Genomic DNA, 288,358 nt, shown 5'->3' with positions numbered 1-288,358 from the left:
TGCGGCTCTTGTCAACATTTTTTTTTTTTTTTTTTGAGACGGAGTCTCGCTCTGTCACCCAGGCTGGAGTGCAGTGGCGCGATCTTGGCTCACTGCAAGCTCCGCCTCCCGGGTTCACGCCATTCTCCTGCCTCAGTCTCCCGAGTAGCTGGGACTACAGGCGCCCGCCACCACGCCCGGCTAATTTTTTGTATTTTTAGTAGAGACGGGGTTTCACCGTGGTCTCGATCTGCTGACCTTGTGATCCGCCCGCCTCGGCCTCCCAAAGTGCTGGGATTACAGGCATGAGCCACCGCGCCCGGCTCTTGTCAACATTTTAATCAAAGACTTGGATGAGTATAAATAAAGTCTACTTATCAAATTTGTAAATAACATGAAGTTGCAGGGGGCTGTAAATATATGGCATCATAATTCGAAAAGATCAGATCATATTGCCTGGCTAGAATGGCAGGTGAGATCTAAGAAATAGAAATGTAAAGGAAATCGGAAATCAGTATAAGGTTCTATGATGGAATCTGAAGACCCAACTGGACAAATTTGCATGAGAAAGTCTCACAGACTGGCAGCTAATTTGAATAATTTGGAGCAGCACGATCTGATGGAAAAAGAATACAAGCCATGTATAAATTTTGCAATTTCTAGTAGATTCCTCAAAAAAAGAAGAAAAGAAGCAGATGAAATTAATTATAAAAATATATTTTTACTGAACTAAATATATCCAAAATATATTGATTACACGTTCAACATGTAATCAATATAAAATTATTGATATATTTACATTTTTATGTAAGGTCTTTGAAATCCAGTGTATATTTTGTATGTACAACATATCTCCATTCAAAAGCTAAATTTAAGGTTGGGGTCAGTGGCTCATGCCTGTAATCCCAGCACTTTGGGAGACCGAGACAGGTGGATTGCTTGATCCCAGGAGTCCAAGACCAGCCTGGGCAATAGGGTAAGATGGTGTCTCAAAAAAAATTCAACTACACACGCACACACAAAGAGGCACTTTGGTGTCACATGGCTGTTTGGCCTTAGAAAGTGGCCCTTGGAGCAGGGGTGAGGCTTACCAGCTACTTGGGAGGCTAAGGTAGAAGGATTGTTTGATCTCAGTGAGTTGGAGGCTGCTCTGCGCAAGATAGCCAGATTCTATGTCTAAAAAAAATAAAAATAAAAATAAAAGATTTTCAGCTGGATGTGGTGGCTTATGCTAATCCCAGCACTTTTGGAGGCTGAGGCTGGAGGATCACTTGAGGCCAGGAGTTTGAGACTAGCATAGGTGACAGAGTGAGACCCTCTCTCTCTCTCTCTCTCTGTTTTTGTTTTTGAGATAGGTTCTCACTCTGTTGCTGAGGCAGGAGTGCAGTAATTTAGCCTCGGCTCACTATAACCTCTGCCTTCCAGGCACAGGTGATCCTTCCAACTCAGCCTTGCAAGTAGCTGGGACTACAGGTGTCTGCCACCATGCTTGGCTAATCAAAAAAATATTTTTTTTTGTTTTTGTTTTTGTAGAGATGGGGTTTAGCCATGTGTTTAGGTTAGTCTCATGCAATTCATCTACCTTGGCCTCCCACAGTGCTAGGATTACAGGCTTGAGCCACCGTGCCTGGCCTCTTTTTTTTTTTGAAAAATTATTATTATTATTTTTTAATCTTCTCCACAGATAAAGAAGAGACCTTGTCTCTGATATATATATTTAAGAATTGAATTGAGTCTGTTTCTTATATTTGAATGATATAAAACTAAAAATTTGGCTGGGCGTGGTGGCTCACGCCTGTAATCCCAGCACTTTGGAGGCCGAGGTGGGTGGATCACCCAAGGTCAACAGTTCGAGACCAGCTCGGCCAACATGGTGAAACCCCATCTCTACTAAAAATACAAAAAAATTTAGCCGGGTGTAGTGGTGCACTTCTGTAATCCCAGCTACTCGGGAGGCTGAGGCAGGAGAATCCCCTGAACCCGGGAGGCAGAGGTTGCAGTGAGCCGAGATTGCGCTACTGCACTCCAGCCTGGGCAACAAGAGTGAAACTCCATTTCCCTTCGAAAACAAAACAAAACAAAACCCTAAAAATTCAATTTCTCAGTTGCATTGGCCATATTGTCAGTGCCCAATAATCACATGTGATTGGTGACTACCGTATTGGATCATGTAGCTGAAGCGGTTTTAGTTGGTTTGAGTTGTTTAGGAGTTTATTAATAATGTGAAATAAAAGTACAGTATTTTGAACAAGGAAGTTGACGGTTCTGTTCTACTCCACTTTAGTTAAACTTTACCTGAAGCGTTTCACTCACTTCTAGGTAGTAGAGTTTAAAGGGACAAAGACAAACTGGGTGTGTGTGTGCTTAAGTGTGTGAATATAGAAAGTAGCCCTTGGAGCAGGGGTGAGGCTTACCTGAGGGTGTAGGATTAGGGCCAAGGCTTAGAAGCCCACAGAGTATGGGTTGTTGTGTGATGTAATGGACTGATGACTCCCGGAGGACCACGACTTTCTGGGAGAGATATGGCAGAAAATTTCCAAGAGTGGAATGGCTTTTTGAGCTGGATTCTCCTTATAGTCCCTTTCAACTCTGATTTCACAGATTCTTTCCTTTTACTAAGGGACCATTCAGGATTCCTTCTGGGGGAGAACAAAGTAAAATTGATGAGTTAGAAGGGACTTTATTATTATTGTTAGATTCTTGCTCTGTCACCCAGGCTGGAGTGCAGTGGTGCGATCTTGGCTCACTGCAGCCTCCTCAACGCAGGTTCAAGCAATTCTCATGCCTCAGCCTCCTGAGTAGCTGGGATTACAGGCGCACGCCACTATGCCTGGCTAATTTTTTTGCATTTTTACCAGAGATGGGGTTTTTACATTGCCCTGGCCTTGGCCTCCCAAAGTGCTGGGATTACAGGCGTGAGCCATCGTGGCTGGCCTCATCCTTCTTATTTTCTAGATGAGAAAGCAGGGACCCTAAGAGGTGAGAGCCTGCTCAAGGTCACACGGCTGTTTGGCCTTAGAGAGGTGCCTGGGAGCTGGCACTTCTCCTGCGGTGGCATGGGTTAGGTCCGCTCCAGATGGATACAAGCATTGTTAAAGGGAGGATTTTCAGACGAAGGCACAGGGAGTGAGGCTATATTCTTTCTCTCTTACTTAGAATAAAAGGAGTCATTATGTAAGATGCATCTGTGTCTAGTATGATTCCTGAAAGGGCAACGTGTTCTTTCAGTTGAAACCAGTACGTGGGTGCCACCTACAGGATTTGTAGAAAACAGATGCTCAGCATTTTCCTATCATACGCTTGACTTTCAGCACAAAGGTATTAGACATTCATTTAAGGCCATCTGAACTTACTATTATTAATATTCAAAGGGGGCTGATAACTAGTGGTTTTGCTGAGGAAAAATGTGTAGCCTAAGAGACCTAGGAGTGACAGAGAAGGCTGTGTTCCTCTGGGATGTGACATCAGGACCATCTTTTCGTTTTTTTTGAGACGGAGTTTTGCTCTTGTTGTCCAGGTTGGAGTGCAATTGTGTGATCTCCTGCTCACTGAAATCTCTGGCTCACTGCAACCTCCGCCTCCTGCGTTCAAGTGATTCTCCTGCCTCAGCCTCCAGAGCAGCTGGGATTACAGGCCACCACACGCAGCTAATTTTTTTTTTTTTTTTTTTTTTTTTGAGACGGAGTCTCGCTCTGTCACCCAGGCTGGAGTGCAGTGGCCGGATCTCAGCTCACTGCAAGCTCCGCCTCCCGGGTTCACGCCATTCTCCTGCCTCAGCCTCCCGAGTAGCTGGGACTACAGGCGCCTGCCACCTCGCCCGGCTAAGTTTTTTTTTTTTTTTTGTATTTTTAGTAGAGACGGGGTTTCACTGTGTTAGCCAGGATGGTCTCGATCTCCTGACCTCATGATCCGCCCGTCTCGGCCTCCCAAAGTGCGGGGATTACAGGCTTGAGCCACCGCGCCCGGCTAATTTTGTATTTTTAGTAGAGACGGGGTTTTTCCACGTTGGTAAGGGTGGTCTCAAACTCCCAACCTCAGGTGATCCGCCCGCTTTGGCCTCCCAAAGTGCTGGGATTACAGGTGTGAGCCACCACGCCCAGCTGGACCATCTTAACAAAACCTCTTCCCTTCTTCCCTATAACGCCCATCATTTACCAAGGCTTTGCTCCTTTGGCTTTTAATTTCTTCTTTAAAACACTGTCATTTAGTGAAATACAATTACTAGGAAGTATTTCACTTGAGAGAGACAGAATGGGATGGGCACAGTGGCTCACGCCTGTAATCCCAGCTCTTTGGGAGGCTGAGGCAGGTGGATCACTTGAGGTCAGGAGTTTGAGACCAGCATGACTAACATGGTGAAACCCTGTCTTAACTAAAAATACAAAAATTAGCTGGGCGTGGTAATGCATGCTTGTAGTACCCAGCTACTTGGGAGGCTAAGGCAGGAGAATCACTTGAACCCAGGAGTCAGAGGTTGCAGTAAACTGAGATGGTGCCACTATACCCCAGCCTGGACAACACAGCAAGACTATCAAAAAAAAAAAAAAAAAAAAAAAAAAAAAAAGAGAGAGAGAGACAGAATGGAGTTATGAGAACAGTGCAGAGTTTTGACTTCAGTACAGATGTAGGTCCAAATCCTGATGATGATGACATTTAATACATGACCACTGCCCTCAGTGTCTTCATCTGCAATGAGACACTAACACTGTTTACCTTGTAGGGTAGTACTGAGGACTGAAGACACACAAGGTTCTAGTGTCAAGTCTGGAAGTGCTGTAGGGCTAACGGTAATGATTTTTATAGGGTTTCACCTCTGAGGGGAATTGATGCCTCTAATCATGGGGCATCTGTAGGTGCCTGAAACCTCTCCTGGAATACCGACTGGGCTTGGGAGCAGCATGGCAAGCACTGAACCTCAAACGTTTCTTCATTATTCTGTTTCATGTGAGCTTTCCTTGTCTGCTGTAACCTATTTGTGCCTCTCTGATGGTGTTGGCCAGATTCTGGCTTGTAGAATATGATAATTTGTGTATGTCTAATCTCCACTTTTAGATCATAAATTCACGATAGACAGAGACTGGATTCACACCTTTCAAATCTCCCCAGCATCTAGCATCTCCCTTGCCCATAAAAGGCACTTAAAATGAACTTATTTATTTATTTATTTATTTATTTATTTATTTAGAGACAGAGTCTTGATCTGTCGCCCAGGCTGGAGTGCAGTGCCCTGATCTTGCCTCACTGCAAACTTCACCTCCTGGGTTCAAGCGATTCTCCTGTCTCAGCCTCTCGAGTAGCTGGAATTACAGACGCGCACCACACACCCATCTAATTTTTATATTTTTAGTAGAGATGGGGTTTCACCATGTTGGCAGGCTGGTCTTAAACTCCTGACCTCAGGTGATCTGCCCGATTCGGCCACCCAAAGTGTTGGGATTACAGGTGTGAGCCACCATGCCCGGCCTTAAAATGAGCTTATTAAGTGAATGCCTGAAGTCTGGAAAGATGGTATAATGGGACATATTGGGGAAAAAGTATTATTATATTTATTTATTTATTTATTTATTTTTGAGACTGAGCCTCGCTCTGTCGCCCAGGCTGGAATGCAGGGGCTTAATCTCGGCTCACTGCAAGCTCTGCCTCCCAGGTTCACTCCATTCTCCCGCCTCAGCCTCCCGAGTAGCTGGGACTACAGGCACCTGCCACCATGTCTGGCTAATTTTTTGTATTTTTAGTAGAGATGGGGTTTCACCGTGTTAGCCGGGATGGTTTCGATCTCCTGACCTCGTGATCCGCCGGCCTCGGCCTCCCAAAGTGCTGGGATTACAGGCATGAGCCACCGCACCTGGCAAAAATTATTTATAAAATAATTCTTTTCAAAAAATTTTATGTATACATATTTAATTAAAATAGAATAGGCATAAACCAAAAAGAAGAAAAAAATCGGAATAAAGTGTCACTACCATTTTGTTTGCAAAAGGAATCAGGAAATGAAACAAATTACCAAAAAAATATTCTAAGTTCATCCCAAAGTAGCTAGGTTACATAATCTTAAGAGTCAAATGCCAAAATTAAGTATTATACCACTTAATCCACAAATGACCAAAAGGGGAGTCAAAAGTTTATCCTGGTTTAGGGTAATAATTTTTACATTAAATATATAGCGATTCACTTCTCACAAAGTAGTACTGGCAACTTTTTTTTTTTGTTTTTTTGAGACGGAGTCTCACTCTGTTGCCCAGGCTGGAGTTCAGTGATGTGATCTTGGCTCACTGCAACCTCCACATCCTGAGTTCAAGTGATTCTCCTGCCTCAACCTCCCGAGTAGCTGGGATTACAGGCACACAGCACCACGCCTGGCTAATTTTTGTATTTTTAGTACAGATGGTCTCGAACTCCTGACCTCAGGTGATCCCCCTGCTTCGGCCTCCCAAAATGCTGGGATTACAGGCATGAGCCACTGCACCCGGCCTCAAAGGCAATCATTCTAAATGTACTATGGTAGCATGTTAAAAATGGAAATATGTTATAGAACTAAAGTAATATGAACAGCACTACTCATTACCTAGGAGAAAGGTGACTGGTTCTCACGCAAAGCTAAGCCTGTATCAGTCATCCTAATCACAATGATTTATAAAAGCATCAGGTTTCCAGTAGAGAAACTATTTTAGGACTGTCAGTAATCTCTTGAAAATTTCACGTCTATTAAACCAGGATAAGGCTACAACTATTTTGAAATCTGAACAAGGTATCAGATGAAACAGTAAGATTCCCAGCCATAATGTAAGATAGAAAGGTCTTCATGCAGCATATGCTTGCTGGCTCCAGGAAAGCTTCATGTGCATAATACAGAAGTTGCCAAACAAGGAATCTGGAGCTACATTTCCATGGTGCCATGAATTTTAAACCTCAGAAATGGCGTGATCCATTAGGCTTTTCGTAATGCTTGGTGCCATCCGCTTAATAATATGTTCATGGCCCAGTGCGGTGGCTTATGCCTGTAATCACAGCACTTTGAGAGGCTGAGGTGGGCAGATCACGAGGTCAGGAGTTTGAGAGCAGCCTAGGCAATATGGCGAAACCCCGTTTCTACCAAAAATACAAAAATTAGTCGGTTGTGGTGGCAGGTGCCTGTAATCTCAGCTACTTGGTGGGCTGAGGCAGAAGAATCGCTTGAACCTGGGAGATGGAGGTTGCAGTGAGCCAAGATTGCACCATTGTACTCCAGCCTGGGTGACAGAGTGGGGCTCTGCCAATAAATAAATAAATAAATAAATAGTTCAAAGATAAAAGGAGGCATGACTGTAGTAGTAACTACAGTCTCATATGTTGACAGTATGTCTGCAGTTTGAGAATTCTTCAATCCAATGACATTCTGTCCGTTGATTTCACAGATGTTATGTTCTGTGAGAAGACCATTTCTAGCTGCAGAGCTATTTTTCACTGTGGATGTTATTTTTCCTTTTTTTCTTTCTTTTTGAGACGGAGTCTTGCTCTTTTCACCCAGGCAGGAGTGCAATGGTGAGATCTTGGCTCACTGCAACCTCTACCTCTCAGGTTCAAGCGATTCTCCTGCCTCAGCCTCCCAAGTAGCCAGGCGCCCGCCACCATGCTCAGCTAATTTTTTTTTTTTTTTTGAGATGCAGTCTCACTCTGTTGCCCAGGCTGGAGTGCAGTGCAGTGGCCTGATCTCCAGTCACTGCAAACTCCGCCTTCCGGGTTTAAGCGATTCTCCTGCCTCAGCCTCCTGAGTAGCTGAGATTACAGGCTCCCGCCACCATGCCCGGCTAATTTTTGTATTTTTAATAGAGACGGGGGTTTCACCATGTTGGTCAGGCTGGTCTTGAACTCCCGACCTCGTGATCCACCCGCCTTGGCCTCCCAAAGTGCTGGGATTACAGGCGTGAGCAACCACGCCCAGCCTATTTTTCCGTTTTTAAGGTAAAACCAACATGTCCAGTGCTATCCTTATGCATGGTAATCTTCCGTTCAAAGGGCCTGTCACGAATTGTCATGTCGTGGTAATCTTCTCTCCAAAAGCCTGTTTGAGCACCTTGTGCGCTTTATTAGAGCTCCACCCTGCAGTTTTCACCACTGATCTGGAATACTTGGTCCCCAAATCTCAGACCAACCAATGAGGCTGGAGAATTAGCCTGGATTAGCTGAACAAATCTATTGATTTGAGCCGGAGTCCAATTTTTCCATCTTGATCCTTACACAGAATGACTTCGCGAATCCCTTGCTTAATTTCTGCTCTCCGAATTCCAGCATCATTATCAGTTACAGGAACCACCATACACATCATACCGGAAGGTCTTGCTACCAACTGCCTCTGAATTGATGCACCAGAAACCACGGCCACATTTGCACGTATTTCTTCTTCATTTCAAGTCAGACCCATCCATGTATTGAGAGAGCTCCGGATATAGTTTGGGATAGAGATTTCCATCTTGAGAGATAGGAGCAGCAGCTTCTGACAAAATTGCTGGGTTGGCAGGGTTTGCAGAAAAAGCAGTTTGAGCCTGAATTACATTGTCTACCTTCAAGTCTTCAAGAGATGGATAGAGGGACATTTTTGCAGGATTCTTGTAGCCCACAAGGACCCGCTCGCCGCCGCCGCCGCCTCCAGTCACTGGCACCGACTTCTGAGGCCCGAGGGTTAGAGAGCGGCGCGCGCCCGAGGACCGTTCCCGAGGCGCGTCACGGCGCCGCCTAAAAGAATTCTTCATAGCTGGAAATATTTTACGTATTTTTGGTAACTGTTCTAAGGGGTGGCTTCTTGGGAAGGGCTGTTGAAGCTGCAAGGATTTCTCTGGGCAATTGCACGCCATCTCCTCCTATGTAAGCATAACTTTGAATTCCTTCGGGCTTCCATTCAGAATGTTGTCCCAAGTCCCTGTATACCAGTTTTGGAGCTAGCCAGGCAACCAAGCTAAACCTCCGGATTTTCCCCAGGAGTGGCTGACTCTGCTGTTCTTTCTACCTATACCAGAGCGCCCTCTGCTGGACATACCCAGAAGTAATTCTCAACACTCCATGTTTGGAATTGGCCCTCTCTCCCTCACTCGCTAGGAAAGATGACCCCTTTTCCTAGAGTGGGAGAAAGGCGAGTATTTCACTTCCTCTTATTTTCCCTCATCCCTCATCCCTCATCTCTCTCTTCCACCAAGACGGAGCTCTTCCCATGAAGCGAACATTTCTGTTCGTGAGGTGGCTCTGAGCAAGGGTGAGACGCTCAGTTTTGTCCTGTTGCTGAGCCCAGCTCCCAGGTGACCTTGCTCAGGGTGAAGTGACACCGTGCGGACCATTGGGCCCTTGGGAAGGGCACCTAGAAACTCTAACTTATTTGCATTGGGATGGAATCGTTACGAAGAATGAGGTTAGAGCCCAGAATGTACAGAATGTACTGAAACTACCTTTCAGCTTTTTAGCAGCCAGCCCGAGGAGGACGGTGCGGTCAGACAGGACAGTGTGGCAAAGAACAGTGACAGTCCCTCAGCATGTGTTGATGAACCGCAAAGCTGTCCTAATGTGCACTGAGACGTCAGGTTCACTCATTAGCAAGAGTTACATATCACATCCTGGCTTTACAGTGGTTGTGAGTTAAACAACTGACATATCTCTTTTGAACAATTGAACGGGCAAAGATCAAACCTGCAAATGCCAAGACTCTACGGTTCATGGTGTGTAGCTAAAAATAAACTGGTTGCTAAGGGGAAGTACAACTACTCCTGGGTCTGAAACCAAAGATAATTTCTACTGTCTAGTAGAAGACTTTTTTTTGTGCAGTGACCAACATCTTCTACAGCATTCTTATGATAAATATGAATGCCATGTGGTTCTTTTAACATTTCCTTGTTGTAGACTGAAATCTTGCTACCAAAGTGTAATTCACTAGAAAGAATTTGAGGGTGAGGCAGGGCTGTGTTTGGTATAAAAAGAATGGAGTCCAAAACACACATCAGGAGGAGGGCTATTCTGGCAAGGTGGTAAGTCACCGGATGTTTGCCTGGGTACATTTTCTTCCACAGTGAACCTTCCAACCTGATTGAGGACACTATTTTCAGCAATGGATTATCCTCTTTCCTAGTTGCTAAATGATCATTTTTATTTCTTAATACTCAGCAAAGACCCACTCTATCCCAATTCATGAACACAGTATCTTTCTGACCTTGAGTAGAAAATTAGATTATTTAAAACAAAATGTAGAATGCTGAAAAATTTGTGGTCTTGCAGTGAATGCAGAAGACTCATTAGTCAATGGTTTAATAACTCGAAGCTATTATGTAGCATCACTTCTTAATCAGTTTTCATAATCAGATTGATTATATATCATATAATGGTGTATAAAACACATAGAAGGTCATGTTGATTTAACCCAGACAAGATAATTTGTCCAGGCTCATCTTTTCAAAAAGAATCTGTGACAGGACCAGGTATGGTGGCTTATGCCTGTAATCCCAGCGCTTTGGGAGGCTGAGGCGGGTGAATCACGAGGTCAAGAGATCGAGACCACCCTGGCCAGTATGGTGAAATCCTGTCTTTACTAAAAATACAAAATTTATTTGGGTGTGGTAGTGCATGCCATTAGTCACAGATACTTGGGAGGCTGAGGCAGAAGAATCGCTTGAACCCGAGAGGTGGAGGTTGCAGTGAGCTGAGACTGTGCCACTGCACTCCAGCCTGGCAACAGAGCAAGACTGTCTCAAAAAAAAAAAAAAAAAAATTCAGTGATGGAATTTCACTATGTTGCCCAGGCTGGGCTCTAACTCCTGGGCTCAAGCAATACTTCATCTTAGCTTCTGGAGTAGCTGGGACTATAGGCATGAGCCACCTTGCCTGGCAGCAGTAATAATTCTTTTCTCTTTAACAGTGAAGGAAAGGCTGGGTGTGGTGGTTCAAGCCTGTAATCCTAGCGCTTTGGGAGGCTGAAGCGGGAGGATTGCTTGAGCCCCAGAGTTCAACACCAGCCTGGGCAACATGGTGAAACTCCCTCTACAAAATTAGCCAGGCATGGTGGCACGTGCCTATAGCATGGTGGTGCACACCTGTAGGCCCAGCTACTCAGGAGGCTGAGGTGAGAGACTCACTTGAGCCCAAGAGGTCGAGGTTTCAGTGAGCTGAGATCCCACAACTGCACATCAACCTGGGTGACAGGGTGATGCCCTTGTCTCAAAAGAAAAAAAAAAAAAGTGAACAAAAAAAATAGGTGATCAATATGTTTGCCTTAATTTGTGTATTTGTTCTTGTGGAGCTTTTACATGTCTGAATTGAGGCTGGGTTTTAAGTGGACGGTCCTGCATCTGCTTGTGGCTCGCATGGGCAATGTTGCACAGAGGAACCACATTAGGGTGTGGGTCTTGACATGGAAGACAGGCCCACCAGAGGATTTCCAGGTAACATAGACCAAGCCCTCTCAGGAGGGAGGTTTGAGAGGGTAGTGGGGGCAACATCATTACTAAGAGGTGGGAGTTAATTCTGGGGGAGAGAAGGGACAAAAAATCACAGATATTTATTTCAACAGCTATTACAATGGTTTGTGGCTTCCGAAGAGCCACAATACATACAGAGATACATGGTATATCTGTAGTATTAAAATTTCATGGTGAGGCGTGATTAGGAAAAAATGTCCGCTGGTATGGAAAGGGGCATTGATATGCTGGGACAGCTCTTGAGGTGTGTTAGAGGCCACGCGGTGATGATGAAGACGATCAGGGTGATGTCACACCTTTGTTGAGGGTGTATTTATTATATGCTAGGCTTGTGTAAGCACCACATGTACAAGATGTCATTTCATATTCAAAAGACCAAGTACAGAAGGTGAGATTTGCAGAAGTTGGGTAAGTTGTCCAGGGGAGGTGGTAATGTTTAGTGTTTGAGCACTCAGGCTGAGGCATGAGAACAGGCCTCTGACGATAGCATTTACTAGTCATTGGACCTCTGGTAGGCCTCACTTCCTCAATTATAAATTGGAAATATTAATAGTAGCTTCTAAAGTGTTACTGGGGGAATATATACAAAATGCATATAAAGTGCATGTAAAATGCTGAATGTTAGTTATTATAAGAATTATTATATTAAATGTAACAATATATTTAATACATATACTATTTTAAATACAATGACTATCATATCTATAATATAAATATAAATGTTATACATCTTATTTATGACATAAATATAATTATGATATTTTACAATATGTAATATAATAAAAATTGTTATTATTATTATTAAGGTCTGTGCTCTTCACCACTTCCTTTTTTGTTTCAGCTAGAGTGCTACACTTGGTTTCTTTTCTTCTCTTTTTTTTTTTGAGACAGTCTCGCTCTGTCGCCCAGGCTGGAGTGCAATGGCACAATCTCGGCTCACTGCAGCCTTCACCTCCCAGATTCAAGCAATTTTCCTGCCTCAGCCTCCTGTGTAGCTGGGATTACAGGCCTACGCCACCATGCCAGTTAATTTTTGTATTTTTAGTAGAGACGGGGTTATGCCATGTTGGTCAGGCTGGTCTCGAACTCCTGATCTTGTGATCTGCCCGCCTCAGCCACCCAAAGTGCTGGGATTACAGGTGTGAGCCACTGTGCCTGGCCCCTAGAGTTGGTTTCAATGTGTGTACTTTTTTTTTTTTGCTTGTCTCCACTTCTTCTGTGTTTGATTTCTTCTCCTGTATATATTTTTTAAATATAGAGACAGAGTCTCATTATGTTGCTTAGGCTGGTCTTGAGCTCCTAGATTCAAGCAATCCTCCTGTCTCAGCCTCCCAAAGTGCTGGGATTACAGCATGAGCCACCACACCTGGTCTCTTTTCCTATTTTTTTTTTTTTTTGAGACGAGGTCTCGTTCTGTTGACCAGGCTGGAGTGCCGTGGCATGGTCTCAGCTCACTGCAGCCTCTGTCTCTCAGGTTCAAGCGATTCTCCTGCTTCAGTCTCCTGAATATCTGGGATTACAGGTGCCTGCCACCATGCCTGGCTAATTTTTTGTGTTTTTAGTAGAGAGGGGGTTTCACCATGTTGGCCAGGCTGGTCTTGAACTCCTGACCTCAGGTGATCCACCTGCCTCGGCCTCCCAAAGTGCTGGGTTTGCAGGGGTGAGCCATTGTGCCCAGTCAACTTCTATTCTTGATAAACATCAATAAATATGCCTTTAGGGATAATAAGTTGACATTTTAGGGTATAGCCAAGTGCACATAAAATAGTATTCAATTTCACAGATGCTATTTTATCTTTCAAATATATTTGATATTTGAAATGCATCTTCAATAAAAGACAGATGACGAACTCAAACATTTTTTCTACATATATGAAAGGATTGGTATAATTAATAATGAAATTGCTTTTACAAATCACCAGGAGATGATAACTCTTCCAATAGAAAAATGGGCAAAGGACAAGATGAGGCAATTCATGCCAAAAAAGGAACAAAAATGGCTAATAATAAACAGGTAAGCAGTGTTCACCCTGATAACAATGAATTGTCTTTTTTTTTTTTTTTTTTTTTTTCAGAGACTGGGTCTTGCTATCTTTTTTTTTTTTTTTTTTTAGATGGAGTTGGGCTGTCGCCCAGGCTGGAGTGAGGGTCTCACTATCTTGCCCAGGCTGGTTGTGAAATCCTGGGCTCAAGCCATCCTGCTGCCTTGGCCTCTCAAAGTGTTGGGATTACAGGTGTGAGCCACTGTGTCCAGCTGAATTGTAATTTTTGTTCACGAAATTGGTGAAATTTATTTTTTATTTTATATATTTATTTTTTTGAGATGGAGTCTTGATCTGTCGTCCAGGCTGGAGCTATCACAGCTCACTGCAACCTCCACCTCCTGGGTTCAAGCAGTTCTCCTGCCTCAGCCTCCCAAGTAGCTGGGATTATAGGCATGCACCACCATGCCCAGCTAATTGTTTTGTATTTTTAGTACAGACGGGCTTTCACCATGTTGGCCAGGCTGGTTTCAAACTCCTGACCTCAAATGATCTGCCTGCCTATGCCTCTCAAAGTGCTGGGATTATAGGCATGAGCCACCATGCCTGGTCAAAATTTAAAATGATCATTGTATCTCTTGCTAGTGAGAATGTGAAGACATAAGCAATCATACACTATTGTTGGCAGCATAAAATAATTTAACCTGTTAATAAAAAGCAGAGCTGTTTTTGGAGGAAAGTTTATATCTATTAAAAGCCTTAAAAATTATGCAAGACTTTTGACCAGGAATTCCATTTCTTGGAGTTTATCTTAAGGAAAAAATACTATCTTTATATTTTCATCTGAATGCAAAGATGTATGTATAACGATTATTGTTGCAGTTGTTTTTATAATAATAAACAAATAGAAACAAATTAAATACTGGCCGGGTGCTGTGGCTCATGCTTGTAATCCTAGCACTTTGGGAGGCTGAGGCAGGTGGATCACTTGGATGGAGTTCGAGACCAGCCTGGGCAACATGGTAAAATGCCTTCTCTACTAAAAATACAAAAATGAGTTGGGTGTGGTGGTGTGTGTCTGTAATCCCAGCTACTCATGAGGCTGAGGCACGAGGGTTGCTTGAAACTAGGAGGTGGAGGCTGCAGTGAGCTGAGCTCTTGCCACTGCACTCCATCCTGGATGGTAGAGTGAGATCCTGTCTCAAAAAAAAAAAAAAAAAAAAAAAAGAGAGACAAGGTAAATTCTTAGTAATAACTATTTCAGTTATTATTGTCAAAGACACTATTGTTCAATAAAATGGAAAGATTGTTCTTTTCTTTTTTTGAGAAAGGGTCTCACTCTGTCTCCCAGGCTGGAGTGCAGTGGCACAGTCATGGCTCACTGTAGCCTGGGTCTCCCAGGCTCAAGGGATCCTCCTGCCTCCCAAGTAGCTGGAACTACAGGCATGTGCCACTAGCCCACCTAATTTTCTTATTTTTGGTAGAGATGAAGTTTCACCATGTTGCCTAGGTTGGTCTGGAACTCCTGGGCTCAAATGATTCATCTGCCTTGGCCTCTCAAAGTGCTGGGATTACAGACATGAACCACGGCACCTGGCTGATTTTCAACTAATGTTGTCGAGGTAAAAAATCAGAGCATAGAATGGCACCTGTTCCACAATACTGTGCTTGCTTAAGTAGAAAAATGTGTCCATATGGCCATAGAAAAGTATTGGAAGCACATAGCTCAAAATGTTAAAAGCAATTGCCTTTGCATATAGACTTACAGGCGATTATTTTCTTTTTTGAAGTTTCTGCAACAAGCAGGTTTTATGTTCTAGTTATTATTGCTGCATTATAAACCATTGCAAACTTAGTGACATAAAAGAACAATTATTTTATTATGTCAACAAGTTCTGGGATCAAGAATTTGGAAGGTCAGAGTAGGGATGGCTTCTTTCTGCTTCATCCTGTCTCAGACCTTAGCTGGAAAGTGACTGACTAGCTGGAGGCTGGAATCATCAGAAGGCTAATTTGCTCACCTGCCTGACACCTGGGCTAGGAGGACATTAAAGGATGGTCTGATGCCAGGCACAGCAGCTCACGCCTGTAATCCCAGGACTTTAGGAAGCTGAGGCAGGTGGATCACTGGAGGTTGGGAGGTCGAGACCAGCCTGATCAATATGGTGAAACCCCGTCTCTACTAAAAAAACCACAAAATTAGGCTGGGTGTGGTGGCTAACGCCTGTAATCCCAGCACTTTGGGAGGTTGAGGAGGGCAGATCATGAAGTCAGGAGTACGAGACCAGCCTGGCCAACATGGTGAAACCCATTTCTACTAAAAATACAAAAATTAGACGGGCATGGTGGTGGGCGCCTGTAATCCCAACTACTCAGGAGGCTGAGGCAGGAGAATCGCTTGAACCCGGGAAGCAGAGGTTGCAGTGATCTGAGATTGTGCTACTGCAATTCAGCCAGGGTGACAGAGCAAGATTCCATGTCAAAAAAAAAAAATTACAAAATTAGCTAGGTGTGGTGGCACATGCCTGTCATTCTAGCTACTTGGGAGGGTGAGGCAGGAGAATCGCTTGAACCCGGGAGGCGGAAGTTGCAGTGAGCTGAGATCGCGCCATTGTACTCCAGTCAGGAAGGACAACAGGAGTGAAACTCCGTCTCAAAAAAGCAAAACAAAACAAAAAGATATATAGGATCTCTGACATTGCCTGTAATCCCAGTACTTTGGGAGGCCGAGGTGGATGAGTCGCCTGAGCTCAGGAGTTCAAGACCACCCTGGACAACATGGTGAAACCCCATCTCTACTAAAATACAAAAAATTAGCCAGGCGTTGTGGCATATGCCTGTAGTCCCTGCTACTCAGGAGGCTGAGGCATGAGAACTGCGTGAGCCTGGGAGGTGGAGGTTGCAGTGAGTTGAGATTGTGCCATGGCACTCCAGCCTGGGGGACAGAGCGAGACTTCATCTCAATAACAACAACAACAAAAAAGCCTGGTCTGCCTCCTGCAGCCCCTATTTGTAGCTTTTCCATGTAGCCTGGCTTCCTACCAGCATGCTGGCCTTGGTGTAGTTGGACTCTCATGACAGCTCAAGAGAAGTTGAACTTCTGCAAGTCGCAAGCCAGTCCATACTTCAAGTCACAAACCCATCCATATTCAAGCTATCCATATTCAGTTTGAACTTCTACAAGTCTTAAGCCTGTCCATATTTATGAGGAAGGGGACACAGAAACCACCTCTTGGTCACTTTGTAGAAAAGTGGGATGGGAGACATAGTTGCAGCCAACTTTGGAAATACGTATATATTACTTTTGTATTTGGAAACAAATCCATAAATATCATTGCAATTAAAAAAAAAGCCTATAAAATACCTAGGAGCCTAATTCTCTGAGAGATTGATTGCAGAATCATTTTGCATAATTGAGTTGAAAAGAACCTTCCTAGGTTTTGGAAGGAAGGACATCTTTGTGTTGCTCCTTGTGTCCTGGGTGAGGATGTTGCCCTTGAGATACTCCTGTGTGTGGGTGCCAGGGTAGATGTGGGGAAGGATGGGGGCAGCATTGCCAGATACAACACAGGACATCCTGTTAAATTTTTTTTTGAGACGGAGTCTTGCTCTGTCTCCCAGGCTGGAGTGCAGTGGCATGATCTCGGCTCACTGCAACCTCTGTCACCCTGGTTCAAGCGATTCTCCTGCCTCAGCCTCCCCATTAGCTGGGATTACAGGTGTGCACTACCACGCCCAGCTAATTTTTGTATTTTAAGTAGAGATGGGGTTTCACCATGTTGGCCAGGCTGGTCTCGAACTCCTGACCTCAGGTGATCCACCCGCCTTGGCCTCCCAAAGTGCTGGGATTACAGGTGTGAGCCACCGCGCCTGACCCATCATGTTACATTTGAATTTTAGATAAGTTACAAATGTTTTGTGTAAGTGTGTCCCAAATATTGCATGTGCCATACTTATCCTAAACAAATTTTCTTTGCTTATCTGAATTTCAAATTTAACTGAGTATCTCATATTACTGTTTTTGCTAAATCTGGCAGTCATAATTGGGGGCAGTTCATAATTGGGGGCAGTTCTGGAGAGAAGCCCGAATGGGCCATTGCCACCTTCTTATAACTCTCCCACTGCCCGGCAATGACGAGAAGAGCTCTGGCAGTGGTAGGGAGATTCTATTTTCAGCGTGGGCATCAACACAGTCTGAGAATAGAACAGGGCAAGGGATGGGTGAGGGAAAGAATGTTTTCCAGTGTGTGAAGGGGGATCTGCCAGTAGGGCTGGAAACCTGGACTTGATTCCTGGAGTTGTTGAAAACTCCCTTTGACCTTGGACAAGTCACTAAATCCGTCTATGGCCAAGTTTCTTGTATAAATCCTACTAGTCCAATAGATGGCTCTTGGGAAGATGAATATGAGATGAGTAAAGCTGCTTTGAAAGTCTTAAAAAGGAGCCCTAGGAAGGAAAATTTAAAGTATTGGTGCTAGTTCCCTCATTCTGAGCCTGGCCAACACAGGACACCTGAAGGGCTTTCTCTACAAACTTTTTCTGGATGAGCTCACATCACTGTTTTTTTTTTTTTTAATATTTTATTTTATTTTTTTAGAGATGGGTCTGTCTTCGTCACCCAGGCTGCAGTACAGTGGTGAGATCATAGCTCACTGCAGTCTCAAACTCCTGGGCTCAAGCAGTTCTCCCACCTCAGCCTCCCGAGTAGCTGGGACCACAGGAATGAGCCATCACACCCTGCTAACTTTTAAATTAAAAAAAAATTTTTTTGTTTGTTTGTAGAGACAGGGTCTCACTATGTTGCCCAGGCTGGTCTCTAACTCCTGGTCTCAAGTGATCCTCCCACCTCAGCCTCCCAAAGTGCTGTGATTACAGGAGTGAGCTGCCACCACGCTTGGCTAACATTGTTTTTAAACAAAATATCAAGCCAAAGTGTTGTTGCTTTTTAAAGTCTATCCCCTGTCCCACCTTGGGCTACATGAACTAGGACAACACCAGACGTTTCTGCGAATTAAAGAGGTAAATGTGCTGTGTCATTAAGTACTGCTTTTTCTTCGTCTTCACTTATCTTCTGTGACTAGTCTGCTGTGGAGTTCACACTAGTTAGATGCATAATGTGCTCTAAAAAGCTGTGTTCTTTTCCTTCTCTCTCTGCTAAGATGCAATTCCAGTAGCTAAAGTAAGACTAGTGAATTTATGCCTGTTTCCAAATAGAGATCTGGCCAATGACAAAGGTTTGTTTTTTTTTTTTTAATTTTTTATTTATTGGTTGCTAGGTAGAAAAGGCTCCTGCATGGCTACAGTCCAACATAGCTCTGCACAGCAGGAGGGAGGCAGGCAGCCTGCTCCACTAACAAGAGGAAGTCATTTTTACATAATTTTCACAAAGATAGAAGGGTTTTCATTTTCTGGGGGGATTACAGGCACCTGCCACCACGCCTGGCTAATTTTGTATTTTTAGCAGAGACAGGGTTTCACCATGGTGGTCAGGCTGGTTTCAAACTCCTGACCTCAGGTGAACCGCCCGCCTCGGCCTCCCAAAGTGTTGGGATTACAGGCATGAGCCACCGCGCCCAGCTAAAACCTCAATTAACTGGGAACCAGTTGTCTGGAATCTTCAAATTTGCCCTGCTTCCAAGTCGACATTTTAGCATTTATTATATTGTTTATCAAATACTCAAATATTTGCTGAGTATTGACTTAGTAAAGCAAGCCACTCTTAAGAAAGTCACATTATAAGTTTATTAAAAATGAATAAATAAAAACAATCTTAAGTATCTCCTGAGGTGGCTATACATTCAGCTCAGTTCCTTATTTTTGTATTTTTTATTTTGAGTATAGCAACAGCATTGTAAACATAAAATGCATAGTGAGACTTTGTGTCCTGTGCTATACCTAAAGCCTGGCAAAATCCCCAGGATTAAGTACCCATGTATTTTGACTATATGGGTACTTAATCAGTCAAGGGGAAATGCTTTTGTTAAAAACAAGGTTTTTCTCTATAATTAAATAAATAAAAATTAAAAAAATTCGGGATCTGCCGGGCGCAGTGGCTCACACCTGTAATCCCAGCACTTTGGGAGGCTGAGGCAGGTGGATCATGAGGTCAGGAGTTTGAGACCAGCCTGGCCAATATGGTGAAACCCCGTTTCCACCAAAAATACAAAAAAATTAGTCAGGCGTGGTGGTGGGCACCTGTGGTCCCAGCTACTCGGGAGGCTGAGGCAGGAGAATTGCTTGAACCCTGGGGGCGGAGGTTGCAGTGAGCCAAGATTGTGCCACTGTACTCTAGTGAGACTCTGTCTTAAAAAATATATATATATCATATATATATTTTATATAAATATATGTCATATATATTTTATATAAATATATATAAAAATATATATAGGGATCCAGGACATAGGCACATTTCACAGAAATTTAAACAATTACATGAATAACATCTTCTTCATAATTATAGTTTTACCATATGCTAGGTAATATTAATATTAGCTCAATCCTATTTCCATGACAACAATGATCCAGTAAAACACTTGCAAAAGTCATGTCTCATTGGAAATATGTATTGGATATTTGAAGGTTATCTGATGATGAGCTAGACCCCCCTGCTTAGACTGTACCTAGAGTACATACATCCTGTTTGCACATTAGATTTCTATGGAGGTGGGACCTGGTTCACCTTATTCTCCAGGCACTGACCGATAATTGAATCTCACTAAATATTTGATGAACAAAGTAAATAAACTGAAGAGTAGTATTTCTTTCTTTTTTCTTTTTTTTGAGACAGAGTCTCGCTGTGTTTCCCAGGCTGGAGTGCAGTGGTGCAATCTTGGCTCACTGCAAGCTCCGCCTCCTGGGTTCACACCATTCTCCTGCCTTAGCCTCCCAAGTAGCTGGGACTACAGGCACCCGCCACCATGCCTGGCTAATTTTTTTTGTGTGTGTGCTTTTAGTAGAGACAGAGTTTCACTGTGTTAGCCAGGATGGTCTCGATCTCCTGACCTTGTGATCTGCCCACCTTGGCCTCCCAAAGTGCTGGGATTACAGGCGTGAGCCACCGCGCCCAGCCCTAAGAGTAGTATTTCTTAAACATGGGTCTTATAACTAAGGCTTAGAGAGGGTACGTAAATTCCTCAAGGTCACACAGTAAGTGATGGAGTGGGGATTCCAAACCCAGGACCCCAGGTCCCATGGCCTTAACTGTTACTGTCAATTGCCTGTTATGGTTAATTGACTTCTTAAATTATACATTCATACATACATATGTACATATGTGTGTGTGTGTGAGTGTGTGTGCATACAGTCATGTGTTGCTTAATGATGAGGACACGTTCTAAGAAATGAGTTATTAGGTAATTTTGTCATTGTGTGAACATCACAGGGTACGCTTACAAACCTAGATGGTATATAGACTACTACACACCTGGGCTCTGTGATATAGTTACATACCTATATACAGTACAGTATAGCATGTTACTGTACTGAATACTGTAGGCAACTGTGATGCAATGGTATTTGTGTATCCAAACTAGAAAAGGTACAGTAAAAATACAGTGTAAAAGACAAAAAATGGTACACCTGTATAGGGGCACTTACCGTGAATGGAGCTCACAGGACTGGAAGTTGTTCTGGGTGAGTTGAATGACTTTATATATTATAATAAATCATTTAATAATAACAAGTTATTACTATTATTGCCACTAATAAATTATTACTATTATTAATAACAAATAGTGGCCGGGCGCGGTGGCTCAAGCCTGTAATCCCAGCACTTTGGGAGGCCGAGATGGGCGGATCACGAGGTCAGGAGATTGATACCATCCTGGCTAACACGGTGAAACCCCGTCTCTACTACAAAATACAAAAAAAACCTAGCTGGGTGAGGTGGCGGGCGCCTGTAGTCCCAGCTACTCGGGAGGCTGAGGCAGGAGAATGGCGTAAGCCCAGGAGGCGGAGCTTGCAGTGAGCTGAGATCCCGCCACTGCACTCCAGCCTCGGCTACAGGGTGAGACTCTGTCTCAAAACAAACAAACAAACAAACAAACAAAACCAAATAGTTACTATTATTCATAATAAATTGTTATTCTTATTAATGTAAAATTTAATTTACAAAGCACCACTCTTCTTTCTTTTAAAGCCTCTAGCACTCAGTAGTCCTAGGATTCTCCTATCCAAGTACTAATCAGGCTTGACCTGGCTTAGTTTCTGAGATCAGAAGAGATTGGCTACAGTCAAGGTGGTATGGCCATAGATAAATACTCTTCTTTCTTCAATAATAAATTAACCTTAGTTTACTGTAACTTTACTTTTTTTTTTTCTGAGACGGGATCTGGCTCTGTTGCCCAGGCTGGAGTGCAGTGGTTCAATCTTGGCTCACAGCAACCTCGGCCCCCTGGGTTCAGGTGATCCTCCTGCCTCAGTCTCCTGAGTAGCTGGGATTACAGTTGTGCACCATCACACCTGGCTAATTTTTGTATTTTTTGTAGAGTTGGGGTTTCACCATGTTGCCCACGCTGGTCTTGAACTCTTGGGTTCAAGCAATCCACACACCTTGGCCTCCCAAAGTGCTGGGATTACAGGCATGAGCCACCACACCCAGTCTAACATTTTTACTTTATAATAAACTTTCTAGTTTTTAATTTTTTCAACCATTTTGTAATAGCACTTTGCTTAAAACACAAACACATCGTATAGCTGTACAAAAATATTTGCTTTTTATTTTATTAAATAGTGATGACGGGGGCGTCTTAGCTTGCTCCCCAGGCTGGCCTTGAACTCCGGACTTAAGCAATCCTCCTGCCTTGGCCTTTCAAAGTGCTGTGATTACAGGCATGAGCCAGTGTGCCTGGCCAATTTTCTTTCTTTATATCCTTATTCTATAAGCTTTTTTTCTATTTAAAAATTTTTACTTTCTTAACTTTTTTGTTAAAAATTAAGACACAAACACATTAGCCTAGGCCTACAGAGGGTCAAAATCATCAATATCACCATCTTCTACCTCCACACCTTGTCACTAGAAGGTCTTCAGGGTACCGTAGGAGCTGTCATGCATGGAACTGTCATCTCATTATAACAAAGTTATTCTTCCTCTGGATACCTCCTGGAGGACCTACCTGACGCTGTTTTACAGTACATTTTTTTTTTTACAAGTAGGAGTACACTCTAAGATAAAAATAAAATGTATATTATAACCGGGTGCGGTGGCTCACACCTGTAATCCCAGCACTTTGGAAGGCCAAGGTGGGTGGATCATGAGGTCAGAAGTTCGAGACCAGCCTGACCAACATGGTGAAACCCCATCTCTACTAAAAATGCAAAAATTAGCAGGGCGTGGTAGTATGCGCCTGTAATCCCAGCTACTCAGGAGGCTGAGGCAGAAGAATTGCTTGAACCCGGGAGGCGAAGGTTGCAGTGAGCCAAGACAGCGCCACTGCACCAGCCTGGGTGACAGAGCGAGACTCCATCTCAGAAAAAAAAAAAAAAGTATGTTATAGTAAATACATAAACCAGTAACATAGTCATTTATCTTCATTATCAAGTATGATGTCTATACATAATTATATGTGCTATACATTTCTACTGGCAGCACAGTAGGTTTGTTTATACCAATATCACCACAACACACATGAATAATGCATTGTGCTACAACATCGTTGGGCTATAATGGAGTTTTCAGCTCTATTATAATCTTATGGGATCACCACGTCCATGTTATAGGAACATTATGGGAACACGATTTATATGTTTCACCACATTACTGAATATTGTAGGCAGTTGTAACACAATGGTAATCGTGTTTGTGTATCTAAACATGTCTAAGCATAGAAAGGTACAGTATAAAAATACGGTATTATGATCTATGGGACCACTGTCATATATGCGATGATCCCTATTGACCCAAATTCTGTTATGTGGTACATGACTGTTCTTAGTTCTTTGACCAGATATTTTGTTGTTTCTAGTGAAAATACTTGTACAAAGAGCATTAATTAAGAGTATGGACATAGGCCGGGCACGGTGGCTCATGCCTGTAATCCCAGCACTTTGGGAGGCTGAGGCAGGCAGATCACCTGAGGTCAGGAGTTCGAGACCATAGCAGCCAACATGGTGAAACCCTCATCTCTACTAAAGCTACAAAAAATTAGCTGGGCATGGTGGCGGGCACCTATGATCCCAGCTACTCAGGAGGCTGAGGCAGGAGAATTGCTTGAACCCGGGAGGCAGAGGTTGCAGTGAGTCGAGATCGCACAATTGTACTCCAGTCTGGATGACAGAGCAAGACTCCATCTCAAAAAAAAAAAAAAAAAAAGACTGGAATGGAAAGGTAGGCTGGGGAAAAATCTTGTAACCAGTTTGTTGTTTTATCTCCATTTGTATATACTACTATTTCATGTAGGCTAATAAAAAGTAACATAAATACACTTAACAGCAGTGCATTATCAGTAATTATAGCATACTAATCTCTCAAAAGTGTTCTGGGAAATAAAAATTCTTTTCTCAGTTTTTTTTTTTTTTTTTTTAATGACAGAGTTTTGCTCTGTTGCCCAGGCTGGCGTGCAATGGCAAGGTCTCGGCTCACTGCAACCTCCTCCTCCCGGGTTCACGCCATTCTCCTGCCTCAGCCTCCCGAGTAGCTGGGACTACAGGTGCCCGCCACGACGCCCGGCTAATTTTTGTATTTTTAGTAGAGACGGGGTTTCACCGTGTTAGCCAGGCTGGTCTCGATCTCCTGACCTCGTGATCTACCCAAAGTGCTGGGATTACAGGCGTGAGCTGCCGCACCGGCCTCTCAGTTTTCAAATCTTTGGGTCTGAACCATGTCAAGTGTTTTCTGTTACTCTCTGAAGGACAAAACTTCTTCCCCTCTGTCTTATGGTTGTTAAACTGTTCTGCGGCTCACTGAGAGATGGAAGGGACGCACAGTCTGCCCTGGCCGTGTTTGCCTGGCGCGACTGCTTCAGCTTCTTCTCTCGATGGATCAGCCCAGGTCTCCCTTGATTTCCTTGGAAACAACACAGTGATGTGGGCTCCAGCTGTGACAAGAATGAGACTTTGTCTCAAAACAACAACAACAGCAACAACAACAAAAAACAAAAAAAAAAACCACTGCATTTATTTTTATCTCATTTTTAATTTTTGAGACTGAGTCTCGCTCTGTCGGCCAGGCTAGAGTGCAGTGGTACCATCTTCGCTTACTGCAACTTCTGCCTCCCGGGTTCAAGTGATTCTCCTGCCCCAGCCTCCCAAGCAGCTTAGATTACAGGTACATGGCACCACGCCCAGCTAATTTTTGTATATTTAGTAGAGAGGGGCTTTCACCATGTTGGCCAGGCTGGTCTCGAACTCCTGACCTCAAGTGATCCCTGCTCCTCAGCCTCCCAAAGTGCTGGGATAACAGGCATGAGTCACTGCTCCCAGCCATGTTTTCTCTGTATTTTCTTTCTTTTTTAAAAAATTCTTTCCTATAGTGTTTAAACTTAACATGTTTTCTTCTTAATACTTTTATGGTTTCTTCTTTTTTATACTTAAATCTTTGATTCATTTAGAATTTATGTAGGATAAGTTAGGGATCTCTTATTTTTAATTGTTATTTTTCAGATGGCTACTCAATTGTCACAATATCATTTATTGGTTAACCTATCTTTTCTTTGCTTATTTGAAAGTCCACCTTTACCATATACTAAATGTCTATATAAGTCTGGGTTTATTTTTTATTTTTTTCTGTTCTATTGATGATTCCAAACAAATCTGATAACTTTTAAGGGATTTTTAAAAATGATGTGGAATTTAATTGAAGCACAATATTTCCTATTATTTTAGACAATTAAAATAATAAAAAATTTAAGAGACTTGATTTTTTTGATTTATTACTATTCCTCAATTAACCTTTTATTGTATTCAATATTTTGAACCCAACCTTCATTAAAAAACACCTCCATGTTGACTCTCTTAGTGAACGTTGTGGATTCCCATGGGAACATTATGCAAGAAAGCAAACTATTTCAGATTTGTTTTACTCACTGTCTTCCTTGTTTGCTCTTTTGTTATTTAATATTTAAGTATACATATTTATGTAAAATTACTATTGTCAGCATAATGTCTTTGCACTTTATTGTTAAAGCTGAAACTTTCAAATATGTCTCCATCTACTTTTTTTGTCACAAGTAAAACTTTTTAAAATTATGGTAAAATATACATAAGAGAAAATGTACCATTTCTAGCCTTTTTTTTTTTTTTGAGATGGAGTCTCGTTTTGTCGTCCAGGCTGGAGTGCAGTGGGGTGACCTCGGCTCACTGCAACCTCCATCTCCCAGGTTCAAGCAATTCTCCTGCCTCAGTGCCCCAAATAGCTGGGATTACAGGCATGTGCCACCACACCCGGCTAAATTTTTTTTATTTTTAGTAGAGACAGGGTTTCGCCATGTTGGCCAGGCTGGTCTCGAACTCCTGACCTCAGGTGATCTGCCTGCTTTGGCCTCCCAAACTGCTGGGATTACAGGCATGAGTCGCTGCGCCCAGCCCATGTCTAGCCATAGATAGTGTCTATAGTTCAGTGGTGCTAAGTACATTCATACTGTTGTGCAACCATCAGCACTAACCATTTAGTTTTTAAAATAAATTTGAAAATTGTCTTTAAAAAGACAGAGATAAGCTTAAAATGGCATGTTGAATTCTTGGGAAGCAAAAGCCAGTCAGTAATTTGAAGCCGACATGCACGGCGTCTCCCTGGAACACAAATGCGTTCTATAAAAGGAATTTGTTTCTTGGCTCTAAATGGCAATACATTAAATTTGGCCATTTGGAAACTGATCTGAAAGCTGGTTCTTAAACTCTCAGATTCAGCATGAGCTCAGAGGTGAAGCTGTGGCCTCAGCTTCTCCTGTTCTTAGGACAATAGGACACGCCAGCATCCTCCACTCAATCACTGTAGCCTTTGTGAACTTGTCCAAGGCCTGGAACTTCTCATTTTTTTTTTTTTTTTTTGATGAGCGTCTCTCATTGTTAGAGAAATGGAAAAATGCCTCTTTCACACATCCTGAATGCTGATCCCCCGTGCCCTTCTCACCTTGCTGCATGTGTCACTCCTACCTGATGAGCCAGTTAATCTGGGAATATCTTTTTTTTTTTCTTTTTTTCTTTTGCATGCTGCCGTATGCCATGGAGCTCCAGATGAAGAGGTGCTAGCACGCCATATTGCAGTGCACTGCCACATCAAAGGTGTTATCCAGGCCAGACTCTAAGGGCTATCCTTCTGAGTGTAGAGGCACCTTTAAAAATGGAGTGCTTTCCATGTATACATATGTAACAAACCTACACATTGTGCACATGTACCCTAGAACTTAAAGAATAATAATAAAAAAACAAAACAAAACAAAAAGTGGAGTGCTTTCCTTCTCGGTCTTGTAGAGTGACATATGTTAACGAATGGGGCAGAAGAGAGTCAATTAAAGGAAGCCGTGGCCTCACTCAGCAGAGTCAGCTCTCAGGTGGTCCTTGTTTGGAGCCAGATTGGGAGCAGCTGTGTAGTTCTTGCCCAACAAAATCCTGACCCTCTGCACATTGAAGAGGCTGCTTTTCAACAGATTGCTGCAATAATGGAAAACGGAATGGGCATAATTTTCCGGTAGCTATTGCACTTTATTTTGTGCACCCTTTTTGGCTATGCTTATTGCATAACTTGTCTCACAAAAGTTAAAAATTGACATCATTATAAAAAATTATAGGACATAATAGATTATATGTATTACTGGAATTAATCTTTGAATGAGCAAGGAATGAAGATTTCCCTTCTCTCCGCTTTTGCAACCATGCCGAGAGAAACCGGAAAGAAAAAAAATTGAAATAAGCATTGATCCAACTAATGAAAGTCATTAAGTGCAGGAAACAATATCAGCATCTTGGTCATTTTTTTTTCCCTGTAGGTAACTTGAAGCTAAATTGATCAGTTTTTCTTCCCTGTAAAATGAGGATAATAATAGTGTCTTTCTTACAGGGTTGTGGTGAGGATGAAACAAATTAGCAGACAGTGCTTAGGACAGTGTCTAGAATGGAATAATCTAAATGCTAGTTATTGTGATAGGTATTTTAATTCTTACATCATTTCTTAGTCCATCTCTGAGTACATTTGGAGACATCAGCATTCTTGAGAAAATCTCTTATTTTTCTTCTATTTGAGCATTGGTTCCACTTGTTCTTAGAGGAAAAAGGTACCACAACCCCCATCTCACCATAAAACAAAACAGCAACATTACCACAAATTATATTTTGATTTCTATCAGAGCTAGAGATTATATTGCTTTTTTTTCCTTTTTTTCTTTTTCTTTTTTTGAGACGGAGTCTCACTCTGTCGCTTAGTGCAGTGGCGCAATCTCGACTCACTGCAACCTCTGCCTCCCAGGTTCAAGTGATTCTTCTGCCTCAGCCTCCTGAGTAGCTGGGATTACAGGCACGCGCCACCACACCTGGCTAATTTTTGTATTTTTACTAGAGACAGGGTTTCACCATGTTGGTCAGGCTGGTCTCGAACTCCTGACCTCGTGATCTGCCCACCTCGGCCTCCCAAAGTGCTGGGATTACAGGCATGAGAAACCACGTCCAGCCTCTTTTTTTTTTTTTTTAGACAGAGTCTCGCTCTGTCACCCTGGCCGGAGTACAGTGGCATGATCTCGGCTGACTGCAACCTCCGCCTCCTGGGTTCAAGTGATTCTCCTGCCTCAGCCTTCTGAGTAGCTGGGATTACAGGCATGCACCACCATACCCGGCTAATTTTTGTATGTTTAGTAGAGACAGGGTTTCGCCATGTTGGCCAGGCTAGTCTCAAACTCCTGACCTCAAGTGATCCACCCGACTTGGCCTCCCAAAGTGCTGGGATTACAGGTGTGAACCACCATGCCCAGTCTGCTTTCTTTTTCTTTAATAAATACAGTAATGCTTTTTTAAAGCGTATTTGCTCATAGAAAGATATTTTGGAAGAGAAAATGGGTCCTGGAAAGTTGGAGTTGGAGAGTATCTTTTATTCGTTCATTCAACTGCCAGGTACTATTCCCTTAGCTGAGAAGACAGAAATGAGCAAGCAGATGTGGCCCCTGCCGTTAGGGAGCTGTCCTTATTGGGGGAAGATAGGCAAGAAACATGCAAACAAACACACAAGACAATTTTAATTTTATAAATATGTGTCACAAGAAAACAGGAACAAAACTGTATCTCATTGATAAAGAGGGACTTGGGGCAGTGGTGTGCACCTGTGGTCCCAGCTCTGTGGGAGGCTGAGTGGGGAGGACTGTTTGAGCCTAGGAGTTCTGGGCTGTAGTGCGCTATGTCCATTGGATGTCCACACTAAATTCAGCATCAATATGGTGACCTCCTGTGAGCAGAGTCTACCCAGTTGCCTAAGGTGTGCTGAACCAGCCCAAGTTGCAGACAGAGCAGGTTAAAACTCTCGTGCTGATCAGTAGTGGGACTGAATCTGTGACTAGCCACTGCACTCTAGCTGGGCAACATAGTAAAACCCTGTCTCTAAAAAAAAAAAAAAAAAAAAAACAGGGGGAGGGGAAGAGGAGGGGAGGGCTGCTTAAAGTCACATGGTCTTGTAAGACTTCTTTAAGGAGGTGACATTTGAGGTCAGAATTGTCAGGGGGAGGAATCAACCCTGGGAAGACCTGGGGGAAGAGCATTCAAATCAGAAGGAATGACGATTCAAAGTCCTAACAGAGTCCAGGTTGCTGTGTTTGAAGTACTGAAAGGCCAAGGGGGATAAAAGGATAAACTGAGGCTGGAGTGGGAGGCAAGGCCAAGGTCTTGTAGGGCTCCTGTCATAGTAAGGAATTTGGTTTTTTGTGTTTTTCTTTTTTTTTTTTTTTGAGACGGAGTCTCGCTCTGTCACCCAGGCTAGAGTGCAGTGGCGCGATCTTGGCTCACTGCAAGCTCCACCTCCTGGGTTCACGCCATTCTCCTGCCTCAGCCTCCTGAGTAGCTGGGACTACAGGCGCCCACAACCACGCCCGGCTAATTTTTTTGTATTTTTAGTAGAGACAGCATTTCACCATGTTAGCCAGGATGCTCTCGATCTCCTGACCTTGTGATCTGCCCGCCTCGGCCTCCCGAAGTGCTGGGATTACAAGGCGTGAGCCACCGCGCCTGACCTTGTGTTTTTTTGACTGAGTCTTGCTCTGTCACCCAGGCTGGAGTGTAGTGGTGCAATCTCAGCTCACTGCAACCTGTGCCTCCCAGATTCAAGTGATTCTCCTGCCTCAACCTCCCAAGCATGGCGGTGCAAGGCTGTAGCTGGGACTACAGGCATGCATCACCATGCCTGGATACTTTTGTATTTTTAGTGGAGACGGGGTTTCACCATGTTGGCCAGGCTGGTCTCGAACTCCTGACCTCAGGTGATCCGCTTGCCTCAGTCTCCCAAAGTGCTGGGATTACAGGCGTGAGCCACCATGCCCTGCCATAGTAAATAATTTGGATTTTGTTCTAGGTGGAATGTGAAGTTATTTGAAGGCTTCAAGGAGGAGGTCATGACCTAATTTGCATTTTAAATTGGTCTAGTTGCTGAACAGAGAATGAATTACAGTAAGGGGCAAAGAGTGGAACCAGGGAGTGGGGTAAGGAACCTGTTGCAGTAGGCCTGGTGAGAGAGACGATGGGGGCTAGGGTCATGATACAGGAGAGAATGGTCCCTTTGGGGACATGTTGTGGACATGGAATCATTATGACATGCTGATGGCATGTCGGGTGGAGAGAAGGAGAAGACTCAAGGATGACCCTCGCATTTTTGGCTTCAACAACTGGATCAACTCTGAGTTCATCTAGTCTAGTTCCCCAATTTGAATTTGATGAACCACTAACAGGACAAAATTTGTGTAGTCAGCATATTGATGCTATTGTTTCTTTTGCCAAGTCAGTTTATTGCAAAAGTAATAACTATCACCATCTCCTGCCACCATCATTTCCTAGAAGAGAGGATACTCTACTGATGAAAAAGTAGAGAAGGTTAATTTTGAGTAATTTTAGAATTAAGAGCAATCCTTTTAATTCAATCAAGTGAATTCTAGGGAAATTCATGACCTTGTTCTTTGTTCTTTATTTTTTTATTGTTTTGTCATTGATCAGTAGAAATGTTGTCATACCTGGACAGGTACTTGGGAACCATTGGTCTATTTGTCCTTCCAATCCAGGCAGAACAATGATCTTCCAGCTTCTGCATGAACACGTTCCATGAAGGGGTACATCTCACTAGGTAGCCCATTCCATTGGGGAAGAGTCCTAATTAATAAATTAATACATGGTCCCCTGCCACCTCCGTGTCCTTGCCTTGCTCTCTGGATGTACAACGAGTAAAGCTAATCTCCAGCATTACAGTCTTTCTTTTCTTTCTTTTTTCTTTTCTTTTTTTGAGATGGAGTCTCACTCTGTTGCCCAGGCTGGAGTGCAGTGGCACAGTCTCGGCTCACTGCAACCTCCGTCTCTCAGGCTCAAGCGATTCTTCTGCCTAGCCTCTCGAGTAGCTGGGACTACAGGTATGTACCACCACACCCGGCTAATTTTTGTATTTTTAATAGAGACGGGGTTTCACCATATTGGCCAGGCTGGTCTTGAACTCCTGACCTCATAATCTGCCCACCTCGGCCTCCCAGAGTGCGGAGATTACAGGTGTGAGCCACCGTGCCTGGCCCCACAGTCTTTCAAACCTGTGAAGAGGTCAGTCATGTCCACTTTCTGAAAGGGCAAACATCTCTGTCTCTTTTAACTAACAATTCTCCCTTGATACAAATTCAGAGTATATAAATAACATGGTGTATTAGTTCGTTCTTGCATTGCTATAAGAAACGACCTGAGACTGGGTAATTTATTATGAAAAGATGTTTAATTGACTCACAGTTCTGCAGGCTGTACAGGAAGCATGGCTGGGGAGGCCTCAGGAAACTTACAATTATGGTGGAAGGCGAAGGGGAAGTAGACACAGACATATCTTCACATGGCGGAGCAGGAGAGAGAGAGAGAGAAAGGGGAAGTGCTACACACTTTTTTTTTGTTGTTTAGTTTTTGAGACAGAGTCTCACTCTGTCACCCAGGCTGGAGTGCAGTGGCATGATCTTGGCTCACTGCAACCTCCACCTCCTGGTTCAAGTGATTCTCCTGCTCACTGCAACCTCACTGCAAAGGATTTAAAGGCTGGATACCTGGATATTTATTCTGAAATTGAGGCAGGACAAGGAATTTGACTGCACACAGAGATCTTGATGTCATAACCCTCTCGAATATTGACATCGTTTGTTTAAGAGAGACCTGGATTTAGAGGACAAATTAGTTCATGTTCAAAGCTTTAAGGCTTAAAAAAAATCTGGCCCTGCTCGTTGTGATGAATGTCAGAGGGACTATTTCTGACTTAACAGGCATGTAATTTAGAACTCATATTTATGAAAGCACCTCGCATGATGTCTTGCTACTTGGTGATGATTTATTTCTTCTCTTTCCTTTTTCCATTCCTGACTTCTTTTCCTCCTTCCTTTCTGCATTCTTCTGATTTGAATCTGTTAAGAGAATACTGCTAGGGTTCATTCAATATCTCAAGCATGTCAGAGCACAAGCTGAATTTGCAAATATCTGGCTTCAACTTGACAGTCCTTTGACCCTTATATGCCTAACGACAAATGAAAAAACTATGTTCCATTAAGGTAGTTTTCTCTCTCTCTCTCTTTCTCTCTCTCTCCTCTTTTCTTTCTTTTTCTTTTCTTTTCTTTCTTTCTTTTTTGAGACAGAGTCTCACTTTGCTGTCCCATCTGGAGTACAATGGCACGATCTCGGCTCACTGCCACCTCCACCTTGGGGTTCAAGCAATTCTCCCGCCTCAGCCTCCCAAGTAGCTGGGATTATAGGCACCTGACATCATGCCTGGCTAATTTTTTTTTTTTTTTTTTTGAGATGGAATTTCATTCTCGTTGCCCAGGCTGCAGTGCAATGGCATGATCTTGGCTCACTGCAACCTCTACCTCCCGGGTTCAAGTGATTCTCGTGCCTCAGCCTCTCGAGTAGCTGGGATTACAGGTGCATGCCACCACAGCTAATTTTTGTAATTTTAGGAGAGACTGGGTTTCATCATATTAGGCTGGTCTTGAACTCTTGACCTCAGGTGATCCACCTGCCTTGACCTCCCAAAGTGTTGGGATTATAGGCGTGAGCCACCACACCCGGCCAGGTAGTTTTTTTTTCTTTCTTTCTTTTTTTTTGGAGATGAAGTCTCACTTTGTCACCTGGGCTGGAGTGCAGTGGCACGATCTCAGCTCACTGCAACCTTGGCCTCCCAGGTTCAAGCCATTTTCCTGCCTCAGCCTCCTGTGTAGCTGGAGTTACAGGTGCACACCACCACACCCGGCTAAGTTTTGCATTTTTAGTAGAGACAGGATTTCACCAGGTTAGCCAGGATGGTCTTGATCTCTTGACTTCGTGATCTGCCCGCCTCAGCCTCCCAAAGTGCTGGGATTATGGGTGTGAGCCACCGTGCCCGGCCCCAGCTAGGTAGTATTCTAAGAACGCTATTTCCTAGGTTGTATACATGTTGGACCTCAAGACTCCTAAATATGTAGATAGAGTTCTTCTAGTTTAGATATTTGTACTTAATAGTAAACAAACTCATAGGCAGAGGATGAAAAAGAAAAAAATTCCAGCTGGATGTAGTGTCTCATGCCTGTAATCTCAGCACTTTGGGAGGCTAAGGTGGGTGGATCACTGGAGGTCAGGAGTTTGAGACCAGCCTGACCAACATGGTGAAATCTTGTCTCTAGGAAAAATTCAAAAGTTAGCTAGGTATGGTGATGCTCGCCTGTAATCCCAGCTACTTGGGAGGCCGAGGCAGGAGAACCTGGGAGGTGGAGGCAGCAGTGAGCCGAGATCACACCATTGTACTCCAGCCTGGGTGACAGAGCGAGACTGTCTCAAAAACAAACAAACAAGCAAACCTACCACCCCAAACCCCCACAAACACCAAAAAGTTCCATGCAAGGGGCACAGAGAGCTCCCATAAAGTAGTAGTGGGTCTTAATTTTTCCTTGTATTTGTTTGTTTTTTATTTTTGGATGCTGTGTAGTAGTTTTTAAACGCCAGGGATGATTATATCTTCTACATGGATGACACATTTTGCCAATATAAAGTGTCCCTTAAACCTTGTGACTGGAATTCCCCTTTTCCTGATGTTAAACTTGAACTTCTTTTTCCTTTTCCATAATAATGACCTGGCCTGTCTATCTCAGTGTTGGTGGGTGGTTGTTGACATTTCAGAGGGAAGCAGGACTTGGGGAGGGCGCAGTGGCCAGTGCCAAATTAACCTCTTCTAACAAAGCTTTCCTGATTTCACTCACCGTTCACTCTTTACTCTGCTTGTGCTCTGCTGTCTGTGCATGTTTGGTGAATATATTTAACTGTGGACATTCTGTCACCTCACCTGAAGTTGTGAGTTTCTTGATGACAGGGTTTTTTCACACACACACTGCAGAAGACTGCAGTCTACACTCTGATTAACTTTCATGTGTAGGGAACACTTTCTTTGGTGAATGCTTCAAAGTTGAACAAACCACCTCCCCTCTTGAGTAATTTGTTATTATTTTGTGCTTTCTGTCCATGTAAAAATGCTAATTCTACAAATCAAATGCAATATCAAGTGCATGATTGCTGCAAAAAATTCCATCGTAGAGAATTGGGGATCCAGTTAACTACCAATAGAATATTTACCATTATTTATACTCTTAAAATTAAAGTTATTGCTATTATTGCCAGGTGAGTTGGCTCACACCTAAAATCCTAGCACTTTGGAAGGCCGAGGCAGGAGGATCTCTTGAGCCCAGGAGTTCAAGACTAGTCTGGGCAAAATAGTGAGACTCCATCTCTACAAAAAAAAATTTAAAAAGCAGCTGGGCATAGTGACATGTGCCTGTAGTTCCAACTACTCTGGAGGCTGAGGCAGGAGGATCCCTTGAGCCCAGGAAGTCAAGGCTGCAGTGAACCGTGATTGTGCCACTAAACTCCAGCCTGGGCAACAGAGCAAAACCTTGCTTCAAATAAAATAAAATAAAAAAGATATTGACTTGTGAAAAAAATAACGGATTACAGCATGCTATATATAATATTATTAACATTTTATTTAAAAAATTTATATCTCCCTACAGTTATTGAATAGGAATAGTCCAAAAAATTAGCAGTGGTCATCTCTGATTATTTTTCACTTCTTGTCACTTATCCATATTTCCTAGATTTTCTACTACGAGCACACATTTCATTGGTAATAAAAATAAAAATAAGCGTTTCTTTAAAAATATTTTCTAGGTATTTCTGAAGCTCTACCAGAACACAGAAAAAAATTAATTGATTAATTTTTTTTTTTTTTGAGATAGAGTTTCCCTCTGTTGCTCAGGCTAGAATTCAGTGATGTTATTATGGCTCACCTCCGCCTCAACCTCCCAGGCTCAAGTGATCTTCCCACCTCAGCCTGCCAAGTAGCAGCTGGGATTACAGGTGCATGTCACAATGCCCAGTTACTTTATTTTTATTACTTTTATTATTGTTTTTTGAGACAGTTTTGCTCTGTCGCTGAGGTTGGAGTCTAGTGGCATGATCTCGGCTTACTGCAGCCTCCACCTCCCAGTTTCTAGCGATTTTTCTGCCTCAGCCTCCCAAATAGCTGGGACTATATGCCACCATGCTTGGCTAATTTTTGTATTTTTAGTAGAGATGGGATTTCACCATGTTGGCCAGGCTGGTCTCGAACTCCTGACCTCAAGTGATCCACCCACCTTAGCCTCCTAAAGTGTTGGGATTACAGGCCTGAGCCACTGCGCCCAGTCTATTTTTATTTTTGTAGAGATGGGGTTTCCCCATGTTGCCTAGGGCCTCTTGACCTCCCAGGCTGATTCTGATTTGAGAGGCGATGGAGGGGACCAGGAAGCCAAGATGGTTCTGTTGCAGTTTGTCACAGACCACACTGTTAAAACACAGCATTGTGTATTTAATCAACTGTTAAGAGAAATATATACTTCTGAGGGTAAATCACAAAATATATTTCGGCTGGGTGCGGTGGCTCATGCCTGTAATCCCAGCACTTTGGTAGGATGACGCGGGAGGATTGCTTGAGCCCAGCAGTTCGAGACCAGGCTGGGCAACAGAGTGAGACTCTGTGTTTTTTTAAAAAAAGGCAAAATAACTTTCAAAGGATATCTAATAATGGTATATTTTTTCTGTTTAAAATGTATTTCACACAAATATGCTTCTTATACCTTCCTAAGCCTCCCAGCTGGGGTCATTCATTTACACATTCATTTTACTAATATATTTGGGCATGTAGAATGTGTTGGGCACTGTGCTTCATGCCCAACTGAGATACAGTATGCCACTTGGGAAGGTGTAATTCACTCTTGCTTCCTGCACTTTTCCTGTCACTCATGTGACAGCATCTGGCAGGTTCTAGTCAGGTTTGCTTATTACCATCTTATTTTCCCTTCATCTAAGGAAAGGAATGTTAACTCAGTTTGATTAAAGTCCTCCTTTTTATTTGAGTTCAACCTCTACCTCGGAGTGACCCACTCTGTGATTTGCCTCTTCTGTTCCTTCAAAATGTCATTTCTTAGGTCATGCTAAGATGCCACAGACTGGGTAGCTGAGCAATAGACATCTCTTTTCCTCAGAGCTCCAGAACCTGGGGAGTCTAAAATCATGGTCCAGCAGTGTCCAGTTTCTGCTAAGGGCCTGCTTCCTGAATTGCAGAAGGCTAGGGAGAGAGAGGGAGAGGAAGAAGGGGAGAGAGAGAGAGAGAAAGAGAGAGAAAGAAAGAGAAAGAAAGAAGGAAAGAACGAGAAAGAAAGAAAGAGGACTCTCTAGTGTCTCTTCTCATAAGGTCACTAATCCTATTATGAGGACCTCATCCTCATGACCTCATCTAGACCTAATTACTCCCAAAGGCCCCATCTCCAAGTACCATCATGTTGGGGGGGTTAGGGCTTAAACATATGAATATGAAGGGTTGCAAACGTTCATTCCATAATCATCACGTCTGTTTAATCAGGTTGAAGTCAATAAACTTCTTAAACTGCACAAGAAGTCTCATGCTTATTAATGTAGTGCTATGTAGTGTCCCTCAAAAAGCATGTGTTGGAAACTTAATCCCCAATGCAACCGTGTTGGGAGGTGGGACCTAATGTGAAGTGTTTAGATCATGAAGGCCCCATCCTCATGAATGGACTAGTGATGATTTAAAAAGGACTTGAGGCTGTGAGTTTGATCTCTTGCCCTCTTGTCCTCTCTTACTCTCTTGCCTTGTGCCTTGGGATAACATAGCAAGAAGGCCCTCACCAGATGCCAACACCATGCTCTTGGACTTCCCAGCCTCCAGAGCTGTGAGTCAATACATTTCTATTCTTTATAAATTACCCATTCTCAGATATGTTGTTATAGCAGCACAAAGTGTACTTAGACACATAGCATAATTTGCACACAGATTATGATAACTTATTTTTCTTTTACTTTTTTTTTTTTTTGTAATAGGGTCTTGCCCTGTCACCCAGACTGGAGTGCAGTGACATGATTATGACTAACTGCAGCCCTGACCACCCAGGATCTGGTGATCCTCTCACCACAGCCTCCTGAGTAGCTGGGACTAGAGGTGTGTGCCACCATGCCCAGTTAATTTTTTAATTTTTTTTGTAGAGATGGGGTCTTACTATGTTGCCTAGGCTATGAGACCTTAGTAATATTACTAATAGACATTGTAAAATAAAACACATGCCACATAAAATTGACATTTTATTTTAAGACAAAGTGATAGGGCAGAGATTTAAAAAAATTTTCAGTTCATAGTGCCCTGAGTATTCACTTGCTAAGTAGTTAGGTCCAAGTAATAGTATTTGGTAGACATCTGAAAATTATTAAATTGAAATAAAAGATTTATTTTTGTTTTATTCTTAAATAACCATAATTACTAATAATATGCTTGTACTTCTTGGGCTCTACACAACTTCTCAAAGTTTGGAACCAGACAAGACAGCCACCTTCATTTCTTGTTCCACACTCAGTTTTATGTGATTATTATTATTTTTTTGAGATAGGGGCTCATTGTGTTGCCCAGACTGGAGTGCAGTGGTGTGATCTCGGCTCACTGCAACCTCCACCTCTTGGGTTCAAGCAATTCTCATGCCTCAGCCTCCTGAGTAGCTGGGATTACAGGCATGTGCCACCATGCCCAGCTAATTTTTGTATTTTTAGTAGAGACGAGGTTTTGCCATGTTGGCCAGGCTGGTCTCAAACTCCTGACTTTGAGTGATCCACCTGCCTTGGCCTCCCAAAGTGCTGGGATTACTGGGGTGAACCACTGCGCCCGGCCTGATTTTTTTTTTTTTAATTATTTATATCAAAGGAACTGGCAAAAGTCTAGCTTTGCAAAGGCGTGACATCACTGAAATGAATGTAGCTATCTAATGTTGAAGTTGTGAAATGCCTCAAGTTAGCAGCTTGCCTGGTGTCTGACAGATATCAAATGCCTTTAGAAAACTTTAAATATCCCATTCACTGTGGTGCCACAGAATGTCTATGCTGTTGGAGAACAAGATCAATTCTTTAGAGGTCCTTGTTCATGTAAGATTACTAATTCCATAAATGAGCACAAACTGCCATTATCCTTAGACTTGTTCAATTAGGATATTTGAAAGGTAAACCCTTGAACACCAGTGTCTTTTATTTATTTCTTTATTTTTTAAAATTATACTTTAAATTCTAGGGTACATGTGCACAACGTGCAGGTTTGTTACATAGATAATCATGTACCATGTTGGTTTGCTGCACCCATTAACTCATCATTTACATTAGGTGTTTCTCCTAATGCTATCCCTCCCCCCTGCACCCCACCCCCTGGCAGGCCCCAGGTATAATGTTCCCCGCCCTGTGTCCATGTGTTCTCATTGTTCAGTTCCCACCTATGAGTGAGAACATGTGGTGTTTGGTTTTCTGCCCTTGTGATAGTTTGCTCAGAAGGGTGATTTCCAGTTGCATCCACGTCCCTGCAAAGGACATGAGTGCATCCTTTTTTTATGGCTGCAGAATATTCCACGGTGTATATGTGCCATATTTTCTTAATCCAGTCTATTCTTCATGGACATTCGGGTTGGTTCCAAGTCTTTGCTATTGTTAATAGTGCTGCAATAAACATAAGTGTGCATGTATCTTTATAGTAGCATGATTTATAATCCTTTGGGTATATACTCAGTAATGGGATCGCTGGGTCAAATGGTAGTTCTAGTTCTAGATCTTTGAGGAATTGTCACACTGTCTTCCACAATGATTGAACTAATTTACACTCCCATCAACAGTGTAAAAGTGTTCCTATTTCATAGTAGCATGATTTATAATCCTTTGGGTATATACCCAGTAATGAGATCGCTGGGTCAAATGGTAGTTCTAGTGCTAGATCCTTGAGGAATTGCCACACTGTCTTCCACAATGATTGAACTAATTTACACTCCCACCAACAGTGTAAAAGTGTTCCTATTTCTCCACATCCTCTCCAGCATCCGTTGTTTCCTGACTTTTTCATGATTGCCATTCTAACTGGTGTGAGATGGTATCTCATTGTGGTTTTGATTTGCATTTCTCTGATCACCAGTGATGATGAGCATTTTTTCATATGTCTGGTGGCTGCATAAATGTCTTCTTTTGAGAAGTATCTGTTCATATCCTTTGCCCACTTTTTGATGGGGTTGTTTGCTTTTTTCTTGTAAATTTGTTTAAGTTCTTTGTAGATTCTGGATATTAGCCCTTTGTCAGATGGGTAGATTGCAAAAAATTTCTCCCATTCTGTAGGTTGTCTATTCACTGTGATGGTAGTTTCTTTAGCTGTGCAGAAGTTCTTTAGTTTAATTAGATCCCATTTGTCAATTTTGGCTTTTGTTGCCATTGCTTTTGGTGTTTTAGACATGAAGTCTTTGCCCAGGCCTATGTCCTGAATGGTATTGCCCAAGTTTTCTTCTAGGGTTTTTATGGTTTTAGGTCTTACATTTAAGTCTTTAATCCATCTTGAATTAATTTTTGTATAAGGTGTAAGGAAGGCATCCACTTTCAGCTTTCTACATATGAGTAGCCAGTTTTCCCAGCACCGTTTATTAAACAAAGAATCCTTTCCCCATTTCTTGTGTTTGTCAGGTTTGTCAAATATCAGATGGTTGTAGATGTGTGATGTTATTTCTGAGGACTCTGTTCTCTTCCATTGGTCTATATACCTGTTTTGGTACCAGTAACATGCTGTTTTGGTTACTGTAGTCTTGTAGTATAGTCTGAAGTCAGGTAGTGTGATGCCTCCAGCTTTGTTCTTTTTGCTTAGGATGGTCTTGGCAATGCGGGCTCTTTTTTGTTTCCACATGAACTTTAAAGTAGTTTTTTCCAATTCTGTGAAGAAAGTCATTGGTAGCTTGATGGGGATGGCATTGAATCTATAAATTACCTTGGGCAGTATGGCCATTTTCACAATATTGATTCTTCCTATCCATGAGCATGGAATGTTCTTCCATTTGTTTGTGTCCTCTTTTATTTCTTTGATCAGTGGTTTGTAGTTCTCCTTGAAGAGGTCCTTCACATCCCTTGTAACTTGGATTCCTAGGTATTTTATTCTCTTTGAAGCAATTGTGAATGGGAGTTCACTCATGATTTGGCTCTCTGTTTGTCTGTTATTGGTGTATAACAATGCTTGTGATTTTTGCACATTGATTTTGTATCCTGAGACTATGCTGAAGTTGCTTATCAGCCTAAGGAGATTTTGGGCTGAGACGATGGGGTTTTCTCAATATACAATCATGTCATCTGCTAAGAGGGACAATATGACTTCCTCTTTTCCTAATTGAATACCCTTTATTTCTTTCTCTTGCCCGATTGCCCTGGCCAGAACTTCCAACACTATGTTGGATAGGAATGGTGAGAGAGGACGTCCCTGTCTTGTGCCAGTTTTCAAAGGGAATGCTTTCAGTTTTTGCCCATTTAGTATGATACTGGCTGTGGGTTTGTCATAAATAGCTCTTATTATTTTGAGATACGTTCCATTAATACCTAGTTTATTGAGTTTTTAGCATGAAGGGCTGTTGAATTTTGTCAAAGGCCCTTTCTGCATCTATTGAGATAATCATGTGGTTTTTGTCTGTGGTTTTGTTTATGTGATGGATTTTGTTTATTGATTTGTGTATGTTGAACCAGCCTTGCATCCCAGGGATGAAGTCGACTTGATCGTGGTGAATAAGCTTTTTGATGTGCTGCTGGATTCGGTTTGCTAGTATTTTATTGAGGATTTTCGCATCGATGTTCATCAGGGATATTGGTCTAAAAGTCTCTCTTTTTTTTGTGTGTCTCTGCCAGGCTTTGGTATCAGGATGATACTGGCCTCATAAAATGAGTTAGGGAGGATTCCCTCTTTTTCTATTGGTTGGAATAATTTCGGAAGGAATGGTACCAGCTCCTCTTTGTACCTCTGGTAGAATTCGGCTGTGAATCCATCTGGTTCTGAACTTTTTTTGGTTGGTAGGCTATTTATTATTGCCTCAATTTCAGAGCCTGTTATTGGCCTATTCAGAAATTCAATTTCTTCCTGGTTTAGTCTTGGGAGGGTGTATGTGTCAAGGAATTTATCCATTTTTTCTAGATTTTCTAGTTCATTTGCATAGAGGTGTTTATAGTATTTTCTGATGGTAGTTTGTATTTCTGTGGGATTGGTGGTGATATCCCCTTTATCATTTTTTATTGTATCTATTTGATTCTTCTCTCTTTTCTTCTTTATCAGTCTTGCTAGTGTTCTATCAATTTTGTTGACTTTTTCAAAAATCCAGCTCCTGGATTCATTTATTTTTTGAAGGTTTTTTTTTTGTGTTTCTATCTCCTTCAGTTCTGCTCTGATTTTAGTTATTTCTTGCCTTCTGCTAGCTTTTGAATTTGTTTGCTCTTGCTTCTCTAGTTCCTTTAACTGTGATGTTAGGCACTAGATCTTTCCTGCTTTCTCTTGTGGGCATTTAGTGCTATAGATTTCCCTCTACACATTGTTTTAATTGTGTCCCAGAGATTCTGGTACGTTGTGTCTTTGTTCTCACTGGTTTCAAAAGAATATCTTTATTTCTGCCTTCATTTCATTATTTACCCAGTAGTAAGGAGTATTCAGTATTCAGGAGCAGGTTGTTCAGTTTCCATGCATTTGTGTGGTTTTGAGTGAGTTTCTTAATCCTGAGTTCTAATTTGATTGCACTGTGGTCTGAGAGACAGTTTGTTGTGATTTCTGTTCTTTTACATTTGCTGAGGAGTCCTTTACTTCTAACTATGTGGTCAATTTTGGAATAAGTGCGACGTGATGCTCACATGAATGTATATTCTGCTGATTTGGGGTGGAGAGTTCTGTAGATGTCTATTAGGTCTGTTTAGTGGAGAGCTGAGTTCACTTCCTGGATATCCTTGCTAACCTTCTGTCTTGTTGATCTGTCTAATATTGACAGTTGGATGTTAAAGTCTCCCATTATTACCATGTGGGAGTCTTAGTCTCTTTTTAGGTCTCTAAGGACTTACTTTATTAATCTGGGTGCTCCTGTATTGGATGCATATATATTTAGGAAGATTAGCTCTTCTTGTTGAATTGATCCCTTTACCATTATGTAACGGCCTTCTTTGTCTCTTTTGGTCTTTGTTGGTTTAAAGTCTGTTTTATCAGAGACCAGGATTGCAATCCTGCTTTTTTTTTTTGCTTTCCATTTGCTTGGTAGATCTTCCTCCATCCCTTTATTTTGAGCCTATGTGTGTCTCTGCACGTGAGATGGGTCTCTTGAATACAGGACACTGATGGGTCTTGACTCTTTATCCAATTTGCCAGTCTATGTCTTTTAATTGTGGCATTTATCCCATTTACATTTAAGGTTAATATTGTTATGTGTGAATTTGATCCTGTCATTATGATGTTAGCTGGTTATTTTGCCTGGTTAGTTGATGTAGTTTCTTCATAGCATCGATGATCTTTACAATTTGGCATGTTTTTGCAGTGGCTGGTATTGGGTGTTCCTTTCCATGTTTAGTGTTTCCTTCAGGAGCTCTTTCTTTTTCTTTTCCCAGATCTCTTTTACTGGGGGCAATGGGCCTCTTGGGGGTCCTCACTGCATGGCTTGTTCATTGGCACTGCTTCCTGAGTCCTGGGGCTTCATCACATCAGGCAGCTTGGAGGGGTTGGAGAACGGCTCAATGCACAGGGTCTCAAAGGTGTCATCTGCCCGGAAGGCCAGCCCCACTGTGGCTGGGGCCTGTGGCCGTGCTGTTTGACTGGTGAAGCCATACTCACCCAGTGTTTTGCCATCATCCAAGATGGTCATCCTTGTACAGCCGCTGCTCATCAGGAGGCAGGTTGAGGATGCCCTCGACAATGCGCTTCAGCTCTAACACTGTGCTGGACTGCTTGGCATCCATGAAGATGGTGGTCTTGTGGCGCCAGATCATGAGGAACATGTCCTGGGGGTGGCGGACTAGTGTGAGCACTAAGCCTGGCCCCCAGTGTGGCCAAGCCACCCCCTGCCACCCCTGGCCCGGCCTGGCCCGGCCACCAGGAGCTCTTGTAAGGCAGGCCTGGTGGTGACAAAATCTCTTAGCATTTGCTTGTCTGTAAAGGATTTTATTTCTCCTTCACTTACGAAGCTTAGTTTGGCTGGATATGAAATTCTGGGTTGAAAATTCTTTTCTTTAACAGTGTTGAATATTGGCCCCCCACCCTCTTCTGGCTTGCAGAGTTTCTGCTGAGATATCTGCTGTTAGTCTGATAGGCTTCCCTTGTGGGTTACCCGACCTTTCTCTCTGGCTGCCCTTAACAATTTTTCTTTTATTTCAACCTTGGTGTATCTGACAATCATGTGTCTTGGGGTTGCTGTTCTCTAGGAGTATCTTTGTGGTGTTCTCTGTATTTCCAAATTTGAATATTGGCCTGCCTTGCTAGGTTGGAGAAGTTCTCCTGGATAATATCCTGCAGAGTGTTTTCCAACTTGGTTCCATTCTCCTCGTCACTTTCAGCCACACCAAACAGGCGTGGATTTGGTCTTTTCACATAGTCCCATATTTCTTAGAGGATTTGTTCGTTTCTTTTCACTCTTTTTTCTCTAAACTTCTCTTCTCACTTTATTTCATTAATTTGATGTTCGGTCACTGATACCCTTTCTTCCACTTGATCAAATCGGCTATTGAAGCTTGTGCATGCATCACAAGTTCTCGTGCCATGGTTTTCAGCTCCATCAGGTTATTTAAGGTCTTCTCTACACTGTTTATTCTAGTTAGCCATTCATCTATTTTTTTTTCAAGGTTTTTAGCTTCCATGTGATGAGTTTAACATCCTCCTTTAGCTCGAAGAAGTTTGTTATTACCGAGCTTCTGAAGCCTACTTCTGTCAGCTCATCAAAATCATTCTCCATTCAGCTTTGTTCCATTGCTGGCAAGGAGCTGCGATCCTTTGGAGAAGAAGAGGTGCTCTAGTTTTTAGAATTTTCAGCTTTTCTGCTCCGGTTTCTCCCCATCTTTGTGGTTTTATCTACCTTTGGTCTTTGATGTTGATGACCTACATATGGGGTTTTGGTGTGGATGTCCTTTTTGTTGATGTTGATGCTATTCCTTTCTATTTGTTAGTTTTCCTCCTAACAGTCAGGTCCCTCAGTTGCAGGTCTGTTGGAGTTTGCTGGAGGTCCACTCCAGACCCTGTTTGCCTGGGTATCACCAGCGGACGCTGCAGAACAGCAAATATTGCAGAACAACAAATATTGCTGCCTGATCCTTCCTCTAGAAGGTTCATCCCAGAGGGGCACCTGCCTGTATGAGGTGTTAGTCAGCCCCTACTGGGATGTGTCTCCCAGTTAGGCTACATGGGATCAGGGACCCACTTGAGGAGGCAGTCTGTCTGTTCTCCAAGCTCAAACACCATGCTGGGAGAACCACTGCTCTCTTCAGAGCTGTCAGATAGGGACGTTTAAGTCTGCAGAAGTTTCTGCTGCCTTTTGTTCAGCTATGCCCTGCCCCCAGAAGTGGAGACTACAGAGGCAGCTGACCTTGCTGAGCTGCAGTGAGCTCTGCCCAGTTTGAGCTTTGCTGGCTGCTTTGTTTACCTACTCAAGCCTCAGCAATAGTAGACGCCCCTCCCCCTGCCAGACTGCTGCCTTGATCTCAGACTGTTGATCTAACTACCTTGATCAGACTGTTGACTGCTGCTTTGATCTCGGACTGTTGTGCTAGCAGTGAGCAAGGCTCTGCAGGCGTGGGACCCACCAAGCCAGGCACGGGATATAATCCTGGTATGCTGTTTGCTAAGACCATTGGAAAAGTGCAGTATTTGTGTGGGAGTGTCCGATTTTTCTAGGTACCATCTGTCACGGCTTCCTTTGGCTAGGAAAGGGAAATTACCCTACCCCTTGTGCTTCCCAGGTGAGGTGATGCCCTGCCCTGCTTCGGCTCACCCTCCATGGGCTGCATCCACTGTTCAACCAGTCCCAGTGAGATGAACCAGCTACCTCAGTTGGAAATGCAGAAATCACCTGTCTTCTGTGTCGATCATGCTGGAAGCTGCAGATCAGAGATGTTTATATTTGGCCATCTTGGAATGGAATCTATCTTTTTCTTTTGAGACAGGGTTCCACTCTGTCACCCAGGCTGGATTAAAGTGGTGCGATCTTGGTTCACTGCAGCCTCAACCTCCCAGGCTCAAGCAATATTCCTACCTCAGGCTCCTAAGTAGCTGGGACTATAGGAACATGCCATTATGCCAGGCTATTTTTGCATTTTTTTGTAGAGGCAGGGTTTCCCATGTTGCCCAGGATGATCTTGAACCTCTGAGCTCAAACAATCCTCCCGCCTTGGCCTCCCAAATGGACTTCTGAAAACGCTAAATGAGGCCGGGCACGGTGGCTTATGCCTGTAAATCCAGCACTTTGGGAGGCCGAGGTGGGCTGGTCACCTGAGATCAGGAGTTCAAGACCTGCCTAGCCAACATGGCAAAACCCCATCTCTACTGAAAATGCAAAAATTAGCAGGGTGTGGTGGTGCATTTCTGTAATCTCAGCTACTCAGGAGTCTGAGGCAGAAGAATCACTTGAATCCGGGAGGCAGAGGTTGCAGTGAGCCGAGATTGTGCGCTACTGCACTCCAGCCTGGGTGACAGAGCAAGACTCAATCTCAAAAAAAAAAAAAAAAAAAGCTGAATGATTCTTAAACTGCAGGATGTCATTAAGTTTCACAGATAACTTTTTTTTTTTTTTTTTTTTTTTTTGAGACGGAGTCTCGCTTTGTCACCCAGGCTGGAGTGCAGTGGCTGGATCTCAGCTCACTGCAAGCTCCGCCTCCCGGGTTTACACCATTCTCCTGCCTCAGCCTCCCGAGTAGCTGGGACTACAGGCGCCCACCACCTCGCCCGGCTAGTTTTTTGTATTTTTAGTAGAGACGGGGTTTCACCATATTAGCCAGGATGGTCTCGATCTCCTGACCTCGTGATCCGCCCGTCTCGGCCTCCCAAAGTGCTGGGATTACAGGCTTGAGCCACCATGCCCGGCCACAGATAACTTTTTTTTCCCCTTTTCTTCAAGCTCTTAATACATTTGGAGAAATAAAACTCCAAATATTAGAGAAGGCTGTTTTTGAATTTGTCAGTCTGATAGGCATATGATAATAAACTGAAATAATATTGGAAAATTACCATGGGCATCTTTTTTTTAGGGTCTTCACTTTTTACTGCCTCTGTCTCAGAAAAAGAGCCTTAGTCATTGAGAACCACATTACACAGACTAGATAGACAGAATATAAACATGTGCAGCCACTTACTTACCTTATCATACAGCACATACAGCTCGGCACACGCAGAAGCTGCTGTTCCCTGCAGGGAATGGCTTCCCCCAGATCAGGCAAGCCAAGCCCATGCCCCCTAAGTGGGTCTGGAGATGAGTCAGACTTGCAGGTCTTTATGGCCAGGCTCTCTGTGGTGGCTTGGGCTTTGCTGAGTCAGTTCAAGAAGGATTCCCAAGGCTACCCTTGGGAAGGGTAAATTGGGTAAAGTTGGGAGTGGCCTGAAAATCTGGTCCTTCTGGTAGGAGAGGGCTGTACAGAGGCTCTTCCTGAGTCTGGGGGACAGTATAAAGTCAGGCTGTGCAAAATGGGGCAGGTTTGGCTCTGTGGCGAGGACTCCTCCTTGTAGTGTCCTACAAGGGACTCCAGAGGTGATCTGGTGGGCTAGGACCTCCTCACACCGCCAGACTTGCTCTCTGGCCTTTGGGGTGGCCGAGCCTAACTTCACGTTTGCCTGTCTCCCCTTCCTCACTATTCTCTGAGCCCTAGTGGCCTTCTTTCTCCTTCTCCACTAAGCCAATCTTGTTCCCACCTCAGGCTCTTTGCAGTTGTTTTTGCTGTAACTTTCTGCCTTTTAAATTTATTTTTCCATTTTTCTTCACGTTAATTAATTAATTACATTTTATTTTTTTGAGATGGATTTTCACTCTTGTTGCCCAGGCTGGAGTGCAGTGGTGCGATCTCAGCTCACTGCAACTTCTGCCTTCCAGTTTCAAGTGATTCTCTTGCTTTAGCCTCCTGAGTAGCTGGAATTACAGGTGCCTGTCACCATGTCTGCCTAATTTTTTTGTATTTTTAGTAGAGACAGGGTTTCACCATGTTGGCCAGGCTAGTCTCCAACTCTTGACTTCCTGATCTGCCCGCCTTGGCCTCCTAAAGTGTTGGGATTACAGGCGTGAGCCACTGTGCCAGCCTATTTATTTATTTATTTTTTGAGACGGAGTTTCATTCTCGTTGCCCAGGCTAGAGTGCAATGGTGTGGTCGCGGCTCTCTGCCGCTCAGGTTCAAGTGATTCTCCTGCCTCAGCCTCCCAAGTAGCTGGGATTACAGGCACATGCCACCAAGCTTGGCTAATTTTGTATTTTTAGTAGAGGCAGGGTTTCTCCCTGTTGGTCAGGCTGGTCTCGAACTCCCGACCTAAGGTGATCCGCACCCCCCCAGCATCCCAAAGTGCTGGGATTACATGTGTGAGCCTCTGCGCCCACCTATTTATTTATTTTTAGTTGATAATAATTATGTATATGTATGGGGTACAATGTGACATTTTGATCTATGTACACATTGTAGAAAGATTCAATCAAGTTAGTTAATGTATCCATTACCTTACCAACTTATCATCTTTTTTTCTTGTGGTGAGAATGTTAAAAATATATTGTTTTAGCAATCTTTTTTTTTGAGACCAAGTCTTGCTCTGTTGCCTAGGCTGGACAGTGCCGTGGTGCGATCTCAGCTCTCTGCAACCTCCACCTCCCAGATTCAAGTGATTCTTCTACCTCAGCCTCCTGAGTAGCCAGAATTACAGGCACACGCCACCATGCCCAGCTAATTTTTTGTATTTTTAGTACAGATGGGGTTTCACCATGTTGGCCAGGCTGGTCTCTAGCTCCTGACCTCAAGTGATCCATCCACATTGGTCTCCCAAAGTGCTGGGATTACAGGCGTAAGCCACTGCGCTCAGTTCTTTTAGTAGTTTTGAAATACACATTATTAATAATTGTGGACCAGCGTGGTGGCTCACACCTGTAATCCCAGCAGTTTGGGAGACGGAGGGGGGCAGATCACGAGGTCAGGAGATCGAGACCATCCTGGCCAACAAGGTGAAACACCATTTCTATAAAAATACAAAAATTAGCTGGGCGTGGTGGTGAGTGCCTGTAATCCCAGCTACTTGGGAGGCTGAGGCAGGAGAATCCTTTGAACCTGGGAGGCGGAGGTTGCAGTGAGCTGAGATTGCACCACTGAACTCCAGCCTGGAGACAGAGCTAGACTCTGTCTCAAAAAAAAAAAAAAAAAAAAAAAAAAAAAATTGTGGGCCAGTCACAGTGGTTCACGTCTGTAATTTCAGCACTTTGGGAGGCCAAGGCGGGTGGGCCACCTGAGGTCAGGAGTTGGAGACCAGCCTGGCCAACATGGTGAAACCCCATCTGTACTAAAAATACAAAAAATTAGCTGGGTGGTGGCAGGTGCCTGTAGTCCCAGCTAGTCAGGAGGCTGAGGCAGGAGAATTGCTTGAACCTGGGAGGAGGAACCTGGTTGCAGTGAGCTGGGATCGCACCACTGCACTCCAGTCAGGGTGACAGAGTGAGACTTCATCTCAAAAAAAAAAAAAAAAAAAAAAATTGTGGTCAGCCTGGTGCAGTGGCTCATGCTTGTAATCACAGCATTTTGGGAGGCAAGTGGATTGCTTGACCCTGGGAGTTCAAAAGCAGCCTGGGCACATAGCAAAACTCATCTTTATTTAAAAAAAAAAATTAGCTAGGCATGTTGGTGCATGCTGGTAGTCCTAGCTGCTTGGGAGGTTGAAGTGGGAGGATCACTTGTGCCTGGGAGGTTGAGGCTGCAGTGAGCTGTGATCCTGCCACTGCACATCAGCCTGGGTGACAAAGCAAGACTCTATCTCAAAAAAACACAAGAAACAAACAAAAAAAAACCAACTGTGGTCATCATGCGGTACAATAGATTACTAAAACTTATTTCTTCAGTCTGAGACTTAGCACCTTTTGATTAATACCTTCCCTTTGCCCATCCCTCCTCTTCCCCTCCAGCCTCTAGTAACTACCTTTCTAGTCTCTGTTTCTATGCCTTTGATGTTTTTAGATCCCACATAAAGTGAGATGATATAGCATTTGTCTTTTTGTGTTTGGCTTATTTCACTTACCATAATGTCTTCCAGTTCCATTCATGTTGTTGTGACTGACAAAAATTTTCTTCTTCTTAAAGACTATATAGTATTCCATTGTGTGTATACACCACATTTTCTTTCTTTCTTTTTTTTAGAGACAGGATCTTGCTCTGTTGCCCAGGCTGGAGTGCAACTGTGTGATCTCAGCTCACTGCACTCTTGATTCCCCTGGACTCAAGTGATCCTCTCACCTTAGCCCTTAGCCTCCTGAGTAGTTGGGACCACAGGTGTATGCTACCAAGTCGCACTCGTTTTTGTATTATTTTGTAGAGATAGGGTTTCACCCTGTTGCCCAGGCTGATCTTGAACTCCTGGGCTCAAGCAATCCACCTGCCTTGGCTTCCTAAAGTGCTGGGGTTATAGGTGTGAGCCACCATGCCTGGCCTACCACATTTTCTCCATTCTTCTGTTGATAAACACTTAGATTGCTTTCATATCTTGGCTATCAGGAATAATTCTGAAATGAACATAGGAATGCAGATATCTCTTTGACACTGTGATTTCAATTCCTTTGGGTTTATACTCAGAAGAAGGATTACTGATCATATGGTAATTCTAATTTTAGTTTTTTTGAGGAATCTCCATCTATTTTCAAAATGGCTTAAATGTAAGAGCTGAAACCCTAAAACTACTAGAAGAAAAGCTCAACATTAATCTGGGCAGTGATTTCTTAGATAGGACTCCAAAAGAACAGGAAACAAAAACAATAATAGACAAATGCGGGGTGCAGTGGTTTATACCTATAATCCCAGCACTTTAGGAGGCTGAGGTGGGTGGATCACCTGAGGTCAGAATTTCAAGACCAGCCTGGCCAACATGGTGAAACCCCGCTTCTACTGAAAATACAAAAAATTAGGCTCATGCCTTAGTCCCAGCACTTTGGGAGGCTGAGGTGGGCGGATCACAAGGTCAGGAGTTCGAGACCAGCCTGGCCAACATGGTGAAACCCCATTTCTACTAAAAATACAAATATTAGCTGGGTGTGGTGTTGGGTGCTTGTAATCCTAGCTGCTCGGGAGGCTGAGGCAGGAGAATTGCTTGACCCCAGGAGGCAGAGGTTGCAGTGAGCTGAGATGCCGCCATTGCACTTCAGCCCAGGTGACAGCCTGAGACTCTGTGTCAAAAAAAAAAAAAAAAAAAGAAAAAAAGAAAAAAAGAAAAAAAAACCCCAAGACAAATGGGATTTCATCAAACTAAAAATCTTCTGCATAGCAAAGGAAACAATTAACAGAGTGAAGAAACAACCCATGGAATGGAAGAAAATATTTGTAAACCATATATCTAATTGGGGCTAGTATGCAAAATATATTAAAAAACTAAAACAACTCAATAGCAAGAAAACAAATAACCTGATTTAAAACATGCTCAAAAGCTGGGCTTGGTGGCGCACACCTGTAATCCTGGCACTTTGGGAGACTGAGCTGGGTGAATCACTTGAGCCCAGGAGTTTGAGACCAGCCTGGGCAACATGGTAAACTGTATTAAAAAAAAAAAAAAGAAGAAAAGAAAAAAAGAAAAAGGCTCACGCCTGTAATCCCAGCACTTTGGGAGGCCAAGGCAGGCGGGTCACCTGAAGTCACAAGTTTGAGACCAGCCTGGCCAACATGGTGAAAGCCTGCCTCTACTAAAAATACAAAAATTAGCCTGGTGTGGTGTCACGGGCCTATAATCCCAGCTACTCGGGGGGCTGAGGCAGGAGAATTGCTTGAACTCGGGAGGTTGCAGTGAGCTTAGATTGCACTACTGCAGTTCAGCCTGGGTGACAGAGTGAGACTCTGTCTCAAAAAAGAAAAGAATGCTCAAAGGATCTACATAGACATACCAACGGCCAATATATATATGAAAAAAATGCTTAATAGATACATGACAAAAATGCTTAACATCTCTAATCATCAGGGAAATGCAAATTAAAAACCACAATGAGATATCACTCCACACCTGTTAGGATGGCTGCTAACAAAAAGATATATAAGGCTTGTGCGGTGGCTCACACCTGTAATCCCAGAACTTTGTGAGGCTGAGGCGGGTGGATTATCTGAGGTCAGGAGTTTGAGACAAGCCTGCCCAACTTGACGAAACCCTGTCTCTACTGAAAATACAAAAAGTAGCTGGGCTTGGTGGTGGACACCTGTAATCCTAGTTACTGGGGAGGCTGAGACAGGACAATCACCTGAACCCGGGAGGCGGAGGTTGCAGTGAGCCAAGATCACACCATTGCACTCCAGCCTGGGCAACGAGTGAAACTCCAGTATTGGTGAGGATGTAGAGAAAAGGGAACCGTTGTAAACCGTAGGTGGGAATGCAAACTACTTTACCTTTCTGCCATTTTTAGATACTCATATGGTTGGTTCCATTGTTTCACTCAAGTTTTGCCTCAAGTGTCACTTTCTCAGAGAATCTACCTTGATATCTCCCATCATCCCTTTTAGGCACAACGTCCTGTTTTCTTATCTTCAATGCACTTATTTTGCACATTTATATACTTGTCTTTCTTATTCCACTAAAATATAATCACCAGAACAGCAGAGACCACATCTGCCTCATTCAGTGCTGCATCCCTAGTGTTTAGAATATAAAAGATGCTCAATACCTGTTGCATGGAAGGATGAGTAGATGAACCTGCCAGGAGTTGAATTGCCCTAGAAGACTGTCCAGTTCCATTTTTGGAAGAGAGGCACAAGAGGCTCTAGCTTTAGTGACTTCTCAGTGCCTAGGGAACTTCTCCATGACGTGCGGTAAAACAGGCCCTCTTTTCCCCTTAGGGTCTGATATTGTAGGTGGAGAGAACTACTCAGCTGACTTAACTTGTAAGTTCTTATTTGAGAAAATAGTCTAGTGCCCAGTGGGGCATGTGTGTGAGTATGTGTGTGGGTGTCTGGCATCTTAGCTTTATCATGATAAAGTTTCTTTCTTCTTCCTAGTGAAGAAGAAAGAAGGGGAGGGAGTAGGGGTGGAAACTTAATTATAAGAAATAATCTTGGGCACCTGCCAAAGGAGGTGAAACAATATGGAAAGACAAGATAGGCTAGTGTACAAGACCACAGTGTGGGTTCTTGGGGTACAGAGGACAGAAGACCTCTAATCTCCCCTATCTGTACTGTGGGCTTTGTTCAGTGGCAAACTTCTAGTCACATTTCCTGGTAGCCATAAAAAAAACTAATCATAGCTGGGCACGGTGGCTCTCACCTGTAATCCGAGCAATTTGGGAGGCTGAGACAGGTGGGTACTTGAGGTCAGGAGTTCCAGACCAGCCTGGCCAACATGATGAAACCCTGTTTGTATTAAAAATATAAAAATTAGCTGGACGCAGTGGCGGTGCCTGTAATCTCAGTTACTCAGGAGGCTGAGGCAGGAGGATCACTTGAACCTGAGAGACGGAGGTTGCAGTGAGCTGAGATTGCACCACTGCACTCCAACCTATGACGGAGTGAGACTCCATCTCAACAAACAACCAATCAACCCAGAAAAACCAATCACATGTAAGGAAATTATATTGGAAAGAGAAAGGGAATAAAAAAGTAAAATAGAAAGAGGTAAAAAGCTAGAGGAGATAAAATTAAGAATCATCTAAGAAAAAAATTAAAAAAAGAGTACAACTAAGCACTAAGAGTTTAAGACAGGTAAAAGAGTAAGACATTTTGAAAATTAGAGTTGTGTAAAAGAGTTAAAAGACATGGAAAGCTAGAACTACTGAAATGAAAAGGTAAGTATGAAAGTGAGAAGGAAATATGTTAAAAATAAAGCTGGAGAGTTGAGAATCAAAATAGTTTTTTTTGAAACAAGTAACAAAATTTCAAAAAGAAACTTTAAAAAGTCATCAAAATGTGGAAAATAACAATGTAAAGTAAAAGAAAATTAAGACAAGGTAGGCATAAGAAGTCTAAAAGGTGAAGAAACTTAAGAGAGAAACAAATCATTGATAACAACTGAATGTCAGGGAGGCTGAGGTTCTACTTCCAGGGCAAAGGGCATCTGACTTCCAGAAACAGCCACCCCAGGGCTGCCAGCTGCTCTTAGGCAATGCCCAACACTGGCATTTAGTATTGTGTTACATGTGCTGTTCAGTAGGGCATGAGTCTTCCTAGAGTGAAGTTGGGTTAGTTAATCGGGTACTCTAAAGTCTAATGTAAGGCTTTGAATACTAGGTGAAGAATTCAGCCAACATTCATTGTACAAAATTGAGAGCCTTCAAACATCTGCCACAGGAAGTCATTGTGTTTGAGAAATATTAAACCTGAAAATATTTGAGACTAAAGACTAGAGAAGAGCTAAGAAGTTATATTACTGAGTAATCCAGAAATGAAGTGTTACGTAAGAGCTTGGATTGGCAATGGGAAGTTTAGGGAAAGAAACAGCTGGGTGGGAAAATTTAAGAAGACTTGATAATGTGTAGTGAAGGGTTAGAATATAGGACTGACAGGTAACCTGGTTTTGAATTGGGTGTGTGAAGGGGTGGCCTGCTCCTCCACACCTGTGGGTGTTTCTCGTTAGGTGGAACCAGAGACTTGAGAAAAGAAATGAGACACAGAGACAAAGTATAGAGAAACCAGTCTCTGAGTTCCCTTAGTATTTATTGACATTTATCTTTACCATCTTAAAGATAAGGGAGTGGCAGGACAATAGGATCATTGTAGGGAGGAAATCGGCAGTAAGACATATGAACAAAAACCTCTGTGACATGAATAAGTTTAAAGGAAAATGCTGTGGCTTGAGATGCATATGCAAACATCTCCATAAACCTTTTAGCATTATTTCAGCCTATCACATGGGGAGAAACCTTGGACAATACCTAGCTTTCCTAGGCAGAGGTCCCTGCGACCTTTGGCCGTGTAGTGTCCCTGGGTAGTTGAAATTAAGAGAATGGTGATGACTTTTAACCAGCAAGCTGCCTTCAGGCACTTGTTTAACAAAGACACATCCTGCACAGCCCAAAATCCATTAAACCTTGAGTCACCGCAGCACATGTCTCTTGCAAGGACAAGGTTGGGGGTAGGGTCACAGATTAACAGCATCTCAAATACAGAACAAAATGGAGTCTCTTATGTCTACTTCTTTCTATATAGACACAGTAACAGGCTGATCTCTCTTTCTTTTCCCCACAGGTGTGTTTGGTATGTTACTAGGAAATCTTTCTCAAGTGACTTAAACAATAAGAAAAACAGATCCCCTCAAATAAAAATAAGTCTATTCTTATTCTTGGGTTTGTTAATTCAATGACTCAAAGTCAAAGGCAGTATCAAGGACTTTCATACTCAGTGAGTTGGCTCTGCTGAGTATGACTTTGGTTGGTTTTCTTTATGGTGTATATGACTGCTCTAGTTTCATATTCCCATCTTTTTTTTTTTTTGAGATGGAGTTTCACTCTTGTTGCCCAGGCTGGAGTGCAATGGCGCAATCTCAGCTCACCGCAGCCTCTACCTCCTGGGTTCAAGTGATTCTCCTGCCTCAGTCCCCTAAGTAGCTGGGATTACAGGCATGCACCACCACACCCAGCTAATTTTGTATTTTTAGTAGACACAGGGTTTTTCCATGTTGGTCAGGCTCGTTTTGAACTCCCGACCTCAGGTGATCTGCCTGCCTTGGCCTCCCAAAGTGCTGGGATTATAGGCATGAGCCACTGCGCCCGGCCTTATATTCTATCTTTATAAACAGATGATAACTCTTTTTTTTTTTTTTTTTGAGACAGACTTTTGCACCAATGACCAGGCTGGAGTTCTGTGGCACAATCACTACTCACTGCAGTCTGGACCTTCTGGGCTTAAGTGATCCTCCCATCTTAGCCTCCTGAGTAGCTGGGACCACAGGTGTGTGCCACCATGCCCAGTTATTTTTTTATTTTTACTTTTTGTAGATACAAGTCCTCCCTATGTTGCTCAGGCTGGTCTTGAACTTCTGAGCTCAAGAGAGCCTCTTGCCTCGGCTTCAGGAAGTGTTGGAGTTACAGGCATGAGTCACTGTGCTTGGCTCAGAAGGTAACTCTTAAGTGGTTGAAGAGGAGCTGTCTCTTTTTACCAGTGAAAAATCTTTTCCAGAAACCCTCCTTCCTCCCATAGCAGACTTTCCCTCATGTCTCATTGGTCAGAATCATGCCACATGCTCATATCTAAACCAGTCATTGGGCGAACGAAATAAGAGTATGATTAAACCGGTCACGGTTAGGGAAGAGTCTGGACTCACGTGAAATAATGGGTATGGGCTACCCGAATGAAATTGAGATATTATTAGCAAGGCAGAAGGTGGAGGCATGACTGTGAATATAGGCAACCACCAGTGTCTGCTTGGATGTCTGACTATGGAATATTTTCAGATCTGACAAGAAGTCAGACTGTAAACATTTTGCCCAAAAACTTAGTGTTACAAATGTGATCTTTTGAGAGAACAGCTTGTCAGGAACCCAAGGAAAGAACACTCCATACAGTTGGAGATGGCTTTCATCATTTCTGCTTTACTCTGAATAATATTTGTCCTCTTAAATTGCTCTCCAAATCTTTTTTCAACCTTTTAAACCATAATTGTGGCTAAGCTCAGAATTTTTCTAAGTTTCAAATGGCAGGTAAGAACTTAGGAAATAATACATTCTGTGTGTACTGAATTCCAGGAAAAGAATGAAATATGACTTCAAATTGCTGACATTATATGTTGTATCTGTAAACCAGAGAGTGGCAAAAATAATGCGAAGTTAGCCAAACTCTTGGGCTCACATCACAGGCAGCCGAGTGTGTTGTCATCATCCAAGGAGGAAATAGTCTCTTAAAGGAGACTGTGTCTTTATGCATTGCATTAGCCATTGTAATTTTATGCAAAAACCTTCATGCAGACAGTATGAATGCAGCAGATAGAATTAAATGGGACTTAGGAAGTTAAATTGAAAGAGATTTTTCTCCGTATATGAAGTCATTTACATAGATTTTTGAAACCTTTTTGCTTTTAGCTGTTGTTAGTTTCCAACTATATTTACTCAGCAAAAGTGTGTTTAATTATGTGAAACTCATAGATTTATTTTGTTAAGAAGTCTATGGGAAGTGTGTGTGTAATGTTGTATTTGTTTGTTCCAACATTGGTGTAGTGAAGATATGAGGACTGGAATCTGAAGGCTTGGATCTTGTCACAATTTGGCCATGACTTAGTTAGATGAACTAACACTCCAAGGGCATTTATCTCAGGGCCTGTCATATGATGAATACTCAATCCCAACCACTATGAAATCTCTTACATTATACGGTAGGTAGTAGGGTTATCCTTACTTTACATACAAGGGGATTAAGGCTCATAGAGAGCAAGTAATTTCTTCAGTTAGTAAGTGGCAGAGCTGGAATTTGAGCTTTTAATCCAGTGAGGTGACACTAGGCAGATGTCCCTTTGAACCTGTTTTCTTGGCTGCATGAAGAAGATATTGGCTGGGTGCAGTAGCTCATGCCTGTAATCCCAGCACTTTGGCACTTTGGGAAGCTGAGGTGGGACGATTGTTTGAGGCCAGGAGTTTGAGATCAGCCTGGGCAATGTAGTGAGACCCTGTCTCTACAAAAAATACAAAAATTAGTCAGGTGTGGTGGCAACACACCTGAAGTCCCAGCTACTCAGGAGGCTAAGGTGGGAGGATTGCTTGAGCCCGGGAGGTCTAGGCTTCAGTGAGCCATGATCACACCACTGCACTCCAGCTTTTTTTTTTCCAAAAAAAAAAAAAAAAAGAAAAGAAAATAAAAGAAGGTACTAGTGAACCCCTATTTCCTCATGGTTACACTACCTTGGGTAACAATTACAATGATGTTTAGAGTCCCAGTTCCCCTCTGGCTCCTTCCCTTCTTCCATTAGGTGCTCAAGCCCTTTCTTGGAGTTTGCAGCTTCAGATGTGGCTATTCACAGCCCTTCTCCTTGTATTTCCATCAGGGGCCCCTTCTTTTTGCTCTTATTTTTAAACTGCTTTTCTTACTTTTATTTATTTTTATTTTTTGAGATGGAGCCTTGAAAGGACACAAAGATAGATGTGTACCCGCCCCCCCCGCTACACCCTTTGTTCTGCTCTCTAATCTTTGCACATACCAGAGATTTCGTAAGTTCTGTGAGTACCTGTTTTTCTGCACGTACCAGAGATTTTGTTTTGTACATACCCGAGATCTCGTAAGTTCTGTGAGTACCTGTTTTTCTGCATGTACCAGAGATTTTGTAAGTTCTGAGGCAAGGTCACAAGACGTGTTTAAGTAAGACAAACTCTTGCTGCCATAAACCTGCTCTCCCGCCTCAAAGGTTGAACCGAAATATCAGAAATGGTGGGAACCAATCATAGTTAGCCAAATCGCCTTGTTCAAACACTAGCCAATCATATATCTGATTTGTATAATAACTCTATGCCCACTTTTCTTAGACTATATAACACTGCTCGGAGCTCAGTGGGGGAGCTCTCCTGCCCGTCTCGTTTCGCGAGCGAGTGAGAGTTCCAGGTTCGAACCTGTAATAAAGATCCTTGCTGCTTAGCTTTGACTCTGGACTCTGGTGGTGTTCTTCGGGGAATAAATGGACTGGGCATAACAAATGGGGGCTCGTCCGGGATTTCCCCCAAGCCCACCAGACCCCCAAGTCAATGGATCTTAATCTGTAGGTAAGCCGGCTTTGTCACTGTCTCTGTCTTTATCTCTGTCTGTCCCCCTGAAATTTCATGAAACCTGTAATCCGTAATCTGTATTGGTCTGTTCTGTAAGTGGCACGGTCTTGGCGGACGCGCTAAAAGACAGCCACTCGGGACTGGTGGGAGACGTCCCCCAGTGCCCATCTGGGGGCCTCCATCCTTGGTTGCCCCGTCTGACTCAGGTCGGAAGTCCGACATGCGCTCGCGAAGGCTCATCGTTTGTCACTGTCTGTCTGTTATTGTTAAGTGTTGAGTGTAAGTCCAAAACGAAACATAAAACCTTTTCTTCCCCTTCCAGGACTGGACCTGTCGGATACTTCCCTCTGCTTCACACTCATTTTCGTACCTCCTTCTCTTTGTAGGAGCAGTCCAAAGATGGGCAACAACCAGAGCACGCTGCTCTCACTCCTTGTTACCAGTTTCAAGGATGTGAAGGCTCGGGGGCGTAACTTAAGCGTAGAACTAAAGAAAGGAAAGCTAGTTACTTTCTGCCGTTCGGAGTGGCCCTCTTTCGGCATAGGGTGGCCCTCCGAAGGAACTTTCTGTCTCTCTATTATTACTAAGGTAAAAACTAAGATTTTCCTGCCAGGGCAGTCAGGACATCCTGATCAAATTCCTTATATTCTAGTGTGGCAAGATCTTGTGGAAAACCCACCGCCCTGGGTAACTCCATTCATCCCTGAGCCCTGCAAGGTCCTAGTAACGCGACCTACAAGACAAAGGACTCCCTCTGCTCCCTCGCCCCCTGTGCTGCCACACAGCCAGGACCCCCTAACGTTAGAACCCACACTTCCCCCACCATATCCGCACCTTATCCCGCAGGACCCAGTCCCCCAGGGTGGTGCTTCCATAGAGGGAAACCGAGAAGCGGAAGCAGCCGAGAGCGAAAGTAACCCGGGGGGGCCGGCTGGCCGAACGCGAGGCCGCGTACTGCAGGACCAAGCTTCCTGACTCCCTGACTCCACCGTAGCCCTGCCTCTCAGAGAAATAGGATCGCTCGATGATACCGGGCTCTCCCGTCTCATGTACTGGCCTTTTTCCACTAGTGATTTATACAATTGGAAGTCCCAAAATGCTCGGTTCTCCGATAATCCCAAAGATCTAACCTCGTTGTTAGACAGTGTCATGTTTACTCACCAGCCGACCTGGGATGACTGTCAACAGCTCCTCCGAATCCTGTTCACAACGGAGGAGCAGGAAAGAATCCAAGTTGAGGCCAGAAAGCTGGTTCCAGGAGATGACGGCCAGCCAACTGCAAATCCTGACCTCATTAACGTGGCTTTTTCTTTGACCCGGCCCAGATGGGACTACAACACGGCAGAAGGTAGGGGACGACTGCTCATTTATCGCCAGACTCTAATGGCGGGTCTCCGGGCTGCAGCTCGCAAGCCCACCAATTTGGCTAAAGTATATTCTGTGTTACAAGGTAAGACAGAAAGCCCCGCTGTGTATTTAGAGAGATTAATGGAAGCTTTCAGACAGTTTACCCCTATGGACCCGGAAGCACCGGAAAATCAGGCTGCGGTAGTAATGTCCTTTGTAAACCAGGCAGCACCAGATATTAAAAGAAAACTCCAGAAATTAGAAGGTTTAGAAGGAAAGCAGATGCAGGACCTCCTTCAGATGGCTCAGTGAGTTTATAATAATAGGGATACTCCAGAAGAAAAACAGTTCAAGGCAACCAAAGAAATGACCAAAGTCTTAGTAGCAGCTTTCCCCCAGGCAGGAAATGGCCAAAACAGAGAGCAGAAAAAGCAAGGCTCTAGGCAAGGATTAAAAAAAGATCAGTGTGCTTATTGCAAGGAACGTGGCCACTGGATTAAAGACTGCCCAAAGAAACGGAGACCAGCTAACCCTACCTCTGTACTCGTTACCCAGGACTCTGACTAGGGAGGACGGAGTTTGGACCCCCTCCCCGAACCCAGGGTAACTTTGCAAGTGGAGGGGTCCCCAGTTCGTTTCTTGGTCGATACTGGGGCGGAACGCTCAGTCCTAACCAAACCAATTGGAAAAATGTCTAAGAAAACATCCTGGGTTCACAGGGCCACAGGCATCAAAAAATACCCCTGGACAACCCAGAGGACTGTGGACTTAGGAACAGGAAAAGTCTCCCATTCCTTCCTAGTCATCCCAGAGAGCCCCTGCCCTCTACTAGGGAGGGACTTGCTGACAAAAATGTGGGCCCAAATCCACTTTGAGCCAGAAGGGCCCAAGATAACTGATTCCCAAAACAGGCCAATATCTATCCTGACTGTCACCTTAGAAGATGAGTACAGACTCCATCAAGAGCAAAAGCCCCCCGATCAGGAAATTGACTCTTGGCTCCAGCGTTTCCCTGAAGCGTGGGCAGAAACTGGGGGCTTAGGGCTAGCTAAACATCGACCTGCCATATTTGTGGAAGTTAAGCCAGGGACGGACCCGGTTCGGGTTCGGCAATATCCTATGCCCCTGGAGGCAAGAGAAGGAATTACGCCCCATATCTGCCGACTCCTAGACCAGGGAGTCCTACTGGCTTGTCACTCATCCTGGAATACTCCACTGTTACCCGTTCATAAACCCAACAGTACGGACTACAGGCCAGTACAGGATTTAAGAGAAGTTAATAAAAGGGTCATGGACATACATCCCACTGTGCCCAATCCATACACCCTTCTGAGTGCCTTACATCCCGAAAAACAGTGGTATACCATTCTTGATCTAAAAGATGCTTTCTTCAGCCCTCCTCTGGCTCCCAAAAGTCAAGAACTCTTTGCATTTCAATGGACAGATCCTGAGAGGGGCATCAACGGTCAGCTAACATGGACCAGGCTGCCACAAGGGTTCAAGAACTCACCAACCCTGTTCGATGAAGCCCTTCATGAAGATCTGGGTGAGTACCAGCGGCAACACCCAGAAATAACTCTTTTGCAATATGTTGATGATCTCTTAATAGCGGCCAGGTCCCCAGAAACTTGTGTTCAAGGGACTGAGGACCTCTTGAAGACTCTGGGGGAGCTAGGCTACCGAGCCTCAGCAACAAAGGCTCAGATCTGCAAGTCAGAGGTAACTTATCTGGGGTACCTATTAAAAGGGGGGCAACGCTGGCTAACCAAAGCCCGAAAGGAAACAGTCCTACGTATCCCTAGACCCCAGTCGACACGGCAAGTGAGAGAATTCCTGGGGTCAGCAGGGTTCTGTAGGTTATGGATACCAGGATTTGCTGAGTTAGCCAAGCCCCTATACCAGGCAACAAAGGAACGGCAGCCCTTTAATTGGACGGAAGAGGCTGAGCTGGCCTTTCAACAGATCAAAACTGCCTTGTTGTCAGCCTCCGCGTTAGGGCTCCCTGATGTCTCCAAGCCCTTCCACTTATACGTGGATGAAAGTAAAAGTGTTGCAAAAGCCGTGTTAACGCAGTACCTAGGCCCCTGGCAGAGGCCAGTTGCCTATTTGTCAAAGAAATTAGATTCAGTGGCTGCCGGCTGGCCACCCTGCCTCCGGATAATCGCGGCAACCACCCTAATGGTCCAGGACGCTGATAAGCTTATCATGGGGCAAGAGTTGTGCATTACCACCCCGCATGCCATTGAAGGTGTCCTCCGGCAGCCGCCGGACCGATGGATAAGTAACGCCCGGCTCACCCACTCTCAAGGACTGCTGTTAAACCCCCTCAGAATAACTTTTCTGCCCCCAACCTCTTTAAACCCTGCTTCACTGCTGCCAAATCCAGACTTGGATGCCCCGTCCCATGAGTGCACTGAGATACTGGCTCAAGTGCATGGTGTGCGGGAGGACCTGCAAGATCGTCCGCTCCCCGACACAGAACTCATCTGGTTCACTGATGGCAGCAGCTACGTCCACCAAGGCCAGCGGTATGCAGGAGCGGCTGTAACATCAGAGACTGAGGTAATCTGGGCGGAACCCTTGCCTCCAGGGACATCGGCCCAAAGAGCCGAACTGATAGCCCTTACACAGGCCCTCACCCTAGGGGCAGAGAAAAAACTAACAGTATACACAGATAGCCACTATGCTTTCGCTACTGCACACATACATGGGGCCATCTACAGAGAAAGGGGACTATTAACAGCTGAAGGCAAAGAAATAAAAAACAAACAAGAGATCCTAGCTCTATTAACTGCTTTGTGGAAACCAAAGAAATTGGCTATCGTACATTGCCCTGGGCATCAGAAACCAACTACGCCAATTGCTCGAGGCAACTCCTTAGCCGACCAAACCGCAAGGAGCATAGCAAGAGCTCCCAGTCAGCTCCTCGCACTCCAGCTCCCCGATCCTGGCCCAAGAAATTTGCCATGTTTTCCCAACTATACCAAACAGGATCGTGAATGGATGGACACGCTTCCCCTAAAACAGGTTCAAAATGGGTGGTGGACTGATATAAATGACCAAACCATCCTACCAGAAAAATTAGGATGGCAGGTGTTGGAACATATCCACCGGACAACCCACCTAGGTGCCCGGCGAATGATAGACTTAATCAGGCACGCCAAGTTCAGAATCAGGTGTATTACTGAATTGGCCAGCGATGTCACAACAAATTGCAAAGCCTGCCAACTGAACAATGCTTGCCCCCAAACCCAGACCGCCACAGGAAATAGGTGTAGAGGAACTAGGCCTGGCATCTATTGGGAAGTAGACTTTACTGAGATAAAGCCTGGAAAATATGGGTATCAGTACTTACTTGTCTTTGTAGATACTTTTTCAGGATGGACAGAAGCGTTCCCAACTAAGAGAGAAACTGCTCAGGTTGTAGCAAAGAAAATTTTGGAGGAAATCCTCCCCAGGTATGGCTTTCCCTTCCAGATAGGGTCAGACAATGGACCAGCCTTCGTTGCTAAGGTAAGTCAGGATTTGGCTTCCATTCTTGGGGCAAATTGGAAATTACATTGTGCTTATAGGCCCCAAAGCTCAGGACAGGTAGAAAGGATGAATCGGACTCTAAAGGAGACCTTAACTAAATTGACCATGGAGACTGGCACTAATTGGGTAGTACTTCTCCCCTGCGCTCTGTTCCAGGCCCGAAACACCCCTTACAGACTGGGCCTCACACCATATGAAATCATGTATGGCAGACCCCCACCCCTGGTCCCCAGTCTAAAAGATGACTTACTCAAACCTGAAACTGAAAATGTCTCTGAGCTCTTGTTCTCCTTACAAGCCTTACAGAAAATTCACCAGGAAATTTGGCCCAGACTACGAGAACTGTACGAAGCAGGACCTCCGCCGACGCCGCATCCGTTCCAGCCGGGAGACTGGGTCCTAGTCAAGTGCCACCGGCAAGAAACTCTTCAACCCAGGTGGAAAGGACCACTGCAAGTACTCCTGACTACTCCCACTGCTCTCAAGGTAGAAGGCATCGCTTTGTGGATCCACTACACACACGTCAAACCAGTGGACCCAACATCCGACCTTCTCGGGCCGTCTGGAGCACCGGTTACATGGACTGTAGACAAAGCTAAGAACAATCCCTTAAAGCTAACCCTGCGCCGTCATCCCCATAGCTGTAACCATGTCTAGCTTACCTATGCTTTTATGCCTTATGCATCTGACTCTCCTCACTGCTGCACTGTCTAATCCCTATGTCTGGAGGTTCTGGCTCTATGAGAACAAAACTCACCCTGGGGAAACCCCTCAGGCGGGTAAACTGCTAGCTAGTGCAGACTGTCCCCCCTCCAGGTACAACACTCCAGTTTACCTCAATTTCACTAACTTCCAGATTGCCCAACCAGGGATACCCATGATCTGTTTTGAATATGATCAGACTGAATATAATTGTAAAAATTATTGGTGGCACCAGAATGCAGGCTGCCCATACCACTATTGTAAAATGCACTCAGCCAGGGTATGGGACGAATACCCGAGAAAGTCTAATCTCCTCAGGACTCGCTACCCGACAGGGACTCCCAACATACTCACTTGGATAATAACAGATCCAGAGCACTCCCGGTGGACATCGCCCCAACATGGGGCAGTCTACTACGATGCCAGTAGTAGCTGGCCTAGTAGCCACCTGTACTTGTGGCGGAGTCTAGTCCAGATTCGACCCTTAATCCATACACAAATCCACAGACAGGAAACCAAGCTATCACAAGACTTGCAGCCCTTCTCCTGGCTAACTCTATTACAGGAAGGGCTAGCATTCGCCAACCTCACCGGTTTAGGCGATCTGTCCTCTTGCTTTATGTGTGCAACCCTAGGAAGACCACCATTAACCGCTGTTCCCCTATCCTCCCCTCCCACAAACTATACAGATTTTAATTCATCAACAGTCACAATACCCGATGTGGCCCTGTACCGTGACCCATACCAAGAGAAATATCCCTACTGTTATTCAGCATTTAGCAACAGTCTTTGCAACCAATCGGCTGCATACCCTAATAGTCCCATATATGCTCCCCCTGGTGTGTTCTTCTGGTGTAATATGACTCTGTTAAAGACTCTGTCCAAAAGCATCTCTGACGGACAGTTGTGTATCCCTGTTACCCTAGTTCCCCGACTGACACTGCTAACCCCGGCAGAGTTCATAGGCTGGGCAGGGACCGCCCCAACTGAAACTGCGTGACATAGACGAATAGTTTTTCTACCACTAATTGCCGGAATGTCCTTAACCACCTCTGTCGTCGCAGCGGGGTTAGCAGGAGGGGCCCTACAACACTCCATGATAGAAAACGACAAGCTGTTACAACAATTCTCTGTTGCTATGGAAGACTCCGCCTATTCCCTAGCCTCCCTTCAGCGGCAGCTCACCTCCCTAGCACAGGTCACCCTTCAAAACCGCAGAGCCTTAGACTTACTCACGGCTGAGAAAGGAGGTACCTGTATGTTCCTCAAAGAAGAATGCTGTTTCTATATAAATGAGTCAGGGTTAGTTGAGGAAAGAGTCCAACGCCTACACAAACTAAGCTTAGAGATGAAAAAGCAACAATTCACTACAGCCGCTAACAATTGGTGGAGCTCTTCAATGTTTTCCCTTCTGGCACCCCTTTTAGGCCCGCTAATGTCTTTACTACTTCTATTCACTATAGGCCCCTGTGTGGTAAATAAAATTTTACAATTTGTCAGAGAAAGGTTTGATACCATCCAACTAATGGTCCTCCGTAGCCATCACCAGCCTCTCCTGCACCCAGAAAGTGAGGCTACATTATAAGACTCTGGAAATCCAAGATTGGACATCCAGTTACTTATGAGAGGGGGAAATGAAAGGACACAAAGATAGATGTGTACCCGCCCCCCCCGCTACACCCTTTGTTCTGCTCTCTAATCTTTGCACATACCAGAGATTTCGTAAGTTCTGTGAGTACCTGTTTTTCTGCATGTACCAGAGATTTTGTAAGTTCTGAGGCAAGGTCACAAGACGTGTTTAAGTAAGATAAACTCTTGCTGCCATAAACCTGCTCTCCCGCCTCAAAGGTTGAACCGAAATATCAGAAATGGTGGGAACCAATCATAGTTAGCCAAATCGCCTTGTTCAAACACTAGCCAATCATATATCTGATTTGTATAATAACTCTATGCCCACTTTTCTTAGACTATATAACACTGCTCGGAGCTCAGTGGGGGAGCTCTCCTGCCCGTCTCGTTTCGCGAGCGAGTGAGAGTTCCAGGTTCGAACCTGTAATAAAGATCCTTGCTGCTTAGCTTTGACTCTGGACTCTGGTGGTGTTCTTCGGGGAATAAATGGACTGGGCATAACAGTCTCACTCTGTCACCCAGTCCGAAGTGCAGAGGGGCAATCTCAGCTCACTGCAATCTTTGCTTCCTAGATTCAAGTGCTTCTCCTGCTCCAGTCTCCCGAGCAGCTGGGACCACAGGCATGCGCTATGATGCTCAGCTAATTTTTGTATTTTTAGTTGAGAAGGGGTTTCACCATGTTGGCCAGGCTGGTCTTGAACTCCTTACCTCAGGTGATCCACCCACTTTGGCCTCCAAAAATGCTGGGATTATAGGCGTGAGCCACTGAGCCAGCCGTGTTTTTCTTTTATTTATTTATTTATATATTTTTTTCACAGATATATTTAGCTGCTTTTCTTGCAGTTGGTGGGAACAAAGGAAGTTCTTGTTCTATACTCACTGATTATATCCACATTCTAGGCCTTTGAAAGGTAACCCACTTCTTTTAGGGACAAAGCTTCTTGGGTCCAGGGACTGCAGGCATCTGAGGGACACCACTCAGTCTACAGCCTAATGCATTCCTTCCTGGCTACTTATTCACTTAATAATTGTTTCAATGTGTGCATGTGTTCACCATGGTCTTTGTTATTTTTACCTTCTTGTATCCCAGATGTTCCCTCTGATATCACATTCTTCTTTTTTTTCAGACAGAGTCTCACTCTGTCACCCAGGCTGGAGTTCAATGGCATGGTCTCAGCTCACTGCAACCTCTGCCTCCTGGGTTCAAGTGATTCTCCTGCCTCAGCCTCCTGAGTAGCTGGGACTGTAGGTGTGCACCACCACTCCCTGTTAATTTTTGTATTTTTAGTAGAGACGGGATTTCACTATGTTGGCCAGGCTGGTCTCCAACTCTTGACCTGATGATCTTCCTGCCTCAGCCTTCCAAAGTGCTGGGATGAAAGGCATGAGCCACTGCGCCTGGCCTGGTATCACATTCTTTATACTTGGGAAGTAAAACTATGAGAACTTCCTTTAGTGAAGATTTGCTGGTGGTAAATTCTCTTTTTTGTTTGCCTGAAAATGTCTTTATTTTCTTCTTGTTAAGGCTACCTTTGGTCAGTATAGAACTCTATCTAAATTGATAGTTACACTTTTTCCATGACATTGAAGGGATTTCACTGCTTTTTGGCTTCCACTATTGCTGTTGAGAAGATGGCTGTCGGTCTAACTCTGTTAAAGTTAATTTGTCTTTATTCTTGGATAATTTTAAGATTTTTTTTTGTTTTTTTCTTTTTCGAGACAGAGTTTGGCTCTGTCTCCCAGGCTAGAGTGCAGTGGTGCGATCTCCACTCACTGCAAGCTCCGCCTCCTGGGTTCACGCCATTCTCCTGCCTCAGCCTCCTGAGTAGCTGGGACTACAGGAGTCTGCCACTGCACCCTGCTAATTTTTTGTATTTTTAGTAGAGACGGGGTTTCACCATATTAGCCAGGATGGTCTCAATCTCCTGACCTTGTGATCCACCTGCCTCAGCCTCCCAAAGTGCTGGGATTACAGGTGTGAGCCACCCCACCCGGCCAATTTTAAGATTTTTTAGGGCTTGTTTTGGCCTTCTATTTTATTATGATGTGTTTATTGATGGATTTGTTTTTGTTCATTTTGCTTGGAATACATTGGGTTCCTTGAATGTGCATGTTGGTGTATTTGATTATTTTGGAAAATTATCATTATCTCTTCACATACTACCTCTGTTGCATTTTTCTGCTCCTTTTCTCCCAGAAGTTTGATTAAATATGGGTTAAACCTTCTCTCTCTATATCCTCAATGTTTCTTTCGTTCTCTTTAACATTTTACACATTTTTTTTTTCCTCCAAGCTGTAGTCTGGCTTCTGATGTACCTTTTAGTTTATTAATTCTCTATTTATTTTGCTTTAAAACATATCCAGTGAGTATTCAATACTGTTATTGTGTTTTGTATTTCTAGAAGTTCATTTTCTGTGTGTTTGTGTGTGTGTTGCTTGTGTTACTTATTTATTTATTTATTGAAACAGGGTCAAAACATTGAAATATTCCCCAAGAGTATCTTAAAAGAATTGTAGAGGACCCATGCCCCAATGTTTTGCTCACATTAAATGTTTGTTCTCAGCTCTGCACTTTATTGCCTCATGTGTTTTCTTTTTTATGTCGATACTATTCACATATTACACCAAAGACATGTAATGCATCACCTTTTCCTTATGCTTCTCCTTACACTATCATCCACATAAGCCTTATATATGTAACTCATTTTATCAAAAGTTAATCACACCTGTAATCCTAGCACTTTGGGAAGCCGAGGAGGGCAGATTGCTTGACCCCAGGAGTTCAAGACCAGGCTGGGCAACATGGTGAAGCCCTGTCTCTGCCAAAAATACAAAAAATTAGCTGGGCATGGTGACGTGTACCTGTGGTCCCAGCTACTCAGGAGGCTGAGGCTGAAGGAGGATCACTTGAGCCTGGGAATTCAGAGGCTGCAGTGAGCTGACATCATACCACTGCACTCCAGCCCTGGTGACAGAGTGAGACACCATACCAATTTAAGAAAAAGCTGGGAGTGTTAAAGAAGGGCTGCACATCAACGCTTGGAGAGCAGCAAACAATAACAAATTAGAATGAGTGTCTTTACTGTTAAGAATTCCAGCAACTGATCATTTCTCACTGGCCTATTTCTCACTGGCAGTTCTAGGAACTTCTCTCATGCTTTTTTTTTTTTTTTTTTTTCCATTCTCCTTTTGCATGAAGAGCCCTCGCGCCCAGCCTTTCTGCAAAGACCTCCATTATTATCTTCAAATATCCAAGAATTCACTACGATGTTCTGTTGATTAAGTCTGTGCTGTGGTTTAAATGTTTGTCCCCTTCAAAACTCATGTTGAAATGTAATCCCCAGAGTGGTAGTATTGAGAGGTGGGGTCTTTAAGAGGTGATTGGATCATGAGGGCATTCATGGATTAATGGGTTATCACTAGAGGACTGGTGGCCTTATAAGAAGAGGAAGAGAGAATTGAGCTAGCACTTTAGCCCTGCATCACCCCTGGGACTCTGTAGAAAGTCCCCACGATCAAGAAGGTCCTCTCTAGTTGTGGCACCTAAAACTTGGACTTAACCTCCAGAACCGTGAGAAATAAATTCCATTTTAAAATAAATTACCTAGTTTCAGGTATTTTATTATAAGCAAAATAAAACAGACTAGGAAAGTCTTTAATCTCTTCTTTAACATAATCAAAGTTTTAAGTAGGCTTTCCCTCTGTCATCAGCATTTTTTTTTTTTTTTTTGAGAGGGAGTCTCCCTCTGTCACCCAGGCTGGAGTGCTGTGGCCGGATCTCAGCTCACTGCAAGCCCCGCCTCCCGGGTTCACGCCATTCTCCTGCCTCAGTTTCCCGAGTAGCTGGGACTACAGGTGCCCGCCACCTCGCCCGGCTAGTTTTTTGTATTTTTTTAGTAGAGACGGGGTTTCACCATGTTAGCCAGGATGGTCTCGATCTCCTGACCTCGTGATCCGCCCGTCTCGGCCTCCCAAAGTGCTGGGATTACAGGCTTGAGCCACTGCGCCCAGCCAAGCATTTGGTAACAGAAGGAAACCGTGTAAAGTTTATCTCCCAGACTGGGCTTGGTGGCGCACACCTGTAATTTTTGCACTTTGGGAGGCCTAGGCGGGTGGATCACCTGAGGTCAGGAGTTCGAGACCAGCCTGACTAACATGGTGAAACCCCACCTCTACTAAAAATACAAAAAAAATAAAAATAAAAAAAATAAAAGCCGGGCGTGGTGGCATATCCCTGTAATTCCAGCTGCTTGGGAGGCTGAGACAGGAGAATTGCTTGGGAAGCTGAGAGGCGGAGGTTGCAGTGAGCTGAGGTCACGCCATTGTACTCCAGCCTGGGCAACAAGAGTGAAACTCCATCTCAAGAAAAAAAAAGAAGTTTATCTCCCTACTGACGTGAATGCTGGTGTCACTCATCTTCACTTATAGGGATAATTATTAGCAATTGAATTTTTTTTTGTTGAAAACAGCCTATTTCCCCCTTCTGATCAAAATAAATAAATACGTACTTATGTGTGCAGGAATGTATATATACTTGTATACCCACACCCTTACACACAACTTCCCCCTCTGAAAGACAGCCTAGTGATATATCTAAGATTTTCCTAAAAACTCTGGTTTAGATTTACTACAACACATGAATAAATAGGTGACAGAGACTGCCAAGTCCTAGGTCATGGATGAGTGCTTTTCTTTCTTTCTTTTTTTTTTGAGACAGAGTCTTGCTCTGTCATGCAGGCTACAGTGCAGTGGCACAATCTTGGGTCACCATAACCTCCACCTCCCTGGTTTAGGTGATTCTTGTGCCTCAGCCTCCTAAATAGCTGGGATTACAGGTGCATGCTACCATGGCTGGCTGATGTTTGTATTTTTAGTAGAGATGAGACTTCCCCATGTTGGCAAGGCTGGTCTTGAACTCCTGGCCTCAAATGATCCACCTGCCTTGGCCTCCCAAAGTGTTGGGATTACAGGTATGAGCCACTATGCCCAGCCTGGATGAGTGTTTTTCAAATTGTGTTCTAAGAAACCCCGAAGATTGGTGAATCCCATTTAGGAGAAGGAGATGTGGGGTGAGGGGTGAGGATAAAGAGGAGAAAAAGAAACAGATTAATTGGCAGGAGGATTCCTGCCTCTCTCACAACCAGATCAAATTTTGCCCCGTGTTACACATTTGGATACCAGTAAAATTTTGTTTGTGTAGTGAGTTCAGAGACTAGAAAAACATTTGCATTACTGCCATAAAACCTGGATCTGCAAACTGTGGTCCAAAGGCCAAATGTGGCCTGAGTGCAGTTTGTCTTTGTAGAGCCTGTGAGCTAAGAACAGTTTTTACATTTTTTAGGAAGTGTAAAAACAAAACCCCCCAAAAACCCAGAAGACGAACATCTGAGAGAGAGAGAGAGAGAGAGAGAGAGAGAGAGAGAGAGAGAGAAAGAGAGAGAAAGAGAGATCATATGTGACCTGCAAAGCCTAAAAATAGTTACTGTCTGGCTGTTTACAGGTAAAGTGTTATGGAACATGGAACATGGCTATGGAACATGGCTGTGGCACTATTTGAGGTAAAAATGAAAATCTAGCTAAATATACAGTAAAGAAGTAATTAGATAAAGCATATGCATCGCTTAGGATTAGATTCAGCTACAAATAAAGGAGATCCTCAAATATCAGCAGTTTGGAAAAATACAAGTTTATTTCTCAGTCAAGCATTTGAAAGGTCTTCAGTGTTATAAAACACCATGGGTCAGAGATCTCGGCTTCACTTCTCTGTGGCTCTACCATGGATTACTTTCATTCTCTGGGTCACTACTTGGTATCCAAGACCGTTGCTGGAGCTCCAGGCTTTTTGTTTGCATTCCAAGCAACAGGAAGAATGAAGCAAGGAAGAAAATGAAGCATTCTACTTGTATTCTATCTATTTTTTTCAAGACAAGATCTTTCTGTTTCTCAGGCTGGAGTGCAGTGATGTGATCGTGGCTTACTGCAGCCTTGCCTTCCTGGGCTCAAGTGATCCTCCATCCTCAGCCCCCCAAGTGTCTAGGATTACAGGCATGTGACACCACATCTAACTCATTAAGTGTTCCTTTCTTTTGGTAAAGATCAGGTTTTGCTCTATGTTACCCAAGCTGGTCTTGAATTCCTGGGAAGCAATCCTTCCACCTTGTCCTCCCAACGTGATGGAATTGGTCTCTACTTCTACTTTTTTGTATTTTTTTCTTTCCTTTTCTTTTTGTAGAGACTAGGTTTCACCATATTGGCCAGGCTGGTCTTGAATTCCTGACCTCAGGTGATCTGCCTGCCTTGGCCTCCCAAAGTGCTGGGATTACAGCTGTGAGCCACCGTGCCTGGCCTTCTGCTTTTATATCTTTGGGCAGAGGTTAATTATATGGTCACATCTAGCTTCAAGGGAGCCTGGGAAATATAGCCTTGATTCTGGGCATTCCTGTGGCCCATTAAAAATGTGGCAATCAATTATATGAAAGAAGTGGAGAGTGGATATTAGAGTCTCCATTACAGCATAGAAAGTCAACTCATTAATTAATTTATTTGTTCAGCCTCCTACCGTGTGCCAGGTGCCCTGCTAAACACTGGGAATATAAACTGGATACAATATGGTACATTTCCTGGAGGAATTCAAAGTGTAGGCATCTTCTTATATTTTGAATGGCTTCTAATGGCTTTTCCAACCTCTGTGGTCTTGATTAATTGCAATTCAATGTTGGCTTTTTTTTTTTAAAAATTGACTTGCTTAGAACTGCATGTTATTGACCACTCTCAACTGTGCATTTAGACTGCATCTTTTATTTACTTATTTATTTTTTAAACTTAAGAGTTCTAATGCACAGGGTCTGAGCGATGAACATGGAGTTCTTTGTCCTTCTGCTATCATCATTAGGATGTTTGAATTATTCTGGAGGTATCTATCATTCTGGAAGTAACATTGACATATCCACAGCAGTCCTGTATGGGAAGCAGAACAAAAAGTCTCCACGAGCATTAAATGGGGCCCTTTATGTTTAACTTTATACAAATTTGCATTAGACCAGTATTCATTAGATGAGTAAAAGCCCTGCATACTCAGTGATGACAGGACACATTTATAAATGGGTTAATCTCTCAGTCAGATGAGTGATTTTCTGGAAATATTTTGCCAAAACCCCTCAGGCTCAAACGTATGGTGAGTGAGCTGGGGCTTTTATCCTTTTCTAGGTTGACTCATGTAATTCTAAACTCTGATAACAAGGGGTATTCAAGGGAGGGGACTGTTTAAAGTGAACAAGAGTTTTTGCTTAACATATATTTTAATCATGGGTTTGATCAAACTGGGATGTTTTCTCTCATTAAAAATTCCCTAAGCCAGTAAAGTATTTGGGAATATCATTTGTTTATTAGGTTTACTTTGGTTAAATAAATGCACATGCTACTAACATTCAGACACTTTGTATTCACAGATCACTTTCTGGCTGCTGCTGTAGTTTTACCAGTAATTCTGTTTTCAGTGATTTTTTTTTCCCATTTCTTTTTTCCTCTTGCCTTTGTTTTAATTTGCCTTCTGAAATGTTTTCTGCCAAAAATTAGGTGAGCTCCCAGATTAGAGGTGAGGGAGTTGGGAAGACAAGACATAACCAACCCCTATACACCAATGCCAACTCAGTGACACTTGGACAACTGAAAAATGGAATCTCAGAAATATCATGTGTTCTTCAAAATGGCTAATGTATTTTGGAAGGCAAGGATATCAGGACATTAAAGAAAAAAACTAATTTAAAACATACTTAGGCTAGTCTTGTCTTTTTTTTTTTTTTTTTTTTTTTGAGAGTCTTGCTCTGTCCCCCAGGCTGGAGTGCAGTAGCATGATCTCAGCTCACTGCAACGTCTGCCTCTTGGGTTCAAGCAATTCTTCTGCCTCAGCCTCCCGAATAGCTGGGACTACAGATGCATGCCACCATGCCCAACTAATTTTTGTATTTTTAGTAGAGAGGGGATTTTACCATGTTGGCCAGCCTGGTCCCCTGAACTCCTGACCTCAGGTGATCCTCCTGCCTCAGCCTCCCAAAGTGCTGGGATTACAGGCATGAACCACTGTGCCCAGCCTAGACCTGTAATTTTTATCATTCATGGTGATATGTGATATGAAAAACACAAATTGTTTGTTAAATACATCTTTTTATAAATGATTTCTAGTTTCTTAAGAAATAAGAATAAAAGTAGTATGAAATCATATCAAATGTTTCCATATGAAAAATCTTTTTATGATTCAGCACAAAGTGGCTTTGTTAACAAAAACAATACTACATAATATTCGGTTCCAAGACTTCACCCTTTATGACCTGAATGTTTATTTTCTTTTCTCTCTCTCTCTCTTTTTGTCTTTTTGGAGACAAGGTCTTACTCTGTCACTCAGGCTGGAGTGCAGTGGCATAATCATAGCTCACTTCAGCCTCAACTTCTGGGCTCAGGCGATCCTCCTGCCTCAACCTCCCAAGTAGCTGGGACCACAGATGTGCGCCACCATGCCCAGCTAAATTTTGTATGATTTGTAGAGACAGGATCTCGATATGTTGCCCAGGCTGGTCTTGAACTTCTGGATTCAACTGATCCTCCTGTCGTGGCCTCCCAAAGTGCTGGGATTATAAGCATGAGTCACCACTCCCAACCTGTTTATTTCCTTTTCTTAGGAAAGGAATAATGTCAACCTACTTTACAGAGTCCCTGTGAGCCCATACTTCTTCTCTTTCGAAAGACTGTAAGAATATATATATAAATCTTTGATGTCTACTATGTGGTACCCTTGTGCAGGCAAAACCTGCACAATCTTCTGCTCTGGTCCTATGTGGAGATGCTCTTGCTGAAGCGTGTTTGTGTAGCCTCTGCAGGTATTGACTGAAGAGCACCTGCTCCCCAGCTGCACAGGAGAGTCTGTATAGTAGAGAAGCTTAGTCCTGTAATAATTAGTATCACAAATGGGGAATTCTTTTCTTTTTCTTCTCTTTCTTTCTCTCCTACTTTAATTATGTCTATTTCCTTCTCTCCTCTTGTGTCAATATTTTCGCTTTTCTTAAAAATTCAAAAGTTTGACGGGATGTGGTGGCTTACACCTGTAATCCCAGCACTTTGGGAGGCCAAGGCAGGCAGATCATGAGGTCAGGAGATCAAGACAATCCTGGCCAACATGGTGAAACCCTGTCTCTACAAAAATAACAAAAATCAGCTGGGTGTGGCAGTGTGCACCTGTAGTCCCAGCTACTCGGGAGGCAGAGGCAGGAGAATTGCTTGAATCCGGGAAGCAGAGGCTGCAGTGAGCCGAGATCGTGCCACTGCACTGCAAGCTGAGCAACAGAGCGAGACTCCTACTCAAAACAAAACAAAACAAAACAAAACAAAACAACTCAAATGTTTTTATTATGGGAATTAATTCTTTTTTATTATTTATTTATTATACTATTCAGAAATTCAATTTCTTCCTGGTTTAGTCTTGGGAGGGTGTATGTGTCCAGGAATTTATCCATTTTTTCTAGATTTTCTAGTTTATTTGCGTAGAGGTGTTTATAGTATTCTCTGACGGTAGTTTGTAGTTCTGTGGGATTAGTGGTGATATCCCTTTTATCATTTTTTATTGTGTCTATTTGATTCTTCTCTCTTTTCTTCTTTATTAGTCTTGCTAGCAGTCTATCAATTATGTTGATCTTTTCAAAAAACCAGCTCCTGGATTCACTGATTGTTTGAAGGGTTTTTGTGTCTCTATCTCCTTCAGTTCTGCTCTGATCTTAGTTATTTCTTGCCTTCTGCTAGCTTTTGAATGTGTTTGCTCTTGCTTCTTTAGTTCTTTAAATGTGATGTTAGGGTGTCAATTTTAGATCTTTCCTGCTTTCTTTTGTGGGCATTTAGTGCTGTAAATTTCCCTCTACACACTGCTTTAAATGTGTCCCAGAGATCCTGGTATGCTGTGTCTTTGTTCTCATTGGTTTCAAAGAACATCTTTATTTCTGCCTTCATTTCGTTATGTACCCAATAGTCATTCAGGAGCAGGTTGTTCAGTTTCTATGTAGTGGAGCGCTTTTGAATGAGTTTCTTAATCCTGAGTTTTAATTTGATTGCACTGTGGTCTAAGACAGTTTGTTATAACTTCTGTTCTTTTACATTTGCTGAGGAGTGCTTTACTTCCAATTGTGTGGTCAATTTTGGAATAAGTGCGATGTGGTGCTGAGAAGAATGTATATTCTGTTGATTTCAGGTGGAGAGTTCTGTAGATGTCTATTAGGGTCCTCGTGATGCAGAGCTGAGTTCAATTCCTGGATATCCTCGTTAACTTTCTGTATCGTTGGTCTGTCTAATGTTGACAGTGGGGTGTTAAAGTCTCCCATTATTATTGTATGGGAGTCTAAGTCTCTTTGTAGTTTCTAAGGACTTGCTTTATGAATCTGGGTGGTGCTATATTGGGTGCATATATATTTAGGATAGTTAGCTCTTCCTGTTGAATTGGTCCCTTTACCATTATGTAATGGCCTTCTTTGTCTTTTTTGATCTTTGTTGGTTTAAAGTCTTTTTATCAGAGACTAGCATTGCAATCCTTGCCTTTTTTTGTTTTCCATTTGTTTGGTAGCTCTTCCTCCATCCCTTTATTTTGAGCCTATGTGTGTCTCTGCACGTGAGATGGGTCTCGGGAATACAGGATACTGATGGGTCTTGACTCTTTATCCAATTTGCCAGTCTGTGTCTTTTAATTGTGGCATTTATCTCATTTACATTTAAGGTTAATATTGTTATGTGTGAATTTGATCCTGTCATTATGATGTTAGCTGGTTATTTTGCTCGTTAGTTGATGCAGTTTCTTCCTAGCACCAATGGTCTTTACAATTTGACATGTTTTTACAGTGCCTGGTACCGGTTGTTCCTTTCCATGTTTAGTGCTTTCTTCAGGAGCTCTTGTAGGGCAGGCCTGGTGGTGACAAAATCTCTCAGCATTTGCTTGTCTGTAAAGGATTTTATTTCTCCTTCACTTATGAAGCTTAGTTTGGCTGGATGTGAAATTCTGGGTTGAAAATTCTTTTCTTCAAGAATGTTGAATATTGGCCCCCACTGTCTTCTGACTTGTAGAGTTTCTGCTGAGAGATCCGTTGTTAGTCTGATGGGCTTCCCTTTGTGGGTAACCTGACCTTTCTCTCTGGCTGCCCTTAACATTTTTTCCTTCATTTCAACTTTGGTGAATCTGACAATTATGTGTCTTGGGGTTACTCTTCTCGAGGAGTATCTTTGTGGCATTCTCCATATTTCCTGAATTTGAATGTTGGCCTGCCTTGCTAGGTTGGGGAAGTTCTCCTGGACAATATCCTGAAGAGTGTTTTCCAACTTGGTTCCATTCTCCCCGTCACTTTCAGGTACACCAATCAGATGTAGATTTGGTCTTTTCACATAGTCCCATATTTCTTGAAGGCTTTGTTCGTTTCTTTTTACTCTTTTTTCTCTAAACTTCTCTTCTCGCTTCATTTCATTCATTTGATCTTCAATCACTGATATCCTTTCTTCCAGTTGATCGAATCAGCTACTGAAGCTTGTGCATTCATCATGTAGTTCTTGTGCCATGGTTTTCAGCTCCATCAGGTCATTTAAAGACTTCTGTGCACTGGTTATTCTAGTTAGCCATTTGTCTAATCTTTTTTCAAGTTTTTTAGCTTCTTTGCAATGGGTTTGAATTTCCTCCTTTTGTTCAGAGAAGTTTGATTGTCTGAAGCCTTCTTCTCTCAACTTGTCCAAGTCATTCTCCATCCAGCTTTGTTCCATTGGTGAGGAGCTGCATTCCTTCTGTGGGGGAGAGGCACTTTGATTTTTAGAATTTTCAGATTTTCTGCTCTGTTTTTTCCCCGTCTTTGTGGTTTTATCTACCTTTGGTCTTTGACAATGGTGATGTACTGATGGAGTTGTGGTGTGGATGTCCTTCCTGTTTGTTAGTTTTCCTTCTAACAGTGAGGACCCTTAGCTGCAGGTCTGCTGGAGTGTGCTGGAGGTCCACTCCAGACCCTGTTTGCTTGGGTATCAGCAGTGGAGGCTGCAAAACAGCAAATATTGCTGAACAGCAAATGTTGATGCCTGATCATTCCTCTGGAAGTTTCGTCCCAGAGGGGTACCCGGCCGTGTGAGGTGTCAGTCTGCCCCTACTGGGGGGTGCCTCCCAATTAGGCTACTCGGGGTTGAGGGACCTACTTGAGGAGGCAGTCTGTCCATTCTCAGATCTCAAACTCCATGCTGGGAGAACCACTACTCTCTTCAAAGCTGTCAGATAGGGACATTTAAGTCTGCAGACATTTCTGCTGCCTTTCATTCGGCTATGCCCTGCCCCCAGAGGTGGAGTCTACAGAGGCAGGCAGGCCTCTTTGAGCTGCGGTGGGCTCCACCCAGTCTCAGCAATGGCGGGCGTCCCTCCCCCAACCTCACTGCCTCCTTGCAGTTTGATCTCAGACTGTTGTGCTAGCAATGAGCGAGGCTCTGTGGGTGTGGGACCCTCTGAGCCAGGTGCAGGATATAATTTCCTGGTGTGGTTTTTGCTAAGACCATTGGAAAAGTTCAGTATTGGGGTGGAAGTGACCTGATTGTCCGGGTGCTGTCTGTCACAGCTTCCCTTGGCTGGGAAAGGGAATTTCCTGACCCCCTGCGCTTCCCCAGTGAGGCGATGCCTTGCCCTGCTTTGGCTAACGCTCCTTGGGTTGCACACACTGTCCCGCACCCACTGTCCAACAAGCCCCAGTGAGATGAACCCGGTACCTCAGTTGGAAATGCAGAAATCACCCGTCTTCTGCATCGCTCACGCTGGGAGCTGTAGACTGGAGCTGTTCCTAGTTGGCCATCTTGGAACAGCCCCTATTAGGGAATTAATTCTAATACACAAAATGTTGAAATAGTATAATAAGGACTCATAGATCCACCAATTATCTTCAACAATTGTTAGCACTTTGTTATTTTGCTTCATATCTATCTTGGTTTAAAAACATAAAATGTGGTAAACTACACATTACATTAGACACTAACTCCATTTTCTCTCCTGCCAGTCCCTGTTAACAACTATTCAACCACTGTTCTACTTTCTTCCTTTATGAATTTGCTTACTCTAAGTACCTCAAATATTGAAATCATGCAACATTTATCTTTTTGTGTATGGCTTATTTTACGAAGCATATATCTTCAGGTTCATCCATATTGTAGCATGTGCCAGAATTTCCTTCCTTTTTAAGGCTGAATAATAGTCTGTTGCACACACACATATTTTGTTTGTCCATTCATCTGCAGATGTGCTTTTGGGTTGTTTCCACCTTTTGACAATTATGAATAATGCTGCTACGAACATTGGTGTACAAATCACTATTTTTGAATTCTCCTACATCACCGCAGCAGCATGGTCACATCTAAGAAAATAAACAGGGATTCTCTAATCTAATGTCATCTAACACTTAGCACATATTTAAATTTCTTTTTTTTTTAAAATTATACTTTAAGTTCTAGGGTACATGTGTACAACGTGCAGGTTTGTTACACATGTATACATGTGCCATGTTGGTGTGCTGCACCCATCAACTTGTCAGCACCCATCAACTCATCATTTACATCAGTTATAACTCCCAATGCAATCCCTCCCCCCTCTCCCCTCCCCATAATAGGCCCCAGTGTGTGATGTTCCCCTTCCCATGTCCAAGTGATCTCATCGTTCAGTTCCCACCTATGAGTGAGAACATGCGGTGTTTGGTTTTCTGTTCTTGCGAAAGTTTGCTGAGAATGATGGTTTCCAGCTGCACCCATGTCCCTACAAAGGACATGAACTCATCCTTTTTTATGGCTGCATAGTATTCCGTGGCATATATTTTCTTAATCCAGTCTGTCACTGATGGATATTTGGGTTGATTCCAAGTCTTTGCTATTGTGAATAGTGCCGCAATAAACATACGTGTGCATGTGTCTTTATAGCAGCATGATTTATAATCCTTTGGGTATATACCCAGTAAGGGGATGGCTGGGTCATATGGTATTTCTAGTTCTAGATCCTTGAGGAATCGCCATACTGTTTTCCACAATGGTTGAACTAGTTTACGATCCCACCAACAGTGTAAAAGTGTTCCTATTTCTCCACATCCTCTCCAGCACCTGTTGTTCCTTGACTATTTAATGATTGCCATTCTAACTGGTGTGAGATGGTATCTCATTGTGGTTTTGATTTGCATTTGTCTGATGGCCAGTGATGACGAGCATTTTTTCCTGTGTCTGTTGGCTGTATGAATGTCTTCTTTTGAGAAATGTCTGTTCATATCCTTTGCCCACTTTTTGATGGGGTTGTTTGTTTTTTTCTTGTGAATTTGTTTGAGTTCTTTGTAGGTTCTGGATATTAGCCCTTTGTCAGATGAGTAGATTGCAAAAATTTTCTCCCATTCTGTAGGTTGCCTGTTCACTCTGATGGTAGTTTCTTTTGCTGTGCAGAAGCTCTTTAGTTTAATTAGACCCCATTTGTCAATTTTGGCTTTTGTTGCCGTAGCTTTTGGTGTTTTAGACATGAAGTCCTTACCCATGCCTATGTCCTGAATAGTATTACCTAGGTTTTCTTCTAGGATTTTTATGGTATTAGGTCTAACATTTAAGTCTCGAATCCATCTTGAATTAATTTTCATATAAGGAGTAAGGAAAGGATCCAGTTTCAGCTTTCTGCTTATGGCTAGCCAATTTTCCCAGCACCATTTATTAAATAAGGAATCCTTTCCCCTTTTCTTGTTTTTGTCAGGTTTGTCAAAGATCAGATGGCTGTAGATGTGTGGTATTATTTCTGAGGGCTCTGTTCTGCTCCATTGGTCTATATCTCTGTTTTGGTACCAGTACCACACTGTTTTGGTTACTGTAGCCTTTTAGTATAGTTTAAAGTCAGGTAGCATGATGCCTCCAGCTTTGTTCTTTTGACTTAGGATTGTCTTGGCAATGCGGGCTCTTTTTTGGTTCCATATGAACTTTAAAGCAGTTTTTTCCAATTCTGTGAGGAAAGTCATAGGTAGCTTGATGGGGATGGCATTGAATCTATAAATTACCTTGGGCAGTATGGCCATTTTCACGATATTGATTATTCCTATTCATGAGCATGGTGTGCTCTTGCATTTGCTTGTGTCCTTTTATTTCGTTGAGCAGTGGTTTGCAGTTCTCCTTGAAGAGGTCCTTTACAACCCTTGTAAGTTGGATTCCTAGGTATTTTATTCTCTTTGAAGCAATTGTGAATGGAAGTTCATTCATGATTTGGCTCTCTGTTTGTCTGTTACTGGTGTATAAGAATGCTTGTGATGTATTTTCTCTTGCTTCTCTAGTTCTTTTAATTGTGATGTTAGGGTGTCAATTTTACTGCTTTCTCTTGTGGGCATTTAGTGCTATAAATTTCCCTCTACACGCTGCCTTAAATGTGTCCCAGAGATTCTGGTACATTGTATCTTTGTTCTCTTTGGTTTCAAAGAACATCTTTATTTCTGCCTTCATTTCATTATGTACCCAGTAGTCATTCAGGAGCACGTTGTTCAGTTTCCATGTAGTTGAGTGGTTTTGATTGAGTTTCTTAGTCCTGAGTTCTAGTTTGATTGCACTGTGGTCTGAGAGACAGTTTGTTATAATTTCTGTTCTTTTACATTTGCTGAGGAGTGCTTTACTTCCAACTATGTGGTCAATTTTGGAATAAGTGTGATGTAGTGCTGAGAAGAATGTATATTCTGTTGCTTTGGGGTGGAGAGTTCTGTAGATGTCTATTAGGTCCGCTTGGTGCAGAGTTGAGTTCAATTCCTGGATATCCTTGTTAACTTTCTGTCTTGTTGATCTGTCTAATGTTGACAGTGGGGTGTTAAAGTCTCCCATTATTATTGTATGGGAGTCTAAGTCTCTTTGTAAGTCTCTAAGGACTTGCTTTATGAATCTGGGTGCTCCTGTATTGGGTGCATATGTATTTAGGATAGTTAGCTCTTCCTGTTGAATTGATCCCTTTACCATTATGTAATGGCCTTCTTTGTCTCTTTTGATCTTTGATGGTTTAAAGTCTGTTTTATCAGAGGCTAGGATTGCAACCCCTGCTTTTTTTGTTCTCTATTTGCTTGGTAGATCTTCCTCCATCCCTTTATTTTGAGCCTATGCGTGTCTCTGCACTTGAGATGGGTCTCCTGAATACAGGATACTGATGGATCTTGACTCTTTATCCAATTTGCCAGTCTGTGTCTTTTAATTGTGGCATTTATCTCATTTGCATTTAAGGTTAATATTGTTATGTGTGAACTTGATCCTGTCATTGTGATATTAGCTGGTTATTTTGCTCGTTAGTTGATGCAGTTTTTTTCTAGCATCGATGGTCTTTATGTGTCTTGGAGTTGCTCTTCTTGAGGAGTATCTTTGTGGCATTCTCTGTATTTCCTGAATTTGAATGTTGGCCTGCCTTACTAGGTTGTGGAAGTTCTCCTGGATGATACCCTGAAGAGTGTTTTCCAACTTGGTTCCATTTTCCCCCTCACTTTCAGGCACACCAATCAGACGTAGATTTGGTCTTTTTGCATAATCCCATATTTCTTGGAGGCTTTGTTCATTTCTTTTTCCTCTTTTTTCTCTAGACTTCTCTTCTTACTTCAGTTCATTCATTTGATCTTCAATCATTGATACTCTTTATTCCAGTTGATCAAGTCGGTTACTGAAGCTTGTGCATTTGTCACGTATTTTTCGTGTCATGGTTTTTATCTCTGTCAGTTTGTTTATGGCCTTCTCTGCATTGATTATTCTAGTTATCCATTCTTCCATTCTTTTTTCAAGATTTTTAGTTTCTTTGTACTGGTTACGTAGTTCCTCCTTTAGCTCTGAGAAGTTTGATGGACTGAAGCCTTCTTCTCTCAACTCATCAAAGTAATTCTCTGTCCAGCTTTGATCCGTTGCTGGCGATGAGCTGCGTTCCTTTGGAGGGGGAGATGCGCTCTGATTTTTTGAATTTCCAGCTTTTCTGCTCTGCTTTTTTCCCATCTTTGTGGTTTTATCTGCCTTTGGTCTTTGATGACGGTGACGAACTGATGGGGTTTTGGTGTGGGTGTCCTTTCTGTTTGTTAGTTTTCCTTCTAACAGTCAGGACCCTCAGCTGTAGGTCTGTTGGAGATTGCTTGAGGTCCACTCCAGACCCTGTTTCCCTGGGTATCAGCAGCAGAGGCTGCAGAAGATAGAATATTGCTGAACAGCGAGTATTGCTGTCTGATTCTTGCTCTGGAAGCTTTGTCTCAGGGGTGTTCCTCACTGTGTGAGGTGTGAGGTGTCGGTCTGCACCTAGTGGGGGATGTCTCCCAGTTAGGCTACTCAGGGTTCAGGGACCCACTTGAGCAGGCAGTCTGTCCATTCTCAGATCTCAACTTCCATGCTGGGAGATCCACTGCTCTCTTCAAAGCTGTCAGACACGGTCATTTACCTCTGCCGAGGTTTCTGCTGCTTTTTGTTTAGCTATGCCCTGTCCCCAGAGATGGAGTCTACAGAGACAGGCAGGCCTCCTTGAGCTGCAGTGGGCTTCACCCAGTTCGAGCTTCCCAGTGGCTTTGTTTACCTACTTAAGCCTCAGCAATGCAGGTGCCCCTCCCCCAGCCTCGCTGCTGCCTTGCAGTTAGATCTCAGACTGCTGTGCTAGCAATGAGGGAGGCTCCATGGGAGTGGGACCCTCCTGTTCAGGTGTGGGATATAATCTCCTGGTGTGCCGTTTGCTAAGACCCTTGGTAAAGCGCAGTATTGGGATGGGAGTTACCTGATTTTCCAGATGTTGTGTGTCTCAGTTTCCCTTGGCTAGGAAAAGGGATTCCCTTCCCCCTTGTGCTTCCCAGGTGAGGTGATGGCTTGCCCTGCTTCAGCTCTCGCTGGTTGGGCTGCACTGGCTGACCAGCACCAATTGTCCGGCACTCCCCAGTGAGATGAACCTGGTACCTCAGTTGAAAATGCAGAAATCACCTGTCCTCTGTGTCACTCGTGCTGGGAGCTGGAGGCTGGAGCTGCTCCTATTTGGCCATCTTGCTCCAGGACCTAAATTTCTCCATTGTTCCAAAAATGTGTCTTAAAACTGTGTTACTTTTGATCAGAATTCAGTCAAAATTTCGCATTTCAATTGGTATATCTTGTTAGTTTTTTTTTTTTTTTGAGACAAAATCTTGCTGTGTTACCCAGGCTGGAGTGCAGTGGAATGATCTTGGCTCACTGCAACTTCTGCCTAGCAGGCTCAAGTGATCCTCCTGCTTCAGCCCCCCAGTAACTGGAATTACAGACATGCACCACCAGGTCCAGCTAATTTTTGTATTTTTAGTAGAGATGGGGTTTCACCATGTTGGTCAGGCTTGTCTCGCACTCCTGACCTGCTTTGGCCTCCCAAAGTGCTGGGATTATAGACATGAGCCACTGCACCCGGCCTTTTTTTTTTTTTTTTGAGACAGAGTCTCACTTTGTCACCCAGGCAGGAGTGCAGGGGCATGATCTTGGCTTACTGTAGCCCTCGACCTGCTGGACTCAAGCAATCCTTCCACCTCAGCTCCCCACATAGCTGGGACTACAGTGGCATACCGCCTTGCTTGGCTATTTTCTTTTCTTTTTTTTTTTTTGTTTTTTTTTTTGTAGTGGTGAGGTCTTGATATGTTGTCCAGGCTGATCTTGAATTCCTGAGCTCAAAGGATCCACCTGCCTCAGCCTCCCAAAGGGCTGGGATTACAAGCATGAGCCATGCTGTGTGGTCTTTTGCCGGTTTTTTTTTTTTTTTTTAATAAACATTTTTATTTGGAGCATTTCAAACTTTCCCAAAAGTAAGTATACCCAAACATACACCTAAGTAGACAGATTAGAATCAGAGGCTCCTGCATACCCAGCGCTCAGCTCCACCAACCAGCAGCTGCTGTTCAATCATGTCCATCCACACTCCTAGCTACTTTCCCCTTCCTGTAGAATTTTGAAGCAATCCCGAGCATCATATCATTTTCATCTGTAGCTGTCTCCATATACATTCCTAAAAGATAAAAACACTTTAAAAACCATAATAACAATATCATTATCACACCTAAAAGCTTAACAATAATTCTTTTCTGTTCTTTCTTTTTTTTTTTTTTTTGAGACGGAGTTTCACTCTTTCATCCAGGCTGGAGTGCAATAGTGCGATCTTGGCTCACTGCAACCTCCGCCCCCCAGGTCCAAGATATTCTCCTGCCTCAGCCTCCTGAGTAGCTGGAATTATAGATGCTGGCCACCACGCCCTGCTAATTTTTGTATTTTTAGTAGAGACGGGTTTCGCCATTTTGGCCAGGCTAGTCTCCAACTGCTGACCTCGTGATCTGCCCACCTTGGCCTCCCGAAGTGTTAGGATTACAGGCATGAGCCACTGTGCCCGGCCAACAATAATTCTTTAATATCATCAAATATCCATCAGTGGATGAATTTTACATGTAGAAGACAATTTCCAGTTGTCACTCATATGTAAACAACTTTTTAAATAGTTTAACTGAACTAGGCATTTTTTAATTTACAGGGTCCCCTTTATCTCCTTTTTCTTTTCTTCCAGTTTTTGAAGAAATTAGATTGTTTGGCTGATGGTTTCCCATAGTGGAAATGCTTCTGATTGCATTGCTAAGGTATAGTTTAACATGGTCCTTAGTCCTTTGTATTTGTTTCATTTTATTTATTTTTATTTTATTATTACTATTTTTTACTGCTCCTTACAGAGCAGGGCTATCTCATGGGCCTGTATTTGCTTTAAATTGGTAGTTGGATCTTGAGGCATGCTCAGATTCAGATTAGATTTGTCTTGGCAAGATCATTCATAGCTGGTGTTGGTTTCTTTCATTAGAAGTCACGTAATAATTAGTTATCTATTTTTGGGGGATATTAGCAGACTCTGATGCTCAATGGCTATCTATTAGTTCATTAGGGCTTTCAAAAGTATGAGATTCTAATCTAGTTCATAAAGTTTATTAGCTGCAATACTTCTGTAAAGACAACTTCCCCTTATCTTCTATCTGGTTGTCCAATGCTACAATTCATATAGAAATAGCAGGAAAAATATTTGAGTCTTTTATCAGTTTTCAAAATAAGTTCATTCCCTGATATCCTTAAACAATACCTTTTAAAAAAAGTATCATTGTGAACTGAGATATCGAAATATATTTGATATATTTCAATCTGTTGCAGTTATTTTTCTTATTGATTTTTATATTCTTCTTTGGCCAGTAGGAGCCTTTTCAAAATGGCTCCATGTATTTTTGACATTACCCTAGTAATATTTGATCGCTTCCTTGCTATGTGGTAAAAGATGTTCCAAGAAGAGATGTTATTTATTTCTTGCCCCAAACCTGGAATTAACATTTTTCTCCCCATGGAATGCTGATTACTTATTGTAGATTAACATGCAATTTTAAGAATTAATACAGAGAGACTTTATCTAGTTTCCCCCAACGGTAACATCTTACAAAACTTAAGTAAAATGTCACAACCAGGATATTGAAATCAGTACAATTAGAATAAAGATGAGTTCTATCACCAAATGAATGTTTCATGTTTCCCTTTTATAGCCACACCTACCCTTCATCCCCGCCCTCTGCCCATTTCTGACTTGGCAACAACTAATCTGTTCCTTATTTTCATAATTTTGTCATTTTGAGAATGTTATATAAATGGAATCACACAGTTTATAACATTTGGGGTTGGATTTTTTCCAATTAGTGTAATTTCCAGAAATTCATCCAAGTTGTTACATTTATCAATAGTTTGTTCTTTTTATTTAATTAATTAATTAATTAATTTTTTTGAGACAGAGTCTCCCTCTGTTGCCCAGGCTGGAGTGCAGTGGTATGATCTTGGCTCACTGCAATCTCCACCTCCTGGGCTCAAGCAATTCTCCTGCCTCAGCCTCCCAAGTAGCTGGGAGTACAGGTGCGTGCCACCATGCCTGGCTAATTTTTGTAGTTTTAGTAGAGACGGGGTTTCACCATGTTGGTCAGGCTGATCTTGAACTCCTGACCTCAAGAGATCTGTCCACCTTGGCCTCCCAAAGTGCTTCAATTACAGGTGTGAACCACTGTGCCTGGCCAATAGTTTGTTCTTTTTAAATTGCTGAGCAGTATTCCATGATATGTAGTTTGTTTAACCATGCACCTGTTGAAAGACAAATGGGTTGTTTTCAGATTTTGACAATTATGAATAAAACTGCTATGAACATTTGTGTACAGATCTTTGCATATACATAATTTTTCATTTCTCTGTCATAAAGATCCAAGTGTGCAATTGCTGGATCATATGGTAGTTGCTTGTTTAGCTTTATTAGAAAGTGAATGCACCATGTTACAGTCACACCAGCAGTGTAAGAGTCTCAGCTTTAGACATTCTAGTAGATGTGTAGTGATATCCTATTAAGGTTTTAACTGAATTTTTCTAGTCACTAAGGATATTAAACAACTTTTTTTATGTGCCTTTAAAATTTTATTTATTTATTTTTTGAGACCGAGTCTCATTATGTCACACAGACTGTAGTGAAGTAGTGCCATCTCGGCTCACTGCAACCTCTGCCTCCTGGGTTCAAGCAATTCTCCTGCCTCAGCCACCACAGTAGCTGGGATTACAGGTGTGTGCCACCATGCCCAGCTAATTTTTGTATTTTTAGCAGAGACAGGGTGATGGGGTTTCACCATGTTGGCCAGGCTGGTCTCAAACTCCTGATCTCAAGTGATCTGCCCACCTCAGCCTCCCAAAATGCTGGGATTATAGGCGTGAGCCATTGCACTTGGCCTTATGTGCTTTTTTCCCCCTTCTTCTTCTTCTCTCTTTTTTTCCATAAACAGGTCCTCTTTGGTAAAGTATCTTGCCAATTTTGTTATTGGGTTGTTTGTTTTCTATTATTGATTTTTGAGTTCATTACATATTTTCATAGAAGTTCTGTACCAAATATATGCTTTGAAAATATTTTCTTCCAGTCTTTATGTTTTTATTCTTTTTAATCAGTGTATTTCATAGAGAAGATGTTTCTATTGCTGAAAAGCAACTTACCAGTTTGTTTTTTTTATGGATTATGATTTTGGTGTTACATGTAAAAAATGTTTGCTTAACCCAAGATCATGAAGGTTTTCTCCTAAGTGTCTTATAGCTTTATATTTTATATTTAGGTCTATTATATTAGTCTGTTCTCACATTGCTATAAAAAACTACCCGAGTCTATGTAATTTATAAAGAAAAGAGGTTTAATTGACGCACAGTTCTGCAGGTTGTACAGGAAGCATGGCTGGGGAGATCTCAGGAAACTTACAATCATGGCAGAAGGCAAAGGGGAGGCAGACATATCTTCACATGGTGGAGCAGGAAAGAGGAAAGAAACTTTTAAACAACCAGATCTTGTGAGAACTCACTCACTATCATGAGAACCACCTCCATGGTTCGAATCAATCACCTCCCACCAGGCCCCTCCTCCAACACTGAGGATTACAATCTGAAATGAGATTTGGGTGGGGACACAGAGTCAAACCATGTCATCTATGTTGTATTTTGAATTAATTTTTGCATATGGTACAAGGTATAAACAAAGTTTGTTTATTTATTTATTTTTGAGACAAGGCCTCACTCTGTGAGGCCTCACTCTGCACCCAGGCTGGAGTGCAGTGGTACGATCTCAGCTCACTGTAGCCTCCACCTTCTGGGCACCAATGATCATTCCACCTCAGCCTCCAGAGTAGCTGAGACTACAGGTGCACACTACCATACCTGGCTAATTTCTGCTTTTTTTTTTTTTTGTAGAAATGGGGTTTCACCATGTTGCCCAGGCTGGTCTCAAACTCTTGCGCTCAAGTGATCCATCTGCCTTGGCCTCCCAAAGTGCTGGAATTATACACAGGAGTCACTGCTCCTGGCTCAAAGTTTATTTTGTTGCATATGGATATCCAATTATTCCATCACCGTTTGTTGAAAAGACTATACTACCTCTACTAAATTACTTGTACATATTTGTTGAAAAGCATTTGTTCATTTCAGTGTCTGTCTAGTTCTGGACCCTCTATTCTGTTCCACTGATTTGATTTGATTTGCCTGTTGTTATGCTAATACTACATTGTCTTGATTAGTCGAACCAGATTGTAATCTATAATATATATTCTTCTTTTTCAAAGTTGTTTTGGCTATTTTAGGCTCTTTGCATTTCTATACTTTATCTTAGCCAAAAGGCCAAGAAGCTATTGTTCTTTGCATTTCTATACGAGTTTTAAAATCAGTTTGTTAATCCACATAAAAGCCTGCTAAGATTTTGACTGGGATTACATTGAATCTAAAGATCAATTTGGGGAGAATTGACATCTTAAAAATCTTGAGTCTTTGGACCCATAAACAAGTTATATCTCTCCATTTATTTAGGTCTTCTTTAATTTCTCTCTGAAATGTTTTGTAAATTTTCAGTGTACAGGTAAAAATTTTGTCAGATTAATCCCCAAATATTTAATTTTTTGAGTGCTATTGTCAATGACATTGTTTTAAAATTCTAGTATCCAACTACTCATTGCTAATATAAATAAAATTGACTATTGTAAATATATCTTGTATTTTACAACCTTATTAAACTCACTTCTTAGTTCTAGTAGTTTTTTTGGAGATTGTATCAGATTTTCTACATAGATGATTATTGATATGGTTTTGCTATGTCCCCACGCAAATCACATCTTGAATTGTAATCCCCATAATTCTCACATATCTAGGGAGAGACCTGGTGGGAGGTGATTGAACATGGGGGTGATTTCCCCCATGCTGTTCTTGTGATAGTGAGTGAGTTCTCACAAGATCTGATGGTTCTGAAGATTTTATAAGGGGCTCTTCTCCCTTCACTCCTCACTCTTCTCTCTCCTGGTGCCATGTGAAGGAGGTCCTTGCTTTCTCTTTGCCTTCCACCATGATTGTAAGTTTGAGGCCTCCCCAGCCATGTGGAACTGTGAGTCAATTAAACCTCTTTTTAAAATAAATTACCTAGTCTTGGGTTTTTCTTTGTAGCAGTGTGAAAACGGACTAATACAATCATTTTGCCTGCAAATAAGACCATTTTACTTCTTCCTTTCCAATCTGGAAACTTTAAAATTTCTTTTTTATTGAACTGTTTTACAGACCAGAATTTCCAGGGAATGTTTAATAGAAATAGTGAGAGCACACATTCTTGCCTTGCTTCTGATCTTCGGAGGAAAGCATTCAGTTTTCCACTATTAAGTATCGTGTTAGCTATAGGGGTTTTTTTTGTAGATGTGGTTGCCTGTGCTGCTAGAGCCTGGGTGCTGGGGGAGCTGCATATGTTGCAGTGACCTGCTCAGCAAGCACACCTGATCCAGGAAACAAAACACTTTCTCCCTGCAATGTCTCTTTTATGCCCTCCACTAACAAAACTTAACATTAGTCAGCTGACAAAGCAAAACATAAAAAGGGCCTACTCCCATTTTTGTAGATTAGGCAAGGAAGGGCAAATATGGAGCCAAGAGGCAATACATTCAAAACTGGAATACTGTCTTTCAGGGATTACTATCTGTCATTACCTCATGTTCAGTATCTTGCAAACTGTTGTTTTGTGTATTTTGTCCACTGTTTGGTTGCTTTAGGCAGGAGACTAAATCTGGTCTTTGCTATCTCATCTTGACTAGAGGCAGAAGTACCCCTTTACTACTTTTTTGAATAGTAATTTCAGCATGCAATCTGTTTCCTTCTAGAACCCTGATGGATGCATGTGTATTTCTTCTATAATTGAATATGTAGTAGTTTGGTTGAATGGTTTGTTTAGACTTAGGTTAAACGTTTTTTCACAAGAATTCATTCATAGGTCATGTTGTATATCTCATATTGCCTCATATCAAGTTGTTTCACTTCTAGTCATACTAACTTTGATCACCTGATTAAGGTGATGATCATCAGCTCTTACTGTTATAAAGAGATTTTCCCCTTTACGGTTAGCAAGGAATATGTGGGGTGACACTTTTGCACCTTGTGACTATCCTGTTGCAGAAACATTTTCACTTTATATTTTTTAGCATGCACTGATGATCCTTGCTTGAATCAGTGTCTTTATTAGGGTTTGGAAAACAGTGAATTTCCAATCGTTTCATTCCTCCTATGTTTGTTATCTGGCATTCTTCTGTAAAAGAGAGCTTTCCACCATCAATTGGGGAAGAAATGTTGATTTTCTTGAAAAGATAGGGTGAATACTTATTTTTTCCACATTCATTACTAAATTTTAGAAAAATGAGTTAGTTTAACAGTCACCTCCAATGATGGATGAGTTCTCTTTTCTCTCCCTCCTTTAATGTTACTATGGACTCAGCATTTGATGTATCCAATATTTATAATAAGCTCTAGTTATAATTTAAGAAAAATTCTTGTACTGTCCCAAATTTGGCCATGGTATGCTTCCAGTGGTGTCTGATCCTTTGCATGTGTCCCCTCAACACTTTCTCATTAGTCTTTAGTAGCATCTTTGCTTTCTGAAATTATATACCCATCTTGTTCATTCCTTGACCTACACTTGGAATCACTGTTTCTTCAAGGAGTCTTGGGAAAGTTTTTGGAAAAGGATCTGGGTGCTAGGTGGATGTGTTAGAGTTTTCCAGAGAAACAGAACCAATAGGATGTGTGTGTGTGTGTGTGTGTGTGTGTACTTATTATGGGAAATGGCTTATATAATTGTGGAGGCTGAGAAGTCTTATGATCTGCCATCTACAAACTGGAGAACCAGGAAAGCTACTGGTTTAATTCAATCTGACTCCGAAGGTCTGAGAACCAGGGGAGCCAATGGCAAGACTCGGTCTCAGGCCAAAGGCTTAAGATTTGGGGCGAGGAGGAGTCTGGTGTGAGTCCTAGAGTCTAAAGCCCCCAAAACCAGGAGCTCTAATATCCAAGGAAAGGATAAGATGGATGTCTCAACTCAAGAAGAGCCAGTAAATTTGCCCTTCTCTGCCTTTTTGTACCATTCAGGTGCTCAGTGGATTGGATGATGCCCACTTTGGTGACGGTGGATCATCTTTCCTCAGTCTACTGATTTAAATGCTAACCTTTTCTGGAAACACCTCACAGACCCACCGAGAAATAAAATTTTACTGCTCTCTGGGTATCCCTTAACCCAGTCAAGTTGACATAAAATTAACCATCACAGTGGGTTCATTTCCACTTGAGTCTCATTGTCTTCAGGCTCTATCTATGAACAGGGCTACAAAATATGTTAACAGGAAGAAATAGTGAGTTTATATTAACTTTCAATTCTGTTTCGCATTATCAGAAAGTATTTGTAAATCATATTTGATAAGGAACTTGTATCAAGAATATAGACATATATACATATATACAATTCAATGATAAAACCCAATTTAAAAAATCCAATTAAAAATGGGGAAAAGGCCAGGTGTGGTGGCTCAGGTTTATAATCCCAGCACTCTGGGAGGATGAGACAGAAGGATGGCTTGAAGCTAGGAGTTCTAGAGCAGCCTAGGCAACAAAGCAAAACTCTATCTCTACATAAAACAAAAAAATTAGCCAGGCATGTGGCGTATGCCTGAAATCCCAGCTACTCAGATGGCTGAGGTGAGAGAATCACTTGAGCCCTGGAGATAGAGTCTGCAGTGAGCTATGACTGCACCACTGCATTCTAGCCTGGGTGACAGAGCAAGATCCTGCCTTTAAAAAAAAAAATGAGCAAAGGATTTGAATAGACATTTCTTCACAGAAGACATACAAATGGCCAATAAGCACATGAATAGGAAGATGATCAATAGTATTAGTAATTAGGGAAATGCAAATCAAAATCACATTGAGATATCACTTAATCCCTACTGGGGTGGCTAAAGTAAAAGACAGACATTAACAAGTACTTACAAGGATGTAGAAAAATTTGAATGTTTATACATTGTTGGTGGTATTGCAAAATGATATACCAACTTTGGAAAACAGTTTGGCAGTTCCTCAAAATGTTAAACATAGTTGCCATATGACCCAGCAATTCCACTTTTAGTTATATTCTCAAAGAAATGAAAATACATATCGGCAAAAGAAACCTTATACATGAATGTTCATAGCAGCATTATTTATAGTAGCCAAAAAGTAGAAGCAACCCAGATGTCCATCAATTAAAGAGGATTTATATATATAGCTACTTGGGAGGCTGAGGCAGGAGAATCACTTGAACACGGGAGATGGAGGTTGCAATGAGCCGAGATCACACCATTGCACTCCAGCCTGGGTAACAAGATTGAAGCTTCATCTCAAAGTAGTATTCTCATTTCACAGGCCCATGGATGGAGAAGAATTTTTCCACAGGATGGTTCATATGCAGAGTCTCACTCATAACTGACTTAGATACCACGATGTGAAACTTTTGAGATGATGAGATTTTTGACTTAGTACTGATGCTGCAATGATTGAGATTTTTTGAGGATTTTGGGGTGGGTGAATGTATTTTGCAAGTAGGTTAGATGTGAACTTTTAAAGTCTGAGGATAGACTGTAGTGGGTTGAATGAGCCCCCCTCAAAAGATATATTTATATCCTAATCTACCATACCTGTGAACATTACCTTATTTGGAAAAGAGGTCTTTGCAGATGTACTTAAATTGACTGTCTTGAGATGAGATTATCCTGGATTATCCAAATAGGCCAGAAATTCAATGACAAGTGTCCTTATAAGAGTCACACAGAGGACAGAAAAGAGGAGAAGGCAATGTGACTACAGTGGCAGAGATTGGAGTGATTTGGCCAGAAACCAAGGAATGCCTGGAGCCACCTGTAGCTGAAAGGGAAAAAGGAACAGATTGTCCATCTATTTGAACTTTTGGAGGGAGTGCAGCCTGTTGACATCTTGATTTTAGACTTTTTTTTTTTTTTTTTTGAGACAGAGTCTCCCTCTGTCACGCAGGCTGGAGTGCAATGGTGTAAACATGGCTTACTGAAACCTCAACCTCCTGAGTTCAAGCAGTCTTCTTGCCTCAGCCCTCCCAAGTTGCTGGGACCACAGGCATGTGCCACCACCCCTAGCTAATTTTTATTTTTATTTTTTGGTAGAAATAAGATCTCACTATGTTGCTGAGGCTGGCCTGAAACTCCTGGACTCAAAGAATCTTCTTGCCTCATCCTCCCAAAGTGCTGGGATTACAGGTGTGAACCACCATGCTCAGCTCAGACTTTTGTCCTTGAAAACTGAGAGAAAATAAATTTCCATTGTTTTAAGCCACCCAATGTGTGGTGATTTGTTACAGCAGCAACAGGAAACTAGGACAGATTTACTTTGCTAAGTCAAAGTAGCCAGTTACAAAGGTCTTAATATTGTTTGATGTTATTTATATAAAATGTCTAGAATAGGCAAATCTATAGAGACAGAAAATAGGTAAGCGGGAGAGAGAATGGGAGAGACTGCTGATTGGTATGAGATTTTCTTTTGGGGTGATAAAAGTTCTGAAATTAGATAGTGGTGATTGTTGCACGATTATGTGAATATACTAAAAATCAGTAAGTTTTGTGCTTTATTATTTATTTTTTTAGAGATGGGATCTCGCTGTGTTGCCCAGGCTTGTCTTGAACTCATGGCCTCAAGCTATCCTCCTGCCTTAACCTCCTGAGTAGCTGGCTTACAGGTGCAATCTACCACACCCAGCTCTGAATTTTGTACTTTTTTTTGGCTTTTGACAAAACCAAGTGGGTTGTGGAATGAATTTTGTGCTTTAAAAGGTTAATTTTATGGTGTGTGAATCATATTTTAATAAAGCTATATAAAATATTTTGGCCAAGTGTGGTGGCTCACACCTGTAATCTCAGCACTTTGGGAGGCCAAGGTGGGATTGCTTGAGGCCAGGAGTTCAAGACCAGCTTGGGCAACATAGTGAGACTCCAGTTCTATAAAAAATATAAAAAGCTTAGCTGGGCATGGTGGGGTGCACCTGTGGTCCCAGCTACTTGGGAGGCTGAGGTGGGAGAGGATCACTTGAGCCTGGGAGGTCTAGGCTGCAGTGAGCTGTGATTGTGCCACTGTACTCCAGCCTGAGTGACAGAGTAAAACCTTGTCTCAAAAAAGAAATGAATGTGGTTTTCTTATTGATTTGATATTTATATCTTTTTAAATTGGAAATTGAAAAAATAAGATTAACATTTATTTGCTTGATCCTAGTAGACACATAAAAGGGCTTCAAAATTACAAGCCAATATTATCGCATCATCACAGCAATAAAAATATGAGGTGAACTTTGAGAATTTTTTAGGTAGGTCTCTATTTTTAGACTACATCCCACTAAAGAAGGAATTGTCCAAATAGGTGTCTAAAAATCACTTGAAATAAATTTTTGCTTTGTGTCAGTATGTTGCTCATTGGATATAGAATTGAGTTTTCTTTTTCCCAATTTTAGGGTTTCTTTCCCTTTTTGATGTAATTTTGTCTATTTCATGAACATTTAAAACATTTAAGTAGGTAAACACTCAAAATTATATAAAAACACATATTCAGAAAAGTCTTACTTCCATCTCCATGCTTCTCCTTATTCCCTACTTTCTAACCCCCATATAGCTAGCTCTATTAGTATTCATTTCTGATTTATCTTTCTAGAGTTTCTGGAACAATAAGCAAAATTAAAAACACACACATATAGTATGTATATATAGTATACATATATTATGTATACATAGTCTTATTTTACCTCTTTTCTTCCTTCCTTCCTTCCTTCCTTCTTCCCTCTCTTTTTCTTTTTTTCTTTCTTCCTATATTTAAAAAATTTTTGTAGGTGCTCCTGTGTCACTCAGGATGGTCTTGAACTCCTGGGCTCAAGTGATCCTCCTGACTCAGCCTCCCAAAGTGCTGGGTTTATAGGTATGAGCCACTGTGCCTGGCCTACCTCCTTTCTTATATAAAAGACAGCATTTTATGTATACTGTTGATGTGGTTTGGCTGTGTCCCCATGCAAATCTCATCTTGAATTATAGTTCCCATAATCCCCATGTGGAATCTGGTGAGAGGTAACTGAATCATGGAGGGAGTTTCCCCCATTCTGTTCTCATGCTAGTGAGTTGGTTCTCACGAAATCTGATGGTTTTATAAGGGGCTTCCCACTTTGCTGGGCACTCATTCTTTTCCTTCCTGCCATAATGTGAACAAGGATGCGTTTGCTTCCCCTTCTGCCATGATTGTAAGTTTCCTGAGGCCTCCCCAGCCGTGCTAAACTTTTAAAACTTTTTCCTTTATAAATTACCCAGTCTTGGGTATATCTTTATTAGCAGTGTGGAACAGACTAATACAACTGTGGTGCATTTTTTTTCCCACTTAATATGTACTGGAAACTACCCCTTATCAGTACATAGAAATCTTACTTATTTTTTCCATGACTGCCTATACTTCATTGTGGGAGTAGTTTATTCAGTCAGTTTTTTATTGGTGAACATTTGGGTTGTTTCCAGTCTTTTGCTGTCACAAACAGCTCTGCAATTACTATGCCTGTGAATATTTTGTTGAGTATTTATGTAGATTCAGGATAGATTCCTAGAAGTGAAATTGCTGGGTGTAACGGTAAATGCTTCTTTAATTTACTTCTGTCAGCAATGTATGAGAGAGCTGGTTTTTCCCCAGGCTTATCAGCCAAATGAATTGTCAACCTTCGGATTTTTGCCAATCTGACATATGAGAAATTGTATCTCACTGCATTTTGAATTGCATTTCTCTTATGAATTGAAGTTAAGCATCTTTTTCACATGTTAACAAGCAAATGACCTTTTTGTGAGATTTCTTTATATTTTGTTTTTTAGAGATGGTATCTCACTATGTTGCCTGGTCTTGAACTCCTGGCTTCAAGCGATCCTCCTGCCTCAGCCTCCTGAGTAGCTGGGACTACAGGTTGTTTAAGTTTTTAAAAGCTTTTTCTGTAGTTATCTTTGTCTTTTTCCCCCCTGAAATTCTAAGAGCTTTTGTATATTAGTTCTTTGTAAGGTAAGTTGTAAATATTTTCTTATAGATTATCATTTATTTCTTAACCTTTCCTTGTTGCTTTTGAAATGGCAAAAGTAACATAACAAAAATTAAGGAAAAAGTCTTATTATTCCATGGCCTCAACATAACTATTTTTATTTTGCAAATCCCCTCCTAGATATGCCTAGATTTATGTTTAGGTCTAATAAATTCTAATCACTGGTCACATCTTTCGGATTCTGCTTTTGTTACTTAAGATTAGGGGATAACCCGCTTGGATGGGTCACATTCTAACTGATTAATTTGTTGACACATGGCAATTACTTAAAATCAGCGTGCTCAGGTGTCTGGAGTCCTGATTCGCTTCCACACTTCTCAAGGTCACAGGAAATTGCAGGAGGGAATCAAATCCTCCCCAGCACTTGGAAGGCTGAGTCAGTTCTGTGGCCAAAAACAACTGGATGCCAGACTGCCATTTGGAGTTTTAGGACAAGTTAATTCCAAGGTTTTTACGTCTGTCCTTAGTCACCACCCCCAAGTGCCAGCAGTCGGAAGACTCGGTCCATCCTCCCCTGTTCCCTCATTTCAATACGGCTGCTGCTTCCGACATGCACACAGTGATCTCTCTCTCTCCCCATCTCCTCTCTTCCTCTTCCCCTTTCTGAGTCTTGGCCTTTTATAAAGAACATCACATTTATAGTTGTTAACAGTGTCGAGATAATTTACTAAGTGTTTAAATGTATCTAATCTAATTTTTCTACTGGTAGTGGAGGAGATTAGTGTTTCAGTCTGCATGGACCCTGACCCCCTACAACCTTGTTTTCAATATTTTTATTTGGCAAGTGCAAAGTGACAAGATTCAGAATTTTGAAGAAATAAAAAGCACAATTTTATGATTTCTTTTTTTTTAAAGCTTAAAAGCTCTTTTTGAGCCAGGCACGGTGGCTCACGCCTGTAATCCCAGAACTTTGGGAGGCTGAGGCCGGCAGATCACGAGGTCGGGAGATCGAGACCATCCTGGCTAACATGGTGAAATCCTGTCTCTACTAAAAATATAAAAAATTAGCCGGGCGTGGTGGTGGGCGCCTGTGGCCCCAGCTACTCGGGAGGCTGAGGCAGGAGAATGGTGTGAACCTGGGAGGCGGAGCTTGGAGTGAGCTGAGATCACACCACTGCACTCCAGCCTGGGCGACAGAGCGAGACTCTGTCTCAAAAATTAAAAATAAAAAAAAGCTCTTTTTGATGTACCATAAACACCTTGGGCATCTAAATTATCTGTAGAAAATACAATGAGCTTGTTTTTAAGTCTTATTTTTAGAACAACAGTTACAGAAAGATTATAACCATATTTTAATTTGAGTGCATTTCTCATTGTCCTGTTTTTTCTTCATATTAAACAGGAGAATATATGTATATATACACATGTATATGTATGTATGTGTGTATATATATATTTTGGGGAGGTAGTTTTTTAAAGATAACTGTATAGGATACACCTCTTTTCCCGGTGCCTCTATTTCTTCTTCAGTCCCAGTATCCCAGAAGAACTTCGAAAGCTATGGGACTATTAACAGTGGGAATATTTTTCTACAGTAAGCCATTGTTCACAAATGCTTGAGTACATTATTTTGTTGGACTCCAGACACTTATTTCTCTGATAGCTTAATTAACAGAATTTGTCAAACACTAAAAAACTCTGAAAAGCTTGTCTAAAGTGTTTGCGAAGACTTTAAATGTTAACCTTCACTCAAAATCTTCTTGAATTGTCTCGGTAGGTAATAAAGATAATGAACCGCAAAACAGCCTGGGTCTGGCTTTGCATCTGGCACCATTTATCTGTACTTCGACATGTCCAGGAACTGCTTTACATATGGACCTAAGCATTTGCAAAATCTTTTCAAAATTTTGCTTTTCAAGGTCTAAGGTGTTAATTGGGAGATTACTATGGTAATCCAGTAATGATAATCATTATCCTGAAAAATTAGGGAAGACTTTTCTTCTAACCTGCTTGCAGTGCTTTTAATTAAAAGGAAGAGCAGATGATGTGGGCTATTTCTATCTTAACGAAGGTTCATTCATTAGTACCATTGAACAGCTTTGTTTTAAAAATGGTTGGGCTCACTTGCCAGTTGGCTAAATGGTGGTTTTTATTTCTGTCTATGCTGTATAAACTATTCACTGTGATTTTTATAACCTAAACGTAGTATGTTTTTCCATTGATGTTCTTGCCCGGGGCATTCTCTTCCCTGTATTATAACAGCTTCCTATTTTTGCCTCTGCAAATTGATGTAAGAGTGGATGAAGAATGGAAAATAGGGCTCTTTTGTTTGAGGCTACTTAGCAGTTATCATGAGTGTATAATTTCTGGAACTAGACAGAGCCAAAGGGCACCCTAAGCCCTTTAAAAACACCCAAAAGAGATCGTTTTCCTTTGTTGCTCTATCATTACTGTGGGGTCGTGACATTTTCTGCTCACATGATTCAAAAACAGATCTTCACAGCTGCCTGGGAAGTCCACCTGCCACGGAAAAATGGTTTTGAGACAGTGCATGACTTCACTGCTTACTGTGCAGTGTAACCAGCTCTCACTTTTCCAGGCTAATGAATGTTAACCGAGAATCCCCTGGGGTCTATTTGAGCCACGAGTTTTAGCTTTCTCCTCCCTTCAATGTCTTATGAACTCTGCTCACAAGGATGGGTCACAATGAATGAAGTTGAGTTTAATCTCTTTCATTTCCCCTGCCCTCACTCCTAACTGGGAGATTCAAAGGATATTTCCCCATGTTATCATTGATCTCCACACCCATTTGAAAAATATGGTGAGAGTTTCTTCCAAAAGCTTCCTCCCCTTCCCTTCCTTCCCTCCCTCCCTCCCTCCCTCCCTCCCTCCCTCCCTCCCTCCCTTCCTTCCTTCCTTCCTTCCTTCCTTCCTTCCTTCCTTCCTTCCTTCCTTCCTTCCTTCCTTCCTTCCTTCCTTCCTTTTTTCTTCTTGTTCTTGTTGCCCTGGCTGGAGTGCAATGGTGCAATCTTGGCTCACTGCCACCTCTGCCTCCTGCCTCAGTCTCCCAAGTAGCTGGCATGCCCGGCTAATTTTTTTTGGCATTTTTAGTAGAGACAGGGTTTCACCATGTTGACCAGGCTGGTCTTGAACTCCTGACCTCAAGTGATCCACCCACCTCAGCTTCCCAAAGTGCTGGATTACAGGTGTGAGCCACCATGCCCGGCTTGCACTGGTTCTTTAGGGCTTGTTAATCAACTAATTTCCATTTCATTCTTCTGGCTGCTACAACATCTACTTTGTCAATGCCTCCAACAGCTTCTAGTGGTTGAAAATCCAGGGGCTCCTTGATCTCCTAGATACTCTGTGGGAGTTTGGACAATGGGATCAGTCGCCACAGATGCAGGAGCTACTTGTGACAGTCGAATTGGCTTGCCTGCATGTGTCTCCCACTTTGTGTACCTCCCTGATTTAGGCAGAGCTCACCTATGATCTCTAAGCTGTCCTCCGGTTGTCAGGGCCATAGACTGCAGTTCCCCTTTCAGGTCTTCCCGGGCTACATTCCATGTGCCTAGTCTCTCCTTTCTCCAGCTGAAGTATTTCCAATCATTGAATCTCATTTCCTTGGGGCCTTGCTCTTTGGAGGCCCAAGGCCATCCCTTACCTTGCCACCACCTGCCAAGTCCTGACTTAGGCACTGTGGACACAGAGATAAATTGGATGCAATCTTTGTCCTCAGGAGCTTTCCCTTGAGGAGGAGGACGTGGACCACAAACAAATGAGAAAATCATGCTCTGCTGAGGATGTGGAGTGCCTGGTGGGGGAATAAGGAGGGTGTGTGGTCGACTCCTGGTGGTTGCAGAGAGGGCTGTGGCTAGGTAAAGCTTCAGAGAGGACCACTGTGCTGTGTCTTAAAGGATGCTAGTGGGTTAGTTAAGCGGACAGTGGGGAGAAGGATAGTCTAGGCAGAGCAATGCATATAAGAGAGTTTAAAGAATTGCCAATAGTTTAATATGGCTGTGGTACAGGAGATGTAGGTGTGTGAAACTTTGAGAGTTGCTGTTGAAGCAGAAAGAGGAGATCACATGGTGGACAACTTTATATTATCCCCCGTGGGCAAATGGGAGTCATGGGAGGAGGGCAGGAGGAAGATGGAGGGGACATTGTGATGAGAAGATGTTTTCATTTGAGAAAAACGTATCTAGCAGTATGTAAAACGATTGGAGAGGAGCTCAAGGAGAATGGAGGGCTTAGAAGTTATTCTAGTGGTACAGGAGAGAGACTATGAGAGCCTAGATAATGGCAGCAGTAATAGGAAAGGAAAATAGTGGTGGGTAAGAGAGATACTGAGGATGCAGAGTACTGTGAGTGTAAGGATGGGGGTAGTTAAGGAAAGTAAAAATCAACCATAACTCTCACATGACCAGATTAGTGGTGATGTCTCCATTAATTTAGACTATGCCTCACTTTGTGAGAATAAATATCTTAAACAATTGTCTGCAGAGAGAATTTTAAAAGTAGATTTCCTCTGGTAAAAATTAAGCTTTTCCTGTAATCTCAGCACTTTGGGAGGCTGAGGCAGGTGGATCACCTGTCAGGAGTTTGAGACCAGCCTGGCCAATGTGGCAAAATCCCGTCTCTACTGAAAATACAAAAATTAGCTGGGTGTGGTGGCATGCGCCTGTAATCCCAGCTACTTGGGAGGCTGAGGCAGGAGAATTGCTTGAACTCAGGAGGCGGAGATTGCAGTGAGCAGGGATAACACTACTGCAACCCAGCCTGGGTGACAGAGTGAGACTCTGTCTCAAAAAAAAAAAGTTTTTATTTATTCAATTGACAAATATTTATAGACAGTTTATTAGGTGCATAATACTTTGGTAGATGCAAAACTGAAGATTGATAATCTCATTATGGAAAAAGGCATACATACCTAAGATTTCCAGATTGTGAAATGAGACAGCATGAGATTAATTATTAAAATGCAACATATGGCCAGGTGTGGTGGCTCACGCTTGTAATCCCAGCACTTTGGGAGGCTGAGGCAGGTGGATCACTTGAGGTCAGGAGTTCCAGACCAGCCTGGATAACATGGTGAAACCCCGTCTCTACTAAAAATGCAAAATTAGCCAGGCGTGGTGGCATGAGCCTGTAATCCCAGTTACTCTGGAGGCTGAGACAGAATAATTGCTTGAACCTGGGAGGTAGAAGTTGCAGTGAGCCAAGACTGCACCACTGCACTACAGCCTGGGCAACAGAGCAAGACTCTGTCTCCAAAAAAAAAAAAAAAAAAACAAAGCAATACATATTAAAATATATATTTTTAAAAAATTTGCTATGTACAATAAAGGAACCAGTTAAAACCATTTACAGAATGCCAACTGTTAAAAAAAAAAAAAAAAACTAACTGTGCTACATCCACTGTAGGCTCCCATGAAAAATTAAGTCATAATAACAACACCAAGGAAATGATAGGCTTGCCTTATTTTATAGAACAAAACAGTTTTTATGCTGGATAGGATATTGAAAATCACTGGGGTCTGGTGATTCCCAGTCTTGGAAATTCAGGGAGGGAGAGGCTGTTATGATTTCTCCTTTGGCATTTAAATGGAAATTAGTCCTAGGATGAGCTAGTGACTTTTGTTCATCTGAATAATAGGGCCTAAACAGGGCCTTAAAAAAACCAAAATGTGTAGAACGAACTTTACATGAAGCTATGGAAACAGAATAGACTATTTTGCTTAAAATAGAACACCTATATTTAGGAGCTTTTAGTCTGGAATGACCTTAACATTTAAGGCAACATAGTAGTTTTAAGTCTAATCACAAACTTTCACGTTCTATCCTTTGTCTCTAAACCACTCCATGGGCTTAATTGTGTTGCCACAGAAGAATGAAAATTGAGTGTAAACAATACATTTTCTACTTCAGGATTTGAGAACATCCCTCTTCCTCTCTCTGGCCAGCAAACCTTTGAGAGTGTGAGAGTGTGCACTACTAGTAATCTACTGAAGTACAGTTTGTGATCATTCCTAAAACTGAACAAGGAAGGGACTGTTGTCGAGTTCTGGTCTGAACGTAGGAGATTCCTGGTCTCAGGTCAGTTCTATCTCACACTCACTGAGACTCGTGACAAGCTCCAGCCTCTCCCTGGTCTTTAGGTTCATCATCTGTAAAATGAAGAGATTAAGTTGGAACAGCAATTTTCTACCTTGGATGTACAATAGAGCCAACTGGGGAATGCTTAAAAAACACCATGGCAGGCCCCATTTCCTGAGATCCAAGGGCCTTCAGCTTGAAAATCTTATTCTGTGAAATGATGTAGGCCTGTCGAGAGACTAACTTCATGGGCCTTAAGCAATGTCAGGGACCATCTTTACTAAAAAGAATACAAAATTTAGGCCAGGTGCAGTGGCTCACGCCTGTAATCTCAGCACTTTTGGAGGCCGAGGCGGGCAGATCACCTGAGGTCAGGAGTTTGAGACCAGCCTGGCCAACATGGTGAAACCCCCTCTCTACTAAAAATACAAAAATTAGCCAGGCGTGGTAGTGGATGCCTGTAATCCCAGGTACTCGGGAGGTTAGGCAGAGAATCACTTGAACCTAGGAGGCGGAGGTTGCACTGAGCTGAGATTGCACCACCGGACTCCAGTGCCACTGGACAGAGCGAGACTCCATCTCAAGAAAAAAAACAAACAAACAAAAAAACAAAATTACAAACACAAAATTCAGTATAAAAAAGATTTATTTAGAATGAAAAAGAAATCCCAATAAATAAATTTTTAAAAAGTCAATGAATGTATCAGACATAAAAAATCCAGAAATATAAGATAATATTTTTATTAATTAACTATCAGACATGTCTTGTATACATTTTTCTTTTAAATTTCTTGACTACTTACTCTTTGGTTATTTCTTCATTTAACAGCAATTTTGCAGTATTTTCTTATTTGTTTATTTTTCATCTTTGGCTAATACTCTTGACTTTGAAATTTTTGCAATATTTTCTATAGAGACAATAAAAGGACAATAAAAGGAAAACTTAGTCTTTTCTTTTGTGGTTGACTAATTTTTAAAATTATTGCCAGCTTAGAAAAGTTTATTTCATCTGGTCACAGTGGCTTATGTCTATAGTCCCTGCTCAGGAGGCTGAGGCAGGCGGATGTCTTGAGGCCAGGATTTTGAGGCCAGCCTGAGCACCATAGTGAGACTCTGTCTCTCTCTCTCTTTTTTTTTATTATTATACTTTAAGTTCTAGGGTACATATGCACAATGTAGAGATTTGTTACATAGGTATACATGTGCCATGTTGATTTGCTGCACCTATCAACTCATCATTTACATTAGGTATTTCTCCTAATGCCATCTTTCACCTATTCCCTACCCTCCAGCAGGCCCCGGTGTGTGATGTTCCCCTCCCTGTGTCCATGTGTTCTCATTGTTCAACTCCCACTTATGAGTAAGAAAATGTGGTGTTCGGTTTTCTGTCCTTGTGATATTTTGCTGAGAATGATGGTTTCCAGCTTCATCCCAGTCTCTGCACAGGACATGAACTCATCCTTTTTTATGGCTGCATAGTATTCCATGGTGTATATGTGCCACATTTTCTTTATCCAGGCTATTATTGATGGACATTTGGGTTGGTTCCAAGTCTTTGCTATTGTGAATAGTGCTGCAATAAACATACATGTGCATGTGTCTTTATAGTAGAATGATTTATAATCCTTTGGGTATATACTCAGTAATGGGATTACTGGGTCAAATGGTATTTCTAGTTTTAGATCCTTGAGGAATCGCCACACTGCCTTCCACAATGGATGAACTAATTTACACTCCCACCAACAGTGTAAAAGCGTTCTTATTTCTCCACATCCTCTCCACATCTGTTGTTTCCTGACTTTTTAATGATCACCATTCTAATTGGTGTGAGATAGTATCTCATTGTGGTTTTGATTTGCATTTCTCTGATGACCAGTGATGGTGAGCGTTTTTTCATATGTCTGTTGGCTGCATAAATGCCTTCTTTTGAGAAGTGTCTGTTCATATCCTTTGCCCACTTTTTGATGGGGTTGTTTGTTTTTTTCTTGTAAATTTGTTTAAGTTCTCTGTAGATTCTGGATATTATCTCTTTGTCAGACGGATAGATTGCAAAAATTTTCTCCCATTTTGTAGGTTGTCTGTTCACTTTGATGATAGTTTCTTTTGCTGTGCAGAAGCTCTTTAGTTTAATTAGATGCCATTTGTCTATTTTGGCTTTTGTTGCCATTGCTTTTGGTGTTTTAGTCATGAAGTCTTTGCCCAAGCCTATGTCCTGAATTGTATTGCCTAGTTTTTCTTCTAGGGTTTTTATGGTTTTAGGTCTAACATTTAAGTCTTTAATCCATCTTGAGTTAATTTTTGTATAAGGTGTAAGGAAGGGATCCAGTTTCAGCTTTCTACTTATGGCTAGCCAGTTTTCCCAGCACCATTTATTAAATAGGGAATCCTTTCCCCACTTCTTGTTTTTATCAGGTTTGTCAAAGATCAGATGGTTTTAGATGTGTGGTGTTATTTCTGAGGCCTCTGTTCTGTTCCATTGGTCTATACATCTGTTTTGATACCAGTACCATGCTGTTTTGCTTGCTGTAGCCTTGTAGTATAGTTTGAAGTCAGGTAGCGTGATGATCCAGCTATGTTCTTATTGCTTAGGATTGTTTTGGTTATACGGGCTTTTTTTGGTTCCATATGAACTTTAAAGTAGTTTTTCCAATTCTGCAAAGGAAGTCTTTGGTAGCTTGATGGGGATAACATTGAATCTATAAATTACCTTGGGCAGTATGGCCATTTTCAGGATATTGGTTCTTCCTGTCCATGAGCATGGAAAGTTCTTCCATTTGTTTGTGTCCTCTTTTATTTCATTGAGCAGTGGTTTGTAGTTCTCCTTAAAGAGGTCCTACACATCCGTTGTAAGTTGGATTCCTAGGTATTTTATTCTCTTTGTAGTAGTTGTGAATGGGAGTTCACTCATGATTTGGCTCTCTGTTTGTCTGTTCTTGGTGTATAGGAATGCTTGTGATTTTTGCACATTGATTTTGTATCGTGAGGCTTTGCTGAAGTTGCTTATCAGCTTAAGGAGATTTTGGGCTGAGACAGTGGGGTTTTCTAAATGTACAATCATGTCGTCAGCAAACGGAGAATTTGACTTCCCTTTTCCTGACTGAATACCGTTTATTTCTTTCTCTTGCCTGATTGCCCTGGCCACAACTTCCAACACTATGTTGAGTAGGAGTGGTGAGAGAAGGCATCCTTATCTTTTGCGGGTTTTCAAAGAGAATGCTTCCAGTTTTTGCCCATTCAGTATGATATTGGCTGTGGGTTTGTCATAAATAGCTCTTATTACTTTGAGATATGTTCCATTGATACCTAGTTTATTGAGAGTTTTTAGCATGAAAGGTTGTTGAATTTTGTTGAAGGCTTTTTCTGCATCTGTTGAGATAATCATGTGGCTTTTGTCGTTGGTTCTGTTTATGTGATGGATTACAATGTTTATTGATTTGCGTATGTTGAACCAGCCTTGCATCCCAGGGATGAAACCATCTTGATCATGATGGATAAGCTTTTTGATGTGCCGTTGGATTTAGTTTGCCAGTATTTTATTGAGGATTTTCACATTGATGTTCATCAGGGATATTGGCCTAAGATTCTCCTTGTTTTGTTGTGTCTCTGCCAGGCTTTGGTATCAGGATGATGCTGGCCTCATAAAATAAGTTAGGGAGGATTCCCTCTTTTTCTATTGATTGGAATAGTTTCAGAAGGAATGGTACCAGCTCCTCCTTGTACCTCTGGTAGAATTTGGCTGTGAATCCATTTTGTCCTGGGCTTTTTTTGGTTGGTAAGCTATTAATTATTGCCTCAATTTCAGAAACTGTTATTGGCCTATTCAGAGATTCAACTTCTTGGTTTAGTCTTGGGAGGGTGTATGTGTCCAGGAATTTGTCCATTTCTTCTAGAATTTCTAGTTTATTTGCGTAGAGGTGTTTATAGTATTCTCTGATGGTAGTTTGCATGTCTGTGGGATCAGTGGTGATATCCCCTTTATCATTTTTTATTGCATCTATTTGATTCTTCTCTCTTTTCTATTTTATTCATCTGGCTAGGGGTCTATCTATTTTGTTTATGTTTTCAAAAATCCAGCTCCTGGATTCATTGTTTTTTTGTGTTTCTGTCTCCTTCAGTTCTGCTCTGATCTTAGTTATTTCTTGCCTTCTGCTAGCTTTTGAATTTGTTTGCTCTTACTTCTCTAGTTCTTTTAATTGTGATGTTAGGGTGTCGATTTTAGATATTTCCTGCTTTCTCTTGTGGGCATTTAGTGCTATAAATTTCCCTCTACACGCTGCTTTAAATGTGTCCCAGAGATTCTGGTATGTTGTGTCTTTGTTCTCATTGGTTTCAAAGAACATCTTTATTTCTGCCTTCATTTCATTATTTACCCAGTAGTAGGGAGTATTCAGTATTCAGCAGCAGGTTGTTCAGTTTCCATGTAGTTACACAGTTTTGAGTGAGTTTCTTAATCCATGTGTTCTAATTTGATTGCACTGTGGTGTGAGAGACAGTTTGTTGTGATTTCTGTTCTTTTACATTTGCTGAGGAGTGTTTTTTTTTTTTTTTTTTTTTAGGTGGAGTCTCACTCTGTCACCCAGGCTGGCATGCGGTGGCATGATCTCGGTTCACTGCAACCTCAGCCTCCTGAGTTCAAGCGCTTCTCCTGCTGCAGCCTCCTGAGTAGCTGGGATTATAGGGATGCGCCACCTTGCCCAGCTGATTTTATTTGTATTTTTAGTAGAGATGGGGTTTCTCCATGTTGGTTAGCCTGGTCTTGAACTCCTGACTTCAGATGATCCACCCACCTCAGCCTCCCAAAGTGCTGGGATTACAGGCATGAGCCACCACCTCTGGCCACTGAGGAGTGTTTTACTTCCATTTATGTGGTCAATTTTAGAATAAGTGTGATGTGGTGCTGAGAAGAATGTATATTTGTTGATTTGGGGTGGAGAGTTCTGTAGATGTCTATTAGGTCCGCTTGGTCCAGAGCTGAGTTAAAGTCCTGGACATCCTTGTTAATTTTCTGTCTCGTTGATCTAATATTGACAGGGGGGTGTTAAAGTCTCCTATTATTATTGTGTGGGAGTCTAAGTCTCTTTGTAGGCCTCTAAGAACTTGCTTTATGAATCTGGGTACTCCTGTACTGGGTGCATATATATTTAGGATAATCAGCTCTTCTTGTTACATTGATCCCTTTACCACAATGTAATGACCTTCTTTGTCTCTTTTGACCTTTGTTGGTTTAAAGTCTGTTTTATCAGAGACCAGGATTGCAACCCCTGCTTTTTTTTTGCTTTCCAAATGTGCTTTTTAGATCTTTCTCCAATCCTTTATTTTGAGCCTATGTGTGTCCTTGCATGTGAGATGGGTCTCCTGAATACAGCACACCAATGGGTCTTGACTCTATCCAATTTGCCAGTCTGTGTCTTTCAATTGGGGCATTTATCTCATTTACATTTAAGGTTAATATTGTTATGTGTGAATTTGATCCTGTCATTATGATGCTAGCTGGTTATTTTACACTTTATTTGATGCAGTTTCTTCATAGCATTGATGGTCTTTACAATTTGGCATGTTTTTGCAGTGGCTGTACCAGTTGTTCCTTTTCATGTTTAGTGCTTCCTTCAGGAGCTCTTGTAAGGCAGGTCTGGTGGAGACAAAATGTCTCAGCATTTGCTTGTCTGTAAAGGATTTTATTTCTCCTTCACTTATGAAGCTTTGTTTGGCTGGATATAAAATTCTGAGTTGAAAATTCTTTTCTTTAAGAATGTTGAATATTGGCCCCCACTCACTTCTGGCTTGTAGGGTTTCTTCTGAGAGATCTGCTGTTAGTCTGATGGGCTTCTCTTTGTGGGTGACCCGACCTTTCTCTCTGGCTGCCCTTAACATTTTTTCCTTCATTTTAGCCTTGGTGAATCTGACGATTATGTGTCTTGGGGTTGCTCTTCTCAAGGAGTATCTTTGTGGTGTTCTTGTGTTTCCTGAATTTGAATGTTGGCCTGCCTTGCTAGGTTGGGGAAGTTCTCCTGGATAATATCCTGAAGGGTGTTTTCTAACTTGGTTCCATTCTCCCCATCACTTTCAGGTACAGCAATCAGACGTAGATTTGGTCTTTTCACATAGTCCCATATTTCTTGGAGGCTTTGTTTGTTCCTTTTCATTCTTTTTTAATCTAAGTTTATTTCTTCTGGGTGCAGTGGCTTATGTCTGTAGTCCCCGCGGCTCAGGAGGCTGAGGCAGGAGAATCTCTTGAGGACAGGATTTTGAGGTCAGCCTGAGCAACATAGGGAGACTTTGTCTCTATATTTTAAAAAATCTTTAAAAAGAGTTTGCTTCAGTTTCACACTTCATTATTCATAATATCACATACATTTTTAGGATTGTTGTCAAATTTGCGAAAATCTCTGCTAAGATTTCGTCATATGTGAACTGTAACATTTAGAAGGCTTTTCTAGCTTAGTACATATAATGGTTAATTCTGTGTGTCAACCTGACTGGTCCACGGGACACCTAGAAATTTGGCCAAACAGTATTCTGAATGTGTCTGTAGGACGTGTCCAGATGAGATGAACCTTTGAATTGGTAAACCAGGTAAAGCAGGTTGCCCTCCCTCACGTGAATGGGCCTCTCCCAACCAACTGAAGGCCCAAATAGAACAAAAAGGCTGAGCAAATGGAAATGCCTCTGACCTGACTGCTTGAGCTGGGACATTAGTCTTTTCCTGACTCCTACTTGAACTGAAAATTCAGCTCTTCTTGGGGCTTGAGCTTTGCCAACTTTCAGACTTGGACTTACACTGTCAGCTCCCCTGGTTTTCAGGGATTTGGTCTCTGACCAGAACTACACCATCAGTTCTCCTCAGTCTTGAGTTTGGCAGCTATAGATCTCAGCACCTCTAGGCCTCCTTAATCATGTGAGCCAATTCCTCACAGTATATCCCCTTATATAAATTATATATCTCTATCTCTATCTCTTTATCTGTACCTGTATCGGTTTTTCTAGATCTCCCTTAGTTATGTTTCTCTGGAGAACCCTGACCAATACAGTAGACTTGAAACCTTCTTCTTCTTCTTTTTTTAATAGATGGAGTTTTGCTCCATAGCCCAGGCTGGAGTGCAGTGGCGTGATCTCGGCTCACTGCAACCTCTGCCTCCCGGGTTCAAGCAATTCTCCTGCCTCAGCCTCCTGAGTAGCTGGGATTACCGGCATGCATCATCACACCGAGCTAATTTTCATATCTTTAGGATTTCACCAAGTTGGCCAGGCTAGTCTCAAACTCCCAACCTCAGGTGATCCGCCTGCCTTGACCTCCCAAAGTGCTGGGATTACAGGTGTGAACCACCATGCTTGGCTTTAAAATTACTTCTCTATGCATCTGGAAAGAGAAATCCATAATCTGAAATGAGAACTAAGTCTGAATTTTGAGTAAGGTTTTGGATCTTATCCAAAATTTTGTATTTGTAGAGCAAAATCACCCAAGTGACACTGTCTAAGTATATGCAGTGGCTTGTATAAATTAAAACTTAATTTGGCCTTCCCGATGGTCGGCCGTGGGGGGCGGGAAGTACTTCAGGGCAGCGGAGCCCATGTAGGCCCTGAGGGGCTTGGGCTATGGCCCCACTGAGGGTCAGTCCTACCACCGCTACTACAGGCCTGGGGTTGGAGACGTGCCAGAGCACCCACCTCCACCCTTATACCCTCTTCATCTGGAACCTCCCCAGCCTCCCATTTCCTGGCGGGTGCGTGGGGGGCGGCCCAGTGGAGACCACCTGGTTGGGAGAAGGTGGAGGAGGTGATGGGTACTATCCCTCTGGAGGCGCCTGGCCAGAGCCTGGTCGAGCCGGAGGAAGCCACCAGTTTAAATTCTTATACAAATGGACCATATGGTCCAACTTACCCCCCAGGCTCTGGGGCAAATACTGCCTCATACTTAGGGGCTTAATGCACCTGATTATACTCAGACCTGTTACTCCACAGAAGTTACAAATACTTACCGTTCACCTGGCAACAGCCCAACTCCAGTCTCTCGTTGAGTCTATTCTCGGCAGGACTGTCAGACTGAAGTACCCTCTCTTAGGCGGCAGGTTGCAGGGTATCCGGCTTCACAGAACCCTGGAATGACCCTGCCCCATTATCGTTATGGAGATGGTAATCGTAGTGTTCCACAATCAGGACAAATTGTACTACCACAAGAAGATGCGTGGCCTTCTCCTGGTGCTTATGGAATGGGTGGCCATTATCCTTGGCCTTCATCAGCGCCCTCAGCACCGCCTGGCAATCTCTACATGACCGGAGGTACTTCACCATGGCCTAGCAGTGGCTCTCCTCAGTCACCACCTACACCCCCACTCCAGCAGCCCAAGGATTCTTCACACCCCTGCAGCCAATCAGATCAAAGCATGAACCGGTACAACTTCCCTTGCAGTGTCCATCAGTATGAATCCTTGGGGACAGTGAACAAGAATGATTCAGATCTTTTGGATTCCCAAGTCCAGTATAGTGCTGAGCCTCAGCTGTATGGTAATGCCACCAGTGACCATCCCAACAGTCAAGATTAAAGTAGCAGTCTTCCTGAAGAATGTGTACCTTCAGATGAAAGTACTCCTCCGAGTATTACAAAACCATTCATGTGCTGGAGAAGGTCCAGTATCTTGAACAAGAAGTAGAAGAATTTGTAGGAAAAAAGATAGACTAAGCATACTGGCTTCTGGAAGAAACGCTAACCAAGAAACTTTTGGAACTGGATTCAGTTGAAACTGGGGACGAGGACTCTGTATGGCAGGCCAGAAAAGAGGCTGTTTGTAAGATTCAGGCCATACTGGAAAAATTAGGAAAAAAAAAAAAAAGAGATTATGAAAGAATTTAGAACGGAGTGGAAGCCTGTTACCAAGTTGACCAAAGAACACTTGATTTGGTTAATTACCCTCTTTTTGAAATGCCTGTTGATGACAAGAAGCAATACATTCCAACTTTCCTTTGATTTTAAACTTGAAAAACTGGCAAAGGAATGGAAGAATATTTTAGTCATGAGTTGTTTTCAGTTTTCAGATGAATGAATGTAATAGGAAACTATGGAGTTACCAATATTGCCAAGTAGATTCACTCCTTAAAAAATTTATGGATATCTGCAAGCTGCTTCTTATCAGCAGGAGGGAAACACACTTTACTTAACAGGCTTATCAGAAACCTACAAGATGAAAGTGGATATAATCTGAGACAAACAGCATGTGTTTTTTTAAACATCTGGATATCTTGTCACATTTTTATACATTATGACTGCTTTCAACATATACTTCATGTGTAATTATAGCTTAGACTTTAGCCTTCTTGGACTTGGGTTTTGTTTTGTCATTTGCAATTCACAAATATAGTATTATTCTCTACTTCTTGGTACATTTTGTAGTAATATGTTTAATATAATTATTCAAGAGACTATATTGACAGCCAGATAGTATGGCAGTTCTGAAAGAATTTGTATCTTTTCACCACTTGAATATACTGCAAAGTGTAGTGAGTAAATTGTCTCCCTTTTTGTATAGATCATTAGGTTAGAGGGTTTTTTTTTTCTTCCACTTCTGCTGTTCATGGTAGTAGTGGAAGGTGAATTTGGAAATAGCATTGAGATAAAATGAAAATGCTTACAGACATTTTTCTGTTTTGCTTTTTTATTGTATTTGGATAAAGATCCACTTGAAAATTACTTGTTTTTTTTTTCCCAAAGTGTAATTATGTTTTCACTATTGCTGCTTCTATAGAGGGCATTGTGATAGAGAGATACAGATGAAACAGTAAATGCCACAGTGAGTAGAAATGATGACTACAGAAAGTGATAATTATGATTACTTGGTGATATCATTCTCCATCTAAAATATTAGTTTCACCTATGAGCAGATTTCATCTCAGTTTATAGTTAAAAACAGTGAGGGTAAAAGGGGATTCATAGTCAGGGAATGAATCAGCCGTAGTTAGAGTGGGAAATTATTATTTTCTTCATTTAAAGGTAGATTTTATGTTTATCTTTACTTCCCCAAATTGCATAAGATAAAATTGCCTATTTAATAAAAAGATACTTATTACCATTATTAACAGTCATTTTAGAGCCTAATTTAAGAAAAGGGATATTGAAAGGGTCTTTGTTGACTGTGCTTGGGTAGCTCTATACTGTTAGATAGAAGAGACTTAGGTAAATAACTTTTTATGTCTGAGTTGAATACACAATATCGGTTCTTGGAAAAACAGTTGTTTCTTCATAAGATACCCAAGTGATAATTTTTTTCCCTTAGACTGTCAGGCCTATGAGTAAATACTAAATCTATTAGCTGTCTCCACTCATAAACCAAACCAACACAAATGTATTATATGAGGAGAGGAAATGTAGTAAAAATACTGGCTGGGTCTTATGGTTGGGATGAGTAATTTTATAAGATAGTATGGTGATAGCTTTATTCTAGGATTTCATTTTTGGCCTAATATAGGAATGTTTTTAAAAAAGGCTTTTCTATGAGAATTAGAAATTTATACTTGAGATTAAAAGTCTAGAAGGGGGAGGACCTTACAGCTAAGTTATGAGTAAGATAATGAATAATTCAGAAGAGAGCACTACTCTTTTACTGACTGAGTGCCCAAGATGTCAATTTCCATGAAGTCTTGATTAAACATATGTACACATGTTATGCACATACATACATATGTGTGTGTGTTTTAACCATTTTTTTTTAGTTTTTGAGATAATTTTAGACTTACAGAAGAGTTGTAAAAAATAGAGTTCTTGTATACTCTGCACCCACCTTGCCCTTGTATTATCATCTTACATAACAATAGAACATTTGTTAAAATTAAGAAATTAACCTTGATATAACACTAAGTATAAAGTTTAAAAAGTAGAGATTTTAGTTTTTTCACTAATGTCCTTCTACTGTTCCAAGACCCAGCCTTGCATTTAGCTGTCATGTCTATGTTGTGTCTTCCAGTCTGTGACAGTGTATCATAACAGGGGATACCTGATGTTGTAATGTATTTCCAGTATTGTTAACCTTGATCACTATGCTAAGGTGGTGTCTGCTAGGATTTGCTACTGTAAACGTATTGTGTTTTCCCTGTAATTATTGAATATGTGCTGGAGATACCCTGAGACTATGCAAATGTCCTGTTTCTGCTTAAACTTTTGCTCATTTTACTATTCATTGGCAGATCTTGCTTTGGCAATTACTACTATGGTGTTCTAATGGTGATTTTCTATTTCTCTCAATCCTTCTACATTTATTAATTGGAATTCTTCTGTAAGGAAGAGTTATCACTTCTGGATTTGTATTTTTAATTATAATAAGATATTCAGGATAAGTATAGATTTAGAACTTAGAAATGTCAAATCGTGTTAAAATTATTCCAAATACCAATATTGAAGAAAACCAAGTTGGTAATCTATCTCAGAAAATACATGAACTTAAGAAGGAAAATAGTATTTATGATTTGTAGAATTGGTTCAACTTTTGACTTAATATTGACTTTGGACTGAATTCAAAATTTTCTTGAAATTTCACATCTGGACTTTTTAAAGTATCTACATGTATATTACTTTAGGGCTCATTTTGTCAAAGTCTGGAATAAAGTTTATCATGCCAGTCCTGTCACGATAAAACCAAACCGAACCAAACCAAACAAAACAAAAAACAAAAACAAGCAAACAAGCAAAAACCTTCCAAAATCCCTTAATTTTGCGTAATTAGAATCTTACAAAGGAGGCCAATTCAACCAAAGGGGAACATGGTCATTGTTAAGGCAATATGATTTTTTGAAGCATACTTGTTTTTTGGGAGGATTTCCATGTAAGTATTGAATCATTGTAGTGCTTTTGTTTGCAAGATCCACTATTCAAAGACCTTTTTTGAAAGTTTGATGGTGGTAAGAATTCTGGCAGGAAGTCAAGGTGGTAATGGCTTTGCTCACCATCAAGTGTTTGGCTATCTTCCTTGGAGGAAGCTGGAGGGTGACTCCAGTGAGGTATGTCTGTGACTACTAGGGCTGACTAAAAAGCAAATATTTTAGAATGTCTTTATCCTAATGAGCACTGTCCCTTTCAAAGTAGGATGCTGAATGGTACTTCCAATATTGCTACTGTTAAGCTCACTTTTTTGGGAATCTTTTGGAAGAAGGTTCAGAGCTTATGACACAATCTTTAGAATACCATCAGTGGTTGACACTATCTTTGGGGTTGGATTTTATTTTTTGTGGATTAAAAAGATTTTCAGAGCCAACAACACAAGTAAAGTATCTGATCAAATCTACGAACAGTGCTTTTTCTCAAAAAGCAAAATGTGACCATAAAATAATGAGATACAGTTTTCTTCTATGGCTGACAAGCTGGTTCTTAGGGCAATTTTGTGACAGACGCAGATGACTGGTCCACCTTTCTTGCATGCTTTTCTGTATCAAAGGGGCTAGGAAGCTATAAACTATATTTTCTGGGTCCTTTTGTAGTGTAGGGCCCAGACGTTGCTGGTTTTGCCAAACAGGAACATTGGCAAGGAAAGTAGAAGGAGGAGTGAGCCGTGGGGCGCATATGCCTCCATCCCTGCCTCTTGTGTGAGATTTCTACGTCAATACTGCTACTGTTACCCCTGATTTTTTAAAGAATCTTTTGGAAAAAGGTTTAGATCTTATGTCACAATTTTTAGAATACCATCAGTGGTTGACACTATCTTTGGAGTTGGATTTTATTTTGGGGGGATTAAAAAGATTTTCAGAGCCAACAACACAAATAAAGTATCTGATCAAATCCACTAAGAGTGCTTTTTCTCAAAAAGCAAACTGTGACTATAAAATAATTAACATGTGTTAATTGCTGTTAGACACATGCTCATTTCAGTCTGAAAACCAAAAAGGTGAAGCTCAGACAGGTTGAGTAACATCCCTGCTGTCACACAGCCAGTCAATGGCCCGCCTAGATTTTAAGCAGGTTTGTCTGGTTTCAGAATCTTACACTAATTGTGTAATAAGAAAGACCTGGAAAGATCTAGGTTTGAACATTGTCTCCACCGCTGACCAGTTATGTGGCTTTGGGGAAGTTACCTAATCTTTCAACCCGTTTCCTCTTCTACAAAGTGGAGATAATGATGTCTACTCTTAAGGGTTTGTGAGGAACAGTGATCATATATGTCAAGTTGCTGTAGGGAATGGGACAGGCATTATGTCACATCATCCTTGCAGACTTTGCCACCAACTGTCAGTGAAACTTTGGGAAAACTCCTTACCTTCCTCGGGTTTCGGTGTCTTCATCTTTAAGATTGGGGTATGAATGGCAGGACAGGAATGGGAGGGACTAAATGAAGGTTAAGAGGATGATACAGGGTGAGGGTCAGGTAAGGGCTTTGAGCCCAATGTGACAATGCCAAATTTCAAAGATCCAGAAATCTGGGGTTTTCATCTGAAATCTCCCATTTTTAAAACTTTGGTAACTAATTCAGAAAGCTAAAAAATTATATATATATATTTATATACATGTTCATACACACACACGCGCGCGCGCGTGCACTTTACCACCCGTCTGATTTTGCCACAGGTTTGTGAATTTTTGGCAAAACAATTCCTAAATTCCCTCCAATCTAAAGTCATTGATTTGACATCAGAAAACAACAGTGGTTCAATACCTAGTCTTGACTTGCATAGCTGAGCCCAGGGTTATGGTTCAGTCTTTTGCCTGCATTGTTCTAACAGCTTTGAGAGTGGTCTTTCTACCTGCAGTTTCCATCCTATTTCAATCCCTCCCAGCTTTTCCTGAAAAATCAGTTTTCATAAAGTCCTGCTTGATCCTGTCACTACTCTGCTTAGAAATCTTTGATGAGTTTCTGTTGCCTACATACTAGAGTCCAAACTTCTCAGCCAAGGGAGACGATCTTTTCTATCTTCCTTCCTGTTTTTCCCCTTCACATGCCCCAACTTTCCCAACAATTTGAGCATCCCTGAGACATTCCGCCCAAGAGTCCTTCTGTTTTGGTCTCCTTTATCAGAGGTTGCTCTGTCTCAGAGGCCATGGGTTCCATTCACAGATGTGAAAATTCTACTTAATTTTCTGGGTCTAACTCAAGCCTTTTTTCATCTCTAGAGTGTTTCTCTCCATGGGTTTTGCACCTGGCAGAAGTCAGAATCTTGGTCTTATAATTGCAGAAGGCTGATAGCATTCTGTCTTGGAGGCATACGAGTAAGCTAACCTTATTAGGTTTTCGACAGCTTGGATTACTTTGCTTGTTCATGTTTTTGCATATTTGTTATATATGTTTCTAAGACTAGTAAAAATAGTTTCCAAGGTTTCAGACCTTTCTTCCTATGGGATATTTTCTTTAGGGAAGATTGGGGAAGAATGTACATAGTACAGAGAGAAAATGCATATTTTTGTTTGCCTATAAATCTCTTCTTTTTATTTATATATTTATTTTTAAGGCAGAGTCTTGCTCTGTCTCCCAGTCTGGAGTGCAGTGGCACAATCTTGGCTCACTGCAACCTCTGCCTCCTGGGTTCAAGCGATTCTCCTGCCTCAGCTTCCTGAGTAGTTGGGATTACAGGCATGCATCACCACGCCCAGCTAATATTGGTATTTTTGGTTTTGCCATGTTGGCCAAGCAGGTCTCGAACTCCTGACCTCAAGTGATCCACCTGCCTTGGCCTCCCAAAGTGTTGGGAATACAGGCTTGAGGTACCGTACCCAGCCTCTTATTTCTTCTTAGAGCACATTTCTTTTTCTTTTCTAGAGTTGAAGATTCATCACAGGTCTAACATGAGCTATTTTTCACAATATTTCTTTCCAGTTCAAAAAAATCACAATTGTCTTCTGGTGTGAAATTTCACAAATAATGACAACTAAAGGAAGGGAAGAAGATCTTGACTTTTAGATGTTATATTTCTACTGACATGACTATTTGCCTGGCCATTTCTCAGTTTAAGCAAGCTAAACCTAGACTTTAAAAGCTCTAATTTTCACAAAGGGATTGACATGAGACAGTTCATTTATCATTCAAATTCTATTATCTGATGACAGGTTCTGCAGCCCTCAAATGGAATGCGAAATCCTATAAAATCACTTTCTTGATCTTCCGGGTGGTACATTCTACTATGGGATTATTTTGTATTCATCAGTTACAGCAAAAGAACTAGAACAATTGTCATGTTATACCTGAAATCCAAAGAGAATGGAGCATAGATGTCAGGTCAAAAATACAGGCACTTGTGTATGCATATGCCGAAGTCAATAGCAGTGAAGAGTAAAATAATACAGCACTTTGGACGGGCGCAGTGGCTCACGCCTGTTATCCCAACACTTTGGGAGGCTGAGGTGGGTGGATCACCTGAGGTCAGGAGTTTGAGACCACTCTGGCCAACATGGGGAAACCCCATCTCTACTAAAAATACAAAAATTAGCTGGGTGTGGTGGTGGACGCCTATATTCCCAGCTACTCGGGAGGCTGAGGCAGGGAGAATCGCTTGAACCTGGGAGGTGAAGGTTGCAGTGAGCCGAGATTGCACCATTGTACTCCAGCCTGAGTGACAGTGAGACTCCATCTCAGAACAAAACAAAAATCAGCACTTCATCCTGGCTTTTTGGAGTTTTTCTATAATCAGATAATTGTCAAAAATGTCATCAATAATAAAGGAGGGCAGAGAGGAGAGAAGGGAATTCGAATGGATTTTGTAAAGAGCCCTTTTCAGGTATCTCAATATAAAGAAAAGGCTGTTTGAAAGATATGCTAAAGGAAGTCAGGCTCAGTGGTGCACACCTGTGGTCTCAGCTACTCGAGAGGCTGAGGCAGAACAATTGCTTGAGCCCAGGAGTTCTGAGCTGTAGTGTGCTGTAGCAATTGGGTGTCTGAACTAAGTTCGGCATCAATATGGTGACCTCTTGGAGTGGGGGACTACCAGGTTGTTTAAGGAGGGGCGAACTGGCTTGGGTCAGATGTGGAGCAGAATCAGTAGTGGGACTGTGCCTGTGAGTAGACACTGCATTCCACCCTGGGCAATATAGCAAGACCCTCTCTCTCTTTCTTTTTTTTTTTTTTGAGACAGAATCTTGCTTTGTTGCCCGGGGTGGAATGCAGTGGCACAATCTTGGCTCACTGCAATCTCCTCCTCCAGGGTTCGAGCGATTCTCCTGCCTCAGTCCCCTGAGTAGCTGGGATTACAGGTGTGTGCCACTGTGTCTGGCTAATTTTTGTGTTTTTAGTAGAGACAGGGTCTCACCATGTTGGCCAGGCTGTTCTTGAACTCCTGACCTCAGGTGATCCACCTGCCTTGGCTTCCCGAAATGTTGGGATCACAGGAGTGAGTCACTGTGCCTTGCTGACCCTGTCTCTTAATTTTGAAAAAAAGAAAGAAAGAAAAAGAAAATATGGGACACTCTGAGTGAGTTGCCCACCTTTCTGTGATATTTATTTAGACAGGGTCTACCTCTGTCACCCAGGCTGGAGTGCAGTAGTGCAATCGTGGCTCATTGTAGTCTCCAGCTCCTGGGCTCAAGTGATCCTCCTGCCCAGCCTCCCAAGTAGCTGAAACTACAAGTTCATGCCACCACATGTGGCTAAGTTTTAAATTTTTTGTAGAAGTGGGTTTGCCTTTGTTTTCTAGGCTGGTCTTGAACTCCTGGCCTCAGGTGATCATTCTGCCTCAGCCTCCCAAAGTGCTGGTATTACAGGTGTGAGCTACCACATCTGGCCCCATGATTTTATTTCAAAAAAAACAAAACAAAACAAAACAAAACAAAAAACCTAGTATGTGATGTTTGTAATTTGGAATCTTAGGAAGCCAGACTTGATTTCATCTCTCTTTTGCAAGACAGGCCACCAGAGAATGAGGCTAGTTTTTCTCTCTCATCACTAACGATCAGATATTTCTCAACCTTACAGTGGAATGCAGGCTGGAGAGGGGCTGTGGCGCTCAGAGGGTGAACTTTAAGGGAAGCTTGTTCCAGGAGTGTGGCTCACTGTGTAGTAAAGGAAAGGCGGACAAAGAAGGCTGGTGAAAAATTCGTGAGTTGGCAATGAAACCAGGGCTGGTTACTCTCAGGTTCGGCAGTCCTGTAATAGACCAAATCCTAGTCATTAGAGATCTAGTGATTGGCTGTATGGGGTAGCTTATTTTGTATTTTTATTCAAAATCATAGCATGTATTATTTGCATTTGGATTGCTTCATCGTACTTAAATATTGCACTACAGAGAATGTTTTATCTTAATCAACAGACGAGCTCCTAAAAGGATCATAGCATTTTTTGGAGAAAATTGAGCAAGATAGCTAGGAGTGTAGATTCTGGAGTGTAGCTGGTCTGGATTTGGCTCTCTCTCCTTACTCTCTATGCTGTGTGATTTTGGGTAAGTTGGTGATCATCTCTGATTCTCAGCTCCCTCCTCTATTAAAGGGCTTGGTAATGCTTCCCTGATAGTGAAGATGAAATCATGTTTGTGAAATATGTAGTACTAAATATGTAGTGCTAATAAATGAGAGAGATCATTTTTGTTTTACTTTTGTGAATTCTTGAGCGGTGGTGGAATTATTGATAAGAAGGGGATTCTGGTGATTAAAAGGTGAAAAAACAAAAACAACCCAATACTGAACCCCCAAAGATTGGATGTTTAATTGGCCTGGCAATAATTTTCTAGGCTGGAGCTAATCCTAGAGAAGTGTGCGACCTCTATGAAACAAAAGATACAGGGTCCCCTGCCCTCTAACAAGCAGAGAGAAAAAATATTTTTAGGATGAATGCAAAAGATAGCATGGCACAACTATAACGATGGCTAATATTTAAGCACCTACCTTGGTCCAGGCGCTGGTCTGTGTGTATGTTCTAAGCACGTGTTGCACGTGTTATCTCATTTGATGATTTGAAATAGGTATTGTGTTTAACCTCAACTTGGAAACTGAGTAAAAAGAGCCTTAGTGAATTGCCCAAATCCATACTGCCATAAGTGACAGAGCCAGGACTAAATTTTTGTGGTTTGGCAACAAAGTCCTCTTTTTCTCTGTTTAATCATTAAGGTGTGTGCCATTTAATTGGCAGCATTTTTTCCTTCTTAGTGGTCCATGAAATAATGGTGCATCTTAAAATTAAGGGTGTCTTTCTTGTAATCAAAGATGGTATAGTGACACCCACACACTCACCACAGAGATTTAATCATGTTGGTTTGCTATGAAGTCCTTTACAATTTTTAAAAAATTAATGTATTTTTTAAGAGATAGGAGTCTTGCTATGTTGCCCAGGTCGGTCTTGAACTCCTAGCTTCAAGCACTCTTCCTGCCTCAGCCTCCAGAGCAGTTTGGATTACAGGCTCCAGTCACGGTGCTTAGCTGGGATCTTTCTTTGTCATGGTTCTATTCTGTCTGTCCTACAAACGAAGCAGGCCTTCTGAAGAGGGGTGGGGAAGCCAGGAAGGATAACAGCAGGTCTGAAATGGTACATTTAGAACTGTTAGAGTATCTGTTCCTTTCCATACGTAAGGAAACAACAACCTGGTACCACCCCACCTGCTTCGTAGAGGGGCTTCAACAGTGTGTCTCTGCGGTGATTGTGCTGTTTTGTATCACTTTGTGTTAATTATTCTTCTATGCTCTGGGATAAGATCACCACCTTCAGGTTCCCCTGAAACATGGATCTTTCTACGGATCTAGGAAAGAAGCATGTCCTCCGATAGGCAATGGAAACCCAGAAAGTAGGATAGAGAGAGAAATCCCAGCTTTCTCTGGGTTTTGCTGTCTGGATCTAGATTTAGAGAAGTTTACAATTCAGGGTTGTCCTTGAAGTAGATCCTAAAAGGGACTTCTGCTACAGAGGCAAGCTGACAGCAAGATCCCAGACTGTGACTGATAAGCTGTAATTTTCTAACTGATGACCTAGTATTTAGATCCTTGTCCAGGGGCAGGATAGAGCAACCACTCTGCATTTTTAGGCAGAAAGGGATTCACTACGGGAGGTTAGGGGCTTACAGAATATCCAGAAGACCTGGACACATGGTCTCTAGGTTGGGTCACCAGGATTGATGCTGTAACACTGCAGATCCGTCCTGCCAGGAAAGCTGGTACTTCAGCTACAATCTGTAGGGTGAGGAGTCAAAGGCATACACTGGTCTCTTGACTTCAGGGCATCTTGTAGTGGCTGAATCCAGAAATCAGAAAGCAGCCAATACTGCAACTGCCTCTCAACATCTGGAAGCTGGAATTTGGACAAAAACTTGGACCAAAGCAGAAAAATGCCATGTCTCCGTGACCTGCTTGCTGGCATAGACAGCCACAAAGGATATCGCCTGTGCCTCACCCTACCTTTCCAAACGTGCCAGAGTACATCAATTCTTATCCAGAACCTGATACGCAGGGAATCTGGAAAAGGTAGTTTTATAGCTTTTCCAGACTCTGCCATTTAAGAAAGAACAGAAAAGTAGGGAGTGCTCACTGACTGCCAATCAACCACATCTAACACAGTTAGTTTTGTTTTATCACATGAATGTATTTTCCTTTATTAGCCTTTAGCCTTGAGGAAAGACCTGTTTAACAGCTCAGACCTTAGGTCAGCTGTACCATAGAGTATAAGTGAAACTAATATCTGAGTGGGAGCATCAAATTAGGCAGTGCCGGTCAAGAACTGTGTAGGGTCTAGGATTTTACCCTCCTTCCAAGATGACAAGTTATCCTGCTAGGGTTTCATGGATACTGGGGAGAAAAGACTCTAGGGTCAGAGACAAAGGATATTATTACTTATGGCAAAGTCAGTAGCCAGAGGGTGAGAATGATGCTTGTGCCGGTTCCCCATGCCCCACAAGTCCCACAGGGTGATGCAAAGAGTTCATTATAGATGCCTGTGCACATGATGGGCTGCATCATGGGAGAGGAGCACTGAGCTTAGAGGATACATTGCTTTTCAACAAGCAGAAGCAGCAAGCCTGCTCTTTGCCCAGGGGAAAATATTACCTCATCCCTCCAGGTTGCTGGCTGCAAACACAACTCTAAGAGATGGCCTGGGTAAAGAGTGGTGTGACATTACTACATACACATGCACACACGTACATATACACATATATGTTTTCATCCATGGCTCCTGACGTAACGGTCATCTGTTCTGATGCTGGGGCACTGTAGGCCTTGGAAGCAGGCCTCGGGAAACACAATCTCTTTCTGACCTTCCCCTGTTCTCTCTTCACCTGCCCAGGGAAGTCTTCCTTCCTTCCTTCCTTCCTTCCTTCCTTCCTTCCTTCCTTCCTTCCTCCCTCCCTCCCTCCCTCCCTCCCTCCCTCCCTCCCTCCCTTCCTTCCTTCCTTCCTTCCTTCCTTCCTTCCTTCCTTCCTTCCTTCCTTCCTTCCTTCTTTCCTTCCTTCCTTTCTCTCTCTTTCTCTCTCTTTCTTTCTTTCTTTCTTTCGACGGAGTTTCTCTCTTGTTGCCCAGGCTGGAGTGCAGTGGCATGACCTCGGCTTTCTCTCTCTCTTTCCTTCTTTCCTTCCTTCTTTCCTTCCTTCTTTCCTTCCTTCCTTCCTTCCTTCCTTCCTTCCTTCCTTCCTTCCTTCCTTCCTTCCTTCCTTCCTTCTTTCCTTCCTTCCTTCCTTTCTCTCTCTTTCTCTCTTTCTCTCTCTCTCTTTCCTTTCTTTCTTTCGACGGAGTTTCGCTCTTGTTGCCCAGGCTGGAGTGCAGTGGCATGACCTCGGCTTTCTCTCTCTCTTTCCTTCTTTCCTTCCTTCCTTCCTTCCTTCTTTCTTTCCTTCCTTCCTTCCTTCCTTCCTTCCTTCCTTCCTTCCTTCCTTCCTTCCTTCCTTCCTTCCTTCCTTCCTTCCTTCCTTCCTTCCTTTTGACAGAGTTTCGCTCTTGTTGCCCAGGCTGGAGTGCAGTGGCATGATCTCGGCTCACTGCAACCTCTGCTTGCCGGGCTCAAGTGATTCTCCTGCCTTAGCCCCCCAAGTACCTGGGATTATAGGCATGTGCTACCACACCCGGCTAATATTGTATTTTTAGTAGAGACGGGGTTTCTCCATGTTGGTCAGGCTGGTCTCAAACTCCCGGTCTCAGGTGATTGCCCGCCTCGGCCTCCCAAAGTGCTGGGATTACAGGCGTGAGCCGCTGCTCCCGGCCCCAAGGCAGTCTTTCTGATTGGAGGTCATAAGACCCTCATCTCAGAGACAGTCCTGCCACATGCCCTGAAGGAACAAATGCAGCACAGAGAGGCCAAGGAGAATATGGACAGACAGGCCTTCCTGGGTTTCCCCACTCAGTCTATCAGTATTAGATCATCTGCTTTTTGTCTAGTCACCGTCTGATGTGGTTGTCTTCAGTCATGTCTATCCAAGGAAGTCTTCAAAAAAGGCCCAGGAGGACAGGGTTCAGAGAGCTTCTGGGACAGCTGAACACGTGGAGGTTTCCGAGGGGTGGTGGACCTAGAGCAAGTATGGCAGTTCTGTGCGCCTCCCCACATACCTCCCCCTGTGCGCCTCTTCATCTGTGTTCTTTCTGATATCCTTTGTATTAAACTGGTAAACGTAAGTGTTTCTCTGAGTTCTGTGAGCCTGTCCAGCAAATTAATCAAACCCAAAAAGGGGTTGTGGGAATACCAAATTGAAGCTAGTTGGTCAGACGTTTCAGAGGCCCAGGCTCAATGCTGGTGTCTACGGGAGAGAGGAGGCAGTTTTGTGGGACTCAGCCCTCAACGTGTGGGATCTGATGCTGTCTTGAGGTAGATGGTGTCAGAACAGACTTGAATTGGAGGACGCCCAGCTGGTGTCTGCTGCAGAACTGATTGCTTATTTGTTGGTGCAGACTCCCCGCCAACATCTGGTCACAGAAGTCTTCTGTGTTGATTGTTGTGGTATGAGAGCAGAGGACAACGCAGTTTGAGTTTTTCCGCATTCAGAAGTGGTTAGGGCTTTGCGTTCTAGGTGCACCCAAGAAAAACATGTAGAGATGCTCACAGCCCATGGAGGACTGCCTCTCTCCTAACCTGCTTCCTTCCCCTTCCCATCCGACCTCTTTCTTTTCCAGGCCAAGGTGGCAGTGGTGGTAATTATGAAACATCTTTCAAGGGAACATGATTTTTTTTTTAGACAACTGTCTCCTCTTCACAGGGAAGTTTCCCTCCATTACTAGCCTTGGAGTATCTGGCTTAATTATTATTATTATTATTATTTTTGAGATGGAGTTTCATTCTTGTTACCCAGGCTGGAGTGCAATGGTGCAATCTCGGCTCACCACGACCTCCGCCTCCCCGGTTCAAGCGATTCTCCTGCCTCAGCCTCCCGAGTAGGATTACAGGCATGTGCTACCATGCCTAGCTAATTTTGTATTTTTAGTAGAGACAGGGTTTCTCCATGTTGGTCAGGCTGGTCTCAAACTCCCGAACTCAGGTGATCTGCCTGCCTCAGCCTCCCAAAGTGTTGGGATTACAGGCGTGAGCCACTGCATCCAGCCTGGCTTAATTATTTTTTGTTGTTGTTGGTTTTTGTTTGTTTATTTTTTGAGACAGAGTCTTGCTCTGTTGCCCAGGCTGGAGTGCAGTGGTGCAATCACAGCCTACTGCAGCCTCTACCTCCTGGGCTTAAGTGATCCTTTTGCCTCAGCCTCCTGAGTTGCTGAGACCACAGGCACATGCCACCATGCCTGGCTATTTAAACATTTTTTAGTAGAAATGTGTTCTCAAGGGATCCTCCCATCTCAGCCTCTTAAAGTGCTGGGGTTACAGATGTGAGCCACAGTACTCAGCTAATCTGGCTTAATTATATTAAGGGAGGTGGCAGTTTCTTTACAGGGAGCCAAGCCTCCAGGTGTTCATGGAACTGTGGTTTCCTGCGGTGTGGGACTTGCAGTGCTAAGTCTCTTTGGACACAGCTGGTCACTATACTCCTTTAGCACTTGCAGGGCCCTCAAGCCACCAGGGTTGGAGTGATGGCCTGCATTCATTGTACCCCAGGGCCAGATCTGTTCCTCCTCAGGTTTTATCCAACCCGAAATTCACTTCTAAGGAAGGGTATACATGCCAAGTCCTATTAAGGGGCTACCTGAAAGATCCAGTGTGTTTCCTGTTAAACAACCAACACCTAATTCAATTATGGTACTGGCAACTATGTATTATGTTTTGCACCTACAAAATATTCTGAACCAAAAACTCGGTTCTTGTTGTATCTGGGAGACCTCTGAAGTGAACCTTCTTTAAGAAGGAAGGGAAGGGCGGTGGGAAAAGGCTCTCTTCAGTTTTCTTCTGCCCATTCTCCAGGACGGCCAGATTTTAAACCTGTAGACTGCTCTGGAAATTCCAAAGGCTACATACTTGTTATAAGAAGATCAGAAAAGAAGTCATTTATGTACAAATTTGATGGACTTGGAAGAAGTAAACGTTAAGTCTGAAAGTTTGAAGAGGGTTTACAGTCACATGCTTCCTCTCCCAAAATGTCAAACAAGGCAGGCATTCTGGTCAAACTAACTGTAAACATTGAGTGAAATAAGGGTAGTAAACACTATCTTAGGGGTAGTGGAACCCCATGATATGAGTCCGTTTCTTTGTATTAATCAGACAATTAGGGCTAATGAGGCGTGCTAGTCTTTTTCAAAGTCATAGTTAATTGGGAAAGATCAAGCAAAAGAAATGCTTCTTGCTGAATGTTTTTTTCTTGTTTCATATGTGAGTAAAATCAGACCTTTTAAAATTTTGTCTTTTTTAAAGTCATATTTAACTGGGAACGATAAAGCAAAAGAAATGCTTCTTGCTGAATGTTTTCTTCTTGTTTCTTATGTGAGTAAAATCGGAACTTCAAAAATTTTGTCTGTAAATCATGACCTTTCTATTAGTGGCAATAAAAAAATCCATAGGTTCTTAGAGTTGCATCTACTTTAACTATGGTAATTGACCATGAATAAAGACAGTGTGTTTCAGGGACATGATTGCTTGATTTTTCAAGTAGGGAAGTCCTGCGATGGCACCTGATGCATCACATTGAATTTACTGATATCTGGAGCTGAGACTGAAATGAGAGAATGGGGCACAGAGCTTGGAAGGAGGTAATAGGAGGTAGGTTGATTCTGTTTGGATTTAGAATGAGCTCAGAAGAGTATTTAGGTTCAGGAAGTGCCACATATCTTTGCCCACTTTATCAGCAGAAGACTAAAATCTGGGCAGGGTGGCAGCAGTCCTATTGCCTGCTTGTAGAAAAGTGACTGGGCCTGATGGTGATCTCAAGAGAAGGAGACAATGGCAGGGAATGAAGAAATGCCTCTGTTGATAGGTCAGTCTTGCAGCTGCCAGAAGATTGATTCTGTCTCAGCATGGACTTCAAGTACACACTGAGTGTTCTTTACTGTCAGCTGGCCTTAATTGTTCTCTAAGGATCGCTGTAGATAAGATGGTTGTTGGACTAAAGGGAGATAATCAGCAGAATCAAGGTGCATTGATGAGTCAGGATGCTGTTCAATGACAGGAGAGAGAGAAGAGAGTCAGGGTTAAGAGGTTAAGTAAGAACATAGTCTTTTGGAGCACATTGGTTCATATTGTCTACAGACTAGCTGTGTGCCTATATAAAGTTACTTAACCTCTCTACACTTGTCACATCTGTGAAATGGTGACAATGCTTTCATTGGGTAAGGCCAAGGGCCAATGGAGGGGCCTCGACTTGGCAGCAGTGGCCAGCATTGTCACTGGTACTTGTGAGCAGCCTCCTTTCCTCCATTAGAGCATTATCCTACTCTGTCAGTGGTCACCAGTGCCCTCAGATACTCTTTTTTTTTTTTTTTTTCAGTTATCATCCTGTTTGTCTTCCCTGCAGTCTGTGCACATCTGACACTTCCCTTCTTACAGTTGTCTGCTCTTTTGGCTTTTCTGATGCGTCTCATACCTCTCTGACCTTGCTTCCAGTCTCCTTCCTTTGGCTGTTCCCTCTTCTCCTAGATCTCTTCACAATTTGGATGATCTTCCCTATTCATTCCACCCTTTCTTGTGCCACCTTTGGGCTGATGACTACTGGTCAATATTCCTAGTCCAAACCTCCTGTGTGTCCAATGGCTTATGGGACATGTACACCGGGATGTCCCCCAAACATTTCAAACTCAACACATGTAGATGAGAACCATCTTTCCCCTCAAGCATGTTTCTCCCCCTGTGCTTTTATTGGCTGTCAGGCACCTAGTCACCCAACTTGGTGCTAGAAACTTGGGAGTCATCCTACCGTGGCCGGTTTTCTCCTCTTGCAGATTGCATCAGCTGCCCAGTTCCCTCCTCTCTATGCCCTCTGCCAATGCCTCATAACATTTTGCTTTCAGACTGCCCCTCAACCCACTTCTGTGCCTGCAGTGTGGCTTCACATCTGTCTACCTGTCACTGCCAATGCCAGCTCTCTGGTGAGGAAGTCGGAACATCACTGCCTCCACAGTATTGACAGTACACAACTTAGGAAACCCGTGGTGTCCTTTCCTACTCAGCCACTCTTGCAGTCTGGTCCTCTGCCCCATCCCTGCAATCTTCCCGGCAGCTCATCTACCTATTGACCGGCAGCACCATGCCCCGGTGCCTCTCCTCTTCCTGCTGCGTGGAAATGAAGGCTAATGGATACTGGCTTCTCCAGTAGCAGGCTGCATAGAATGTACCACGTTGTTTTAAGCCATTTACATGAGTATTTTCCCCACAAGTCAGAGGTTTCTTCTTACCAAATATCTTGTGTTGTTTATCTTTGGTCCCAGAACCTACTATGGTGAATGAGACATGGTGGGTGCCCAAGGCACGGAATAAACACTCAGAAATGATTTATTTATTCAGAGTGGGCTGTCAGCCTCAGCCGCTGACTTTTCTAGAGACCGGCCCCCTCGGGGCTTCAGCGCTCCTCGGCCCCCGCGGCCGCGCAGGTGAAGGGCAGCGGGGTGGCTGGCTGTGGGAGGGCTGGGCTGGGTGGCTGCCCTCGCGCCTGCGCCCTCGGCTGCTCCTCTCCGGGCGCGTCTCTGTGCGCGTGTGTCTGTTTGGAGCCGAGGAGAGGCTTGGGTGACAGGCGAGGGGTGGGGGGAAGAGTTCAGTCTGAGTCACAGCCTCATTCACTGATTTCTCTTCGGCTGGACCGAGGCTGCCTCCCCACGCGGCTCCCAACTATTCCCGTAGCTCAGTGCCCCCCTCCCGCCGCTCCACTCAGCCAGGCAGACAGACTGACAGACTCGCTAGTGAGTAGCCGCGGCTTGAGCGCCCGGGCAGCGCGGCGGGCTGTCGGCGGCTGTCTTGTCCTCCCACGGGTTGTGTGTGTGTGTGTATGTGTGTGTGTGTGTGTGTATGCGTGTGTGTGGAGGGTGTGCGTGTATGTGATGTGCGCGCAGGGGGTGTCCCTGGGATTCCACGCCTGCTCAAGAGCTCCCTGCCGGGATCCGCGTGTCCATCCGAGTCTGCGCTGCTGTGAGGGCGCTCGCCCAGGCAGGGGGTTCGGACGCCCCCAGCGCGCGGCGAGAGTTTGCTGGGATTCCCCGGCTCCTCAGGCAGCGGCTGGTGGGGTTCCCCGGGAAGGCGCCTGGGCAAGGCAGCGGCGGGGAAGCCCGGGATTGTGAGTGGCTGGCAGGCCGGGAATCTGGGAGAGGGTTTGGCCCAGCACAGCCGAGGGAGATGCCGGAGAGGCCACCCTTGGCCGCCCAGCCTCTCTGCCTTTCTCCCTTGCCCTTCCTGTTTTCTTTTCTCAGCAGCATCACAAAGGCGCGCCGCAAAATGAAACCCAGTGTAGTGAAGCTCGGCTCTCTTCCACCTGGTGCATATTCTGACCCCCGTCCTCGCCCCAGGCTGGAGGAGTGGAGTGGGGGTCCCCAAGATTAGGGGCGGGGGCTTACCCCGGGGGCACACCTGTTTTCAATTCTCGCTGAATTCAAGCTGGGTGCGGGATCGCGAGAGCGGTTCCAACACGCCAGGGTGTGTGTGTCTGTGTGTGTGAGTGTGTGTGTGTGACCGCGCACGCGCGCACGCTCCCCAGGCCCACGCTCGCGGGGTGCGCTCAGTCAATAGCACACCTCCCCGCCGGCCGGCGTGCGCCCAGCCGGCTCCGTGGGCTCCTCGCGCGCGCTCTGACAGCGTGCCGGGATCTCTTTGTTTGGTTGTGGCTTCCCTAGCTCTCGGCAAAGCAGACGGATTTTCGGTTTCGTTTGATACAGCGCTCTGGGACTTAGTGCGGTCCACAGCCTCGAATGCCCCTGGTATTTGTAATTGAAGAGTTCTTTCGGGCAGGGGGTTATTTTTGGTGTTGGGAATAAAGAGGCAAGCATGTTGACCTTTTTGCTGCTGCTTTCGGCTTTGAATGCGTGTCTCTGGTGGAGCAGATTCAAATCTAGTCGCGCACACGTGCCAGCGCACACTAGTGTGCACACACATTTCTACACACGTAGTTTACCTCCACCCTCTTTTTTCCTTTTATAAAAAATTGGGACAGGGAATACATTGTGTGTCTGTGAAAAAGTTTCCTTTGTTCTTTTGGGCATTTTCTATTTTGAGTAATGGAGTAGGAGTACGAAAAGGTTGCAATTAGTTCACTCGAATAAAAGACACTGCCTCTGAGTCAGAGCTGCCAGGTTGATAATTATTAACATATAAAAGCAAACGCAATGTTTAAGGCAAAAGGGGCGGGGCGGGGGCAGGTCCGCGGCAGACAATGAGGTAGAGTCTCCGCCGACCGCCTGCTGCTTATTGTTCCCGGACTAGAGACTGCAACCGGCTGCTGCCTAGTCCTTCGGGGCTCCGCTCCCGGCTCACTCCTCCGTTCCTCTAGGGACCGTTCAGGGTCGCCCAACGCTGGTCCCCGGGGCGCTGGGACGCTAGCCCCAAGTCGCAGCTGCTCTTCGCTGACCGCCCTCTCTCTGCCTTGCAGGTTGGCAGCTTCACTCCCGAGGGTGCCGCGAGCCCACGCAGCGAGGACCCGGTACCCCTGGCGCAGCGAGGTGGGATGCGGTGCGGACAGCAGCGCTAAGTGCCCCCCACGCCCGGCGCGGGGTGCACTCGCTCCTGGCCGCGGGCCGAGTGGCGGCGGCGGCGGAGGGGATGAGCCCAGGACGCGCGAGACGCCTGCCTCAAGCTACCTCCCGGAGAGGGACGCCGAGCAGGGCTCATCGCAGGACCGCGCGGACCCCTGGCCCCGGTGGCACGCGGCTGCGGAGCCTTGGAGTCTCATCTGTGATCAGCATGCACTGGGCGCCTTCCAGCTGGTGAGGATGCCCTGCTGCGCGGCCCTGCGCCCCCAGCCCCAGTCCCAGGTGGGCAAGACTGAGTGGGCCCGGCTTCGGCCCCTCGTGCCGGTGGATGAAACGTGCCAGAGTGCTTGGGTGCCATCAGCTATCGAATCTGAATTGTAAGAGCCATGGACGAAGGCACTGGACTGCAGCCCGGGCCGGGAGAGCAGCTGGAGGCGCCGGCTACCACAGGAGCTGTCCAAGAGAGGTGCGAGCCAGAGACCTTCAGGTCTAAGAGTTTACCGGTCCTCAGCAGCGCCTCCTGCCGGCCGATCCTCAGTCCCACTAATGAAGACGCCAAGCCGGCCTTTGGCTGTGCGGATTCTTCTGGCCACGAGGACTTGAAGCAAGGCCCGAACCAGTTGGCCCCCAGTCCCTCTGCCCCGTCCACTTCGGCGGGGCTCGGGGACTGTAACCACAGGGTGGACCTCAGCAAAACTTTCTCGGTGTCCTCCGCCCTGGCCACGCTCCAGGAGAGAAGGTGCCTCTACGTGGTCCTCACGGATTCCCGTTGCTTCCTGGTATGCATGTGCTTTCTGACCTTCATCCAGGCGTTGATGGTCTCTGGGTACTTGAGCAGCGTAATTACCACCATTGAAAGGCGCTACAGTCTGAAGAGTTCCGAGTCAGGGCTGCTGGTCAGCTGCTTCGACATCGGGAACCTGGTGGTGGTGGTGTTCGTCAGCTACTTCGGCGGCCGGGGTCGGCGGCCCCTGTGGCTGGCCGTGGGTGGACTCCTCATCGCCTTCGGGGCAGCCCTCTTCGCCTTACCTCACTTCATCTCGCCCCCCTACCAGATCCAAGAGTTGAACGCCTCGGCCCCCAACGACGGCCTGTGTCAGGGTGGCAACTCCACCGCCACTTTGGAGCCTCCGGCCTGTCCGAAGGACTCGGGAGGAAATAATCACTGGGTCTATGTGGCTTTATTCATTTGCGCGCAGATTCTCATTGGAATGGGCTCCACACCTATTTATACCCTGGGACCAACCTACTTAGATGACAATGTCAAGAAAGAGAACTCCTCTTTGTACCTAGGTAAGACTTTCCTGTTCTCTCAGATATGTTTCACTCACACCGAAACTTACTTTCCTTATACGAATCAAAAGGAAGCATTTTCTTTCACATTTTCATGTGTATTATAGGTTAAAGTTCACTTTATTTTATGTTTTAGCCTTGCTGTGGTGTGTTTTCAGTTTGGGAGAGAATCAGTTAGTTGAGAGTTCTTGAAACTAATTTTCAGACTTATACTTCATGTTTGTCTTTTCCCAAGTAACATAAACTTTAAACTGTGGGGTGATGCTTCTCTCTGTTGCTACCTACCTATGGAAAAGCTCCAATTTGTCAAGTTTATGTTCTAATACACTTGTTGAGGAAGCAATAGCAGTACCTCGTGTGTAAAGTTTTGAATGATTTTCTGCTTCTTTCTGCTGCTGCTTCTGATTTCTGTCCAGAGCAGCAGGGATGGTGGCGTGGCCAGACTACATACATCATGCTTTATTGCCTTTATGCCTGTATTTCTTTTTCTTTCTTTCCTTTCCTTTCCTTTCTTTTCCTTTCCTTTCCTTTCCTTTCCTTTCCTTTCCTTTCCTTTCCTTTCCTTTCCTTTCCTTTCCTTTCCTTTCCTTCCTTTCTTTCTTTCTTTCTTTCTTTCTTTCTTTCTTTCTTTCTTTCTTTCTTTCTTTCTTTCTTTCTTTCTTTCTTTCTTTCTTTCTTTCTTTCCTTTTTTTAAAGATGGAGTCTCTCTGTCACCCAGGCTGGAGTGCAATGGCATGATCTCGGCTCACTGCAACCTCTGCCTCCCGGGTTCAAGCGATTCTCCTGCCTCAGCCTCCTGAGTAGCTGGGATCAGAGGTACCCATCATGCCTGGCTGATTTTTGTATTTTTGTAGAGATAGGGTTTCACCATGTTGGTCAGGCTGGTCATGAACTCTTGACTTCAGGTGATCCACCCTCCCTGGTCTCCCAAAGCACTGGGATTCATACCTGTTTTTTTTTTTTTTTTTTTTTTTTTTTTTTTTTTTTTTAATGTGTCACCTGCACCACTGTCTAAAAACAACAACAAAAATTTTAATAATGTCAAATGACTGGCTTATCTTTATGAAGAAGCAACACCACAGGTTATAAGGTTTATCCAAAGCTATTTTTATTGCTGTCAAAAACCCTCAATTGTATGAACTTGGGAGAAGAATCCATTCCTATTTTTCTGAAAAGCTGTGGCTCTGGGATTTGTTGTATTGACTTGCATAAGTCAGCATCAGTGGACAGGGTGCTTGAGTTAAGTACAGGGGGCTCCTGTTAGGCCAGGCAGCAGTTGCGGAGGGTATGAAAATTTATATTCTAGACATTCGAGGTTGTCAGCACTTCCCTGTAGTAGCTGGTTCTTCAAAACTGAACTTCCAAGGGATGGGTTTAAACCCCTAAGAAGGATCAGTGGCTGTCATACCAGATGAGATTTTTGTTTTTCTGTTTCTCTATTGGAGTGCAAACTAAACAAGCTAAAGCATTTTACTTTACTGAAAAAAACTGAAATGGAAGCCGGGTGTTGTGGTGTGTGCCTGTAGTCCAAGCTACTGAGGAGGCTGAGGCAGGAGGACTACTTGAACCCAGGGGCGTGAGACCAGCCTGGGAAACATAGTGAGACTCCATCTCCTAAAAAAATTAAAATGGTAAATAAACAAATACTAGCTATATTTAGCAGTTTATTAGCGATGTGCTGATAGGACCCTTGATTTGGGAATAGTAAGATTTCAAAGGACAGTGTAAATGATATCCAATATAAGAGGACTATGCTTTGTCCTCGGTATAGTTACTGTCCCCAAAAGCTGTTATAGAGGGGTGTTTGAGTCCTCAGTAATCCCCACTAACTGGGTCAGAAATGGGTACGAAAAAGAGTTTTATAACTTATTTTTATTGCTACCTGCAAGAGAAAGGAATTTCCTTTCTGGGTAGAGAAGAATAGCTTGCTTATTACCTTGCCTTCGTGTTTTCTAACATTTATTAAGACAAAATTTTAAACACACAGAAAAGTTGAAACAATAGTACAATAAGCACCAGTATACCTACCATGTAGACCCAATGATTGTTTATTTTGTCATGCTTGCTTTATCAACCTGTGCGTGAGTATATGTATGTATAGAAATATATTTTGGGGGATGGGAGGCTAAGCCCTCTAAAAGTAATTGCAGACACTGCTAGGGCATCTTCTAAAAATGAGGGTGTTCTTTTACATAACTGAAGGAACATCGACATCCTAAGAAAGTTCATAATCATTCCCTAATATCATTAAATATTCAGGCCCATTCAAATTTCCTCAATTGTCCTCTGAAAGTCTTTTATATTGATTGATTGATTGATTGAGACAGAGTCTTTCTTTCACCCAGGCTGGACTGCAGTGGCACAATCTCAGCTCACTGCAACTTCTGCCTCCCAGACTCAAGCAATCCTCCCACTTCAGCCTCTCAAGTAGCTGGGACTATAGACCAGTGCCACCATGCCCAGCTAATTTTTTGTGAAGACACAGTTTCATCATGTTTCCCAGGCTAATAATAATTTTTTTTAAATGAGGAACTAATCAAGATTCATTCATGCATTGCATTTGGCTGTTAGCCACTTTAGCCTTCTATAATCCAGAACTGTGCCTCAGCATTTTTCTTTTTCCATGGCATAGACTTTTTGAAGGGGCAAGGCTAATGTTCCACATTCTAGATGATCATTTCCTCATGGTGTTGATTACCTTGATCCTCCATTCCCTATATTTCTTGTATACTAGAAGATCAATCTAGAGGCTTGATTAAATTCAGACAAAATATTTTTGGTCTGACTATGTCAGAGGCAATGCTGGGTGTTTTATATTACATGCACCTTGCTGTTCACTAGTGATGTTAAGTTTAATCATTTGGTTGAGTGAGTGATTGGTGTCTTTCCACTGTACAGATTCATTTATCACTTTGAAAATAGTAATCAATCTGTAGAGTGATACCTGGACTCCGTGTAAATGCCCCAGTTGTTTTTCATATTCTTGCTGCTCTTTGCCTCTATTTACTTTGAAAACTTGGATCTCCCTTTCATCCCATTTTCGGTAGCATCAATGCAGACTTACTTTGTCAAAATCACAGGCAGAACCCTATCCAAAGGGAGAACATCCACTAACAACAGCCCTGAGATTTAACTTTTCTGGTAGTGGTTGCCCATCAAGAAGAAAAATAGCAAGTGCATATGAAGTGCATAGTCCATGCTAGGCACTCTGCTAGTTTTGGGAAGACCAGAAGTGAGACACAGTCTCAGCATTTGAGGTGTTTTTAGTGTAAAACAATATTGCCAGTGCAAGGTAGGAGTGTAAAGTGATGTGTGCAAGGGAAGGAAAGGAATAGAAAGAGTATTCACTTTTTTCCCTCCTTCTTTTCTTTTTCTTTCTTTCTTTCTTTTTTTTTTTTTTTTTGAGACGGAATCTCTCTCTTTTTTTTTTTTGAGATGGAATCTTGCTCTGTCACCCAGGCCGGAGTGCAGTGGCGCGATCTCGGCTCACTGCAGCTCCACCTCCTGGGTTCGCGCCATTCTCCTGCCTCAGCCTCCTGAGTAGCTGGGACTACAGGCGCCCACCACCACGCCCGGCTAATTTTTTTTGTATTCTTAGTAGAGACGGGGTTTCACCATGTTAGCCAGGATCGTCTCGATCTCCTGATTTTGTGATCCACCCACTTCAGCCTCCCAAAGTGCTGGAATTACAGGCGTGAGCCACCTCGCCTGGCCCTTTTCTTTTTTAAAGATATTGATTAAATTGCTTTTTTTTTTTGAAAAAATTGATGAATGCAAACTGCATTAGGACACATCCCTTAAGAAACCTAGGAGAATTCTGCTTTCTATTAAATGGATCTCAGTAGGAGCTACAGTAGTTTGAGAATCAGAAATCTTACATATATTATTTCACTTAATGTTCTCAATGACCTTAACGAGATGGAGATTATTTTCCCTATGCTACAGATGAGGAAACAGGCTCAGAGAGTTTAAGTGATTTACTAAGGGCCTCAACCCCATGCCTTGCTGACCCCGGGGCCCTTGAGCTTCCTTCTACAGTGCATGGCTCTTTGGCAAGAAGCCCTGAGAACCAACTGAAACCAAAGGATGTGGCACGTTCAGCAGAGTTTTCCAACAGCGCAGAATGCAGAATGCAGAATTGCCTTAAAGTCATCAAAACATGATCAAAATAAGATTATTCCCTAAACCTTTTAAAGTAGGTTTGATAGACTACCTCTGTACAAATTAGAGACCATTGTACCCTTAGAACATGAGCAGTGTTGACCAGTTAAGATGTGAGACATTTCCCAATAAATAACAGGTTAAAATCTTTCTTATTTTTCACAAAGGTGTTCTTCTGTATTACATTTTTCACCACCCACCCCTTTCTTAATCTTCCTGTCCGTCTTTCTGACTTCTCATTATAACCTCAGAGGAAAGAAAAAAAATCAGGTAGTAGGTTAGTAATTATGAGCAGAAACAAATATCTGCAGCAACGTACAAACCATTGAAATGGAATGTAATTGTATATCTTAATCTTTTGAAATTCTATGTTAACATTCTGGCAGTTTTAACTGTAGAAGAGATGTGGTCACAGATGAGATACAGCAGTATTTAAAACCACTAAATGCCTTAGCTTCTGCAAGAAGAGAGGCTTAGTATTGACTAGGAGCATAGAGAAAGCTTTGTAGGTTAGCAACTAGACCATAATTTGTAATTATATCTTACATATAAGGAGAGAGAGAAAATGTGATTCTTTGGGGGCAAGAAATTTGTGATTTGACAGGGAAAAGAGTAAGAATGGCGAACCAGATAGGAAAAGGAAGAAAAGGATGTATTTCTAGAAGACAAAGCCACAACTCTGATTGGGTGATATTCAGGATCAATAATGATTGGCATGGTTCAGCCATCAGTTAAGCAGGGTGGGTGCTGGCTCTTCCACCTCCCTGGTGTGTCCCATTAACTGCCAGCCCTGACTTCACATGACAGAGAAGACAGGGGCTAGAACTGACCCCGTGCCTTAGAAAGAGCACCAGATAAAGAGGCAAAAAAATTGTATTTTAGTCCCTCTCTACCAACAACTGGTCATGGGACTTCAGACAAACCCCTTGGCTTCTCCCAGCCTCTGTTTCCACGTGGGGATTAGCACATTTGTTTCTCTCGCTGTAACATTTTGAAGACCAAGTGGGATTCTGTGTGTGCAAGTGTTCTGCAAACTGTAAGGGACGGTGCTCTGACAAAGTAGAATTCAAACTTATCCTAGGTGTGGGCAGAGAGTGGAGTGAGAGAGTTTGCTCTTTCCAAGTATGAAAACCTTTAAACATATCTTTTCTATAATTGGAAAAAAGAAAAGAGACATTGCATGGGAAACTAAAACATTGTATAGGAGAGCACTCCTGGGAAACATTAAACAGGAACATTTTGATCAGTGTTTTAGTAACGTTATAACCTGATTAATTAAATTTTCTCAGGACTCAAGGTTTTATCATGAGAACTTTCTGCATGCCAACATTTGATGATCATCTTTCTTTAATATATGAACATTTAAGTAATGCATATTTGCACCTAGTATAACACAGTAAAAGCTCCTTTGAAGTTTGAGGGGCTTGTGGTGTGCCATTTCACCACTGTGGGTCTACATTTGTCCACGTGGACTGTGGCAGGATGTATGGTGAACAAGGACAGGTCCCAGGACATACTTGGAAGTAATTATTATAGCTTTTAGTTTTTATTTTCTATTTTATTTGATTTGATTTGATTTTACTTTATTTTATTTTAAGATAGAGTCTTGCTCTGTTCTCCCAGGCTGGAGTGCAATGGCACTATCATGCCTAACTGCAAACTCTGCTTCCCTGGTTCAAGTGATTCTCCTGCCTCAGACTCCCGAGTAGCTGGGATTACAGGCGCCCGCCACCACGCCTCACTAAGTTTTATATTTTTAGTGGAGACGGGTTTTGCCACGTTGCCCAGGCTGGTCTCCAGCTCCTGGCCACAGTTGACCCACCCACCTTGGAGTCCCAAAATGCTGGGATTATGGGCATGAGCCACTGCGCCTGGCCATATTGTTTTTCTTTTCTTTTCTTTCTTTCTTTCTTTTTTTTTTTTTCAGGGTCTCACTCTATTGCCCAGGCTGGAGTGCAGTGCTGTAATTATGGCTCACTATAGCCTCAAGTTCCCTGGGCTCAGCCTCTCACCTGGATATTCCTCCCACCTCAGCCTCCCTGAGTAGGTGGGACTACATGTGTGCACCACCATGTGTGGCTAATTTTTGTATTTTTGTAAATATGGGGTTTTGCTATGTTGCCCAGGCTGATCTTGAACTCCTGGCCTCAAGTGATCTGCCCTCCTCAGCCTCCCAAAGTGCTGGGATTACAGGCATGAGTCACTGCCCCTGGCCTATTCTGGCCCTTCTCCTTCTCCTTCTCTTTCTCCTTCTCCTGCTCCTCCTCCTCCTCCTCCTCTTTCTTCCTCTTCCTCTTCTTCATTCTCTTCCTGTGCTTCTTCAGTTTTCAAATTTTATTTTATTTTTTGAGACGGAGTCTCATTTTGTCACCCCGGCTGGAGTACAGTGGGCTGATCTCAGCTCACTGCAACCTCCGCCTCCCGGGTTCAAGCGAGTCTCCTGCCTCAGCTTCCCGAGTAGCTGGGATTACAGGGGTGTGCCACCATGCCCAGCTAATTTTTTTTTAAACATTTCTTTTTTTTTTTTTTGAGACAGAGTCTCGCTGTGTCGCCCAGGCTGGAGTGCAGTGGCCGGATCTCAGCTCACTGCAAGCTCCGCCTCCCGGGTTCACGCCATTCTCCTGCCTCAGCCTCCCGAGTAGCTGGGACTACAGGCGCCCGCCACCTCGCTGGGCTAGTTTTTTATGTATTTTTAGTAGAGACGGGGTTTCACCGTGTTCGCCAGGATGGTCTCGATCTCCTGACCTTGTGATCCGCCCGTCTCGGCCTCCCAAAGTGCTGGGATTACAGGCTTGAGCCACGAGTGAGCTTCAAATTAGTTGAATTGTATTTCTTCAAGATTTTATGGTAATATAAACATTATATATGTGTATATAAGTCAATATACACATATATGATTTTAATATATGTATATATATATATTGCTCTTTTTGATTTTTTCTCTGAATATGAGAAATATTGCATGGAAAAATATTTTTTTTAACTTTATTAATTTTTTTAAATGCTTTTTTTGTAGAGACAAGGTCTCGTTATGTTGCTCAGACTGGTCTAGAACTCCTGACCACAGCAATCCTCTTCCCTGAGCTCCTAAAGTGCTGGCATTACAAGTGTGAGCCACTGTGACCAGCCTATGGAACAATCTTGGTCAGTATTTCCGCAATGTTATATAGAGCAATCTACAGATCAATATCTATATAAATTTATTTGTAGTGATATATACAATGAAAGATACATATATGTATCTTTCAGTTCAGTGTTCTCTGGAACCATATAACCATGTGTACCAGTGATTTGACAAGTTAGGGGCTTCTTTGTCTTGAGTTAGAAGCCAGCTGGGGTGGGCAGTCAGGGGCTGGTACAGCCTTGAGTGCTGCCAGGTCCCTCCTCTCTTCCTCCTGGGCTGTTCTTAGTGACGACTGCTGTGTCTCAGGTATCACACATCTGTTCCCACAGAAGGGAAAAGTGGAGGAGGTAGTACCTGCTTCCTCTAGAGGATGTCCTATCAGCCAAATGGAGTCCCCTGGCCTATTCCAGTTAACATGATTTTGAGAAGGTAGATTTTAGATTTTCCAGGCTATATGGGAGAGGAAGACAGGTGAGAGGAGGGTGGAGTGAGTGCTGAATGGCTCCCGTCATATCGACCACACCAGTCATGCTCACACGGTTGCCCTAGTAGGCAGAAAATTCAGAACTGTTTTTTTTTGGTTTTGTTTTGTTTTTGAGGTGGAGTCTTGCTCTGTCACCCAGGCTGGAGTTCAGTAGCACAATCTTGGCTGACTGCAGTCACCTCAAGTGATTCTCCTGCCTCAGTCTCCCCGAGTATTTGGGACTACAAGTGCCTGCCACCATGCCTGGCTAATTTTTGTATTTTTAGTAGAGACTGGGTTTCGCCATGTTGGCCAGGATGGTCTCCAACTCCTGACCTCAGGTGATCTGCCCGCCTCGGCCTCCCAAAGTGCTAGGATTACAGGCATGAGCCACTGCTCCTGGCCCAGAACTGTTTTTTCCTGACCAGTATTAGCAAGTATCCTAAGCACCGTGTAGCGTTAGTTTTTCTGATTCTTCTGGTTGGGATTTTAAAGACGCTCAGTAAATAGCACCTCTTTCCCCACCTTGATTTCTGACTTAATTGAGAAATATGACAAAGGGAGCACAAGGAGGCCAAAATACCACTTTTAAAACTGATAGAAGTGACGTTGCAGAATATAGCTCATATCTTTGTGCAAGTGGACTTCTAATAAGAGCAGAAATAAATAGGCTCGTCCATCTAGCCATGGGCAATGCTGGACCCAAGCAGTGTGGCTGCCTGGGGTCTCCCATGTGGAGTAGGGGGTGGCGGTGGTGTCTAGGTGGGACTTATGCCAGGAAGGAGCAGGATTAAAGTTTCACTCCCTGCGTGCATACTTACTCCCAAGAGGCAAAAAAGAGGAGCTGCGCTGAGCATGCCTGGTTTATTTCAAATTCATCAGTCACATTAACCCCTTTCTCCCTTCCTGAGGTGGAGCAGTGGAGGCAGAGAGAAGGTGAGAAAGGAGACATCGAGAGTGGGAATACACATTGTCTCCTAGGACTCGTAACCCATTTTAAAATGCTGCCTTAATTTTGCTTGTCTTGTTTACAATGTGTTTACCTTTGTAAACCACAACAAATCCTTTCTGTAAGTAGCGTCTGTGCAAATCATGAATAAATAAAAAATAATCTCCACTGAAAACTAATATGAGTCTCAATGATGGTTGAGGAATTTGAGGGGATGATTCCAGGACACACAGAGGATCACCTTGAACAACGTGATGCCATGAGTGGAGGACCACACAGCATCAGCTTCTTGTTAGGATGCTCAGGAGTTTTGTGTGTGTTTGAGACAGTTAATTTGTGCCACAGATACGTCTTCTGTACAACAGCAATGATTGAATTTTGATCAGCTGTGTGGTGGTCATTTTTGGCCTCTAAGACAAATTTATCTACCATGCTGAGAAACAAACCCATTTCAGGGTCTAACTGCAAAACAAAGGGTTTTACTGCCTCGCTGTGGAAAAGACAGTGGGTGCACATTGATTGATTCAGCCCACCCACAAATAACAGAGAGCAGCATTTTTAGTAGCATTTATGGTAGAGTTTTCAAACAGGGTTTTATTGATCTCTCCTCTCACATGGCTATGAATTCTGTTATCTATGTGGTCTGAAACAGTCCTTCTGAAACCTGAATGTGTGTGAGACTCTCAGGGGATCTTGTCAAGATGCAGATTCTATTTCTATAAATCTGGCTTGGATCTGAAAGTTTGTTTCTAATATGCTCCCCGGGGAGTCCATTGCTGCTAATCCAGGGGCCACATTTTGAGCAGCAAGGATCGAAAGACAGAGATATTTGGCCCTTTTCAGTGGCAAGAAGTCTCTCTCTGGATTTGGGGTTGGAGCCACTGTTGGTAAAATCAGGGGCTAATTGCAGTTCTATTTCATTAGGAAAAATATCTTACTGCATTTGTGAAAGTAGATGTCAGTTTTGGGTATTTCATAAACTATGGCTACTTCTTAGAATTTCACAGTTGGGTGATATGATCACTGATAACTTCAGTGAGAGAAATGACCTGAGATGAACAGTATCCGTTTTGATATTCACCAAAAGAAGTGCCTGTCTTCTCCTGACTCAGAAGGCTCTGTGCAGTCGAGTTGCTCCTTTTTGGTGGAACTCTTGATGTCAGAGGTGAGTCTGCAAGCCATGTTAGTCTAGGTGAGCTCACCTGCTAAGGCCCCTTGGTGGGGGAAAAGCAAACGAATCTACACATTTGGCTCTGCTTTTTTCTTTAAAGACAATCTAGAAATGTTAGCAGTGAACTGGGAGTTTGGTGACCGACAAATGTAAGATCTATATTGAAAATGGTTTTGGAGAATAAGGATCAGAAGTTTTTCCATTGCAAAGACTTGATCATACAGAGAAGGGGGCATGCTGGCCTGGTGGCTGAGGTTCTCTCCAGGGGTACTATTCAAGCCAAGATGTTTCCTAGAGATCATCTCATTTAACCTCATTTGTGAAAATGATAATTTGGCAGGCAAGAAAACCCAGATTCCAAAGGATGAAAGGATTTGAGCAAGAGAAAACAGTATGGTAGCTCCTCAAAAAATTAAAAATAGAGTTATCATATGATCCAACAATCCCAGTTTTGGTATAGATCCAAAAGAATTGAAAACAGAGTCTTGAAGAAATATTTACACACTAGTGTTCATAGCAGCATATTCGCAATAGCCAAGAGGTGGAAGCAAGCCAAGGGTTCATCAGCAGAAGGATAGATAATCAATATGTGATATCTATATAATATTATCAGCCTCAAAAAGGAAGGAAAGTCTGACACACAACATGAATTAGCCTTGAGGATATTATGTGAAGTGAAAATAAGCTAGTGGCAAAAAGACAAATACTGTATCGTTCCACTTACATGAGATAGTCAAATTCATAGAAACAAAAAGTAGAATAGTTGTTGCCAGGGGTCAAGGGGAGGGGAAAATTGGGAGGGGGTTGTTCTTTAATGGATTTAGAGCTTTATTAATACTTTTGCGAGATGAAAAAGATCTGAGAGATCTGTTGCACGATGATGTGGATATCTTAACACCACTGTATACACTTATACATGATTAAGATGATTTTAAAAATTAAGAGATCTGCCCAGGTTATACAGTCAAATTGCCTTGAGTCTGAAATGGATATATGGACTATAAATCCATCTGAATTAAAAACATAATTATGATACAAATGGAAATTCTAAAAAGTTCAAGTCCTTGAATGGTAAAGTCATTTCTCCCAGCCTATGAAGCATTCTAGCACATGTTAAATAATGTGAGTCTGTCCTTCAGTGATGAGAATTGTTTTCTTAGGTGTGTGGGAATTTCAAATCATTTCTTTTGGGCATAATTTTAAAAAGAAGAAATAGGGATTTGGGAAAAGAAAAAGGTAAAGTGGATTTTAGAGTAGGCATGTTAAGATTAAAGTCTTCAGGCAGAGAAATGAAGGTGAAGAAACATACTTGTGGATTTGAGTTGTTCTACTGTGTGTTTCTAGGGAAAGAGATTGGAATACTTGGAGGTAGAGACTATGGGTTCATGTCAATGTGTTCTGCTGTGTTGGGTGCTCCTGCAGTAGCCAGTGCTTGCACCCTGTTTCCTGTGTTTTCAGTTTCCTTTTGCTGGAGAAAAAGAGATGGGGATGGGGGTCCCACAGCTGCCCAGTCCCCCTCCTCAACCAGCATTTGCAATTTTACAATACTCAGGTGTTGCAGGTTCTTCATTTCAGTTCCTGTGGAAAGCTTTGTAACTTTCAAGTCATTCTAAAATAGTGGTTTTCAATCAGGAAAGATTTTGACTCTCTGGGAACATTTGGCAATGTCTAGAGTAATTTTTGATTGTCACAACTTGGAGAGAGTCTATGGTATTTCAGCATGTTTAGGCCAGAGATGTTGCTAAACATCCTACGATGTCCAGAAGAGTCTCCAGTATCCAATAATTATCCAATAAAGCATTGCCAATAGTGATGCTCTAAACTTTTATTTTCAGCTTAAACTTTCAAGTTACTCAGTATCTTGAGTTCCTTATATCTTGGAACTAGAAGTCAAAATCTCTAGATCATAGAATCAGAAAAGTATTGAATATGTGGATGGAGGAGACTTAGGAAAAAGATCTTTGTAAGTAAGAAAGTCTTCTAGCAAGCAAGGGATAGGAAGTAGAAATTAACTGTGTGTTACTCATTGCTACAGTGTTGCTCGGTAGATTCTGTAGTATTTACACTATACTGTGCTGTTAGTAGTTTAGAGAAGATACTATAGTGTGCTCCAGTGGATTATTTTTAGTGGGTGCAAAAATATTAGGGCTTTTGTGGTTTCTTTAGTTACTTTAGTTCCCATCAGCTTAAACAAATTTAACCATGGGAATTTTCTGGACTATATTATTGGAGTTGGGAATACTGTAATCCTTGAAGAGGGAATGATGTAACTGTGTGTGTGTGTGTGTGTGTCTGTGTGCGCGCGCGAGTGTGTTGATATCTTACCTCTCTTTTAGTTGTGGTGACTTTAGGAAAAGAAAACATTAAGACAATGAATTATGGAAAACTAGAAAGCAGTTAATCAGCATTCTAAAGCAGAGCTCATCAATGAAGTAATTGGACATCAAGAGGAGCTGTAGGATAGATTTAATGAGGAGTTATAAGACCTAGAATTTTTCTTAAAAATAAATGAGAGCTTAACTAAAACAAACAAACAAAAAACCCAACAACTGTGATATGGTTTCATAGGTGGAGGTCTAACAAGGACTATTTTTACAGCAAATATTTTTGAGTGTTTAAAATATGCCAGGCATTGTACTAAATATTTAATTTTTAAAATTGTAATTTGATAATTTATAACAGCATGCATTTATGTGTACAAAGTGATGTTATGATTTATGAATACAATGCAGAATAATTAACTCAGGCTAATGAACATATCTATCTTTTCAAATACTTAGCCTTTTCATGATGAGAACATTTGAAATTTACTTTTAACAATTATGAAATGTACCACACTCTATTAACTATATTCACCATACTGTGGAATAAAAATTAAAAACATTTCTCCTTCCTGAAATTTTGGACCCTTTTAATCATCATTTCCCCACTTCCCCATCCTACAGCCTCTGTAACCATCACTCTACTCTCTGCTTCTATGAGTTTGATTGTTTTAGATTTCACAAGTGAACATAATTTCATAAGTGGGAACATGTGATATTGTCTTTCTGTGCCTGGCTTATTTCACTTAGCATAATGTTCTCTAACAGCATCCATGTTGTCAAAAATGACAGAATTTCCTTCTTTTTTTTAAAGTGGAATAGTTTTCTGTATCCATTCATTTATTGATGGACACTTGGGCTAATTCCGTTAACTTGGTTACTGTGAATAGTGCTAGAGTGAACATGGGAATGCAAATATCTCCTTGACAAAGTGATTTCAAATCTTCGGTAAATCACTTTGGGTATTTTGGCAAATACCCTGCAGTGGGATTGCTGGATCATATAGTAATTCTATTTTTAGTTTTTTGAGAAATCTCCATACAGCTTTCCATAGTGGCTGTACTAATTTACATTCCATTAACAGTGTACAAGTTTTCCCCTATCTCCACATCCTCATCAAACTTGATGATAATAGCCATTCTGACAGGTGTGAGGTGATATCTCATTGTGATTTTAATTTGTATTTCCATAATTCTTTGCAATATTAAGCATTCTTTTCATGTCTGGTGGTGATTTGTATGTGTTCTTTTGAGAAATGTCTATTCAAGTCCCTTGCCTATTTTTTAATTGAATTTTTTTGTTTTCTCACTATTGAGGTATTTGAACTTGTATATTTTGAATGTATAGCTTGCAGATGTTTTCTCCTGATCTGTGGGCTGTCTGTACATACTTGTTTCCTTTGTTGTGCAGAGCTTTTTATTCTGATGTAATTCCATTTGTCTACTTTTACTTTTGTTGCCTGCACTTTTGGGGTCATATTCAAAACATTATCGCTAAGATCAATGTCATGTAGTTTTTCCTTTATGTTTTTTTTTCCTTGTAGTTTGTTACAGTTTCTGGTCTAAATACTTTATTATTTTGTTTTATCCTCAGAACAACTATGTAGTAGTTATCCTATTTCCCACATTTTATAGATGAGGAAATTGAAGTTAAATAACATGCTGAAGGTCATCTAAAAAGTGACAAAACCACAAGTCAGGTCTTCCTCCAAAGCCGAGGATCTAACCACTGGTGTTATGAAGAGGGGAGGGAAAAGTCCCTAAACTTCTGGTGGGACTTTGGCTGAGTTTTTTTGATTTTAACAAAGGGGTAAGGCTAGTGGTTTCTTAGATTCCTGTCACCTCTTAAGTGTTCTACTACTTTGGTTCTGTGCTTTCTTCAGTCTGACTTGATGTGGTCTTTTTCTGCAACTTGGGACTCAGGTCTCCAGAGGAGTCCTTGAGCCATCAGAAGCCCATCCCTTGAGCACGTTCTCCACCTCCCAGCGGCTTGAAAGATGTTGTCGTAGGACAGCTGTCCCTGGGGAGTCAGGCAGTCCTTTTGCTCCTTTTCCCCAGCAGCTGTGTATTACCTGATGGTAAATTCAGAGTATACTTCCCCTCTAGGGAGTTATGACTGCTCGTTAAACTGTCACCCTGCAAAAACGCTAATCCTCGTTCCCTAATATAACTTAGAAAGACAGGGGCAGGTTACCCCTGCTTAAAAGTAAAGAGCATATTTATGTAATTAATATTCTCAGCAGAATGAAATTATATAATTTGCAAGTGTCTGAAATGGAATTGTACAGTTCCTGGCATTCTAGCATGTGGGAATTCTTAGTAATAATACTTTAATGAGTCTTGGTTTTGTCAGGTGTTTTCCTAATTTTTTCACTTTAAATTCTTACAAAGGTCATAGACGTTTTAAGATAATTTTCTTTTTGTAAAGAGAAATGAGAAATTTAAGTGAATAAGACTGCATAGAGTAAATCCCCGATCTTAGACTTCCTGGCTATAAATCAATTTCTGGTCAATGTATAATGACGGATCAACAATCCTCATTTGCAGAATGTCTTTACATTTTTCGAGGGAAGATTCTTGCCCGTATTTTGTCTAGAAATTTGCTTATGTCTCTGTTGTTTAATTTCGGCTGGAAAGGGAATGTGTCCTGATTTGAACTGCATTTTAATGGCTTTGCCTTAGGTGGAGGACAGCAGTAACTTTTAACAAGATGAAAAATCTGCGTAGAGAAATCGGAAAAATTACCTGTGAGAAAGACTTACTTAAAGATACACATAAATCTTAGAAAATGGTTCCAAAATTTGGTTTTGCTGCTAAGATGTCTCCAGTTATTTTGTTATTGTTAAAACTCTCAAAAGAAATCGGCTTGAATTTCTTCACTTAGGATTGGTGGAGGGCAGTGGTAGTGAATGCAAGCCACGAAGAGCGATGGGTAGTGTTACTCCAAATTGCTGGCTTCAGTTTTTTGGTTGTGCAGAGTTCTCCTCTGTACACACTTTCTTTCCTTTTAGGTTCTAGAGCCATTGCTGTCAGGGAGAGGTCTGCAGGGCCCTCACATGGATTCTGGTGGGGCACTTATTTACGTACTTATATGAGACTCATACTATACTTTGGAAATTATTAATTTAGGACATAAACCTTGCAGGTCATCCAGTTTTGTAGAAATGGTAAATTATACATAGATGACTAATGTGCAATTTGACACAAACTAGTCCACAATTACTGACATGACTTTGACCAGATCACGTAACCTTTCAGGACCTCAGTTTCTTTTCTGTACAATGTTTGACCCATGTCTCCTCAGATGGCTTCTAATCTAAGCTGTGATTTTTTTGAAAGCTTGCTTAGGGTTAGGAACAGTGGGAGAGGGGAGTTGCTATATTGTATATACTGTATTTCTTTCTTAACTAATGTTAAGAAGTAGCTCCTGGCCGGGCATGGTTGCTCACGCCTGTAATCCCAGCACTTTGGGAGGCCGAGGCGAGTGGATCACGAGGTCAGGAGATCGAGACCATCCTGGCTAACACGGTGAAACCCCGTCTCTACTAAAAGTACAAAAAATTAGCCGGGCATGGTGGCTCGTGCCTGTAGTCCCAGTTACTTGGGAGGCTGAGGCAGGAGAATGGCGTGAACCCAGGAGGTGGAGCTTGGAGTGAGCCGAGATCACGCCACTGCACTCCAGCCTGGGCAACAGTGCATGACTCTGCCTCAAATAAAAAAAAAAAAAAAAAAAAAAAGAAAAAGAAGTACCTCCTGATCCCCAGGGGCTTTAAAATCTAGTTTGAGGATTTCTTTAGCACCATTTATTCTGGATGACTTAAGATGATCTGTGAGCTTCGTGACCTCCAGCAAGTCACTCGACATCTCTGGGTTTCAGTTTTCGCATTTGTTAACCGATGGAATTAAATGAGAGGGCTGCAAAGGGTCTTCTCAAAACTATACTCTGGTTTCTTCTGAACCGACTGTGGCCTAGATCCAGATGCTAGCGTACTCGAAGTAGTTGAATCTTGTTAAGAGAGTGGCCCCTGGGGTCCAGCTGCCTGGGTTTGAATTCCCACTTTGTCCTGGCCAGTGGTGCAACCTGGGGCAGCTTCTGTGACCTCTCTGTGCCCAATCCCGCCTCTGTTAATGCAGGGATCATGTGGGCCAGTGCTCAGGATGCACTTAAAACACGGCCTGGCCTGGCACATGGTTAAACACTCAAAAATGTGGTCTGTCATTACTTTAAAAATTTCATTCTGTTCAGGAAGAGAGTGGTGTTAGCTTTCATTTTAGCTGGCAGGGTACAGCTCTTCTTGTGGCTTTTCTGAACGTGTTCCCTGCCTCACAGGATAGGCTTGCTCAGCACGCCCATGTTGACTACTCTTGCTTGGGTGCTGTGTGTTTAGTTGACCCTGAGCCAAGAGGCACAAGAAATGTGGGCTTCCTTACACCAGAGTCTTCTTGGCTGGGCCGAGCCTCTCCATTAGGCATCCACCCCATCCGCCATAGGGATGCATGGAATCTCTGCTTCCTTGTGTCTGGAGATTCTATTGAGAGCTCCCCTACAAAGCAAAGAGTGACACGGGAGAAAGAAGACAAAGCTTTCAGGTTATAAATAGCTTCCTCACGAGATGCTCTTGCTATGGGCTTCTGGTAATTACGACAGGCGCTGTTGGTTGTAATCAAGTTTAATTGCTGAGGAGCGTAGGGAGGTAGCCCTAAACACGGAAGCTCACGGGCTATCTTTATGTTTTCTCTATCCAGTTCTGAACTTTAAAATCTCCGGTTGTGTCTCCAACCGGCAAGATCTGGTTGCGTATGGGAATAACTGCAGAGCGTTTGTGGTTCCTGGAGTGGGTCTGGAACTTTCATGGATAGTCTGCCTGCTGAGACGTTGGCTCATGGCGTTTATTAGAAGTGGGAAGGTGGGATGGATTGAATAAAGGAGCAGAGAGCTAATGCCCTGGAAATGCAGATATGGGTCTTTTTGCTTAACTTCTGTCATAGAGGCACAGAGTCTGTGTTCATGGGTGTGCTTGCGAATGTCTGTGTGTATTGTGTTTGGGGATGTAGACTGAAAAAAAAACCAGCAGAAGAAATGGCTACAAAGCATTTTCACGGGTTGTTTCATAGTGTCTTCCAGAAATATCAACCTTGCTGCAGCCGGAGCAGGAAATTTTAGATTTCTTTTAATTCTTATTTACCCAAGGTCAAATTATAGTTTGTAAATTATTATTAAAGTCTCTTGTTCTTTCTTCTCTATCTAACTGTAGTGAGTTTATTGTCTATTGGTGCTCCATTCAGAGTTTGTATGGGCAAAGAAAGGAAATTAAGACCTCATTAATTGATTTTTCTACTTAATTACTTTTATAAAATATTTTGCCTGAAAAGTTGAAAGCGATGTCTGAAATAAAGTTTGGATTCCTGAAATTGGTCAACGTCATTCACGCCATGATATCACACACTTGCTGAGCGGTCAGTGTTTGTTAGAATTTGGCTTTCTTCTGTCTTTACTGCAGGAGCTGGAACAGCACTCCTCCAGCTTCCTTTCTGTCCACTTTTAGGCCTCAGGCTATGGTAACAGCTTTACAGTGACTCCGAAGACCTCTGGAGGCTCTGTTTCTTACCCTCACTCCTCCACCATCTTGCTTTGCCCTGCTGCTTATGTCCACTGCCTGGGACCTCACTTCCTTCTCCCAGCCTAGTCCCTGCAGATGCTAGTGCACTATTTCCTTGGATCTTAACTGCGGCTTTTACAGGAAGCTGTGCTTTGATCTGCATTGGCTCTACCCTCCAGCATGGCCAGTTCCACTAAATGCAGTGCCTCCTCAAGCTCTCAGAACTCCCACCTGGGCCTGGGGCACTGGAACCTTTTTGTCCTGGCATGGAAATCAGATGTTTAAGCCATGCACTGGTGCTTTACTGTACACAGCTATAATTCTCAGTGGGGGTTATCTTGCCTCTGTAGCTGGAGAACTCACTGGGTTAGGCATAGTCCAATGTTAGTGAGACTTGTGATCGTGACCGCGAGTTATGTGTGAGTCAGTCCCCATTGTTGTGCTCCATATTCCCCTGCTCTCGTCTTGTCTTGTCAGCTTGCAAATGATGCTACCGATCTCCAGGAGGCAGGTAATAGAGCAATGCTCACCCATCCTAGCAAAGAACAAAACACAACCAAAGCAAATAAGTACTCCTTCCTTTTCCCCTTCTCACAAAACACACACACACACACACACACACACACACACACACACACACACCACACTCCTTAGGTCGGTAGCTGTATCTCCATGCATGAAAGATAGCATAATAATAATAATAATAATGATGATAATAATAATAATAATAATAATAATAAAGTTGGCATAATAGTGATGGTATGGTAATTACAATCATCATCTTGTAAGTAGCCTTGGGGAGTCGGGGTGCTTAAATGTTCTGACCAAGCTGCTTTTAAATGACTCAAGGATTCTAAATCTTTTCAAATTTTCTTTTGGAAAATTTGACTGTATTTGGATGACTTGGTTGTCCTTTTTTCTTTTTAAAATTTAGGTGCCATACAAAACATTCGCACATTTCGTTGGCAATTGTATTTAAGTTAAAAAAGAAGTATTCGTTTTCCTCTTTGGTGTTGATATCTTTTCAGATACTTAAAAGATAAATTGTCACTCTATCTGAATTATTTGGCTAAAAATTCATGTTGATTACTGTGCATTTTTATTAATCAGTTGATTTCAGATTATGCTGGTTCAATTTTGAACCTTTAAGCTTGTCTTGCTTTAAGAAAAACTGATATATAAAAATGAAAACTTAAAATACATACTTTTTTTTTCCAGGAGGAAAGGTAAACTTTTTACATTGTAACAAAGTCTTTTGCTTTATCATGAATTCCTTTATTTATTTATTTATTTAGAGAGAGTGTTGTGCTCTTGTCCAGGCTGGAGTTCAATGGTGCTATCTCGGCTCACTGCAATCTCTTCCTCCCAGGTTCAAGTGATTCTCCTGCCTCAGCCTCCCGAGTAACTGGGATTACAGGCGCCCACCACCGTGCCTGACTAATTTTGTATTTTTAGTAGGGACAGGGTTTCATCATGTTGGTCAGGCTGGTCTCAAACTCCTGACCTCAGGTGATCCACCCACCTCAGCCTCCCAAAGTGCTGGGATTACAGGCATGAGCCACCACACCTGGGTCCTTTAGTTATGATTGTCAAAATTTAGACTTGGTATGTAGCTTTCAGGAGCATATTTATCCGTTAAAATCTCACACATCATGGTGATTCTTCAAAGACTTAAAGACACAAATACAATTTGACCCAGCAATCTCATTACTGGGTATAAACTCAAAAGAATATGAATTGTTGTATTACAAAGACAAATGCACTTGTACGTTCATTGTAGCACCATTCACAATAGCAAAGATGTGGAATCAACTTAAATGTCCATCAATGATAGACTGGATAAAGAAAATGTGGTGCATGTATACCATGGAATACTATGCAGCCATAAAAAAGAAAAAATCATGTCCTTTGCAGGAACATGGATGGAGCTGGAGGCCATTATCCTTAGCAAACTAACACAGGAATAGAAAACTAAATAGCGCGTGTTCTCACTTATAAGTGGGAGCTAAACAATGAGAACACATGGATATAGAGAGGAACAACACACACTGGGGCCTTTTGGAGGGTGGAGGGTGGGAGGAGAGAGAGAGAGGATCAGGAAAAACAACCAATGGATACTAGGCTAATACCTGGGTGATGAAATAATCTGTACAGCAAATCTCCATGATACAAGTTTACATGTGTAACAAACCTGCACATGTACTCCTGAATCTAAAATAAAAGTAAAAAAAAAAAAGCTTTCATTAAAAAAAAACAAAAAAAAAACCAAAAAAAAACTTCACACATCTATTCACAATAGCCAAGACATGGAAACAACCTAAGAGTTCATCAACAGATGAATGGATTTTAAAATGTGGGATAGTGTATAAATACACAATGAAATGCTATGCAGCCTTAAAAACCAGGAAATTCTGTCATTTGTGATAACACGGATGAACCTAGAGGACATTATATTAAGTGAAATAAACCAGGTAAGGAGAAACAAATACTACATGAGCTCACTTATATATGGAATCTAAAAAAGTCAAACTCATAGCAGTAGAGAGTAGAGTGGTGGTTTCAGAGGCTGTGTGGGAGAGGGCCAGGAGTGGACAGGGAAAGGGGAGGCGCTGGTTAATGGGTACAACACTTCGGTTAAACAAGAGGAATACGTTTTGGTGTCTGATTACACAGCTTGGTGACTGTAGTTAACAATAATGTATTGTATATCTCAAAATAACAAAAAGAAAGGATTTTAAATGTTGTACCACAAAGAAATGATAAGTATTTGAGACAATAGGTATGCTAATTATCCTGACTTAATCATTCCACAATGTGTACATGCATCAAAACATCGCATTGTACCCCATACATGTATACAATTATTATTTGTCAATTAAAAATAAAATGAAATGTAAAAAAAACCCTTACACTTGTATATTCTAATTCCAGATGTTTATTTCTTATTGATCACAGATGTGGCCAGTAAATGGTTCTCTCTGTCTTTTGAGTTTCCATTGCCCTGTAGTACCGTTTGAGATCAGGTAATATGATGCCTCCAGTTTTGTTCTTTTTGCTTAGGATTGCCTGGGCTAATCAAGCTCTTTTTTGGTTCCATATGAATTTTAAAGTAGTTTTTTCTGGTTCTGTGAAGAATGTCATTGGTAGTTTGGTAGGAATAGCATTGAATCTATAAATTGCTTAGGCAGTATTAGCCAAAATTTTCTAATGAACTTCTGTTTTCCCACTCTACATCATGTTTATCGTTTCTTTGTTAAATGCATAGAATGTGTTCAAAGTTTGTCCAGAAGCTCGTGGGGTCTTATGCTTCTGAGTTGCACAATTGTATGCCAGGCAAATAAATATAAGACCTTGAGACACAGTCACCAGCTCTTCAGCGAGTTCGATATTGATAAACTGGAGCCAAGGTTTGATATTCTCTAAAGGGTGGTGGGTGAGATAGTGGGAAGGGAGTGGAGGTAGATCTGGAAGCCTGAGCCTGGATGTTAGACTTGCTCCTGCACATGCTCCTCTGCAGTCTTGAGCCACTCAACTGTTCTGGTTCACCTCATCAATTTAGGCATAATAACTTCTACTCCATCTATGTTATACACGTGGAGATGAGATGTAACAAGATCAATGGCTTCAGTGTACTTTCATTCACCAAAGATGATATACACATGCTCTGTGTTAGGTGCCGGGTCCTAGCAGGAAGGAGGACTGCCTTGGTAGAACTTAGACTCTCATGTGAAGACAAACAATAAACAAGTAAACAATAAGGAATTACAAATCAGGGCAGGTGCTATAAATCAAGGAAACTATATATTGCATTTGGGGAGGGGTGCTTAAATAGGAAGATCATTAAGAGGAATCGATGTGTAATCCAAGGCTTAAAGGATGCTTGAGAACTGTGATGTGTAGTGTGTAATGTTAGTCCACGATTCTGATATCAAAAACTCTGGTGTGGATGTTTACACATGTATGAACATCATAATCATCTGAGGCATATCCTTCAAATTGCAGATTCATGGACCTTCCTCTGGCGGGGGTTGGGGGAGTCTTAATTTAGTAGGACTGTGGTCACGCTCTAGAATCTAGAATCTGCATTTTTTAAAAGCGTCCAGATGATCCTGTTGATCTGTTAAGTTTGGAAACTATTGTCTTGGAGAAATCCTACTGAGAAACAAGAGTTTCCTTTCAAAGGAATGACTATGGCTTAGTCTTCTTTAATTATGCTTCTCGTCTGCCATGCTTCGCTTCTTATACCAACCTCCACGATTTGGAAACTTCTGTGATCTAGGACCCTGAGCCTTCCCAACGCTGCTGTGGGACTTGTTCCCTTTTTCCCAGCAGGTGTACTATATGAAGAGAAACTTCTGGATGCTGTTAAGTGGGAGAAGGGGGCTGTATTTCTAGTGCATATTGGAATTCTGGTGTATACCATTGTATGTTGAATCGACTGCTGTGGCCTGGTTTGGCAATCTAAGTGCTTTTTGTAATTTTATACCTGCAGGAAATATGTTTGGAATTCCATAAAAGTTGGCATGAAGAATTCTCACGCCATAATTCATTGTATCTTTGCCCTCTGCCTAGTTTTAATATAACTTTAATATACTTTGTATATATATTCAATACATTTAATGAAATTGAGTGGTTTCAAATTGAGTGGTTCTTGAGTGAAACTAGAAATAGCTCTTATCTTGGGATCATAGGTTCTACTGAAGCCCATTTGAGTCTTGGGGAAAAGGAACCGAAGCTGCTTCCTCTCTTCTCTCTCCCTCCTGGGGGATTTCAGGGGAGCCAGTAGCAATTTATTTGAGAACATTAGAGTAGCCATTGGGATTTACCCATGAGAGTTTTTTGGTTTGTTTTAGAACCAAGTTATGTTTTAAAAAGGTTGGTTGCTAGTAGTCCAGTAGGCTAGTGGCTGGCAGGGTGTGGCTCATGTCAAACAATCTTTTGGAACACAGCCTGTCACCTTCTGCTTCAATGGAGAATGGCCTGAATAGTGATTCTTAGTTATCTCGGATGTGCACTCCATCGCTTTTTATGCTCAATCATTGCTGCCTATAGGACCACCCCAACCTGAATGATGACTGTCATTCTCTGATAAGAGGAAGGAGTTGACACCTGGCTTGTGAACATATTTATCTTAATAAAGCACAGGGAGTTGTTAGAGCTCACCCTCTTCTTTCATCCAGGAGAATCCAGAAGTGTCAAGGTTTCTCTGGCAGGAGCCCGGCCTGCAGGTTGGGTGAGAACTCATGAATAGGACTCTGACATGTGTGTTCACCTCTCCCTTGGAATGTCTCACTTTTATTTCAGCACAATTTCCGTGTTCATCTCGTAGGTGTAAGGTGGAGTGGGTAGCCTCCTGCTTGGTGTGCTAATAACCAAAACAGATAATCAACCACCTTCCCTTTGTTTTCCTTGGCATGCTGAAAAAGGCATACACAAATACTAATAAGAGCATCAGAGAAATAAATAAACTCAGAAAATACAAGAAACAGCTGGGCACGGTGGCTCATGCCTATAATCCCAGCACTTTGGGAGGTCGAGGCGGGTGGATCACCTGAGGTCAGGAGTTTGAGAACAGCCTGGGCAACATGGTGAAACCCCGCCTCTACTAAAAATACAAAAATTAGCCAGAGGCATGGTGGCCCGTGCCTACAATTCTAGCTACTTGGGAGACTGAGGCAGGAGAATTGCTTGAACCCGGGAGGTGGAGGTTGCAGTGAGCTGAGATCACACCACTGTACTACAGCCTGGGTGACAGAGTGAGTGAGACTCCTTCTCAAAAAACAACAACAACAAAAAACAAAAACAACAACAACAACAAAAAAGAAAATACAAAAAGCTTACAACTTTGGTAATTTTTAAGGTATAGATTTTAGATGTTAGCAAAAATGTCTTGCTTACAGGACTGATTTTATCTTATGCTCTTTCTTGAGAATTCTAATGTCTAGCCTCAGAGGACAGTGAAAAACTCACATATATCTAGTCAGACTTAATTTTTGCATGGTCTCTTGCTTGCTCCCACAAGGAAGGCAACTCTCTCCTAACCTTATTTTCCTGTAGTTAGAATTCTTATTTTTCAACATTACTTCTTGGTTGCTCTTTGAGATTTCTTCCTTTCCTATCCCCTTCCCCAGTGGAGAGGTGAGGAAGGGAGTGTGGAACTCAAACTTTATTTTATTTATTTATTTTTTATTATTTGCTCTGTCACCCAGGCTGAAGTGTAGTGGCATGATCATAGCTCACTGCAGCCTCAAACTCTGGGGCTCAAGTGACCCTCCAGCTTCAGCCTAATTTTTCAATTTTGTAGAGACAGAATCTTGCTATGTTGCCCAGGTGGTCTTGAAATGCTGACCTAAGCAATTTTTCCACCTTGGTGTCCCAAAGTGTTGGGTTTACAGGTGTGAGGCACCACGCCCAGCCATACACTTTACTGAGCTTCAGAATCACCTGAAGGGCTTGTTCAAACCCAGACTGCTGGGCTCCACTCCAAGAAGGTAGAGGGAAGCTGAGAATTTGCATTTCTAAAAAGGGTCCAGGTGATGCTATGCTAATATCACTGGTTTGCTAACAATACTTCATTTTTTTTTTTTTGAAACAGAGTGCAGTGGCACGATCTCAGCTCACAAGCCATTCTCCTGCCTTAGCCTCCCAAGTAGCTGGGATTACAGGCACCCGGCACCATGGCTGGCTAATTTTTTTTTTTTTCTGAGATACAGTCTTGGTTTGTCACCCAGGCCAGAGGGTAGTGGCGTGGTCTTGGCTCACAGCAACCTCTGCCTCCCAGGTTTAAGTGATTCTCCTGCCTCAGCCTCCCAAGTAGTTGGGGTTACAAGCGTATGCCACCATGCTCAGATAATTTTTTGTATTTTTAGTAGACATGGGGTTTCACCATGTTGGCCAGGCTGATCTCGAACTCTTGACCTTAGATGATCAACCCACCTTGACCTCCCAAAGTGCTAGGATTACAGGTGTGAGCTACTGCACCCGGCCAATTTTTTGTATTTTCAGTAGAGACAGGGTTTCACCATGTTTCCCAGGCTGGTCTGGGATTACAGGTGTGAGCCACTGTGCCCAGCCAATAATACTGTATGTTCTATAGAACATGAAGCTCACAGGCTTCATTGATTGGTTCATTAATTAATTCATTCAACAAATATTTTTCTCAGACAGAGCTGTGGGTGCTGGAGGTTACGCTGATGCACAAGATGAAGTTCTTGCCTCAGGGAGCCTCTATGTTGGTGCAAGAGGCAAACATACATCATGCAATGTTTGTCTGGGATAAGGGCTATGAAGAAAAAGCAAACAAAGTAGGTCTCTTTGTAGGAGAGTGGTGGCCAGGGAGAATCTCTTCGAGGAGATGAGGCCTCCAGGGAGAGGAGTGGCAGGGTAAAGGCCTGAGGTAGGAAAGTGTTTGGTGTGTTGGAGCCTCAGCAGGAAGAGGCTGGTCTTACTGGGAGTTGAGGCAGGGAGAGTGGTCAGAGCGGGCGGCAGAATGTTGGTAAGAGTCACACACAAAAATATTCCTGTGACCAGATACGTTCAGGAAATGTTTGTTTCAACAACATTAAAACTTTTTTTTTTAGTTTTTTTTTTTTTTTTGAAACAGGGTCTTGCTCTGTTGCTCAGGCTATAGAGCAAGCTGTAGGTGCAATCCCAGCTCACTGCAGCCTTGACCTCCAGGGTTCAAGTGATCCTCCCACCTCCTCCTCCTGAGTAACTGGGACTGCAGGCATGCGCCACCAGCCTGGCTAATTCTGTCCATTATTTTTGTAGAGATGAGGTCTCACTATGTTGCCCAGGCTGGTCTTGAACTCCTGGACTCAAGCAATCCTCCCACCTCGGCCTCCCAAAGTGCTGGGATTATAGGTGTGAGCCACTGCACCCGGCTGACATTAAATGTTTTTCTTTATTGAAGAATTTTCCTAAGGTTTTTATTGTGCTGATCCCCATTATTAATCTCCAGGAGAAGGATAAGGTATTTTTTTCTCAAATTTACATGACCATGAAACTTTTACTCCCTCAATCACCTCGCAGACTGATGTTCTTTGAAACGCATTTGGGAAATCTTGATCTAGCAAGTCCTACTCTCTCATTTTCTAACTGGGAAAACTGAGGAGCAGAGAAATGAAATAGCCTGTTCCAAATAATGAAGCTTGAGGTGACATGAGGCGGTGGAAGGAACACTGAGTTTGGGGGTGGAAGATGAGGTTTGAGACTTTGCTCTTGTATTTTGTGAATGTGGGACCTGGTGTCTGTTGCCTAAACTGGGTAGTTTCCTCAGCCAAAATGGGAGATTGCACTGTTTGCTCTCTGAGGATCCTGGAGTCACTCTGGGTGAGTGACTACTGATTTTTTTTGACTTGGGAGCCTTGTGTCAGTTAAGCCAAAGGAAAAGCACTGGGAGATTCACATAAATACATTCATCAAATACCACCATCTAGGTTATTTTTGCTTTCAAATGAATATACTTCCCAGACAAGTAATTAAAATAAAATCTGTCAGAGGATGTAAAACTCTAAATCATAAAATGTTGGTTAAAAAAAAAGAAGCAATGGAGAAAGACTAAGATCTATGGTAATGTACTTTGCTGTAAAATATTTTAGCATTGATTTCCATTTTTATGAAATTCATAGTTGATTTGAATACAAACAGTAAATCTCACAACACGTGAAATCTATCTTTTTCTTGTTTGCTTTCCAAGGAATTGTTGAGGAAATAATTAGGAAAAAAAAGACTCTTAGATTTTAGTTTTTTACTAGCTATATGAGTTACTTTGGATTGATTTTTCTTTATCTATAGGAGGGATCCAAATATTCCTTAAGGTCTTTTCAGCTCTACTAATTTAAGATATCTATATTTGACAACTTTTGCCTTGAAGGGATGTTAGCAATAGAATCTTGGTCAAGGTGTGACAGGGACCTGAGGGTTCTGAGGACTTAGGATGTGAGCTGTGTATAGGTAAGGTAAAGTCATGGTAAATAATTGTGTTAAAGAGAAGATGCCAGTTGGGAGCTCTTTGGTGAGATTTTCCTAAGGAATTCTGCTGTTCCTATAGAGCAACAAAGTTTGGGCATTGTTTAAAGAAAGAATGAAGGTGTATACGTTCCTTTATTATCTATTCACAAGTGTGGGTTCTCCTCATTCTGGGCCCAGGGTAGGAATGTACTTTCTGGCCCCCTTGGGGTTGGATGGGGCCATGTAACAAATTCTAGACAAACAGTCCCATGTAGTTCTGCAAGGGATATACCCAGGCCAGAACACTTAACTGCCACGGGAACACCCTTTTCCTCTGTCACAGGGGTGGCAACATTCTGGTGTCATCAGCCTGGGTTCTGGAATCAGAAGTCATGGAGCAGATATCCCAGATGACCCTTGAATGGATTATGAATTGTGACCAAGGAATAAACCTTCATGATTATAAACCCTAAGATATTTAAGCCTGCTTCTTACTGCAGCATAATGTAGCCTATGCTGACTACTGGATTCAATAAGTTGAGAAATCCCAATGAATCAAAGGGAGAGCAGCCATCTAGTAAATAAATGTATTAAAGAAAAGATGCCAGTTGGTAGCCCTTTGGTGAGATTTTCCCTAGGAATTCTGCTGTTCATATAGACTAGCAAAGTTTAGAGACTTGGCTAAAGAATGAATGAATGACTATGTCCCATTGTTATCTGTTCAAACTGGTATAAGCTATAAAGCATATCATGCAAGAGGCAGTATGCTAGTTTGGGCAGGCCTCTCCTCCTCCTTCTCCTGGAAGGTCAAGGCTGCAGTGATCTGTGATTGTGCTACTTCATTCCAGCCTGAGTGACAGAGCAAGACCTTGTCTCAAAAAAAAAAAAAAAAAAAAAAAAAAAGTCAAGCATTTGTGAATTTTCAGAATGTAAAATATCAAGGCTTTTCCAAATCAGATAAATCAGGAATGTTCACCTTTACATCCAAAAAAGAAAAAAGAAAAAAATTCAAATAGAAGTTCAGCAGAATAATGTAAAGCCTTAAATAGGTGACCAAAATTCAAATTATCAACAGATAGCTCAATTTGATGGATCTTTCAGTAAACTTTAGTTTGAAACAACAACAAAAAATACCATTTACCAAAACATGAAAAATATTTTCAGGAAATTATTATCTAATTTGAAAAATAAAAAATGGAATCCATGGCAAATAAGAAAAATACAAAAAAGGAAATCAACCTTTGATATGGTTTGGCTGTGTCCCCAACCAAATCTCATCTTAAATTGTAGTTCCCATAATCCCCACACATTGTGGGAAGGACCCGGTGGAAGATAATTGAATCATTAGTTATCCTCATGCTGTTCTTGTGATAGTGAGTTCTCATGAGAGTTGATGGTTTTATAAGGGGCTTTCCCCTCTTTTGCTCAGTACCTCTCTTTGCTGTTGCCATGTGAAGAAGGACATTTTGCTTCCCCTTCTGTCATGATTGTAAGTTTCTTGAGACCTCCCCTGCCATGCTGAACTGTGAGTTAATTAAACCCTTTTCCTTTATAAATTACTCAGTCTCAGGTAAGTTCTTGTAACAGTGGGAGAATGGATTAATACAACCTTTATAGGAATCAAGAGAATATTACGGACAAATAAAAACTTCTTAAATCAATAGTGTATCCTGCATTATTGTGTGTGGAAAACTATAATTAATGTAATGTAGTTTTTGTTAGTTGCATAATCTAAAAGTATGAAAAAAATTGTTATTATATCTCTAAAAAGACCACAGAGTTGTTACTGAAATATACACTTCTTGAGACAATGGGCAAAATTCCCATTTGTGGGATATTTCTTTTTATTTGTGGGAAGTATCTTCTTCTTTTCATACAGTGAAACGAAGAAAAACTGTACTAGATGAGAAATCTTTTTCTCTAAAGTAAGCTTCTTAAATACCTTCAATAATACAATACTTGTAAAATCTAAATTTTCTAAACTCAGACTTGAAACAGGCTATTATTAAACAAACACACTGCTTGGCAGTGTTTTTTCAAAAGTTAAACTATTTAAACCACCACACTGTGCTTAAATCATATTTCAAACTTTTATACTTAGTGCTTTTATGTTCTGAATGTAGACTCTCAATCTAATGACAGTCTAGTCTGAGCCCTGCAATATGTATACAAGCAAGTAACATTTCACTTCAAACAAAAAGAAATGATTAATCTTCTATTTTTGTCAAAATCATAATATTAAGATAACTATAAAAATTAGGATTTATCCATGGCCAATTTATGGTATTCTATGGAAAGCCTTTCTTTATTCCTTCTTTACTCTCAGCTTCCTCTTTGGAAACTTCTACATCCACCTTTTATTCCTCCTCCACGTTGTTAAAAGATTGAGAAGATTTTGGTAATAATTTTTTGGACTGGTGCTATGCCCAGTCTGTGTCTCCACCCAACTCTCATGTGAAATTGTAATCCCTAGTGTTGGAGGTGGAGCTTGGTGGGAGGTGATTAAATCATGGGGGTGGCCACTCATGGATGATTTAACACCATCCACTCTGTGGTGTTCTTGTGATAGTGAGTGGGTGAGTTATCATGAGATCTGGTTATTTAAAAGTGTGTAGCACCTCTTCCCTCTCTCTCTTCCTCTCGCATCGGCCATGTGAAGTTCCAGCTTCCCCTTTGCCTTTGCCTGTATTGTAACTTTCCTGAGGCCTTCTCAGAAGCCAAGCAGAAGCCATCATGCTTCCTGTACAGCCTGTAGAACCATGAACCAATTAAACCTCTTTTCTTTATAAATTATCCAGTTGCAGGTATTTCTCTAGAGCGGTACAAGAAAGGACTAATACAGAAAATTGGTACTGAGGAGTGGCGCATTCCCACACAGATACCTGAAAATGTAGAAGTGACTTTAGAGCTGGGTAATAGGTAGAGGTTGAAAGAGTGTGGAAGGCTCAGAAGAAGACAGGAAGATAATGGAAAGTTTGGAACTTCCTAGAGACTTGTTAAATGGTTGTGACCAAAATGCCAATAGTGGTATGTACAATAAAGTCCAGGCTGATGAGGTCTCAGATGGAGATAAGGAACTTATTAGAAACTAGAGTAAAGGTCACTTTTGCTATGCGTTAGCAAAGAGTCTGGCTACATTGTGCCTCTGCTCTAGGAATCTGTGGAACTTTGAACTTGAGAGAGATGGTTTAGGGTATCTAGTGGAAGTCATTTCTAATCAGCAAAGTGTTCAAGATATGGCCTGGCTGCTTCTAGCATTTTATGCTTATATGTGTGTGCAAAACAATGACCTGAAACTTGAATATATATATATAATGTTTGAGACAGAATATTGCTTTGTTCCCCAGGTTGGAGTGCAGTGACATGATCATGGCTCACTGTAGACCTCTGTCTCCCAGGCTCAGGTGATTCTCCCACCACAGCCTCCTGAGTAGATGGGTTTATAGGCATACACCACCATGCCTGGCTAATTTTCTTATATTTTTAGTAGAGGCAGGGTCTTACTGTGTTGCTCAGGCTGGTCTCGAACTCCTGGTTTCAAGTGATCCTCCTGCCTCAGCCTACCAAAATGCTGTGATTATGGGTGTGAGCCACTGCACCCAGCCCTGAAATTTATATTTAAAAAGGAAGCAGAACACAAAAGTTTGCTAAACTTGCAGCCTGGCCATGTGGTAGGAAAAAAACCCCCCTCATTTTCTGGGGAAGAATTCAGTCAGGATGGATAAATTTGCATAGTTAAAAGTAAGACAAATATTGATAGATAAGACAATGGGAAGAAGGCCTTGAAGGCACTTCAAAGGCCTTCATGACAGCTCCTCCCATCACAGGCCCAGAGGCCTAGAAGGGAAGAGTGATTTCATGGGCTAGACCCAGGGCCCCCTGCCCTGCACAATCTCGGGACACTACTTTTCACATCCCAGCTGCTCCAACTTCAGCCATGGCTCAAAAGATCCCAGGTACAGTTTGGGCCGATGCTTCAGAGGGTGTAAGCTGTAAGCCTTGGAGGCTTCCATGCAGTGTTAACCCTGTTGGTGCACAGAGCACAAGAGCTGAGGCTTGGGAGCCTCCACCTAGATTTCAGAGGATGTATGGTAAAGCCTGAATGTCCAGGTAGAAGCCTGCTGCAGGGTTGGAGCCCTCATGGAGACTGTTTACTAGGGCAGTGCAGAAGAGAAATGTGGGGTTGCAGTCCCTACATGAAGTCCCCATTGGGGCACTGCCTACTGGAGCTGTGAGAAGAGGGCCACCATCCTCCAGACCCCAAAATGGTGGATCCACTGTCATCTTGCACCCTCAGCCTGGAAAAGCCACAGGCACTCAATGCCAGTCCAGGAGAGCAGCTTTGGGGACTGAACCCTTTAAAGTCACATGGCAGAGCTGCCCAAGGCCTTGGGATCCCACCCCTTGCATCAGAGTGCCTTGGATATGGGACATGGAGTCAAAGGAGATTCTTTTGAAGCTTATGATTTAGTGACTGCCATGTTGGATTTCGGACTTGTTGGACTTGTAAGGGGCCTGAAGCCCCTTTTACTGAATTTATCTCTTTTGGAATGGGAGTATTTACCCAATTCCTGTATCCTATTGTGTCTTGGAAGTTACTGACTTGTTTTTGATTTTACAGGCTCATAGGCCAAAGGGACTTGCCTTGTCTCAGATGAGACTTTGGATTTTGGACTTTTGAGTTAATGCTGGAATAAGTTAAGACTTTGAGGGGACTGTTGGAAAGGGATAAATTGTATTTTGCAATGTGAGAAGGATGTGAGATTTGGGAAGGGCCAGAGGTTGAGTGATATGGCTTGGATCTCTGTCCTCGCCCAAATCTCATGCTGAATTGTAATCCCCAATGTTGGAGGTGGGGCCTGGTGGGAAGTAATTGGATCACAGGGGTTGTCCCTCATGAATGGTTTAGCACCATCCCCTCAGTGCTGTTCTCATGATAGAGAGTAAATGAGTTATTGTGAGATTTGGTTGTTTAAAAGTATGTAGCACCTCTTCCCTCTCTCTCTTCCTCCTGCTCGGGCCATGTGAAGAACCAACTTCCCCCTTGCCTTTTGCCACAATGGTAAGTTTCCTGAGGCCTCCCCCAAAGCTGAGCAGAAGTGTCATGCTTCCTGTACAGCCTGCAGAACGGTGAGCCACTTAAGCCTCTTCTCTTTATAAATTACCCAGTCTCAGATATTTCTTTAGAGCAGTGCAAGAATGAACTAATATAACAAGTATGGCTGCAGTCTGAGCCTTTTTGAAGGACAAAGGCAATCTGACACAAATATCATAAAGAGTCCTAAAAACGACCCTGAAAGCAGAATTGCTAAAGCAAAAGCTGTATACAATTTCCAAACCAGTAATCTAAGGTCTTCAGTAAAATAGCATGGCAAATCCTGATCCACATAGAGTGCTGAGGGTGCTGACATACTGCTCATCAGAAAAGAACCTGAACCAAACCATGATGGAATTGGTTCAATACTCTTCCACTCTTCATCACTTATAAAGTTTCTGAAGTCCTTCTTAGTCCTTGGACCCTGATGGTGTCTAAATTCACCATCCTTACAATGATAAATAGTAGGAGAGCAGTTACGATGAACTGTCTACTCAGTCCTGGCTGCCCTGTGACATCTACTTTTGCTACATTAACCTCAAGAACTTCTCCCCATTCAGCAAAACTTTCCCATTCTGGTGGAAGCTTTTGACAAGCGGGGTACCACAGGGCACAAAATTCTGTCATCCGGTCTCCTTCCAGCAACTGTCTTCAGTTCTCATCCATGATAATGCATACATCTCTCTGCCACCTGTTCTGTTTCTTTCCATGTCCTCCAAAGCAATAGCACCAGGACTGCCAGGGAAACCATGACTCCCAGAGGGTGCCATGTCTGCTGCTTGCCCACCTCACAACAAGTGAGGCAACCTCAGCAGACTTGATCTCTCTGGGCCCTGGTTTCTCCATCTGCATAAAGGGATAGTAATATTATCTAGCTCATAGAATTGTTGCCAAGAATAACTGTTAATATATGTCAAGACCTTAGACTAATGCTTGGAATGTAATAGGCAGTCAATAAATCTTAGCCATTCTTCTCTCTCCTCTACTCCCTTTCCCTTTCATTTTAAAAGATTTTATTTATTTATTTATTTATTTATTTAGAGACAGAGTCTCACTCTGTCACCCAGGCTGGAGTGCAGTGGGGCGATCTCAGCTCACTGCCACCTCTGCCTCCTGGGTTCAAGTGATTCTCATGCCTCAGCCTCCCGAGTAACTGGGATTACAGGCACATGCCACCACACCCAGCTAATTTTTGTATTTTTACAAAAATGTACAGAGGAGTTTTGCCATGTTGGCCAGGCTGGTCTCAAACTCCTGACCTCAAGAGGATAGGCCAAGGCTGATCCATCTGCCTCAGCCTTCCAAAGTGTTGAGATTATAAGCATGAGCCCCCATGTTGGCTCTATTATTTTTATTGACATAGGAAAAAAAAAAGGACTCAAAGGATAGACATCTGTGAAAGTAGCCATCTCTGGGTAGTAGGATTCTGAATGACTTTTATTTCTTTGGATTTTTTTTTTCATACCAAATTTGTGTGCACTGAACTTGTTACTTTATAGTTAGGAAAAAAATATTATTTAAAAACAGTATATTGGCTGGGCACAATGGCTCACGCCTGTAATCCCAGCACTTTGGGAGGCCAAGGCAGGTGGATCACTTGAGGTCAGGAGTTTGAGACCAGCCTGGCCAGTATGGTGAAACCCCGTTTCTACTAAAAACACAAAAAAAGTGGCTGGGTGTGGTGGTGCATGCCTGTAGTCCCAGATACTTGGGAGGCTGAGGCAGGAAAATCGCTTGAACCCAGGAGGTGGAGGCTGCCGTGAGCCAAGATCATGCCACTGCACTCCATCCAGCCTGGGCAGAGAGCGAGATTCCATCTCAAAAACAACAGCAGCAGCAACAAAACAAAACAAAACAAAAATCCCCCCAAAACCCCCCCAAACACTATATTTACTACGATTTTTTTTCCCAAAGAGTGTATACCACTCACTACATTAAGTCCTGTGATTAGTGATTTTACCTCAGTTTTATGACCTACTTCCATTAGCTTTCACCCTCTTCGAAACGTCTTCCATCTTGACTTTTTAATTTCATTAATGATTTTTTTTTTCCCCTTGGCCACCTGTTGTTGAGACCAGTGAATCTCCTGGTCTCTAATAACTTATCAAGTCTTATGAATCTTTTCTCCTAAACCTCTCACACTACTGTCCACTGTCCCAACCTACTTCTGATCCTTACCACTTCACGTCTGGACTATTGGGTTTTTCTTATCCATCGACTTCCTTTTAATTCTTGCAGAGTAAAGCCAGACAATGCTCTTAAAATACCACCTTATATCATTCCTTTGCTCAAACACTAGCAGAGGCTCCTTACATTCCTCATTGCTGAGGATAAAATCCAATTTCCTGGCTCGACATTGAAAGCTGTCCACGTTACTCAATCTCTGCTATCTCAAATAATTCACCACTTACCTTATTTATGGTCTTTTCCTACCATACTTCTGTACAGTAGCACTTTTGCCCTCCTGCTTCCTTTATGTCCAAATTTTACTTGTCCTTCGAGATCTTGCTTAAATACACACTCGTCTGAAATGTTCATTTTTTTTCCTTTGTAAATTGCAATAGCCCTGCTCTGTTTGGCCATTAATCACACACTGACTTGAGATTTTCTTATGTTGAAATGTTGTTAATCTATATCTTTTAACATTTCTGTTGTCTGTTTCTTCTCTCCAACTAAATCATACTATTTCTAAGGGTGCTTACATTTTGTAACACCCCAGTGCTTTACAGAAGAAGATGGGTAATAGCTAGGATATTGACAGATGAATTAATATATCTAATATTTGATAAAAATAGATGCTAGAATAAAAATACTTCATTTTATTTAAAAGTAAAGACAGAATTTTGACTTGGATCTTTTCCTTGTTGACTTTGTTTTGACTTTACTATTTATAATGTTTTTTATCCTGATAGTCTGAGCTTCTTTTAATGGTCAGATCAATATTTACTTGAATATCTCCCAAAGCAAGCTTTCTGTAATTCACTTATTAGAGAAGGTCTTTAAATTTTTGGGTATAGGATTTTAAAAATGAAATAAAACTCCAATTAGTAAAATCCGAGTTTCAGAGCAAATGCTTCTGTTGTTAATGACCTGGGTGCTGTCCCACTGGACTCTGGGCTCCTTGAGGGAAGTTACTATTTCTCAGTCGTGTCCATGATCTCAGTACCTAACACAGCCTCTGCCACAAGGTGTGAACTTGCTGTGTCAAATGAAAACTGCAGAGCAGCACTGCAGACTTGGAAGGAGGGAAACATTACATCTCAGATAATTTTAAATATTTGTCATGAATTAAATATTTTTCTTCTAAACAAACAAAGCACAATTTTTAATGACTGTAATTTAACAATATAGTATCCCTCCCTCAAATCTCTTATCTTCTGACTCAGTACATCCATGTCTTGGATTTACAGTGTCTACTCATTTGATCGTGATTGCTGCCATTCTGGTTTTGCAGAGGTTTCATGTTTCTGTGTCCCTGTAGAGTGATCATGCTGAGATGGCTCTGTGCATGTTCTTGCCCCCAGCTTCTGCGCCTTTGAAATATACCCTAGAACACTCAGGTGGTGGGTGGTGATGGGAGCTCAGCTAGCCAAGAATGAGGGAGCAAGGGGATGTGATCAGAGGACCTTTAGGGTGCGGGAACAGAGGAAGCCTCAGTTCTACACCCTCTGACAGCCAGCTGAATGGGGAAATTCCAGGCCTTTATTCTTTTCCCTCCTCCCTCCCTTCCTTTCTCTCCTCCTCCCTCCATTCCTCCCTCCCTTCCTTCCTCCCTTCCTTCTTTCTATGTAAGTAACATTGGAAGGGAATATGCTGTTTGTACAATGGCAGTCCTGGCAACAGCTCTCTGTTCTCTTCAAATCCCCTGAAGTCATGATGTGCCTCTGGCCTTTGTTCTTTCCGGTTCTACTCACCCAGCTGTTGCTCAGTCTTCCTGGGCTGCGGTCTGTTTATGATGCCCTCAGAATGTCAGCAGGCTCCCTTCACCAATCCCATGTGACTGCTGATCTTCACCTTTACTGCCCTTTATTTTTTTTGCTTTTAGTTTATACTGCTCTTATTTATTGTAGTTTAAAGCTGCATATTATTTTGATGTGTGCATGTATCATAGTTTCTTTCCTCTATTTATTTTTATTTTAGAGATAGGGTCTCATTAGATTGCCTAGGCTGTAATGCTGTGGCTATTCACAGGCACAGGCACAGCTCACTGAAGGCTCACACTCCTGGGCTCAAGTGAGTCTCCCAGCTCAGCCTCCCAAGTAGCTGGGACTACACGTGTGTGCCACCACACCTGGCTCTCTTTCCTCAATTTTAATAATTAAAATTTGTTAGGAATATTAGGTCTTTAGGTGAGATAAATGTTACAAATATGTTTCTCCCACTTTTTTAGTATTTATTATTATTATTACATTTTTTAATGTTTAATTTTTGTGGATACATAGTAGGTATATATATTTGTGGGGTACGTGAGATGCTTTGGTACAGGCATGCGGTGTGAAATAAGCACATCATGGAGAATGGGGTATTCATCTCCTCAAGCATTTATCCTTTGAGTTACAAACACTGCAATTACACTTTTCTTTCTTTCTTTTTTTTTTTGAGAAGGAGTCTTGCTCTGTCGCCCAGGCTGGAGTGCAGTGGCATGATCTCGGCTCACTGCAACCCTGCCTCCTGGGTTCAAGTGATTCTTCTGCCTCAACCTCCCGAGTAGCTGGGATTACAGGCATCTGCCACCATGCCCAGCTAATTTTTGTATTTTTGGTAGAGACGGGGTTTCACCATATTGTCCAGGCTGGTCTCGAACTCCTGACCTTGTGATCCGCCCTCCTTGGCCTCCCAAAGTGCTGGGATTACAGGCGTGAGCCACCACACCTGGCCCAATTACACTCTTTTAGTTATTTTAAAATGTACAATTAAGTTATTATTGACTATAGTCTCCCTGTTGTACTATCAATATTTTTATTATTTTAAAATAAACTTTATTGTATATATTTGAGGTTTGCAACATGTTGTGGGATACATATATTAATAGATAGTAGAAAGGTTATGATAGTGAAGGAGATGAACATATCTATCATCTCAGATAGTTAATTCTTTGTGATAAGACAGCAGCTAAAATCCACTTATTTAACAAAAAACCCGGATATACAATATAATTTTATTAACTTTAGTTCTCATGCTGTACGATAGATGTCTAAACTTGTTCATCATACGCATCTGCTATTTTGAATTCTTTGACCTACATTTCCCATTCCCTGACCACTCCCCCACCCAGCAGGTGGTAACCACTGTTTCATTCTCTGTGTATTTGAGCTCTTTTTATGATTCCACATAGAAGATTCTTACTGTCTTTGACCACTTACTTGATGATGCCTCAAGGGAGATAAAGCTTCTTGCCTAGGGAGCTAAAACTTCTTGCCTTTCAATGTCCAGGTTGGTTATCCTAGGTTTTAATTTTTGTCACACATCCAGCACTCTTACTTGCATACTGATTTTTGAGACAGTATAGGTCAAAATTATTCACAAAACACAAAATACATGGACAAAAGAGAAACCAACAATATGGAGACATATTAGCTTTGGTAGATTGGCTGAAGGTGATGGTGCTCTATAGTAGCTAAGGCCCATTAGCCAGGAGGCACAGTGTTGTGGCCTGGGCCAGTTTTACTGCTTGAGAATGCATTCTGTTTCTTGGGGAATGAACACACACACAATACTGAAACAGATGACTATGTGTGTGGAAATAAATACATATGTTTGGGGATATTTCAGAGACAGATAGTATTTAGATGAATCAGCACAGGGTGTGGTATCCTTAAGCACAGTGGATATGGATTCCAGAATCATGCCAAATTACTTGCATTCAAATCTTTTAGGTTTGGCTTCTGAAGGAACTCAACCTAAGACATTTGCAATAGCAAAGACTTTCATATTTGTGAGAAGATAATTTTAGATTATACTAAGACTATAAATTTAGTTGGGATGCTTTCCTTGTTCCTTAATTAAGGTACACAGTAGGGAAGCATCTTAAAGAATAAAATGCTAATGCATTATATTGTTATAGTATCTAATTCATTGTTTGAACAAGATGAACATTAAAAATGATAATTATATGTATAATCAGTTTATACCAAGGTTGTTAGAGTGAATTGTTTACTGGAGATATGAGGGGTGATTATCATATCACTCTAGCCTCATATACTATGATGTTAGTAATTCTTAGAGTAATATGTTTATAAAACCTCCACAAGATGTAATCTGGGCGAGGAGTTTGCAAGCTGAGTTGGCATGATTTGGATGAGTCCGAATCCAAATTAATAAGTTAAATGTAGAATACACAGCTAGGAAGACTGAGGGCCACTTGAGCTCCATATAGGGATGGTGGGCTAAGGTAAGTAATGAGATTTTCACAGGTCTCAGTATACAAGTTCCAGACTCAGCAGATTACCATCCAATTCCGTACTAACACCTTGAGCTCTTGTACGGTCTTTTATTTTTTTTTTTAATCAAGTTTTCCCCTATAATGGTAGAGTAAACATAAATTTCATACTTATGGGATAAGCATACTTCACTAAAGGAAGCAAAGCTCCTTAATGGGGTAATTGTTAGTGTGTAATTTTGGTTTGAGTTGCTGAACTAGTGAATAATCTCAGGGTTGCCTTCCTGAAATAATTTGAAATTGTGTGATTTTTTCTTTTAAATCTACCTCTGGATTTGTTATGTAGGACTCTAATGAGATTAAAATCCTATAATCAAGAACAGAAATGTCATTCAAAATGAGAAAGCCAATAAAAGAATGGGGCTAATAACAATATTGGGTTTGATTCATGATTTGGGAGAGGGGTTTAAAACATTTATATATCATGTACCTTGTAAAAAGAGTGTTTTTAAGTCAGTTTGTGTAAAACAGTCTCTTGAATGTAGTTTTGACCTCAAGGTTGTTGGGGAGATTAAGGAGATCATGTATAGCTAGTGCCTGGCATCTGTTTGCATATACCAGTTCTCATAATGATTTTCCACTGCTACTATTCCTCTGTTATTACTTCTATATTCAGCTAAAAACTTTGAGATCCAATAGTTAGTTCACAACTCACGTGATGGCAAAGCCTAATCTGACCTGATTTGTGGCTATTTTCAAAATCATACTTAGTGTGAATACTCGTTCGTTTGTTGCAGAAATATTAGTGTGCTTGATTTTGGAACGCCATTCCAGACTTCATTGAGATGTTACATAACATACAGCCTCAGGCACCATTTTACTTTTGTAAAATGTGAAAAAATCTTAATTCCAAGACACATCCAGCTTTAAGGGTTTAGGCTGAGGGATTGTGGACCTGAAGTCATGTTATCATCCAATCCGGGCAACCTTGATTAATTGCCATGGTGCATAAGCACATGCGGATGCTGATAACTAGGGCTGTCTGCAAAACTAACTGCTTCTTTCGGGTCAGTGGCCGGATACTACTCAATTGCAACGATCATGTGGCATAAAGAGAAAGTTATATATTTGAAGCATTTCTAATGGGGGAAAAGGAAAATGATATGTCAATTTAGGGCACGTACAGGTCTGAATCTTGATTGGTCAGAAATGTATCAGAAGTTGGAAAGAATAATGTTACTCTTTGTAAGAAGAGGTTGATGTGTCAGTGTTAGATGCCACGAGTTGAAATGACGTAAGGCTCCTGATTTCATCCTGTGGGTGATGATGTGGGACTCTGGCTGCATTCGTGGGGAAGGGATGAGGACAAGTCAGCAGGGGGCAGCTGCTCAGCCCTAGGTTACAAAGGGGTTCCCTTGCCTTCTGCCATGCAGACAGCTTTGCAAATTCAATCTACTAACATTTAAATGCATCTTCACTCTTTCTTCCAAAATTTTGGAATGGATCCTTAACTATTCCCTATTTTCTTAGACTGAATTGTCAAGGCTTTTACTTAATTTCTTTCAGGCTGTTTAAGTAATCAAAGTATTCATTAATTTAGAGCTTTCTCCAAATATTTGACATAGACATCATTTTCCTCAATTATCCACACAGTTCTACGCAAGATAATTTTTTGGGCCGGGCGCGGTGGCTCAAGCCTGTAATCCCAGCACTTTGGGAGGCCGAGACGGGCGGTTCACGAGGTCAGGAGATCCAGACCATCCTGGCTAACCTGGTGAAACCCCGTCTCTACTAAAAAATACAAAAAACTAGCCGGGCGAGGTGGCGGGCGCCTGTAGTCCCAGCTACTCGGGAGGCTGAGGCAGGAGAATGGCGTAAACCCGGGAGGCGGAGCTTGCAGTGAGCTGAGATCGCGCCACTGTGCTCCAGCCTGGGCGACAGAGCGAGACTCCGTCTCAAAAAAAAAAAAAAAAAAAAAAAAAAAGATAATTTTTTGAGGGATTCTAGATGACCAAATATGTACTTTAGCTGTCCATTTTGTAGATTACTACAAAAACAACTATTAAGTTGTTGTCGTTGTGTGTGTGTGTGCACCCACATTTGCCAAATCATGAGAAGATCACTTTCCTGGGGAGAACAAAATAAACGATTGTTTCTAAGGGTTCTTACTAATGAATAGTATTACCCAAACTCCATTAGATGAGCTGCAAAGATGCATTGCACTTGTGAAAATTTGGTACATCACATTAATCGTTGTAGCTTAAGCACTGAATCCTGCTAGGGACACTTATAATTATTTTTAAAATGCTCCTAGTATTTGTTTTTTTGTCCCTCAGCATATTTGCCTATTGGTGAAACTTCCTGGAAGTAGTTAAAAATTGAGGGATTGGATGGATCATGAGGTTTATAAGCTCATGATAAATCTGTATCATTGACAATAAGCTAAACAGTTGCCACGTATGAAATAATGTTACTTATTCAGGCCATCCCTGATATGAAATGCAGAGCTCTTAAAGAGAGTATGAGATAATTAGATACAACTAGAAGCAATTTTTGGTGATCACAGTTGACATTTTTATATACTAGTTTCTTTGGTATTTTTAGAAGTATATTAACTTCCCATTTTGAACTATTAAATATTACATAATAACTATATCATCTGTAGGCAGGCCTCAGAATTAATGCTTTATAAGTGATGAGGTTACTCCAGAAATATCCTTGAGAATTTGATAAAATGTGTAAGTAAATTTAAAAATTTCACATAGTGTATTTATGCAAACATCTCTATAATAACTTTGCTCTGAAAATTATAATAGCTTCTGTGACTATTCAGGATTCTCTATTTAAAAGATTAGGACTTGGTGTCGAGATTTCTTATGTATTATTTGACTGTTGCACATAATATCCTTCTGCTAGGAGAACAGCAATGGTGGTTTGATTTCTTTTGGATGGTTTGCTTTTGATATTTGTTGGGTTAAAGTATGATTTCATTTGTGGCTGTATTTAAATTACATGGGAAACCATGTGGTGTAGAGTAGTATTTGGATTTCAAAGTCAGACAGACTTGGGCTTGAATCTACTGCTTACTAGTTTTGTAACTTGGGTGCATTCCTTACTATTTCAAAGATCAGACACCTTCTTCAAAGTGCAAAGTAACTAAACTTATCTTTCAGATAACTTGTTGGCAGAATTTACTATTATGTTTAAAAAGCACGCAGGAAGCACTTTATAAGTATTCATTCTCTTCTTCCTTTTCTGTCTCCTGAAGTCTGTAGTTATTGGAACCACTGTTAGGCATTTATCATAGAATAGCTTATGTCAATAATTATATTTTTTACACCAATTTTATTGAGATATAATTTTAACGTACAATAAGATTTACTAAATTTAAGTATAGAATTTGGTTGCTTTGACAAATATCTATAGTCCTATATTTACCACTACTATCATGATAATGTTTCCATCACCCAAAATGTCTGCTTGTGCCATTATGCAATCTCCACCCCCTTCTTGCCCCCAAAACCATTTGAGATGCTCTCTAGCACTAGTTGTGTGAACATGTATTTTAATTTATCTTGGGTAATCTAAGAATGGAATTGCTGGGTCATATGGTAAATGCCTTTCTTTCTTTCTTTTCTTTCTTTCTTTCTTTCTTTTTCTTTCTTTCTTTCTTTCTTTCTTTCTTTCTTTTTTCTTTCTTTCTTTCTTTCTTTCTTTCTTTCTTTCTTTCTTTCTTTCTTTCTTTCTTTCCTCCTTCCTTTCTTTCTTTCTTTCTTTCTTTCTTTCTTTCTTTCTTTCTTTCTTTCTTTCTTTCTTTCTTTCTTTCTCTCTCTCTCTCTCTCTCTCTCTCTCTCTCTCTCTCTTTCTTTCTTTCTTTCTTTCCTTTCTCACACATGCATAGCCTCCTCCATTATGAAGAGTCCCACCAGAGAGGTACATTGATTATAAGTGATGAACTTACATTGCCACATCCTTGTCGTGCAAGATTCATAATTTACATTAGGATTCATTCTTGGTGTACATCTTATGGGCTTGCACAAATGTATAATGATGTATCTCCACTGCAATTATCATTTCATTCTCCATATAGGTCTCACACTCTGTTTAGGAAGGGGCATGGCCCTGTTTTTCACTCATAATATTTAATATAAGATATTTTAAAAGTATAACTTACCAAATAACTACTGATTGATTAATGATTAGGGAATAGGGTGTTTTGGGCAATTCCAATTATCTGACAACCAGATATGCAAATTCCATTTTCTAAGACTTTGGTAACAAAAGAAAATACAGTTAACCATAAAATTGACATCATCATCATCCTCCTTTTGTGAAGATACCTTTTTTAAATTTTAAAATTTAAAATTAAAATTTAATTAAAATTAAAATTTAAAATTTTTATTTTTAAAATATTATTTAAAAAAATTTTTGTGGGTACAGAGTAAGTGCATATATTTATGGAGTACATGAGATGTTTTGCTACAGGCATGCAATGTGAAATAAGCACACAATGGAGAATGGGGTATCCCCTCAAGCATTTATCCTTTGAGTTACAAATAATCTAGTTACATTTTAAAAGTTATTTTAAAATATACAATTATTATTGACTATAGTCATCCTATTGTGCTATCAAATAGTAGGTCTTATTCATTCTTTCTATATTTTTTTGGTACCCATTGATCTGAAGACACTTTAAAGTCTGGTATTGTCTCAGAATTATAATTTTAACTATAAAGTCATATATAATAATAGAAATAACAATAATGATCATTGTTATAGCTGACACTGATGAGCATTTAGTGTGAAGGGCTTTATGTAAATTGTCTCTTTTACTGCCCTCAGTAACTCTTGGAAGCAGATAAATTATGATCTACTATTTATAGATGAAGAAGCACATCCAGTGGGATTAAGTAACTTGTCTAGGATCACAGAGCCAGTCCCTGGTAGAGACCTACACAGACATCTGATGCTGAAGCCAGTACTCTTACAAACCTCTTGAATATGAGTTGAGTCATAATTGCCCCGAGTGAACTGAATATGACTTAAAAACTTTTTAAAACAAAATGCCTGGTATTAGATGGGTCATTTGGCACTTTTGTCTTTTTCATAGGAGTAGACTGTAGACTACTCCACCTTTCCAAATGAGAATTTTTTTCTACTACTATAAATTGAAGTGTTGTGTGATAGAAAAGATACAAAACGCTTAGGTATGTTAACTTAGTAAGTAAAACTGTATTTACAAGTTATCTTTCTTATTGTTAGATAACAAAAATACAAGGATTACCTTTTTTTTGTGTGTGTGACAGGGTCTTGCTCTGTCTCCCAGGCTGGAACGCAGTGGCAAGAACATGGCTCACTGCAGCCTTGACCTCCTGGGCCCAAGATATCCTCCCACCTCAGCCTCCTGAGTGGTTGGGACCATAGGTGCATGCCACCACACCTGGCTAATTTTTTAATTCTGAAGAGATGGGGTCTTGCCTTATTGCCCAGGCTGGTCTTGAACTCTTGCAAGACCAAGCAATCTTCTTTCCCCAGCCTCCTGGGTAGCGGGGATTACAGCAACCTTCCCACCTTGACCTCCCAAGGTCTTGGGATTATAGATGTGAGCCACTGTGCTAGGCTGGATTATCTATTTTTTAAAACTTTTTATATAATTTTTGATGTTTATTTATTTATTTATTATACTTTAAGTTCTGGGATACATGTGCAGAATGTGCAGGTTTGTTACGTAGGTATACAGGTGCCATGGTGGTTGGCTGCACCCATCAACCCGTCATCTAGATTTTAAGTCCCGCATGCATTAGGTATTTGTCCTAATGCTCTTCCTTCCCTCGCGCCCCACCCCCTGACAGGCCCCGGTGTTTGATGTTATCTATTCTTAATTCAGATGAATTTATTATATTATTTCGTTGATGAAGTAGTGACAAAGGAAAATGCTTTAAGTTGTGATAATAGGCCAGGTGCAGTGGCTCATGCCTGTAATCCCAGCACTGTGGGAGGCTGAGGCAGGCAGATTGCCTAAGGTTGGGAGTTCAAGACCAGCCTGACCAGCATGGAGAAACCCTGTCTCTACTAAAAATACAAAATTACCTGGGTGTGGTGGCACATGCCTGTAATCCCAGCTACTTGGGAGGCTGAGGCAGGAGAATCGCTTGAACCTGGGAGGTGGAGGTTGTGGTGAGCCGAGATTGTGCCATTGCACTCCTGGGCAACAAAAGAGAAACTCTGTCTCAAAAAAAAAAAAAAAAAAAAGTTAGGATAATCATAGTATCTATTACATAAGGTTGAAGTGGAGATTAAATAAGAAAATGCATATAAAGGCCTTAGCACAGTATCTTACAGACAACAAATGCCCAATATTATCTTATAGTAGCAGTCAATGACTGTTGGCTTTGACTACTAATATGCCTCTGAATTCAAGAAAAAAACTTTACGAGGAACCCTAGTGCAGGCAGCCTTACTTAAAGTGTACCTAGACTAATTCCTGTGGATTGATGCAAAAACAGGGTAGCGTTAAAGGTGTCCTAAAGGATTTATATCACTCAAATGTCTATAAAATCCAATGGATGGCCATGGTGATGCCAATGACTATGGGGACTTTACACAAGACATCGTTCCAGTTGTGCCTCAGTGTTGCCCTGAACTTGGATCTTTCCAGTGGAAATCAAATTTCTTCAAGTGCCTGGAAAGCATAATGTGTCACACAGATGCCTGTTTACCTGGAAGGTGCTTCCTAGCAGTGACTTAGCCTTCCCAGGAGATATATTTAAGCTGCTCTTAACAGCTGGTATGCTCTTCTGAGGCTTCACCGTAATTACTGAAGTAAATGGCATGCAACATATTTGGCATGTATTTTCCAGATAATGTACATTTCCCTGCCATCCTTATGGAAACCAATTAGTGATGAAACTGAAAAAGGAAATCTAATAATGAGCTTCTTTTTCATTTAGAATGCTTTTAAGCCTCCTGCTACTAACAGCTCCAAAAATATTTTGAGATTTTCAGCTCTTATGTGATTTTTTTTTTCAGTAGCAGAGTCTTGTATGCTTCTTTTTTATTTGAATAAATTTATGGGGTACAGGCATAATTTTATGGTGTTTTGGGTAATTGGGTAATACCATGGATAAATGGCATAGTGATGAAATTAGGGCTTTTAGGGTATCCATCACTCAAATAACATGCATTGTACCCATTAAGTAATTGCTCATCATCCACCACCCACCCTTACCCTTCCGAATCTCCATTGTCTATTATTCCACAATCTACATCCATATGTACACATTATTTAGCTCCCATTTATAAGTGAGAACATGTGCTATTTGTCTTTCTGTGTCTGGCTTGTTCCACGTAGGATAATGGACTCTAGTTCCATTCATGTTGCTGCAGAAGATATAATGCTATTTTTTATGGCTGAATCGTATTCCGTTGTGTATATGTACCACATTTTCTTTATCCAGTTCTCCATTGATGGGCACTTTGGTTGATTCCTTATCTTTGCTATTGTGAATAGTGCAATGATGAACGTGTGAAGGCAAATATCCCTTTGATATACTGATTTCCTTTCAGTTGGGTAGATACCCCAGTAGTGGGATTGCTAGATCAAATGTTAGTTTTATTTTTAGTTCTTTGAGAAATCTCCATACTATTTCCCATAGTGGCTATACTAATTGACATTCCCATCAACAGTGTATAAGAGTTCTCTTTTTTCTGTATCCTTGCCAACATCTGTTATTTTTTGTCTTTTTAACAATAGCCATTCTGGCTGGTGTAAGATGATGTCTCATTTTGGTTTTAAATTGCATTTCTTTGATTATTAATGACGTTGAGCATTCTTTTTTCACATGCCTGTAGGCCATTTGTATGCCTTCTGTTGAAAATTATCTATTCATGTCCTTTGCCCACTTTTAAATAGAATTGTTTTTGTTGTTGTTGAGTTCCTTATAAATTCTGGATATCAGTCCCCTGTTATATATATGATTTTGCAAATATTTTCTCTTATTCTGCAGGTTGACTGTTCACTCTGTTGACTACTTCTTTTGCTGTGCAGAAGCTTTTTAGTTTGATTAAGCTTCTTATAATTAAAATTTTAATACTTTTTTGTGTTTTGGAGAAATGTGCCCTTAAATGAAAAGGGGACAGGCTTTGGGTTCAGATAGAGTCAAGTTCTAATTTGGGCTCTACCGTTTACTAATTGCTTATCTCCTTAACTTCTCAGGGACTCAGCTTTCTCATCTGTAAATTGAAAATGACAGTATGTTTTTTACCATAGGAATGATAGTGTTGATGGCACAAGTAATGTGAAGCACCTAGTGTAGTTTCTGAAAGGTAGTCATTAAATAACAGTTATGATTCTATTTCACTTCAGCATGAATTATAGTTCAATTAAAATACTGCTTTGGGTTTACGCCTTTATAAGTTGAACCTTTGAGATACTGCCTGCTTTGGAAAAATTGATTTTACAAATAAATTTTCTTTTTATGCAAATAGTCTTTTGATTTCCATGCATAATTTTATTCTACGTAGTTAACATGTTAAAACTATAAACTTTATAGAGAAATGGCTTTTTCAGATATGCATCTAAACAAAAATTTACCCATACTTCTGTGGTTTAGAGTCATAGCTTAAATAATTATAACTACCTTACGGGTGAAAATTAAAATAAACAATGTATGCAAACATTTTGCTGATACTTGGAACACAGTAAATGCTTAATAAAAGACTGCCATGGTTTATTATAATGGTCGGCAAACTTTTTACATAAAGGGTCAGATAGTAAATATCTTCAGCTTTGTGGGCTGTACCACGTCTGTTGCAGTCGCTCAACTCTGCTGTTTTGGTGTAAGTAGCCATACACAATACATAAATGAATCCATGTAGCTGTTTTCTAATAAAACTGTATTTACCAGATCTGCTGGTAGTTTGTTAACCCTTGACTTGTTATAATAGTTTGGCCTATAAGAAGTCATCTTGAAGTACTAGACAGATCAATCTTACAGAAAATGGGAGGGCTGCTTTACAAATACTGTCCTGTACATACATTCCTCAGAGATTATTGATGTTCAGGATGTGTGAGGTGCCCCTGCAAAAAACGATATAGACATAAGAACAAATAAAACAAATCCATTAACCTGTAAAGGCCTCCTTCAAGTTAAAAAATACTGATTTGTCCTAAGTATATACAAAGATAGTACATTTGATGGCTGGAGCATTGGTAGCTGAATACTATAGAGGTACTACTAATTCCCAAAGATATGTTTAATTTTTTGCTTATTTTAATACGGATTCAATTAGGAAAACCTGAAAATATGAAAAGTTATAAGGAAAGCACCAAAAAAACCCCATTGTAATTTCACTAACCTGAGTTAACAACTTTTAACACATGGATGTGTTTCCTTCTAGTCTATTCTGTTTTTTTTAATGATTCTTTGGAAGCATATTTTACAGACCATGTTTACCTACTCTAAGTATACAACTCAGTGATGTAAATATATAGAGTTGTGCAACCACTTCCAGAATCCACTTTTAGATCTCTGGTCCTTCCTTTTATTCCTGACATAAAATTGACATAAAATAAACTGTACATAATTAAATATACAATTTGAAAAGGTTTAACACATATATGCACACACACACCCCCATACATATATATAAATATGCAATAGTCCCTCATTGTCTGCAGGGAATACCCCTCAATGCATGCCTAAAACCTCATATAGATCTGAACACTATATATACTGTCTTTTTCTATGTATACATACCTATAACAAAGTTTAATTTACAAATTAGTCACAGTAGATTAACAACAAAAATAATAAAATGGAACAATTGCAAGAATATACTATAGTAAAATTTATGTGAATGTGGTCTCTCTCTCAAAATATCTTATTGTACTTTACTCACCCTTCTTGTGGTGATGTGAGATAATAAAATGTCTATGTGATGAGATGAAGGGAGATGAATGACGTAGGCACAGTTGACAGTTGTGGACAGTTGACCTTCTAACGACACTCAGAGGAAGGACCATCTGCTTCTGGCATCCAGTGATGACGACGTCGATGGCTGGATGTCAGGAGCAGATGATGTTGATGACTAACGTGTGGGAAGCGTAGACAGCGTCAGGACGCGGGACAAAGGGAGGATTCACATCCCCGGTGGGGACAGAGCTGAACAATGTGAAATTTCACCAGGCTACTCAGAACGGCGTGCAATTTAAAACTTAAGAATTGTTGATTTCTGGAATTTTCCATTTAATATTTTTGGACTGCAGTTGGCTGTGGGTAACTAATACATCAGAAAGTGAAGCCAAGAGTAAGTGGGGACTACTACTACCACCACGACCACACACACACACACACCCCCACACACCCACCCGAGTGAAGCCATCACCACAATCAAGATGGCAAACGGATCCAGATCCAACATTGCCAAGAGCGTTCTTGGGCCTGTTTTAAATCTCTCCTTCTGCCTGGCCTCCTCAGTCCCTGGGTAACACTGTTCTGGTTTCTTTTTACTATGGGATAGTTCACATTTTCTAGAATTTCATAAATTGAATCATCCAGTGTGTACTCTTTTATGTCTGCTTTCTTTCACTCAACATAATTATTTTGAGATTTCTCCACATTTCAGCAAGTATCGATAGTTCATTTCTTTGTATTGCTAAGTAATATTCCATTGTATGACCATACTACAATTCATTATCCCTTCATCTCTAGACAGATGTTTTCGATGTTTCCAGTTTTTCACTACTACAAATAAGGCTTCTATGAACATTTGTATGGACATATGTTTTTATTTCTTTTGTGATCATACCTGGGCATGGAATGGTTGAATCGTGTGATATGTATATGTTCGACTCCATAAGACACTACTGAAATGTTCTCCAAAGTGGTTGTACCAATTTTACATTCCCACCAGCAGGGTATGACATTCTAGTTTGCATCACATCCTCCAGAACACTTGGTATGGTCTGTCTTTTTAATTTTAACCATTCAAATAGGTGTTTAGTGGTATTTCATTGTGGTTTTAATTTGCACTTTTCTGATGACTAATGATGCTGAATCTCTTTCATGTGCTTATTTTCCATTTATGTATCTTTTTTGGTAAAGTACCTGTTCAGAAATATTTTCTATGATTATTTCCTGCTAGATGTTTTTTTTTTTTTTCCTTTCTGTGGTTTGTTTCTTGTTTTGAGACAGGGTCTCACTCTGTCATTCAGGCTGGAGTGCAGTGGCATGATCACGGCTCACTACAGCCTCAAACCCCTGGACTGAAGTGATACTCTCACTTCAGCCTCCCGAGTAGCTGGGACTACAGGTGCATGTCATCACGCTCAGCTAATTTTTGTATTTTTTGTAGAGATGGGTTCTTGCTATGATGCCCAGGCTGGTCCTGAACTGAGCTCAAGCAATCCGCCAGCCTTGGCCTTGCAAAGTGCTGGGATGACAGGTCTCAGCACCCAGCCCAGTCTTTTTTTGAAGGTTTATATAATCATGACCACATTATTAAAAAAATTTTGTATCCTTCATTTTCACTTAAATTTAAAAATAAATATTTCTTCAAGCTATAAAAACTCTTCATAAACATTAAAATTAATAGCCACACTGTGTCTCAAAATTTAGTTAACAATTACTTTATTATTAATGTTGTTTCTATTGTATACATAATATATTGATAAATGTTACTATGATATATATATATGTGTGTGTGTATATATATGTGTGTGTGTGTGTGTGTGTGTGTGTGTGTGTATATATATATATATATATATATATATATATGGGAATTACTGTCCAAAAGTTGGATCGTATAACTTTGTACCAGCAGTGGATTAGAATAACTAACTCACTGATTTTGTTTCTGCACTGAGTGTTATTTCAGTCTTTGTGAGTTTATTAAATTAGAATTGTGTCTCAGTGTTTGCAGCTTTTTTTCTTTTTCTTTTTCTTTTTTTGAGATGGGATCTTGGTCACCCAGGCTGGATTGCAGTGGCTCAATCATGGCAAACTGCAGCCTAGTCTGCTGGGCTGGAGCCATCTTCCTGCCTCAACCTCCCAAGTAGCTGGGACTACAGGCATGCACCACCACACCTGGCTAATTTAAAATTTTTTTTTGTAGAGAACTAGGTCTCACTATGTTGCCCAGGTTGGTGTCCAACTCCTGAGCTCAAATGATCTTCCCACCGTGGCCTCCCAAAGTGCTAGGAGTATAAGCATGAGCCACTGTGTCCAGCTGCAGCTTCTATTTCTTTGATAACTTGTGAGTTAAAGTTTTTCATGAGTTCATTTATGTTTTGGTAAGTCTCGTCCATTTTCTGTTTGTGTTCTAAGGGGATTCATTCTTAACTTTTTATGAAAATTGTTTTGCTCCAAAATATACTTTTAAAAATTTGGCCTAATATTTTTCATGCCTTCCTGATAACCCCCTGTGCTCCTTCTTGAGGATCTGATGAAGTGTATAGACAGTGGTCACTCACAGGTGTTTTTTTTTATTATTATACTTTAAGTTCTAGAGTACATGTGCACAACGTGCAGGTTTGTTACATATAGATACATGTGCCAATCTGATGTTGTATTTTTATTTATTTATTTATTTTTTTGAGACGGAGTCTCGCTCTGTCGCCCAGGCTGGAGTGCAGTGGCTGGATCTCAGCTCACTGCAAGCTCCGCCTCCCGGGTTCACGCCATTCTCCTGCCTCAGCCTCCGGAGTAGCTGGGACTACAGGCGCCCGCCACCTCGCCCGGCTAGTTTTTTTTTTGTATTTTTAGTAGAGACGGGGTTTCACCATGTTAGCCAGGATGGTCTCGATCTCCTGACCTTGTGATCCGCCCGTCTCGGCCTCCTAAAGTGCTGGGATTACAGGCTTGAGCCACCGCGCCCGGCTCCAATCTGATGTTTTAAAGCCACAGCACATTAAACCTGTTCCCCTTCCATGCCCCAGATGCTAATTAAGCATAAGTGGCTGCTGCTTATACATTTGTATGTTCCCTTTTAGGGAACACATTATTCTCTAAATAATTTTCAAATTACTTTGAAAATATTTCTAAAGGAAGTTAGTGAATTTCAACCAATGATTTCTCTCTATGGCAGCGAGGAGAAAGCTCTCCAAATCTACTGAAACTCTCTTCCCCTCTCATTTGTGACCTGAGGTGCTCTCTGGATGTTTCAGCAAAGTGATAGAGTATTCCCTGACTGCCATGGCAGCTGTTCTTTTGCTGTCAGGCCTGTGTCAAAATAACGGAATCACTTAAAATAAAAAAATTGCTGCTCAAAATAACTGAGATCAAAGGCCTCTTATCTGCCTGTGCTTGTGAGTGGAAGGAATGAGTTGGAATAATTTTCTTTAAATACAGTGCTCTGGTGCTTTAAAGTACTTTGGCTATTTTTCAGGGAATATGCAAGTTGAAAGAGAGTTGGTATCGCTGTTGCAGTATCGTGGTGATGCGCGTGGATTGTTCTTCGTATCCTTTTGTTATCTGCAGTGCTGTGTCACCAAACGCATACAAGAGGGTGGCCTCCTATAATTATGCCGCACACCAGGGTTAATAGCCATTTGAGGACTTAGACATGTGCATAAAATGTTTTTCTGTGGCACCATCCTGAGTGCAGTCCCAGACCCTGAAACTGGACCTATATTAAGCTTGTAACCTTAAACTGCTGTGGGCACAGTTCTCAGCAGGGTTCACTGCCGTGTGTGGCAGCTGAGAAAGTGGGTTACACACCAGAGGGAATATGGGGGAGCCACGGGCAATCAGCAATGAGCTGGGGGTGGGGTGTGACTTGGAATTAGAGGGTGATAATTGAGAGACCAAGTTCAAATTTGTCAAAGGGAACAGTAAATCCAGGTCAGTTATAAGGAGACTCTGAGAACCCAGCAAACCCACTTGGAGATGGTGGTGGCCTGTGGAGGGCCTGGAGAAGGCATGAGGCAGGGATCTGTGACTGTAAACCATAGGAACCAACTCTGTAAATCAAGGACTCTATTGGGGTGGGATTGGGGGAGGTATAGATGCTCGCTGTGATAGGGCAGCCCTGAGAGTCTAGCACCAGGAGCCTATGGATGACTCTTCAAGGCTCTGCTGTAAGGACAAAGCTGCAGCTGCTTCTGTTATTTCACCCAAGATTCAAAGTCCATGTCTTCATCCCTTCTCCATTCAATAAAGGCTTATTAGTGCTTACAATCAGCACTGCTTAGGCACTGATAATGCATCAGTGAGAAAAACAGTCCTTGTTCTCAATGAGCTGACATTCCAGTGGGAGAGGCAGATAATGAACAAATATATAAAAGTATGCAGTGCAGTGATATGCACCTGGATGAAAACTGCAGCAGGGTGGATGACAGCGGGATGGAAGCAGGTGGCAGGTGCCATGTGTAGATGTGTGGAACACTGTGGCTTCTGTAAGGGATAATATTTGGGCAGAGATCTGGAAGAAGTAAGGGAGTGAGTGAGCCGTTGGCATCTGGGGAAAGATCTTCCAGGAAGAAGGGCATCTGAGTGGCCTGGGTTGGTCACCTGTCTTCTGATGAATCATGGAGGATGGGGCTTCATGAATGATGGGCTATCAGAACTGTGTGCAATAGGGGTGGCCCCCACCACAGTTGAGGGTGGTCATTCTTTCACTGAATTCTGCCCCCAAACAGAGAGAATGAATGAGAAGGGGAATTGCCACTTCCAAGAGATGGGGACAGCAGGAATGAGGTGGACAGAGAGGCCTTGGACAGCCTCTGGTACTCTGGACTCTCAACTGCATCCCAGTGACTAGTGCAAAAGCAGAGAGGGAAGAGGATGTGGCAGGAAAGATACAAGTGTTCAGGAGACCCAAAGACGAGTGCCCGGACTCCCCGTTCTAGATGCTGGAGCCTGCTCTCAATAGCACAGTGGACGTGACTTGTTCTTCTCCTGTCTTCTGAGAAACAACAGAAAACCATTTCCAAATGCCATTACGTGGTAGGGGAAGCCAGTTCTGTGCTACCATCACTCTCTAGGGCACTCAGAGAAGAGGGGCTGGCAACCTGCACACAGCTGTGTATGCATCGAGGCCCCAAGATGGGAGTAGGGTGCAGGTGGTGGTGGTCACTCTTCTCTGCCTCTCCCTGAGTGTGATCAGTTGCAATTCCCTGAATATAGCATTCACTTTCAAATCTGTGGGCCTTTGCCCACGTGTGCTGCTCAGCCTTTAGTGTCCAGGGTCCATGAAGCCTTCTCTGTCCTCCGTCCCCAACTAATTACAACGCATCATTTCTTTCCCACAGTCCACAGCGTATTATTGGTGCTTGTTGCACCTATTCACTGAACCTTGGATCATAGTGAGTTTTACATGTTTCTTTCCTGGAAGAAAATGCATCAGTTTGATTCACCTTTGCAATGACCCCTCCCTGTCCCAGTGCCCTGCATCACAGAGTGCATGGATGAGTGGATGATCTCTGAACTTACATGTGAATCCTTATTCAACCTTTTAGGGCATGAGGCCAGGAAGGAGGTGACTCTGCAGCCCTACATGATGCTGGTTTTGACTGGGTCCCTCAGTTTCCCAGGTCCAGGAAGGCCCATATCTGCCTGGCTGACCACCGTTAGGAACTCCAGAATCATTTCTTCTCCTTCCTTTTTCCTTTCCTTTCTTTTCCTTTCCTTTCCTTTCCTTTCCTTTCCTTTCCTTTCCTTTCCTTTCCTTTCCTTTCCTTTCCTTTCCTTTCCTTTCCTTTCCTTTCTTTTCTTTTCTTCCCTTTCCTTTCTCCTCCCTCCCTCCTTTTTCTCTTTTCTTTTCTTTTCTCTCTCTCTGTCACCCAGGCTGAAGTGCAGTGGTGCAATTATAGCTTACTGCAGCCTCAACCCCCATCACCCCACAGGCTGGAGGGATCCTTCCACTTCAGCCTCCCAAATAGCTGGGACTAGAGTCATGTGCCACCACACCTGGCTAATTTTTAAACTTTTTGTAGAGACGAAGTCTCACTACGTTGCCCAGGGTGGTCTTCAACTCCTGGACTCAAGTGATCCTCCTGCCTTGACCTCCCAGAGTGCTGGGATTATATGCCAGAATCATTTCTTGTGATTCAGGGGCATAGGTTTCCAAGCAGGTTGAATTATTTCATATAGATTGTAGAGTTCAGAGAGTTGGTCCCCGAGGTTGCAGCTGACTCCATGGAACAACCCAGTTTGAGATAATCCCTGATGCAGCCTTGTTGGGTTTTTGTGGTGAAGAGGGAGGAGCGTCTCTGAATTCTGCCAGGAATGGGGTGGCAGCCTTGATAAGTGGTGAAGTAGCTCCCGGAGCATGTTGCAGGGTGCAATTTCTCCCCATCTCTGGAGCAGCCATTGGGAAGGTCAACCCATAGGACCCTCCCCAGGGCCAGGCTGGAGCTGAATAAAGAGCCCTCTGGCTCGTCTTAGTGTCAGCAGTTATTCATCAGAGAACTTGGATTAGAACTCACATTTCTCATTACTGGATAATGTGAGAGAGCAAGCATAGGTTCCAGCTAATCCAACATGCCATGTGCTGAGTGAGCTTGAGTCCTGGAGAGAATGAACTCTAAACCTCTCAGGCTACCATCTTTCACCCACTGGACGAGCCCGAGGGGCAGCTGGGGCAGCAGCGACAGAGACCTCTGGGCGAGATATGCCCAGAAGAGGTGTGATGCTGCACCCAGCTTCTCATGAGCAATCACCAAAACTGATCACAAAATAAGCACCGCATAAGAGAAGAGTAAGATAAACACTGTTAAAGGAGATAATGTAAGAAGACTAAAAAGGAAAGAAAAACCATTCAACACTAAAAATAAGGTAAAATTAAGGAATATAACAAAGGTTTAAAGTTCTAAAATCAAGATAATTGCTACAAATAAATTTAGCCTCATACGAACAGCACTAAAAAAGTAGGCAAACTTAAAAGTATGAGAGATAGAAAGTAAGAACACATTCAAAAGAAAAACATGAAAGTTAATTTTTAAAATATAACACCCCAGGAAAATGTTTTAAAAGATAAAATACATTTAAAATGATGTAAGATCAGGTGGGGTGTGGTGGTTCACACCCGTAATCCCAGCACTTTGGGAGGGTGAGGTGGGCAGATCACTTGAGGTCAGAAGTTCAAGAGCAGCCTGGCCAACATGGTGAAACCTCATCTCTAGTAAAAATGCAAAATTAGCTGGGCGTGGTGGCGGGAGCCTGTAATTCCAGCTACTCAGGAGGCTGAGGCAGGAGAATCACTTGAACCCGGGAGGCGGAAGTCGCAGTGAGCCAAGGTTGCACCACTGCACTCCAGCCTGGGTGACAAGAGTGAAACTCCATCTAAAATAAAATAAAATAAAAAAGTAAGATCAAAAGCTAAAAGTGAAAGAGAGATTAGAGTATAATAAAGGTGAAATCTGCAGGAGAAAGTTAAAAATGTGATGGTAAATGGGATTAAAAATAGCAGTTAATGTGCTTTAATGTCAAAAGCAGAAGTGATCATAGAATAAGGGGAAGAGTCATTTAAGAAGAAAATTAAATACAAGTTCTGGTAAGGTCCAGGAGCTTGGGGCAGATCAGTGCAGGAAATACTGTGGGGGGTGGGCAGCGAGGAGGCAGCTAGGAAGCTGTAGCAGGGCCAGGCTTCTTGAGAGTCGCCTCTCGACTGGGGCAGCTGTGAGGTCTGAGGCCAGGGTGAGCTGGGGAGCTGGCTTCCCCTTGTGGAAGGTGGCCTTTTTGGAAGGGTCTGAAAAGATCAGAAACCCTTCCCATCATAAGTGGCTTCTTAACTCCACGAAAGTACACAGCTGAGCTGGGAATGATTTACAATGATACACAATCAATGATTTGTAAATCAATGATTTACAATGATTGTGTATATGTGGGTGGGTGTTGCAATCTTTACGTTGGGATCTGCTTCACTGAAAAAATGTAACTAACTAACTAATTAATTATAAAATAATAAAGACAGAGTCTCACTCTGTTGCCCAGGCTAGTCTTGAACTCGTGGGCTCAAGTGATCCTCCCACTTCGGCCTCCCAAAGTATTGGGATTCCAGGTGTGAGATACCGTGCCCGGCTGGGATCTAGTTCTTTGCAGCACATGCATAATAAAGCTTCAAATAGGTCATACAATCTTCAGAGCAATAATCTCAGCTAGATATTTGTAACAGCATAAAGCTGGCATCCATAGGGGAGTATTCTATGAAGTATGAGATAACCACATCATGAGGCACCATTTAGACACAGCAAATGTTATAGAAGAATACTTACTGACATAGAAAAAGCTTGAGATAGTTACACGAAAAAACAGAACTATAGAACAATAATTACTGTGTAATTCTAACTATTCAAAAAGTTTATACAGTAGATGAACATATGAATAGTACAAAATATTTATTACTATTGTTAATATGGTATTATTTGGGTAGTAGAGATTATGCTGATTTTTTAAAATTATTTTTTGTGCTCTTGAGAGTTCTCCCTAAATGAATCCATCTTATATTTAGTAATCATTAGGAAAAACCCTAAAGTTTAATTTAAAATAATTATAGAAACAGGCATAGACATGCACGTGTTCAACTCCAGAAAGATACCTTGCACTGGCCCTTCTGCAAGGAAAGAGAGGCTGGATGTTCTCTTTCCCAACTCCCATCCCAGCCTGTCACAAAAACCAGTTCCTGAATCAAAAATAGTGACTCCAGAAGAGATAACTTATTAAGATAACCTAAAGGTGTTAAGTATGTCATGTATTAAGTAATGTATGTATGTGATCTACACAAAATTAATATTTAATAATATTTATTAGAGAACGAGTAGGTAATTATTCAACATAAAAATCCAACTTAGTATTTTTTTCAATGTTTATTATATTAAGCATGTTACATGCATCATCTTATTAGGACTCAGAGAGAGTAACTTTTGACAAGGCACAGGTGTGGGCGCGGGGCTCTGATCTGATCTGAGGATGTTCACTTCAGTGCTTCCTGTGTCAATAGTTCAGTATTTTAGGTTTTGGGGCAGATTCAGAAAAGTGTGATTCATGTTGCCTGCCCTCAAAGTCTGTCTAACCTAGCTGGAAAGATGAAAAAAAGTGATGAATGGGTATGTAGTGATAATACAACAACATAATACAGTGGGCAGTGCAGATAATACTTGATGTGAGCCCCTAGGACAGACATTCCTGTGGCCTGTGTGGGTCAGGCGAGGCCTCAGTGAAGCACTGGGCTTTCAAGGATGGGGAGTGTAGCCCATGTGGGTCACTGAGCTAGCTCTAGGTCGAGTGTACATAGGATGTTCTGGAGAAAGAATGACCATGCGACCAGCAGACTCTGGGGACTCAGTCAAGCCTGAAGGGATGGTACCACAAGATGCCAGTTTGCTGACTGAGTGAACAAGGTGGAAGCACAGTCAGGAGAGAAATCATGTCTGAGGCCGAGGGAGGCAGGCTGTGGTCAAGGTGAGGACAGACATGTTAGATGAGCAGTGAAGTGATAGCAAGAGAAGGGAAAGAGGAATGATATGGTTGCAGGTGGGTCGGTATCTGCTAGGGACTGAATTATGTCCCCCAAGGATTCATATGTCGAAGCCTTGACCTCCAGTATGATTGTATGTGGAGAGGGAGCCTCTAGGGAGGTTGTTAAGGTGAGATGAGGTCATGTGCCTGGTCCCTAATCTATAAGGTCCTTATAAGAATAGGAAGAGATGCCAGAATGCTCTCTCCCTGTTCGTGTAGGGAGAGGAGGACACAGCAAGAAGGTAGCCATCCACAAGCCAGGAAGAGAGACCTCCTCAGAAGGCAGTGCTGATGACACCTTGATCTTAGACTCCACCCTCTTAAACTGAGGAAACCAATGTCAGTTTCTTAAGCCACCCAGTGTGTGGTATTTTGTCATGGCAGCCTGAGATGACCAACACAGTCTAAATCTATATAAGTTTAAGTCTGTGACTATGGGCAAATAACGAAATAACAGGAATTCCTTTGATGTGTAACCTGTACATCTTGCCAAGGTTGGGAGGAGGTACATCCAGACAAAGGTGGAATCAGAGATATAGGATAAGAAATAAGGGGTATGGTCATTCTTTTGATCATGGTATGTAATCAATCCATAAAAAATTCATATTGAATGCCTCCCATGTCCAAAGAGGCAAGGTCTTACTCTGTTGCACAGGCTGGAGTGCAGTGGAATGATCATGACTCATGCAGCCTTGACCTCCCAAACTCAGGTGATCCTCCCACTTCAGCCGGGACTACAGGTGTGTGCCACCATGCCTGGCTAGTATTTGTATTTTTGGTGGAGATGGGGTTTCGCCGTGTTGGTCAGGCTGGTCTCCAACTCCTGACCTCATGATCCACCTGCCTTGGCCTCCCAAAGTGCTGGGATTACAGGCATGAGTCACCGTGCCCGGCCTAAAACGGCTTATTCTTATATAGCCTGTGTGCCAGGCATTCCACATGCTTTACAGGTATTAACTCCTTTCATGCCTATGATAACCCTGTGAGTCAATACTTCTACCATCTCAGCTTTACAGATGAGGAAAAGGGCTCAGAGAGCTTAAACAACTTGCTCAAGGTCCTAAGATTGTTGAGAATTGGAGCTGAGATTTGAACACATGATTTTGGAGTCTGTGCTTTATCCACTATGTAGTACTATGTAGGATGTGATTCCTGCTGTCAACGATGCAGAGCTTCTTGGAAAGATATGAGATAACTATTTGACAGGATAAATAGAAATAAAAAGTAGGGCACATTTAATCTCAAATAAATGGAATGATTTAGCGTGCTCTCAGAGGGGAGTGGGCACTCCATTGCCTGTGAGATAATCCAATGGGGTGCAGGAAGGACAGATTGGAGCTTCTATTTATATTTATATTACTGGTTCATTGAATTCAAATGAAGTTTGAATTGAAGTTCAAACTTCCAAGTTCTTCATCAAAAGAGAAAATCAATGACGGTGTAATCAGATCTGATGGGACACGGTCAAAAAACATGAATTTATCAACTTCACCACATGAAATATGGGTTGATAGCTGCTGTTCTTAGCTAAGATGTCGGGAGCTGGTGTACACTGAGGAAGAATTTCATCATGACATCTACTGTTATTCATGACAGTAGAGTGTTCACTGGCTGCATGGGAGCAGTGAGAGTAACGAGCGTGTGAGTGCAGAGGGCTGTGTGCCTCCTCCACGTGCGGGGCACTGGGGACACAGCAGTGAGCACCACTGACAAGCATCTCTTGAGGAGCTTATGCTCCAGTTGGAGAAGACAGATGATAAGCAAGATGGACAAAGGAAATATGTAGTGTTAGGTGGTGATATATACTAAGGAGAAAAATAAAGCGGGAAAAGGGGTGGTAAGAATTGGGGAAAGAGTCTTTAATTTTTGAATAAGGTGGCCACGTCAGGAGTCAGTGAGAAGGAACTGTTTGAGTAACTACCTGGAGGGAGTGAGTGAAGGAACCGTGTGGCCATGTGGCGGGGAAGAGCATTCAAAACACACACACACACATACATACACGCATGCATACACACACAAACACACACACGTGCACATAGAGCAACTGCTAAGACCCTAAGGCGGAGATGTGCCTGGAAGGTTAAAGAACGAAGAGACCAGTATGACTGGAGCCTAGGGAACAGGGAGTGATGAGAGACGAAGTGGGGAGGTAAAGGAGAGGCTGCAAATGTGTCGGCAGGTCCCTGTAGCTACACGTGGGTTTCGGACTGAGAGTGGGATGGGAAGGCACTGGAGGGTGTGAGCCAAGAAGTGACATGATCTGGCTCATGTTTCTAGAGGATATTAAGGCTGCTGTGTTGAAATACATTGTAGGGAAGTAAGGGCAGAAGCCAGGAGACCAGCTGGAAGGCCTAGGGTAATTTTCCAGATGAGCCTGGACCAGAGTATTAGCTATGGAGGTGAGGAGAAGGAGCTGGATGCTGGATATAATTTGATGAGAGAACCAACAGGATTTACTGATGCATTTGAAGTGAGCTGTGAGAGAGAGACTGATAGTACCTACACATCACACAGAAAACGCTTCCATTCGAGATTAATACTTAAAACCTTTTACTTCTAGAGATGCATGAGGGAGTGTGAAGGCTGCTAGAATAGACAAAAAAGAGTCTACAGGGATTCTGAGGAGAAAGGCCATTCAGAGGAGGACAGTCAGGGGTGGACTTGATTGGACCTTGAAGAATGGGTAGGATCCAGAGAGTTGGAAAGTCCCAGGCAGGGTATGGTGAGGTCAGCAAAGGAAGGGACCTGGTTCCTCCTAGGCCTGTGCTGATCATGGAGCCTGGAGTACAGGCTTTAGATCTTACAGTTTTAAGATAGAATGGTAGCAGGAGGCCAGTTTGACCGGCACTTGAACTCCAGGTGGGGCAGTTTAGAACTTTACCTTCAGTCAGTAGGAATGACTGGGAGTTTTTGACTGGGGGAGTTGAGTGGTACGGGTTGGCTTCAGCAATTTGCTTCTCTTGTAAGCTCTGACTGAGAACCATTGGTTAATATATATAATATATATAATACACACACAGAGTAATATACATATACACACATTCTTATATAACTGTAATATATAGTTATATATTCATATGTATATATATATAATTGTGATATACAGTAATTATACACATATACACATATATGTAAGTGTATATGTATGCATATGTGTGCCGTGTGTGTGTATATATGTATCTAAATACACACAGGCACACATATACATGCATATACATACACAGGCACACATATACTTACATATATACACACACAGGCACACAGATATATATGGGAATGATTCCATTGGACTTGCTTGCTATATAATAGAAATAAATGTTTCTGGTTACACTGACAAATTTTAAAAAGCTTTATCTATATTTTAGGGAGTAGTTAGGGTTTTTTTTGGTGAATGCTATTTAATGAATTTTCCTCTCACTGGATAATTGTGTGTCTGGCCAATACACATCCTGCACAATTCCGTTTGCCACTCCAAGATGTTATCCTCAGGTGCCCCGGCATAAACAGTATGGCAGAAATACCCTTTTCCCTGTCTGTGTTTGTAAGATAGCCTCTTTCATGCCAGAAGAACTATTTTGGGAGAATGATTCATGTCACATTTTGGCCTCATTACAGTTTTAAGTTGTAAATGATGCCGGTTTGCCTGGAGGTGTAAACATAAGTGTTATCTTCATATGCATATGGGAATACCTGTAACAGAAAAAGTACTTTCTATTCTTGAGTTACAGTCTAGGTTATAAACAAAGAGATTAACAAGATCTTTATCAAAATTCTAATTTTATTGATGAGAAGCATACTTCCGAAAGAGTACTAGTTACCTGTGGCTCTGCCTCCATTTTCCATTTCCAATCACAGATGGAGAGTCAAAGAACTTAATGTCTTATTGTTATGAGCAGATGATTCTATAAAATAAACACTGTGCTTTCTCTTTTGAAATAGTGTGAAAAGTGAGAGCAGGTGTTAAATTACTGTCTTGCTGTTTGTGGTTAAAAGTAACAGGAGGTACAAAAATCATTCAAAGTGTATTTAGGTGTGAATGATAAAGTAAGGTGAAGCCATTCTAATTATTCCAGTTTGCTTTCTGGTAACTTTAAAGGATGTGGCAAAGCTTCCTTATTTACTCAGTGGTTAACAATGTATGACGACATTGGAAATGAGGAACACTTAACATCTGAGTTCATTACCAGGCCTTGTACACAACAGTGCCATAAAAGTGTTTATTGGCTGGGTGTGGTGACTCACATCTGTAATCCCAGCACTTTGGGAGGCTGAGGTGGGTGTATCACGAGGTCAGGAGTTCGCGACCAGCCTGGCCAACATGGTGAAACTCTGTCTCTACTAAAAGTACAAAAATTAGCCCAGCACGATGGCAGGCGCCTGTAATCCCAGCTACTGGGGAGGCTGAGGCAGGATAATCGCTTGAACCAGGGCGGCAGAGGTTACAGTGAGCGAAGATCACGCCACTGCACTCCAGACTGGGCGACAAAGAATCCGTATCAAAAAAAAAAAAAAAAAGTGTTTATTGATTTGTCCCCAGATAACTGAGTTCAAATAGGAAAAAATTAGGTTTGGAATGTGGCTAGATTTTTCTATGATTCTCAAGAAATTACATACCCTATCTTAAAATTTTAAAATTGACAAAATATTACTTATTTTATAATTTTAAATTATAAAAGTGAAAATTGAAAAACAAAAAATTAAAGGAATGCTAATGGATTTGTTGTTGTTTGCTATACATCCTTTTTTTTTTTTTTTTTTTTTTTTTTTTGGCGTCTTGCTCAGTTTCCCAGCCTGGAGTGCAGTGGTGTGATCTTGCCTCACTACAATCTCTGCCCACTAAGTTCAAGTGATTTTCCCACCTCGGCCTCCCGCGTAGCTGGGATTACAGGTGCACATCACCATGCCCAGCTGATTTTTGTATTTTTAGTAGAAATGGGGTTTCACCATGTTGGCCAGGCTGGTCTCAAACTCCTGACCTCAAGTGATCCACCTGCCTCAGCCTCCCAAAGTTCTGGGATTACAGGCGTGAGCCACTGCACCTGGCCTGTTTTTTTTTTTTTTTTTTTTTTTTTTGAGATGGAGTTTCGCTCTTGTTGCCCAGGCTGGAGTGTGATGGCGTCATCTTGGCTCTCTGCAACCTCCACCTCCCAGGTTCAAGCGATTCTCCTGCTTCAGCCTCCCAAGTAGCTAGGAGTACAGGCATGTGCCACCACAGTGGCTAATTTTGTATTTTTAGTAGAGATGGGGTTTCACCATGTTAGCCAGGTTGCTCTCGAACTCCTGACCTCAGGTGATCCACCAGCCTTGGCCTCCCAAAGTGTTGGGATTACAGGCGTGAGCCACCGTGCCTGGCCTATATGCACATTTTGATGGCAAGTTTTTTGGATACAGTGACAACCTTTTTGATTCACTGACAGTGAGACATACTCTCCCCACTCCCTTGGGCATGTGCTTTAAAAAATTATTTTCTGGTTCATCTGTGGTTGGTGCTTTCCATTTGGAACTTTTGACCCATGCCATTTAGGCAGATTTATTCATATTTGAATAAGATTCTTCAATTAACAGTAAACCAAATGCATTGTAACATCTTATTTAATTCTAAAGTGGTGGTTTGAAAAAATATTAGCAATTTGAGGACACTTAAGCAGTTTTGTCAATTCAGCTGAATCCAGCCTCATAGCAAAATCTGGCCTTGAATTCCCCCATCCTGCTAGAATCTTCTAACTATGATGAGTGACACCTACTTTTTTCTTTTTTTTTCTTTATGTTAGACATAAAAAAAAGTCTTCTCTTGGTTATTCAGTGACTGCCTCATTAACTAGCCTGGGTCTCTACTTCTAGAAATTAGAATTTAGTGGTTCTGGAGTGGGGCCCAAACACCTATATTAAAAAACAGGGCCGGGTGCCGTGGCTCATGCCTGTAATCCTAGTACTTTGGGAGGCCGAGGTGGGTGGATCACGAGGTTAGGAGATTGAGACCATCCTGGCTAACACGGTGAAGTCCTGTCTCTAAAAACACACAAAACTGGCCGGGCGTGGTGGCGGGCGCCTGTAGTCCCAGCTATTCGGGAGGCTGAGGAAGGAGAATGGCTTGAACCCGGGAGGCGGAGCTTGCAGTGAGCTGAGATCCAGCCACTGCACTCCAGCCTGGGCGACAGAGCGAGACCGTCTCAAAAAACAAACAAACAAACAAACAAAACAAAAGCCACCAAAAAAGCTCTCCCAATGATTCTGATGCTCTAAGAGGACAATGGGTAAATAAAGGGCAAGCTTCAAAACCAAGATGTAAACATGGACACAAATCTCCGAAGGTCCCCTTTTTTGAAAGTTAACTGTATTGAACTGTGACGTGTCTATGGTATGACAGTGAAATGAGAGAACTCCTAACATGTAATGAAACGTTGCTGTATTTCACATTTCCCCTTCTGTCTTCTCAGCCATCATGTATGTCATGGGAGCACTTGGCCCTGCAGTGGGATATTTATTAGGTGGACTTCTTATTGGTTTTTATGTTGATCCCAGAAATCCTGTTCACCTTGACCAGAATGACCCTCGTTTCATTGGAAACTGGTAAGTTCTGTTCTCTAATTTTTAAATTTCACTTCTTACTAACGATAGTTAAAATAATAGTACATTTGTATTTAAAATTTTTCCAATAGGGAGACAAAAAATAGCTGAAACGTGTCTGGGAAGGGGTGACAGGCAGGATAATAACATCCCAAAGAAAGCTACATCCTAATCCCCAGAACCTATGAATATGTTATCTTACATGGCAAAAGGGACATTGCAAATGTGATTAAGGACTCTGAGATTATTTTAGATGACCTGGGTGGGCCCAACGTAATCAAAGGAAAGAGCGAGGCAGGAGGGCAAGAATCAGAGAAGGAGATTTGCTGATTGAAGCACAGGTTGGAGTGATGTGCCTTGAAGATGGAGGAAGGGGCTGCGAGCAAAGAATGCAGGTGGACTCTAGAAGCTGGAAAAGCAAGGAAATGGGCTCTTCCCCAGCCTCCAGAAGGCACGCAGCCCTTTCAGCCATTTTACACTTCTGACCTCCACAACTGTCACATGAATCAGATTGTGTTCCTGAAGCCACTTCTTATAGCAGGGAGCTTATACAGAGGGTTTGGGGACACTGGCTTAATCCGCATTCTTCAGGTTTGGGGTGCTTCCTTTATAGCAGAGTGAAGGAAAAGGACTGCTGTGGCTGTGTGGGGACTTTCCTGCTGACTTTAATCATACCTTTCAGTATCTTTTCTGTGCCTTAAAAAAATACATTGTTTTCACTTTCTTATTGTATTTGTGTGTCTGCTTTACAACCCTCTCCCACTGCCTGGAATGCCAGTCCTGCTTTTCCATTGTCACACTCTCAGTGACCCTTTTTTCTTGCTAATATTTTGTTTCCTCACGTGTGCTAGAGATTTAACTGCTTTCTCACTTCCTAAGACTTAACTGTCTTGCAAAATAAGTGATGCTTAGGACTCAGAATGAGAACTTCAACTTTGGATGTTATGTTATTTATCCAAATAACAGAGTCGTGTTTGAGTTCTTGCAGTCCTCAACTTGAACATAATAAGTTATTTTTTACAATTGCAAGCACTAACTGAAAATATTGGTGTCCTGAATTCATTTCATGTGGGTTAGCAATATATATACATTGATAAGGCATTTTCACTTTATAGTAAAGAGAATGCTTCAGTATTAGAAAAGATACGTGCCAAGTAATTACTCACTTTTTTTTGGAACATAGATGCACATGGAGAAAGTAATTACTTTCTAGAGTGTCTTAGAGTACTTTGTTTTCTCTGTGTTTCATTACATGATAATAACATTGTAACTCTGAGGTTGGTAGGAATAATGTTTAACACTATTGATTTTCAAAACAGCTAACAGATACCAGTTGTTATACACACTTCCTATTTTCATAAGTAATGCTCTTTGAAGTTGGAAGTGTTATGTCTGGTAGAATTTTTAAATCATACAGAAAGGAGTTCCCCTGTCAGCGTTAGGGAAGTAACACAGGAGTTTTAAGTTCTTGACTCATAGTGAAATTTCTGGTCTTGTCTGTTTTCTTTCCAGTTCTGAAATAAATCAGAGTAGAGACTTTTTTCATTGTCAGAAAACCAGATTAATTAACTCTATTTGTGAACATCCAGCATATGTTCTGTGTTCTATTTAGAGGTCCTTAAGGAGGGCACAGTGACAGGGAAACATCTGGAGGGAAAGATGGGGAGAACCAACTCGGGTAGGGAGAAGGAGGGAAGGCAGGAGCTTTAGTCTTACCAGTGCTTTATGCTGTCTTTTGAACTGTTTTTAGGAGACGTTAGTCCAGTTGGCAGCAAAATTGAGAGATGAGAGCTGGGTATGGTGGCTCATGCCTGTAATCCCAACACTTTTGGAGGCCGAGGCAGGTGGATCACTTGAAGGTCAGGAGTTTGAGATCACCCTGGCCAACGTGGCGAGCCTCCATCTCTACTAAAAATACAAAAAATTAGCCAGGTGTGGTGGCGCATGCCTGTAGTCCCAGCTACTCGAGAGGCTGAGGCAGGAGAATCGCTTGAAGCTGGGAGGCGGAGGTTGCAGTGAGCTGAGATCGTGCCGTTGCACTCCAGCCTGAGTGACAGAGTGAGACTCTATCTCAAAATAAATAAATAATAAATAAATAAAATTGAGAGATGAAGAGTATATGACCCTGAAGCCATATTCCCCTGGGTTTAAACCCTAGTCTGCCACCTAATACCTATGTGACCTTGGGGAAGTTACTCTGTGCCTCAGTTTTTATAATCCATAAAAGAAGGTAGTTATGGTACTTATTATCATAGGGTCATTGTGAGGAATGAATGAGTTTACATGTCTGGCACTCTAAGTTGTTCCTGCTGTACAGTATGTGTTAGCTATTCAGTCCTTTGAATCTAATCAGCGCTGAAGTAATTTTACCCATTTTTAATGGCTCAATGTTAGTTCTACACATGATAAAGACTGTCAATATAGAAACATATAATGAGGGTCTATTTAAACACAACTTTGAATTTTATTGAGTAACTACTTGTAACAGACTTCTACCTTGAACAAAAACAGTTATTTGATGCAATGTTATTTTTTATGATGTATAGCAGCAATGATAAGTTTTCAATAGGTGAATGACGAGAGGGAGAAGACGGAAGGAAGGAATGAATAATGCTAAAATGTATTGGGTGCTTATTTTGTGTCCAGCATTATATTAAGCTCTACAAAAATTCTCATTTAAGCCTTGTAACAACCATAGGTAGTCACTGGTATTATGTGCATTTTGCAGCTGAGGAAATTGATGTTCAGGGAGTTCAGTAATTTTCCATAGGCCTCAGAGTCAGTGAGAGCTGAGAAAAGAAACTGACCCAGAGCAGAGCTCTCAGTCTATTCTCTTACTGGCCCCCTTAGTGAATGGTCTCTGAGTCACGGTTCATGAAAGGGATTTAGGTAGCTTGGCTTTTCAAGTGTAGCTAGTATTGATGTGTCTTTTTCCAACATGTACTGCACACTTTCTTGTCTCACTCAGCTTTTCTCAGAGTCCTCTTTAGTATCATTATTATATCATGTGTTGTATCGATGTTATTTGAGACTGTTGAAGAATGAGTCAGTTTGCTCTGCTTTGAAGCGACCCCACACTTTAGTATTATTTTTGTATTATTTTTGTTTATTTGCCATATTTCTCCCCTTCCTGTTACGCACCTTCACTTTGGGCTATTACAAGTAAATTTTTAATGTTTGCATATAATTTTAAGTCAATGGCTGGGGCTGGGATGGGCAGGGAGGCTGAGTGCAATGCTATGTAAAAAGCATGCCGGGTGCAGTGGCTCACACTTATAATCCCAGCAGTTTGGGAGGCTGAGGCGGGCAGATCACTTGAGCCCAGGAGTTCAAGACCAACCTGGGCAACATGGTGAGACCCCCCACTTCTCTATAAAAAAATTAAAAATTAGCCACTGCACCTGTAGTCCCAGCTATTTGGTAGGCTGACATGGAAGGATCACTTGAACTTGGGAGGTCAAGGCTGCCGTGAGCCATGATTGTACCACTGCACTCCAGCCTGGGTGACAGAGTAAGGCACTGTCTCTAGAGAAAAAAAATCAAAATGAATAAATAAATTAATTAAAAAGCAAAGCAACCACACAAAACTAGCTATCATGAACCGATTGCTAATTTGGGGACAGACATTTTATGACGTCCATCATAACATTGTCTTATTTAATTTCGATGATCCCCAAACATACTTATTACCCCTCTTGTAGATAAGAAGGCCAATTTGGAAAAGCAAAATAATTTTCCCAGGATCCTATAGTAAGCAAGTGGTAAAGACAGGATACAAACCCAGATCTGTCTGAAGCCACAGCCCATGAGGTGTCCCCTACAGTACACTGCCTGCCCTCTTCTGGAGAGAGTGTGAGAGCTCAGGGAGCTGCAGGGATTCGGGGGACTGGAATGGAGAGTTTGTGGAGACTGGCTCCAGAGGCAAGTGAGCAGTGCCTGATGGGTAAGAACCTCGTAAGCAGCCAAGTAGTAAGAGGGGCCAGGCATTATCATAGCTATGTTCTCTGTAGACAGATGACCTTTTAAATTATTTTTATTTTTATTTTTGAGACAGAGTTTCACTCTTATTGCCCAGGCTGGAGTACAGTGGCAAGGTCTCGGCTCACTGCAACCTCTGCCTCCTGGGTTCAAGCCATTCTCCTGCCTCAGCCTCCCGAGTAGCTGGGATTACAGGCACTTGCCACCATGCCTAGCTAATTTTTGTATTTTTAGTTGAGACAGGGTTTCACCATGTTTAGCAGGCTGGTCTCGAACTCCTGACCTCAGGTGATCCACCCACCTCGGCCTCCCAAAGTGCTGGGATTACAGGCGTGAGCCACTGTGCCCAGCTGACCTTTTTAAAATCAAAACTGTCTCTTTCAATTTATTTATTCAGCAGATTTTTTTTGAGTACCTAATCTGTGTCAGGCACTGGGCTGGTGGTTACATTCTGAATAACTGAGATTGCTGGAAGTCTGCCCTGAGCAAACTTCTCAAAATAAAGCCCTTTCCTGACTATCTTAAAATCTTCATTTGATGTAACTTTAAATATCTTTGAAAATAGCACACTTAATTATTAATGACTAATTGTAGGAATCATTCTCTCAACTGTGACCTTTAGTAGCTGATAACAGCACTTAATAGAAACTTATTTTAAAAAATGAATTTTCACTTTGCAATGGATCTATATTCTTACTTGATTGAATTCAGTATTAATACTTATGATGCTGCTTGCATTCTGCTTACAATTGATGGGAATGTGTTGACTATTTCTGAACTTGGAAGCTTGAATGGCAGAGTTTGGAGGTGAGGAATCGTAGTTAGAACATGGCTACCCTGTTAGGGAGGGCCAGGGACCTCTGATTGCTAAGGAAATGTTGAAAGGGGACTGAGAAATTGATCCACGGGGCATCATGCAGTCAAGAAGCCCAGGGCTCTAATACTACAATTTCATTCTACTCTCTGTATTTGCTTCCCAGTGCTCTGCAACGTGGCAAGCTCAGGTGAATTTAAAGACAGAAGTGTGAGTCTAATAGCTCCTGTTCTACTTTTCTTGGGAAGCTTTCCAATACACATTCATTTCCCTTCTCTGAATTTTGATAGCACTCATAATCTGTACCATATAATCTAACATTTAATTATATGCATTTTGCATTTTTTAGAGGTTGTTTCTTATATTTTTGGCTTGTTTATGAATAGGTTGTAGGTTCTTGACGGCAAGGGCTAAGTTTAAATGTCTTTGTCGGTAACCCTCATACTTGGTGAAGTATTGTGAAGGCCAGCTAAGTGGGCAGCAATACATTCTTTTATTTTTTAAGTCTTGCTCTGTCACCCAAGCTGGAGTGTGGAATGCAGTGGCCTGATCTCTGTTCACTGCAACATCCACCTCCCAAGTTCAAGTGATTCTCAGGTAATCCCCGAGTAGCTGGGATTACAGGTGCACACCATCATACCCGGTTAATTTTTGTATTTTTAGTAGAGACAGGGTTTCACCGTGTTGGCCAGGCTGGTCTCAAACTCCTGTCTCAGCCTCCCAAAATGCTGGGATTGTAGGTGTGAGTCACTGCACCCGGCTGGGTCAATGCATTCTTAAGTGTTTGCAGAAAAATATTTGAATATTCTCAATAATGTAAAACATATTTCACATGGGATATTAATGCTTTTCTTATGAGAAAGAAATGTCTATATTGGTCCATATAACATGCTATAGTCTACATTATTTTTCTATTGAATTTATAATTTAGTGATATATCATAAAATACACATCATAGAAGGTTAGCAATGCTAGCAGAACTAACTCATTGGTGCTCAAAAACACTTGAATGAAATTCTAATCAGGTTGCTGTTTATAATATTCAGTATAACACTAGTATAATTATTGAGTAGATTTCTCATTTACATCACAGAAAGGGAGAATTCCTTCATTTTCTTAGTTTGCTCAACTTCCCACTGCTTTACAGTTGATTACAAAAAGTTTTCTCGAGAATTTTTTCACCACAAACTTCTACTTTGCTAATTTGTCCTCACTCACAAAAGAAAAGCCATAAATGCTATTCACATTTTCCAATTTTTTAGGTGGAGTGGATTCCTCCTTTGTGCCATTGCAATGTTTCTTGTGATATTCCCAATGTTTACTTTTCCAAAAAAGCTTCCACCTCGACACAAGAAAAAGAAAAAGAAAAAGTTTTCTGTTGATGCTGTTAGTGATGACGATGTTCTGAAGGAGAAATCAAACAACAGTGAACAAGTGGACAAAAAAGTTTCTTCTATGGGATTTGGAAAGGATGTCAGAGGTAAAGTATACCTCTTGAATAAATACATGCATGGAGCTTTGGTCAGTGCTACTCAAAGTGTGGTCCCAGGCCAGTGCTGTCTACCCACTGTCTGTGGTTGGCTTGTGGCCAGATAAGTACTAAGATTGAGAGTAAGTGTTGCAAAACTTTTAGAAACTTGACAGAGTAATTTTTTTTGTGTTGCATCTAATAATAATTTAAAAATTAAGCTTATATTTTGTTATTTAAAATTAATTTTTAAATTATTCATTTGTGTATTTCGCAAAAGTATTAGTAGATGACAGGCTAGAAATCATAATTTTAAAAAATGGCTTTTCCTCACACACAGTTTGAGAAGCACTGATTTAGATCATAAAGAAACAGGTGTCTATATATGTTATTTACTATAATTAGAGATGTCTGATTTTTAAAATATTAAAAATCAAGTGCATTGTGCCATGGAGGGTTTGTTTCAGGGGAATAATAGTGGCTTTGGTGTGTGGTTTGATGCCTACATAAGTATAAAACCTACCACTAGAAAGGGATCTCACTTAGCAGCTGTGTCAAATGCTTGCATATAGGCTCAGAGAAGGGTGGCCAGGGGATGGGCCTCCAAACCCAGTGTAAAAGTATTCAGAAGGTCTTGGTGATGTATAGTTTATTTTTTTCATTTTTATTTATCTTAAAAATGCTGATTATATTAAGCTAGATTAGGCAATCTATAACCTAAACAATTTGAAGTGATCATGACCAGACAATATTTGTTCAGTGTTTCGTATATCTGTTGAATGAAAATAAGTCCCTTTAATTCTAGAAACCTATAATGTGACGCTCCCATTAGTTTCAATTTTGTTTCCAACATTCTCTGAATTGATTTTTTTTGGTATAAATTATGAAGCACAATATTTATCAAGTGCTTTCATCAGTCAAGGTTGTGTTAGGTAAAATTTACCTAGGCACGTTATCATCTCATTTTGACTGTATACACAGTGTGGCCAAAGAGGAACATTTCCACCCTAGAATAAAGTTACTCATATGTTACAGACATGTCCCTATGGCCTAAGAATAATAACAGTTAGATTGAACCATTTTTAAAGACTGTATTTTTTGAAAGCAAATGAAGTGCTATTTCATTGAAAATGCTTCTTTCCAGTTACATTTTAGATTTGGCCCTCTCCCTTCCCATGATTTTGTGACACTGTGTACTTTTGGAACTGTGCATGACTTCTTATGCTCTAATAACATAAATTGTTCTCTGGACGCTGGCATGGCCTGATCTCTTCCCATGTGCACTGGCCCATCATTTTTGTGAACCTGCTATAGACCATTATGGCTACTATCAAAAGAGTGATTTTTTTTTTTCACAACTCAATTGAGACAAGGTTGATGTCAAAGAATTTAAAACATAGCAATAGTCTTTGTGATTCTTTTTTTTTTTTTTTTTTTTTTTTTTTGAGACGGAGTCTCGCTCTGTCGCCCAGGCTGGAGTTCAGTGGCTGGATCTCACCTCACTGCAAGCTCTGCCTCCCGGGTTCACGCCATTCTCCTGCCTCAGCCTCCCGAGTAGCTGGGACTACAGGCGCCTGCCACCTCGCCCGGCTAGTTTTTTGTATTTTTTAGTAGAGACGGGGTTTCACCGTGTTAGCCAGGATGGTCTCGATCTCCTGACCTCGTGATCCGCCCGTCTCGGCCTCCCAAAGTGCTGGGATTACAGGCTTGAGCCACTGCGCCCGGCCGATTCTTTTTTTTTTTGAGATGGGTCGCCCAGGCTGGAGTGCAGTGGTGCGATCTCCACTTACTGCAATCTCTGCCTCCCAGGTTCAAGCAATTCTCCTGCCTCAGCCTCTTGAGTAGCTGTCATTACAGGCGCCCGCCCATGCCCAGCTAATTTTTTGAATTTTTTTTTTTTTTTTTTTTTTTTAGTAGAGATGGTGTTCCACCATGTTGGCCAGGCTGGTCTCGAACTCCTGACCTCAGGTGATTCACCTTCCTCGGCCTCCCAAAGTGCTGGTATTACAGGCGTGAGTCACCATGCCTGGCCAGCCTTTGAGTTTTCATTTATGGAGACTATAAAGTAGACTCAAAGGGAGAAATAAAGTCATACATAAGATAAAATTATATGTTTTATAGCTTAGGGTTAGGTGACTTGAATATGAAATATATCATCTATTGGACAGTATAAAAAAGTGGGGAGAAGATTGGTATCAAATACCAACAGCAGATACAACTGTTGCTGGGAATGAAGTTCTTTTGGAAGATGCAGTGTAGACAATGCGATCAATGCCCTGTTCACATTTTTGGACCCTACCGTTTTCATGGCGGAGGTCCACTAACTGCCGGGACTGAAATTATTTGCCTGAAGTTTTTTTTTTGTGGGCTGAGAAAACTGCTTGGCTCCTGCTTGAGGCGGTTTTCAGGTACCAAGGAATGAAACCCCTGGCCTCCCATGCCCCAGATAAGTCTTAAGCGGATGACTGGATAAGCACCGCGGCTCCTGCCCCTCTTGGAGGAGGCAATTCTGAGGTGTGTCTCTGTGTCTTTTGTGGGCTCTCCTCCCTTCCAGTGCACTTCCACCATGCTCTCCACCCAGCGTTCCCTGAGTTGCCCAAATAAATTATTTGGACGTGAACTCTTGTCTCAGGTCCTGCTCCTGGGGAACCCATACTTAGACATGCAGTTTCAAAAGCGATCAGGGCCATTGAGAATTCAAAAATGGTTTTGGAAATTGAATCTATACACTATTTTATGGGAGATCTTCCTGTACTGCCAGGGGTTGCTTTTCTTTGTCTTCTCTATGCTCAATGTGATGGTTCAAGATATTTTCTTTTAAAAACAAGAATAAGAGGAGTCTTTGAACGGTGATGGGTAGTTGGTTTATAAAATCTGTTTCTATTCTGATTTTCTTATGAGTATTTTTGATAAAGCCTCCTTTTTTTACCCTATGCCTTGATTATCATGACTAATCCTACTTCTGCAGCCAAATCTCCTGACTGGGACACACAACTGATTCATTTTATTATTTCCACTTGTACTGGATTCTCTAATCATATCAAGACTGGAACTTCAAGAGACACATTATCTTGTTAGAAAGAAATACTGTTTTAATTGAATTATATTGAAAATATTTTGCCAAAAATGACATTGATGATATTAAAATAATGTTCAATTAGAATATTTAAAATTAATTCATTTTTATCTTGTATACATCTATTTCCTTTAGTGTATCTAACACATATCACCTGAAGAAAGTGATTAATATTTAATATAATTTTCCAAAGGACAAATTAAATCCCCAGGAATCGTTCTGCTATTGACATCATTTTTTTTTTTTAAACAAAGCTGAGATTTATTATTGAGGTCTTGCCTTAAAGAATGATTCATAGAAAAGTCCATTTTGAGTTAAATCTGAGTTTGACTCCCAGATCCTGCTTTCCCTTCTATTTTCTGGAGTGGGGCTTCTTTTGGACTTAATTTTTAAATTTTTTATTCTATTTTTATTTTATTGAGACAGAGTCTCTCTCTGTCACCCAGGCTGGAGTGCAGTGGTATGAACTTGGCTTGCTGCACCCTCAACCTCCCAGTCTCAAGTGATCCTTCCTGGCTCAGCCTCCCTAGTAGCTGGGACTACAAGCCTGTGCCACCACACCTAGGTAATTTTTGCATTTTTTGTACAGATGGGATTTCACCATGTTTCACAGGCTGGTCTAGAACTCCTGGGCTCAAGGGATCTGCCTGCCTCAGCCTCCCAAAGTGCTGGGATTACAAGTGTGAGCCACCACACTTGGATTTTTGGTCTTTATTTTGTATTTCAAATTTGGATACCAATATTAGTACCTTCAAAGAGGAGGTAGAAGTTGGTAACTTATAATTCCTTAAACAGAAAATTATTGGCCAGGTGCAGTGGCTCATGCCTGTAATCCCAGCACTTTGGGAGGCTGAGGTGGATCAACTGAGGTTGGGAGTTTGAGACCAGCCTGGCCAACATGGCAAAACCCAGTCTCTACTAAAAATACAAAAATTAGATGGGTGTTGTGGTGAGCACCTGTAATCCCAGCTACTTGGGAAGCTGAAACAGGAGATTTGCTTGAACCCGGGAAGTGGAGGTTGCAGTGAGCCAAGATTGTGCCACTGCACTCCAGCCTGTGCAACAGAGGTGAGACTGCATCTTAAAAAAAAAAAAAAAAAAAAAAAAAGGAAAATAAAATTATTTGAGCCATACAGAATGGTGCCCTTTTGGGAAGTAGTTCTACTGCAGAGAATGTTAGAAGAAAATATAAGTCCACCTCCACATTTTAATGACAGACATTGAGAAAAATCTGACTCAGTGTTTTCATACTCTTATTATAAATTATGCAGGAATAATGCTGATTTAAGACACCACAAAGGGGAAAGTAGAATTCTCAGTGTATCTGCATTACATTCCACAAAGAGATTAGCATTGATTCCATCAAAAATCTTACCAATAAAAATAAACACTTAAAATATTTAAGTGAATCCATTTTCCTGAGGTTTGAGGTCCAGCATTTTAAAGCATTCCAAATTTAACTGGGCAGCTTTCTATCTAAAAAACTTTTGGTGGCAGTTAATCATAAGAAGGATTTTACTTTCTATGTCCACTTTTTAATCTTTGAAGCTTAATTGCTTAGTATTATTAATCAAGCATAAAATTTAACAGATTTTTTCTCTGCTAGAGTTTTGTCTGTTAGAGTGCAATATATTTAAAATCCTAACTAAATAAAATAGTTGCCCTGAGGTGATAAACTGATTTAAAGAGGCCACTGAAAGTTAGAGAATTTTGCTCATGGAAGGATAATGCTGGTATCATTGAATTCACTGAGTGTTCACTCTATAGAAGGTGTTGTACTCCATGCTTTTGTTATAAAGTTGAGTGAGCCATGGTTTACCCTCCAAGAGCTTAGAGTCCACTGAGGGAGCCAGGACAAATACAGATGGAAATGTATTAAAGACCATAAAAAGAGAACAGGTGCAATGGTGTGGAGGTTCAAGGCTGCAGAGGGAACATCTAGTTGAGGGATCAGGAAAAGTTATGTGGAGGAGGTGGGATTTGGGATGAACCTCGAAAGACTGGGAGGATTTCAGAAGGTGGAGGTGGGTGTCAGGTATATTCAGGCAGAGAGAGCAAAGACCAGAAACTGGGACTGTGTAGATGTATTTGAAAGCACTGAACAAGCGTTTTGTGGTTGGTGCGTTGGATATATGTGGCAGAGACCAGGGAGATGAGGTTGGGAAGGTCAAGCAGGGCATATGGTGGAGAGCGTGAGTTCTAGTGTGAGTTCTCCGATTGCTTTTCTAATGGGGAATGGGGAGGTCTGAGCCGGTGTTTGGTAGCAGTGGAAGAGGTAGATTAGGGAGGAGGAGGAGCAGATTGTCAGGAAGGGGCACAGGTAGACAGCTGCAGACAGAGCCCGGTGGGGAGGTTTCCACTAGTAGAGAGGGAGAGCACAGCAGCCTGCTAAACTGGCCCTGCTGCTTTGACCCTTGCTGCCTTTCTACCTGTCTCCCACTCAGCAGCTAGAAATGTTAAAATGCCACTCCTTTGCTCAAAGCTCTGTGGTCTGCCAGCTCATTCACAGACAAGTCCACTCCTTTGTGACCTATGATTTAACCCCTGGTTACCTCTTCGACTCTTTCTCCTTTCAATCCCATTTGTTTATTGTGTGTTCTGCTTCAGCTGCACTGGCCTCATTGTTGGTCCTCAAACATGCCAGACACAGTCTCACTCCAGGACTTTTACACTTGCCACACATGTGCTGGGAATGTTCTCTCACGTTCCTCAGTGCGCTTCTCACATGGCCCCTTTCCAGTGAGGCGTTCCTTAGCCACCCTGTTAAAAATCGCTGACCTTTCCTCCAAGGCTTCTTACCTCCATTCTGCCTTTGGTTTTCTCCTTAGCACCCATCACTCACCTACCGTGGATTGTACTTACTTATTTATTGCCTCCCCAATGAGAAAGTAAGCTCCTTGAAGACAGGGATTTTTTTTTTTTTTGGTCCATTACATTTCTGCTGAGTTTACACCACCTAGTAAGTACATAGTAAATATTTGATGAATGAATTATTGAACGAGAGGAGGGAAGAAGGAGGTCATTTCTTTTTCTTTTTTTTTTTTTTTGAGACCATCTGTCTTTGTTTCACTCTGGAGTGCAGTGGCGTGATCTCTGCTTACTGCATACGCCGCCTCCCAGGCTCAAGCGATTCTCCTGCCTCAGCCTCCCAAGTAGTTGGGATTACAGGCACCTGCCACCACGCCTGGCTACTTTTTGTATTTTTAGTAGAGATGGGGTTTCACCATGTTGGCCAGGCTGGTCTCGAACTCCTGACCTCAGGTGATCCACCGCCTCGGCCTCCCAAAATGTTGGGATTATAGACATGAGCCATTGCATCTGGCGAAAGAGGTCATTTCTTTAGGATGTGACAACTGGTATGGGAATAATGGAGAGAGAGGTACCAGAAGTGGTTATAGGGTTTGAACCTCAGGTAACGGGGAGAGGAGCTAGTTGAGAGAAGCAGAAGGAATAAATTCTGAACTTGAGCTGCCTAAGAACACCCAGAACCATTGTATATGGTCCTTTGCTAGGTGTTTTGGAACAAGTATAGTATGAATGTGCTCAGGTCAATTTTTGACCCAGCAAAGAGGAATCACTAAAAGCTACATGCCTGGGCCCTGTGCTCTTAGTCTTCCTGCATACATACTTCCCTTGCTAAATTGCCCTTTATTTTGTGTTTGCAGCTTTATTGAAAGTTGCTGCTTGAATTCCCCATATTTGCCATAGGATGGTTGCTCAGTGCCCTTTATATAAAACCCCTTTCCAAAGATCAATGGTTCTCGAACCTAGCCTACATCAGCATCACCACAAACTCTCCCTTAAACCCAGGTCTCTAGGCCCCAGTCCACAGTCTCTGATTCAGTAGGTCTGGAGGGGGGCCTGAGAATTAGCTTTGTTTTTTTTTAACAATTTCCCAGATGATACTGAAGCTGTTGGTCCAGGAACCGCACTGTGAAAATCACAGCTCTAGAACATAGTTAGGAAAAACTTTGTTTTCCAGGGAGAAAGTAGAATGTTTCTGCGTTTCTGATAATGATGATTACACAGCTTTTTGCTTTGATGGCCAGGAAAGTCAGAGTCAAATCTGAAACCCAGGAAAAGTCTTACGGCCACATTTAATTCTTTCCCCCAGTTTGGATGCTCTGCTCTATTTACGTTTTCTGTGTATTGAATTCTTTGTTTCTTTTCTGTCTAACTTTTATTTTATTGTATGTGTGATTTCTGGTGGTAAGCCACATCTTTAGATTTGAACTTGCACCTTAGGAGGTGAAAGGTAAATGGTAACAGTCCAGGCAGAGAATCCCTAAAAAAGAAAGCTCTTTCTTTATACTCAGCAAAATAACTGTGGGATGACTCATCAGAGTAGCATCTCCTTAGAAAGGTATGTGAAAATACTCACAAGTGCTGATTTAAACAAGCAGAGTAGTACTGCAGCCAGGAGCCACTAATGATGTCTTTTAGGCTCTGGCAGCCATCGTTTCTACCCCCTTGTCGTAGGTAAGTGTCTTGGGCTCGATGTGCTAAGCTGCAAGGTGACTGTGGTATGCTAGTGTCATCTAGTTCCTGTCTTTTCCAGGCAAGCAGCTAATGCTATTTGCCGGTGTGTTTTGCAGGGGTGGGAGGACATAGAGTATCTTCATGGGGCCTTAGATTGGGAAACCCGTGGGGTAATTTCTTTCAAAGAAAATGAACAGGAAATGAGGGCCTGTACATCCTGTGTTGGCCATGTTGCATATGATAAGCAGTCTTGGTTTTGCTTTTACAGAAAACCCTGACTAAAAATAGTTTCATTCTTCTGGATAACAGGCATGGAAAAGTTGTATCTGCCAAATGCTCAAACACATACAGGATCATGTGAGATTCACAGGCCATAAAAGTTACTAAGGTTTTCACTGCAGGATGATCATATGTTTTCACCAACTTTTTGATCCACCAGAAGGCTTTAAAGAATACAAATGATAGGAACTACAAGATTAGAGATAAAAGAAAATTTAAATACAGTCATCCCTTGGTATTCATGGGGGACTGGTTCCAGAACTCCTTGGTGGATACCAATAACCATGATGCTTAAGTCTCTGATATAAAAATGGTGCAGTATTTGCAAATAAGCTACGCACATCCTCTGGTATACGTTAAATCATCTCTTGTTACTTATGATACCTAATGCAATATTAATGCTATGTAAATAGTTGTTACATGGTATTGATTGGAGAATAAGGACAAGAAAAAAGTCTGTATCTGTTCAGTACAGATGCACCCATTCATTTTTTTTTTTCTGAGTATTTAGATCCATGGTTGGTTGAATCCACAGATGCAGAATCCATGGATATGGAGAGGCAACTGCACTTTAAGTATTTATAAAAGAAGGGAGTTTCAAGAGATGTTAAAGGCTATTCAATCATTTGCACCCATAGGATTTTAATGTATAGAGATGTCTGAGTGATGACATGACAAGGTTAATACCACTGATAGAATAAATTACTTACACTTCCTAAGAGAAGGGGGCAGGCCCTGCCATGCAGGACCACAGGGGGAGCATCAGGTTGGTCAGGAGGCAGAATCGGAGTGAGGCCAGAGTCTGGGCCACAACCTTTATTGGGGTTTCCTTGGGAAAGAGCTTAGGATTGGCTAGTTTGAATAATGTCCATAGGCTCTGGGCTATAAGGATGGCCTCCAGTTGTCTGGTACCTGACCCTGGGCAATTTAGGACATGTGAAGTGTGTGTGAGTTAGATAAGGAGGTTGTTGGGGCCACCACCTTGGGATTCGTTGGTTTGTTTATGAAAGGTACGCTCCCAGTGGTGGCTGAGCCCAGTGCTATCTCTAAGAAATGGCTGTAGTCCTGGGAGGGCAATCTGTCCCTGGCCAGCAAGCCTTTTAAGAAGTCAAAGCATTATAAAATATATAAATTTACAAACATGATTAACAGAGAAACTTATGTGTTCTAGCTGGAGTATCCACTCACTGGCCTCCTTCAGCTATAATTATCATGTGGTGTTCTCTCTTTCTTTATTACATCACTTTTCCTCCTCCCCGCTGAGGAGGCCTTTCCTATGCCCTCAAGGCAAAGGCCTTGGTACTGCTCATGTTCTTTGCAAAGCACCCTGTATTTTGGCAGTATCACATTATTTTAAAATTTATCAATAAAAATCCCCATCTTTTATATAACAATGACCTTCCACTCTGGTTGCTGTCATCTTCATTCTTGGTCTCTGTGCCCAATGTGAATTTTATGCCTTGTTTGACGTTAGTCCCTTTAAGCTGCCTTTATCTGCCTGTTTGATCACTCTTCTCTCAAAATGTACTTTTATATAAGAAATGAGTGTTATTTAAGACTTTTAGGAAAGGACTAGATGGGTTTCCAAATGGAACCCAATAATTTAATTATTGAGATAAATGGCTGGCAATATCTATCCTAAGGAAATTTCTCTTTTTTTGTTTTTCTTTCTCACAAATATGTTTATTGGACAATTACTACAGGACTAAGAACTCAGGACTCATACATGGAAAGTTACAGAACTTGCCCTCAAAGGGAGGCAGAAAGGAAAGTAGACACAATATTAATATGTTAAGTCCTAAAATGGAGGTATGCACATTCTAAGGAGGTGGAAGGAAGAGGAGGAAGGAATCCATATTGGCTGCCTGAGTCAGGGAGGACTTTCAGGGATGACACATTTCTGCATCCTTTTAAAATTGCACCTTTTAAAACAAGATCCTAAAAGTAATACACGTTCATGACAGAAAATTTAGAGAATAAAATAAAAGTGAAGTCCAATCCCATTTCTGAAAATAAAATGCTTAACTTTTTCAATAGTAAGAAAGTATTTATATTTTGAAACTAGATAGATGTGGTGGTTGCACAACATTGTGACTGTACTAAATTCCACTAACATTTTCACTTTAAAATAGTTAATTTTATATTCTGTGAATTTTGGCACAATAAATTATTTTTTTTAAAAGGGTATGTATTTTAGTTGAATTTAAACATAAGGAAAATAAACTGCCTGGGCTGCTAAATTTTAGATAAATGCTAGTATGTCTAGATACATCCATGTCAAAAATTATGAAAAGCATTAAGATGGGCCAGTATGTTTGTTTGGTATTTAATACTCATAATTTATACCTGGCTAGAAATGTACATTTGGAGGTAATAAAATTTAGTCAACTGTTTCATTGTAATACTAACTTACCTATCTTGTATAATAATAAAACAAGCACTAGTCCTTATCCCACCCCCAGTTTAAATTTAAAAAAAAGATGTAAAAGGAACAAAATTAATATCTAATTTTACTTTTAGAAGGGCTCTTTAGAAGAACATAAAAGAAAAGTTGGTGTGGATGCACAATGTCAGTGGGTAAAAACAAACACATGAGCAACACATCCTGGGCATGGAATTTTCTTGCAACCAGAAAAAAAAAAATCAGAAAATTAATGAAGGTTAAAAAATATGGTGAAACTAATTAGCCTATAGAAATTAGTATTTATAATTATGACTTTGAATCTTGAAGAAAATGTCTGATTATGCGATGCATTCTCTAGTATTACCAGTTAATACAGCAAAAATATTTGAAGCTTTGTTGCTTAAAGAGGCCATCACTCAGATATCTGAAAAATTAAGCATACCTCTTTCTCAGATATGCTGGATAAAGGACAATATTGTGTATTTTCTGTTTCTCCTGTTAGTATTTTAATTTTTGTTTAATGGACATTTTAGTTTATAATCTTATCTGACACCACTAAGGATTTGTTAGCATTAAAGAACCATACTTTAAAAAGGAGCATAATTTTTTATTTTCAGTGAGTTCACCACTGTGAACCACCTTTCATCTTACGTTTTCTTAACTCTTAACCCGCTCCCCAGGAGGAAATTATGCCTCTTTGGAATGGACTTCATTTTCTCACAAGTATATGGCTATTGTTTTAGTACAAATTATTGGAATGATATAATAAAGAATATTAATAAATACATTCCAAGTATATTTTTTGAGTGCCTCCTATAGGCCAGATGAATGCTGGGAGCTGAAGATGTACAGATACCCCAAGGTCCTGCAGTCAGAGCTTTTATAGTCTCCTGAAAGGAACAGACAGGCAAACACGTGCAGAACCTAAGAATTGATGACTAGAGCTATGGACCAAGTACATGAGAGCACAGAGAGGGAGCCCCCTAGACTGTCTAGAGAAGCTGTAAATGCTTCCAGTAGGGGCAGACGCCAATCCTGAAACTTGATGGATGAGTTTGACATTTGCCAAGGAGACCAGTGGGAAATCCACAAATAGTACAGAAATGAAGAAGACTATGCCATGGATGAAACTTGGGGCAGGGCAGTCATAGGACTACAGAGTGGAAGGGCAGGCAGCAGCCCGCTCTCACAGGCCTGGCATACTCAGTGGTGTTCATGGTAACTGGGTCTTCCTCTTTTGCTTGGTCAATCCCTTTGTTGGCGTACGTTTTTCAAATATGTCATTAAAACAAAGTTTGTTTCAGTAATCTAACACAACAGCAAAAAGACATGGTACAGATCCTTTCAGGTTGTAAAAAGCAGAAGCCAGTTCAAGCCACCTGAGATACTGGGGTCCTGGTGCAAGACTCCAGGGGAGAGCAGAAGCCCCAGCGGCTGGGCCCCTGGCAGACAGGGATATGCCCATTGCCATTGAGCCCCACAGTCACTCTGCAGACTGCACTGTGGCTCCAGGGTCAGTTTTCCTTACTTTTGTCTCTCACTCAATCTTCATACTCTCTGCCTACTTATCCCTTTATAGTCTCTAATGCAAACACTCTAAGGAAAACAAAGTCAAGGGATTTTTGGCCAGTCTTTGCTCACAGAGTGTGTCTCAGGCCTCTGGTGGCTGTTGGGTTGCCTGTAGGTAGCACCTCTGAGTCCAGCCTCCTTCCCTGGTCCAATCAACTCATTTGGGGCTATCAGGTCCTATGGTAAAAACCTTGCAGCTTCTATATAAGGAGCCACAGAAGAGGGGTCTTTCAGTGTGACAGGGACTTGCAGAGCCCTCTCCAGCCTGGGATATATTTCTCATCAAACTAAATAAACTCCCAGGAATTTCATCTCCCTGCCTGCTTGAAAAGATGACTGCACCTTTCAGGTTCGCTGAAGTTGGTGCTCATTTAAGCTTTGCTCATCCAAATAAAGGCCTTTTATAGTACCAGTTACTCGGGAGGCTGATGCGGGAGGATTGCTTGAGCCCTGAGTTTGAGGCTGCAGTGAGCTATGATCACTTCATTGCATCCTGGCCTGGGCAAAAGAGGGAGACCTTATCTAAAACAAACAAACAAACAAACAAACAAAAAAATGAAGACCTTCATCTAACACAAACTTTAAATTGTGACTTATTTTATGAATGAGCATAAAATATTCACACATGCTGGAACACGTTTGGCTAATGGTCAAAAAATTAGAAACATATCAATACCTTCTGCCTTATATCATGCTGTGATCAATGGGGTTTGAAGAATAAATTACGGCCTCTGCCCTCATGATACTGATCCAGTCGCTCCTAAACACCATCCCTTATCAGCTTCCATAAGAATCCAGTCACAGCCAGGCACGGTGGCTCACACCTGTAATCCCAGCACTTTGGGAGGCCAAGGAGGGCAGATCACGAGGTCAGGAAATCAACACCATCCTAACATGGTGAAACTCTGTCTCTACTAAAAATACAAAACGTTAGCCGTGGAGGCACTTGCCTGTAATCCCAGTTACTCGGGAGGCTGAGGCAGGAGAATCGCTTGAACCCTAGGGGCAGAGGTTGCAGTCAGCTGAGATCATGCCACTGCACTCCAGCCTGGGCAACAGAGCAAGACTCCAACTCAAAAAAAAAAAAAAAAAAAAAGAATCCACACCACCCATCTCAGATTTTCTGAATTTTGACCAAAGGCTTTGGAGGCCACTGGGTGCACCAGATTTATTGCAGCACAGCTCTGTTGTGATTGGAGTGCAATTTAACACCAGGTCCGCATGCACGGGATGATGGGGCTGCCTACACTGTCGTCACTGTGCACCTGAAGGAGCAAATGATCTGCCAATGCTATTAACACTACTTTTCAAAGTGATTTCAGAGTATAGACCACCTTAAATTATAACCTCTTGAATTTTGGTGCTTTGTGTGGAATTTTATTCCTACTTTACTACCGCTTAAGGTATTTCCTGGTTTTAGTGCCAGCTTGAATTTGTAAGATTTCCTAGCATTAAATGATCAAAAAATGATAATCACTATCATTATTTCATCATCTCTCCTCCATCATGCTTTTTACTGCATCTTTGGTTTTACAATGACACAGTTATAAATGACACCAAGAAACTGATCTAAAATACATTCTGTTGCATAAAAATTAAGTATTTGTTTGCAAATTTAGGAAGGTTTAACAACTTTTTTGCTATCTTGGTCTTCTAAATTTTATGTTTTTGAAATAATTTTGAATTTTCATGAAAGCTATAGAAATAGCACAGGGCACCAGTGTACCTACATCCTGATTCTCCAATTGTTAACATTTCTGAAAAATTGAGGGTATGGTACTCTACTGTCCCTAATACTTCAGTGTATGTTTCCCAAGTACAAGAACACTCTCCTATGTAACCACAGGCAGCCATAAGAATCAGGAAATCCACATGGACCTGGTGCTACCATCCAAACCACAGGCCCCAGTCAGATTTTGCTGATTATCCCAATAATGTCCATCATGTCCAAGATTCAATCCAGGATCACATACGTTTAGTTTTTGTGCCCTTTAGTCTCCTTCAACCTGAAACAGTCACTCAACCTTTTTTGTTTCTCATGACCTTGACCTTTTAAAAAAGGTACAAGCAAGTCACTTTGTATATCCATTAACTTTGAATATCCTTCAATTTGGATTTGGTGATATTTCCTGATTTATGCGTGTTACACCACTGGAATGATGCTATGCTCAGTACATAGGAGCAGAGACACATGGTGTTAGTTTGCCCTATCACCAGTTAGGCTAACTTTTATCACTGGGATAAGATAGTACTTATCAGGTTCCTTCATTCTAAAGTTAATAAGTATAATGTAATTATTAATCAATGAGTAATTAAAAAGTACTTTGTGGGGAAATATTTTGAGGCTATGTAAATCCAGTTGACACCCATTATTTGTGGCAGCTATGTTCTATAAAGCCACCGTGAACACTGGATTAGCCTGGACTGAACTTCGCTCTTATGGGAGGTACAGGGTTGGGTTCCTATTACAACATAATCCTCAACCAGTCAGTCGATACATGACCTTGCTTCATGTATCTTTCTGTCTAAAGACTCCTTATTTAATATATAGGGTTGATTCATTATCACTGAACTTATTGTCAATTGCACTGTAACTCATGCCTGAAATAAGCTTATCTAACGTAAGTATTTTCTCCGTAAGGCACATCATGGTCTTTTGCACTTTAGGAACCCTAGACAGCACTGCGGCACAGGGGATTTTAAGCAATGAGATCACCAACAAACAGTACAAAAATGCAAAACATGTGAGACAGTGTATTATGGAAAGGACATGAGTTTACAATATGACAGCAGAAACAAGAAAGCAGAGTGTCACCTTGTTCCACCTCAGCTGGGAATGTGTGCCTTGGACGACTCAAATTTTTCTCTGGTCTGCACGTGACTGTGAAAGTGCTGCAAGTGTTAATTTTTGGGGTTACAAATAAATTTTAGCAAATAGGTGTCTTTGCAAATATGGAATCTGTGAATAATAAACACCGAATATATTTCATTCCTATTAGACTTTTGCTTACTGGTTTAGCATCTACAGAGGTCAAATTGTCCCAGATTGGGCCATTGAGAATCCTCCAAGCTGTCTTCTGTGTCCTTCTGACATGTCCTCATCATTCCATGAGCACATTTTTTTTTTTTTTTTTTTTTTTTTTGAGACGGAGTCTCGCTCTGTCGCCCAGGCTGGAGTGCAGTGGCGCGATCTCGACTCACTGCAAGCTCCGCCTCCTGGGTTCACGCCATTCTCCTGCCTCAGCCTCCTGAGTAGCTGGGACTACAGGCGCCCGCCAACACTCCCAGCTAATTTTTTGCATTTTTAGTAGAGACGGGGTTTCACCGTGTTAGCCGGGATGGTCTGGGAAGATGGTTTTTAGAAACCAAGAATTGGGTGCCAGGTGGATGCATTCCTACCAGGGTGTCATTACTTCTAAGCCTTGTGAGCAGACAGAGAAGGACCTATATTTATACCCACATACAAACACACACACGGTCTATCATCCATGTGTCTATCTTCATCTAATCTATTTATCTATCTGCCTATCTGAACCGTGAGTTCATACCAGTACCTCCTTCCAATCTGATGTAGAATGATCCCCCTTTCCATATTTGTAACTCTCTTCTTTGGCGGTTAGAAAACTGATTTCCATTATTTTCAATGCATTTATAACTTGCTAAGTCTCCTTCGATGTAAAAAAATCAACCAGTCCCACCAACTAAAGGTACAACCGTGGATACTGTGCTCCCACCCCAACTCCTGGAGGGCTGTAGGCTGAAAGCTCAGCTCCAGTAAAGGAGATTGAGAAAGGTAGAAGAAAGAAGAGAGGAACTTAGAGTCGTTGAAGGTCTGAACTTTTGCTAATTCTTCTTAGATAACAGCAGACGTTTTTAATAAAAGAAGAGAGAACCATCATGCATGTTTTTAGTTACACTTGAAATGAGAAGGCTATTTTATCGTGCCAAATGGCTATAGAAGAAAAACCCATTCGATATAACTAGTATTTCTTAAAATAGTCATGTGATAGTGTGTTAGTTTCTTATGTTAAACATTTATTTTATATTTTCCCCAGATTTTTAGAGCCAACACATTGGCTTTTAATATACTGCTAAAGTTAATTTGAATCTTAAATGTTGATAGGTAATCTTAACTTTCTAAGTTCTAAATTTTGGATATGACGTTTTAATTTACAGTGTTTACAAGAGGCTGTAGGATGACTTTATGAAGCACTTTGATGATGTTTTTTCTCTGGTGTGTTTATCCATGTGAAAAAATGAAGCATGCATCTTAAGTTTTTTAATTGTTAATTTAAACTTTAAAAATTAAATTAAAATATAGTACATTAAATTTAGTCTAAATTTTAAAATGATGATAGTGAGCAGTCTTAACTTTCTACGTTTCAAATTCTGGTGAATAGGAAGCTATGAATTATAGCTTTAATAAAAGTTCTTGGCTAATTTTAATGAAATGACTCATTATGTTGAAAGAAATAACTGTTCTGAGGTGACTGTATTGCCAAAAATAATGCACCTTACCTTTTCTATGAAGATACGTAAAGATTACACAAATGTACATTAATTCACATTCTAGCCATGTAAAAATACACAAGTATATACACAATAATCTCCTTTTTTTCCTATTTCCCAATCTTAGTCCCATTCAGAGAACATAAACCCTTAATAATCTGGTGTTATATATTTTTCCCAGATGTTTTAGAATCAACACATTGGCTTTTAATATACTGCTAAACTTAATTTGAATCTTTAACTGTTGATAGGTAATCTTAACTTTCTAAGTTCTAAATTTTGGATATGACATTTTAATTTACAGTGTTTACAAGAGGCTGTAGGATGAGTATGATTGAAAAGTATGTATTTGATCATATAAAATACATTGTTTTGATTTGTTTGATTTTTAATTAAATAGAATTACACACATATATGTACATCTATTTTTGCAGCTTGCTTTACAAATTAATACAAATATTTCTTGGAGTTCTTTCATGCCAGTACATACAGCTCTATTTCATTTTTAACCACTGTCTGGTTTTCCATTATATGGCTGTGCCATCTTTTATTTAAACATTTCCCATTGATGGAAATGTAGATTCCCCCCTCCTACATTTTTGGTATTATAAACTATGCTCCAGTGAAAATACTTGCACATATATCTTGAAAAATATAGATGGCAGGTTCTGTGAAATAAATGCCTAGACTCAAGGGTGAGGCTTTCCTTTCTTGGAGGCAGATCAGCAGATGCTAAGCCCCCACCTTTTGGCTCTCCTTTCCCTTTGGAGATCTTTGTTCCCCAATTCCAGTACCTCAGAGTGTCTGACCTCATGGCCTCATTCTTTTAGCTTTTTAAACTGTGACTATTTCCTGTTTCATAATGAGGCTTGACAATCAGAAGTACAACATCATGTAGATGCCCACAGAAGCGGAATAGCTACATCATAATGTTAGTTGGGAAAAGTGGAAATTGAAATTGAAGGCTGCATTGCAGGCACTTTACACGTCTAGTGGACTTTGAGGCCTTAACAATAAATAACATTGTTTTAATCAATGAAGAAATGCAAATAATTCTAACAGTTTTTGAAATAGGAACTATCAGTTGTATGGGTATGCTTTTAGGTACTTTACTTAATTTCCATATCCTGGTTGAAAGTAAAACACAAAACAAAACAAAATCTATTTAGAGAGAATGGTTTCTAATCATCATCGGATCTTTCTGTTTTTTTATTCTTTGGTGGCAAATGTTGCTGAATGGCTATTTCCGGTTCATTTCAAAAACAATTCAGTTTTATTTTGTTTTCCATCCATTGTTTATAACATTCATTTGTCATTTTTGTCATTTTGTAGACCTACCAAGAGCAGCTGTCAGGATCTTAAGCAACATGACATTCCTTTTTGTGAGTTTGTCATACACAGCTGAGAGTGCCATTGTAACTGCTTTCATTACCTTCATTCCCAAGTTCATCGAGTCACAGTTTGGTATCCCAGCCTCCAATGCCAGCATCTACACTGGTAAGGCACTGCCGCTAGGGCTGCTTGAAAACATGATCATTTTGACCATGAAATGGAATGGGTGAAGAGAAAGTTCAATCTAACATCGAAGTGTTAAACTAGTTCATTAACAGCTACCTTTCCCCCCAGATTTTAGAAGGAGGAAATCCTGGAAAGTGTTCTCTTTGATTCAGATTGTATTACCATGTGACACATTTCCCAACTGTGTTTTGGGAAGGGAGAGAATTTTGCATATTTATATTTACATGGTTCTCAGTTTAAAGAAATGAAATAGGCAATGACATTCAAATTTAAATCTAAATAGATCTTTTTATGGGTTGGCATGGGTCTTAAAGTGTTAAAAAAATTGATAACCTGAAATATAGAGCTGTTTCATGGTAGCAGGATTTCCCCTTCAGAAATGTGAACAGATTTTATTTGAATTACTGGAGATGTGTGAAGTTAAAAAGGAAATGTATGAATTTTATTTTAGATATTTGATGTCTGGGCAAACTGATTTTTAGGAGACTTTGATGCATATACCCATAGTACTTAGTGTTCAAATCTTCTTTCATAATAAATTGGATGCTTAGAAATGTGGAAACATTAATTCTCAGATATTGGAGAAATTTTCAGTATATTATGTAATATTCTAGATATTTTCTTAGTGGTATCAAAGATGGCTGACCATATCTTCCTAAAGTCTTAATTTATTTAATAAGGTATATTTCAACAGTTGAAGTATATTTAAATAGTGTAGAATTATGATAACTTTTCAGGTCACTTACACTCTTACGAGAATTAGTTCTCCAGTTCCACATTCAAATCCAGTAAACTTGAATTATCTGAAAATGAACAGGCATCACTGTAGAAAGAGAAATTGATTTGAAATATTTGGGTAATCACTTTGTTCTCTGCTTTATCTTACATGTATAAAGACATACAACATTGGGTTGTGGGTCTAGGATAGCACATGTTTTATAAAGAACATACTGCTGTGGACTATTGTAATTGTGACTTAAAATATGCTTTCCTCGATCTTGGTTGCAAAAATATGTTTTCCTATGTTAAGGTAAAATTTCCAGATTATTTTATAGTTTAGTTGTGAGAAAATCTAAACCTTCCATTTGTAGTTTAACTCTTCCACTAACCCTTTGTTGAGCAATGATTTTTGGACAGGGAAAGCAAAAATTGTCTTGTAGTCGGATTCAAAGCCACACAGCTGTTAATTGTAGTCTCCAGCATTTCCCAAACTAAGTTTCAATATTCAAAGGTGTTACTGGGAAGACAGTTCATAATAAAATAAATTTGGAACTTGCTGAGTTCAACAAAGTATCATAGGATTCTTTACTGCAGGCCCTTTCATTTCCTTTAATATGCCGATATGCATTGTGAAACTCCCAGAAGATGACTCAGACTACAGCCTTTTCCAAAGTCATTTGACCATGAAACCCGATGTTTTTAGAGGCATCTTTTTCATAAACACAGTTCCCCAGGATACACATAGGGCACATAGGGAAGCCATACTGTGTGCCCCGGTTCCAGACAGACTAGGGAGCAGAGCTGCCTAGATCATCCCATTTCTCTGCAGATGCACCATTTTCACCCCCAGGGTTAGTGGGAGAGTAGTGCAGTGCTGAGCTGGGCAGGCACTAATGCACCTTGAATGCATAGTGGCTAAAGTCATCTCTTAGTGACTGGTGGAGGCCGAGGCTAGACAGACAACTTGTGGAAAAACAGAATAAAGGGTTCAGTTGGAGCTGGGGTGTCGGCTGCAGACTTCCACAGTGGTATGGTTGAGGCAGTGGCCACTAAATGGGTCCCACTTGGCCAGGGAAGTGCAGAATTGAATAAGGCTAACTCACAGTGTTCATCCCATGGTCCAACGTCAGAATGAAAGAAGCAATATCTCAAAAATGCCACTTCCATTCTGATTTTGTCATCAGCAACTTTTGTTTGTTTATTTATTTTGATCATAGTCAATGCAGTTTATACAATGTTTGCTATTCTACTTGTTCTGATAAAAAGCTTTTTATTTCCAGGTCGCATATTTTTTTTCTTTATAGATAGGCAACAAATAATAATAGTCAAGAGATATTAAGATTGATTAAGAGTAGAGGGGCCTGTTAAATTGCAGTAAGATTAAACAGAGGTAATTCTTTTTAAAACTCCTCTTGGTTTTTTTCTTCTTCTCTTTTTAAATTTTAAGTTCTGGGGTACATGTGCAGTATGTGCAGGTTTGTTACATAGGTAAATGTGTGCCATGGTGGTTTGCTGCACCTATTAACCCGTCATCTAGGTATTAAGCCCAGCATGCATTAGCTATTTTCCCTGATGCTCTCCTTCTTCCCTCAATCCCACAACAGACCCCAGTGTGTGTTGTTCCCCTCCCTCTATCTATGTGTTCTCATCATTCAGCTCCTACTTATAAGTGAGAACATGTGGTGTTTGGTTTTCTGTTCCTGTGTTAGTTTGCTGAGGATAATGGCTTCAAGTTCCATCCATGTCACTGCACAGGACATGATCTTGTTCCATTGTATGACTGCATAGAATTCCACGGTGTATGTGCACCACATTTTCTTTATCCAGTCTATCATTGATGGGCGTTTGAGTTGATTCCTGGTCTGTAAATAGTGCTGCAATGAACATACGTGTGCACGTATCTTTATAATATAATTATTTATATTCCTTTGGGTATATCCCCAGTAATGGGATTGCTGGGCCAAATGGTGTTTTTAGTTCTAGGTCTTTGAGGAATCGTCATACTGCCTTCCACAATGGCTGAACTAATTTACAGTTGCACCAACAGTGTAAAAGCATTCCTATTTCTCTACAGCCTTGGCAGCATCTGTTGTTTCTTGACTTTTTAATAATTGCCGTCCTGACTGGTCATGAGATGGCATCTCACTGTGATTTTGATTTGCATTTCTCTAATAATCAGTCATTTTGAGCTTTTTTCATGTTTCTTGGCTGCATGTATATCTTCTTTTGAGAAGTGTCTGTTCATGTTCTTTGCCCACTTTTCAATGGGGTTGTTTGTTGTCGTCTTGTAAATTTGTTAAAACTCCTCTTGGTTTTTTGAATTGTTATCAGTTTATTCATTCTTACTCTCTGGGCATAGATTTCATTTTTAAAAGAAATTTAAAAATTTGAGCTCTTTTGTTCTGTGAATCCCTTTTTTTAATGCATGTAGACTGACATGGGGAATTAAGAAATATATCTGAAAAAGAATTTATCATCTGACAAAGTTTTTGAGTTAAAATTCTCTTTTCACTTAAAAAATTATTTAGGTAAATACCCTGACCTTCATTGCAATTTGTTTGCGTTGTGTTATGGATAGAGAGGAAGCACCAAACACCTACGGAAGGACTGGCCTTCTATTGCTCGCTCGTTCACATTGCCATTGAATGCCAGCTCTGTGCACAGCGCTGTGCCTGGTGTGTGGCTGGGGAAATCTAAAGACTCACACCAGGGCCTTAAGTTGCTTATACATCTAAGAGGAGAGAGAAAACTTATGAAATACATTAGAAAAAGCTGTCTAAATAAATTAACAGAAAATTTGGATCACAGAGATTATTTTGGCTGATGAGATAGTGTGTTTGAGTTGCATTTCATGGACAATGGCTTTTAACTAGGTTTTTAAGGGAAAGTAGAATCTGCCTATTTGGAGTTTGGAGAAAAGGTGTTTATTTCCTGTGGAGTACCAGCTTGAGCAAAGGCAAAGCAGCAGGGGAGGATAAAGCTTCCTCTAGTGGCAGAGAAGGTTGGAGGGGAGAGTTTATCCCTAGGTCAGAAATAGAGCTCCAAAGGCAAGCAGGTGCAGGATGGGAAATCTGCTCACGGACCTTCAGCTCCTCTTCTCTCATGCCATAATCACTTGAGGACGCTTGTGCCTGGCGGGAGGTGGTGACACCAATGTCTGATGAGGGCATCATTGCAATACCACAATCAATCCCACTTCACTCCTCTGGTATAGTGTTTTTCCACGAAACAGTGGGTTTGTGTCACAGTGCACTCTCCCTGCTCATGGTCTTTCTGCTGACCCACTTGGGGTCATGTTTATCTCTTGAAACTAGCTAAATATTATGAAGTTGGTATTTTGGAGAAGCCTGAAATGATGGGAAGACCACTTGTATTAGTCTGTTCTCACACTGCTATAAAGACATATCCAAGACTGGATAATTTATAAAGAAGAGTGGTTTAATTGACTCATAGTTCCGCATGGCTGGGGAAGCCTCAGGAAACTTACAGTCACGGTGAAAGGATAAGAGGCACGTCTTACATAGTGGCAGGTGAGAGTGAGCAAGAGCAGGAGAAACTGCCTTATAAAACCATCATATCTCATGAGAACTCTCACCAACATGAGAATAGCATGGGGGGAACCACCCCCATGATCCCATCACCTCCCACCTGGCACCTCCCTTGATACATGGGGATTATGGGGATTACAATTTGAGATGAGATTTGAGTGGGGACACAGGGTCAAACCGTATCAACCCTGAAGGAGCAGTTATACAGGGTGCCCTTGGAATCCATTCACTGCCAGTAACTAGTTGCATGACTTTGTTCAAGTCACTTTCCTCCCTAAATTTCAGCTGAAACTGGAGTTTATCTGTAACTTGAGGATAGTCTCTCCCCATCTCTCTCTATGTCAGCATTGTTGTGAGGATCAAATGAAGTAGTGAATAGTGATTTGTTTTGAAGTTTACTTAACTTTAAATAGGTACAACAATACAAATGGAAAAATACAACCTGATCATATCACAGTAAAAAAAATACTATTTATGATGATAGCACCTTACATCTGAAGTTGTGCACTTTGAATAGGTCTGAGAATAAAATCTCTGTAATAATAATGATGATAATAAAAACACTGCTGACATGTACTGAGTGTTTACTAAGTTAAAGGCTCTACCTAAGCAATTTTATATGGATAACATCATTTAATCAATTTAACTAATGCCTATGAATTATTAATTATGCCAGTTTTCCAGATGAGAAAAAAAATGCCCAAAGGGGTTTAAGTAACTTACTTAAAGGCAAATAGTAAGTGTTAGAACCGGATGCTAGAGTCTTATACTCCTTGGAGTACATACATATTGCTATGTGATTTTTTTTTTTTTTTAGATGGAGTCTCACTCTGTCACCAGGCTGGAGTGCCATGGTGCGATCCTGGCTCACTGCAACCTCCACCTCTTGGGTTCAAGTGATTCTCCTCCCTCAGCCTCCCAAGTAGCTGGGACTACAGGCATGCACCACCACACCTAGCTAATTTTTGTATTTTTAGTAGAGATGGGATTTCAACTTGTTGGCCAGGGTGGTGTCAATCTCTTGACCTCGTAGTCTGCCTGCCTCGGCCTTCCAAAGTGTTGAGATTATAGGCATGAGCCACTGTACTCGGCCTTGCTGTGTGATTTTTACTGAAATATTATAATACGTGTATGCTGTTGTCATCATTTTGATTTAGTCTTTTCACTATTTCCAAAAAGACAATATTCCAAAGGTTTTAGGATTCCACTTCCATCCACTCAGCCATGGCCCACAACGTCTGCTTTCAGAGCACTGTGATTTTTCAGCTTTGCCTTTGCTTGGGCTCTTGCCCTTTGATGTGTAGAATTATAAAGGGTTAGAGCTATTGTTTGTCTTTACAAGGGAAGTAGCTTTGGAAAATTCCATTTTGTTTTTCACTGTAGAGTGATTGAGATACTTATTTCTGTGGTAAAAGAATTAGGTTGGAGTATAATTTAAAAAATTACTGTAATTTTTATTGTTGTCTAAATAACCAAATATTTGCCATCCATCTTTAGCCACTGAATTGGGATTTGGTTGAAGTGATTTACAGCAGTGCCACTGAACTTAAATTGCAGCCTTTGGGAATCACTTCATCTTTAGATGCAAGAGGCATATGAATGGGCTTTGATTTGTTTCATTCTTCTAAGGGCATCAACAGCTTTTATATAATTTTATGAGCAGTTTTTAAAATCCATTTTTGTACTAGTTTTGTAAACATGTACACAGATTTTCTTTTTAATGTTGAGACTAAGCGTTTAAATACAAATAAAGTATTTTAGGTGTGGATGTCCACTATCACCGTCCATTTCCATGGTCAGGTGATGACACTTGGCCCTGAGACGTGTACTGACACCACTCAAGCATGGTGGCTCTGAGAGAGGAGAAAGGTACTTGCAAACCAATGTTTTGTAGCAGCTGCTAAAGTCTTCCCACTTATATCATTTTAATTATTATTGAGATGAATAGAAGCTATTAGGAACAAAAAGTGACAATTATAGGCTTTTTGTCTTTTGGGCAGAGAGGTATGTATTAACATCATGCTGAATTACATTTGTTCAGTGCTAATGAGAACTTTTATAAGAGTTTATAGTGGACAAAAGTCAGAATACTCAGCTTCTCTTTATTTATCAGTCAACTAATTTAAGGAATGTTTGAGTGTTTACCATGTGGCAGGTTTTTAGCCAGTGCTCTAATGATGGCAGTTAAACACGGTTCAGTTGCTCTTTAATAATGTCTTTACGACTCAGAGGACCCAAAATGACAAGAAACACATTGGCATTTCTTGCAGGAAAGGATACTACACAGCATCAGCGTTAAAGATGTATTAGGTAGGTGCAAAAGTAATTGCGGTTTTTGCTGTTGAAAGTAATGACAAAAACTGCAATTATTGGCTGGGCGCAGTAGCTCATGCTTGTAATCCCAGCACTTTGGGTGGCCAAGGTGGGTGGATCACTTGAGGTCAGGAGTTCGAGACCAGCCTGGCCAACATGGCGAAACCCCATCTCTACAAAAAACACAAAAGTTAGCCAGGTGTGGTGACACATGCCTGCAATCCCCACTACTCAGGAGGCTGAGAGGCACGAGAATCATTTGAACCTGGGAGGCAGAGGTTGCAGTGAGCCGAGATCGTGTTACTGCACTCCAGCCTGGGCGATACAGCGAGACTTCATCTCTAAAAAAAAAAAAAAATTAAAAATTGCAATTACTTTTGCACCAACCTCATACTTTGCAGCCACAGGCCATCTCATAGCAAGAGGCAGGATCCACTTGTCCCCCTCAGAAGGGAGTGGCAAGATCCACTTTCTCTCTTATACCAGGCACCACGGATGTGTTTGTGCATGGATGACCCAGGAACCATAGAATCCAAAATGGTGTTTTGTCTGGAGCCTTATTTACTTTTAAACATTTTTTATGTTTTAAAATATTTGAAATACTTGAATATTTTAAATATTTTCTTGGTGCCATAGATTCCTGCTATATAACCAGCCTCAACAACTGAGCTCTTCAGGGGTCTTAGTGAGACCAGTTACAATAAACATGAAATGAGCATGTTTGGAAAAATTATTTCATCTAAGATTTTAGAGAAGGAAGAAATTACAGAGTTCATGTTCATTTTTGTCAATAAACAACGCTGACAAACTGGTACAAACCATCCTCAACCACTTTGGACCCATAGTTATAAGGCAACACTGTTCATGGACATGTTTTGTGCCTTGACTAGGAGTCAGTGCCCTGAAGATACGCGTTGATGATTTGGCACGACAGCTCAGGCTAATTCCAGGCCTGTGTAGTTACTCCTCACAGGGACTCCCAGGGCTTTTGCAGTACATAAGGAGGACAGTGTTTTTCTCTCCAGGTCTGTTTTCTAGTCTAGAAAACAATAACTTGAACTGAAAAGAACTCTGTAATTTCTTCCTTCCCTAAAATGTTAGATTAAATAATTTTTCCAAAGCCATGTGTGCCAAGTAAACATTTATTCTTACCTTCCCTATAGAGTTACCTTGTTGTCTTAAAAGGGATTAGTTATTAACCAATTAATCACTCTGGTATTTGTAGTAATGTTACATCCCCACAAACTCTGGCCCTGTCCAGAATCAATATTATCTGTTTCGTTTTGCTGTGGGCAGCCTGATGTAGTACACAGACCTCTCTGAATCCCAGATCTGTGACTTAACTAGATGTATACTTTTAGCCAAGTTGCTTACCCACTCAGAATCTCAGTTTCTCATTTGTAAAATGTGAGTGATCATTCCCCAGGGAGACTGTAAAATATTAAGTGAGCTAATTAGACCTTAAAGCATTTGTTATATAGTAGATAATCAAGAAAAATCAATTTCTCCTCTTTTTCTGTTATGAAACTGTGCTAAATTTAAATTTCCTTTAGGAAATCTTGTTAGGTTTTCTGATTTTAAAACATGTTGTATTGGTCTACTTTACAGTGGTAATTTGAAGGCTTTTTGTTAAATCCCACTTGCTAAGAGAAGTAATACAGTCATATAAAATGGTAAGAAGTGACTATTTTCACCTTAATCATAGGAGTAAAGTAGCGGAAACTTTCTGGGTCAGGAGACAGTCAGAAGGTGTTAGGGAGGGATGTCCATGCTTGCAGCATATTACGAATTTCTCTCTCACTCACACACATGCTCTCTCTGTCTTTGAATTGTTCCAAATCAGTTCACCAAATGACCAGCTTCTTGTTTGGCCAGTTCCCCCAATGATCATAATTTCTTATGTGATTCTTTCTCTTTATTTACTAGTTTTCAGAGTAAAAATTTATATTCTAGCAAATTTATACAGTGGCCAAAATTTGTTAAAGTATTATTTACTTATTTTTAGCTGTTTGATGTGCTTTACTCCATGGCAGTCATCATTCTTTCTGATGCTCCAGTTGCCCAATCTTTGACCACTGGGAGCCCCTTAAAGTTAGCACCTGTGTGGTTTGGCTCTACCTCAGTAGTCTTTGTGGCTTCTGTCATGACAAAAGGTGACTCACTTACCTTCCACATTTCCTGCCCTAGACCTCGGATCAGTCGTGTATCTCCAAGGAATCTTGGTTTCTTTGACAGGAAAATCGTACTTGGACACCATCATCTGGATACTCGGGGTGCTCATTGCTACAAGATGTCATTGTTTCTGGGCTTTTTCTAATTAAGAAAAGTCATGAGATTGTATAGATATTTGCATTTCAAAGGTTAATATTACAAGTTATTACTTAACTTTTTGATATTATATTTTAATCCCTTTTGTTTAATGATAAAATCTTTTTTCTAATGACTTTAACATGATTATTTTATTCAAGTGTGTGTGTTTTTGTATGTATGTATAATAATTTCAAATCAGTTCTCAGTATTACCAACCATAAACCATAAGACATATAGCACAGAAGTTAACTGTAAAATACTAAATACAGCTTTAGACTTTTGCAGTTTCTTTTATTCAAAGGCAATTTCTTACTATGGATGTGCAAAATACTGTTCTGAAGTTATTTGAAGTAATTCTTCTCTGTTTGGTTATGTCTGATATGTTGTGATGTTTATTTGTTTTAATTTGTTTTGAGTTTTTAATTTTAGAATTACTTTTTTTAAAAATTTTAAAGTTAAATTTGTATTTAAAATTACATAAAACATTTATTTGGTTTGAAGGTCAAAACTACAAACAAAGTACTTCCGTTCTAGTTTCTTCCAATTCTCTTCCTCCCTCTATAGGAAGCCATTTAAAAAATTAGTTTATCCTTTTTAAATTTCTTTTTGAATACGTAAGTAAATACATTTATTACATATGCAATATATATAATATATAGTCAGTATTTTACATTGGTGTTTTTCACCTTTCTTTCCATAGGTTGGCATGCTATATGCCCTGTTCTGTACCATACAGTCTAGAGACCTTGCTCATTTCTGGATAGCTGCTATCCCTTCACCCATTCATCCATCTATCCACTCACCCACCCACCCATCCATGCACAACTATTTATAAAGCTTTTGCTATGGGCCTGGCACTATGCACAGGGAAGCCATATGAGAACACAGAGGGGTCCCACCTTCAAGGCCTCAGTCTAGTGAAACTTGTAGGCTGCCTGTGACCCTGGATGAACTCATCATCCTCTATGGGTAGCAAAGGCTCTGAGGATTAAATTAGAGAATGTATGTTGTGGGCTTCACACAGTGTCTGGAAAGTAGCTATTAGAAATAAATGTATTGCTCACTTTATAAGATCTTCCAGGAAGAGGAATCTAAGGCAGAGGAGTAAATGCAGGACTTAGGACATGTGGAAAACATTCATAAGAAAGATTATCTGGAGGGAATGGATTTTAAGAGGAAGAAGAAAAAGTGTGGCTAATAGGAGGTAGAGGCTGGGCATGGTTGCTCATGCCTGTAATCCCAGCACTTTGGGAGGCTAAGGTGGGCAGATCACTTGTGGTCAGGAGTTTGAGATCAGCCTGGCCAACAGGACAAAACCCAATTCTCTACTAAAAATACAAAAGTTAGCTGGGTGTGGTGGCACACGCCTGTAATCCCAGCTACTCAGGAGACTGAGGTGGGAGGATCGCTTATACCCAAAAGGCAGAGGTTGCAGTGAGCTGAGATCGCACCACTGTGCCTCCAGCTTGGGCAACAAGTGAGACTCCAACCCTACAAAAAAAAAAAAAAAAAAAAAAAAGAGAGAAAAGAAAAAAAAATGGGAGGTAGGAAAATGAAAGAGAAAGCAAGAGACTTGATACTGAAGTGAAAGGCTGAGGGATAATCTCATCTGAACTGAAGGAAGCTAGGAGATGTAATATCAATGATAAAAATACAATTGCTTTAAACGTGTATCAGCTGAATCAGTGTAGAGTCAGGGTCAAATGTTTATATCTCTGATTTATTTACTCTGCATTTATTTTTCCAATATAAATGGCTACTTTTCACAACTCTTAGTGGGAGAAAAGAAATTTTAAGTGTTTTAAATTTTATATATTTGGGCACAGTGCGGGAAAATGTCTGTTGACTAAATCTCTCAATTAACTAAAATGTTTTTTGCTTCACTCATCTTTGATGATTAATAGCACAGTCAGAGTATATCTGGGATTTGTTTCCCAAGCACATGTGTGCACGCTCACACTGAAAAACAAAGACAAACATGACCTACTTATGAGGATATATTCTGGGCTCTGAGGACATTCATCTCGGTGCTCTCCACATTACCACATCTATGGTCACAGCCCCACGGTGTTCTGAATAGCCCAGAGCCCCTTGAGAGCCTGAATCATACAAAATATTATATGTTGTTCACAGAGCAAGATTTATTTGTGAATAAAAGTCCGGTTGAGAAAGATTAGAGAGCTTTTCAAAATGACTGAAAACCCAGAGGCAACACTGAAGTGTCAGGAGCAGACGCAGGAGCATTTCTGCTACTGAGTGCATCTTATCCTTTGTTCAATCAACAAAGATATGCCTAATAGATCTGATGAAGGAACGAATGAAAACTTTCATCTTCCTGACCCTTGGGGTCTGCATCTCTGCAATGAGGACTTGAATTAGACAACATTTCACTAAAGGGCAACTAACAAACATCCCACCATCCCCCACGACTTACAAAATCCTCTGATTTTTTTGAGTAGCTTCTTTTTCTAGGCATTCAATTTAATCACTATCTTACCACTTTACTTTGGATCTATACCTTTTCCTGGAAGTTAAAATTTCTTTTGTGTATACATACAGACATATATACATGCATACATACATCTTTATTCTTTTTCTCCCTTGGTAGATGAAATGGAACTGAGGTTGAATTGCTTCACTTTTTGCGTTTCTGGGGGTACTTTACAGGAATAAGGTAACTCAATGGTTAAATTTCTGCTTTTAAGAACCCAGGAACTTCTTACTGGGCATGTTAGCAGGCCCATACCCTGCTAAAGTGAGTGATTCCCTACCTGCTCTGTACCGAACCAATATGCTATAGGAAAAAGGTTGTGGGTTTTGGCATTGGGAGTTCTCAGTTCAAGATCTGCCTCTGCCCCTTACAAGCTGTGTAGCCTTGAGTGAGTTAACTAATTTGGCCTCAGTTTTACTGGCTGTGAAATGCTATAATTGTATCCATTTTAGAGGGCTTTTGAAGTTTTAAAAATTAAAAATTACTTAAGTGTAAAGAACAACACAAATATTAATTATTAATGAGAATGACCCTGGCTTTTCTCCCTATTCATCAAATAGACCATCCTCCATATAAAGGACAGGAGAACCAGGATTATTATTGAAAAAGATGAGGGAAGGGGAAAAGTAAGAGACAGGGTAGATAATTAATAAAGATACAGGCGCGAATTCAAGCATCCATGGCCTCACAGGTAGTGGCACACTGTGGCTAGTCACAAACTGTTCTGACTCCCAGCTCATGCTGCCATCTCTCATTTCCCCAGAGATGCTTTCTGTTTACTCATAAAGATCACATCCTGAGCTAATGAATATCCTGGCCCTTAAATACGGCCAGGATAGAGTTATTACCACACAGGCAGGAAATACCTTACTCTTTTTTTCTAAAGAATGAAGCATGTGCTTAGACATTATTAGAAGTTGAAGTAATGTCCTTTTGCTGAACCATCTCACAACGGACCTCAGCAAATTAGCTTTGCTGCCAGGCTCAGCTTCCTGGTGTGGCATCTTTCCATTGTCCAGAAGGGAGAACTTGGGTTTATTTGGATATGTTACTGTTAGACTGATTAGATTTCAGGCTAATAGTTAATTTTTTTGGGTCATCATACTGAAATTCTTCTCCTATCTCTATTTGCAATAAAGATGAATATAATTTATGTTGGATTTTTGATTAAAGTGGATATTTAGAAACATGGGTGCACACTTCTCTTATTACCTATGCAAGGGACAATTTGTGTATGCTCATTTTATATAGAGTAGCTCAGTGATATTATTATTCAGTATTATTCAGTGATATATTATTCAGTAGTTCAGAAGACATTATTTAGCAATATCTTCCTTAAATTTGTTTGAAATAGGTACTGTATAAATACCAAACCCTTTTGAAAATGTAAAAAATTGAATAGGTATTTATATAGTAAATGCAAAAATTGAATGCTTATATATTGCAGTATTCTTTTAGTCAATTAGCATATACTGCTGTTTCTAAAAAGCATACTGGGCCAGGCATGGTGGCTTATGCCTGTAATGCCAGCACTTTGGAAGTCTGAGGCAGGCAGATCACTTGAGGTCAGGAGTTCAAGACCAGCCTGACCAACATGGGGAAACCCCATCTCTACCAAAAATACAAAAAATTAGCTGGATATGGTGGTACACACCTGTAGCCTCAGCTACTCAGGAGGCTGAGACAGGAGAATCACTTGAACCCAGGAGGCGGAGGTTGCAGTGAGCTGAGATTGCACCATGGTACCCCATCCTGGGTGACAGATTAAAACTCAGTGTCCCAAAAAAAAAAAAAAAAAAAAAAAAAAAGCATACTAAAATTGTTGTTAAACAAATGAGCACCTATCCTATTTCTTAGGGAAAAACTTCAAGGAAAGAGATTTTACAACTCTCCTTAGCTTCCTTTTCTATTAGTTAATAAACTTAGTCATGTTTTTGAAGTATGAACCTTTTCCTCTCACCTCAATTTTTTTTTTTGAGGATAAAAAAGGATAAGTGAATTTTGATTTTGAGAAAGATGTTAACTTGGGGTGGGCATGGTGGCTCATGTTTGTAATCCTAGCACTTTGGGAGGCCAAGACTGGATGATGACTTGAGCCCAGGAGTTTGAACCTGGGCAACGTAGTGAGACCTCATCTCTACAAAAAATAAAAAAAATTAGCTGAGCATGGTGGCTTGTGCCTGTGGTCCCAGCTACTCAGGAGGCTGAGGTGGGAGGATTGCTTGACCCCAAAAGGCAGAGGTTGCAGTGAGCTGAGATCACACCACTGCACTCCAGCCTGGGTGACAGAGTGAGACCTTGTCTCAAAAAATAAGATTAAAAAAAAATAAAAAAAGAAATGTGTTTAATTTGTATTCAAACATTCATCAGGCACAACATTAAAATTATTAACAAAAACTACCTTATAAACAGAACAAAAAATAGTTTTAATGTTACACAAAACAAATACAGCTTTACAAATATGACTTCAATATAGCTGAAAATGAAAGTTCTGCTCTTGTGCTATACTTTTCATGTTGTGGTCAACATAAAATCTGATTCTTCAGTAAGTTTATTTTGTTGTGTCTTGTACTAATGTGAGTAAATTAAAATGCCAATAATTGGCCAAAGAATATATATTTACTATAGTCTCATATATTGTGGCTAAATTATGGATCAAGAATAGTCACTCACTGCCTCATCTCTGTATCAGTCAAATTCATTGATGCGTATGTATGTTCCTACATATGTATGTATACATTCACACACAATGCGTACATGCATACACAAATATTCACACATACACATACACACACCATGCATGTGTTAACAAATCTCATCAGTTTGTCTTGAAGATTTGAGTTTGTTTTAGGAGACAGTGTAACTAACTGAAAAAAATGAGTAGAAGTTAAGAGACTAGGTTTCAGTTTTAGAAGGAACAATGGCCCTGGAACTTAGGCAACAGATTTCTCATGTCAGACCTGAAAGAGCTCTGCCTTTGAAATCAGATTTTTGCCCTGTCTTTGTTTTGTTCGCTTTGTGATCTTGGGCAAGGTGTGTCATTTATGTATCTCAGTTGCCTTATACAAAAAACAGGAATAAATAATAATCCATAAGATTAAATAATATTAAGTGTAAGTAGTTCAAGACTTGAAGTACTCCACACATTTATTATGATTATTACATTGTCATTTCATTTTCTCAGTCTGTTTTACCTGTATAAGCAGATAGTACTTGTTTATAGAGCTGTTATATTGATCCGTTAAATAATTGATGTGAATGTGCTTTGAAAAAGTTATAAGGTCTTATTTCCCACCATGAGTTTAGGTTGTTGTTGGTAATCTTGGTTAAAGTTGAAGTCAGCTCACTCTAACATAAACACATTTATTATTTTATTTTATTTATTTGTTTGATTTTTGAGATGGAGTCTCGCTCTTCACCCAGGCTGCAGAGCAGTGGTAGATCTTGGCTCACTGCAACCTCCACCTCCCGGGCTCAGGCGATTCGCCTGTCTCAGCCTCCCAAGTAGCTGGGACTATAGGTATGTGCCATTACGTCTGGCTAGTTTTTGTATTTTTAGTATAGATGAGGTTTCATTATGTGGGCTAGGCTAGTCTTGAACTCCTGACCTGAGATGATCTGCCTGCCTCAGCCTCTCAAAGTTCTGGGGTTACAGGCATGAGCTATCATGCCTGGCTTATAAATACATTTCATCTTTTAATCATAGCTCTTATTTTTTTGGTGTGTACCTCAGGATTGAAGACAATAAGGGATAAACCCTTTGAAAGGAATTTGGAGTTTCCAGCTGTTTTAGGTGGAAAATTAGTCTAAAATATCTTCCTTTCTGAAATAAATAGGATTTGAAAGAATTGATCCTAAGGCAAGTTTCTATAAATAAAAATATTTTTTCTTCATTTTTAGGATAAAACTGAGCACCCGTTCCTTAAAAAATGAAGTGGCTTAAATGACTGAAAAGATCTCACAAAGAAAATAACAAACATTTGTAATTTAAATGTATGTTTATGGGAGCACTAGCCTCATAAAAATCTAGAAAAAGCATTGGATTTAGAATCAGAAAACGGTCTAGGCCTTTCACTGGCATTAATTAGCCAATTATCCGAGGTGAATCACTCATCTTTCCAGAGTCTCACTTTTATTTTATCATCTTTAACACAAGGAAGTTAAATACATGATCTCTGGGCTCCTGTGTTAATTTAGGATTATATACTTTTTGAGAATATCAGAGATGCAAAGGAATAGAGGCTTGAACAAAAGAGATCTTTATTTCTCTGTCACATAAAATTCTGAACATAGCTCAGGGCTGGTGTAGGGACTGTAATCACCCATAGTGCTTCCAATTTCTTCTCCATTACAGACTCCTGTCATCATAGTCCAAAGTGGCAGTCCAGTCATTATGTCTGCATTTCAAGTAGCAAAATGGGAGGAAGGAGGAAGAGCCTGGATTTACTACTTTTGCTTACATCACATTGGCCAGAACTTGCCACATGGCCACACCTACTTGCAAGGGAGGCTGGGAAATGTAGTCTGTTCCAAGCAGCCATAAGCCAAGCTGTTACTCTAGAATAGGGATCTTGGGCCAAAGTTAGCCTGCTTCCTGCTTTTGTAAATAAAACTTTATTGGGACCCAATCATGCTCATTTGTTTGCACATGTCCATGACACTACAATAACAGAGGTGACTAGTGTAATAGACACTGTGGGGCTCACAAATTAGAAAATACTTACTATCTGGCCGTTAATAGAAAAACTTGTCAACTCTTGCTTTAGGAAAAAGAAGAGTAGTCATTGGAGAGTAAGTAGCAATCTCCGCTCTAGCGCCCTTCCAAATTCTATGATTCTGTGATAACACACAAACGAATAAATAAAAAGCACAAACACTTTATTTCATATGATGTAGTAATAAATTTAAAAATGTTAGTAAATACTAAAACGTGAAGTTTTCTCGTTTCAATGGGTCGAAACTTGAGTTGTGCCTATTACATTGTCCTGTTTTTGTTCTGTCCGCTTCCTGATTTTATATGGCCGCTCTCAGTTCCCATCTAATTATCTAAGATGTTAGCTACTCTCCTGCAACTTTGAGTACAGAAATATTAATACTTTATTTGGCATGTGCCTTGCATAGCCTTCATTTTGGTGAAAATAAAAATGTGAAAAGATTCAGGGCTACCTTTGGTCCTGGTGAAGACTTCCTAGTATAATATCTGGGGTTATTGGTGAACCAGTGATCATCACACCATGAAAGAAGTCTATGGTTGTCAGTGGGAGGTACGTTACAGTCATAGTTGCTACACTGCATTTTCATCCTTTGCTGGTTCACATGTATCTTTGGGGTTAAATTTTAAATATTTACTGCATTTACTTCTTATAGCTTTTCAAGTTATATTGTTGTCTTCCAAAGAGAAGTTTTATCTGAAAATATATGATTTTATTATTAAAAACCAAGAATAAATAAGATCTGAGCAATAAGGGGAAATGATTAGATGATTTGCTGAGAGATTTAGAGATGGCTCTAATAAAATTTAAATTTTTGTAGGCACACAGGAACCATGTCATCTGTTTCCTTTCTAGTAATTTCTACCTAATTATTGTGGGAAATTAAGGAATTGGAGAGACTGAACGGAGTACAGGAAAGTGTTTATTTAATGTATACACTGGCTCAGCAGACATGTGTCCTGAAAGTCTGAGCCCAGAACAAAGAAAACGAGTTTGAGCATTTTGAGGCGGGCACTACGTGAAGCAGGAAGCTGGCTTACAGAAGCGAGAACAAAGGCTGCTGTGACACTTTTGCAACATGTCTTACATGTCTGGGAAAACTCGGTTTGCAGGTTATGCTTCTCTGTCTTGTGACCTTGCAGCTGTGCAGGGAAGAAACGAACAGGAGTTTATAGAGCCTACAAAATATGAGGAGGGTAGATATGGTTAATGTTTCTTGGGAGAGACAGTTAATACTCTCTTCTAACTTTAACTTTGTAGGGGGCGCTACTTACATTCTTTTTAGCCTTGGCTAATACAGCAGTTCATTCTATGAGCTATTGTTATTTCTCTTACTATTATTATAATCTTTACTATTATTTCTTATGGCATTATTCTATTATTTTCTTGATTTCCTACTTCACAATGACTAGTTTCTATAAGGTTGATTAATTAATGGATTTCTGAAACCTAAGTTCTCATAGACAGTAGGATTGATGTTCTCCACAAATGCTCTGACCATTCGATTCCTAGAGTATGTTTGCATTTGTAAAACTTATTTTGTGGATTTCATTATCTGGTGGAATTGTACATGTCGTTTTGAAACAAACAAACAAAATCTTCAGGTTGAAAGTGCAGTATTTAGCATACTGGTTAAGATTTTCAACCCATCTATCACTGTCTTGTCCAAAGTTCTTATTTTTTTCTGGCTTAAGCTATCTTATTCAGAGAGCAAGGTGAACTGATTAATTTTTGAAGTTTCTTCTTGTTACAAAATGTTTTGATTTTTATTATCCCAGACTCCTGGTAAACTTTCTTTAATGAATAAATGGGGACAGTGTACAACTGGAGTATCATTTAATCCCCCGAATGCTGGTTCACGTTCCTCTTTCAGGTTTTTGGTCAAATGGCCCCTTGTCAATGAGACTTTACCCAGGATCCCTCAGTTAAAAATGCAATTCCTCTCCCTACTCCTCATTTTCCTTACTTCGCTGAGCATTTTTCTCTTTAGTATTTGTTACCTTCTAACATTCTGTACAATTTGCTTAATTATTGATTTGTCTGTTTCCCACGTTAGATTGTAAACTCAATCTGAGCAGGAATTTTAGTCACTTTTATTCCCTATGTGTCTCCAGAGTTTAGAACAGGCCTTGGCACAGAGTGGTTGCTCAATACATGTTTTCTGTATATAAACTTTAAAAATTACATATTTTTGTAAGTTTTCTGAAAGTTGTTTTTAAAAACATGTTTGTAAATAACCCAAAAATGAATTTTAGCTCAACTGCCATTTAAGTAATTGAAGATTTAAAACACAATGTGATAAGGGGCATCTATGGAAAAACCACAGCTAACATCATACTTAATGGTGACAGACTGGATTGTTTCTCCCTAAGATCAGGAACAAGGAAAGGATATCTGCTCTTGCTACTTCTATTCTTTGTTTTACTGGAGATTAGGTCCAGGGCAGTTAAGGAAGAAAATGAAGAAAAGGCATTCAGATAGGAAAGGAGGAAGTAAAACTATTTCTATTTACAGATTATGTGATCTTCTATAGAGAAAATATTAAGGAATATATTATAAAAACTATTAGAACTAATGAATATGTTCAACAAGATTGCAAGATCTTACAAGATCAATATACAAAAATCTATTATATTTCTATACAGTAGCATTGAATCAAAAATCAAATTAAGGAAACAATTTCATTTACATTAGCATCAAACAAATGAACTATTTAGGAGTAGGTTTAACAAAAGAAATGTAAAACTTATCTTCTGAAAACCACAAAACATTGCTTAAAAGTAAAAGAAAATGTTGGTCAAAAGATACAAAATTTCAGTTATGTAGAAGGAATAAATTCAAAAGATCTACTGTACAGCATGGTGACTATAGTTAATAACAATGCAGTGCATTCCTGAAAATTGCTAAAAGAGTAGATTTTGTGTGTTCTCACTGCAAAAAAAAGTATGTGAAGTAATGTATATTTTAATTAGCTCAATTTAGCTGTCCATAATATATCCTCATTTCAAAATGATATGCTGTACCTGATATATACAGTTTTAATTTATCAATTAAAAAATTAAATGTTAAAAAATTAAGGAAAATGTAAATAAATGAAAAGACATTGCATATTCATGGATTGGAAGACTTAATATTATTAGGATGTCAATATTTCCTAAATTGATCTATCTGCAGATTCAATACAATCCCCATCAAAATTCCAACTGGTTTCTTTGCAAAAATTGGCAAGCTGCTTCTAAAATTCAGATAGAAATGTAAGGTACTGAGTATAGCCAAAACAATCTTGACAAAGAACAAAGTTGGAGGACTCATAATTCCTAATTTCAAAACTTACTGAAAATAACAGTAATCAAGACAGTATGGTATAGGATTAAAGAAGACAAAAACATCAGTGAAACAGAATTGAGACCCCAGAAATAAACTTATATATCTATTGTCAACTGGTTTTTGACAAGAGTGCCAAGGCTATTCAATGAGGAGCAAATAGTCTTTTCAACAAATGGTGCTGGGACAACTGAATAGCCATGTGCAAAAGAATGAAGTTGGACCCCTACCTCATACCACATACAAAAAGCAACTGAAAATAAACTGAAAGCCTTAATGTAAGAGCTAAAATTATAATACTCTCAGAAATGAACATAAGCATAACTCTTTGTGACCTTGCATTAGACAACAACCAAAGAAAAAATAGATGAGTTGGACTTCATCAAAATTTCAAACTATTGTTCATCAAAGGACACCATCAAAAACGTAAAAATGGGCCAGGCATGGTGGCTCATATCTGTAATTCCAACACTGGGAGGCCAAGACAGGAGGGTCGCTCAAGCCCAGGAGTTCGAGAGCAGCCTGGGCAACATAGGAATACCTCGTCTCTATAAAAAAATATAAAAATTAGCTGGGGGTGGTGGCATGTGCCTGTGTCCCAGCTATTTGGCAGGCTGAGGAGGGAGAATCACTTGAGCCTGGGAGGTTGAGACTACAGTGAGCCATGGCTGTGCCACTGTACTCCAGCCTGGGTGACAGAGCAAGGCCCTGCCTTAAAAAAAAAAAATGTAAAAAGACAACTTGCAGAATGGGAGAAAATATTTGCAAATCATATATATGCTAGGGCAGTTATATCTGGAACACATAAAGAACTTTTACAACTCAGTAATAAAAGACAAACCAATTAAAATGGGCAAAGTATCTAAGTAGACATTTCTCCAAAAAAGATGTACCAATGTCCAACAATAAGCACATGGAAAGATGCTCAACCTTGTTTGTTATCGGGGATATGCAAACCAAAACCACAACGAGGTACCACCTCACACTCAGATGGCTAAAATCAAGTATTATCTGTGATAATAACAAGAGTTGGTGAAGATGTGTAGAGATTGGAACGCTCACACTGCTGCTGAGAATGTGAAATGGTGCAGACACTTTGGAAAACAGTTTGGCACTTCCTCAAACACAGAGTTAACATATGATCCAGTCATTCCATTTCTAGGCATGTATCCAAGAGAAACAAAAACATACGCTCACACAAAACTTGTACATGAATGTTCATAGCAGCATTATTCGTAATAACCAAAAAGTAGAAACAACCCAAGAGTGCATCCACCAATGCATGGGTAAATATTATTAATAAAATGTGATCTAGAAATGCAATGAAATGTTATTTGGCCATAAATAGGAATGAAGAACTGACACATGCTTCAACATAGATGAACCTGGAAAACATACTAAGGGACAGAAGCCAGGCACACCTATTGTATGACTCCATTTATATGGAAGGTCTTGAATAGGCGAACCTATGGAAGTAGAAATTAGAGTGGAAACTAGAAACTAGGGCTGGAGCAGTGAGGGGTGAGGGAGGACTGGGTGTGATAGCTAATGGGTATGGCGTTTCTTTTTAGGGCGATGAAAATGTTCTAACATTTGAGTGATGATTGCATGTTTCTGTGAATATACGAAAAACATTAAACTGTACACTTTAAGTAGGCAAATTGTATAGTACGTGAATTATAGCTCAGAGAAGCTGTCAATTAAAAAAAAAAGAAACACAATATGTCTAATTAGTGATCTGACTCTATTTATGAAATGGCTGCTCTGGTCTTCCCTATTCACTTGGCAGAATTAATAAGGTTTCTCAAGAGCAAAATTTCTACCTGGTCCCAGTGGGGCAAGGGGCTCTAATAGGTATAGTTCAGATGTGCAGATGTTTGTCTCAATTTTTTCCCCATATACAGAGTTTGAAAAGTCTGCTTACTTCTCCCAGGGGAAGGATAGCTTTGTCAGGGTTTTGCAGTTCTGTTATTAGTGGGCGTCATGACGATGAACTGTCTCGATGGAAAAGCTCCGGGCTGCTGGATTTGGACAACAATGGACAGAGGAGAAGTTGAAAGTTGCTGACAGAAAATGGATCTTGCCCAGAGGGCCTCCAAAGAGGGTTTTGCGCTTGGCATGGGCCGCATCTGTGGGCTTTACCTGTATGAATGGAAACCCAGTACAGAAAATTGATACCAACGTCGTTTGAGGCTTATTTTGATAGCTGAAAAAGTTAGTAAGGTATTATTGTTCTCCTGTGAAATTTCCCCCACAAAGCCCCCTACCCACCTTTCCAGTAGTTTGCTTAGAGGTTTTCACCTTCAGTTTCCCAGCACTGGGGAAAACGGAAGTAAACACTGTGATTTTTGCATTTCATCATTTCGAGTGGTTTTGGCCCTCTGTGGGTTTATCGCCTGGATGCAGAAAATTCTTTCAGGTCTGTAAGCCATAAAGGATGAAATATTAATTTGATTTGATTTTTGAATCCCTTTCATAAAACAGCTCAGCCTTCTCTTTTGTGCATTATTTCAGCCAGAGCTTTACAGAAACCCGAAATGAAAAGCATGGTTGTTTTCACTGTTGAATGTTCCTTTCTATTACCTTTCCTTCAGTGATCCCCAGACCTTGAATCCTGAGATTGGGGTTCTCATATTTCTCTCCTACTGCACAGTGTCTCTCTGTGTTGGTAAAGAGTTGAAGAAAGTGTTATTATGGGTGAATGAGATCCATTTGGCCTAAGAGGAGTTAAATACGGGCTTTATATAAATATCTCCCTGTTGAAGTCATCGACGCTAAGGTTTTTAGAAGTGTGTAATTCCTTTGAAAGCCTTTACTAAAAGTTTCAGCAAGGCTACACTAGAAATTCAAGGGCATTCTCTTTTGGTTAGCTGTAAGTGGTCCCACGGGAGCCACACTATGATTGTCAGGGGGAACCTGACAGAGGAAACTGAGGCTGATAAAGTCTACTTCTGTCTCCTCTAACTGAAGTTATAGAGGGGCAAAACTTGAGACAGCTGGGGTGCAGCAGCTTGAGCTAAGCGAGCTAACCCCCCAGCTTATCTGCCTCAAGAGAATTCCTAAAAGAACTTACTGTAAGTTCTTCTACTCTGCCTAAAGACTTTGTCAAGTACTGGCAGCTTTGACTGCAACAAATGCTCAACACATGCAGGCTGCTTTTCCTAAACCTAAGTTCAAACAGGGCTTTGCTACTCCTCTTTTAAGTTTTGGCTTGAAGCTATGCTGTGAAATATGATGGCTATAAAGAAATAGTTTGTTCTCTGTCTTAAATGGCCACTGAGTTCAAAGAAAAAGGTACCTTAAATTAATTCTAGTGATACATCTTGTTCATCGTTTATGAAGGGATTGCTGAATTTTTTGCAACAGTAAGATTGAGATATATGAAATAGAAAGATATATACTGTGCTTTTAAACTTTGTGCGGTCATTTATAGTTTGTGAGGATGTATACTTACTGTGCTGTCTATTCTCAGCTCAGTGAAAATTTGCTAGCTTCAAGGTTTGGGTTTTTAAACAATCTTTTTAGTTGTTTCCTTCTGATACTAATTGATACTTACTTCCTATAGGAAAATGTTTGCAAGATACAGTGGAAGCTTAAAAGGGTAAAATTATTTATTCTGAGCAAGAGGAAAAGGTGTCTTTTGAATCATCGAGTTAGAAGCTTAGGCTTTAGAAAAGTGAAATAACCTTGAGTCAGTTTCCTTGCTCCAGAATTCTTTAGGTGTTTCTTCCTCTGTGATGTGGAGAGAATGCTGTATTCCTTCCAATCTCACACTTTTGCTGGCAAGGTGCACCATGATTTTGAGTTACTATGAAAGAAAAATGCTTCTAATTAGATTATGACATAAGGCTTGCAGACTATTGATTGTAAGACATATGTTGGGTTCAGGGCATAAAAATCCATGACATTTGAGAATTAAATGAGATACTGTATTTAGAGCAGTTATCACAGTACCTGGCATGTAATCAACATCTGTGTGTGTATGCGGTTGCTTGTGGATGCGTGTGTGTGCACTTGCACACAAAAAGAAAAAGGGAGGTGGGAAGGAGGGAGAGAGAGAGAGAGAGAATCAATGAGTAAATAAATGGTACTTTCGGCTGGGCGCGGTGGCTCAAGCCTGTAATCCCAGCACTTTGGGAGGCCGAGACGGGTGGATCACGAGGTCAGAAGATCGAGACCGTCCTGGCTAACACGGTGAAACCCCGTCTCTACTAAAAAATACAAAAAAAAAAAAAACCCAAAAAACTAGCCGGGCGAGGTGGCGGGCGCCTGTAGTCCCAGCTACTCGGGAGGCTGAGGCAGGAGAATGGCGTGGACCCGGGAGGCGGAGCTTGCAGTGAGCTGAGATCTGGCCACTGCACTCCAGCCTGGGAGACAGAGCGAGACTCCGTCTCAAAAAAAAAAAAAAAAAAAAAAAAAAATAAATAAATAAATGGTACTTTCTTCTTTTCTAGGTACTCATTCTGCTTTCTTGTCCCTCCCGTGTGCCCAGCCAGGCAACAGGAGAATCCACATGTCATAATGGCTTACAATGATATTCCTTATTTATTGATAGTCTTATGTTTGCAAGCCATTTATTTTCAACAGAACTTAAGAAAACTTTGGACATGGAAAACACAGAAGGGCAGTGAAACTAGAGCAAAGAAATGACAATGTTTAATATTCTGAGAGTCTGTCTGTATTAATTTAATTCACCATGGTAGGACATTCTGCACCACTGTAATTTCACAACAGATAAGAGGTTTCAGAGACTGATATTGTCCTCTGCATTTCCTTTGATGGCTTGGCAGTTTAATAAGCTTTTGCTAATAATGTTCAATTCAGAATCTTGGTAAAAGTGAGATTTTTCAGGCATCAATCTAGATATTTAGTGCTTATCAGTTTTAAACTGATTTTAGCAATTTATTTTAACCTCAAGTTAGATCTTAGATTCTCTATTTGTAAAATGGGATACAACCTAGTTCCAGGAATAATTGAAAACAGAAATTAATGAGTAAATCACTTGAAGATTTTATATAATAAATTAAAAGTTATATAAGATTTTATATAATAAGTTCAAAATGAATGTTTGTTCTTTCATCCAAACACACACTAGGCATTGGTCAGTGCTAAATAAATAGGAAGATGCTAAAATACAGACAAGAACCTTAAAGAAAGATAACAGAAAGACAGAGAATAAACACAATAGGAGTAGCGAGTGTGATGACAGGGGCTAGCCCTGGGTACCATAAAAGCACATTGTTGTTGTCTTAACAATAGCAACGACAGCACAATTGAAGCTCCCTGAATCTATGACACATTCTTGATAATGAATGGGTTGCCTAATTTTGTTCTCTCCTTAGGTTTAGGTTTTCCTGTGCTCCAAATCATGCTTTAAGCTTATGTATATTTTCTGTGTCTATTTACAATACAAATTGGCAAGAATTGGAGCGAAAGAGGAAAAATGCAGTCATTAGCTTTTATATTTGGTAATTAAATAAATATTATGTTTTCATAAAGACCCTTCGGCTCCATGCAGCCACAAAAGGAAAGCAATATTGGGATCCAGAATAAAAATGTCAAAATCTAATGTTGCGGCATAATAGTGCTTGACAGAGAAAGAAAGAAAGTAGGACAATTAATGTCTATTTGCTTGGATAAATGAGTAGATAAAAGATTTCCAGCTGGAAAGCAGCAGGATATTCCCAGACCTTGTATGAGCAAAGCAGAATCTTCTGCGTTGTCAGCACTTAATGTTGCAGTGAGTTCTTTAGATTCAGATAAAAGACATGCTGCTAAATATCTAACAGAGGTTTATGTGTTAGGAGCACATAGTAAGTAAATATCAAGGTTTGTATATTTAAAGAACATGTAGAGGTTTATGTTGGGCCACTAATAGATTGCTTCAATTCAATTCTATAGATTAAATAGCATATAAGAATTTGCCTGATTATAATTCCAACATATGTGTGCAAATTTAAACCCATAATGTTAGGCAGATAATGAAGTTCATACTTGTTAAAACGATGATGATGATGGCCAGCATTTATTGAGTGTATGCTGTTGGTCAGACACTGTTCTAAGCCTTTCACGGGTCTTAATTCATTTAATCCTAACAATCCTATGAAGAAGATACTATTATAATCCACATTTCAGTGAAGAGAAAATCCGAGGCCTGGAAATGTTCAGTAACTTGCCTGAAGACATGCAACTTCTAAGTGGCTGAGCTGAGATTTGAACTCAGGGGATCTGGCTGCAGAGCCCAGACTCTTACCTGGATCTGCCTCTTGAACATAAGGAGTTGCGTTGGGCTCTCTCCTCTACGGCTGGCACCTAGGGCCTCGGGTGCCTGGGCTTGGTGCAGGCATTCCCATCTTCCCATACTGTGTCCCCCTTGTCCTCCCCACCGAACGTATGGAAGTGTCCTTGGGTATCCATCCGTTGATGGCCTTTTCCCCACCTGCTTCTCATCTGCGCTCCCTAGGTCTTGGCCATTAGAGGGCGCGTGGAGCAGGAACTCGCAGGTCCCTCCGAGGCTGGGAACGGGGCAGGGTCAGGGGCAGAGGCGCAGAGAGGTGAGGGGCGCAGAGAGGTGAGGGGCTCAGAGAGGTGAGGGGCGCAGAGGTGAGAGGCGCAGCGGAGGGGCGAGCTGAGACTCTTTGGGGCCTGGGGACAGAGGGAAGGGTAGGGGGGCACCAGCCAGGGACGTGAATTTGAGCTCAGACAGGGCTAGCGGCTGGACCGGCAGGACCGTAACTTCTGCCAGGAGAACCCATCATTTACATTTATTTTTTCCACCCCCAGTAGGGAGTGGGCAGGCGGGGAGGCCTGGATGTCGCGTGGTTGCGGATGGAGAAACTGACTCCCAGCCCCTCCATAAGCTCACCGGGAACTACTAGAGTTGTACCTGGAGCCAGCGGCTTTGAGTAGGGGGAAGTAAGAAGGCTCTGAACTGTCAGATCCATCCCCGCTGCTCGACCCAAGACGCGTATAATTCTCCAAAGCAAACTTTGGATCTTTCTCTGACTGGAGATCCAAGCAATGTCCATATTCGCGTAAATAGGTGGTCAGATTGTTTTGTTTTGATAGTGCAGCGAGATGCAGATGACGGGGGCGCCGAAGAACATTTTCAAGGGTCTTCACTCTGTTTAATGTGCCCTCATATTTACTGATGACAAATGTTCTGTGTTTGAGAGTCTAATGCTAACTAGGATGCATAATCAAATAAATTATACTGCTTTTTAATTATGACTCAGCTACCAGCATGGAGATCTGTTGTTATCCTGAGGCTGTAGTACAGTGTCTGAGACTCCGTAATTGCTTAGTTGAAATGGAAATTTTATGAATAAAACGTTTTCATTCTAAAGGTAAATTAATCACATTGATAGCATGTATACGTTTGCTTGGCGGGGAGGGTACTTTATTCGCCAGCTCATCTCACCCCAGAGCTCTGGATAAGATTCCAGGGACCTGTTGGGTGTAAGAGGCAGCTGTGATAATGTGGGCTCAGCGTGGGGCTGGGAACAGAAAACGTCAGTTTCCATCCAAACTCCCCTTTTTGTGCTGCGCACTGTAGAGCAGGTCACTTCCCTGAGCCTTCAATCTCCTCATCTGTAAATGGGCCATGCGGGTCGGTCGCGGTGGCTCACTCCTGTAATCCCAGCACTTTGGAAGGCCGAAGTGGGTGGATCACCTGAGGTCAGGAGTTCGAGAACAGCCCGGCCAATATGGTGAAATGCCATCCCTACTAAAAATACAAAAATTAGCTAGCCAGGTTTGGTGACCAGCACCTATAATCCTAGCTACTTGAGAGACTGAGGCAGGGGAATCACTTGAACCTGGGAGGCAGAGGTTTCAGTGAGCTGAGATCACACCACTGCACTCTACCCTGGGCGACAAGAGTGAAATTCTGTCTTAAAAAAAAAAAAAAAAAGCCATTGCCGATTTCATAGGACTCTGGTGAGGATTACAGGATGAACACTGGCTGCCAGGCAAAACTGACTTTAAGTTAAGCTCAATCTTCCTCTGCTTCTTTTTACGGGTTGTTGAACATGCAGGAGCATGCAACCATGCACGTGAATGCAGCTGCAGACTTCTGGTGTCCAATATAGTCTGGATCTGTAGTACTGTCTTTTACATATTCTTAGTAGTGCTGCCTTCACTTTCCTACCATGGTTTTTCCAACCCTTGGCCACATTTAAAGTTCTCAGTATCTCTTCCTTCTAAGAGGTGGTTTTGTTTTCAATCATACAGAAAAAAAAAACCCAACAAAAATCAAAGCTATAAAAAAATGAAACTGCAGCATGTTATGAATTCTAGGAGGAAAAACGTCTGCAATGAAATATGCCAGAATGCAATCAGTGGATTTTTGTTCCTTCCTACTTTGCTGTTTTCCTTCCTACTTTTCTATATTTTTCAACTGTTTCGTTAAAATATGTATTACATTATGTTTACAAAATAATGGAAAAATAAAACAGAAAAACTAACATTGTAAAGCTACTACTCATCCACGGATTTATCCCCTGTTCTAGCCCAGAGGAGGGAGTCTCTCTCCCCCATTCATGGCTAAGTTGATTATCTGTGCTATTAATTCTATATTATCCTGACTTCTCAAGGATCTTGCATTGTCATTAGCTGAACTTTCCCCTCCACATTCAACCATTCATTCTCTTTTTAGTTTATTTTCCTCAGTATATAAATATGCTTGAGTCCTCTCTGCATCCTAGCAAACAGATACAACCCTACAAACCCCAACCCTACCTTGGTCCCAGTCTAATTCTAGACCCATATCCATTCTTCCTTTTACATGCAAAGTTCTAGAAAGAGCTGACTGGATTTCTCAAACTCTAGGGCCTCATAACTGACTACTCAGCCCATCACAGTCTGGTTTCCACTTGTGTGACACTCTTAAAATTGCTCTTGTCAGAGGTCCAGTGACACATTGTCTCACTTCAGTCTTTCTTACTGGACTTCTCTAATGCACTTGATACTGTTGTCTATTTTCTCCTTGAAACTCTCTCCTTGGTTTCTTGGTTTTCTTTTCTTTTGTTTTTTTTTGGGATGGAGTCTCACTCTGTCACCCAGGCTGGAGTGCCATGGTGTAGTCTCAGCTCACTGCAACCTCTGCCTTTTGGGATCAAGCAATAATTCTCCTGCCTCAGCCTCCGGAGTAACTGAGATTACAGGCATGCACCACCAAGCCCCACTGATTTTTGTATTTTTAGTAGAGCGGGGTTTCTTCATGTTGGTCAGGCTGGTCTCGAACTCCTGACCTCAAATGATCTGCCTGCCTCAGCCTCCCAAAGTGTTGGGATTATAGGCATGAGCCACCATGCCTGTTCTCTCTCCTTGGTTTTCTATGGCACAGTTGTAATGGTAATAACTACAATTTTTTTTTTTCTTTTGAAACAGAGTCTCACCTTGTTGCCCAGTCTGGAGTGTAATGGCGCATCTTGGCTTACTGCAACCTCTATCTCCTGGGATCAAGCCATTCTCCTGCCTCAGCTTCCCAAGTAGTTGGGATTACAGGCACCCACCATCTTGCCTGGCTAATTAATAGCTACAATTTATATTATGTACCAAATACTATGTACTGTGTCTACTTATAGATAGTTCCTGTAATCTTCATTCTAAGGCTAAGGTAAAAGGAATACATCTCCATGACAAGGCAAAGAACCCTGAGTTAGAAGGTTTAGGAAGCCTGCATGATTACATGGCTACAAAAAATAGAGTGAGGATTTGAACTCCAGTCTTTCTGAATCCAAAATCCAAGTTTTTCTGGCTTCTGACATTTTTGTTTCCCACATTTCCTCCAGCCTCTGTGGCTGTCCATTTTCAACTTGCTATGTGGGCTCACCTTTTTATGATACCCCATTAACATTGGCACTCTTCTGGATGTTGGATGTTAGTTTGGGCTCTTTTGCTTTCTTACTCTGCACCATCTTGTTGGAGCATCTCATTTATGCCGTGAATTCATCTCCTGGCTATAAATCCCCCAGCCAGCTCTTTGTTGATCTTGCAGCCCACAGACACACTGGGTGAGGCATTTCACCTGATTGTTCCTCAGGCCCTTCACAATCAACAAGTCTACAATGGGGGCCATTGAGCTGCTCTGCTCACACATTTCCTCCTCATATTCCAGATTTCTTCCTTCATCTGGTGTTATGTAGTCATCCTTCCTCTCTCCCTGTCCTTATCTAATTTATTGGGCCATCTTTGTAGGGCCCTACTGTGGCTCACAAGGACCTTTGCAGTCATCCCCCTGACCACTTCTCTGACTTGAGTTTTGACCCCATCTAAGCTGTCTTGCATGTCGTTTCAAGATTGATCTTTGTAATACAGAGCTTCCATCCTGTCAACCGCAGCTCAGAATTCTTCAGCGGCCTCCATGATCAGAAATACAACCTGAGCTCCTTTCCGTGATCTTTCATGGTCTCTGTTTTCCCTAACTCTCTTCTCCAGGTCTTTCCACCTCCCAGCTGCTTCCTTTCCATACTCAATATTTTGTATTGCATTGAATCCTCAATTTCATTATTTCATGCCTCTGTGCATGTATTTTCTTTGTGCAGATATTTTCTTTGTGTAGGATAGTCTCTGTGCTGGTCCTTTGGGCAGATTCTGTCTCACCTATTGAGAGTCAACTCAAATACTGCCACTTGTGTGAAACCCTCCCAGATTTCATTCAGGGAAGACTCTCTCCCTGCACTTCGTATAATTATTTTATTGTATTCTAATTTCTATTAAGTTGTTTGTTTCTCTTTTAGATTGTAAGGTTCTTGGGGGCAGGCACCATAATGATTTCTTTATTTTATTTTATTTTTTTGAGATGGAGTCTCACTCTGTCACCCAGACTGGAATGCAGCGGCACAATCTTGGCTTACTGCAACCTCTGCCTCCAGGGTTGAGTCAAGCGATTCTCCTGTCTCAGCCTCCTCAGTAGCTGGGATTACAGGTGTGCACCACCAAACCTGGCTAATTTTTGTAGTTTTAGTAGAGACATGGTTTTGCCATGTTAGCCAGGCTGGTCTCAAACTCCTGACCTCAACTGATCTGCCAACCTCAGCCTCCCAAAGTGCTGGGATTACAGGTGTGAGCCACCACATCTGGCCAATTTCTTTATTTTTTTACAATGAAAAATAACTTACCCAGAAGTACATTAAACATAATTTAGAAATTATTATAAAGTGAACACAGTGTAACTGTCTTAGTCCATTCAGGTAACTGTAACAAAATTACCATAGACTGGGTGAATGCTAAACAACAGAAATTTGTTTCTCACAGTTCTGGAGGTTGGGAAGTCCAATAACAAGGCCCTGGCCCTGTGTGATGAAGGAGGGCCCAATTTCTCATAGAAGGCTGTCTTCTCACATGTGACCTCCCACCATGTAACTTCACATGGAAAGGTGAGGTAGCTCTTTCAGGCCTCTTTTATAACGGCACGAATCCCATTCATCAGGCCTCCCACTCCTGTGACCTAATCACCTTCCAAAGGTCCCACCTCCTAATCACCTTGGGGATTAGGATTTCATCATGTGAACTTTTTGGGGACACAAACATTCAGACCACAGCAGTAACTATTACCCAGGTCATGGCAAGAAGTATTTTCAGCACCAGAGGAACCTCCTGCATCCCTTCCTGATACCATGAATCCCTATACTATCTTGGCTTTTGTGTTAATTACTCCTGGTTTTTCTTCATAGTTGTACTACCTGTTTGCGCATTCCCAGACAATGCTGTTAATTTTACAAGTTGTTGAACTTCATACCAACGTAGTCATGTCATGTGCATTCTGTTGCATTTGGTTCCTTCTGTTCATCATTGTCTTTGTATAATTCATCATACAAAGCTGTATGTAGCTATGTTTCTTTCCATTTAATGAGTGTATAGAGGCACTCCTTTATATAGATATACTATACATGATATATTTATTAATGGACATTTGGTTTATTTCCAGTTTTTTACTATTACAATGCTTCAAATATCTTGTCCACTTCTTTTGGTACCCACGTGCACAAGTTTTTTCAGGGTATAGATTCAAGAATGGAATTGATTGCCACAGGGTGTGTATATCTTCAACTCTACCAGATAATGCCAAACTGTTTTTCAAAGTGAGTGTTGAGATTTACATCCTGCCAATGTGTTGAGAGTTCCCATTACGTTCCATCTTTAACGTGTGGTATTGTTAGACTTTACAATTTTCACCAACATGATTGGTGTGTAGTGGTATTTCACTGTGGTTTTCAAATTAAAAAAATTATTTTATACATTACATTCATACATATTTATGAGGTACACGTGGAATGTTGTGACATGCATAGAATGTGTAATGATCAAATTGGGGTATTTAGGGTACCTGTCGCCTGAGTATTTATCATTTCTATGTTAGGTGCATCATCTGTATTTCCTTCTGTATAATGAGGTTGACCCCATTTCACGTGTTTATTGTTTGTCTGGATTTTGTCTTTGGTGGAGAACTTACTCAAGTTTTATTCACTTTTGTAATGGGTTGCTTGTCTTTATTTTATTGCTGTATAAAAGTTTTTATTGAAATCTGGATGTGAGTCCATTGTTGATTGTATGTGTTGAAAATAATATTATACTATAAAATCACACACAATGAAGATGTATTGATTACAGTAATTTTTGATTCTTTACCTTAGTACTACTGAGCAAGAGACAGAATAGATAAGATGAATAATAGTGTACACGAGTTCAAATTAATCCTCTCCTTCTCTTCTCCCCAGGGGTTATTATCGTTCCCAGTGCTGGTGTTGGTATTGTCCTCGGAGGCTACATTATCAAAAAATTGAAACTTGGTGCCAGAGAATCTGCAAAACTAGCAATGATCTGCAGTGGTGTGTCTTTACTGTGTTTTTCAACCCTATTTATTGTTGGATGTGAAAGCATTAATCTAGGGGGCATAAACATCCCTTATACAACAGGGTAAGTACCTCTTAAGAACCGCGTCGTATCTGCACGATGGAGGTGCAAAGCCCCATGGTGTTTGTGCATCTGCAGTCAGACTCGCACCCCTCCCTCCAAGCTGTTCTCCCTGTGTGTTCTCTGTGTGCTCTGCCTCTCCAAGTGGAGCATGCACTCCTGCAGAGCAGAAGCCAGGGTCTCCTCTTCCTCTGTGCCCCTTCTGACCCTCACAGAGGGACTTTCATAGCATTTTAATTACATCAGATGAGGATGAAATGCTCATTGGATTAATGAAAATTGTTCAGTTTTTATTGTAATGTTTTGAATGGGGAATGTGTTTCTGTAGCTCAAAAACATAAAATTCAATGGAAATACAAGGTACGTTGAAACCTCTTGCTCTTACTCAAGTCCTCCATCCACCTAGCTCTTCCCATTCCTCCAACCGAAGATGAAACAGGTAACCCCTTTCATTCATTTTTTGCATATCCTTCCAAGGCTTCTTTATTGAAGACACTGTGGATATGCATTTTCAATTGTCCCTCTTTTGTATCTAAAATAGAGCATTCATACATGCTTTGCTGAGCTTTTAAAAAATGGAACAATATAGCTTGGAGATCTTTCTGTATTGGTAGTAACAATCTGAAGCATAACTCCCCTTTACCATGACTGTATTGCAGGCTGAGCATTCTCTTAAGTGCTTGACATATGTTAATCCATGAATCCTCTCAATAACCCTATCAGATAGGTGCTGTTATCATCCTGAGTTTAGAGATAGCAAAACGGAGGTACCGATCACATGTAACCAGTGGACTGCCGACAAATGTTTAAATGGCTCTCTAAAAAAGGCTCATGGTCGGTGCAGTGGCCCAGACCTGTAACCCCAGCACTTAGGGGAGGCTGAGGCAGGAGGATAACTTGAGACCAGGAGTTCAAGACTAGCCTGGGTAACATAGTGGTAACCCATTTATACAAAAAGTAAAAAGTAAACAAAAGCCTTGATTTGTAGCATTTGTCAATTCTGAGATGTAAATACACCCCTGTGGATGATTTCACGTCATCAACTTGTCAACCCTGAACACTGAGTTGGGAGGAGGTGCTCAGTCACACACCATTGTATAATGTTTCTATCATACAGGTGGAATAGACTTAAATAGCCTAGACAACAGCATAGATAATAGTAAAATAATTAGAAGGTGATGAATTTTACGTATTTATTATCCTTGTCTTTAATATCATTTAATTATATGTTTATATAATTTAATTTTTAAAAATAGTTGTGTTAAACAAACAATTGACAAAATCCCTTAGAATTTCACAGTAGAATCTTGTCATCCAGGGTGGCTGCCTCCAGTGTGGCACTGCCCAGAACCCAAGACTTAACCTCAAGCAATCTGGCTACAGTGTCTGTGCCCATAAGTACTACCTTTAACCACTGCATAGCGTTCCATTATATTCCACTTTGTGTTTAACCTGCCCCCATTTGGTGGGCAGTGGGTTGTTCCTAATCTTTAATTGTATTTATTTATTTATTTATCTATATATTTATAGACATGGTCTCACTATGTCTATGTCTCACTATGTTGCCCAGACTGGTCTCGAACTCCTGGTCACAAGTGAGCCTGCTGTCTCAGCCTCCCAGATAGCTGGGATTATGGGCACATGGCACCATGCCCAGTTAATTTTTAGTTGTTAAAAGCAATGCTGCAATAAATAACTTCAAGGCATTTATCACTTCTCTTGTGTGCTCTGTATGTACAGGATAAATTCTCAGAAGTGAGATTGAATAAATAGTACCAAATTACCTCCACAGGTATTGTACCAATTTTTGCCCTCACCAGCAATGGATATGAGTGCTGTTTTCCCCACAGCCTCACCAAAAGAAGGTGGAAAGCTCTTCTGTGAGAGTTATGAAAACCTTAACTTTTATTTCTTTTCTTTTTTCTTTTCTTTTTGAAACAGAGTCTCTGTGTCCCCCAGACTGGAGTGCAATGGTGTACTCATGGCTCACTGCAGCCTCCACCTCCCAGGTTCCAGGGATCCTCTATCCTCAGTCTCCCGAGTAGAGAGGGTCTCCAGGCATGCACCACCATGTCTGGCTAAGTTTTTGTATTTTTTGTAGAGACGAGGTCTTACTTTGTTGCCCACGCTGGTCTCAAACTCCTGAGCTCAAATGATCCTCCCGCCCCAACTTCCCAAAGTGCTGGGATTACAGGCGTGAGCCACTGTGCCCAGCCAACCTTTACTTCTTAACTACATGTATTTTTGTTAGGATCTGCTCATTTAACAGAGCTTCATTGTCCAAGTTTTGGTGCTTGGTGCCAAGAAACACTTCTGTTTCCTTTTGTTTCTCAGTGGAGTTTTATGTTATAAAATGTTCCACTTTGCATTTGAATAACAAAAGCTTTGATTTCATCTAGCCAATTTAGAATGTTTGGGGGTGAGGAGAAGGAATAACAAATCAGAGTTTATTTAGATTACAGAGTACTGTGCCATCGTTTGTCCTGGGGGTTATTTTTTCTACCAGAAGACATCGGTGTGTGTATGTGTAAGATGCGTGCACTGGGTATGTGGCTTCTTGATAGTGCCTAATAGGATGGCACAAAAAATAAAGTCTTCAAAAATAGACAAGCAGTATAGAATAAGAACTCAGGTTCTGAAGTGGAATTAGAATTTGGATCTTGACTCTGCTTGGCTGGTTGCTTAACGCTAAACCTCAATATCTACCTCTGTAAATTGGGGTGATGTTAGCAACAATCTTAGAAGGTTGTGGGCAAGGGTTATGTATGTAACATGTGTAAAGCTCTCAGCTAATGTGAGGCACTGAAGGCTAGCTCTTGTCATTAGTCATCACTAATAAATTAAGAATAATTTCTATTTCTATCAAATTATTTTTTTATTAAAATTAGAGAACATAAATAGAATTAAAAAGTTCATAACAAAAACACAGCAGTCTTATGACTAACTCTGATTTGCAGGGGCAATAATTTTAAATTCTTTTTAGCTGTTTCTTTTGCAATGTATCTCTGTATTTTTCAGAAATACTATATAAATTAATCAAACCAAGGTATTATTTGTGACTTCCTAGCTTGGCAAATGAGGAGCTTCACTTTACAAATTGTGGTCAAATCCTTTCTTGGTATTTTCATGTTAAATTTATGACATATGTATTGTCAATGAAAAGAGTCAAACTCTGTAAAATATTTGAAGAGATTTATTCTGAGCCAAATATGAATGACCGTGGCCTGGGACACAGCCCTCAGGAGGTCCTGAGAACATGTGCCCAAGGAGGTTGGGGTACAGCTTGGTTTTATACATTTTAGGGAGACATGAGACTTCAATGAAATACATTTAAGAAGTACATTGGTTTGGTCCAGAAAAGCGGGACAACTCGAAGCAGGGGCCTCCAGCTTATAGGTAGATTAAAAAATTTCCCGGATGACAATTGGTTGAGTTTATCTGAAGACCTGGGATCCATAGGAAGGAATGTCTGGGTTGAGATGAAGGACTGTGGGGACCCAAGTTCTTATTTGCAGAGGAAGCCTTCCAGAAGCAGGCTTCAGAGAGAATAGGCTGTGAAATGTTTCTTATCAGACTTCAAGTTTGTGTTGATGTTAATGTTGTAGAGGTATAATGAGGCATGCCAGATTCCCCACTTCCCATCCTGGTCTGAACTGGTATCTCAGGTTAAATTTTAAAAGAGCCCTGGCTGAGGAGGAAGTCCATTCAGTTCATTGGGGGGCCTTAGAATTTTATTTTTGGTTTACAGTATCATGATTAGATTTCCTTATTTGTGTAACACTGATTTTCTGGAATTAATTTCCTGGAATTAATAATTACCTTATTTTCATTTACTTTGTTTTCTTTGAATCTGCATCTAGTTTCCCACACCCTCTGAGAGCTCAAAAAATATCTCAACATGACCTTCCACCTAGTTGATAAGCTCATGGTTCCATTTGCCCACTCCTTGGAGTCATCTATGCAGGACCCACAGTCCCCCTACTCTCATCTGGACACAATGTTTCTGGACTGGCTGCCCGGCTGTCATCCTGAGAATTCCTTTGCCTCTCTCTGTATTGATCCTTTGTTTTTTGGACTCTGTGGAGTCCTCTTTTTTGATTTACTCCCTCATTTTGATGGAGCACATCCTCCAGTAGCTACAAAAAGGCTGTATAGGCTGTAACTTTGTTTTTTTGGGAGACTTTTTTATTATATATATTGATAAATATTATATATAGACATATACACACACATACACACTGTTACATTTGATTGCCAATTTGGCTGAAATTTTGGATGAGTCATTTTTACTCAGAGTTTTGAAGTTTTTGCCCCATTGTCATCTAATTTCTAATGCTCTTGTTGGAAGTCTGGCTTTTCTTTTTCCCAATGCTTTGTAGGAGATGTATTTTTCCTTCCTGGGAGCTTCCTTTTATTACTAGCATTTCAGAATTTCACTATGATGTGTTTTGAGATGGATCATTTTGATTTTTTGCTAGGCACGTGGTGAGCTCTTTCTGTCTGGAGACTATATTTTACAGGTCTGTTTTTAAACTTTAATTTCTTTTTTCTCCTTGCCATTTTTTTCTTTCTCCCTTTCATTGATCACTCCTGTTCTTATTCTTGTTTGGAGGTACTGGCAACTTTTTGTATGCCTTTGACCAAAGAATGATCCTCCTCTATCAGAGAAGGTTGTCCTCTTTGACCAAGTGTGCAGGTTCAGGAGGGACACAGGTGGAGCAGTGAGGGAGGCAGGGGACACCCGTCTATTCAGCCAGATCAGCCGAATCAACCCTGATAATCAATGTGGTGGCAGGTGTCACAGCCAAATTACTCTCATATCCTCCTTTCCTTATTATTTATCATCATTTCATATGTCCTTTTCTGTTCTACTTTTTAAAAAGATTTCTTGCATTTTATCTTCTAAGTCCTCTGTTGAATTCTTTATTTTGGCTGTCATTTTTATTTTTTTGAAATAGGATCTTGCTCTGTCACTCAGGCTGGAGTGCAGTGGCACGATCATGGCTCACTGCAATTTCAGCCTCCTGGACTCAAGTGATCCTTCCCCCTCATCCACCTGAGTAGCTGGGACTACAGGTGTCCACCACTACACTGGGATAATTTTTTGTAGAGATGTGGTCACTCTATGTTGCCTATGCTGGTCTTGAACTTCTGCGCTCAAGCAGTCTGCCCACCTTGGCCTCCCAAAATGCTGGGATTACAGGCATGAACCACCTCACCCAGCCTATCATATTTTTAATTTCAAAATTCTTGCTTGATTTCAGATTGTCCCTTGTTTCTAACCGTCTTGCTTCATGAGTGGAATATTTTCTCTTACTTTTCCAACATTATTTAGATTTCCTTTTCTTTCCTAATTTGTCTCTGTGTCCTATGAGAGCCTACTTTCTGTTTATTTTGCTGTCTTGATTGTGTTAGCAGCTCTGTTCAAATTTCTGTTGATCCGTAGCGTGCTCTTGGTATTGAAGAATGAGAACTTAAAAAGCTGAGCAGTTGCTGTGTGTGTATGAGGGTAGGGCTTGTTATCTGGTAGGTCTCGCTGTGGAAGGTGGATGCAACTGGAGTTTTCATCAGGGTGCTGCAGTGTCAGGACCCAAGGGCTTACCTCTGAGGTGCTTCAGTTCCTCAAGAGACAGATGCTCCTTTCTCTCCTGCTGGGGCCCTGCTGGGGAGGACTACAGGGTTGTAAGCCTTGCTGCTGGCATCCTAGAGCTGAGAGTCGGGGGAATGGGCCTGGGTCCTCACTGTTCATTTTGCAGGCTTTTACCTAAGTTCCCTGTCATCATTCTAGCATCTCACTGAACTTCTCCTTTATGTGTGGTGCTTTTAAGCCAGAGCCTTTGGTTCATTTTCTCCAGAAAACAGGGAGTATGAGGGAAGGAGCAGTTACCTAAGTAGAGAAGGGATGGGAATTTGCTTAAAATGGTGTCATAGTTGGACCATATCTTTCTTGTATTACTGTCCTTGAGGTCTAAGGGCCTCTTCTTTCTCTTGCTGCTTGCCTTGATCATGCCCATATGTTTTTCTAAGTTCTCAATCATGCTTTCTGTTTTACTGAATCTTCCTGTTTCCCTGAACTCCATCCTCCTGCTTCACTTTGGACTGCTTGCTCAGTTGACATAACTTACACCCTGGGTCCTCCTTTCAGAAGTTTCCTCAGTTGTATCCACTAGTTTTTGTTTGTTTATTTATTTGGTAACTCCTCATTTTGCCAGAAAAAACCTTAGATAACTTCCATGGAAAGGGTACATGGGAAGGAAGTCTTTCTGAGCCTGTGAGCATATTAAAGCATCTTTGTTCTTTAGTGGTAGTTTAAGCAGGCATAGAATTCTAGGTTAAAAAATTACCAGCCCCATTGAAAAGTGGGCAAAGGGCATGAGAAGGTACTTTTCAAAAGAAGACTACACACAGCCAACGAGCATATGAAAAAATGCTCAACATCACTAGTCACCGGAGAAATGCAAATCAAATCCACAGTGAGATGCCATCTCACATCAGTCAGAATGGCTATTATTAAAAAGTAATAAAATAGCAGACACTGACAAGGTTGTGGAGAAAAGGAAATGCTTATACACTGCTGGTGGGAGTGTAAATTAGTTTAGCCATTGTAGAAAGCAGTTTGATGGTTTCTCAAGGAACTTAAAACAGAATTACCATTCAACCCAGCAATCCCATTACTGGTTATATATCCAAAGGAATATGAATCATTGTACCATAAAGACACATGCACACATATGTTCATTGCAGTATGATTCACAATAGCGAACACATGGAATCAATCTAAATGGCCGTCAATGAGAGACTACATAAAGAAAATATGGTACATATACACCATGGAATACTATGCAGCCATAAAAAAGAATGAGACCATGTCCTTTGCAGCAACATGGATGGAGCTAGTGGCCATTATCCTAAGCAAACTAACACAGGAACAGAAAACCAAATAGCTCGTGTTCCCACTTGTAAGTGGAAGCTAAACATTGAGTACACATGGACACAAAGAAGGGAACAATGGACACTGGGGCCTAACACCAGAGGGTGGGAGGAGGGAGAGGATTGAAAAACTGCCCATTGAGTACTATGCTGATTACCTGAGTGATGAAATGATCTGTCCACCAAACCCCCTTAACACACAATTTACCTATATAACAAACTTGCACATGTACCCCTGAACCTAAAATAAGTTTTAAAAAATGAATTAAAACAAACGAGTAAAAATAAAAAAAGTATCTTTCTGGGGACTTTGAAACCATTGCTTTATTTGTCATCTAGCATTTTCTGTTGCTGATAAGAACTGTAATTTCGGCTGGGCGCCGTGGCTCAAGCCTGTAATCCCAGCACTTTGGGAGGCCGAGACGGGTGGATCACGAGGTCAGGAGATCGAGACCATCCTGGCTAACACGGTGAAACCCCGTCTCTACTAAAAATACAAAAAAACTAGCCGGGCGAGGTGGCGGGCGCCTGTAGTCCCAGCTACTCGGGAGGCTGAGGCAGGAGAATGGCATAAACCCGGGAGGCGGAGCTTGCAGTGAGCTGAGATCCGGCCACTGCACTCGAGCCTGGGCAACAGAGCGAGACTCCGTCTCAAAAAAAAAAAAAAAAAAAAAAAAAAAGAAATGTAATTTCAGCCTTAGTTCTCATTTCTCTGGGGCTAACTTTATTTGGAAGTTTTCAGAATACATTTTTTCAAGGTGGTGTGAAATTTCATAAGGAATGCTTTACCTTCAGATTTTGTCATGGCTGGAGGCTTCTTATAATCCCAATGCCACCTTCTCAGAGAGGCTTTCCATCTCTGCCCAATCTAGGGGAGCCCACTGTTCCCCCACTCTTGATTACATTATTTCTCCGTGGTTTCCTCATGGCACTTAACATTATCTGAAATGATCTCATTTAATGATTTGCTTTGCTTTTGTCCCATCTGTCTAAAATATGAGCTCCTTGGGCACAGTTTGTAGAGCTGTATATATATATATATATAATTTTTTTGAAACAGAATATCGCTCTGTCATCCAGGCAGGAGTGCAGTGGCACAATCTTGGCTCACTGCAACCCTGCAACCTCCAACTGCCAGGTTCAAGCGATTCTCCTGCCTCAGCCTCATGAGTAGCTGGGATTATAGACATGAGTCACCATGCCCGGCCCAGCTATCTATATAACAGTTGCATCCTCACCGTCTAAAACATGTACGATATTTGTTGTGTGAATGAATGAATGAACGAATGAATGAGTGCCTCGGCATAGGGCTTTGTTCATTCATTGTACTAGGCACTTTCTGAACCCTTTTAATGCAACACGTCTTTTTTTTTTTTTTAAACTCTTTCTCTTTTTCCTGTGTTCTCTAGTACTCCTGCTAATCAGATGTTGGAACGTATGGACTGGTTGCCTGTGTGTTTAATTTTAATTTATTCTCTCATATTGCATGCTTTTGTCTTTTGCTCTAGAGATTTTTTTAAGCCTTGTTTTCTATCTTTATGTACATTTTTTATTTTGAGGATTTTTTTCTTTGCTGTGTTCTGAGTGTTCCCTTTTCATAGCATTCTGGTGTTGTTTTATGGAATAATGTCTTCTCAGATCTCTCTGCACATACAATTATAATCTTTTTTTTTTACTTTGTTTTTTTTTTTTGTGCCTTGCATTTTATCATTTTGTTTTGAAGAATCAATTTTTCTGTTTGTTTATTCTGGGCTTTGCAGGTGACAATACTCAGCCTAGCATATCTCAGATGGTGTCTTTCCTCTCCCTCTACCTCAAATCCAAGAATGAGGGGATTTTATTCAGAGTTGTCAACATCTAGAGTAGAAGTTTAGCTTTTTACATTTCTTCCAGTTTCCTTAGAGAAGCACGTCCTGAAGAATGTCTGGGCCGTAAATTGGAGATGGGAGGGAACGGATAAATGAGAATGGAAGGGCTCACTGATGCAATTTTCTCTTCCTTAGAGCTCCAGGGAGGCCCACAGTGGTTTCTCTACCTCTCACTTTTGCCCTCTGTCGCATCTGCTCACTTTGAGCTCAGAATCCATGGAGATTTGATCGGGCAGGCTGGCTCCTATTCCTCCAAGGCAGCCTCTGCCTGTTTCTCATAAACCCGTCCCTATCTACTTGCCATTTTTGTGAAGTTTGGTGTCACACTTTCCTTTTAACCCTACTCTGCTTTTATTTCAAGTGTGTTCTCAGAAGGGAACGGAAGGCACAGTCCATGTCTTACCTGCTTTTAAATAGCAAGTCTCCTTAAGATTCTTAAAACCCGGGCTTAACACCACACCTGCCTCATCCATCTGGAATCAACTGTGGCTGGGCTTGCCCAGCACTCCTGGGAAAAATTATATAATTGTGCTGATTGGCTTCATTACAAATTTATGAGTTCCAATCTTAGCAGGCCCTCATCTTTGCTGAGCAATCCATTTACTTCATCTCAGTCAGCTTTCCTTCTCATGCCCATGATGGTGGCTCTGTTTTTATATTTGAACCCATTTCTTCAAGTCCTTTATCATGCCCCGGTCTTGTTTTTCTTAGCAGACAGCCGAGTGGCCCATGTTAGTTACAGATGAAGTTATGAAGAGTGAACTTTCTGAACTTCTTTCTTCCATCCCCTCAAACTCATTTGTCTCACACAGTATTGTTTTCAAAGGCAAGTACTGGCTCCATCATTTTCTAACCGTGTGACCTTGCAAAAAAGTTACATAATATTTGTTGAGTCTTGGGTTTCTCATATTTAAAACTGGTGATAATGTCAGTCTCTCCTGGTTACAAGCATAATTAAAGTTCATCTCTCCTGGTTACCAGCATAATTACTCATACATTCGGTTGAAAACATTAAAGTAGCACAGAAGGGTTAAAAAAAAAAAAGAGAGAAGTCAATGTCTCCTCCTCTCATCCTCAACCTTTCGTTTTTTTATTTTTTATTTTTGAGACGGAATCTCGCTCTGTTGTTCAGGCTAAAGTGCAGTGGCACAATCTCAGCTCACTGCAACCTCCGCCCCCTGGGTTCAAGCAATTCTCCCTGCCTCAGCTTCCTGAGTAGCTGAGATTACAGGTACCCACCAACATGCCCGGCTAATTTTTGTATTTTTTAGTAGAGGTGAGGTTTCACCATGTTGGCCATGCTGGTCTTGAACTCCTGACCTCAGGAGATCTGCCTGCCTCGGCCTCCCAAAGTGCTGGGATTACAGATGTGAGCCACCATGCCTGGCAACCTTTAGTTTAAATCATGTGAATATTTTAAACAAATATTTGTAGTTTTGATAATGAGAATGATATCGGGAAGGTTCTCATATTTCCTAGCACAGAATCTAGCACTTTGAATATGCTGAAAAAAGTTAGCTTCTTATCTCTACTCCCTTTCCTTCTAGATCATGCAGAGCAATTCCATTTTCTTCTTTAATAGATGAATGAATGTCTGGCACCTATCTCAGTTCAGGGATGTTACTCATATAGTGAGGCTGCAACTCTTATGAACTCGACGAAAATTTACATCTTTATTATCGAATCCATGAATTACGGTACACCTTTTCTTACTTATTCAATCTTGAAGAAGTAACCTGATTAAGAGTGCTGGAAACTGTGGCAAGGACCCAATTGTTTTAGTATTTGCAGTCTGACTTTAAAGGAAGTTTATAAATTGTAGCAAAAGAATAACCCAGTTTCCATGGAGAATTTTTCTGGTTTCCCAAGTCCTAGGAATATAGTCTAGAATGACTTAATGAAAACACTACTGGGTGGTGCAGCTGCATAGGCGTGCCACTTTTAGAGTAGCAGATACCTTTTGTGAACAAAAATGGAATCCTTTCTTCAAGCAGGGTGTGAGCTACATTTTAACTTTGCTCCCTTGGCTGGGTGCCCTTGTTCAGTGTACAACCTGCTCAACAGTATGTGGCTGGCCTGCCTAGTAAAAACTGTTTCTCGTTCTGCATGATTTTAAGACTTGCATGTGGCTTTTTTCCCCTTTCAAGTTAGTAAAGAGAAAGATGAAGGGAGTGGCAGTGAAGAGAGGAGTCTTTGTAAGGTATATGTTTGGTTCAGTGTGATTGGCACTTACACATGTCTTATGCCTACGACACCCCTGTACTGTTTATGTTATTATCTATATTTTAGTTAAAGAACCTGAGAAATTAAATGATTTATCCAAACTCATCAGTTAATAAGGAGTGGAGCTGAATCAGATCTAGATGATTTATGTCAGAGTTCGCATTCTTTCTGAACACCTCACTGAGGTGCTGTTTTAAATCGTGTATTTCACGCGTGTACGCAACGGCATGCACACACAACCTTCTTGCTGGGTGAGCTATTGGGGATGTATCTACTTCTCAATACTGCATGGTTTTCTGATATTTCAGAGCAGCTGAGTTACAGGAGTCATGCTACGTGCTCTGCACGCCTACACCATTTGCTCTGTGGCTCTCACATCGGCCAGTCTAGATTTTCACCTTAGCCTTGCCACATACTGGCTGTCTGGGTATGGGCAAGTTATTTGACTTTTCTGGGCTTGGTTTCTACATTTTTAAGGTGAGACTACAGACAGTATCTATCTAGTTGGATTGATGTGAGGATTGAGTAAGATACTTGGCCAATTCTTTAACCTTTCTGTGCCTCAATTTCTTCAACATTAAGATGTGATCAATTATAGTACTTATCTCTTAGGGTTATAGGGAGGATAAAATGGGATAAAATGCATAAATAGTAAGCACTTGATAATAACTATTTAATGATATTTCAATGAGGATAAAGTCTCAGAGAGGTTAAATAACTTGCTTGAAGTCACACAGCTAGAAAATGGCTGAGCTAGGGATTGAAATTAAGTTTCTTTGACTCTGGATGCAATGCTGCAATACTTTTGATTATTACACTATTCTGACAGAAGAAAAAAATACAAAGAAGAAAACATTCTATGTAAGTCATTTCTATTCATTAAAGTTTATGTGAAGGGCTTCAGGTTTACGGGCATGGTGAATTTTCTAACATTAAAAGGACTTAATGACTGACCCTTCTTTGATTAGCGTCAAGTACTTGTGAGTCACCTAAGTGCCTGGGATGGAGTTGGGATGTTTTAGGAGAATGAGCTTTTCCTGTGAAGCCAAAACATAATCACGGTCTTTTTGTAGAATGAACCTGATGTGTTATTAGTGGTTTTCTTAGAAAATTCAGATTTGATAGCCAAGATATGGAAACAAGTTAAATGTCTATAGACAGGTGAATGGACAAAGAAAATGTGGTATGTTCGTGCATCACATAACAACGTTTCAGTCAATGATGGGCCACATATACAATGGTCATCGTGTAAGATTGCAATGGAGCTGAAAAATTCCATTGCCTAATGATGTTGTAGTCATAGGGTCGAAGTGCAATGTATTGCTCACAAGTTTGGAGTGATGCTATTATAAAGAAACCTACTGTGCTGGTAGTCCTGCAATATAGTACAGCACATCTAGTTGTATAGAGTACATAGTACTTGATAATAAGCATCTGTTTTTATTGGTTTATGCATTTACTATACTATACTTTTAATCATTATTTTAGTGCATACTCTTTCTACGTATTAAAAAAGTCAACTGGGAAACAGCCTCCAGCAGGTCCTTCAGAAGGTATTCTAAAAGAAGGCATTGCTTTCTTAGGAGATGACAACTCCATGCATGTTATGGACCCTGAAGATCTTGGGACGAGAGGTGTGGGTGTAAGACAGTGATACTGATGATCCTGACCCTGTGTAGGTGTAGGCTAATGTGTGTGTTTGTGTCATAGTTTTTAACAAAAAGGTTAAAACAGTAAAAAAAAAAAAAAAAAAAAAAAGAAAGAAAAAGAAAATAGCTTTTAGAATAAGGATATGAAGAAAAAATACTTTTGTACTATAGTTCAATGTGTGCTTTAAGCCAAGTGCTATTACAAAAGAATCAAAAAGCTAAAAAATAATTACAAAGTGTATAAAGTAAAAAAATTATAGTAAGCTAAGGTTCATTTATTATTGAAGAAAGAACAGCGGTTTTAAATGGGTTTAGTGTAGCCTAAGTGTACAGTGTTTATGAAGACCATAGCAGTGCACAGTCATGTCCTAGGCCTTCACATTCATTCACCACTCACTCACCATGCACTCACTCACACAGAGAAACTTCTAGTCCTGCAAGCTCCATTCGTGATAAACACCCTATACAGGTGTATCATTTTTTATTTTTTATACTTTATTTTTATTGTATCTTTCCTATGTTTAGACATACAACTCCTTACCATTGTGTTATAATTGCCTACAGTATTCAGTGCACAAACACGCTGTACAGGTTTGTAGCCTGGGAGCAATAGTCTATACTATAGAGCCTAGGAGTGTAGTAGGCTAGACCACTTAGGTTTGTGTAAGTGCATTCTACGACATTTGCACAGCGATGAAATCACCTGATGATGTATTTCTCAGAATGTGTCCCTGTCATTAAGTGACACATGATTATATACGTACAATGGAACACTATTCAGCCTTAAAAAAGAAGGAAATTCTGCAATATACAACAACATGGATGAACCTTGAGGACATCATGCTGAGTGAAAAAAGCTGGTCACAGATTTCACTTACATGAGGTATCTAAAAGAGTCAAATTCATAGACTCAAAGAGTTAGAATGGTGGTCATCAAGGCTGGGGGCATTGGGAAATGGGTCATTACTAATCAGGAGCCATACAGTTTTAGTCAAGCAAGGTAAATAAGCTCTAGGGATCTGGTGTTCAACATCATGTCTAGAGTCAACAATACTGTATTGTACACTTAAAACTTTGTTAAGGAGGTAGATTTCACGTTAGGTATTCTAACCCTCATAAAATAAAATAGAAACTTCAGACTTAAAAATCTGATGAGTTTTCATTTTGAAAGATCCTAAGAGCTCTAGCAAAATCCTGGTCCATTTCCAACTCACGTAATTACAGTCCCAGCACCCACAATTTTCCTCCAGTTTTAATTAAGAAATGTGTTTTGCTTCGTCTCTGTGGCTGCCAGACTGTACTTCACACAGGTGTGTCCGAATCACCTTGGACCCGAAAGAGCTGGCATTGACCATGAAACTTTGGTTAAGTGATGCTTTACATAAATACATTGTGTAATGTGAGTTATTGCCCCTCACTCTGCCTTTTCTTCAAATAATTTTTCAAAATGGGGTTAAGTCTGAGGTCCGTGTAAAGACTTTTTAACCAGGGCTATGTGCTGATAAATCGCTTAGTATTTACTTACTGTCTACGACTATCTGTCATTTATCAGTTACCATCCTTTTGAACTTGAAGCAAAATCTATTATATTATCTGGTTTGGTGACTAGAGCTACTGAGCTGAAACTTTTCCAAGGGTAATTTCTTGAGCTACCAAATGACCAGGAAGATTTTTCTCAGTTTTCTGTTCTCGGCAGAGACTGTTGGACGGAATGATTCACTCAGTCCCACCCAGCTCCAAAATATTTCCCTAAAGCATCTTCTCTGAATATAGCTTTATTGTCCCATCGTATTCAGACTCTAGAAATTAAATAAATACAGTCTATTAATTCAGACCTTTGCCACAGGCACAACTCAGCTTCCTCCTCACCACACTGGATTTTACCATAGGACAACATGGTGTCTTTAGATAGTGGACCAGCCCTCTCAGGTGACTGGTGTTTCTGGCCAGGTCATTCCTAAATTCTCCAATTATATCATTGAAACCATTCATCTCCTTGCCTGTGTCTCATGGGTAGCTTAATCTGCTTAAGAGTTTTTTCTCCATTGTTTAAATATTTTAGCACCATTCAAAATCATTTATTATAGATATTACTAATTTAACGGAAGTTTCTGAGAATTAGAGGGAAAGGAAGTTTGCTTAAAAGATCATAGATATACAAGTTTTTGGATTATCCTAGCTCTTTTCATTGATAGGCTTAGAGTTCATTTCTAGATGTAAATATATGAGTTCATCCCTTAGTTGGCTCTATTTGGAGGCACAAACAACATTTGTTTTACTTTGTTTTAGGAGTATCAAGGGGATATAAAGTATAAGCAAATTTTCTTTCTGCCAAGTCTGTTTGTAACAAAGATCTAAAGAAATCAATATGAAGTCTGTAAGGTATATATCTTAAAACATGATAAGTTTTTATTTCAAAAATGCCTATGAGTATTATTAAACTTAGGACCAAGTTTACCTTTCTATACCCTTATATTAACATATGTTATATTATGACTATACATATGTTAAAATATGTTCTATTAACATATTAACATAACATAATGTAATGTTAGGAGGAGAAAAAATAGAATTTAAAACTTTACATACAATCTTGGTAGCAATATATTATTAATGTTAATCTATGTGTACATTGGAAAAAGACCAGAACAAAATATACTAAAAGCATTAAAAGTGGATATCTCTGGGTGGTAGCACTATGCATAAGTTTAATTTTTTTGTCTTTGTGTATTTTAAAAAATTTCTACAATGAGTATGTATTACTTTAATAATAAATAAAGATATTTTGAAAAGCATATAAGTGACACATTATTTTATTTGAAATGATTTTGGACTTAAAGAGATAGTTTGTACACATTGTGGGTTATTACACATAAGTTTCAAGTTATACCTGGTTTAAATTTGTTGTCTACAAAGCTGAAAGGAGCTTTTATGATAAAAATAACAATTAGACACGATAATCACAACCTTCCTTGAATATAGTCCTCTTCCAAACCTATGCTAGCACATATGCTATCACACACTGCGCTTTGTTGATTATTCTTGCTCTCCTTTATGTAGTCAGGAGGGGTATTTAATAGCCATAGATGAAAAGATTTGGCCCAAGGTCACATAGCTACTAAATGTCAGGCCTGAAACTAGATCTCCATGTAATTCTTTTCCCACCATTCTCTGTAGGAGTAAATTAAAAACTATCCTTTTTGAAAGGAAAAATGTCACAGTAGCCTTTTGCACTCCTCATGTTTGTGATTGTGTTACTGCTATTCATTCCTGCTTCTGTTAAGTGTGGAAAGATAGCACACCAATATCTTAGTGTGTGTTATGTCCCAGGCACAATGCTGGACACTGGCCATACATTCACCCGCCTAATCCCCCACAACAACTGTGTGATACTGATATTTTGATATCTGTTTTACAAATATAAAATCTGAAATTCACAGCACTTGTGAATTGTGGATATGAAATTGAACCCAGCTCTTTCTGACTCACACTCAAGAACATTAAAAGCAGAGCGCCGGAAAAGCTGCCTTAGAGCTTTCTCCAGGAAGAAGAAAGCGAAATAAGCCACCCAGAAGACCTGTGCTGGAGGAAGTAAAACGAGGGAGAGTTACACAAAGCTTCCCTGCCAGTGTTGGGGCTTACAGATGCATGCTGTGGTGAAAGATAAAATTGGGTTTAAATCCATTTCTGACCCTTACTAGTTGTGTGACTTTGGCAGTGCCTATCCCCTCAAACCTTCAATTTCCTTGTCTGAAAGATGGAAGCATGGCAATAATAATGACAATTCTCTTGAGGAATGAATGAGACAACTTATGTTGAGATCTCAGGGTGCAATTCATGGAATCAAAATAGGGTTCTGCTGATGTTAGTTTTAAATGATAATGATGATTATGGTGATGATAATAATATTTGTAAACCCGAAGTTGCGTAGCTCTGTATAGCCAAGGAAGTGTTCTAATATGAAACCAAAAATTTAAGTGGAGTTGAAAAGAAACATTCTCATTGAAGTCTTCTTGAAGACTGAGATAAATTGATGAAGATTAAGAAATTATAAGAAAGATACTGTTCTAGTTTATTAGTATATTTTGCTAAGGAGGCTCTCTCTCTCTCTCTCTCTCTCTCTCTCTCTCTCTGTGCTGTGGGAATCATGTTCTTTTATGGCTTGAACATAGTATGTATGGATTTCTACTTGTCACATCTTTTAATAGAGAAAAACTCAAAAAGAGTCAGAAGTCCCTTAAGAAAGTTGGGAGACTTCTCTTTGGTTTATAGAGATCAGTAGAAGTATGTAGGAGAAGTATGTAGGAGAAGTATGTTTAGGTGGGGAAGTTCAGGTGTTCTTTAGGTCTTGGGGCAGGGTGATGGGACACAATTGCTGGGGTGTGGTTGTGGTTTTTGAGGGCCACTGTGTTCTTACATACTTAGCTGTAATGACCCTGTCGCAGAAATAGTTTGAATTATGTTTAACAATCGTTTGTCTTGCTGTTATATATTACTTTACATAAGCATCGATCCCTGAGTGATTGATTTAACAAAGATTGGATAACAAGGTGGTTGTTTTTACTTCTTGTTTTCTTTTTTGCTCTCTCCCCAGAGCTGGTTTTCCTGAGGCCTCAGCGATTGTGAGGCTTGCCGTGATACCTCTTACAGTTTCCCGTTCTTTAAAGTTAGCAAGTTTGCCAGATAATCTCAGAGATGCCTCCATCTCTCTAGCTTTGTAATTTCATCATTTTTATATTAAGATGTAAGGTGTGACTCTCAGGCTTACATTGTGGACTACGCAGTTATAAGGTATTTGCTATCGAGGCCCCGTGCCTCACTCAAAATTAACACTTACATTGATTCTTGAGTTAACACAATCCTCTTATTTGGAGGACTACCTTCAGCAAGAAGCCCTTGTGCATTTTATGTCTTGCCAGAAATGCTTTTTGTTTGTTGGGAGGGAACTGCACAGTCCCTTTGCACAAGGATGAGTGCAGCCTTCAGTAAGTAGTCCTTGTGCATTTCGTGCTCTCATGATGGGTTCACGTCTGGCTAATGAGAGACTGCTTAGTGTTACTCAGGTTTAAACATTGGTGCTATTATTAGAATCCAGTCTGTTTTCTGGAGAGTGAATGACAATCAGAACATCATTATTCTTAAAAATGATTTTCAGCACAGTGTAAAGGATGAGCCATGTCAGCAGCTTTTTGTGTGTGTACCATGATCACCTTCTCTCCTAATAACTTTTTCAGGAATGCCCACTTCCTTTCATTGCTATTTATATTTGTTGCATGTATTGATTTTCTTAGAGCCTTTCATTTCATAGCATTTATTCGTATCAGACACCACGATCTCATAAGAAAAGCAAACATACCCAAAGGTGACCGGGGACTGTGCCTGTTTCCCAAACTCAGGAAAGCTTTTTGCCTCCTTGAACAGTGTGAAAATTGGTCTAGAACAGGGTGTCTCATCCTCAGCACTATTGACATTTGGGCCAGATAATTTTTTATTATGGGAGGTGGTAGGGCCCTTCCTGTGCGTTGTAGTGATGCCAGCAAAACCTCAAAATTGGGTCTCAACTCGGGGGAGTTCTTGGCTTTGCACAGGAAAGAATTCGAGAGCAAGCTGGCAGTGAAAGAAAGCAAGTTTATTAGAGCAGCAGTGTACAGCAAAATGGCCCAGAGAAGCACTTGTGGATTGCTGGCTGGCTATATTTATACCCACTCTTAATTATGTACAATATAAGGGGCAGGTTATTCACAAGCTTTCTGGAAACGGGGCAGAGAGTTCCCAGAACCATATAAGGTAACCTTTGAGCCATTTGCCGTGGCATCATTTATAAACTGCCATGGTGCTGGTGGGAGTATCTTATGCAAATATATTATAATTAGCATATAATGAGCCATGAAGGCAATTAGAAGTCGCTTTGGTTGCCATCTTCGTCCTTCTGGTTTTGGTCAGTTTCTTTGCTACACCCTGTTTTAATCAGCAGGGTTGTGACCAGGACTCAGAAAGCAGGTCCTGCTGATCTCCTACCTCAGTAGGAACTAGTGGCCCATTAGATGACAGTAGCACCCCCTCAGTTGTGAGAACCAAGATTGTCTCCTAACATTGCCAAAGGTCCCCTGGGGGGGCAAAATTGACCCAGTGGAGACCCACTAGTCTAGAATAATTTTTTTTTAAGTATATACAAACTTTAAAATGGTATGACACTAGAAGTTTGTGAATGTAATGATTATTAGAGTCTTGTGATAATTTTTTTGTGTGGAGTGACATGAATGAAAAACAGAATTTATCTGCCTTTTGCCTTGTTAGAAGGCGTTCTTGATAAGACTTTAATATTGTTTTGAATTTGTTTCCCCCATTAAAATTTAAGGACTCATTATCAAAGTTTGAAAGAAGCCACAGGAAAAAAACCTTTGAACAAACCTTTGAACAAACACTGATTAACACACATGGTTGGGATGGGCTATGCTACTGTATAAGTGGTACTAGCATAGTCATTAAAGATAAGTCTTGGCCAGGCATAGTGGCTCACGCCTGTAATCCTAGCACTTTGGGAGGCTGAGGCGGGTGGATCATGAGGTTAGGAGTTCGAGACCAGCCTGGCCAACATGGTGAAACCCCGTCTCTACTAAAAATACAAAAATTAGCAGGGCAAGGTGGCGGGCACCTGTAATCACAGCTACTCGGAAGGCTGAGGCAGGCAAATTGCTTGAACCTGGGAGGCAGAGTTTGCAATGAGCGGAGATCACGCCACTGCTCTCCAGCTTGGGTGACAGAGTGAGACTCCTCAAAAAAAAAAAGTCTTTGTGGCGAGGGAGGGGAGTTGAGGGGTGAGAAATTACCTATTGAGTACAATGTACATTAGTCAGGTGATGGGTTCACTAACCAAACTTCACTACTACACAATATATTCATATGACAAAATTATGTTTCCCCCCTCTAAATCTATTTTAAAAAAGATAAGACCTGGTACATAACAGACATTCCAAAATATTTGTTGAATGGGTAGATAATGGATAAATGGATGGTTGGATGAAGGATCTTCCACTGCTAACTCATATAGTCTTGGAAACAACATTTCATCAGTGATACACAAAACTGGTGGTCACAAAAGCAAAAGTGGTCACTAGGTACGAGCAGTACAGAGCCCCTTTCTTTCTTCTGTGGATCCCCCAGGTGCTCCTCTGCTCTTCCACCGGTTTGTTTACACTCCCCTCCCTAGGCCTATATCCTTACCTGCCTTTCCTTCTCTCTATATTTGTTGCCTGAATTTATTTTCTTCAAGCTTTTCATATGGTATCATTTCTTTGTATGAGACACCATGATCTCAAGAAAAGAAACCCACCATATCTGATTGTGGATCCACACCTGGGCAATCCTGAGTGAAGAACTGCTTAATCTTTATTCTCTGGTTGTTTAAATCAAACTAGCAATGTGATTCCTAATCATCTTTGAAAATACTTCATTTTGATTTTCTAGAGTCTCATGCCTTTCTTTGATAATTTATTCTAGAGTATAAGTTTTTGGTCAAAGGAACGTGTATTAATAACTGGGATAGATGGGTTTTAACTGTGATCATGTGCTCAGAGTGATGTTATTGATTCAATACTAAAATGTATTTCCTCCATTTTATAAAGAAATTGAGGTACAGATTTGTTAAGATGTACAGCCTGATGCTTACAGGGTGCGTAGTTATATTAGGGTTAGAATAGCAGATCCTAGATGTTGAGACCAGGTTCATAGCACCAAGAGGGAGGGTGAAATTGAGGTGGGGCAGTAATTTGATAAAAAGCATTGAATCTGTAGTACCAGAAAGTTGAAACATTTTTCTTTATGTTTTGTTTTAAAGTCACAAAAATAATTGTTGAGGGTGGCTACTTAGGGTATCATGGCTTTGATTCAATGGGAAGAATATTTTCTCTAAAACGGACAAATTATTAATTTCAAGACCTTTCCTATGAGTTTTATTTTGGTAAATGTTGCTCATGATCTGCTTCTCTTCTCTCTTAGACCTTCTCTCACCATGCCCCATAGGAATCTGACAGGAAGCTGCAACGTTAATTGTGGCTGTAAAATACATGAGTATGAGCCAGTCTGTGGATCAGATGGAATTACATACTTTAACCCTTGTCTGGCTGGCTGTGTTAATAGTGGTAATCTTAGCACTGGGGTGAGTATATTTCACAAGTTCCTCTTCTGTTAGTCCAACATCCTGTGACAAGGATGTGATGAAATTCATATGCTGCCACAATGACTTCAGTCTTTCTTTTCAAGAGGCTCCAAGTAACCTACAAAATACCTCTGACGAAAACCTCAAGGAAAGAAAGTTATGTATTGCTATTATTTTTTTTTCCAGGGATGACGGGAACATTTGGGTGCAGGGATTTGGTTCCATATCAGCATTCTCCTACTTTATATTCTGCGCCAACTCAGTGAAACTTGATAAGGTTGAGCTCTAGGCCTGCCATTTGTTTCTCTGACAGGGCCCTTGTGATGGATTTGAAGGTCAAGATGACCATATTTGGTGCTGATAGAAGAGAATAGGAAAGTACCTCCCCTGACTGGAGTCTGTGAAGATGGGCGATGGCCATTTTTCATACAGTATCAGTTCAGTTCTGGCTTAAAAAAAACTTTCAAAGTAAAGATATTTCTGACAGTTCAAGAATAGGCTATTTTGAGAATTCCCTTTCCTGCAAATTATAAATGGGCCGTAATACTGTGGGAGAAGGTTTTCATATTCTACTCAGTTTCTTTCTTTTTTCTTTCTTTCCTTTTTTTTTTTGAGATGGAGTTTCGCTCTTGTTGCCCAGGCTGGAGTGCAATGGCACGATCTCAGCTCACTGCAACCTCCGCCTCCCAGGTTCAAGTGATCCTCCTGCCTCAGCCACCCTAGTAGCTGGGATTACAGGCATGTGCCACCATGCCCGGCTAATTTTGTATTTTTAGTGGAGACGGGGTGTCTCCATGTTGGTCAGGCTGGTCTTGAACTCCCAGCCTCAGGTGATCCGCCTGCCTTGGCCTCCCAAAGTGCTGGGATTACAGTCTTGAGCCACCGCACCTGGCCTCTACTCAGTTTCTTATTGAGCCCGGTTTGATTCTTTGTGAAGAACAGGCTGTAGGAAGTTGCTTTCACTAAAAGGTTAAAGTGCATGTGCTTGTTCTGTGCAGGTGATAAGGGATTATACCATCCACTGAATGTTTTGGGGATATTGTTTTTGATGTCTGAGTTTTAAACTGCAATGACAAATTGAGAATTCCTGTTGTTTGTTCCCCATCGTATAACTGGTGAGCTCCACTGTGTCGCCATGTTGAAAGGGTGAGATCTGTTCTCCTGGTGGCTAAGTCCTTCCTTGAGAGTGAGTGCTCATCCTTTAAAAAATGCCAGCAGTCTTTTGAGCATGACAGCCAAACAGTGCCCCGTCTCCATACTTATTCTTACCACTGCTTCAGGTATTCAAGGTTGCAATGAAGGTCAGCTCAGCTGATGTCCATTTAGCGTGACTCTGTCAGAGTCCAGGAGCAGTACTGGGTGGGGGCTGTGGTAGTCAAGTTCCATCCATGGAGCTGGTTGCTCTTCTGTAGGGAGTAGGGCACCGGCTAATTATAGGGACTAAAAAGATGTTTAAAATGGAAGCACCAGAATGTACATTAACTTAGCCACTGTGGAAAGCAGTTCGGAGATTTCTCAAAGAACTTAAAATGACCACTCAACCCAGCAATCTCATTCCTGGATATGTATCCAAAAGAAAACAAATCATTCTACCAGAAAGACACATGCACTTGTATGTTTATCACAACACTATACACAAGAGTAAAGACATGGAATTGAGCTAGGTGCTCATCAGTGATGAATTTGATAAAGAAAATGTGATAATATACACCATGGAGTACTGCACAGCCATAAAAGAGAATAAAATCATGACCTTGGCAGCAACATGGATGCAGCTGGAAGCCATTATCCTAACTGAATTAATGCAGGAACAGAAAACCAAACACTACATGTTCTCACTTATAAGTGGGAGCTAAACATTGAGCTAAACAAGTGGGACACAAAGACGGAAACAATAGACACTGGAGACTTACTAGAGGGGGAGGTGGGGAGGGAGGTGTGAAAAACTACCTGTTGGGAACTATGCTCACGACTTGGGTGATGGGATCATCTGTACACCAAACCTCAGCATCACGCAGTAGACCCATGTAACAAACCTGCCCATGTACCCCCTGAATCTAAAATAAAAGTTGAAAAAGAAAAGAAAATGGAACACCAATGAGGTGTTTACTATTATTGGTGCTGAAGTCGTCACGGTTGCATTATGAATTCTCTGCATTTAATAGATGTTTACTTTAGGGCCCTCTGTGTGCCCAGAGTTGTGCTAGGTGCTCTGTGAGCACAAAGAAAAATAAGGTTTGGTTCTGGTTTTTGAAGGGCTTCTCTAATTGGAGAGCCCAAGAGTTAACAGCAATTGAGGCAGAATATAATGATGACAAAAATTAGTCTGCGGAATGTGAATGGTATTGAATGTTGAAAGCTTCTTAGGAAAGTTTAGGTTTAAACAATTTTGACCAGCAGACTTTGGTTCTGTTAGACACACACTTGAGATCCTTACTGTTATCAATGAGGAAGTTACTTTCAATGAAATATTTTGTGTTTTAAAAAATATTCGAGCTATTTTAGAGTACTTTTACTTAATTTTGTCTTAATATTCCTATGCCCCAGTTAGCTTTTGAGGGGCACACAACTGCTCTTTATTTTGCTCACTTAGATACGGAATTATACAGAATGCACCTGTGTCCAAAGTCGACAAGTGATCACTCCGCCCACCGTGGGACAGCGCAGTCAGCTCCGTGTGGTTATTGTCAAGACTTATCTCAATGAGAACGGCTATGCTGTGTCTGGGAAATGTAAACGGACCTGCAATACCCTTATCCCATTCTTAGTTTTTCTTTTCATAGTCACCTTCATCACAGCTTGTGCCCAACCATCGGCCATCATTGTAACACTTAGGTGAGAAGAGCATTCAACTTCCGGGGTGGGTTCTGTACTTAGAATTTCCAGAGCACATAATCCAGGAGAAGGAGCTTATGTGGTAAATCATGGAGCAAAGCAAAATTAGCATGTGCAGGAGGGCGCTCAGATATTTGCCTGGTGAACTTAAGAGGGATTTTTCCCTTTTGGGAAGGGAAAGGAAGGTTGTAACATTCCATACTTTGGAAGGTTCTTTTATTCAGTTGGGTTATATTCTTAATGTATAATGAAACTTCTTTGATGTTTTTGATTCCTGAAGTCTCTGCCCTGTGAGGTTCAACTTCAGCAGTTGAAAGTCATCACTCTGTTAGCTATGAGAAGCTGGACCCCAGAGGAGGGCAGGAAGTAATTTGGGAAAGTTGCTAAATCGTGCATACAGCAAAGGCTATTATCTTCAACCTTTTAGATAGTTACTGCCTTTGGGATCAGTGGTGCTTTATGCTGGGCTTGCAATTTGAAATGCTGAGTTCATTAATTTTACTATCATACAAAATTTCAGAGTTGAGTCAAGAAAAGGGCATATTAGGGAATGTGATTTCTCTCTCTCTCTCTCTTTTTTTTTTTTTAAGTTTTTCAGGCTGTGCTTTCTTTGCCATGTCTTGTTTGGATTTTTTGTTGATAAGAGAACACGGAAGCTACTTTTGTCCTATTAAAAATGTTGGCACTGATGTTCCTGAACCAAAATGAGAGTTGGGCTGCGATTTTTTGCAGTGCAATAACAAGAGATCCAGATGAACTGGGGAGAAAGAGAGTTTTTATTTCTGTAACCAGTTACAGGGAGAAGACCTGGAAATTATCACCAGACCAACTCAAAATTACAAAGTTTATTAGAGCTTATATACATTGTAAGCTATCTGTGCATGTGTAAGTGTGCATTCATCTAAAGACATAAATGATTAATTTCTTTTAACCTATAACAAAGGTCTGAATCTTGAAGACCTTCTTCTGGAGCCTCAGTAAGTTTACTTAATCTAAATGGGTCCAGGTGCTGGGGTGATTACCCTTATCTTATCTCCTGCTAAATCATGGAGGTTTGAGGAGTTCCTTCAGACCCCCAATAAACTTGTTTGTGGAGGCCTAGGGAGTTTTTGCAGACCCCCAATAAAACTTGTTTAATCCTAAATGGATCCTCTTAAGAATTCCTTCATTGTTTTTTCATGCTTTAAGTCCCAGGAAAGACCTAGGCAAAAGTCTTGGTGGGCTTTTGTTACAGTCCAGCATTTGTATAAGGGCACTGGCTTTTAATATTTAACTTAACCACTCAGCCAGTACTGAAACAGTTGTTATGGAGGCCTGCCACACTGATACATTCACATCGGTGTGTTGATATTTGCAGTAAGGACTGCAGTGGACAGAGGAACTGGGCAGCGTGGTGAAGCCAGAAGAGCACACCCATGGGTCTGGGCAGCTTCAGGGGGATTAGGGGGGTGGAGGGCAGGGAAGGAGTGAAGAAAGGGAGTCAGTTCTTACTCTTCCTCCAGGCTCCTCAGATGCCACAATGCTGGACACCTTGCAGGAAGCGCCTGCTGAGATGTCATTGCTTAGCAAGGGCAGTGGGCTGCACCAGGCGTATTCTGGCTTCTTTCCCACTGGGAAAGAATCAGGCATTTCCAAGCAAAGCTGTTCCTTGACAGCCAGATAGTGGTGCATGAAAGGCCCACTGGTTTGTTTACTCATTTATTCCAACAGCAGATATTTATGGAATAACAACCTGTGTGCAGCACTTTGCAAATTGCTCTGAGAAATAAAGAAATTAGGGAAAAGGTGACAAGGGCACTGGTCTTGGGAAAGTTCCCATTATACACCGTACTCTCATGGGTATTCGATGGAGAGGATAAGGTACTGCAGCATTTAAAAAGACATATGAATCATTCATAAATTTACTCAAATAATCTCATTCTTTGCACTTTAATTCCTCAAGAGATATTAAATAACCCATAGGCTACTTTTTCCTTTAGTGTTCATACATGGCAAATAGCCAGCTGGCTTCTAACCTAAAATTTCAGAAAAGGAACCCTTTAATCTTTGCTAATTACAAAACCGGTAGACTCCAATCTTCCTGCCACATGGGAATAACTTGGAGTGTAACTTTTTAAAAAAGAAAAAAAGATGTGGTTGGAGGGCTTATGCTTCCTCTGATGTATACTTTTATTCTTTACTTTTATTCTTTACTCTTTTTTCTTCCTGTTTTGGAAGAATTGTTGGAGTAATTTTCAATGTACACATCTACCACTCTGGAAGATGCAGGCACGCAGGCAAAAAAACAAAAACGAAAACAAAAAAACCCCGCAGTATTTAGGATGAAATTCTATTAAAAAAAAAATGGATCTGATTTTGGAAGCTCAGTTAGAGGCATTTCAGCTTCTTCAGCCAAGAGCCTTTAACCTTCCACCAGTATTTATGTAGAAACAGTTAGAGTTAGTCAGAGTTTCTTTGGTGTCTGCGTTGGGAAGATCTTTATTCAGTGATGTAGCCACCAGCAATCTTATGTGGCTATTGTTAGTAAATAATAGTGAGTTAAATATTTTGGCATGGTATCTCTTTAGTCCCTGGCTCTGCACAAAGCCGACTTGATTTGACATTCATTTTCTTGGGGCTACTATTTACAAAACATTGCCTTCTTTCCCTTCACTGCAGGTCCGTAGAAGATGAGGAGAGGCCTTTCGCGCTGGGAATGCAGTTTGTTTTGTTGCGAACACTTGGTACGTCCCTGAATTTCCAAGTGTGCCTCTTAGTTCCTCTTTGCAGATGGCAAATTTTCACTGTCCTTTAAAAATGGCAAGTCACGTCATTTATTACCATGAGTAAGATTTTACAGGTTAGTGGTGAGGGTACAACTTCCTTGTTTTCTGATTTGAACTAGAAGCTGACAGGTTCTGTTGTTTGATGAAACAAAACAAAACCAACGTTAGGTTAGTTTCTTTTCCATCATGAACATAAACTTGGACAAAATTCCCCAGCGTTTTGCACAGTAAGAAATAGGAAATCAAGCAATTTGTTAAGGATTTGTAATCCTAGCATTCTGACCCCTTTATGCCTTTTTACTATGAAAGCAATAGAAATCGGTCTTTATTTGCGAAGTTTTCAATTCCTTACTTCTTTATAGTAATTTTATTGGACTAAACAAAGAGTATACCTATCATGTTTTCTGAGAAAAATAAAAAACTTTAGAAAGGAAAAGAAAGGTGCCCAAAGTGACATATAGGGACTGCCTTGTAAGTCTTTACTTATCAAAAAGAGAAGCTTAGTAGTGCTGTGTCCATGTGACAAACCACAGAGTACATTTGTGCAGGAGGAATATAGGTCTTCTTTTTACAAACACCACAGCACTCTGTGAGTTCTTGAGACAATGGGAAATAAGCATGTGAAATACAATGTTCCTTTGATCAGTTTCAATGTATTTTTAATTGATATCCTTGTCTTCAAGCTTATTTTTCCTTTTATAATTTCTTTTTCTTAAGTGGCAGTCTGTCATTTTCTTCAGCTGTTATTTTCTCCTCAGTAATCAGTGTTATTGTCTGCAAGACAAAAAAATTGTTTTTTGATTCAAATTTCTTATTTCAGTTTTGAAGAGGTAATGTTTAAAAAGGGCATCTTCTGACCCCCTAAAGCACTAATCCCCTGGCATTCTCAATTTATCATATGTTGTGGTTGATGGCCCAGTCCAAAAATGAGCCCCAGGAGGAAGATGCTTCTAGTTCCATGTAATGAGTGGCTTGTTTTTGTTTTTGTTTGGTACTAATAAGACTTTGAGGGTACCATTTTTAAAAAAGCATGCTGTTTAAAGGAAATCCTGACACACTTAGATATAGTGAAAAAGTCTGCTTTAAGCCGGGTGCAGTGGCTCATGCTTTAATCCCTGCAATTTGGGAGGCCGAGGCGGGTGGATCATCTAAGGTCAGGAGTTCGAGGCCAGTCTGGCCAACATGATGAAACCCTATCTCTACTAAAAATACAAACACATTAGCTGGGTGTGGTGGTGCGTGCCTGTAATCCCAACTATTCAGGAGGCTGGGGCAGGAGAGTTGCTTGAACCTGGGAGGCAGAGGTTGCAATGAGCGGAGATAGAGCCACTGCACACCAGCCTGGGCAACAAGAGCAAAACTCTGTCTAAAAGAAAAAAAAAAAAAAAGAAAAAATCTGTCTTGTAGTTCTTGTTAGAAGTTAAACAGTATTATTTAGAAATAAGGAGATTTGTTAACCAAAGGGGTAATTGAATAAGAAAAGACATATATATATAAAAAAATTTTTTTTTTTTTTTTTTGAGACAGTCTTGCTCTGTTGCCCAGGCTGGAGGGCAGTGGCACAACCTCAGCTCACTGCAACCTCTGCCTCTAGGGTTCAAGTGTTTCTCCTGCCTCAGCCTCCCAAGTAACTGGGATTACAGGCATTTGCCACCATGCTTGGCTAATTTTTGCATTTTTTTCTTTTACTTTTTCTTTTTTTTACTAGAGATGGGGTTTCACCATGTTGGCCAGGCTGGTCTTCAGCTCTTGACCTCAGGTGATCCACCCGCTTTGGCTTCCCAAAGTTCTGGGATTACAGATGTGAGCCACCATGCCCGGCCAGAAAAAGGTAATTTCTTTTTTTTGCTTTGCCCCTCTCTGATGCCATAGAGTTGGGGTCATTCGATACGATTTAGAGGTAAAGGTGAGTCCACACATGTATGCCACAGCATCAAGAATAAGTGGAGGGAGAACATTGCAGGCATTTATTATTTAATTCAACTTTATTTTAACTTCTATGGATTGTGAAAAAGTCTAGTTGGGCCAACAAGCCAATTTTCATTTCCCCCCAAATTCCGAAGCAGAAAAAGAGTTAAAAAAAAAAACTTTAATAATATTAAAATTAAACCAATAGACTTTATTTTAAATAAGAACAACTTATTTAAAATGTATCACTCACAGCTTCCTGGATTATCAGCCCACCTATCCTCTCTGCCTTCCTTTCTGTCTTCCTGGCTCCCTTCCTCCTTTCTCTCTTTTATTCCTTCCTCCCTCCTCTCTCCCATCGCTATCTTCTGTAAATTTTTTTTGAGGTCTTTGGGATGCAAAGAATAAAAGGCATGGTCTCTGCTTTGAAGAAGCTTATGGAGTGACAGATTTGCAAACATTTACAATACTATGTGATAGTTAATAAGATGGAGGTAGATGCAAAATGCAGTGAGAATATGATGGCATCTGAGTAAGTCAGGAATTTAAAGGGAGCATAGATATTTGCAAGGTGAATGAGTTTGGGGAACATTTTGGCAAAGGGAGTGGCATGTGGTGAAGGAGTCTACGTACTAGGTAGACTTTTTTTTTCTCATTGGATTAAGGAAATGTCTATATCATAGCCCAGACGACGAAGCTACTATTCATCTCAGATGTTTCATAAACTTCAAAGATGAAATTTATGCCATAATAAAGTACCTTTATATATATAATTTCTTGGATTTATAAGTGCTTTTATAAAGTTGCCATTTTATGTGGTGTTTGACTCACAAGAGATGCTGCTTTTCTCGTACTCTTCCTGCATCCAAAGACTAGCGCCCAACCCACAAGAACTAAGTGTATTGAATTTCGGTGGGTAATAAAGGGTTCTAGTGTAGCCTGTTGAATACTTAATGACAAAATCCAATTTTTAGGTTTAAAACGATTCTCTAATTGTATTTTTAGCAATATCCCTGTTTTCAGTTTTATTGAGGTATAATTGACAAATAAAATTGTATCTACTTATAGTGTGCAACATGTTGATTTGATCGTAAAAAGCAACAGCGCATTCTGGGTGGCAAACTCGATTTTAAGTGTTTATCATATAGCGAATGCTTTTATGATAAATATATTGTGATAAAATGTGATTGTGTCTTTAAAAAAATCTGGTAACATAAGAAAATCCCTCCCCTCAACTGGTTTTAGAGCACACCAGTACCTTGCTAATTTACAAATCTGTTCTCTCTTGTAAGACGTGCTAAGTCTTCGTATTTTCTTCTTCCCCTCTCTAGCATACATTCCTACTCCAATCTACTTTGGAGCAGTCATTGACACCACCTGCATGCTCTGGCAACACGAGTGTGGCGTGCAGGGTTCTTGCTGGGAGTACAACGTGACGTCGTTTCGTTTTGTGTATTTTGGTTTGGCGGCCGGCCTCAAATTCGTTGGCTTTATTTTTATTTTTCTGGCCTGGTACTCCATAAAATACAAGGAGGATGGACTCCAGAGGCGGAGGTGGAGAGAATTCCCCGTGAGCACCGTGAGTGAGAGAGTGGGCCACCCCGACAGTGCCCGGACTAGATCTTGCCCAGCTTTCAGCACCCAGGGAGAATTCCACGAAGAGACTGGTCTGCAAAAAGGGATCCAGTGCGCAGCACAGACCTACCCGGGGCCCTTCCCAGAAGCAATAAGTTCCTCTGCGGACCCGGGGCTGGAAGAGAGCCCAGCTGCCCTGGAGCCGCCCTCCTGAAGCTTGAAAATGGAAGAATTTAGTTTTGTTGGTTGAGTTGAAAATGGCGACTTGAGAAACAACCGTGCCTTCTTTTCTTTATTTCTTTTTTTAACCTCTACAGACACAATCCTCAAACCAACAAAACTCAGTATACACAGCCGCTATTCATTGAGGGCTGGATACCTCAACAAGACTGAGAGCCTTTCCCCGCTTCTCTCCAAGAAGGAGACGTTCAGCTAGATTTGTTCCCATTTCCGTTGTGTTAATTTAAAGCTCATGCTCCCCTACGGTATAGGCTGAGGTACACGGTTAGCAAAATCATGGGAAGGGGAATGGCGGTGCATATCATTAACTAACACTCCAAACAAAGGTGAGCTTGCCCAGGACTTGGCATTTCCAAATCAAAGTTTTTAGATATGAACACCTACTGTGAGTTCTGCTACAAAGCACAAATGACTTTGTCTCAACTATGCAATTTGATTGGAAAAATGTATGTGCAGCATGTTACGTTTGCTTTCACAGAATAAAGCAGATATGTTTCCGAACTTTCCATCCAGTACTGTTAAGAGCATTTTAAGCCATAGCAGAGTTATAAATCAGGTAGAATTTGTCAAATGCTTCAAAGGAACCATAGGCATAGTGTGATAGAAGGAACAGCTGCTTCAGGTCAGAGGACACATTCTCTTTTAGTCTGCCTGCCCCATCCTAAGATAAAGAGGCTGCTGAATCATAAATCTGATAGCTTAAATATCAACTCCAGTATTCTTTCGTAAGGGGCTTTAAAACTAGTGTGCTAAACAATATGGCTAGAAACTGTAATTTGAAATGCACAATAAGGAAAGAAAATGACAGCTTTCTCATCCAAGAAAATTGTTGCAGAAATTTTCTTTAGCGCTACGGGTCCTCAAAGTCACTGGGAAAAGTCCCACCTGAGTATTTTAGTTATATATTGAAAGCACTGGCAAATCTGTGTGGTTTTCTTTTTTTCTGGACGGAAAATTGCTGTGGTTGTTCCTGAAAATGAGTACTTATATCAAGAAATCTGTGCCTGGGATATGAAAATCACTTTGAATACAGGAGGAGGGAGATCTGTGTTCTGGAATAGAATACAATCTTAAGTAATTGTTGAAAATTATGTAAAATAAACCAGTCCATCCTATTGAACCCTACCTTATCAGAGTTGGAATCGTTTTACACTACCCTTTGATTCCCTCTTACTGTAAGTTTCTGGCAGTGATTCTGAGAGAAGATTTTTCTGTTCCTAAATGCACCTTGGGTTCATTATCCATCATTCTTTTCAGTACCTCCCAGCACATCACTTTGACGTAAGCATCATACAGAATGCTTTCTACATGGCTCTTAAGATAGATGCTTCCTGATGCTGCTAACGAATTGATAGCAAGTTAGCTCATGGGTTCTGGCTGCAAGGGAGTGTAAGGGCCAAATGCTGATATAATTGTGAACTTTTTCTGCCAAGGAGCCTATGGTCATGGAGGGCTAATTAGGGAAATGTTTTTCTCTTCTGGTTTACCCTTATCCCCAGAAGAGATGTGATTGACAGACTGTTCCATGACTCAGGCTTCTGCTCTCCATCCTTGCTTGACTGCACAGGTGGAATTGTGCAAATACTCCTGAGCATAAGGCTGTTTCCCTCTCTTCCTAGGAATGACATTGGTCAAGTTGTTCTCTTGGTTGCGTGCAGTTTGCGTTAACACTATTAGACTGAACAATGTCTACAAGGGGTGGAGCTAGTGGTCTCAGGGGCTAAGGACTTCCCTCTGGCTGTTGGGCTTGGCTCTCGGGGAAGTGAGGATTCTTGCTTGGTTAAGACTGTAATTGCACTGGTAATTGTCAAACTCTGGCCAATGTGGCATATATTGGAAGTATGCAAAACATCTTGCTGATTCAGAAAACCTTGCTGATTGACCTAGTGTCTCCTCTGGGGCCTCACGGTTCCCCTTTACCCTCTGTGGGAGAGCTTTGATCCTTTAAAGGAGAAAGTTTCCTTTGGTGTGGGAGTTAAATATATGTAGGTTGGAGAGGTGTGGTGTTTTCTTAATTTTCCTCTGATCATTAAGATACTGCATTGAGAGAATGTTGGTGGGATTGGCACTTTTTCTGGTAGCTAAGATTGCTGGACTCAGCACGGGGTAGTTAGAGAGCTCCCTTACTCCCTTTGCTGCCTTGAACAGTCATCCAGTTCGGCGATCACTGACCAGGTGCCAGGTATCTTCAGGTGTCATTTTACCTGACTGCCATCTGCCACTCCATAACATCCTTTGAGATGATTAGGCCAGAACTCAAAGAAATGTGCACCACAGTGTTAATATTGTACTTGCTCAAGTATCTGCTCCTTGTTAAGAGCAGGTATTTCATTCATGTGTTGTTGGTGAATGTAGACTAAGTAGTAAAAATCATGAGAAAATAAAGCTTTGGAATATGTACCAATTAAGTGTTGTTCACGAAATACTTGGGGCTATGGTAGCATCATTGGAATATTGCATAGCCAACTGAAGTGACTATTTTGTAGATGATACCATTTAATTGTATATATAGGGTCTTATATGTTTCTTAATAAATTACTCACATTACTTTATAGTCACAGCTCCTATTAGAAGTTTTAATGAAGACTCTCCATGACCTTAGGCTTCGAATTACTTGTTTTGGAAAAGGTCATCTTGTTCCTTTATAAACTGTAAATTCATATATTATTTAGCTTTAATATGCAAATACAATATCCTTGAGTTCATCCTATTAATTTAGAAACTCCCAGGAGGTAAGATGGGTGGTTGGGGCACATTCTTTGGTTATTTTCATTAGCATTAGGTCCTTATTCTTTATAGGCGGATTTAATTCTTGAAAATATTCAAAAGTAATTCAGAATCAAGGTGTTGGAGATGGAGAGAAAGGAGGAACAGAGAGGAAACAATTTAGCATTTGTTGAGTGTTGACAATTTGTAGAGCATTTTGTCAAGCACTTAATATATATCATCATTCATTTTGATCCTCTTAATTACCTTGCAAAGATTTGATTCTTTTTTTTTTTTTTTTTTGAGACAGAATCTTGCTCTGTCACCCAGGCTGGAGTGCAGTGGCATAATCTCGGCTCACTGCAACTTCCGCTTCCTGGGTTCAAGTGAGTCTCCTGTTTCAGCCTCCTGAGGAACTGGGATTACAGGTGTGTGCCACCATACCCAGCTATTTTTTTTCTGTTTTTGGTAGAGAGAGAGTTTCAGCATGTTGACCAGGCTGGTCTTGAACTCCTGACCTCAAGTGATCCACCCGTCTCGGCCTCCCAAAGTGCTGGGATTACAGGCATAAGCCACATGCCCGGCTGATTTTATTATTTTTTAAAAAACGTAAAAGAACTCATTTAGGTTTGTACAGAATGGCAAAGTCAGGATTCAGACATAGATTTCTCTCACTCCATTATTCATTTTTTACACTACACAATGCATACAATAGCTTTTGGTTAACAAAGGCAAGGTGTGACTATAAAATCATGAGGTTAAAGCATTTCAATTTTTTGATATTTTACCGTTTCTGAAGAGTAGAGAGGTTTTTTTGTGTAAATAAAAAAAAAGCTGTGGAAACATCTGTAGGAAATATCACGATTTAATGTTTAACTAGATTTTCAAGGTAAATTTAAATTTACATTTATTTAGCTAAATGTTATATTAAAGTTATTTGTCATAACATACCTCAAATATTTATTTATAGTTCGTATTTAATACAGAACAAATCCAGTCTTCGTGTTAACATCAGGTCTCAGCAGAGTTCTGAAATGAAACATTATGAAGAACGGTAGTTTAGATTTGTTGAATCTGAGCTTTAGGGATTTCAGGTGTATGTTTTTTTTTTAAATTTTCCTTGTTCAGAATATTAACATTTCCATTAGTTTTTTGATGAATATGAGTTTTAAGATTCCTAATAAGGGTTTTAAATGAACACACACAAAATACATATCAAACCACTGATCCCGACTGTTCCCTTTAGTCACTGTGACATTGTTACCTTTAGTTGCATGCATTTGGAAATGTCAACCTTCAGAGAAGGGGGAGTTACCTGGAGTAAGGCCTCATGGATGTCATGGCAGTCCTCCATGTTCACCAACCACCAAGAAAATTCTTCTTCGGTCCACAATTCCAGCTTCGTTCTTTGGTGGACTTGGAGCCAGAAAGTTTCTTTTTGGCCCTGTTTTGTAGAAACCGTGCATTTACCACGGAGAAGCTTTAGAGTTTGGATGGAGCTGAAGCATTGGTGGGAATTCCCTAGTGCACCCAGGAGCAGAAGGCAAGCCCAAGCCTCGAGTGGTAGCCAATTATATTTTGCGATTGTGTATGTACTTAAAACATCAGAGATGGCACAGCACATGAACATAATGATCGATGTGTAGGTGCATACTGAGTATTCTAAGTAGCAGATAGACGCCAAAATACTGTATAATCCCAGAACTGCCTAAACTGCAGGTTTGCTAGTTCTCTGTCATACAGACCAGTAGGTAGCCTTTGCACACATTTGTGTTTTCTCTTCCACAGTAAGAGAGTGCCGTGGCTGGCAGGCACAGGTAGTTACCTCGTGCACTTTATCGTTTTGTCTTTTTCTCTTCTTCATCTTTAGGGATGCTGCTGGCTGTATCTGTCCCAAACTTGTTGTTGCATTAGAATCAGATCTGTGTATGTTTGAGGAGGTTTTATTTTAAAGACTTCATTTTTACGCAGCTCTAGGAAGGGTCAAATATGACAAAAACAAAAACAAAAAGCAAAAGAAACAAAACCCTCCCTAGGTGTTTGCTTTTGCAACATTAAAAAAAATGCTTTGGTGCTAAAAAGTGTTTAATGATGCATGTTCACCATTAAAAAGCGCCACTGAATTCACAGCATTTCACTGCTAAGGGGCTGCATGTACTTTTTCTTTGGAAATCTGAAGAATTTTCCAGAAAACAAGCATCCATTACTCTTATTTCAACAGTTACTCCATGAACTCTATGCTGCAAAAACGAAGTGTGTAAGGGGGAATACTTTTCTATGGAATACTCAGTGCTTTTGATATTTATTTTAGCAAGAATAATCAGATGCTAAAAATAATTTCAGAGAGAGGTAGAAAAAATATTTCAGATAATCTTTTCTTATATCTTCTCCAAAAAGCTTACACCCATGTAAGGTATTTTTAACACTGGGGTTTTGAAGGTGTTATCTTTTCTGGTATCCTATCATTACATGTTAAAATTGAAGGAGAAAATATTATTGAAAACTAAAGTAATTGCAGGAACACATTAAACCAAAGGGGTGAATAAAAGAGGTTTAAAGTTTCCATCTAGAAATGAAAAATAAGAATCATTGGCAAGACTAGTACCAATTACTGGCAATTGGTAATTGATCATTGGTAAGAGTAGTACCAAATAATGGGCATTTTTCTTAAAATACATAGCTCTACCCCAAACCCCAAATGTTAATTTAGAATCATGAAACAGGCAGGTCAGGCTCTGACCCTTTTGTTTAAGGAAATGTAATACTGTGTCAACTAAACTGGCATTAGGTTCTTAGTGGAGCGTGTGTTCTCTGTGTGTGTGTGTGTGTTTTATGTAGAAGTGTGTTTGTGATGAAAGGCTGTTTTGCATTGTTGCATAAAGAAGTTTGATTTTGTGATTTTTAAAATGATATTTATTTGGAGACTTCTTAGGGTAATTTAAAAGATGTGTAATTTCCATATGTTTAATGAAATCTATTGTCGATGTACTAATAAATCTTGGTTTACAGCATCTTGAATACTTGATTATTGAAAATTAAGAAAAAAGTTAAAAATGAATAAAGTGTGTTGGACTGAAACGAAATTGTTTCTAGAACTTTGTTGTTTGAAGAGATGAAGCATTGAGATTGATGCAATTGTCCACCCCGCCTACAAAATTAACTCCGTACCTAACTGTTAACTCTACCTTGAAGCAGAATGTTCTATGTGTAAAGTTGTAGGAGTATAGTTTTAAGAGCCATAGCATATTTTTTTAAATTGAGTCTCCAAAGGTAATAATTTTAAGTAATTCATCACTTATGTATTCAAAACAGACTTTCGGAACACAGAGCTATGTACCTTGAATGTGATTTGTTAAATTATACTTAAATAACATATTAACCCTCAAATCTCAATGGCTTCATAACACATGGGTTTGTTTCTCATTCACTTACACATCTATTAAGGCTCTGTTCCACACAGTCTTTCAGGGATCCAGGCTGACAGAGGCTCCACCATCTTGAAGTGACACCATCTGGAACTTCCAGGGTTAATCTTGGTTGCTGGGGCAAGGAAAGGAAATGCCCAGAGAATGGCAAAAGAGCTTTTCTTTTTCTCAGCCTGGAAGTGCCATATGTCTATTCTCCCCTTTCGTTGGCCCTAACTAGTCTCATGGCTCTGCCTAACAGCCTG

At 41.2% G+C, this 288,358-nt stretch overlaps 1 protein-coding gene and 4 pseudogenes across 2 annotated transcripts; 2 read left to right on the top strand and 3 right to left on the bottom strand.

Moving 5' to 3' along the window:
• Nucleotides 1-6,796: 6,796 nt before the first annotated feature.
• LOC144330804 (syntenin-1-like) lies at nucleotides 6,797-8,585 on the bottom strand (annotated as a pseudogene).
• Nucleotides 8,586-42,540: 33,955 nt separating this feature from the next.
• On the bottom strand, nucleotides 42,541-57,991 carry LOC713721 (elongin-B-like; annotated as a pseudogene).
• A 51,549-nt stretch (nucleotides 57,992-109,540) lies between these two features.
• On the top strand, nucleotides 109,541-110,820 carry LOC713475 (BAG family molecular chaperone regulator 4 pseudogene; annotated as a pseudogene).
• Nucleotides 110,821-127,868: 17,048 nt separating this feature from the next.
• SLCO5A1 (solute carrier organic anion transporter family member 5A1) lies at nucleotides 127,869-287,766 on the top strand. 2 transcript variants are annotated; one of them, XM_001099565.4, is made up of 10 exons: nucleotides 127,883-128,094; nucleotides 129,771-131,163; nucleotides 195,272-195,404; nucleotides 201,456-201,673; nucleotides 219,310-219,474; nucleotides 251,636-251,834; nucleotides 272,500-272,659; nucleotides 275,253-275,494; nucleotides 278,153-278,217; nucleotides 281,499-287,766. In XM_001099565.4, the coding sequence occupies exons 2-10, from the start codon at nucleotides 130,257-130,259 to the stop codon at nucleotides 281,954-281,956; spliced, it is 2,547 nt and encodes an 848-aa protein (XP_001099565.3). In that variant the 5' UTR covers nucleotides 127,883-128,094; nucleotides 129,771-130,256; the 3' UTR covers nucleotides 281,957-287,766. The 2 variants fall into 2 exon arrangements, with proteins under 2 accessions (XP_015001026.2, XP_001099565.3); XM_015145540.3 differs by lacking the exon at nucleotides 219,310-219,474 and having other exon boundaries at nucleotides 127,869-128,094.
• On the bottom strand, nucleotides 160,192-163,969 carry LOC100427834 (thioredoxin-related transmembrane protein 1 pseudogene; annotated as a pseudogene).
• Nucleotides 287,767-288,358: the final 592 nt, after the last annotated feature.

The sequence above is a fragment of the Macaca mulatta genome, chromosome 8, assembly GCF_049350105.2.
Source record: "Macaca mulatta isolate MMU2019108-1 chromosome 8, T2T-MMU8v2.0, whole genome shotgun sequence".
In the NCBI taxonomy this organism is placed as follows: Eukaryota; Metazoa; Chordata; class Mammalia; order Primates; family Cercopithecidae; genus Macaca; species Macaca mulatta.
The sequence above is the reverse complement of the archived record's forward strand: the minus strand, read 5'-3'. Positions and strand labels throughout refer to the sequence as shown.

Coding starts and splice junctions, on each gene's coding strand:
- SLCO5A1 (XM_001099565.4), top strand. CDS start 130,257: ATGGACGAAGGCACTGGACTGCAGCCCGGGCCGGGAGAGCAGCTGGAG. Junction 219,475..251,635: donor CAATGCCAGCATCTACACTG/GTAAGGCACTGC, acceptor TCTTCTCCCCAG/GGGTTATTATCGTTCCCAGT. Junction 278,218..281,498: donor TGTTTTGTTGCGAACACTTG/GTACGTCCCTGA, acceptor TCCCCTCTCTAG/CATACATTCCTACTCCAATC.